The 288,358-nt window shown below is 37.4% G+C and overlaps 3 protein-coding genes and 1 pseudogene across 3 annotated transcripts; 3 read left to right on the forward strand and 1 right to left on the reverse strand.

Moving 5' to 3' along the window:
- Window positions 1-74,194: 74,194 nt before the first annotated feature.
- CYP97B3 (cytochrome P450, family 97, subfamily B, polypeptide 3) lies at window positions 74,195-196,435 on the forward strand. Its single transcript, XM_090010191.1, has 14 exons — window positions 74,195-74,415; window positions 74,623-74,824; window positions 75,870-75,977; window positions 77,627-77,711; window positions 92,853-93,088; window positions 125,018-125,191; window positions 139,283-139,330; window positions 139,451-139,510; window positions 139,640-139,726; window positions 139,886-139,974; window positions 159,011-159,102; window positions 165,092-165,153; window positions 195,746-195,895; window positions 196,004-196,435. The coding sequence occupies exons 1-14, from the start codon at window positions 74,282-74,284 to the stop codon at window positions 196,226-196,228; spliced, it is 1,752 nt and encodes a 583-aa protein (XP_089866317.1). The 5' UTR covers window positions 74,195-74,281; the 3' UTR covers window positions 196,229-196,435.
- A 49,067-nt stretch (window positions 196,436-245,502) lies between these two features.
- LOC149834564 (uncharacterized) lies at window positions 245,503-248,499 on the forward strand. Its single transcript, XM_090011486.1, has 6 exons — window positions 245,503-245,910; window positions 246,697-246,778; window positions 247,482-247,612; window positions 247,714-247,789; window positions 247,897-247,957; window positions 248,191-248,499. The coding sequence occupies exons 1-5, from the start codon at window positions 245,734-245,736 to the stop codon at window positions 247,911-247,913; spliced, it is 483 nt and encodes a 160-aa protein (XP_089867612.1). The 5' UTR covers window positions 245,503-245,733; the 3' UTR covers window positions 247,914-247,957; window positions 248,191-248,499.
- Window positions 248,500-268,988: 20,489 nt separating this feature from the next.
- On the forward strand, window positions 268,989-276,926 carry LOC149834565 (beta-glucosidase 44-like). Its single transcript, XM_090010192.1, has 9 exons — window positions 268,989-269,058; window positions 269,175-269,246; window positions 269,319-269,406; window positions 270,110-270,362; window positions 275,588-275,724; window positions 275,838-276,055; window positions 276,137-276,168; window positions 276,264-276,366; window positions 276,594-276,926. Exons 1-9 carry the CDS (start codon window positions 268,998-269,000, stop codon window positions 276,872-276,874), a joined length of 1,245 nt encoding a protein of 414 aa, XP_089866318.1. The 5' UTR covers window positions 268,989-268,997; the 3' UTR covers window positions 276,875-276,926.
- Window positions 276,927-279,459: 2,533 nt separating this feature from the next.
- On the reverse strand, window positions 279,460-280,832 carry LOC149834566 (anthocyanidin 5,3-O-glucosyltransferase pseudogene; annotated as a pseudogene).
- Between the last annotated feature and the right edge of the window lie 7,526 nt (window positions 280,833-288,358).

Here is a 288,358-nt window from a genome sequence, read left to right on the forward strand (position 1 = left end):
CTAATGCATGATAAATGTTCTCTATTGCTTAATAGTGTTCTGTATTGATCATGCATATATTTTGCATCTTATACATATATTTTTATGCAAGATATATCAAAAAATTATATTAAAAACTCATTCTTATTAGTGTTTTTGAGAAACTGCTTTGAAATTCAAAATAAAGATAAAATTGCATATTTAAATCTTTCCCCACATTTTTCAGTATTTTGATTACTTTAGGACTTTTTAATTCATAGTTTAATTAGTTCAGGAATTGTCAAATGATATCTTAGTTGGTTTAAATGTGTTTTTTTCTGAAAACACATTTTTTTAGAAGTGCTCATTTGAAATTTTTGAAAATTAATTGGAGCTTTTAAGAAAAATCGTGTGTGACCTAATTTTTTTAGTATAAAAACATTTTTTCAACAGAGGGAGGCATTTTTTCCTCTTGAGAAAAATGCAGCTTCTTCTCCCTCCCTCTCTTCTCTTCCTCCTCATCTTCGTTCCCAACTGGTTCTCCCTTTTGCTCTTCCTCTCTCTTCCTCTTGTTCTTCTTGCTTCTAATCTCTTCTAGTACTGGTTCTTCTTGTCCTCATCATCAGAGGCACGTGCAACTCAGAGGAAAGATCATTTCTTCTTCTCAACCCCTCCATCCAAAGTGAATCATGAGGTTTGTTTCTTCTCTCTCGTCTCTTCATAGATTATTATTTAGATTAGCTTTTATTTATCTCGTAGAATACATGCATCATATTTCATTATGACATATAGCATAGGTTAATCTTCATATACTCGTTGCATTTAATTTATATTGCTTGTTTTTATTTATTGTGAAAAGAAAAAGATATATATATATATATATATATATATATATATATATATATATATAATATCTAGCATTGCATATAGCATATATTAGTTTTTGTCGTGTCATTGCATGCAAACTAACATAGATCGTGAGTTGTAGAATAGTTTCTTTTTATGAGTTTCATGATTTTGAGATAGTTTAGGTTCAGATTTAGGTTTAGATCAATTTAGATTAGTTTATTTAATTTGGTATTTATTGAATTAATTAATAAGAGTTCTTTTTAATTAACTAGATTAAGGTTCTTGTTATCTTTTTTATTTTTTAGAATTTTCGGTAGATAGATCTAAAGACCATTTGATTATTTTTCATTAATAGGTAGTTTGTGCATTGATTAAATCACATATTTAAATGTTAGTTAACGTTTTTATTCATTTTAGTTAGTTTTATTCAATTAATAGTTGAATAGATTAATCAGTAAAATAAATAGTTAATTGTTTTAATTTCTTTTATTCAGTCGCATAGATTCATGTATTTTTCTGTTCTTTCTCAGTAGTTAGTTGGTAATATTTAATTCTAAAATTTATTTTTAGTAGCTAGATTAGAATTTAGTTGTTAATTCATTAATTATTGATTTTAAATAGTTTTTACTTCTTGTCAATTTAGACAGTTTTTAATTATATTTCTTATTAGCAATTTTAATTTCACATTTTAATTATTGTTTTCACGTTAATTAGATCGTAATTAATTTAGTTTAATTTCGTCAGATTAATTGACACTAGTTTAGCATAATTAGCTTAGTTCAATTATTTAGCCGATTCCCTTTTCTTTACCAATTGACGGTTTGCTTAATTTAATTAATATTATTTTTTATCGTGTTTTCTATAGATTAAGGTAGATTAAGGCATTAGTTAGTGTAGTTTTAAATGGATTTACGTCACTTAGATTTAGTGCAGATTTTGATGTTTGTTTTGCATAGTTGTTTAAACACATAGTGTCAATTCTTGTTTCTTTTAATTCATTATTAATTAGTTAGTGGTAGATAGCATAGGTTAGTTTTTTATTATTCTTTCATTTCAGATTTGTTAAAGTTAGTTTTATAATCCGTACAGTAGCTTAGTTAGTTTATTAGGTTGTTACTTAGTTATTTTCTTAAATTCTTGAATTAGTAGTTATTCGGTTAGTGTCTTTCTTGTTTTTTTTTAGTTAAGTTAATTCCATTAGTTAGTAGTCACGTTAGTTATATTCTTAATCCTCGAATTCCTTGGTTAGTCGGTTAGAGTGTTTCTTGTTTAGTTAATTAAATTTCTTGAATTAGTTAGTTCGTTAGTTTGACTTCTTGAAAGTGCATTTAGTTAGTCTTTATTTATTTTTTGTTTGTTAGTTAATTAATTAGTTCAATTCTAGCAAATTTGATTAGCTTGTTTTCTTTCTTTCATAGTTAGTTTATTTTAATTCATTTTAAGATTAGTTAGTTTGTTAAGTTATTTGTTACAAGTTGGTTATGGTTTGTTAGATTAGTTTCTTGAGTTTCTTGTTTGAAGTATTAGATTGGTATTGTTTCTTTGCCTTGTTCTGCTCGTTTTATATTTTTGTTTTGTAGGAAAGCAGTTGAACGTGCGATAGGCCCTCAAAAGTACCCCTGAAAAGCCCTTCGAGGTCACTAAATGGTCCCCTCAAAAGGCCCTTCAAGCCCTCAGAGAACCCTCATGAATGTAAGAGATTTAAATAAGAATAAAATATCAGTAGCATTCTGGAGGTTCAAAAGGGAAGCAGTGAAGATCAAAAGAGACTAAAGCCCAAGCAACTGAAGACCCCTACTTCTTTTTCTTTTAGATTAGGTTTATTTAATTCATTAATTTGGGTTTGTAATAAAATCATTTATTATTCTTTGTGATCCCTCTGTAAGAGGGTAACACATTGTAATAGTTAGTTATTTTCATTTATTTTTATTTTAAAGGCAATAAAGTTTGTCATTCTATGGAATACAAAGTTGTTTTCTTATTCTCTGAGTTCGGCCTAGATCTCTCAATAGTGTGAGCCACTTTTTATTATTTGGTGTCTGGTTTTCATAAAACCATTTTTATCAAAAATACTTTTTAAAAATTTATTTCATAAAACTTATACCAAATTTTTGGCGTTGTTGCTGGGCAACAACGATTAAAACAAGTATTCACTTTGTTGCCTCTTGTGTATTCTCATTTTATTTAGGATTATTAGTTTCCTTAATGTTATTTATTTAGGATTGCTAATTTATTTCCCTGCACATTAATTAGAACTGCTAGTTTATTTTTGTAATTAGGATTTATAGAACCACGTTGCTTGTGAGCCCTAAAGACCAGTTTACTTTTCTTGCATGGCACACCTAGTAGGTTACCCTCTTAGTAGGTGACTGTGCATGATTGGTATCATGCACATAGTTTGCTTTATGCAAAATATCTATTTGGGTGCAAGTATGTGGTGTGTGTTACTGTTTCCTAGTTTATTTATCTCTTTTATTTTGCCTGCTTCATGGTTTATGTGGTTGATCACGTGTGCATGCTAGGTTTAGGTAGAACACCTTTCTTTAGGACGATTGCTACATTGGTCTACCCTCAGGTGTATGCAAGGGTGATGCTCGCTTGACCCTGAGCTTGCTGAGCTAGTAGAAGACGCCGAGTCTATCATTAGGAGAGCCCATCGATCCGGCCCCATGACAGAGGATCAACAATTGACTCGTCCCCTTCGGAAGTATTTCATTCTCACTGAATACACTCCCATCTCCTACATCGTTAGACCCACTGTAGGAGCAAACTAGTTTGAGATTAAGGCAAGTATATTATCCAGATGTTACCTTCTTTTTATGGCCTTAGTAACGAGGACTCTTACCGTAATCTCGATAAGTTCTTCGAGATTTGCTCTACGATGCAGATCAACAATCTTGGAGATGATGTGTTGAGGTTGACCTTGTTCTCATTCTCCCTAAAGGACAAAGCTAAACACTGGCAGACACAAAGGATTGGAAATTTTCATCCGAGGATGAGAACTAATAATTGAGATTGAGCTAAAATGAGGATTGAATCCTGATTGTGAGATAAAGTATTGAAATTGTTGTAAATGTTGGGCCATGAACAACCCTGGCTTAAATGTCGACCAGCTGGTTCTCTAAAGGCTGCAGAGAGTGGGTCCCACTGGCAGGAGGAAAGGGTTTATGAGCGAAGGTTGAAAATCTGAAGTGTTTACAGTATGCTACTTAGGCAATCATTCAACATGCTCTCAAATACATATCCATACATACCAAACAAGAATATACATAAATAACAAATTTCACCTGCATATGATCACATGTTTTTACAAAAATACATGTTTCTTTACATAATTCATCTCATGCTAAATATGCGAACATCCATGCAATTATGCATATGCAAGACAACATCAATTTCAGGATTTGCACATGCCTACTATAATGCATATGTAAGTAAACATCATAATCATGCATCAACAATAATTCTTCTAGTCATTTTGGGCAAGCTCGGGGTACAATGCACATACCCACCGAGTCCAAACCATGTTGTCTGCATGCGGGACAACATTAGTAGGTACATGCGTGTGTTCCAATACTCTTGTGCAAACATGCATATCACTCCATTATAGACAAATTGGAATTTAAACATGTTTAGACATGTTATCTTGCATATTTCACGTGTATCAACCTACCCTTTTATCATGTATAAAATTTGTACCATTAAAACATATAATTTTGGCCACGAATATGAGCACTTTAATTATGTAAAGTTGAACATGTCTATAAGCACTGAATATAATAATTTCTGAACCTAATCATGAGCATTTACAGTCATACACGTGTACATGAACATTTGATTTCACAAGCATTCATGAATATGCATGTAAATACAAACATTCATAAATATGCAAGGTCTGGATATATATGATCACACACAACACAAATCAGTCATATATCAATTATGTGATCATATTCCAATTCTGCCCAAAGTGCTCTTTTTTTCTGTGATTTCTTTTTTTTGGAAACAGTCTGGCCAAACTAAGCCCAACTGACCCAGTCAGCTTGGGCTCAAATCCTTCCTAGCCGAACCCAGTCAGTTGGATCAGGTATGGGCCAACTACCCTGTATTTTATAAAAAATTTATTTTTAACACAAAAATTCTTTTTGTGTTTTCTTCCATTTTTTTTGACAGGTTCTCAGCCCCAACCAAATTCAGTCAGTTGGGGCTGAACGAACTCAATTCAGTCTAGTTTAGCCCAGTTCAACCGACTGAGTTAGTTGGAGGCTTAACATTCTATTTTATAAAACTTGTTTTTTTTTGTAACAGGGGCTCAGTCCCAACCGACTTCATCAGCTGGGGCTAGACAGAATTTTGTATAGTCCCCAAACACACAGTCATATATATTTTTTATTTTATATATATACCTATTTTATTTTATTTTATTTATTTATTGTTAAATCAGGGACCCAGTCCCATCCTGAACAGTCGGTTGAGACTGGACAGTTGTCTGTCCCATCCTGGACAACAGTAACATTGGGTCTAAATTTTCTTTTATTTTCTTTAACCAAACATACACATTTTCTTCTCATGTTCAGATTCAAATTTCAAGAGTTGCAAATCCCTTGTTAACCTGTTCGAATCCGTCCACTAGTATAGTGGATAAATCTATCCATAATTGACAAGAGTTCAGATCTGCCCATCCTCCCAATGGCAAGATCTGTCCGCTTATCACATAGGACAGATCGATCCAGATCTGTCCAAAATATCCATATATATATATATATATATATTGTAAAACATGAACACATGCAAAAATAAACACAGGAATCAAAATACACATATTTTAGACATACCTATATCGATTTCCATAGATTAAAAGATGAAAAAATAAAATGAAATTCATGCTTTCCTAAAAAAACATTGCAAGCTTATTTAGGCTCTTTTTCTCATCTGAAACAAGCGAGAACACCCATACCTTGTTTGGAGTTTAAAAAGCTACTGAGAGGATCGATGGATGGTTGGAAATGAAAAAGATTTCCTCTTCTTCCTTCTTCTCCACCTTTTTCTCCTTCGTTTCTCTCTTTTTTCCTCCCTCTTTCTCTTTTTTTCTCTCTCTCTCTCTTATTTTTACTTTTTATAGAGATGATAGGGGTGACCCCCCCCCCTTCTTTTTCAGCCCTTCTAGAGTGGGCTGGGGGTAGGACTTCCCCATTTGGGAGTCCTTCTAACCCACTTTCCAATTTCTTTAAATTTCTTTTTATGTTGACTTTTTCACCTCCTTTCCTAATTTTAGTAGTCTTGCTTATTTCTACTCTACCTTCCTTAAATGAGTAAGGACTCTACTAAGAAGTCCTAATTAATTAACAAATATTGAAATTTGAAATTAATTATAATTTAATAATTATTAATTAATTAATTAATTAATAATAATTAAATATTCAAAAACTTTCAGAGGGTACCCTATCCCTTTGGGAGTCTTTTTAACTTTAAATAACTTTAGTTTAAACCTATATATTAAATTTAAAGTTATGTTTTTGTTGGGTATAGATTTTGAATCTAGATCTGGATCTAAGATCCAAAACCCATTTAAATCCCAAGCTGGATCGATTCATAATTAATATGGGTCCTGAATAGAGTTCAGATCCATATTAATTTGTATCATAAGCATTGGATCCAGTCCGATCCAAATACAGACCCAGCCCGTCGAGGCGGTTCTTTTTTTAAAAAAAATGCGATTTTCGGGCCAACCGTAACCCGAATTTAGAAAATTTAAATATCATTGAAGTCAAAATTTTGTGGCGCATACAATGATATATCATTTGAATTTCACCTTCAAAATTTGCCTGAATTTAACTAGAATTTTTCTTGAATTTAAAGGTTAAAAATAATTTTTTTTCTCACCTTTTCGTTGGCTCATTTAGGCGTTGTCGATGAGACCTGGGCCAAGCCCAGACTCAAAGGATATATGCCTAATATCAAGGTTTCACTGATTTTTTTTTTTATACATAGTCAAATTTTTGAAAATCTCAAATTTGACTAAGTATTAAAATACACGATATTACAATTCACAATAATACGCTCAATGACAAGCATGATAATCTTTTTTTTTTACATAGAAAGGTGGGATTAGGTGGACCCCTACCTGTTTATTGAAAGAAACAGAAATACAACTATACAAAGTTTACATGGGGGGAACCCAGTCTGGGTTCAAATTACACCAGTCTTTATCACTCTATTGTGTCCATTGTTGCGAGATTTTGCACTATATAAAAAATTTTTGACACAAATTTTACAGCACACTTGGGAAATGCTCCAAAGTTCTGAATCAACACTCCAACTTCATTGGCTAAACCCCTTCCTTCTAATAATTTGTTAACAAGGCTCACTTGATCCATATGTGAGCATTCTAATATAATGCTTGACTGAACTCTGGGATGGTGGAAAGAATCTTGATCCATCTCTGAAATCCCCGATCTCTAAGAGGTGCATAGTCAATCACCCATCCTGCTTTTGTGAACCTGTCGTGAGAGTCACACACTGCGTATCCTACCAACCATTTGTATCTATATAGACTATAGATGTGAATTTTAAGCCAATATGGTGGAGGTGGAACCCACTAACCTACTGTACTCCATCTCCACACTGCTGGATGGTTCACTCCTTTACATATCCTCATAACATGCTCCTTAACTGCACCATAGCAGAGTTTCAAAATCTGATGTTCTGTGATGATTCAATTTTAAAAAATAAACTAATTTAGAACACTCCAAAGTTTCCAAATAACTATTTGAAATGCCAGTGTCCATGAATGTCTCATTGTTTTTGGAGTGCTTCTGTAACGATCCTGTTGAGAATTTGTCTCTATCCAAGCTGGATCTTGGTGATCTCTTTCCATATTCGGTTAAGATCTCTATTGATAAGGATCTTCAATGATCTTATCGATATTTTGTAAGGATTGTATTTCCTAACCATCAGGCAATAGATGTGTAGCTTGCCTTTCTTATCTTCCGAGAAAATGTATATAAGGGATACACGATGTATATAGAAAAGTGTGAGAGAATACATATTCAGCCTTTCCTGTGGATGTAGGTCTATATTAGACCGAACCACGTAAATATTGTCTTCATTTTGTGAGTGTGGCATGCATTTTTTATTTCTCTTATGGTATCGGAGCCAGGTTTGAAGATCTACCTACAGAAGAGCTCGGTCTCTATAGAGTTGTGGGTTTCAATGGTAGACATTAGTTTCTCAGTCATCTGACAATGGATCCAATAGCACACAAAAGGTGGTGATTCAAGAACAGGTTAGTCCTAATCTCAAAATCACAAATACTCTTTTGAATGGATTTAATTATTTACCATGGTCCAAAGCTGCTACCTTGTTCCTAAGCAAAAAGATGAAACTAGGCTATGTAAATGGAAGAAAGCCTTAACCAGTATTAAGCGCCCCGACATACGAGGAATGGGAATTTAATAACCATCTAGTAATGTCATGGTTGTTGAATTCTATGGATCCTAAAATCATTGATGGGTTTCTTTTTCTTGACTCGGCTGAAGAAATATGGAACGCGGCAAAGGCTATGTATGGGGGGCAATATAACATAGCCAGAATGTATCAACTGGCCAATGAATTGCATGACATTAAGAAAAATTTTCAAACCCCATTCAGTGAATTTTTCGGAAAGATTAAGGGCATATGACATGAATTGGACTCATACACCATCAATCTCAATAACCCCCTTGATATACAATGGTTGAAAGAGCAAGAGTGAATTTTTCAGTTGTTGGCATGTTTAGGACCCGAGTATGAACACTTGAAGAGTCAAATTCTTATGACTCAGAACTTGCCATCTCTTCATTCAGTCTGCTCCCTAATCATGCGTGAAGAGGCTCGTAGGCGTGTTATGAATCCCAAAACTACTTCTGAAAATAATGGCAATGCCGAAAAAAGTGCTTTTATGAAGAACTTGATTAAAAATGAACAAAGACAACAAGGATATAACTTCAAGGGACAAGGTTGTGGTAGGGTCGCTAAGTACTCACATTGTAAAAAGATGGGACATATTCATGAGAACTGTTGGTTTCTTAATGGTAAACTCGAGCATTTAAGGAATAGAAACAAAGATCGTGAGGACAAAGAACGTGAGGCCTACCATGTATCGTCTGAAGCTAAAAAATCAGGCAACAGTGAACACCCATCTAAATGTTTCAATAGTAAAACCCCTCTCACTATTGAAAGTCTGACACAAGTTCTGTAAAGCCTTGGAAAAAACAACATTGTTGTTGCATTTGTAGTTCCAGAATCATGCTCTGCCAGTGCTCAGTCTGCTCTCACAGGTATGGACTCTAACTCATGTGAATGGATAATTGATTTTGGGGCTTTCGAACACATGACAAATCAAAATATTTTTCGAAAAGAAATTTTGTCAAAAGAAGGCTCCATCACGCTTGTTGATGGATCAAAAACTATAATCAACGATATTGGGAATGTTGAGTTTTTTGGTTTGGTTTCAAGTAAAGTTCTCTATATACCGTCCTTGGCATCAAATCTCATGTCGGTATCACATATTGTAAAAGATTACAACTGCAATGTGGTTTTTTTTCCAACGACATTTTCGAGGATCTCCTGACCGAGAAGATGATTGGTAATGGTCGATGTGTGAACGACCTTTATGTTCTCAATACCAACTTCGTTGCATGCCTGGCTGGACGTGAAAATAATGGAAAACTTCTACACTATAGACTCGATCATCCTTCTGAACGAACCCTGAAGTCTCTCTTTTCTAATGCCGTGTTGGACATCTCATCTTGTGAGGTGTGCCGCTATGCCAAACAAAGTAGGTCTCCATTTCCTTTGAGTAATAGTTTTTCCAATAAGCCCTTTGATTTGATACATTCTGATGTTTGGGGACCAGCCCCAACAATCTCATATGGTGGTTTTAGGTATTATATAACCTTTGTTGATGATTTTTTGAAATGCACTTGGGTTTATTTGATGAAATCCAAAGATGAAGTCTTATCTATTTTCAAAGCATTTTATAAAATGGTGGAAATACAGTTTGAATCGAAAGTAAAAGTGTTACGTACCGATAATGGTACAGAGTATAAAAATCAAGTGTTTGATAAGTTTGAAAAAGATCATGGGATTGACCACCAAACCACGTGTGTTGAAACTCCTCAACAAAATGGGGTAGCAGAGAGAAAAAATTGACACCTTCTTGCGGTCACGTGGGCTTTTATTTTTCAAAACAATGTCCCAAATGAGTTTTGGAATGAAGTCATTTTGACAGCTTGTTATCTGATAAATAAACTGCCAAGTCAAAACCTTCAAGGAAGGTCACCTTTAGAAATTTTAAAAGGAAGGAAAATTGAAATGGAACATCTATGTATCTTTAGGTGTGAAGTGTATGTGTGGATATCTCCTAAACACAGGAACAAGCTGAGTCCCCGAGCAAAAAAATGTGTGTTTCTAGGTTACTCTTCGTCTATAAAGGATATAAATGTTTTGATGTTGAAAATCACAAGATGATTATTTCTAGAGACATGAGATTTAATGAAAAAATCTCGTTTTTTAAAAAGGAGAAAAACAAAAGCAAAAGTTCTCAAAAAGTTTTTGTTATGCCCAGTCTAGGAGATATGGATGATTTTACTTCCTTTACTATGCCATCTCAAAACTCCAATGAAAATGTTCAATCCCAAGATCTTAATGGATCCCAAGATCTTAATGGAAGGTCTGAATATGGTGAGGTTGTTATTCAAAATGTTGAGCAGGATGACATTCAAAATGTTGAGCCGCATCTCAGATGGTCAAATCGGATCTCAAGACCCCCCACACGGTTGAAGGATTTTGTTAACTACTCGGTCAAATACCCAATAGAGAAAAAATTGTCCTACACTCAGCTCCCTACAAACTATGTTGCCTATTTCAATAAAATTTCTACTGGTCATGAACCTACCTCTTTTCAAGAAGCTAGAACTTTAGAGGTTTGGGTAAAAGCAATGAATGAAGAACTCAATGCTTTTCACAAAAACCAAACTTGGGAAATTACTTCACCCTCTCCTAATCAAAAAATTATAGGATGTCATTGGGTCTACAAAATCAAATACAAAAGCGATGGGATGATTGAAAGATACAAAGCTCGTATGGTGGCAAAAGGTTATACCCAAACACAAGGCATAGATTATACTAAGACATTTGCTCCTATAGCTAAAATGAATACTCTAAGAATTCTTATATCTGTTTCATGTAACATGGGATGAAAAATGTTTCAACTTGATGTGAAGAATGCCTTTCTTCAAGGGGAACTTGAAGAGGAAGTCTATCTGCAACTTCCTCCAGAACATCCAAATGAAGAAAAAGGTGACAAAGTTTGCAAGTTAAAAAAGGTCATCTATGGTCTTAAACAGTCACCAAGAGCGGTACTCAAAACTCAATAGTTCTCTGGAACATAGAGGTTTCTTTAGGAGTGTCAATGATAATATGTTGTTTATTAAAAAAGAAAAATCTAACATTATTGTGGTGCTAGTGTATGTTGATGATATTATTGTTACAGGAGATCATCAGGAGGAAATAAACAAAACCAAAGAGTACATTCACAAGGTCTTTGATATCAAAGACCTAAGGGAATTGAAGTACTTTCTTGGAATCAAATGTGCATATTCAAAGAAAGGTTTCTTTCTATCTCAAAGAAAGGTTTCTTTCTATCTCAAAGAAAATGTACTCTTGATATTTTAAAAGAAAGAGGTAAACTTGGAGCCGAAGTTGTCGAGAATCCCTGTGAAATCAGAAGAAGGAAAGATAAGCTCGAGGGGGAGCCTATCAAAGACATCACCAAGTATCAATGTCTAGTTGGGAGACTTATATATCTCACTATTACTTGGCCTGGCATAGCATATGTCATCAATCTTGTCAGTCAGGCCATGCATGCTCCTACTGACAAGGATATGAAAGCAGTTGAAAGAATTTTGAAATATCTTAAAAATTCTCTCGGTCAAGGACTATGGGTGAAAAACAATGGGCACTATAATATAGTGGGGTATTCTAACTGAAGATCTACTATTGGTTTTTGCGTATTCGTTGGAAGAAATATGATTTCATGGAAAAGTAAAAAACAGAATATGGTCTTTAGGTCCAGTGCTGAAGCAGAATACAGAGCCATGGCTTCAACAACAAACAACAACTATGCCTTCATCCCAAAACAATTGGGGTCGGCGATATGAACCAAAAAGAAAATCATTCAGGGTCTTCCACATGAATCCTTCTCCTCCAATCATTTCTATCCAATGCCATGTCCTCGGTGAGGTTCAAAGAATTCATATCCTTTCCTATCATCTCCATCCATGTCTTCCTAGGCCTACCCCGACCTCTTTTAACTAATATATTTTTCCATTTCTCTATCCTTCTAACTGGAGCATCATTAGGCCTTAGCCGAATATGTCCAAACCACCGTAAACGATTCTCTCTCATCTTATTTTCAATGGGTGCAACGCCTACCTTCTTACGTATCTCCTTGTTCTGAATCTTATCTTTTATTGTATTTCCACACATTCATCTCAGCTACACTCATTTTTTGAATATGATGTCTCTTGGCAGCCCAACATTCCATACCATATAGTAAAGCGGGCCTAATATAAACTGTGAAACTGTGAAACTGCTCCGTACTGCTCCGTGAGGCAAACATCTTTGGCCAAATAAGTGAAATTTCATGGACAAAAATGATATTGACAGATTTAAGTTTTTCAGTTGAACTTTCAATTCCTATGTATTATGTTAATCAGACAGCTATTCATATAGCTGCAAACCCAATCTTTCATGAAAGAACGTAACACATCGAAATTGACTGTCATTATGTTCGTGAAAAGGTTTAAAGGAAGGAAATAGAGACCATTCATTGAAAGCTCAAATCAACTGGCTGATGCATTAACCAAAAGCTTGTCGAGAAATCAGTTCTTGGATATTATTCGCAAGTGGGGCTGCCACAACTTCTTCGCCCCACTTGAGGGGGAGTGTTGAGAATTCGTCTCTATCCAAGTTGGGTCTTGGTGATCTCTTTCCATATTCGGTTAAGATCTCTATTGATAAGGATCTTCAACGATCCTATCGATATTGTGAGAGAAAATGTATATAAGGAATACACGGTGTATATAGAAAAGTGTGAAAGAATAAAGATTCAGCCTTTCCATGTAGGTCTACATCAGACAGAACCACGTAAATATTGTCTCCATTTTGTGAGTGGTGTGTGCATTTTTTATTTCTCTTCAGATCCCAACATTGTATAAACTCTGAAACTGCTCCGTGAGGCAAACATCTTTGGCCAAATAAGTTACTCCAGACCCGTTTAGAAATTGAACTTAAAAAAAGATGCTTTGGAGTTTCTTCCTGCATACCGCAGAAAATCTGATATTTGCAAGGGTTGAATCCCAATCTCTGGAGACGGTCTTGACTAAGAAGTCGGCCCTGGACAGCCAAAAACAGGGTGATGGCAGCACGCGGATGGTGGTGCTTACACCAAACAAGACCTGCGTATGAAACCTTAGGAGAGTGGGACCGACATAGCGCCCACGCAGCTTTGGTAGAGAAAAGAGAGGCGTCCCTTAAGGATATTCTGTCATGATCCTTTGCATGACAATCTTATCTGGATGTTTGACTGAGGTGGTATGTTCTTAGTGAAATCTTGTTACAGATTGCTTTGTGTTCATTATGTATTATGTTCAGTGGCTCCTGATAGGCACACTCTGGGGCTTACGTTTTTTACGTAGGGCATCTTTCCAAGCGTGGAGACCGATTGAAACTTGATGAAATGTAGTTCTCAGCTTCCCAACAGGTGCGTTATGTGTGTAGCTAGCATTGAATCAGGACCTTATTTGTTAGTCTTATCTTGGGAGGGCCTTATTTGCTATCAAAATCTTAATCTCAACCTTAGAGATCTGCTTATTGCCAATCATATTCGTAGTAAAGAGGAGAACTGGGTTTGGGTGTGGAGAAGTTGGCTAATGCAGACCTGGAGAACAGTATGGTTGGAAATGAATGGAAGGGTTTTCAGAGAAGACACTTCCAATCTATGTTCTATTCACTCTAAGGTGCAATGGGAACTGCATCAGCGTGCTTGACTTAGATGGCCGAATTATGATCTGTCTTGGATGGGTGTTTCCTGTATTGACCATGTCTAGTTGTGCTATGTACTGTTTCTTTTATTTTTTGAGAGAAAAGCCAAAATTTTATACTCAGAGTTATACTGCTGTTATGCTAAAAATACAGAGCCTATTCAGTGGCCAGAAAACCAACAGAATTCAGGAAAAAACAAAACTACACCAAGTTACAGTGAAACCGAAAATTACAACTGAACTACAGCCATGCACGCTTCACAGAGTTCCATGCAAGTTCTACAATGAATGGCCTGCAAATTCGGGACGACACCGTCAAAAGCAGCTTCGTTTCAGAGCAGCCAGATCTGTTTCCAAGTAACCAACAATCAACGTCTCCATTCATAACCCTTTTCACTGTCATGTCGATGAGATAGCAATAAGTCCCGTGGGCACACACGCTGGTCTGGCAATGCTTTTCCCTAAAAATTGTTGTGTAGTTCCCTAAACCAGCTATAGTTTGCAAACAGGTGCTTCATGCTTTCCATATTCTTTTTGCATATGCTGCACCTACTCGTTAATCTGAACCCCGTTGTTGCAAAAAGCATTCGGTTTTTACATTCCCACGCAATACCAGGAAACCAAACAGAGAGGACCTTGGAGGAATCTCCTTCCAAAGACTCCTCTTTGGTAACCAAATGACTAAGGGTATACCTTGCACCTCATAACCTAACACAATTGAATATATACTGGCCTGGATGGTGAACCATAAATGGAATGGGGGTTCCGGAATTTAGAAGGGGTGGAATGTTGTGGTGAATGAGTTTTGTCAGTTCCCAAGGGTATGTGTTGGTGATGGCAGGCATACCTTATTCTGGCAAGACATGTTGAGGGGTGAACGTTCTCTTCGGGAGGAGTTCCCGCACTTATATCATGTTGCTAGTAGGAAATATTGTAGAGTACATGATGTCTGGATGCCTACCTCGAGTGAATGGGACATTTGAGAAAAAACTCATCTGCTAGAGTATTTAGGCAATGGACCGTCCTCATATCTGATTTGGCTTTTGTTTCCTTAGATGCAAACAAGCTGATGATATTGATTGGACTCTGTCTACCGATGGACAATTTTTTGCAGCTTCACTATACACAGCGTTCTGTAGCCTTTCAGCAATGTGGCTGCCAAAAAACTCACTTTGAGGGGGAGGGTTACCTCTGCGTGGTTCGCTAATGGACATGTTAATTGTACAAGGAAAGCTGAAAATGGAAACCAGGTTTAAACAACTAGGATTTCAATTGGCCAGTCAATGCTCCTATATGTTTTTGCAATGAAAAATCAATTCAACATTCACTTTTGTCAGCTTTATGCTACAACAAACTTGGGGAGATCTGAACATGGCATGAGACATTTTAGGAATCCCTAGACATGTATTGATTGTGAACCACCTCAACTCTAAAGGAAAGAAATAAAAGTTATTGTGGCGTGTTTGGGGTTAACAACATGGAAGTTAAGAAAAGAAAGTCAGAGAACAAATGATAGAGGTTGCGGTGCCTAAGGTAAAAGAAAAGATAGATAAATTGAAAATAAAGGCACAATAAGTACTTGCGCAAATAGTACATTGCCACAAACGTCGATATGAAGCTCGCAATTGATTTCACTGTTAAAATGCTGATCTTGACAAGCAAAAATGCTCTTACGAAGAGTGGCAGGTCTATGTGATTCCATGTGATCACGTGCATTTTGTATGAGGGCAAGCAACCAAAGAATTATTGCGACAAGTTTTTCATAGTTGAATCGTATTGAACTATATATCATACATTTATATTTTTTCCAATGGTGAATAATGTCTCACATATCGCTTCATCGATTATTATTCTTGTTTAGCCACCAAAAGTGGTTCATAAATTAAGGCAACCTAAAGTGAAATAGTGCATTGCCACAAACATCAATCTGAAGCTCGCAATTGATTTCACAGTTAAAATGTTGATCTTGACAAGCAAAAAATGCTCTTGCGAAGAGTGGTAGGTCTATGGGATTCCATGTAAACATGTGATCACATGCATTTTGTATGAGGGCAAGCAACTAAAGAATTATTGCTACAAGTTTTTCATAGTTGAATTGTATTGAACTATATATCATACATTTATATTTTTTCTAATGGTGAATAATGTCTCACATATCGTTTCATCGATTATTATTCTTGTTTATCCACCAAAAGTGGTTCGTAAATTAAGACAACCTAAAGTGAAAAGATGGAGAATATAACACAAGGATGTTGTGCCATACAAGTATAGTGTATATAATGAGGTTAGCCAAAACAAGCGAAAGCACAAATAACATGTTTGTTTACCTATGCTTTGCAAAATGTGTATTTGTTAAGAATTGTTTAATGAATTGCACCTTGGTATTTACTGATTTATTTTTAATGAACTATTCTAATGTCTTATATAATATATTTATTAAGAGTCATTTAAAGAATTGGAATTGTTTTTATATTTATCTATTATTTTTTCATAAACTGCTCAAATGTCTTATTTGTTAAATGGTTAGTTTTTTTACAAGGTGGTTTGGCTTTGATTGTTATACACATTGGAGATCCTACTGTACACAAAATTGAACTTCACAATATTGTAAAACATGAGTAAATGTGAGCTAATTGTTAAAGATTGTATGTAAACCCTACTGAAATTATTTTGTATATGTACTTTAAATATTCGTTCCAGTTTTAATGTTTTGTATATTTTGTGTGTTTATTTTCATGCCATATAAGATATGCAAGTGATCCATTTTAATTTCATTCATTTAAAAAATAAGCATTCTCATACATTGCATTCATTCAAAAATATGTCTTACTTATACATTGCATTCATTCTATTCATTCAAAACTGAGCATGCTCATGCATTGCAGTCATTCTATTCATTAAAAAAATGAATATGCTCATACATTTCATACATTAAAAAATGAAGCTACTCATATATTGTATTCATTTTATTCATTCAAAAAATGAGCATGCTCATACATTGTAGTCATTCCATTTAATAAAATATGAACTGACTCATACATTGCAGTCATTTCATTTACTCAAAAAATAAACTTGATCATACATTACATTCATTAAATTCATTAAAAACTAAATATGCTCATACATGATCATGCATACATATTTGTATTTTATTCATCTTATTTTATGCATGATCCATGTTAAAATCACTTTAAAACCCCATTTTATCATTAGTTTCGAGAAACCGCATTGAAATTGAATTTATCAAAAAATGTATTTTTCAAAGCTTGCCCTATGTTTTTCAATGTTTTATTTAGTTTGAGAATTTTTAATTAATGTTTGAATTAGTTTAGAAAGGTTTAAGTAAAAGTTTTAATTAGTTTAGGAATGTGTGTTTTAGGAAACACGTTTTTCAGAAGACCTTTTTTAGAAATTATTGAAAAACTATAGGACTCTTTTTAAAAAATGTGTTTAACCTAATATTTTAATATAAATAGTTATGTTCAAGGGCTGAAACACGTTTTTTCATATTAGAGTTTATGCCCCCTCCTCTTGCCCTTCACTTCTCTCTCTCCCTTGCTCTCTCTCTCGCTCTTTTGTTGATTTCTCTCTCCTTGTTCTCCCCTTCTTCTTCTTCTCCTTTTTCTTTAAGCTTAGAATCCTTTCGTCATCGGCAACTTCTTCCTCTTCGTCGGGACAGCGTGGATGCAGCTGAATTGACCATCTTCCCTCCTCAACCCTTCTATCGGAAGCGATCCGTGACAGGTCGTTTCTTTCTCCCTCTTTTACACCGTAGATTTAGATTTTACATTGCATAGCATATAGTTTTAGTTGTTCATAGCATTTGCATATTTCATCTAGTTTATTTTATGTTTTTCATCTGAAAAATAAAAAAAAAGAAAAAAATATGTCGATTTGATATTTTAGCCATTTCTTGAATTAAGTATTGAATAATCGTGTTTTGTAGGTAGATCGTTTGTGTTATCATAGGGTTTCATATATATTTTTTTGTGTTTCTTGATTAAGTTCTTGATTAGGTTTAGGTTAGATCGAGTCTAGAATAACTTGTTTCATGTTGGTTTATTTTGATGTTCTTTAGATCAAATAAATAATGTTTTCTTCATTTAGCCGATATATTTTCTTTTATTGCATTATCATTCTTTGTTAGAATAGTTTAGATTAAAGTTAGGCATCTTTTTTATTTATTTTTTATTTTATTTATTTTGTTTTATTTTATTCTAGAAATCTTCAGTTTCATAGATTACATTAGAGATAGTCATTTTGTTTTAACATTATCGTTTTCTTTTTCTTTTGGATTATCGCTTCTACTGTAGCCGATTTTGGCTGTTTGCATCAATCGTATATTTCTGTGTGAATAGTTAGTGACGCCTGTTTTTATTTTTTTGTATGTGCAGCTTCAATTCACATCAATCCTTGGGCTATTAGGTTGATTAATGTAGTGTTGTCAGCAACGTTTTAGTTTTTTTTTAGTCGGTCTTGCATATGGTGTTTGTTAGTTTTTTTGTTTCTTTTTATTAGTCGTTCTTTTTGCCTGTTTGCTTATTGCACGGATTTTGTTTTAAATATTTTTAGTCATTAGAAATACTCAGCAGGTAGGAGGTTTAGTTATTGCAATAGTGCTGATAGCATTAGACGTTACTTGCTTTGGGTATTTATTTTAATAGTTTGTCCAATCATTAGCTGATTCTTGCTTTTTGCTTTAAGTCATTTATTTAGTTCATTAGACAACATAGCTAGGTAATGTATTTTATTGAGTTTCAACAGTTTGTTGGTTCTTTTGTCATTTGTTAGTTCATTTCTTTATTCCATCTTGAAATTAGCATCAGTTTTAATTGAGTTAAATTAGCCGATTTTGATAGTTTCATCCAGCTGATTCTTGTTCCCTTAGTTTATTAATTAGGTAACATTAGTTAAATCTTTATGTTATTGCTCTAGATCTTTGTCAAGTAAGTAAGTTCTTATTTTGAATTACCGTACAACAAGTAGGTCGCAGTTTGTTATTATTTTTTATGTAGTTAGTTTGTCAATTGTTAAGCCTTGAAATTTGGTTAGTCATTCTTTCATAATTCTTGATTAGTTAACTAGGTTGTTTTGCTATTTTGTCATTTAGTGTTAGGTTGTTACATTAGTTTGTTCATAGGTTAGTTATAGTTTTTAGTTTAGTTTAGTCAGTTTAATTTGTGTTTTTGCTGATTTTTTTTTTAGTCATTATTTAATCAATTCTTGTTTAGTTCTATTTGTACTGCTTTGTTTCTTATTTTTTTGTGTTTTGCAGGAAAGCGTTGGGCATACGGTAGAGCCCTTTTTGTGCCCTTAAAGTACCTTCTGAGATCGCCTCAAGCCCTCAGAAGTGCCCTCAGAAAGCCCTTTAGCAAACTATACAAAAGTGTTCAACCTAAGTAACTAAAGGGTACACAGAGAGAAGGATAAAGGGAAGCAAATCAATCAAGAAGGGACAAGAAGACTCGAAGCACTGAAGCCTTTTCTTTTCTTTTTAGATTAGGGTTTTATTTCTGATACTTATTCATTTAATTGGGTCTATAATAAGCCATTTATTTATTTTGTTTAAGCCCTCTGTGTAGGGTCGTACTCTCTTAGTTAGTTATTTATTGAATTAATTCTTTTTATTTTCGCAATAAATAGTAGTTTAGATTGTGTGATTGAATACAAAGTATTTTTCATTCCCTAAGATTGACCCAGACTCCACCACTAGTGCGAGCCAGTTTTTATATTTTTGGTGTTTGGCTTTCACTTGATTTTGAATAAAAATATTGTTTTAAAAAGCATTTTCATAAAACTCACACCAATACATTGCATTCATTTTATTCATTCAAAAAATGAATCTGCTCATATATTGTATTTATTCAAAAAATGAATTTGCTCGTACATTGCATTCATTTAAAAAATAAACTTGCTTATACATTCCATTCATTCTATTGATTAAAAAATGAATATGCGCATACATTTCATTCATTCAAAAAATGAACTTGCTCATGCATTGCATTCATTATATTCATTCAAAAAATGAGCATACTCCTATAATCATTCATTCATTCAAAACTAAATATGCTTATACATTATATTCATTTCATTCGTTCATTCAAAACTAAACTTGCTTATACATTGTATTCATTTCATTCATTAAAAAATAAACCTAATCACATATTGTATTCACTCAAAAAAAGAACATCCTCATACATTACATTTATTTCATTCATTCAAAATTGAGCATGCTCATCCATTTTATTCATTCAAAAAATGAACATGCTTATACAATCATTTACATTTTATTCATTTAAAAAATGAACCTCTTATACAATCATTCATTCATTCAAAACTAAACTAACACATATATTGTATTCATTTTATTTATTCAAAAATTGAATATACTTATACATTACAGTTATTTTATTTATTCAAAAAATGAATCTACTCATACATTACATTCATTTTATTTATTCAAAAAAAAATTGCTCATATATTGCATTCATTTCATTCATTCAAAATCAAACCTGCTCATACATTTCATCCATTCAAAAAATGAACTTGCTCAGACAATCATTCATTCATTCAAAACTGAACATGCTCATACATTGCATTCATTCAATTCATTCAAAAAATGAACCTACTCATATATTGTATTTATTTAATTCATTCAAAATTGAACCTTTTTATACATTTCATTCAATCAAAAAATAAATATGCTCATAAAATCATTCATTTATTTAAAAATGAACTTGTTCATACATTGCATTTATTTCATTCATTCAAAAAATGAACTGCTAATATATTATATTTATTTCATTCATTAAAAAAATGAACATGTTCATACATTGCATTCATTTCTTTCATATAAAAAATGAATTTACACATACAAACATTCATTCATTCATTCAAAACTAAATTTGCTCATATATTGCATTCAGTTTTCCAAGCAACAACATTTTCTCCAGCTTTACAAGCAATTAAGTAAATGTTGTCACTAAATAACATTGATTCTATATCATCGTTGTCTAAAACATGTATACAACTATCTATGTTTAAAAAATAACTATACCAGAGACTCAATAACTCTTTTGTATAATTGATTTTATGAGACATCAAAGCTATAAATTCTCTAAAGCTACTATTTTTTTAATCTAATATAGATCTCCAATTAGTGTGATAGGTATGGTATTGCACTTAACTCTCTAAGAAGCCATCATTAACTGTCGCAAAAAATTAGTCGCAGAAACAAGGCTAAAAAAATTTAGCCATGAAGTAGGAATGATATTGCATAATACAAGATACACAACATATAATTATGTAGACACTCACATACAAATGATTTAATAAAAGAAAAAAATGGAATAGGCTATTGAATATGTGAATATAACTCGATGACCTTACAATTCTTTCACAAAATAACTAACTCATGCCAATGTTTTAAAAAAAAATAACGGATTCAAGTCGTTGTTTTAAAAAATATAATATGTTTAACCATTAAAGATGTGCTTACAAGAAAAACTAACCATCGATGATTTTCTGCTGATGAAGTGCCACTGATGAATCGCCGCTTATGATTTGTCAAAAATAGTGGCCAAAATTTATTAGTTAGGGAAAGCATATTGGGGACCACAAAAAATCCTAGTTAATGCGAAAGTGGCCTTGTGGTGCAACGTTCGATCTTTTATACAATAAAAGTCGCATTTAATGTTCGTAAGAAAGAAATTTGTGTTGTATTCATCTCTAATATTTATGATGTATCATAAAATCCATAAATTTCTCAAGAAATTTGCATATAAAAAGCATATTCATAATGACATGATTTGCAAAGTTAGTACTTAATTTGTGGACTTCTTTTTTTAGTGTGAACTTCATAGAAATTTGCAACATATTATTTGCAAAGATTATGTACTTTTGAAATATTTGTGGATCTTCTTGAGGATCAATTACAAAATTTACATATATAGAACGAATTTTGCACAACTGATTCAACTAACTTTCTGTAACTGAAACTTTTCAAAACTTCAAAAATATTGCATATGAGATTCACAAATTTTTGAAGACTTAAATGCAAACCTCCCCATATTTTTATGAATGTCCCTACTAATATTAAATATCATGCTTCAATATTTAAAATGATGCTTCAATATTTAAAAAGCAACGGTTCGTATTTTAGGGTTTGTTTTCACCTTCAAAAAGTGATGGTAAGCATATCGTTAATGGTTGAAACAACAAGAGAAGAATGTCATGGTTAAGATGGAGAAGATTTTGGAGAAGATAGTAGATGAAGATGATGATGTGATGAATGATGTTAATGGTCTTCAACCAAAAGTGAAGGCCTCGATTGTAGAGAGTGCATAGGAGGATGCTGAGGAGGTGTAAGATGAGTCATTAGTGGAGCAAGTGCATGCTCTGAGTCAGATTGCAGAGGATGTGGTTTCACCTTAATCATTTGCTCGAGAGAAGAGAGGGTCTGCGAATAAAAACAGTAAACTGAGTGGCATTAAGAAGCCAAAGATCAATACCCTTGATGAGCCTTTTCTTATTTCATCAATTAATGACCCTGTGCGACGTAGTCCATCAAACCCAAGTAGGACTCTTTAGATTTCAAGAACCACATCTTTCAATTCCACAAAGAGACCATGCATGAACAAATATGTGCCTCCCAATGGGCATGTACAATATTTCAATTCTTCACCTTTGTAAACGCCAAAACTTGAGCCAGTTGATGATGGTTATCATGAAGTTTGTACTGAAGTTTTCAGTGAAAATGAATGATTGTATGAACAGGTTTATTTTTTAATGAATGGAATGAATAAATGATAGTAAGAAAAAATTCATTTTTGAATGAATGAAATGAAGTTGTATGAACAAGTTATTTTCATGCGGATCTTGCAAGTTTCGAGAGGTTTCAGTTACATGAAGTTCACATATTAGATTGTGTGGACTTCACACTATATATGTGAAGTTTCAACCATAAAGAAAATCACAAATATGGTTATGAGAACTTCGAACTATATATGTTCACTATGCAAAGGTTAAAACAATCCTTTTAAAGTCGAACATTTGTGGTTTTGGACATCACGTGGATTTTAAAAAATGATAAAGTTTTTTGGGAAACATGCCATTTTTTGTCGTACAATACGATCATAAACCTTCATGCTAAATTATGGTGTGAAGTCCAAAGTCTATAGGGGCTTGGATCAGTCTACAATTACTCTTGCAGTGGGCCTATTCAGAGCTGTATGGGTAATCTCCTTTCTTCACATTTTAAGAAACTATAATAAACTAGGAAAATGTTGGCTGCACTTGCAGGTTTCAAACTTAGAAGTGAAAAAGTTCATTTTTTATTTTGTCTTATCATTCTTCTTAGTATCTAACCATCCAAATGTGATCTACATATTTGGGTCAGTAGAAACTGGCCCAAGGATCAGATCATGTTTTTATGACATGGAAGATTGGATTTTCTAAGGATTGAAAAATCAACGACCTACAATGTCAAATTTTTTATCCCTAAAAAAAGTGTATTTTTAAGGATAAAAAAATATAATCAAAGGGTAAATTCTTACTATTTTTTATTATGTTGAACACACTAAACAAAAAAGTGTGTAGTGGTCTGTATAGCATAGTCAACACCTACTAGTCAGACAAATGCCTAGTCCCTGGAGGGTGGAATCAGTTGTCGCTCTTCCATGCATCACTATTCATCCTAAAAGCATCGATCTTGGGGGCAAATTGCTCCCCTTGCTAAGAACGACTAGGAAGCTATCCAACTGAGGAGGGCCCTTGCACACAATAACAGGATGCCATCGTAAAAGCCCCATCTTTCTCATGCTCCCACCATAGTAGATCCTTTCCAACCGAGGGTCGAACCACCTTCAAGTCACTCATTATCATGAGCAATTATTGTTCTGATTCCCTAGTATGACGACGTCTCACATGTAGCTGCCATTGATGCATCATTGCTCAACTATTTTCAATTCTTTCCCCCTGGGCCTTTACATATCGGAAACAGGTCCAGAAACTTTTGTTGTACTTGGGCCTCCTTGAGCCATACACCACTTCGAAAGGAAGTCTTGCTCTCATTTTCATCTCTCACCATAATGCATGCTGGATATAAAGAGCTCATATACCCTCATTAGCCCCTTCCAAAAATTGGATCAGGTCTTTCATCCTGAATTTTCGATCCAATTTCAATGTCAATCCTTCTGCTTGTACTTGGTCTTTCATCTATCAAGGAAACTAGAAGAGACTAACAAGATCTTTTATAATTTTCTTTGAGCAAGAGAGAAACCAAATGGGGAGCTGAACACCCTCTATTTGTGCTCGGTCGATTAAGGTAAACGAGCTACTCATGGCTCATCTCACCAATTAATCCCATTTAACAATCATGAACAAGTATCGTGCCAACTGCACTAAGCTGAGTCATGAGCTGCACAGTTCATTTACCAGTCCTATGTGTAAGGGTGTCAATGGATTGGGGTTGACCCGTATCTGACACGTACCAAACCCTATAGAGTCGGTGTTTGGTGATAAAGGAGTTCAGATTAGAATCCGGGTTGAAATAAAAGAGTCCAGAGCCAGGTATAGTTTGTGAAATTTCATACCAGACCTGAGCCCGACCTGAGTTTTGATTAAGACCCGTAATTATGGTCTGATCCTCATTGGATAAATATCGTTTTACTCGGTATGGTTCGAGTTTGGTTCATGCAATCCATATAGAACCTGGGTATGGTTTCTCTTATGGTCGGTCTAGACCTGGTACCAGTACCTCAAATCAGATCCGGGTTTGATTCTCACCTGGGTCTGAACAAAATCCGACCCATTGACACCCCTACCTATGTGGAATAGGACAGCATCAAAGGTGATTTTGCTATTGAATCCAAGTTGCATATATTTTTGCATTCAAAACTACGTTTGACACCAGTGCAATCCACTCCCATTTCCAAAACTCAGATTTCTAGTCTGATCCTCATTGGATATGGCTAGGTCGACAGCTAGATTGCCCAAGGACACTAGTTCACACTCATGGCTGATTGGCTATGACCAATAGGGCTGGGAGAAAAGATGAACCACTTGTGGCTCAGCTGGTAAAGAGCTTGTTTAAACTCATGAAATAGGTTTGGAGCTGAACACAAAACAGTGACTGTTTGGTTTGGTTTGGCTTGGCTCATATAGGCTCTTAACTAGTGATAAATATATTTTTGCATATATTTTGTGTCAAGAGAGTGTAGATGATTGAAATGTATGGATTGCAAGCAATAAGTTTAAATTTCAAATCTTATTACTCACAGCTTTTCAATGTATTCTCAATGTATTTATTTTATAAATGAATACATTGAAAAACTGCAAGTAAAAAACGTATTTATTTTTATAAACAAGTAAGCCAGTTTGAACTTGACTTGGTAGCTTTAGAGTGTAATTTTTTTTTATTTTCAGTTTTAAAAGATGTATTTTTTTTTGTAAACAAACCAGCTTAAACTCGAGTTGTTCAACTCGGCCTCGCCATGAGCTTGAGCACGCCATAAGAATGAGCTGAGCTTGAACACCCTCAGTTTGGTTCGATCGGCTTGTTTACCAGCCTTAGAGACCACTTCAACCTTATCGAGTGAGTCAAACATGGTTCGGATCTTGGTCTGGAAGTTTGCTGCACAATGAAGCCCATAAACACCTGGCAATTTTTTAAAGCAATTTCTGATTCACCACCGCACACAGTTGTAAAGCACGCGGAGTTCGAAGATCAAAGTCTGGCCGCCTACCCATCTATAAGTTTTATCTTTTTGAAAGGCAAGCTGTGGGTTAGGCAGACCTCCACCAGTTATTATTCAAACGTACCACTGGCGTTTTGAACCTGCAACGTTCCACCACAAGGAGACATGCACTGACAGCTCCTACCAACTACGCAAAGCCACCCCCCCCCCCCCCCCATCTAAAACATGCTAGATGAAAATAAGTGAGGTTTTTTTTTTAATTTAAGATGGATTCTGGAAATAGAGAGAGAGAGAGAGGATCGAAATCCCAGTAGTTGTTGCCCAACCTCAAAGGTCACTTTAGGACATATTTTGACTGTAGTAGATAAGGCAACACTGTAATGTCATATTTCGTCGACCAATCCTTTCCAATAGTTGTTGCCCAACTTCAAAGATCACTTTTATACATATTTTGACTGTATTAGATAAGGCAGCACTATGATGTCATATTTCGTCGACCAATCCTTTTCAATAGTTGTTGCCCAACCTCAAAGATCACTTTTAGACATATTTTGACTGTAGTAGATAAGGCAACACTTATTATAATGAAAAGGTGTTGCTTGGAAGCTTCTTTTAGTTTAGTTGTAGAACTTGGGCAGGCCAACATTCTTCTTTCGAAAAAGCAGATTTGGTGATAACCACAGTTTCTTGTTTGTCCACTCCTTAGTACTCAGTTTTACATATACATCTTGATCAAGTCCTCAGTCTCTTTGCCTATAAATATCTCCTTGAGCAATGTGTGCCAAACATCCATTCACCTCCTTCATAAATTACAGCTTTTCACTTTCTTTCCATTAGCTTTCTTCTTCAAAAGAGCTTCTTGCAACCATGGCTCGCTTCCTTCCTCTCTTTTTTGTCATAGCTGCAGCAGCAGCCCTTGTAGCCACTGCTTATCCTTCTTCGCCGTCCGATTGGGTTCACATCCCAAATGTTGAGAAGGACCAACACGTACAAGACGCGGGTGCATTCGTCGTGAAAAGGTACAATGAACAGAATAATGGCTACCTTATGTTCTTACAAGTGGTGGATGGGAAAGTACTCGATCGCGGAACTGAACACTATACCTACCAATTGATCATCAAGGTTCTTGATCTCTATCAGGTGAAATTCTTCAAGAGCGAAGTCTTGCAAGATCTGTCAGCACCTGGCCAGCCTCCTGTGCTCAACTTTGGCTACTTTGTGCCCCTCTAAGTAGAGACTGGCATTGAAGATCTTAAGTACATACATAAGCGCCCTAAATAAATAGTGCGAGGTGCTAAGTCACAAGTTGAAGTAGTTGAAATGGAACAAGGCATTGTGTTTGTCTGACAAATAAAGAAAATCGATGCACTTGGGTTCTATGTCCTATGAAGGATATGTGATGTTTTCTGGTTGTTATTCCCTGTTATCTGCAATAACTAATACATTTTCTAATTAGATGAGTCTCTGAATTGAGCAAACCTGATAAATTCAACACTTAGCTCAACTTAAGCTAAGCTAATCTCCAACTCTCTCAAACTCGACCAACTTGAACTTCAATACTAATGTTCAAGCTTGGTTAGAACCCAAGCCTACTTCAAGCTGGAAACTTGATCAATCCAGGCTTGGAATCAGCTTGACTTGTAAGCAATATTCCTAACTTATATGTCATCACTTCAAGTGTAAACGTATATTTAATAAGAATACACATCTTAATTGTATCGAATTTCTTATAGTTTCCCTGAACCTGAATATGAAATCCTATTTTGAATCTGCACACATTGGATAGGATTATAACCGGCCAAATGCAAGTCCGACCTGTTTATTTCGACATACATCATACATGTTTGTCATTTCCATACTAGAACAACAAATTTATAATTTGAATTGTGAATGGTTCATATTTGGATCAGAGATCTCATCGAATCCAAAGCCATTTAGATAAATTCGGTTAAGGTAAATGACATCCAATTAGCAATTTTATCTGGAATTGGGTTGGGTTTCAAAAATCGAATATGAATATGAGTGCAAACCAAGCCCGAATCTGATTATATTTAAATATGTATCATATTAGTTATTTTATGGTAATTAGATTCAGATTTGGTCCTACTCTTTGTCAAACCAAGACTGAACCAAACTCCAAATCTGATAAATGGACACTCAATAAACCTTGCATCCAGATCGAATCCTACTGATTTACAGTTGAGGGTATTTTTTATGCAGCACCGCTACTGCGGCTGACAGCCACCCATCTGAACATTTTTCAAGATGGAGACCACTACCATCTCGAAAAATGCCAAGATGGGGTGGCTGGCAGCAGCAGTACTGCATCTGCGTATGATGTAAACACTTCACAGTTATAACATTACTTTGTGAAAGTGTTCACATTATATGCAGCATCGCTACCATGGTGGGCATGATTCATTCATCTTGGCATTTCGAAAAATGTTGAGATGGATGGTCAGTAGACAGCAGTAGTCGCCAAGATGACCTCTTTTGTGAAATGTGATTGTGCCTGATGAGAGAGTTGATTGTAGACGAGATCCTAAAGTGCAGACACATGATGCTGTGCATGGTATGTCAGTCCATCCAACCAATGCATCAGCATAGGGATGACAGTGGACCAGGAGCGGAGGCGGTGGACAAGGTCTCCATCCCCGCTCCGTCTTAAAATTCTGCCCTTCATCCCTGGTTTTGGTTTTAACCTCCATTCCCATTTCATGTCCTCCCTCCCCGGTCCAAACGGGAAAAGCGGGGCGGAAAGGAGCCTCGTTTTTTCCTGTGCCATCCCTAAAAGCATTTTAGTTATTTTACTAACGGGGATTGGGCACTGGGTGATGCAGGGTAGAGAAAAGCGAAGCAGGTTATATGTTCCCCCCCCCCCCCCGAACAGGGCAGTTAGCTACATCTCATGATCGGGGGTCCCAAAGAGCACCACGTATGTAAGCATGTGTGTCTCGTATCCCCATGTTTGTCAGCATTAATTAGCGTTGGAGTTTGATGCAATTGCAAAGACTTAAGTACCCTCTCCTCCATTGGTGCAAAAAATGACGGTTCTTGAAAAGGAGTGGTTGTAAAGACTTAAGTGTCCCGAAGATGATTATTTAAGACCCAGTCTCTGCACTGCAGGATTATCCGAGAAAGAAATCTCTCCTGGAGGAGGCCATGAACATAAACCCTCTTACTCTCTCTCTCTCCCTTCTATTTCTGCTTCTGTGCACATCCATTAGAAGATCATACATTGCTTCATCAAGCACCGACTGACCTGCACATTTACTGTTGTGGAGCCTGATTCAGAGTTTTTACCCTTACAGGAGGAGGGTCTGGGGGCTCCTCTCAGCATGGGTAGCACCATTCAACTTGAAGAGTTGTGGAGTCTGATTTAGAGTTTTTACCCTTACAGAAAGGGGGGTCTGAGAGCTCCTCCCAGTGTGGGTAGCATCATTCAACTTGAAGAGTTATGGAGTTTGATTCAGAGCTTTTACCCTTACAGAAGGGGGGTCTGAGAGCTCCTCCCAGCGTGTTCATGGCCTTTTGCCCTTACAAGAGGGGGGTCTGAGGGCTCATCAACCCTCTCTCGCTCTCTCTCTCTTCTATTTCTACTGTTGTGGACATCCATCAGAAGATCCTACATTGCTCCATCAAGCACCGACTGACCTGCACATTGACTGTTGTGGGTCCTTACTGATGAGCTGCCTCTAAATTTATTCGGCTCTGGGTCCTTACTGCACTTGAAGTTGAGTCGTTGTATTTTTTGTTATTCGGTGGGTGGTGAGGCCCTCCTCTACTCTCTCAAGACTCTTAGCTTGGGCAATCTTTCTTTTGATGATTGTGGTTGTAATGTATCGTTGAAGTTAAAATGGGGAATGAAATGACAATAGAAATCGCTGAAAATTTACATAAATAAACTAGACTCAATATCAAAGACACCACTTTTTACGGATTTGGAATATGACCTCCGGTTAGGGAGATATGACCCTGACAAGTTGGTCGTAATTCGGGTAGCAATTTACAGCGATTTGCTTACTGAATAACACTACAAATCGCTATAGCGATTTGCGGAAGACACTACAAATCGCTATAGCGATTTGCGGAGACTGGGCTCCGTTAGCAAGCGGCATAGGTTTACTACGATTTAATCAGGATGCATATAAGAACGGATACCACTAGGGTTACGCAAGTCAAAGCAACGATTTAATGAATGAAAGTATCAAAGCAAGTGCGGTTTGATGTTTGCTTATGCTGAGCATCGACGTGTCGCTTACCATGCCAATAAAATAAACATGTCGTACATGTGTGTTGACGATAACGCTTGGTGCGTTGCTTTTAATATAATTTACGAAATCGGATATAGTCTGTCTGCAGCAAATATGGTGTTGTATTGATCATACGTACACATGGCTTACGTTTATAGACAACTACTACTAGTTTCATACTAACAAAATTACTGATCATGTTGCATTGTGCGAATTCACTGCGCATTCGGTTGATGTCCTCCAGGAGTGATTGACTAAGTTTTCGCCCAACTTCGTCGGTGGATGTTCGACTGAAATGAATGTGGACATTGCAACGACCGATATTTAAATTACATTATATAGTACACAAAAACAAATCGCAAAAAACGCATGAAAGAGACAGATTTTGCTGAACATGTAGACTATGTGTAGACAATATACTCATGATTTGCCTTTGTTGGTCGTGTAGTTGTCTTCGTCTGCCTCACCGACTACAATTTTCTATGTTCGAGGGCAGATCTTCAGGTTTATGAATGAACCGTCGGTTTGGTTGTTGTTGGTTCACGAAGTAAAAGACAAACACACCTTCCAGTGCTTGTGCGACTATTTATGACCTAAAAGATGTACTGCTCAACCAACATGATCAATGAATATTGTACGACAACTCAAACATTTATGGGTATCCGTTGGAAAATACACATTGAGTAGCCTTTTATTTATAATATATGGATACAACTTTTCACAAGATAACAACAATGATTTCAAAAGGCAAGTGGAGGTGTCGGGAACGCGAAAGATTTGTTGGAGAAGAAGTTGACTGGAGGTGTATGGCGATTTGTGGTTATCGTTGAATAGCGATCTGTGGCATCGCAGCACAGTGATTGACAGTCCTACGCTGCGATGCCACACATCGCAGCACACTTGAACAATACTTCGCATCACGCTAAGATTGACAGTCCAACAATAATCAACAACGTTCTACACTGTGATGCCACATATCGCTATTCAACGATAACCACAAATCGCCATACAGTGATGTCATCATTCGCCTTCCTGCAAAAGCAAAAATCCGCTATATATCGATTTGAACAAATTCAACCACGAACCACAAGTCGTCAATGACAAACAACTATAAACTCTCAAAAAATCCGGCATTGTGGAGATCGGGTCATGCAAAGAGGCATGACAACTAAGTTAATAGCTCACACGAGATTCCTGTGTCCCAAACCTATCTGTCGACTGCATCATAGCCTGTCATGAAAGAGAAAATATTAGACACTGAATTAAGTTTCACAAGAAATGCATACCTCCTCGCAACATCGATTACATACCAAAAGTCTTGTCAAACTGTAGCGATCGTTGCCGAAAATTTGGTCGGGAGGAATGTAGGTTTGAACGTTTGCTGGTACTTCTGCAGGGTATTGCTGCATGATGGACATTACACGAGTTAGCTATTTGACAAGCTTCACGCAATGGGAAGCAATATAATGTTTTACATACCTGTTCATTCGAAGGGCTTTGTTGTTTTTTATTACAGGTTGGTTGTTTCTTAGTCCTTTTCTTGCCAACCAATTCTAGTGCACCCTTTGCCCTCCGACGACTGCGATCAGAGGCAGGTTTTCTAATACAGCGGTTTGAGATACAATGCATATGATGAGTGACTGTAGGATACCTGATGGGGTAGAGGCCCTTCCTAGCATCTGCAAACAAGCGTTCTTGTCAACAGGTCCCAGCGTCTTACAAATATCGATAAGTTTCCAACCTTCGTAATAACAAGATCTACCTGCAATAACCAAACAATGCCTTAATGGCACACAAGACGACATGCCTTCTTCATCGATAGCATGATGAGATGAAAAGCTACTCACGGTGCCTTAATGGCACTGGTTGGAATGTTTGTGAATCATTGCTTTCTTCCATGATGCCTAACGACAGCAGAAATGAAGAGAAGACACTAGAATGTTTTGTAACACAAGGCAGGCACGAGAAGGCGACAGTGTGTTGTACAACAGGATAAAAAACAAGGCGGAAAGCTCGACTGGAGACGAAGGCAAAGTTTGGGTTGATAATGGGAGCAATTGTTACAGCAGATGGCGCAGGCGAACGTCTCCACTTTAAATGGTTAACATCAAACTTTCTGGATGGAGGACTTTTTTGTCCTTTTCCCCACCCGTTGTTTCACAACTTTTGAATGGAGGATATTTTTGTCATTTCCTCGAACCGTCATTTCAGGGCAAGAAAAGCAAGTAAGGGTGATTAAGTCTTTGCAACAGCACCAGAGTCCGATGTAAAGTTATGTCAACATACACGGGAATACGAGCCCCATGTGCATGAATACGTGGCGCTCATTCGATCCCCCAAACACGGACGTGGGATTCAGTGAATCATCGGGGGCGAACATACACAACCCTCTCAGAGAAAAGCGTAAGTTCATCCTCGCCTTGGTTTTGATTTTAACTTCCATCCCGGTTTCATGTTCTCCATCCCCGATCCAAGATCGGAGGCGGGGCGGGACCCGTTTAACCCTCGGTCCACTGCCATCCCTGCATCCGCACGCCTAATCTCCCATTCCAGGTGAGAGTGTGGGCTAATCCTAGCCGTCGATTGGACAACCGGGGAGATGTCAGTATGATGGAATCTGTGTTCGCTGTAGGCCAATGGTAAATTTGGAGAGGGTGGTGTGTGTTCTCCCCCGAAGACGATTGTTAGCTACATCTCGTATTTGGGGGTCCCAATGAGTACCACATATAAGATCTCGTATCCCCGTGTGTGTCAGCATCACTTAGCATCGGAATCTGGTGTGGTTGCAAAGACTTAAGCACCCTTTTTTGCTATGCTCGCCATGAAATGATAGTTCAATAAAATTACAAAAATATCCTCCATTCAAAAGAAGGAAAACAACGGTTCGAGAAAAGGACAAAAAATGTCCTCCATCCAGAAAGTATGATGTTAACTCTTCAAAGTCCAAACGTTCTATTTTCACCCTAAGCAGTAAACTTTTGCGCCAACTGCTGTAACAGGAGCTCCCTTTGACAACACAAACTTTGTCGTTGTCTCAAGTTAAGCTTCCCGCCTTGTTTTTTAGCCTGTTTTACAACACATTGTAGCCTTCTCATCCCTGCCTTGTGTTACAAAATATTTTCGTGTTCGCGATCGACTGGTTCGATCACTGGTAGGGGTCATAGGTGAATTTGCCGGTCATCTCTTTTTACAGTCTTCTCTTCTTTTTCTTTGTTGTAAGGCATTATGGAAGAAAGCAATGACGTACAAACATTCCAACCAGTGCCATTAAGGCGTCATGAGTACCTTTCCATGTCATCATGCTATCGTTGAAGAACGTATGTCATCTTGAGTGCCATTAAAACATTGTTTTGTTGTTGCAGGTGGATCTTTTCCTTTCGATGGTTGGAAACTTATCGATATTTGTAAGACGCTGGGACCTGTTGACAAGAATGCTTGTTTACAAATGTGAGGAAGGGCCTCTACCCCATCTGGTATCCTCCATTCACTCAGTATATGCATTATATCTCAAATCGCGGTTTTAGTAACATATTACCGATTTGTGAGATATTATTTTGTTTTTTAATATCGATTTGTTTGCTATTATGCTGAATTTTCGTATCGATTTGTAATATATTTTGCGATATATTTATCGATTTGTAAGATATTATGTGTTTTGTAGTGTCAATTTGTAAGGTATTATGTTGAATTGTCATATCGATTTGTAATATATTATGCGATATGTATATCGATTTATAAGATATTATGTGTTTTGTAGTATATATTTGTAAGATATTTGTAGAAAGACTTTTAAAACATGTGTGTGCAGAAATATATTTTTACGTGCTTGCAGTGGCAATTTCCGTATTCAAATCGCTGCTCATTTAGCGATTTCTATTAAACTCGCTTCACAGCGTCGTAGATATAATGAAAACGCTATCATTAATACACATGTACGACATGTCATTTCTTTATAAACCGCAGTTGCTTTTATATTGCAATTCATTAAATCGTTTCTTTGACTTGCATAACCTTATCGGTATCTGTTGTTATATGCATCCTAAATAAATCGTAGTAAACATATGTGCTTGCTAACGCAAATTAATATCTTGCATATAAGAGTGGTGAGCTTATCATCTGGTTGTAATGAAGATGATCTATCTCAATCATTTGAAAGATATGGAGAAATGAACATATGTATTAATGACGCACCTGAAGAAGTGAACATGTGCACTAATGATGCACATGATAACAAGGGTGCAGACATTGGATTCACTCTTGACTTGAATGTTCCAGCAGAAGAAATGAAATTCGATAATAAGGTAGACGATCCTGACAGTACACTTGATAAAGGTGCAGGCATTGGGAATATACATGATAGTACACCTGATTTTGTTCCCGTAGAAGGAATACAGTTTAATATTGAGGACGTTGCATATAAATGTTACAATGATTATGCCTTAAAATTTGGCTTCAGTATTAGAAGGTTTTCTTGGTCAAAAAATGCACAGTGTCGTGGTGAGAAAGACATATATTTGTTCTAAGGAAGGTTGAAAGAAATCAATTAAAAATCCAACAAGGAGCATGCCAGAATCAAGATGTGGATGTCCAGTGAGAATGGTGTTAAGAAGACTTCTGAATGGAAAATATGTAGTTCATACTTTAATCAGTGATCATAATCATGATTTATCTGCTTCATTTATGACTCATATGTTAAGGTCACATCATAAAGTAACTATAGTGCATGCTGCAATGACTGAAACAGCTAATAGCGCCGGCATTGCACCAAAGAAGACATACAATTTATTTGCGCACATAGATGGTAGTCGCGAGAATGTGTCATTCACACCTATGGATCTAAGAAACCACTTGAGAAAGAAGAGGACAGATAACATGAAGAATGGAGAAATATGTTCTTTAGTTGATTACTTACAGAACAAATCAAGCATTGACCCTGGTTTCTTTAGTGCAATGCAACTGGATAAAAATGGATATGCTGTGAATATGTTTTGGGCAGATTCAAAGTCAAGACTAGATTATGAATGCTTCAATGATGTGCTTGTTTTTTATACGACTATGAAGATTAATTCTGAACAGTGGCCATTTGCGCAGTTTGTCAGAGTGAACCATCACTCACAGAGTTATATATTAGGCGGTATTTTTTTGTATGACCAGACCAAGGAAAGCTTTGAGTGGTTGTTCAGAGTATTTACATAGGCAATGAATGAGAAGGAACCTGAAGCTGTACTTATTGATGGTGATCATGCAATTGTGGTTGTAGTGTTTCATGTGTAAACAGATGCACATCATCGTCTATGTTTGTGGCATATCTTTCAAAATGCAGCAAAGAACATATTGAAATTCTACTAGAGGGGGGGTGAATAGTGAAATATAATTTTGATCGATAAAATAAAATAATTAAGCAATAAGGCACAACATATAAAACACAGAATTTATACTGGTTCGGTCAGTATCCAGACCTACATCCAGTCCCCAAGCAAACCACTTGAGCTTTCCACTATAACATCCGAGTCACCGGATAAATAGTACAACACCCTCTTCCTCAGAGGTCTTCTTCTCTCAACAGAGAAGGGGCACACCCTCTTCCTCAGAGGTCTTCTTCTCTCAACAGAGAAGGACAACACACTCTTTCACAGAGGTCTTCTTCTCTCAACAGAGAAGGGCAACACCCTCTTTCACAGAGATCTACTTCTTTCAACAAAGAAGGAATACAGTGAATAACAGAGTTACAATACTTCCTATAGAACCTTCAGAATGATATGAATGCACGAATGAAGGATTCTCAGAATGTTCTGTTTGTCACTCAGAGGATACTCTTTGTCAAAGAGCTGGACTTGACTTTTTCTCTTTTCTTTCTTTCCTTTTTATCTTTCTTTTTCAAGGCTCTCTTTTCAAATATCGAATAGAAATTTTTCTCGTTGTAAGCTCACATGTCTATTCTATTCCATTGTTTGAATAGTTTATTTGAGTGTGTTTATATAGCTTTTAAAAAGTAGTCGTTACATTTTGGAATTGTAACTTTTTGAAATGTGAAATGTTATGTCATTTCAAAAATATCTTTTTAGAAAAGTTCGAGAATGCCTTTTTCCATAAAAGTGAAATAGAGGGTACACTAGTCGTTGTAATATTTTAGGTAATACATATTTTATGTAAAAAGTCTATTTCTTACAATAGTACATTGAACGTTGGGTTGTAGTTTTGTCTTTATTCTAATTAATGATTTGAGGTACATTAGTACTTCTTTGCTTTAAATGAGTGTAAGTACTATGAGTGCTTTGAGATATTTATTTATACATAGTCATGTCAAGTGTTTTCTTTATGTTGTGTTTTTCAAAGTCTCCAGAGAGAATGAGGACCAAAAGAAGGTCGACATTCTTTGAGAAGGATATTAACAAGGATTTGTTACAGGAGGTATTTAATGCTTTGTAAAGAGAATGATGACTTCAAGTAAGTCGACATTCTATGGTTATAAAAAAGGTAACTAGAGTCCTTTCAAAAACATATTTTATTTGTTTTTCTTTTGTGTAGTCGATTTATGTTTTTGTCTTCTTCTTATAGAAAACATTCTTTAAAAGAAGGTAACTAAAGTCTTTTCAAAAACATATTATATTTGTTTTTCTTTTGTAGCCGATTTTATGTTTTTGTCTTTTTCCTACATTTCTTTTTCATGTTGTCTTGTATATAGTGTAAGGTACAATTATTACATGACAAAATGTCTTTTTCATAAAAGGTTGTAAGAAGGTACAATTATGACAAAATGTCTTTTTCATAAAAGGTTGTAAGAAGGTACAATTATTAGTTTTCAAAAAGGAGCTTTTTGAAACTATCGTATACTTTTATGATATAGTGTTTATGAATAAGTATGTAATATGCAATATGCAAGTTCCTGAAGGTTCTGTTACATATGACTCTAAAGAAGAAAGAAGTCTTCATCTTGAGGTAGCCGATCTCTTCATTTGAACTTTAGGAATGCATGGCTCATCAAGCTTTTTCTTCAAGGAGTATGATTGCACCATATTTGTACTTGAACAGGAAGTCTCCATCCTTATTGGGTGAGATATCCTTGCATCAAATACTCGTTAGATTCATGGCAAAACATATTCAGTCATAATATAACATTTTTCAAGAGGACATATTATCATATCATATAAAATCAAATGAGACAGTGTATCATATTATGTGACATCAAAACAGAGTTTCTCAACATTCTCCCCCTTTTTGATGATGACAAAATATGCTCCCCCTGTCAAAACGACATTATGCATAGAAATAATAATATGATAAAAAATTTGAAAAATGTTTTAAAGAGAGTATTTCTCCAATAATGAAGACAGGTTTTCTCCTCCTTTGTCATGGACAAAAAGGAAGGGATCAGAGTAAGAGAGTTATTACAGACCAAATATTACAGTCCAAAAGTAATTAAAAGTTATTACAGACTAAAAAATGAGTTTAGCTCGAAGGTGGAGGAGGTGAATGTGTTCGGTCGGCACGATTCCGCTTGCGAGTCTGCTGCAACAGGGCTTGATTACGAAGGATTCGATCCTGAGAGTGCTCGATATCCATCATAGCAGAAAAGTAATTGAAGGAGGATGTTGGATCTGCTTCATCAGAGCCGGGCAAGTGCAGAGACCTTAGATTGAAGGTGGTACCATCGAGGACTTGCGAGGGACGAAGGCTGACTTCGTTGTGAAGTGGTACTTGGAAGTATTTGAGAATGGGAGTTATGAAACACCCAAAAAGAAGAGGCTCGAATTTCTGATAACGAATAAAAAGGTCGAAAAGAATGGATGACCAGTTTATCGGAAGAGAAGAAAAGATTGCGTAGATAAGAAGAGAGATTTTTCGAGGAACTAATCCCTGGCGGGGACGCTTGGGATAGATGTTGTGGAGAAGAATCTGGGCAAGTAGTTGAGCATGAGGTTGGAGATTCCTCATGTGCCATGGAAGTTGGTAGCAGTTGGTGCAGAGAAGTATTTTTGGAAGTACCGATCGGTCGATTGGTACTATGGTGTTAAGGTCGGTACCGGTGGAAGGTAGGTTTAGAATTCTATCTAGGTCGGAAGCATCGAAAATCATCAGCTTTCCTCGAACTTTGCTGGTGATTGTGGTTTGTTCATGATCAGTAGAGAAGTTGGTATAAAACAGTCGGACTAGTTCGGGATAATAGGCAGCTTGGGATGAAGATCCTAGTAGAGGTTTGAGTTCAGGGAGATAGGTGTCTAAGTCAAAGAGCATGAAGTCGTCAAAGTTAACCAATTTACCTTCATGAATGGGGCAAGAGCATAGTAAGTTGTAAGTATGAAATAAGTCTGGATACCTTAGATCTGCTGCTGTAATCATATTGTTGGAGGAGGAAGAGGCCATTGCAAGAGTTTGTAAAAAAAAAAAGGAACTAAGGAGGGCGAGTTTGAAGTGGGTAATAGTGTGTAGGAGAATTGATAGATACGAGTGGAATTGGTATGGTATGAACCAATCCATTAAATAGAAGAATGAAAATAATTTAGATATGTTTTGAATGACATTGAAAGTGAGTGATTTTTAGAATTTAGTCAAATAAGGAAATCCGTGAGAAGTAAGTTAAGAGGCTTGTGAATGACAAATCAAATCAAGTTTGGAGGATAGTGTATTATATTTGAGAAGAAGTCAAAGAGGACATGGTTTTGAATTATTCGTTTATATAAGAAAGAATTATCATGTGAGAGTTTTATCGAATTGTGAGTTTGTGTCATGTATGAAGTGACTTTGATGTGTGATAAAGTCAAAAGAGTGAATTTTTCTATGGTTTTTGAAGATTTTCGAGAGATGAGGTGAAATAATGGCCTAATAAAAACAAATATCCTTTTATAAGATGTTTCTACTTTATGGAGAGTATTCGTGAAGAATGTGTTTGGAATAAGACAAATAGAGATGTGTGAGTGACATAAGATGAAGTTTTTCTTAAGGACAAGTTTTTACTGAATCTTGATTGGAGAGAAAGATATACAATATGAAAAAGGTCATAATTGCTAAAGACGATAATTGATTGTACATAGGCTATGATATAGTAGATGATATAGTAAAAATTTACGTGAAATGTAGCAAATTTTTGATAGGTTTAGAGAAGTATATTGATAGATGGATGGATAAATAATCAATTTTTTTTTTGACCCAAGTTTTAGAGAAGTATATTGATAGGTCAAAGAGATATATCATTTGAATATGAGGAATATACTATTATGTTGAAGATCGGCTAGCCTATCGAGAGAGAGAGGAGTGATGATGATGGAAAGAAGAAGATATTTTGATTAGACATAAAGTTGTTTTGAGAGAAACAAAGAGAGACTCGTGAAGAGAGAGAGAGAGAGAGTGTGATGAAATGATGGCCTACTAAAACAAGAAACAAGTGGGTGTTATTAAAATATAATGCATGGGTTGAAGTGTAGAAGGTTGTTATTCGTATGAGGGGTTTTCATAAGAGGACAAAAGGTGATGAAAGGATGTTATGAGATGAGTGATATGAAAGAGTGTCATAATTACTTATATTTAAAGAAGGTAGTACTCATGGGTATACGTGGAGGAGGATAGGACAAAGTGTGATTATTAATGTGTACTTGAAAGGTGACAAAATGAAAGACATAAAGAATGTGTTGTTTTTCATAGAAGTTTTGGTTTGAGGAACAAGGTTTTGGAGGAATTCGATTGAAGGAGTTCATAGTTTCTTTAGGAAAATAGTAAAGAAGTCAAAGTTATGAATGGAGATTCAAATCGTATGTGTGAGAGAGAGAAAAGTAACTAAAGTAACTATATAGTAAAGAGAAAGTCAAGTTATGAGAAACAATAATTATGAAAGTGATGTAAAAGATGATATGACAAGAGGTAGAATGTACTTTGACATGAAGTTTCAACTTTTAAGGCAATTTGTGATATTCGAGACCCTTAGAAATGATTCTTTTGTAAAAATAAAAAAATGTAAAAGGAAGACACGATTTTTAAAGTTCTTTTATTATCCTTATTAAGATGAATTTAGTAAATATTATGAACTCGAGTGAACTTAACATTTTAGTTTTATATATCATTCAATTTACATATACCTAGCTCTTTTCTTATTCTTATAAAATCTTTATTTTTTAAAGGATTAGTAAAGATGTCTGCTAGTTGTTTATTTGTGGGTATAAATTCTAGTTTAATTATATTGTTTAAGACTTGTTCTCTTAGAAAGTGATGTCTAATTTGAATGTGTTTAGTTCGAGAATGTAAAACAGGATTTTTTGAAAGGTTAATAGCACTTGTATTATCACATAAAATAGTTGTATTTTCGAATTTTAAACCAAAATCTTTCAAAGTTTGTTTCATCCAGATGACTTGTGTACGGGCTAGGCTAGTAGCAATGTATTCGGCTTCAGTAGTTGATAAGGATACACAGTTTTGTTTCTTACTGAACCATGATACTAGTGAGTGCCCTAGCATATGACATGTTCCACTTGTGCTTTTTCTGTCAGATTTACTTCCAGCAAAGTCAGCATCGTTGTATGAGATTAGATCAAATGTAGAGGATTTTGAATAGAATAATCCAAAATCAACTGTCTTTTAAATATCTCATTATTCTTTTTACAGCTTTAAGATGTGATTATTTTGGATTTGACTGAAATCTAGCACACAAGCAAACACTGAACATAATATCTGGACGGCTAGCAGTTAAATAAAGAAGTGATCCTATCATACCTCGGTATACCTTTGTATCAACAGACTTACCATCTTCATCTTTGTCCAAAACAGTAGTAGTGCTCATAGGAGTAGATTTTGAAGCAGTTGAGTTCATGTTGAACCTCTTCAGAAGTTCACGAGCATACTTAGATTGATTGATGAAAACTCCATCCTTGGTTTGCTTGATATGCAGTCCAAGAAAGTAGGTGAGTTCTCCCATCATGCTCATTTCAAATTCTTTCTGCATGGACTTAGAAAAATCTTCACAAAGAGTGCTGTTAGAAGATCCAAAGATGATGTCGTCGACATATATTTGAACAATTAGGGTATGATTATTCACTACTTTAACAAATAATGTAGAATCCGCTTTGCCAACAGAAAAACCAGTTTTTAATAAAAAGGTTTTAAGCCTATCATACCAAGCACGAGGTTCTTGTTTTAAACCATATAAAGCACGTTTGAGTTTAAAAACATGATCTGGGTATTGTTCATTTTCAAATCCTGGAGGTTGTTTTACATAAACTTCTTCATTTATAAAACCATTTAAGAAAGCACTTTTAACATCCATTTGATATAATTTGAAATCCATATAGCTTGCATATGCTAAGAGCATTCTAATAGATTCAAGTCTAGCAACAGGAGCAAATGTTTCATCAAAATCAATACCTTCCTCCTGGTTGTATCCTTGAGCTACTAGTCTGGCCTTGTTTCTTATAACATTACCTGTTTCGTCTAGCTTGTTTCTGAAGATCCATCTTGTCCCAATGATTGGATGATCCTTTGGTCTAGGTACAAGATCCTAAACATCATTTCTTTGGAATTGATTCAGTTCTTCAGTCATGGCTAGCATCCAGAACTCATCAATGATGGTTTCATCAATCTTCTTTGGTTCAAGTTAAGAAATGAATGCCATGTTTGCAATCCGTTCTAGCTCAGCTCTAGTTTGAACCCCCTATGTTAGTTCTCCCAAAATCTGCTTTTGAGTATGATCTTTGATATCGACAAAGGTTCTTTGATGATCATCTTCATTAGACTTAGCTGTGTTATCTAAAAATAAATCTGTACTTTCAACATCATCATCATTAGTTTGTATATGAACAGATTGATCAATAGATTCACAAAAACTAACATGCATAGATTCTTCAATAGTATTATGACTCTTATTGAAAACTCTGTATGCTTTACTATGACTTGAATATCCTAAGAATATGCCTTCAACAGATTTAGCATCAAACTTATCCAGGCTATCTTTTGTGTTTAGGATAAAGCATTTACATCCAAAGACTTTGAAATAGTCTATTCTTGGAGTTCTGTCATAGAATAGTTCATAGGGAGTTTTATTTAATAAGGGTCTAATGAGAACTCTATTTGTTATGTAGCATGCAGTATTAACAGCTTCTGCCCAAAATGATTTAGCAAGATTATTGTGTTGGAGCATAGTCCTGGCAGATTCCTGAAGGGTTCTATTCTTTCTTTCTACTACACCATTTTGCGGTGCAGCTCTAGGAAAGGCAAAGTTATGAGAAATACCATGCAAGTTACAAAAATTTTCAAAAAGTTTATTTTCAAATTCTCCTCCATGGTCACTACGGATTTTAACAATAGAACAGGATTTTTCGTTTTGTAATTTTTTACATAAGATTTCAAATTGACAAAACGTGTCACTTTTGTTTTTCAAAAATATTACCCAAGTAAATCTTGAGTAGTCATCTACAATAACAAAAACGTATTTATTTTGATTATGACTAGCTACTCTAGAAGGACCAAAAAGATCCAGGTGGAGAAGCTCTAAAGGTCTTTTACTTGAAATGATATTTTTTTATTTGAAAGATGATTTTGATAATTTTCCTAATTGACATGCATCACAAAAGTAATCCTTTTTAAAAGAAATTTTGGGTAACCCACGTACTAACTTATTTTTAGCTAATTTAGACATGTATTTAGAATTTACATGACCCATTCTTAAGTGCCATAAATGTTGAGAGTCATTATTAGCTATAAGACAATGTTCTGTGATGTTTTCTAGGTATAGTTCATATATATTATTCTTTCTTATACCTTTTAAGATGATGTTTTCATTGGTGTCTGCTATGAGGCATGCATCATGATTAAAGCTAACATTATAACCTGTGTCACACATTTGACTGATACTTAGTAGGTTATGTTTTAAGCCTTTAACAAGGAGAACGTCTTTGATAAGAGGTTTATCTATGTTACCAATATTTCCAATACCAATTATCAAACCTTTGTTGTTATCTCCAAAGGTGACGGTTCCTCCTTCTTTATGATAAAGAACAGCAAAAAGGTCTGGATGTCCTGTCATGTGCTTTGAACATCCACTATCTAGTATCCATCTGTTCTTCTTCTTTGGAGCCTGCAAAACATTAAGTAAATCTCCTTTTTGGTACCCAATCGGGTCCTTTTTTGTTAGACTTTGGAACCCATATCCATTTGGATTTGGGTTTGTCTATATCTTTAGAGGAGTTAAAAGGATTATCATTATAATACTCCTTATTTGGTTCAGATGAACTTTTCACAAACGTGATCTTTTGATTCATACAAGAAGGCTTTTTGAAATGAGAGTAGCCAATATCATTCTTGTAAAAAGAGACCTTCTGAGAGGATAAGAGTTTATCCAAGTTCTCTTTACCTTTAGTAAACTTGAAAACCGTTTTCATGAGGTTCTCAGTTTTACTTTTTAGCTCTGAAATTTCTACTTGAAGATTTTTAGTTTTGGAGCTAGTAGAAGAAATTTCAGACATAAGCATAAGATTTTCCTTTTTCAACTCAGAATTTTCACTGCTGAGTTTTTCATTCTCTTGGGAAAGCTTTAATTTTTCGGATTTTAAATCTTTATTTTTGAAACTCAATTTTCTAGATTCTTCAAATAGTTCTTGAAAAGCATCTAGAAGTTCTTCAAAGGAAAAATCAGAGATTTCACTTACCGAACTTTCGTTTGCCATGAAGCACATATTTGCAGTTTCGGCTTCATCATCACTTGACTCTTCACTAGTGGATGGTTCTGAATCATCCCATTGAGCATGCAGAGCCTTTTTCTTGAAGAACCTCTTCTTTGGTTCCTCAGTCTTGGAATTTCTTTTGAGAAGGGGACAGTCACGTTTTAAGTGGCCTGGCTTATTACACTGAAAGCACATGGGATCTTCTTTAGGATCTTTTCTTTCCTTGTGCCTGTTTGGAAGCCGGTTCCTTCTCATGAAGCGCTGGAATTTTCTGGTAAGTAGCGCAATTTCTCATTCTTTATCTGAGTCTTCATTCTCAGATAGGGTTGGGAAAGCTAGAGTTTTCTTTACTGGTTGCTCTTCTTCCCTTCTTTCTTTCATGTGGACTTCATAGGCCATAAGATTGCCTATTAAGTCGTCCAAAGTAACCTTAGATAAATCTTGAGCTTCTTCAATAGCAGTAGTCTTTTTCTCCCAATCAGTTGTGAGAGATCTCAAGATTTTCTTCACCTTTTCAGTCTGGGAATATATTACACCCAGAGATTTCAGATCGTTGGTGATGTTGGTGAATCTGGTAAACATCTCTGTGATGGGTTCATCTTTGTTCATTTTGAACAACTCATATTTTCTAACAAGAGATGAAATTTTGGCTTCTTTCACTTTGTTGGTTCCTTCATGAATAACTTCCAAAGAATGTCAAATATCATATGCAGATTCACATATAGATATTCTATTGAATTCGTTTTGATCAATGGCACAATATAAGGCATTCATAGCCTTTGCATTTAGGTTTGCCATTTTCTTTTCTTCATCAGACCATAAGCTATAGTCTGCGGATGGAGATGTGTATGGATGCTCAATAATTTTCCATACAGCAAAATCTATGGATTTGAGAAATATAGCCATTCTGCACTTCCAGTATCCATAGTTGGAGCCATTGAAGAAAGGAGGACGAGATGCGTGTTGACCTTCAATATCACGAGCATAGGAAGTAGATGTCATTTGTTCTGGAAGACCTGTTACGTCGAAACCAGCAAACCTGCTCTGATACCAAATGAAATTCCACTAGAGGGGGGTGAATAGTGAAATATAATTTTGATCGATAAAATAAAATAATTAAGCAATAAGGCACAACACATAAAACACAAAATTTATACTGGTTCGGTCAGTATCCAGACCTACATCCAGTCCCCAAGCAAACCACTTGAGCTTTCCACTATAACATCCGAGTCACCGGATAAATAGTACAACACTGTCTTCCTCAAAGGTCTTCTTTTCTCAACAGAGAAGGGCCACACCCTCTTCCCCAGAGGTCTTCTTCTCTCAACAGAGAAGGACAACACCCTCTTTCACAGAGGTCTTCTTCTCTCAACAGAGAAGGGCAACACCCTCTTTCACAGAGGTCTACTTCTTTCAACAAAGAAGGAATACAGTGAATAACAGAGTTACAATACTTCCTATAGAACCTTCAGAATGATATGAATGCACGAATGAAGGATTCTCAGAATGTTCTGTTTGTCACTCAGAGGATACTCTTTGTCAAAGAGCTGGACTTGACTTTTTCTCTTTTCTTTCTTTCCTTTTTCTCTTTCTTTTTCAAGGCTCTCTTTTCAAATATCGAATAGAAATTTTTCTCGTTGTAAGCTCACACGTCTATTCCATTCCATTGTTTGAATAGTTTATTTGAGTGTGTTTATATAGCTTTTAAAAAGTAGTCGTTACATTTTGGAATTATAACTTTTTGAAATGTGAAATGTTATGTCATTTCAAAATTATCTTTTTAGAGAAGTTCGAGAATGCCTTTTTCCATAAAAGTGAAATAGAGGGTACACTAGTCGTTGTAATATTTTAGGTAATACATATTTTATGTAAAAAGTCTATTTCTTACAATAGTACATTGAACGTTGGGTTGTAGTTTTATCTTTATTCTAATTAATGATTTGAGGTACATTAGTACTTCTTTGCTTTAAATGAGTGTAAGTACTATGAGTGCTTTGAGATATTTATTTGTACATAGTCATGTCAAGTGTTTTCTTTATGTTGTGTTTTTCAAAGTCTCCAGAGAGAATGAGGACCAAAAGAAGGTCAACATTCTTTGAGAAGGATATTAACAAGGATTTGTTACAGGAGGTATTTAATGCTTTGTAAAGAGAATGATGACTTCAAGTAAGTCGACATTCTATGGTTATAAAAAAGGTAACTAGAGTCCTTTCAAAAACATATTTTATTTGTTTTTCTTTTGTGTAGTCGATTTATGTTTTTGTCTTCTTCTTATAGAAAACATTCTTTAAAAGAAGGTAACTAAAGTCTTTTCAAAAACATATTATATTTGTTTTTCTTTTGTAGCCGATTTTATGTTTTTGTCTTTTTCCTACATTTCTTTTTCATGTTGTCTTGTATATAGTGTAAGGTACAATTATTACATGACAAAATGTCTTTTTCATAAAAGGTTGTAAGAAGGTACAATTATGATAAAATGTCTTTTTCATAAAAGGTTGTAAGAAGGTACAATTATTAGTTTTCAAAAATGAGCTTTTTGAAACTATCGTATACTTTTATGATATAGTGTTTATGAATGAGTATGTAATATGCAATATGCAAGTTCCTGAAGGTTCTGTTACATATGACTCTAAAGAAGAAAAAAGTCTTCATCTTGAGGTAGCCGATCTCTTCATTTGAACTTTAGGAATGCATGGCTCATCAAGCTTTTTCTTCAAGGAGTATGATTGCACCATATTTGTACTTGAACAGGAAGTCTCCATCCTTATTGGGTGAGATATCCTTGCATCAAATACTCGTTAGATTCATGGCAAAACATATTCAGTCATAATATAACATTTTTCAAGAGGACATATTATCATATCATATAAAATCAAATGAGACAGTGTATCATATTATGTGACATCAAAACAGAGTTTCTCAACACATATGACACATATTTAATCAGAAGACTGGGTTTGACAAAAAGTTTACAAGGTGTGTACATAAGAGCGTAGACAAGGTCACCTTTATGTCAGATTGGGAGGAAATGATTCAGACATATGACCTTGAAGACTGTTTGTGGTTACAAAATTTATATGCAGAAAAAGAGAAGTGGCATTGGCATATGGAAGACAATATTTTTGTTCTGGTATGATAAGCAAACAAAGAGTTGGATCTATGCATGCCACGCTCGAGAAAACCCTCTATTCATGTTTAACAATATTTCGCTTCATGGAACAATATGAATCATTTGTAGACGGTCTAAGACAAAATGAGCTTGAACAAGATGTGAAATGTTTCAATACACGCCCTGTAACTTTCGATATGAAAATATTGATGTGACCTGCAGGTCTGTATACACTAACAGTATTTGAATGGATTAAGAAAGAGGTTATACATGTCATGAATTGCAACATAGAAGGACTCGTGCAAACTGAGAATATGCACAAATACCTTATTTTATGGGAGGGCGAAGAGCATCAGAAAAGGCAAGAAGCACATGTCACGTACAATGTTGACAACGGAAAAATTGAATGTACGTACAAAATGTATGAATTCAAAGGTATTTTATATCATTGTGCATTAAAGGCACTTAATTAAGAGAAGATACAAAAAATACCTGAGTCATATTTAATGCGAAGATGGAGGAGACAAGCAAAGATTGAACTGCTAGATATGGATAATGTCAGTCAATCTGGTGTTGACGAGATGTGAAACATAGCCTTCTGTTACCAACAACTGTGTAGGTCATTTATGCATGTTGCAGATTTGGCATCGAAAAGTGAAGAAGTCTATGTATGCATGAGAAAAGTGTCAAGAGAGTTACATGAAAACATGCAGTTAATTTCACCATCAGTCTGTTGCAGCTCATGAATATCAGTCCAAGATAATGGGATTGATTAGCGTAGGTAAAAATCATGCTTCCCTTGACACTCCTGAGAAGTTGCGCTAAAGCATAAACATCATCTTCAACAAGTCAGTAGTGAGCGTTGTTGATTATGATGAAAATATTCACCAAGAGAATGGTATCAAAAGAAAACCGGCCTCTTATCGCAGTCGTCGGAGGGCAAAGGGTGTACTATAATTGGTTGGCAAGAAAAGGTCTAAGAAACAACCAACCTCTAATCAAAAGTAACAAAGCTCTTCGCATGAACAGGTATGTAGGACATTATATTGCTTTCCATGTAAATTGCATTACGTGAAGCTTATCAATATCTAACTTGTGTAATTTCTAACATGCAGCAATACCCTACAAATATAATTTCCAACATTGTAACCTTTGATCCTCCTGACCAGATTTCCTGGAATGATAGCTTCAGTTTTAGTAGTCTTTTGGTATGTAATCAATGTTGGGAGAATGTTTGCATTTCTTGTAAAACTTAATACGCTGTCGTATATTTTCTGTTTCATGACAGACTCAGATCAATTCGAAAGCGAGCTATGGAACACAGGAATCGCGTGTGGACTATTTTTAAGTATTACCATCAAGTTTGTTGTCATGCCTCTTTGCATGACCCAATTTCTACATTGTCAGATTTGTTAAGAGTTTAACAAAACAGCAGAGCTCGTTTACTGAGAAATAAGGTACAGTGGGATGCCATTACTACTGAGCTCCTTTACTTGGAGAGGATGTATCCTCAGCTGCTCATAGACATTGTAACCAACTACTAGTGTTTTTTATATAGGAATGTGGTTGTAAATCATATAATTCATATAAATTATGTGGATTTGTAGTTATGAAGTTACGACGATAACGATATGTCTTTGTTTTTATTTCTGAACGAAATCGTTTGTATTCAATAATCTAACTCATTTTTTATCGTTGAAGCAAAACCTGAAATCCTTAAACCATCTTTCTCAATCGCCTGTAAAAGTGATTAGGAAAAATCGATGACATAGACATTGCCTGTAATAGCAAATCGCTACACCATGTAACCTTCATAGGTCATTGTGTAAATCACGATGGTACGTATCGTTCACTTAGACAAAGCTCGTTGTCTAAAAGACAGACGTCATTTTGTAAATCACGATGGTATAACGATTTACGGATTGACATTTATGTCGCTCACAACTGGATGGCAATCGCTTTGTTCATGAGCACAAATCATGGTAAAGGTGCATTGTGATTGCTTGTGCAAATTGATTTCACTATTTATTAATATTTTTGCAAATAATGTTTGTACACTTATATAAAGTTATGTTCAAGAAAACAGCTCATTTTCATTTTACACAATGCAAATCGCTTGAACGATTTTCAATTACGAAGGGCGAACATAACAACGATTTGCTTTTACTATATAACAGTCCAATTTATTGGCATATTTAGTAAAATTGAAATTTTATTTATTTGAACCTAGTGATATTTACATAATTTGTATACATAGTCTACAAGAATTGTTTATACAAAAGTTGGTTGTACAGTCTATAAAATCTACTGGAAGTTGATGCACATCAAATTACTTTTGCGTGGGGGGTCCCGTCGTTCGTTGCCTTTTAGGTATTCTTGCCGGCTGAGTTATTTTCTCTTCTATAATTAGAAACCCGTCAATTTTTCACATAGTTTTGTGCAAAATTCAGGCATATCAACCTGCAAAAAAATGTAATATGGCACCAATATATACATTGAGTCCCCAATAATAGAGGGTAATAAAGAGCATACAATGTCGAAATAAGGTTCTCGACCATTATATATCGCTTCAATATACTTCATTACAAATACGCCACAATCGACGCTATTATTTTTTAAAGAAGCATGGTGTGCAAAGCGAAAGATCCACTCGCTAACGTCGACTCCCAAAATGTCTTTGACAAAATCGACCTATGATTAATGCAGAAGAAAGTAAATTCTTGACCATCGTACATGATATGATACCCTTATAGATGAAATCTTACGAAATGTGAAATGTCACGCTGTAAACCATCATGTAAGTCCAACGAATTGTAACACCATAATTGTTTTTCATATAAATCCATCACGTATAAGACCCAATCTTTTTCAGATTGTCAGAGTGTAGGAATCAATATCTGCAAATCGATCGTACAAATGGTGTTAGGACTATTATGTTGTAACCCTGCACAAGTGGTTTGTTCACTTACTTTTTCACTTGACCAAAAGTCTCTGCAATGATCATCGTTAACCCAATATGGTAGTCCATCTTGAAATCCAATGGAGTATGGCATTCGACATACGATACTTTGTTGACCGAAATAGTGATAATAGCAATGTTAAAACATGAAGCAACAAGAGTAAACCAAAAACCAAAATAAACATAAAAGAGAACCGATATACCATGAAATAAGGGCTGACAATGCTTCTAGTTTTGCTTGTTGCATTGCTTTTAATATACTTGACGAAATCGGATATAGTTTGTTTGCAACAAATATGAACTTGTTAACGTACACACATATGGCATACATAAATAGATAACTGATAGTGGTTTCATACGAACAAAATTACTGATAGTGTTCCCTTCTGCGAATTCATCTTGCAGCCGATTGATGTTGTCTTGGAATGATTTGTTGAGTTTTCTCCCAACTTTTTTGGTGGATGTTCCACTAACATTAGCAGAATATTCAATAAACGATAATGAAATTTCATTATATAGTACACAACACAAATCACATAAACGACATAAAAGTGACGAATTATGAAGAAAATGGACACGACGTTTAGACAATATACGCCTGAATTGTCATCGTTGGTCGTGTAGTTGTCATTGTTTCCTTCATCGATATTGATACCCCATTCGCGATGAAGCTGGTTATATATTCGATTCACGAACATGATGTTTATAAAGGAACTGTTGGTTTGTTTGTTCCTCGTTCACAAAACAGAGGATAATCACACCATCCAGTACTTGTGCGATGTGTCATTCATATATCAAGGAAACATCATTTCACGGACCGCTAGTATTCAAACAAATAACGCCATTTACCATAAACGGGAGCCAAAAAATTACATTGCACAGTAATGAAGTTAAAAAATGTCATTTGATCTTCCTTATACAAAACTAATCAAAGCGATAGGACGAATCAGTCAAATCATGATAGCAAGTCTCGTTTGGATTTTCATCATCTTTTGTGTCTTTTATATGTGATTGTGTAAATCGCAATAGGAAAATCATTAACTAGATAAAGCTCGTCAACATAAATCGCGATCAGACAAATCATAGCAGCGAAATCAATTTGCAACTATGATTTAATCTGGCATGAAATTATAAATTGTGATAGGCTATATAGTTCACATAGACAAAGATCGTGACCCTAAACCCTAAATTCAATTTTCTCCACCAAAAATCTTGACCTAGAGATATTTATATAATTTGTATATATAGTCTTATAAATTTTTTATATATAATTGTGTTGTAGAGTACACAAAATCTATTAGAAGTCGATATTGATACCACAATTGTGATGAAGTTGGTTATATGTTTGATTCACGAACACGTCGTTTATGAACGAATCATTGGTTGGTTGGTTCCTTGTTCACGTAGCAAAGCGAACCCACACCATCTAGAACTTGTGTGACGTGTCATTCATATATAAAGGAAACGTTGTTTCACTGATTGTTAGTTTTCAAAAAATAATGTCAGTTTTCAAAAAGCGTGAGCCAATAAATTGTATTCCGCATTAATTAAATTAAAAAATATCATTTCATCTACCTTTTACAAAACTAATCAATACGATAGGACGTAGCAGTCAAATCATGAAAGCACATCTCATTTGGATTTGACATTATAACTCTTTTTAGTCTTTTTTATATCATTATGTAAATCGTGATAGGAAAATCCTTAACTTGGACAAAGCTCGTCAAAACAAATTACGATAGGACAAATCGTTGCAGCGATATCGATTTGCAACTGTGAGAGGATATATCCTTCACATAGACAAAACCAATCACCCTAAACACTAAACCCCAATACCTAAACGCAAAACCTAAAACACAAAGCTCGTCAAATCGCGATGTTATGTATCGCTATCGTTCGCAAAGACAACGATTGATATATCATTGTCGTGGTCGCTTCTTAAAACCTAAAACCCTATACCCTAAACAGTAAACATTGAACCCTAATCCTAAACCCTAATCCCAAAAGCCTAGACACTAAACCCTACACCCTAAACCCTACTATCTAAACCCTAAACACTGAACCCTACTACCGAAACCATAAATACATACTATCTAAACCCTAAACCCAAAACCCTAAATCATAAACCATACTACATATACCCTAAACCATAAACCCTACTACCCAACCCCAAAACCATAAACCATAAACCATAAACCCTATTACCTAAACCCTAAACACTAAACCCTAAACCCTGCTACCTAAACTCTAGATCCAAAACATAAACCCTACTATCCAAACTCTAATTCCTAAAACCTAAACACTAAACCCAAAACCCTAAATCCTAAATCATAATCCTTAACCCTACCTAAACCCAAAACCATAAACCATAAACCCTATTACATAAACCCTATTACATAAACCCTAAACACTAAACCCTAAACCCAAAATCCTAAATCCTAAACCATAAACCTTAACCCTACTACCTAAACCCAAAACCATAAACCCTATTACCTAAACACTAAACCCTAAACCCTTCTACCTAAACCCTAGACCCAAAACATAAACCCTACTATTCAAACCCTAATTCCTAAAACCTAAACACTAAACCCAAAACCCTAAACCCTAAACCGCTTATGAAAGTTTTTGCATGAGTACACATCTCTTATTGCTTATAGGATTTTCATTTACTAAGGGTGAACATTACCAGCCTTTGTTGACCACATACATCGCAAATCAATTTTGCGATTTTCATTCCCGGAGTGTGAGAAATACAATGATTTCTGAACAACAAACATCTCTTATCGCTGTGGACTATTTTCATTTATGAAGGGTGAACATTACACGCATTTGTTGACCGCATACATTGCAAATCTATTTTGCAATTTTCATTCACGAAGGGTGAGCATTACAACAATTTCTGAACAACACACATCATTTATCGCTTATAGGATTTTCTTTTACGCCAGGTGAACATTACAAGCCTTTGTTGACCGCATACATCGCAAATCTATTTTGCGATTTTTATTCACGAAGGGTGAGCATTACAACGTATTCTGAACATCAAACAACTCTTATCGCTTATAGTATTTTCATTTACGAAGGGCGAACATTACATGCAATTGTTGACTGCATACATCGTAAATCTATTTTGCGGTTTTCATTCACGGAGGGTGAGCATTACAACAATTTCTGAACAACACACATCTCCTATCACTTATAACTATTTTTATTTATGAAGGGCGAACATTACACGCCTTTGTTTATAGCATACATCACAAATCTATTTTTTGATTTTCATTCACGGAGGGTGAGCATTATAATGATTTATGAACATCACACATCTCTTATCGCTTATAGGATTTTTATTTACGATGGGCGAACATTACAAGCATTTTTTCACCGCACACATCGCTAATCCATTTTGCAATTTTAATTTATGTAGGGTAAGCATTACGACAATTTACAAGCGTGTTTAGTAAAATTGAAATTTTATTTCAACCAAGAGAGATTTATATAATTTGTATACAGTCTTACAAAATTTGCATACAAAATTTGGTATACACAATCTACAACACATGTTAGAAATCTATGTACATCATATTAATCCTGGGGGGATCGCGTCGTTTGTTTCCTTATAAGTACTCTTGTTGGTTGATTATTTTTCTCTTTCACATTTAGAAACTCAGTCAAATTTTGGCATAGTTTAGTGCGGAATCTCGGTATATCATTCTGCAACAAAAATATAATATGAAACTAATATATAAATTGAGTCCCCAATAACACAGGACAAAAACAGCATACAACATCAAAACCAGATTCTCGTCCATTATATATTGCTTCAATATACTTAATCACAAATATGTCACAATCGACCCCATTACTTTGTAAAAGAACATGATCAGCATAGAGCAAGATCCACTCGCCAATGTCGACACCCAAAACGTCTTTTAGGAATCCCGTCTGTGGTTAATGCAGAATATAGTAAAATTTGTGCCACCGTAAAAGATACGATACACCTATGGATAAAAACTTACCAAATGCATAGCATCACGTTGTACACCAGTGTGAAAGTCCAATGAGTTGTAGCACCATAGTTGTTTTTCCCATAAATCCGTCATGTATAAAACCCAATGCTCAGCAATTTGCCAGAGTGTAGCAATCAATATCTGCGAATGGATACAATATATTAGAAATCGATAGACAAATCATGTTAGGAATGTTAGGCCTAAACCTTGGACAAGAGGTTTGTTCACTTACCTTTTCACTTGTCCAAAAGTCTCGCAGTGATCATCGTTACCCCAACATGGTAGTACATCTTGAAATCCAATGGTGTATGGCTTTCGGTGGACGGAAGCCTATTGAACTAAAGAGTGATAATAGTAAGGTTAAACTATGAAGCAACATGAGTAAATCATAAAAGAAAATAAACCAATAAGAGTACAGATATACCATGAAATAAGGGGTGATGATGCGTCTAGTATTGCTCGTTGCATTGCTTTGAATATAATTGACGAAATCAGATATAGTCTGTTTGTAACAAATATAAACTTGTTAACATACATACACATGGAATATATAAATATATAACTGATAGTGGTTTTATACGTACAAAATTATTGATAGTGTTTCCTTCTGTAAATTCATCTTGCATCTGATTGATGTTCTCTTAAAGCTCTTTATAGCGTTGTCGCTCACCTTTTTTTATGGATGTCACATTGACACGAGCATAATATTCAGTATTCGACATTAAAATTGCTTTCTACAGTACACAACACAAATCGAATATATGTCATAAAAGAGATAAATGTTGTCGAAACTAGTCACGAGGTTTAGAAAATATACGCCTGAATCACCATCGATGGTCGTGTAGCTGTGGTCATCTCCTTCGTTGCCATCGCTGGTCATCTAGCTGTCATCGCCTTCTTCGGTGCCATCACTAGACATATAGTTGTTGTCATCTACTACGTCGATATTGATACCCCCATTGCGACAAAGCAGGTTATATGTTTGTTTTACGGATACGTTATTCTAAAGGAAAGTTAATGGACAGCCTGTCGAACTTGTTCGACGTGTCATTTATATATAAAGGAAACATCGTTTCACCTACTGGCCATTTTCAAAAACTGCATGCAAATTAATTGCATTGCGTTTTAATTAAATAAAAAAAATATTGTTTCAACTGCCTATTATAAAACTAATCAATGTGATATGACATATCAGTCTAAACATCTTGTCAATTGGTTTATTGTTTTCTTTTTCGTCATTTATGAATCAGTTATTGTGTAAATCACGATAGGATATATCGTTCACATTGAAAAAGCTCATAACAACAAATTATAATTGGACAAATATTGTTAAATTTTGAAAATTAAAGTATTGTGGTTGTAAGTCGGTTTGTATATATTAAGTAACCTATATTTGTATTTATTAAGTTACCTAGATTTGTAGTCTGAACAATGTCTTGATTTGTGTGATGGGTTTAGGTGGGGGAGTGACCCGACTCTACCCATTGTCCAGGTCTAAATCCCTAATCTATTTAACTTCTCTTCCTATTCCTTTTCTGCGACAGAACAACTTCTTCTTCTTCTTTCTCTTACGACTTTGTCTTCTTCTTCTTTTCCTTCTTCTTCTTCCTTGTATTTTTCTTTCTTCTTTGTTCTTATGTGTTCCTTCTACCTTTGCTTGATGGATGGTGTTTGATGTTGATTCCGTAGTTGTTTCATGGTGTGCTGAAAGATCTGTATAATCTTTGATGATGATTATAGTGGTTATCTTTTGTGGATACATCGATATATTCATGACACATACAACTTTGGCATATTTGTCATGAAGTATATCGAAGCTTAGGCAATATATAACAACCATAATCATCCTCAATCTTTGCTACCATACCAAAACAAGCACAAATATTATGCATGATAGACAGGTGGGTGTTGATGACCATCTATTTGATCTATTCCTACTATCGGACTCTCAATCGTTCGCAAACCATACTTTTTAGTTGAAAACATATTTGCCTAATCTTCGATATACTTCATGACAAATATGTTAGCCGTGCAGGCTGCATCTTCTCTGCCTATTGGGATCCATACCTTTATCTGCTGCCAATATTCATCGTGAAAAAAAAAAACTTGCAAACAAATAAGGAGCTTCATTGGTAGATAGATTTGCCTTCAATCGTTCCCAATGACTAGCGAAGGCTGCTGAATAAACTGAAAGTGCTGATGATGTTGATGATGCCTATTTCGAAGCACATCACTATTTGGATGTGGGTTGATGATGATGATGATATCTATTTTCTTCGATGATGATTATGGTAATATATTGTATCTAAGTCAAACCATTGGTCATGATGTATTGTAACTAAATACTCATGTAAATGAATGTCGTAATATATCGTTCAAATCATTTATAATAACGATTTGTACTAAGGAATACAAAATCCTTCAACGATCATGAGTTGTGAATGCAAACGATTAAAATGATTTACAGTACTGAAAGTTAAATGCTAAAGTCATAACGATATGTACTAAGGAATACAAAATCTGGTAAAGATCATTACTTAAGAATGAAAAAAACGATTACAACGACTTACACTAAAGAAACTTAAATGCTAATGCGATAATGACTTATACTAAGGAATATAAATTCCTGCAACGATCATTATTTATGAATGCAAACGATTACAACGATTTACAATACTTAAAGTTAAATGCTTAAGGCATAACAATATACACTAAAGAATACAAAATCCTGCAAATATCATTACTTAAGAATGCAAATGATTACTACGATTTAAAGTACTTTAAGTTAAATGCGTAAGCGATAACAATTTGTACTAAGGAATACAAAATTCTACAACAATCATTACTTAGGAATGAAAACGATTACAACGATTTACAGTACTGAAAGATAAATGCTAAAGCGATAATAAATTATGATGGAACGTATCATTCCCTAGGACAAAGTTCATGAAGGAAAATCGCAATAGGATATTCATATAAGCTGTACAGATCGTGATAGAACACCTTCTATGAAAAATAAATCATGATCACTTATATAAAACTGATTGCAATGAAATCGTGATCTCTTATAAAAAACAAATGCAATCACGCCGAACATTACAACGATTTGTTCAGCAAAACATGTGTGTTACAAGTATTCAAAAAACAATCATTCCCTAGGACAAAGTTCATGAAGGAAAATCGCAATAGGATATTCATATAAGCTGTACAGATCGTGATAGAACACCTTCTATGAAAAATAAATCATGATCACTTATATAAAACTGATTGCAATGAAATCGTGATCTCTTATAAAAAACAAATGCAATCACGCCGAACATTACAACGATTTGTTCAGCAAAACATGTGTGTTACAAGTATTCAAAAAACAACTAAAGAATTAAAGAATGTCACGTTACAAAAAATCATTATAGAATTACAACAAATAATTATCAGGATAAAAAAAATCGCTATCATTTATTCAGTGGCACTTGACGACTCATATGGACTATGACATACAAATCGTCTCTTTCTTTTTCTTGGTGGACTATCTATCCTCAGTGGCCTCTTGGTTCCCTCGATCTTATTATAAACACTGGTCATCATCTCTACCAGTGACTGCATTTGTCTCCCCAAATTGCTCACCTCCTTCCGTAAGTCCTTATTATCCCTCTCCAACATCGTGAACCTTGCGTCAGAGACAACGTTCTCTTTTGTAAGCTATGTTTGCTCCTCATCGTGTACTGTTACTGAGGGAATCATTGTTGTAGTCAGAGGGAGACAATGGACGGGTTTTAGATGCTGAGATGCGACATGATGGGGGACAGGAGGGCGGCATGAGTTCCCAATATCCTCAATCTCCAGATTTTGTCGCGTGGGTTCCCAATATTTTTGGAAATAGAAGGGATCATATTGTCATTCTTTATAATCATACGCTATGGCACGAGCACCTTCTATGTTCCAGCTATCCAATTATTCTCTGTAGTGTTCCTGCCAATTCATGTTTTTGGCCCCACCACTATTCATCTTCTTTCTTACTTCCACAGGCTTCCTTGGGATAGACTATCCCAAGCCAGATTGTAAGAGAACTCGATTACCATGCCGCAACTCGGCTTCATAATTGCTAAACAGCCAAATATCACGGTTAGATAGTCTCACACCCTTGACAACAAGCTCTTGGTCCTCGTCCTCTCCATCTCCATACGGTCTCCACACAACCTATACATTGAAGATTATGGTTTGGGTATAGACAATTATTCATGCTAATGAATGCTAAATATTAAAAAAAATAATAATAATGAGTGCTAAATATATTACAACAACTGCTACTAAGAATGCAAATGATTATTATGATTTACAGTACTTAAAGATAAATGCTAAAGCGATAACGATTTGTACTAACAAAGACAAAATCCTGCAGCGATGATTACTTAAGAATGCTAAACACTTCAACAATTTATACTACTGAATGATAAATGTTGAACCAATTGTAAACGATTTTAGATCATTTACCTCATTTAGTTGCAGCCCATCTAAAATAAACTTACCATTATCCTCCTTGACATTTATTTTAGCCCACCGACAGATCTTTAAAAAACCACAAAGCGCAGGGCCACACTGAGGAAGCAACGTGACAATATGCTCTCATGCCCAGACCTACAAAAATAATATATTAGTAACACTACAACCTTCAATGAGCTTAATCTACAAGTACTAAATATGTAATAAACAAATACCTGAACAAATGGCCAAAACCCACTAACGATTTTCGTACCCTTACTCGCACAGTAAAGTTGATTGTACAAGTGTGCGAGCATAGCACCCCATGCATAGTTGTCGACTTGGTCTAAGTCTTTCAGGTACTGCAGCTACAAGTAACTTATTCTCGAACCAGAACAATAAAAAAATAAAGTAAGACCAAAACCATAAAGAAGGAAGCCGCACAACTCTTGGTCAGCTCTTTCAGATACACATATAACAGACTGACCTTCCCATTTATTACGAAAAGAAGAAACTTTCATCGATGTGAAATTGCTTCCACCATAAATACATTGACTTTAGTCATCCATCGACATTCCTAGAAGGTCCGTTCATTTTTCCCTTGCATTATAGTTTGAATCTCATAATAGGATAACATTGTCATGGCACTTGAGGCCAGTAATCTGCGTCACATCTTCTAGGGTCATGTTGATCTCAAATGAATCAAACTGGAATATGTTTGTCTGATGATTCCACTTATTTAGCTGGTGGGTCATGGTATTCCAGCACGTTTCAAAATAATGTTGGTCTAGAAGGCCACCGAAGTGCATATTTTGTAATTGATTCTTCTGATATGCACTCAGTTGATCATACAACGACAGAACTACAGGCCACTGACACCGCCCTCTGAGCTTTTCACCTGATGCTCTACTTCTCTTTTGACCTCCCTATAACACAAAATAGCATATTATTTATATCAATTGTAAATTAGTCTCATTTGTACTTATACACCTAGCTATAGACAGTAATCGCTATAAATAATAATCGTTACACACACACTATCACAGTAATTGTTATACATAGTAATTGATATCACAGTAATCGTTATACATAGTAATCAATATCACAGTAATCGTTATACAAGGTAATACCTATCACAGTAATCGCTATACATTAATCGTTATCACAAAATCGTTATATATAATAATCGCTAACATAGTAAATCGTGACATATAGGATCGATTTACGTACCTTGGTCGCACTTTTCTCCTCTTCAACCCCTCCCTCCAACCTCTGCCTTTCTTGTTGTTCCGCCGCCTCCCGCTGCTTTTCTATTACTACCGTCCTTCGCTCCATCGCCTTCGTCCTCTGCTTTTTAATTTTTTCCTTCCTTTTTCTTTCCTTCTCTTTCTCCTGCTTTTTCCTTTCCCTTTCCTTCTCCTCCTCCTCATACTTCTTTTTTTCTCTTTCCTTTCTTTTTCCTTCTCTTCCTCATCCTCCTTCTCCTTCCTTTGTCTTTTCTTCTCTTCCTCGTCCTCCTTCTCCGTCCTTTGCCTTTCATTCTCTTCCGCATCCTGATGCTTCTTCCTTTGCCTTTCCAATTCCATCTTCATCATTTGCCCTTCCTTCTCTTCCTCCTCCTTCTTCAATTGTCTTTTCCTCTCTTCTCCTCCTCTTTACTCTTTTTTTGCCTTTCCCTCTGCTCCGCCTCCTTCATTTGCCTTATCCTCTTTCGTTGTGCTAAATACTCCTGGATCATCTTTTGTCTCTCCTTCTCTTCCTCCTCCTTAATCTTCAATTGCCTTTCCCGCTTCTCCTTCTCCTTCTCCTTATTCTTTTTTTGCTTTCCCTCTCCTCCTCCTCCATCATTTGCCTTTTCTTCCTTTGTTTTTCATTCTCCTCCTTCTTCCTTTGCCTTTCCCTCTCCTCCACCTTCTTCATTTTCCTTTGCTTTTCATTCTCCTCCTTCTTCCTTTGCTTTTCCTTCTCTTCATCATCCTTCTTCTTTATCTTTAGTTCTTCCCCATTCTTCTTTTGATCTTCAGCCTCAATATTTGATGGATAATCCTCCGCATAATACAATTCTAACGCTTTGTCTCTGTTTTTATCATTCTCAATCTTCATTATATTTTGGTACCTTTCATAACGCTCATATAAATAGAACTGGCAGATAACTTCTCCAATATTCATCCCACAGAACGAAGGGTTATTTCTTGTCTAACGAGCTATAGATATTGTTAACCTGCATAACATATGAATTTAACCAAATCATTATACGTTACAATTGCCTCCTCAAGTAAATAATAATACAAATTATCCCATTCGTTAAACGATCACCAACATTACAAATCGTCGCAATATTTGGCTTCATAAGTAAACATCATTGTAAGATTTAGCAAACTTAAGTACAAATCGAGGTAACTTCATAAATACACATCGCTATTGCTTTAAATATATAAATCATTGTGGATTCAAACTTACAAATCGTTGTATAAATCACAACCTTCATAATTTCATATCGTTGAAATGTTTGGCCGTCGTAAGAACCAATCGTGCTAACAGTTTTTCGATGCCCACAAGGTGGATAGGTACAAATCGATTTTTTCGTATGATAATAGGTGTTATTTAGCATGAAAACCGCCACCCAGTTGTAAGATTTAGCATTCAGATTTACAAATCGATTCATTTGCATAATGAAACCTTACACAAAACTCACTGAAACGATAGGAATTTTGGCAATTCGACAGTCGAGGAGAAACACTCAGAAGGTAGATGCAGGCGATGGTGGCAACGACGCTTCCACTACGCAGAAGACGACAAAGGACGTTTTGGAGGTAGCAGAAGAAGGAAAAAGATTTTGGTAATCCGACAGTGGAGGAGAAATACCCAAAAGGCAGACGCATCCGATGGTGGCTGGTGTGAGTTTTATGAAAATGCTTTTTTTAAAATAATATTTTTAATCAAAATCAAGTGAAAGCCAGACACCAAAATTATAAAAACCGGCTCGCACGAGTGGTGGAGTCCAGGTCGATCTCAGAGAACGGGAGATACTTGTACTCAAACAAACAACTAAACCATTCTTTATTACCCAAACAAAAAGTTCAAAGAAAATTAAACTACTAAGCTATTACAATGAATGAATACCCTACGCAGAGGGCATAAAAAGACTTTATTACAAACCCAGAATTAAATTCTTAAATTCTAAAATAAAAATAAAATAAAATAAAAATAAAAAAATGTCTTTTATGCTCGTGCTTCGTTCGTGTGTTGGACACGTGCAAAAGAATATTGCTAGCTTGCTCCCGCTCCACGCCTTCCTGCACAAATCAAAAGAACACGAGCAACACAAGATACCAATAAAGACTACACTACGCAGAATATGCTAATTAATGCTAAAAACAATAAAAGACCATATGGAAAAAAAATCTAAATGACAATAACTATGTAAACTTGACGACAATTTACTAGTTAATTCTAAGACTAAACATAATATCGAAAACTAACTAACAACATGTTCTTAACGAAGTATAACTAACTACTAAGTAGCTAAGTATTATAATTACAATGCAATTACCCAATGCTCATCATTTCAAATCCACTAAATAAATCTAGTTTCAAAACAACTAATCAAAATTCAAACCGGATTAGGCCTTCTCACTATCTTTTGTTGTAAAAAGCTCTATGGCACTAACAGGACTATTCACACACTATATAGCATTTATATGCCAATCTTACTCTTGCTTACACAACACTTCCACTTGCAACAGTAACTTTCAAAAAAAAAATTTTATTGTTTCCAACATCTGGCACTAACAGGACTTCCGGCGGAACAAGGGGTTCCAGCAACAACTCTTCACAATAGATCCGATGGGAGTCTTATGTTAACTCAGCAGCAAGGATTAAATTTCAAGTGAATCAGTGTTGAATTCATGGTGGTGATGCTGAAGCAGATCAGATGTTGTTGACGGTTGGGTGTGATGGAAACAAATTGGCACAAGAATGTAAAGTATGTGGAAATGAATGCTAGATGAAAATGCCACTACCGACGAAATGATCTGTGGAAAAGAGATCAGCAACAGAGATGCTGAATTAGATCTGGATTCATACACGCACGATCTTTCAATTCGGTAGCTCCTGATCAACCAGATTTGAGATCTGATGAATCCAGAAGTGCCGGCTCTCTCAGCAAAACCACACAGATACCATAGTCAGACTCTGATTAGATGTTGTAACCAACGAATGCAATGTATTCACGATTAGCGAATGATCGGATTCTGATTGAAAAAAAAACATAGGAAAAAGAAAACTACAACTAAACTATTGATCAAAACAGGAGATTGTGCTGAAATAAAAGCAAAAAAAAAATTTGAATGACAACACAAAAGAATAATGCAGAGAGGGAAGAAACAGGAAGTGCGTTGAATGAGAAACAAAAAAAAACACAGAAAATCAAATCAACGAACAAAACAAACAAACAGAAAATCAATAGAATGCAAAACAGAAAATTTACGATGAATTACACAGAAACTTTAATCAACAATTGAAAAACACAAAAAAAAACTAGAGATGAACAAGACGGACAACAGGAATGAAACAGAGACAGAAATCAATATCCGATAAACAAGTTTTTATTTTTTATTTTTTATTTTTCAGCAAACAAAATATGTTAATGTAATATGCTAACAGAAATATGAATGATTGAAAGAAGGACGGAGGAGAGGTAGAGTAGAAGAAGGGGAAGAACCAGATTACGCTGAGAAGAAAAAGATTGAGAAGAAGAAGCGATAGAGAACTGCTTACCATAGGGATGGGTTGAGAGAAGAGGTGGCCTCCCTTTTACGCCGTCGTCGGATAAACATCCTCACCCTGGAGAAAAGAAAAGAGAAGGTGAAGAAGAGGGGAAGAAGAGAAGGAAGAAGGGAATAAAGAGTGCAAAGAGGCGTCAGCTGCCAAGGGAAAAGACGCTGAGATTTTCTTTTCGTAGGTTTTTAAAAGCACAAACCGGTTCGAACCGGTTTGTTATTTTTTTTTTTTAAATTACAAAAACTGTTTTAATGAAATTTTTTTTGCTAAAAAACTCAAAACTAAACTAAACTACTCTAATCTAATTCTACTTATTATTATTATTATTATTTTATTTTATTTTTAATGAAAACTAAAACTAAAACTACTATGTTAATATCAAACATTAAAATATACACTAAATTGCAAAATAAAGCTAATTTTCAATCATTTTCTATTTTTAATTCATTTTAGCTCATTCACTCAAAACGAGTATAAATTTGGGTTTTTAAAACATTTTCTCATGAAATCATGCATATTTTAATATGAAATAAAACCTAATTATATGCATGATCAAATATCCCCATGCTTATGTTTTGCTAGTCCTCGAGCAAACTAGAAAAATGCAATAAATCAATCTATCAACTAACTCACTTTCGTAGGAATCACGGTTGCATTTAGCACATGCAACAAGCCCTTTCAACCCCTGGGTTACCCCAGTGGACGAGTAAGGTCTCGTGAGGGTTTGCAGTGATGCTACCCACAAACATCTCTGTCATGTATGCATAAAAATTTAAAAACACAAAGCATTAGGCAGTTAAGGAGTTTGTTTTCACAAATATTCCATGCCATTGCATCATCAAAACATGATTAGAGTCTTCTACTTGCCACCACAGAATAAAATATTTTCTTTCACTTTTCTAAATAGTATAATCATTTATGTTTCATCCTCAGAAATTCAAATACATACATATTATTATTTACTTATCCTCGCTCATATGTATTCTGCACAGGTTTTATCAATATTTGCTTCTAAGCAATGAACTTTTCTCTTTTACGCTCTTTTCTTTTTCTTGATTTTCAATTTTCCACATTTTTCAAAAAAAAAAAATCTGAGCACTATACCCAATTTCCAGTTTTCGTGAGCCGTGTAACGAGCTTTGGGTCAGTGACTTCCAGGCCAGACGACCTTAGGGCACCAGATACAAAGTATCCCTCAGACTTAATTGCTCGAGTCACTAGACCTTCAATTTTCTATAGTTTACGTATAGTCTACTTCTCTGTCATGTGCAATGTCAATATCTATTAGGCTCTCTATAAAGTCCATGTAACGGGCTTTCAGGCCGATGACTCCCAAACCAGATGGATTTAGGGTACCAGGTGTAAACACCCCTCAGGCTCTACTTGCTCGAACAAAATAGGCCACAGATATCAACGTAGACCAAGAATTGACTTCCTTCGTTATCCTTTTCAACATGGACTCAAACACTTCAACTTGTGTCTAGGCCCAGCTACTAGGGAGTATGAAGAGGTCAAAGAACTAAACGTATGCTCTTTTTCACTTTTTGAGCTCTTTTGCAATGTTGTTCATTTGCTTAGTTTTCAAAAATAAAACTGTGCTTATTCATACTTGTGATTCAAAATAAACTCTAACATGCATCCATAATCATTTCTTTGAAATTCTCATAAATAACCATGGTTTTCTAGATTCGTGTTAGAAAAAGTTTTTCGTGGGGCTTAAAAAATCTTTAAAAATGTTAGATGTTGCAAAGCTGTCATATAAGTTCAAACTCGTTCCCTAAAAGCCTAATTTTTATGAGTTGACATAAAAATGCAAGTACAAAGACATGAAAAAAAATTGGTGTGCAAACTACACCCTCCCCCACGCTTGAATGACACCGTCCTCAGTGGCACTCCCCCATGCTTGCATGAAACTAAGGGAATGCATATGAAAACAAAAAAATATGAGAGAAAAAGGAGTAGAAGTCACCTGATCCACACTGTGAAACCTTACCTGATACGACATGGGAATGGCTCTTCATAGGTTCCACCTGTCTCACAGTTACAACTCATAGAGATATGCAAAAGAACGCAATGCATACATGATCTAGGCTTGACGCTCATGAAGAAAAACTACCTAAAAACAAAAAATATTAAAGCTACTAATGGTACATCAAAAATAAGGGTTGCCTCCCATAAAGCGCTAAGTTTTACGTCCTCAGCCAGACGGATCCCTGGAAAAACCTTCATCGTCCATGAGATCAATGAACATGAAGTCTCGCTCAATCAAGCTCAATGAAGAAAAGAGTGTCATCTGTGACACTACGCATTGTGTTTCCGCCCACTCGACCCCTAAAAGTAATATCATGACTCTCACTACAGGAAGAACAAAGGTTAGTCTCCTCTAGGAGACTACTCTCAAAAGGAGAATCTAGGACCGATCGACTATCGATATATGCAACCTTAAACAAGTGGTGGTCATGATCCTTCTTGACTAGGTCAAGCATCTTTTCCATCTGCACCTCTTGCTTGCTAAAAGCAATCGGCGGTCTGACTGCCTGGGAGACTGGGGCTTGGTGAATATATGATGATTGTAGAAGTTGTGGGCCTTGCCCCTTCTCCTGAGGCCTAATGGAGGAGATCAACTCATCAGTGAGTATGACATTGGGTTCATGAATCGATTCCTGAATAGGGTGACACGCCTTCCCATTCCTAAGGGATGTAACCGATTTAACCTGCGCAGGATGTGAATCTGCGGGGTGCAAGTCAAATGGCATAGGATCCATTCCCTTTGGGTTAACAACAGACTGACTAGATAGGGCCCCTTCTCTTTGCCTACTGAAGGCTTGAGCCAACTGTCCCATTTGAGTCTCTAGCTTGGCTATTGACTATGTGTGGGAACAAAGAGTGGCCTTAATATTAGAAAAGGCCTCTAACATCTTCTCCTGAAATGATATGCGCGATGTGGGCTCCTTAGGAGAATGCAGACTATACTGGGTGTGAACCTGTGAATTTATAGGACACGAGTAACTTTGTGAAAAGTTACTTAGTCTATGCTGTGTCTGGGAGGGCTGATGTGGTGGTTTTGCCATCGTGGATTATATGAGGGTACAAATGAATCAGGCTCGAGCCCAGCGAAACCTAGGGCAACATTCACCTGTTCCTGAATGAATTCAGGATATAGCGACGCTGTCGGACAATCAAAAACATAGTGTGCAGGGCTAGCACCAAGCTCGCACACTTTTCCTACTGGACTTCTCGAAGAATTTGCTAGGAATTGATCTAATTTCCTAGTCAATAGGTCGACCTTGGTTTGCAAATCTCGCTTGGACCCTACTTCATAAATCCCAACTTTCCTAGGACCACTAGGTACAGATGTGGTTCTATCGACCCGTAAAGACAGGGCATGATGCATCATGTTCTCACTCAAGGTCTCAAATAAAGACCAAGCCTCGTCCTCACTCTTGAGCATAAAAGTGCTCCCACACGACGAATCAACCATTTGACGGTTCTTCTCAGTAAGACCGTCATAGAAATATTGTACCAATTGCCAGCGAGACATCTGGTGGTGGGGACACTTGCGAAGAAGATCATTCATCCTCTCCCAAGTTTCGTGAAATTGTTCTCCCTCAATCTGTGAAAAACTGGTGATGGCTTTGCGAAACTGATTTGTCTTACCAATTGGGAAGTACTTTTTAAGAAATTTGTGTTGCATTCCTTCCCAAGTGGTAATCTTAACCGTCTCAAGAGCCTTTAGCCAATGCTTGGCTTTATCTTTGAGGGAGAACGGAAACAACGTTAACCTTAACGCATCATCTCCAAAGTTATTGATTCACACAATCGAGCAAATCTCGAGGAATTCATCGAGATGATGGTAGGGGTCTTCGTTGCTAAGGCCATAAAATGAAGGTAGCATTTGGATAACGCTGGCCTTAATCTCAAAATGGCTTGCTCCTATATTAGGTCTCGTGATGCAGGAGGCAGGAGTATACGTATTTGGCATGAAGTACTCCCTCAAAGGACGGATCAAATGATGATCGTCAGCCATTGCATACACCTTAGAGTAGACCGGTGTAGCACACGTCCTAACTTGAGGTTTTCTACCTAACTAACGCGCTAGCGGCCAAACCACGCAAACCACAAAGCAAGTAAACAAAAAAAAAACTGAACAAACACCACGCAGTTGCACACAACAGGGATTATGCAAAGAAAATAAAATCTGTGTATGGTACCAATCGTACACAGTCACCTCTAAGGGGACCCTAGTGGGTGGGTTGTGCAGAAAAGTAAACTTGTCTCTATGGTATGCACATACGTGGTTCTAAAACCTAAATGCAAAACAAACACTAGGCAATAAAGTGAATACTCATATTTCGCCATTCCCCGGCAACAGCGCCAAAATTTGGTGTGAGTTTTATGAAAATGTTTTTTTTTAAATAATATTTTTAATCAAAATCAAGTGAAAGTCAGACACCAAAATTATAAAAATCGGCTCGCACGAGTGGTGGAGTCCGGGTCGATCTCAGGGAACGGGAGATACTTGTACTCAAACAAACAACTAAACTATTCTTTATTACCCAAACAAAAAGTTTAAAGAAAATTGAACTACTTAGCTATTACAATGAATGAATACCCTACGCAGAGGGCGTAAAAAGACTTTATTACATACCCAGAATTAAATTCTTAAATTCTAAAATAAAAAAAAATAAAAAAAATAAAAAAATGTCTTCTGTGCTTGTGCTTCGTATCGTGTGTTGGACACGTGCAAAAGAATATTGCTAGCTTGCTCCTGCTCCACGCCTTCCTTTACAAATCAAAAGAACACGAGCAGCACAAGATACCAATAAAGACTACACTACGCAGAATATGCTAATTAATGCTAAAAACAATAAAAGACCATATGGAAAAAAAATCTAAATGACAATAACTATGTAAACTTGACGACAATTTACTAGTTAATTCTAAGACTAAACATAATATTGAAAACTAACTAACAACATGTTCTTAACGAAGTATAACTAACTACTAAGTAGCTAAGTATTATAATTACAATGCAATTACCCAATGCTCATCATTTCAAATCCACTAAGTAAATCTAGTTTCAAAACAACTAATCAAAATTCAAACCGGATTAGGCCTTCTCACTATCTCTTGTTGTAAAAAGCTCTATGGCACTAACAGGACTATTCACACACTATATAGCATTTATATGCCAATCTTACTCTTGCTTACACAACACTTCCACTTGCAACAGTAACTTTCAAAAAAAAAAAATATTGTATCCAACATCTGGCACTAACAGGACTTCCAGCGGAACAAGGGGTTCCAGCAACAACTCTTCACAATAGACCCGGTGGGAGTCTTATGTTAACTCAGCAGCAAGGATTAAATTTCAAGTGAATCAGTGTTGAAATCACGGTGGTGATGCTGAAGCAGATCAGATGTTGTTGACGGTTGGGTGTGATGGAAACAAATTGGCACAAGAATGTAAAGTATGTGGAAATGAATGCTAGATGAAAATGCCACTACCGATGAAATGATCCGTGGAAAAGAGATCAGCAACAGAGTTGTTGAATTAGATCTGGATTCATACACACACGATCTTTCAATTTGGTAGCTCTTGATCACCCAGATTTGAGATCTGATGAATCCAGAAGTGTCGGCTCTCTCAGCAAAACCACACAGATACCATAGTCAGACTCTGATTAGATGTTGTAACCAACGAATGCAATGTATTCACAATCAGCGAATGATCGGATTCTGATTGGGGAAAAAAAACATAGGAAAAAGAAAACTACAACTAAACTATTAATCAAAACAGGAGATCGTGCTGAAATAAAAGCAAAAAAAAAATTGAATGACAACACAAAATAATAATGCAGAGAGGGAAGAAATAGGAAGTGCGCTGAATAAGAAACAAAAAAAAAACACAGAATATCAAATCAACGAACAAAACAAACAAACAGAAAATCAATAGAATGCAAAACAGAAAATTTACGATGAATTACACAGAAACTTTAATAAACAATTGAAAAACACAAAAAAAAAACTAGAGATGAACAAGACGGACAACAGGAATGAAACAGAGACAGAAATCAATATCCGATAAACAAGTTTTTATTTTTTATTTTTCAGCAAACAAAATATGCTAATCTAATATGCTAACAGAAATATGAACGATTGAAAGAAGGACGGAGGAGAGGTAGAGTAGAAGAAGGGGAAGAACCAGATTACGCTGAGAAGAAAAAGATTGAGAAGAAGAAGAGATAGAGAAATGCTTACCATAGGGATGGGTTGAGAGAAGAGGTGGCCTCCCTTTTACGCCGCCGCCGGATGAACATCCTCACCCTGGAGAAAAGAAAAGAGAAGGTGAAGAAGAGGGGAAGAAGAGAAGGAAGAAGGGAATGAAGAGTGCAAAGAGGCGTCGGCTGCCAAGGGAAAAGACGCTGAGATTTTCTTTTCGTAGGTTTTTAAAAGCACAAACCGGTTCGAACCGGTTTGTTATTTTTTTTTCAAAAATTACAAAAACTGTTTTAATGAAATTTTTATTTGCTAAAAAACTCAAAACTAAACTAAACTACTCTAATCTAATTCTACTTTTATTATTATTTTATTTTATTTTTGATGAAAACTAAAACTAAAACTACTATGTTAATATCAAACATTAAAATATACACTAAATTGCAAAATAAAGCTAATTTTCAAGCATTTTCTATTTTTAATTCATTTTAGCTCATTCACTCAAAACCAGCATAAAATTGGGTTTTTAAAACATTTTCTCATGAAATCATGCATATTTTAATATGAAATAAAACCTAATTATATGCATGATCAGTGGCAACGATGCTGTCAATGCGCAAACGACAACAAAAGATGCTCTCGCGACAGCAGAAGAAAGCAAAGGATGCTTCGACGGCAGCAGACGACGACAAACGGTGCTCCAATAGACTTTGCTGGTTAGGGCGAAAATAGAATGTTTGGATTTTTTAAATCCTTAAGATCAACCATTTTGTGCTTTTCTTGAATAGTCGTTTCACTTTTCTAGATAGAGGACAGTTTTGTTCTTTCTCGAATCGGCGTTTCACTTTTTGTAAACACCCCCAAATTTTTTAAAAATTTATAAAAAATTCCTTTTTGCTCCTAGCCCACATTTTCTGAGTAAATTGAGTCATTTTCAAATCTAAATTCGAGTTATTTCTCAGATTCACTGGAATCCAAATCTATTCCCTGTAACTGGCTCAATTTTGGATCTGGATCCAGTATCAAAATTCAAATCTGAGCCTCATTATCTAATTTTCAAATCGAAATTATAAAAATAACAAAATAATTTTTGAATGGCTCAGGCAGTCCATCAGGTATCCGTTTGGATCCACTGCCCTGTATTTTTCAATTCGAGGTTCAAAACTCGAATATTGGCTAAAAACTCAAATCCAAACCCGTTTTCTGAAGAAATTTTCAAAGAATAACCCCAAATTTTCAAAAAACCCTTCTTTTGTAAATATTTTTAAAATTTTGCAAAAATAGTTTAAAATCCTTTATTTTCCATAATTTTAGAGTTTTATGCCAAAAACACAAAAAAAATATAGAAAATATAAAGAAAAGAACAAAAAAAGAAAAATGAAAAAAAGAAAATATAAAAAAATGGTTTAAAACCCACTTTTTAAAAGCATTTTTTTAGTTGAAACCACCATTTAAAAAAACTTCTTTTTCAAAAACCCCCTTTTATTTTCCTTAAAAGAAGAAAGATCGGATTTGAAAAAGGGCCTAACGGCCATTTCTTATAAAACCGACCCTCAGGGGGGTCGATTCTTCATTTATCTTCACCCTTTTCCCTCACTTTTCATCCAGAGATCGCATTTCCTCTCTCCACCATGTTCTTATTCTTCACTTTCCTATTTCCACTGGCTCTCCTCAAGTAACAGAGAGAGATCATTCAATTGCAGATGTGAAAGACCTGGAAGTGTTGGCTTTTTGACAAGGGGCGTTGCCTTGTTTTCAATATGGATAATGCTCACTCTCCCACATTCACAACCAAACACCAACTCCACCAAACATGTTGTCCCATGCCAATTTTGATACTCAACATAATGTGTCCAACTCCATTCCATCTCCAGAGGTGGACAATGTTGTGCTGGAAACAACACCTGCTCCGATCGTGGAACCTATTGAACCTGTGAAGCAAACCTATGCTTCCATTCTCCGGGTTGCAAAAGGCCTCTTAGCTACAACTCCTCAGGCTTCTCTAAACCAGAGCACTTCAGTAAATACATAATGGTAGAATGCTATACAACATGTGCCTTACTCATCAAATCAATCATATACTGTAGTGTCAGTGATACCAAATAAGTTTGTCCCTGAAGTAACTGAAAAAATTGTTGTAGCAGAAGAAGAAGATAGTTCTCATATGATGGCTGGAGACACTAGTGAATCGAAATTTGCCTACTAATGTATTAGCTTCAGAAATTGAGACGAAGTTTAAGGCATTTGGTAAAATCAAGCCAAAGGGTGCTGTTGTCAGAAGTCAGAAGGATATTGGTATACGTTATGCCTTTGTTGAATTTGAAGATACATCATCTATTAAGAATGCAATCAAGGCATCCCTAGGGCAGATTGGTGAAAGGCAAGTGCACATTGAGGAGCGGAGACAAAATAGCAGTTCATCTCGCAGAACAAATACATTCACTTGCTTTTACAATATAGTCCACATAGCCTTCACATCCATCCACTTTCCCATACTTTCAGTTTTGTTTCCAGCCCATTTCATAATCCATGGCCCATCATTTGCTATACTACCTCCATCTACCACTCCATTGCAACACATATTCTCTCACTAACTCAAGGCCTTGCACATATATCTCAACATTTATTTCCTGATATCCTACATATTTTTCATACACATTTGGATATAGGCCTTCTTACATATCTGATTGGATTTTCAAGGGACATCCTTCATTTTCTCATATATGTTCTATGTTTTTCTTTATACTAACCTTGTTTTGCAGGAAACACATGAACAATGTTATTTTCTTTCTTAGCTTAGAAGTTGTAATTTCAATTTCAATCTCAGAATTGTAATAGCTAGATTATAATGAGAATTTTACTTTTCCTGTATTAGAATAAAATATATGAGCATGCATTTTTCACAATGACTTGTTTCATACCATTCTTCTCTTTTATTTCAAAAATTCATGAATGGGAACATGAATGACACATGCACCATTCTAATAAAAAGTGATTAAATCCTAAGTAGACGATTTGCATTTATGGTCATAGTAAAAATGCGAACAATACTTAGGGTTTTCATCTTTTATGGAATAACATCGGATCCAAACTGGGTCTCTTTTCAAAAATCATCATATTTTTTTAAATATTTTCTTCCTTTATCAGAGTTTAACATGAAATTAACTCAAAATATATATCAATGGACATAGTCAGGATATATTGAGAGTTAATTTCATTTTAAACTCTATAAAGGCACCAAAATGTATTTTATTCTTCATTTGAATTTAAATATAGATTATCTTATAACACATTTTATGACCATAGTCAGAACTATATTATATTTTCGATCTTATTTCATGTCACTTAAAGAATGAAATATGCTTTTCAATATCCAAATTTCAAAATTCTTTAATTCATTCATCATTTAGGCAAGAATTACATCATATTTTCTAAATTATTTCCAATTTTCTTCAAAATCCAAGTACTTTTGAGATAATCCTTCAAATATCTTCTTCATTTCTCAAATTAATCTTCAAATTCTTATTCAAATTCATCCTTCTATTATCAATTCTATCTTATTTCAAAATTTAAAACTTCAATTTCAAAGTCCAATTCAAACTTTGACATTTCAAATTCATTCAAAGATTCAAAAGTCCAATTTCAAAATCAATTCAAATCGAATTTCAAAGTTTAAATTTAAATTTAAAGTTCATCTCCTGATCAAGTTTTCTATTCTTCACCTCAAATTCTCAAAATATCCAAGTTCTTTCTGAAATCTTTTGAATTTCTAATCTTCAAATCACTTTGAAATTAAGGATCGAAATTCTAAAGATTAGTGCTAAATCCAAATCCATCTTCAAGTTCCATCTGGATTTCTTGAATCTAATTCCAAATTCTATCTGAATTTTCAAAATCCAGATCTATCTTCAAATCTCATCTGAATTTTCATGGTTCAAATCCATCTTGAGATGTCATCAAGATTTCTCAATATCCAGATCCATCTTCTAATTCCATATTAGATTCCAGATTTCAAAAACCAAATCCATATTGGATTCCAGATTTCAAAACTAATTCAAGGTTGAATTTCAGATTTTTTGAATCCAATTCCATTTTCATAAATTGATTTGTAATTCCTAACTCAATTCCATTTTCAAATTTCATCTGGATATCAAGATTCCTGTTTTAATTCCTATTTTCAAAACCATTTTTTAAATCTATTTCCTAAGTCTAAATTCAACTTCCAAATTCAATTTCTGTTTTAGGTCCTAAATTCAAAACTCAAGATCAAAGATCCCTTTTCAAAATCGACTTTTGAGAATCAAAATTCAAAGTTCATTTTGACATTGAAGTTTCATTTTTACTTCAAATTCTATCTCAGTTCCAATTCTCCTTTTGTCTTCCTTTTTTCAATTCAAAGATCTAATTTTCAAATCTCTGATTATTCCAAGACTTAGAACCTCAAGTCTCTTCTTCTAGATTTATTTCAAGTTCTAAGTTAGAGTCAAAATCATACTTTTTTAAACCATTTTTAACCTTTTGAATCATTTCTCCAAGTATCTTCAAATTTATTTCAAAAATCACTTGGATAAATCCAAAGGTCTTAAAATTATTCTTCTTAAAAATATACATCTTTGCATTTGTATGGCACAAACATGATTTTTTTGCATTTTTAGACTTAAAATAAATTTTTAGACATTATTTAGGCAAAACAAAAGGCATAAGTTTGATCTTTGGTTTGATTATCCTTGGTAAAGACGTCAGGAACGGTCGAACCTCGTACTGATGAGCGAATTCCGTCTTTTCATTTTTTCACAATTTTTTTTCAAAAATGAAAGCGAGAGTAATTTTAAAATACTTTTAAAATTAAGGTCAAGTGAGACCTTTGCGAAAAAGTTTCTTTCTCTTTTTTCTTTTCTTTTCTCGCTTCTTTTCTATCTTTTATTCTTCTTAAAAAAAAAAATAGAAGCTAGAAAAAAAAAAAAAAAAGATAAAAAAGATTTTTTTTTTCAATGCGAAAGACATTTTTGTTCGTTCCAAAACGATAATGACGGTAAAAGGTATTTAAGTCTTTATAACTACGACGCGATCTGGTTGATGGGAGAACATATAACCTGCTTCGGTAAAATTTGAGCAACCAATGGTATTTCTCACTTGATATGAAAGCCGACCGTCTCTGCTTATCCCGCTATTTCCCAAATTTGGCCGGTCACTCTTATCCTCTCTCTCTCTCTCTCTCTTTTGCTTGAGAGCTTCCAACACGATGGCTGGAGCTGCCATGTTATCATGTCCCGCCGTCTCCGGCGGCAACCTGCTGAGGAAACCAAACACTTCACGCTTCCCTCCGCTTCCCCTTCCTCCCTCCTCCAAGTCCCCACTCACACAATTCATCATCAAGTAATCTCTCTCTCTCTCTCTCTGCCTCTGTTGTATGTGGAGTTTTGTCATCTAATGCTTCTCCAGAATTGCTCAAAAATGTTATAAGGGTTCCCAAGAATTGGGTCTGACATTACTCTGGATTGCTGTATCTATGAAAGAGGGAAAAGGAAACGAAAGGAACAGCTCCTCAAGCTGACTATGGTTGCTTTTTATACCTCTTTGTAGGTCCTCGCAGTCTACTACTAAGGATAGGGAGAAGGAGAAGGAGAAGAAGAAGAAGAATATGAACCTGTTTGACAACGCCAGCAACTTGCTCACCAATTTGCTGAGCGGCGGCAGCATTGGGACGATGCCTGTTGCTGAAGGCGCCGTCTCCGACCTCTTTGGCCGCCCCTTCTTCTTCGCCTTGTATGATTGGTTTCTAGAGGTGCGCCACTCGATTCTCTCCGACGTTTTCCCGAGTTCTCTGCTTCTGTAAGGTGATTATCGGTGTTGATTATGTGTGTTTTGAGGCAGACGTAGTTACTAATCTAGGGACCGTGCTAATGCAAATGAATTTGCTTCAATCTTGTTGATGTTTGGCGTAGTTTAGATGAGTGAGATCGTCTGTTCTTGAACGTGCTCTCTTCGTTCCAATGGAAAGCTTGGTTTTTGTACTGTCTATGGCGTAATTAGGGCATCAGTGAAACTATTCTATTTTAGGGTGCGCAGAAATATCTTTCAGATTCGGCGACATGTTTAGAAGATAATGAAATAATCAGAAATCTTTTGATCAAAGGGAATTACTTGTCAGGAGAAATTTGTTGCTCTTGTCCAAGTTGGATCCTTGTTTCATAAGATCAAGTTCATTGATTCCAGCAATCATTCAGGAGAAGGGGATAACATTTTGTTCCCATGGAGTTGACGTTTGGGTTACTATAGACTGCGGATTCGTGGATCAGACTGGTGAAGTCAGTGACAACTGTTTCAGCAGTAAGTTGTGTACTTACAAAAGAAAAGGAATGGTTGTATGTAAATTGATGTACTGGCATGGTGCTTATTGAATTGTAACGGGAAACTTGTCTACCGTTATATTAGAAATAAAAATCATCTGATGCTGAAATGCAACAAGAGATCTTGCATTTAAATGAGCTAATGAGGCTGAGAAAATGGTTTTAAGGATGTTGGTCATTGATGGTTGATTCTTTTAATATATTTGAAATCTTTGATAATAGCACTGCCTTAAGCTGAACAATCAAAATCTTTTATTGATTGTTGATATGAACTAACCTGTTCAGTTTTTGAAGCTGAAAAAGCATTTCTGGTGCTCAGAACTTTTAAGCATTAGCTGCCACAGTTTGTTCCAGTGGCTGGTTTATTTGTTCAGTGTTTATTTATCTGTTGATCTATATCGATATATTCCTGATCTGAGTTTCACATAATTATTTGATTATTGACTTAGTGGCACTGATATTGTTATTTTATATTGTCAGCATGGTTCAGTGTACAAAATTGCTTTTGGACCCAAATCCTTTGTTGTTGTCTCAGATCCCATTGTTGCAAGGCATATTCTTAAAGAAAATGCATTTTCTTATGACAAGGTATGGATTGTTATGCAGATATAAGCTTTATGTAAACAATTTTTGATAGTTGGAAATTTTTATAGGTCTATGTGATGTGATTAATTCTTTCTGTGTAGCTGATAGTTTATCTTTTGTGTTCATGTTTTGTGCATTGTAGGATAAATTTTTTTACTTGTCAACTATAATAACGTTACAAAAGAAAACATTATGACATGATGGGAGATACATTGGCTATGATTATGGAGGCTATTTGTCAAGACTCTTAAAGAATATCAATTGTCACGTACTAATTTTATGTGCAAACTGTCACCAACATCTTCCAACGTGGAAGGGAACTGGATGCTATATTGAGGATTTTGATTGCTATGGCTGGATCAACACCTTCCGGAAACATCAAAACAAAGTTCTAGCATTATGGTATATCTAGATGGGTTTCTTAGTAGGATGAGGTACTTTTCTCATAGCTAAGTGGGTTGGTTAGAACTTTATCTTCCACATTTACTTTCTCAGGGCCTTTGCTTGTTAGACTGACTCATGTGTCAATAAGTTTTCTTATGTACATGATTAATCAATCAGAATTCCTTGTGAAAAATACTTTTTAATTTTGCTAGCTGCAAACTAATTCCATTCAATATCTTAGCTAGTTAATACTTAGGCTTGGGCTGACTTGGGATTATTACTTAAAACACTAATAAGTTTTAAGTTCTTAACCCGGGTTGCAAATGGGTCAGATATGGTTGGACCTATGTAAATCTGAGCCTGTATCGTATTAACACACATGTATACTGGGTTGGGATCCATATTCGACTTGGTTTGGCAGTTAAAAACCCATATTCATCCATATTTCTAAGATGCAAAACCAAACCTGGTTCCAGCCCAGATCCAGGAGACCTGATATCATTTTGGAATGCATATTTCAAACCCATATTAGGCCCAGATCAGAAAGGCCTGGTACCATTTGGTTGGGTATGATCAAAACAGGTCAGATGAAATGATTTGGATCGAATCTGGACGGAGTGCAAGACCTCACTGCAGATGACAGCAAAGCTACATAATTCATAATGAGCATTCTCATCCCTTCCTTATATGGTGGAGAAAATGCCATCAGATGCTTGCAAAGATCGATATGCGATTATATTCCCATTTGAAATTATGCATAGAATACTCTCTCTCTCTCTCTCTCACACACACACACACATTAATAGTGACCTAATTAAAGGCATGCCCCTTGGTTTTATAACCATTATCCTCTATGATTGACAAAACTGGTTAACATATCAAAGTTAACAGTTTTTCTTTATTACAGTTACAAATAGAATACAACTGAATAAAAAAAGAAGCCTTGTAAGACATAGTAGAGCATGTGGGATCAAAGTCTGATGGTTTTAACAGGTCACATGTTCAACTAAAAATGTCCCCAATAGTGATGCTAAAAATTGGTGACTGCTGCTTGATTGATGTGCCATCTACAATAAATATCTTCCTTCCTGTAACTATTTACATCTTAAAAGAAGCTGATTGCTGAAAATTTTCTAGCAGATAACAATAAATGGTTTTATGCAGCTTAACTAGCTGCATACTGTTTAAGAATCGAGAACCAATTCCAGTCTTTACTGTTTAGGTGTTCGTATATTGACAGGCTTCTTTCTAATCAGAAATTTATTTAGGGAGTTCTTGCTGATATCCTGGAACCAATAATGGGCAAGGGGCTAATTCCCGCAGATCTTGAAACTTGGAGAAAAAGAAGGAAAGGTTAGCCTAATTGTGCACCTTTCCAATTATTATTGTCTCGGCTGTAGGCTTGACGAAACATTTTCATTGCAATATTTGCTCTCATTATTGTTGTAGCATGTTATTTACCTTATTATTTGCATTTAATTACTTGATACAAGTATATTATATTGTTTATGTATTGTAAAACTTAATGGTTATTTTGTATAATTATCAACATTATATCTCTTTCTATTTCTGGATTTTTATTAATATCCAGTGGATTACTTTCCATGTAAGGCTTATTGAAGACTTATGGTCAACCCTTAACTTATTGGATTAGTATCTAATTTTTAATGATCTTGTGGTATAGTTGGTTATCATGTCAATCTCACTAAATATTGAACTTTTATTTTATTAAAAGGTTACAAGAGCTTTATGTTACAATTGGCATGAAAAGAAGCATCAATCTAGTAATAAGTTATTTCTTGTTGACAGTATGTACCGTGTGATCACTATGATTTGTTTCCATGTTTTATGTGAGTGTTAATCATCTTATTGTTGCATTATATGTATCTAGGCTAACAGAGGTCGTGAATGTCACTGTAAAAGATGTATTGTGCATTGTGTCTTAAAGTCTAAAGCAATCACAAACTGTTCATTATCCCTGCAGATGATTTCACACAATTCACAATAGAAAGGCTTTGCTATGTTAAGATCAACCTATGTCACATGGGTACGGGTGCAGGGGTGCGCCAGGGGCAAAATTGTAATATATATATATATATATATATATATATATATATATATATATATATATATATAAGGGGGGTCCGGGGGTTCCCTCCGGCGTGGGTCCAGCTGCGCGGTCAGCGGGCGAGGGTCCAGGCAGATTCATCATAAGAAAAACCATACTCAAACTCGATAAAAACTACATGAACCAGACTCAGGACATACCGGATAAACTACTATTTTTTATCATATTTACATTGAGAAATTGCGAGTCTTAATCGAAACACAGGTCGGGTTTGGGTCTGACATAAAATTTCACAAACTATACTGGGATTAATCGAATCTTCGGGTCTGAACCCGAATCTTAATCAGGTCTTCTTATTTATCACCATACCTGACCTTATAAGGCTTGGTACGGGTCGGGTCCGGGTAAACCCGACCCGTTGATACCCCTAATCTTGACACTCAAAAGCTTCAAACAGTGTGCACAATAAATGAATAAGATACGAAAGCTAAATCGACAACTTCGTCTTTTAATAATTCAACCCTCGGCACACTTCAAACAGTGTGCACAATAAATGAAACAGTAGACGCCTCTCTCTCTCTCTGCCCATTTCGTCTGTGCGTTCAGAAGAAAAATCAGGTTAACAGTAGATGCCTCTCTCTCTCTCTGCCCATTTTGTCTGTGCGTTCAGAAGAAAAATCAAGTTAACAGAGGGAGCAGATGTTAAATGGAGGCTCCTCAAAGCCATCATGAGCAACAACAGCACCCGCAATGGAAATCCCACATCGAAGAAGACCAGAGCTTTCTGCCCTCTGCAAAAGCCCCTCGACTCGCATCGCCACGAGATCCGGTTAGCCTCTCTGCAGGTATTTCTTCTTCCCTTCTACCTACCTAACAATAACCAAGAAGGATAAGAAACACATCACTCGTTGGTCCAGAACTTTTCTTCATCCTTTTTGTGTTTTTGTTCCGGATTTTTTTTTTTTTTTAAAACCCCAAAAAAATGAACCAAAATGACCCTGGGTGCGGTCAACGCACCCAGGGTCTGGTTGACCGCACTCGCAGCTGCGTCGAGTCGCGTCGACGCGGGTGCGGCACCCTGCTAGCCAAATCCTTGTGACATAGAGATCAACCTATATTTTTGCAACTGCTTAAAAGAGGAGTACAGCATATTTAAAAGGAATACTATTCATAGGTCATAGATCTATTCGGAGAATAACATTATACCATAAAATAGTTTCAAAACCTGAACATTGCAAAATCAATTATAATTTCAAAATTGGCTATGATTTAGCTGGCTATATTTGAAGGAAATTAATTACTCATATTTTTTCAGCAGGAAAACTTCAAGGTGATTTTTATTTTAATTGTCATAGAAATGTCATCACAATACCATAATCATGGTATTTAAATGTTCATTTAGAGTAGCAAGCTGAATGTCAGTTGTTATGCATCTGTCTATACTGAAAGCAAGTTCTCAACTTTTTCAGCAGGGAAAAAAGGTGCAAATTAATAATAGATTACATCTTTTCTCACTTGGAGCTATTATTGCTGCTCTATAGTCCCTACAATTAGTCCAGAAGTTATGGTAGCGGATAAGTAATTTTGTCAAACATGCTTCCAGTTCTCTGTAATAGAACACAATAGCATACTTGTAAAGTATTCAATGGATCCTGGGTATTTCTGGAATTCACTTAGAAATGTATATAATGAAGATCGGCTATGAAGAAGATTGCTGGCTGTTCTTAGACCCAATTGTGATTGCCCCTATTCTTCTTCTTTTCCCTTCTTCTGCATGTCTTTCATAGTTTTCATGCAATATTTCATGGTATGGAGCACTACCCTCCTTTTGAGGACCATAATCCATCCAAGACTAAGGGTGTAAACAAGCCAGGCTGAATTGATTGTGAAGTTGTTCAGCCTTGGTTTGCTGAGTAATATCGAGTTCAAGCTAGAGCTTGAGCTTGCTTCCAACCAGCCTAGCCTACCAACCATGGGTTTGGTTTCATTCTGATCATGAATTATGAGCTTTATATTGAGTTCAAGCTTATTCCCTTGATTGTCATTGTTGTCCTTGATCTTAATGGAGTTAAATGATAACGGTGCCAGGAATGAATCAATGTAAAAATCATTCTAAAAGAAGCAAGCCAAAGCAAAAGTTGATGGAGGTTTTTAGACGAGTCTGTCCAAAGAGGAAGGTTTTATAAAGGAGAAATATGAGGTTGGAGGAAGGTGAGGAGGTCTAGTATGAAAGTTAAGAGAAGAAAGAAGAGGAAGTTAAAAAAATAAAAAATTTATATAACTTCAAAAAATATTTTAAAGCTAAAAAATAAAGGTTATATAGATGTGTGGTGTATATATATATAGGGTTAATCTTGTAACGCCCCGAAATCTTAACCCAAATTTTTGAGGAAATAAATTTTTTTTAATACAGCGGAAACTAGTCATACCATAGGGTTAAACATTCCAGAACATTACAGGTGGAGCAAGACAAAAACTTTCTTTTCATTTCAATATCAACGAAAATTAAGATCAGAGTTTCTCACACTATCCCTGAAACAGTAAATCCAAAATCCCGATCGAAGCCTCCCGCAGTCGCTCCTAACTCCAACTCTTCACCTGAAAATTTATAGGAATTAGACTACAACTGTCTAAGTAGGAATTACTGTAATTCTTCTTCCAGGTATATCATGTGTCAAGTATGTGACATATGTGCCAAATATGAATTTCAACTCATACAAGAATAAGTAAAGAACTACGCTACAACAATCAACAATTTATCAGAAGCAATCTGGCAAGTATCATCAATAGCAATAATTTAAATATCCTATAACCACAGATACAAATTAATACCATGATTCAGAGGAATGCAAGTACGACAATTACATAATTCGGGTAAGCATTCTTACAACATGGTGCATCCATTATGCCAAAAAGAACATAAATCAATACCATGAATTATAATTCAAGTAGAACAAACATTTAACATGCACTAGAAATTTAACATCATGCATCCACCAACCAGATACCGAATCACCTTCGGAACATTAGACCTCCACATCTAATGTCGGGGACACAAGGGACACCCCACACCCACAAGTGCCACTTCCTTAGTACCATAAACAACAGCTGTGTTAAATACACCACTCCAGGGTAAAGTGGCAGACTCTTCCTAAAACCGTGGCCAGGAGAAAGAACCTCAATATCGGGTTCAAGGGACCAAATTTCAGCACACGGAGTTTTTGTATCCTCACAGTCTCCCCAAGACCGGATCTCTAAGATTCCCATACTCCAGATGAGACAACCCAAAACGTACATTATACTGTTCTTATTCATTATATTTTTATTAAAGTCAATTCTTTAAGTTTGCAACACCATATGCAAAAGTAAAATGAAAACCCGCATCCTCTCTTGCGGGAACCCTTACGGGACTCCAGCCCGTATAAACAACTAGAACAGTGTAGTAATGTGCCAAACCATCTTATGTGGTTTAAGTGATGCAGTTAAAAACATATATGAAAGGAAACCAAACCCACGACTCTCCAAGCCGATGTTGATTCATTTAGACCATCGATGCATCGTATGCAAAAAGCATAACAATATGCAATGTATGCAATGAGATCAACATGCTTTCAAATGCACATCCATTCAAACCAATTTAATAATGTGCATGTGTTCACCATCCATGTGCAAGTGCTTTCATGTAATCACTTAACACACATGCATTCGTCCACAATTCATAAGTACATGACAACATTTATGCATGATTGTACATGCTAAACACACATCGATTTCATGTATGCACATGCGCTTGAAACCAATCCATAAATGCACGATAAATAAACATGTCCTATAAATGTAGGCACATGAAACTTTTCATTGATAACATGTGTTAACATCCACACACATGAACATAACCCGGATCTAGAAATTGAGTTTTCAGGGTTGCACACATTCATATCATGTATGCACTTCCCAAAACAAACTTTGCAAAAACATGATAACAGACATGCATTCATATCCAACATGCTAAAATCAAACTAAAACATGAGAAAAACTCCATTCATGAGATTAAGTCCACCGTTCTTATGTCACACAAAAGTTTACATCCATGGTTTTCCTTAAACATATGCCCCCTTGTGCAACTGCAATATGTCCCAACATTTCATATTGGTACATATTCACAAAATACCCATGTAGTTAACATTGCCTTTGAATATCGATCACGCAAAACGTGTTAATCATAGGCAAGTAAGAATCTGGAATCTACAACGGGCAACACACAATGCAAATGATATATGCATATTTTTTTTTTCCTAAAGAAACTTGTACCCAAGTTAACAGTCCCAAGAATCTGTATCAGTTAATCAACTCATATTGCCCATTGGGAAAGATGTCCCAACCCGTGTTGTAGCAACTATATATATATATATATATATATATATATATATATCCAATCGTGTGTGTGTTGGGTTGTTGTCAGAACCCTTAACAAACTTCCTATGACACAACAACTTATCTCAATCGTAACACAACAGCTAGAGTAGGCATGATACAAGTGAAAAACATAACTCATTTAATACCAATGACTGCATGATCCAACCTTATACTCAAACATCAAACAAAAAGGAAAGGAAACCAGAATCATGTCATTTAACAAGAGCATACTGTTAAAATGTACTTTATATATATATAATATATACATATGTATATATATATATATATATATATATATTACATCAATACCCGATAGGGGTATTTTTGTAATTTCACATAGTTGTTTTAGAAAACAACTATTTTCGAGTTTTGTTAAAATGTAATTTTCTTTTTTATTTTTTATATTTCTTTTTTGTATTTTTTAAGGACCAAAAGGGGCTCCAACCATAGAGTCGTTGGAGCCCCCAACGGTCACAAATGTGACCGTTGGGGGCTCCCAACGACTCCATGCCTCCTTTTGGGCTCTCCTTTTGAGGCCTTTGGCCTTCCTTTCTCTCCTCTCCCTCTTGTATAAATAGGGGTGAACCCCTTGTATATTTTTTCATTCTTGAGAGCTCTCTCTCTTTTCAATAAGAGGCTTTTTATATTGTTGCCTTCTTAAAGGCTTGTGCTTGTATTGTCCCTTAGTGGACTTGTGATATTGTCTCTTTTATTCATTGTTGTAAGTGCTTATAAGCACTCTTTATATTTCCACAATATCTCATTACATGGTATCAGAGCCACTCGATTCTTAAAGGAAAGGTGTGGTTCGTGTATTTCATATTTTGTGGATCTCTTCTCACTTCTTGGAAACATCATGGAGGCAAAGATTGACCTATCCTTCAAGCTCAATGGAAAGAATTACATGATGTGGGCATCGACAATGAAAAATAATCTCAAAGGAAAGAAACTTTGGGGTTTTGTCATGGGTACCGTTCCGGAACCTAAGCTTATGCTCACGAAGAACGAAGGAGGTCAAGAAAAGGCTCTTGAAGGAGATGCTCGCCTCAAGGCCATTGAAAATCATAAAAAAGAAGTGGAAGATTAGGAAAGCAATCACGCGAAAATCCTTGCGTGGTTTATGAACAATGTTGAGCTTAAGGTATGTGCTAATATAGCTAAATTTCGTAGAGCCAATGAGGCTTGGTCCTTTATGAAGGGTATGTATACCCAAAAGGATCTTGCAAGAGCATATTTCTTGCAAGAAAAGATTAGAATCACCAAACAAGGTGATTCTAGCATTCAAGACTATTATAGTGCCCTAAACCCACTATGGGATGAATTGACTCTTTTAGAGCCAAAATGGGTTTCTATGGAAGATATTGATTTAAGACAAAAACAAATGGAACAAGAACGATTGTTTCAATTTCTTTTTGGGCTACGTCCCGAATTTGAGCAAGTGAGATCCTCACTTCTCCATAGATCTATTTTTCCTCCTATTGAGGATGCTATTGCCGAAATCACTTAAGAGGAGACAAGGCTTGACATGAGTAAATATGTTGATGAAGTACTTGACGTAGGGGAAACTGCAGTTAAAGAGGGAAAACTGCAGTCGTTAATGTTGCTGCACACGTTACCAGAAATAAGAAAAAAACTGCATCAAAACAGTTTGCAAAAGTTACCAGAAATCAGAAAAAAAAAATTGTATCAAAACAGTTTGCAGAAGTGCAGAAGTTACCGTGAAGAATTGAAGGAGGAATGGGCGAGGAAATGTATCAAAACAGTTCCTTCAGAAGTTACCAGGACTCGCTGAACAGCTGACTGGTAGGGTTCCGCAACCGAGCTTTGATACCATATGAGATTCTCTGTGGGCTCAGCCTTCACTGCAAGAACTAAGAAAAGAGAGAGAGAGAAGAGGGAGATTCACAATGGCTGGGGGCGACGCACATTAACCCAACCTCCCAGCCCTAAACATTATAAATAGGGAAAAATACAAATGTTGGAAAAATTACAGACATGCCATTAATGAAATGGCATTGAGCATGTGTTAAAAGATAAAACATAACGTGCGTATGGATCTGGATCCAGATCCATACGCATACCATATTTTAACAATTATATGTAGACAAAGAGATGTATGTTCACACCTTCGTGTGTGTGTGCTTAGCCCATTGTTGGCATTGAGATTATACTCTTGATCTAGTAGCTGATACACTTGTTTTTAATGTCATTATATGTAGATAAGAGATGTTAATTCACACATTCGTGTATGATTTTTTAGCCCATTCTTGGCTTTGTACTCTTGTTCTAGTTGCTGATACACTTGATTTTGAGTGTCACTGTACGTAGACAAGAGATATTTATTCACACTTTTGTGTGTGATTTTTTAGCCCATTGTTGGTTCTGTGCTCTTGTTCTAGTCACTGATACACTCGTTTCAAGTGTCATTATATGTACACAAGAGGTGTTTTTACACACCTTTGTGTGTGTCTTTGGCCCTTTAGTGACATGTTATTCTCTTGGTCTAGTCGCTGATACACTTAATATTTGAGGTTTGGAGGAATAGGAGGTGATTGCTTGTGATTGTTAAACCGATGCTCTAATTTACTCATTCAAATGTTTGAGAATTTTTAATCTATTCAAAATTGTCTAACTCATCTTCTCTCCTAAGAGAGATGATTGATTGAAATAATTTCATGCATCTTGCATTGCATTATTAAAGTTTGCAAAATATCACTTCTTGATATTTGTGAGAATGAAATTTATCGCAAATTAGTGTTGATTTGCAAATATCATTTTATAAGATTTTAAAAATCTATTTGAAATTTCTAAACTTTTACTGCTTATTTCAATGAAAGATGTTTATAAATAAAACCTTTTCGCATACTCATATTATGAGTCTTCTTGTGTACCTCCTTAAGGTTTTTGTGAGTATGTTCCTTAAATAAATACTTGAGTATTGTTATAACTAAAGGTACTTGATTTTTAGATTAGATTCATGCTTGTTAGATGCATTTTATAGTTATCTTTTTCATGTATGCTTTAATTGCATGATGCATATATGTGTTTACATAATTGTATGCATAAAGTTTATTAGATCTTTCTAAATCTTTTGTGATGTTTACTCTCTTTCAATAAAGAATTTCTTTATATGCATATGTGCATGTTTTCTCCTTTCTGAGCAATTTCTTATGCCTTTGTGCACATATCTTTCTTTAAGGATATAGTGAGTTTATCAAGTTGTCTTTGAGCTTGATCCTCTTAACGATATTTTCTCATGATGCTTGATTGAAATGCGTAGAATATTTTTTATGCCTTATTGTTTTATCTCTTTTGATGAATCATATGTTCTTTAATAATCAAATTTTTTCTTTATCAATGTTATGGTTTCTTGAAAAATGAGTTGATATATCTTGTTTGAAATATTCTATTTTTGTTTTTAAAATTATATTAGACAAAGATATTTTTTCTTGTATACTTGGAGCTCTAAGGTTTGTTCTCTTAAAGAAATGAATATAGTCAATGAAGGTGCTTGAGGATGATCACCATTAAAGACAGTTGAAGGCTAACATTTGCAAAATTCACTGATATGCTATAGAGATGGCGATTTTCATTGAAGATTCTTGAAGACTTGGAATCCTTATTGTATTTTCAAACTTTCCGTCCTTCTCACGTAAAGTTTGAGGGGGTGTGTTAAAAATATATATGTATATATATTTCTCTATTTACTCCAAAATACCCGACATGGGTATTTTGGTCTTTTCATATATTGTAAAAGTTGTTTCTATTAAAACAACCTTTTTTGTTTTTTCTTTTTCTTTTTTTCTTTTTGTTTTTTTATTTTGTTCATAAAGGAGACCTTGGGGGCCCCACTATTGGAGTCATTGGGGTCCCCAACGTCTCCATATTTGGGAGCCCCAAGGCCTCCCTCTCTCCTTTTTGTTGTATATATATAGGGGGTGTTCCCCCTTCTATTCGTAATCTTTCCTCTCATTCTTTGTAGAGTGTTTTACACTCTTTTAATAAAATTATTTCTTTTGTCTTTTGGCATTACCCTTTTGTGGGTTTATGTAATTGCACTTTATGGGCTTGTGAGTTTCTCTTAGTGGGTTTGTGTATTTGCACTTTATATGCATGTGATTTCGTGTCTTTTATTGGATCTTAAGTGTTATCACTTGCTATTTGTATTTTCGTCTCTCTCTCTCTCTATATATATATATATTTTAACACTCTCCTTCAAACTTACGGGACAATAACCGAAAGTTTGCTAAGGAGAAAATTAAAATGAGAAGCAGGAAAATTTTTTGTGAAGAAATCTGCCAACTGGTACTCTGATGTGACATACGACAATGCAATAGTTTCTCTCAGATATTTATCACGTACATAATGATAATTCATCTTGATATGTTTAGTTTTCTAATGGAAGGTATGGTTGCTTGCGATGTAAATTGCACTCTTGTTGTTGGAACACATCTTTGAAGGAGTTGAAATGATTATTCCCATGTCACTGAAAAGACTTCGAAGCCACACAAGCTCATTGGTTGTAGTAACCATTGCACAATATTGAGCTTCAATTGAGGATAGTGATACTTTATGCTGCTTCTTGCATCTCTATGAGATCATAGGGTCACTTAAAAATACACAAAAACTGGTAGTTAAGACTCTATCATTGGGATTTTTACCCCAAACAACATCAATATAGACATGTAAATCAAATGAAGAAGATAATGATAGAAACCCCCCTTGGTTATAATATTCTTGATATATCTGATAATTCTCAAGACAACACTCATGTGCACAGTGGTAGGAGCATACTAAAACTGGCTGATAGAGTGAAGTGCATGAGCTATGTCTGGCGGGTGCACAGTGGTAGGAGCATGCTAAAACTGGCTGACAGAGTGAACTGCATGAGCTATGTCTGGCCGAGTGATGGATAAGTATATGAGTTACCTAACAAGTTGGCGGTAAGGAGTATGATCTTCAAGTAGAGTCCCATCTTCCAGCCTCAATTTAGCATTAATTACTTTTGGGGTTTCTATCTTATTATCATCTGAAATACCAGACTTTGTACAAATATCTGCAACAAGTTTCATTTGATAAATGATGTACTTTCTGGGAGAGTACGTAACTTCAATACTTAAGAAATATCTTAAGAAACCTAAATCAGACATATCAAAGTTTTCTTTTAAAATATTTTTAATATCACTGGGTCCTTGTTTGTCACTTCCTATGATAATCATATCATCTACGTAAAACAGAAGAATAACAACCATAGAACCTGTAATTTTAACAAAAAGAACAGTGTCAGTATAATATGAATGAAAAACCAGATGAGTCATAACATTACTAAATTATCATGCCAAGCTTATGAAGCTTGTTTTAGACCATATAAACCTTTTTTAAGTTTAAAGATTTTACCTTTTTTAATACAAAACCCCGACGGAGGATCCATGTAAACCTCTTCATTTAATTTAGCATTTAGAACCGCGTTTTTCACATCTAGTTGGTAGATAGGTCATTTTTTAATAGATGCACCGGCTATGAGGGTCCTAATAGTAGTCATTCTAGCTATCGGGGCGAAAGTTTCTTCATAATCAATACCATATTTTTGAGAGTACCCTTTGGCTACTAACCTAACTTTCTATCGTTCTATAGACCCATCATTCTTGGTTTTAACCTTAAAAACTCATCTATATCCTATAGATTTCTTTCCTGTGGGTGATGAAGTTATTTATCATGTTTTAGTTTTTTCAAGAGCTTTAAGTTCTATATTCATAGCTTCAACACATTGAGGAAGATTTTTGGCTTCATTATAATGTGATGGTCATGATAGGAATGTAATGTTATTAGACATGACATATATTTTGGTGTTAATGTCATAAGAGACAAACTTATTTGGTGGGTTGGAGATGCAATTGGATCTCCTAAGTGTGGTTTCTTCTAACAATGAATTTCGAGAATATTTTTTTAAAGCATTTAAAGGATTCCTTTTGTTCACTCCGAGTATAAATTTGCATATGTTCATGAACAATATCATTATTTATAGGTGATTCTTCATGCACATTATCATCACAATTTTCATTGATATTCAATGGATCATCCCGTATGTCATCCAAGGAATCATCATAAGAATTTAACTCTTCTTGTGGCAAGAGATCAAATAAAAAGGTATAATCGACTTCATTGTTTTCCTTGGTCTTCTCAAAACCATTTTTATTTTCCAAAAAGGTTACATCTTTAGATACATATAATTTATTACTTTTAGGATCAAAACATCTATATCCTTTTTTGTTCTCTCCGTAATCCATGAATATACATTCAATGGCTTTTGGAGACAATTTATCTCTTTTATGGAAAAACATAAAACACTTACAACCAAAGATCCACAACCGTTTGATGTCAAGTGTTCTTTCAAATAATTTTTCATAAGATGTGTTTTGCAAGGATGATGAGACCATTCTATTTATCAAATAAGTTGATGTTAGAGCGACTTCGGCCCAAAAACTTTTTGGAATGTCTTTAGAAATAAGTAGTTTCTTAGTAATTTTTAAAATATGTCTATGTTTTCTTTCGGCTAATCTATTTTGTTGGGGAGTTCTAGGATATGATTTTTGGTGACAAATTCCGTTTAGTTCTAAATAATTTTGAAATTCATTTGATAAGTATTCACCACTCGAATCAGATCTAGGAATAAAGATGTTGCTTTGAAATTGTTTTTTGACAATCATATGAAATTTTTTAAAGAATGAGAAAACATCGGATTTGAAATTAAGAAAGTATATCTATACATATCTAGTGAAATCATCAATAAAGGTAATATAATATGAATATTCTCCTTTTGATATGATAGGAGAAAGTCCCCAAACATCCGAATGCACTAATTCAAAAGGTCTCTTAGAGACAAGGGTTCTATTCGGAAAGAGAGTGGATTTTATCTTTGCAAAGATACAATCTTTGTAAACTAAATTTTTTTCATTGTAAAATTTTTCCCCAGAGGGAAGAATCTTTGAGAAGCTTGGGTGTTTAAGTCGTTTATGCCAAATTTCAATATCTTTATCTTGGACATAATTACAAAAAGAGTTGAGAGTAAGGTTTGGATAGTTCATGAAGTAGAGATCTCCCTTCCTATGACTTTGCTCAATTTGCTTTTCGGACCGAAAATCCTGCACGAAGCAACCCTTAGATGAGAAAGAGATTCCATATCCATGATAAAAAATTTGTGAAACGGAAATAAGATTTAAACTTAGTTGAGGAACAACTACTTTTGGTATACAAAAATTTTTAGAGGAATTTAAAATTCCAACACTTTTAATTTGCAAAGATGTTCCATCGGCAATTGAAACATAAAAAGTTTTTGAATTAGTGCATAAGTCAGATAAACCATTTTCATGAGGTGCCATATAAAAGGAGGCCCCAGAATCAAGGATCCAAGAAGACATCTGGAGGAGAAGATGAGGCTATTGCGGCACCCGATGACGATGGAGATTTGAATAACATTTGAAGTGCCTCTGATAATTGAGCAAGAGGAAAAAAACCTTTTTCTTTAATTAGTTCTTCCTTCCTCGGTGTGGTTTCTTCAATTGGAGCTACTTTGTTCTTAGGAGTTTCATATAACTTAGGACAATTAGTTTGTATATGACTCGGTTCATAGCAGTGATAACAAGTAGCCTTCTTGTAGCCTCCATTATAGCTATTTTGTCTCCCAAAGTGTGGAAGTTTGTAGGTTTTTACATGATTGTCAGGCTTGGACACGACTAACACTTCATCTCCTCCTTTTATTATGCCAAGACGAGTCTCCTCTTGGCATATTTCGGCAACAACATCTTCTAAAGGAAGAAGCTTAGATTTATGAAGGAGAGAAGATTTAAGTTCATATTCGAGCCTAAGCCCATGTAAAAATTGGAAAAATGCGCTTTTTTCATTTGCTCTATTCTTAATTCAATATCTTTACTAGCAACCCACTTGGGTTCAAGAAGAGATAGTTCATCCTATAAGAGACTAAGAGTGCTAAAGTAATCACGGACACTCATTTCCCCTTGCTTGATGATACATATTTTTTTTTTGAGAAAGAATTATCTTTCAAGATCTTTTTGTATATACATGTCTTTCATGAAAAACCATGCCTCGTTTGCCTTGCAAAATTTAGCTATGTTGAGACATATTTTGAGTTCAACATTGTTCATAAACCATGCGAGGATTTTGGCATGTTTACTTTCCCAATCTTCTATCTTGGATTGATGGTCCTTAATAACTTTTATGCGATCATTTTTTTTATAGAGCTTTTTCTTGACCTCCTTCTATCTTGGTGAGTTTGAGTTGAGGTTCCGAAATAGAGCCCATCACATATCCCCAAAGCTTCTTACCTTTGAGGTTATTTTTCATGATAGATGCTTACATAATGTAATTGATATCATTCAACTTGAATAAAAGATCAATCTTTTGCTCATTCTCCATCGTGGCTTAGAGAAGAGAAAGAGGAAGAGTACAAAAGAGCTCCTCCACTTAAATTGCGACAAGAACATTGATCCCCGAATCGCGATCTTTCAATGATCACCTTTCAAGAGACTAAGAGCACAACCTTACTCTGATACCATGTAATAAGTACGCGGAATTACAAGGCTAAGATGCAAAAGCATCAAACAAGTCCAATAGTGGACAATTACAAAGGCACAATAAGCACAAAAGTGCATAAGCAAGAAGTCCATGATTGGACACTACAAAAAGCCTCAAAAGGGCAATACCAATAAAGAATAAAAATATTATTGAAGGAGGCTTGGAATACAATGAGAGAACTAAGGAGAACACCCCCTATTTATATACAACAAAGGAGAGAGGAGAGGCCATTGGGAGCTCCCCTCATAGAGTCGTTGGGGAGCTCCCATTGGTCATATTTATGACCGTTGGGGCCCCAATGACTATGAGTTGGGCCCCAAATGGCATTCAAAAAAGAAAAATACATTTAAAAAAAATACAAAAACAAAACTAAAAAATATAGTTGTTTCTAAAAAACAACTATAAGTACATGTGAAAAGATGAAAATGCCCCTATCCGGCAAACTAACACAAAATAGATTTTATATATATATATATATATATATATATATATATATTAACATAGATTTGGTGAACATGGCCTGCTCCTATGAGTTTCACCTAGGGGGTTCTGAACTCATGAGTAAGATATTTTTCCTCATGCATATACATGTGTGTGCATGTCTGTGGGTGTGTGTACTTGGCTCATTGTGCTTGGTTTGATTTTCTTTTCAAACTTAAATATTGTTGGCTTAACAAATTGAGCTTGGAAAAGTTTTAACTTTTAAACAAGTCAAATTCAAGTCTAGCTAGAGTAGCTTGATTTGATAATCACTTCTATGCAAGAGGCTGAAATCCATTCTTCCTTCCTTCTGTCTCGTGTTTTTTCCTAAAAACAAAGAGATTAAGGAACAAATTTGTTCCACCAGTTCTCATGGTATGTACTCTCTCTCTCTCTCAAAGGGTAGGACATACAAAAAATGTCTTCCAATTATTAATAGAAGTTCAATAAAATCAGAAACATTTCATAAGAAATAAAAATTTAATAGCACCAGTCGTCGGATATGTGACTCATTAGGCTTACTGCTGAATAATCTCTGAGTTACTCGGGTATCCTTATCTTACCATGATATTTGTTAAATTGCTTGCCTCTCTGTATATGCGGGTATGTGTATGTCCTCTAAAGCATGAGGTTATCATTTTGTTCACTGAAAGTTGTTGGATCCTTGAAAGAAGCCACCACAGCAGGGAATCCTCTGTTTTCTTTAAAGATGGTCATTGAAGCATATGATATAGAGATTTGAAGGAATCCGTTGCATCTAATGAGTATCAGTAACTTGTTGACTTATATTTCCATCCTTCAATTTTTAACTTGCATGCTAGAGGAACTTCTGTGCAGTGCATATATTATTCTTTAAATCTGTTACATTTAAATTTTCCCTTCAAGATATTTTTAAAATATAGCATTCATTTATGAAATTTGTCTTATCTGAATTGTAGCTATCTCCCCTGGTTTCCATGCTATGTTCTTGGAGTCTATGGTCAAGGTTTTCAGAGAGTGCTCTGAACGTTCCATAGCGAAACTTGAGAAGTTATTCCAGAGCGAGACTATGGTTGAACAATCAATTGAAGTTGATATTGAAGCTGAGTTTTCAAGCCTTGCACTTGATATAATTGGGCTTGGAATATTTAACTATGACTTTGGATCTGTCACAATAGAATCACCAGTGATCAAGGTCAGGTGTGGATTAAAATACTTCAATGCTTGTATACTTGTTTCTCTTGTCTTCCAGTTGAAATAGTCCAGTGCTAAAGTCAATGAACTATAACTACATTTGACGCTTTTTCTGTGATAGAACTAATACTTGTCAAACCACAATTTTTGTAGGTCATTTAAAAGCATGCATAGTTTCTAGAATACAAAAACATGCTAGTAAGTAGTATGGAGAATTGTGTGCTGTACCTTTCATCTGCATAGGCAAAATAGTGAGTATTTCTGTCCTTTTTATCAAGCATGACAGTGTTAGTCATGGACCATAGATTAACAAAATTGTTCATCTGAAAGTCCTTACTGGTCATAAAGGGAAGATGGATGAGGATTGCCTCGTCCCAATCCTCGATCCCTTATTGGGCTGAATGTAATCACCCCTCCATCAAGTTGAGATATGTAGAGGGCTTGATGAACAAGGTTCAGTACAGTGAAGCAGGTATGCATGTTAGACAATGAAGGATACTGCACCTACTGCACAGCACTATTGATGAAAAACAAATGTGTCCACTGTCACTAACCAGTGGGAAATGCGAGAAATATTACAAATGTTGAATTACAAGAGCAATAGAACAATTACAAACTTTGAGTCCACAAGGGGACAAATAAATTCTTCTTTGCTGATGAATTACTGAGATCAAACCTTGCTTTGTGATCTAACTGTTAAATTATGTAATTAATCATGTAATGTAATGTAATATATATATATATATATATATATATATATATATATATATATATATATATAAGGTAATACATGTACATATATTAATATATATGTACATGTATTTACCTATTATATATATAAAATATATATTTCTATTTGTTTAGCCGTAGGGGTAGTTTAGTCTTTTCCACTGTTTTACGCACATTCACTTTTATGAATGTGATTGTAAATTAATTTTATTTTTTTCATTCTTTTTTATTTTTTTATTTCTTTTCTTTTAAGTACCAAAAGGTACCTTGGGGGCCCCACTCAAATAGACGTTGGGCCCCTCCAACGTCTATGAGTGGAGCCCCTCCAAGGCCCCTTTTGGTTGTTATAAATAGGGGCTCTCCCCTTTGTATTTTCTCATGGCTTTGAGTCAAAGCCCAAGTGCTCAATAAAGTGATTCCAATATTTTTATGCCTTTGTGCATTTATGAGTTTTTGTGAGTTGTGCTTTTGTGCACAAGTGTTCTAAAGTGTTCTTATTGTGCATATGTGCCGGGTTTATTATCAAGAATATTAAGGTCTTGATCTTAGTATCTTGTTTGGAGATACTTTTACATGGTATCAAAGCCTCATTGAAGAAGGAGGATCGTGCATTTTTTCACTTGTGAAGTGCCTCGAAAAACATGCCTTCAAGTTATTGAAGTTTTGAAGTGAATCATCTTCTTCGGACAATATTTTAGAAGCATCTTTTATCAAGAAAGATTTGAAAATCATTTGAGGTACGCGTTATTTTCTATCCTCTTCCCTCTCTAATGGGTGAAAAAGACTTCCACTTCTCCCTTGGTTTTAAACTTAGTGGTTCGAACTACCATGTTTGGGCCGGCAATATGGAAGCCCATATCAAAGGGAAAGGTTTTTGGGGGTACGTTCAAGGTTCAATATCGGAACCCGAACCCAAACTTACAATCATAGAAAAAGGGGATACTAAGATTCTTGAAGGTGAAGATAGACAAAAGGCCCTAGAAGATTATTCCAAAAGGCATGATGAGTGGGAGATGGAGAACTTCAAAATCTTGTCTTGAATGTTTTCATCCGTAGAAACCAAGATCAACGCCAACATCATTAAGTTTAAAAAGGCCTCTGAAGCTTGGTTGTACCTTGAAAAAATATATACTTCAAGGGACTTATCTCACAAATATTACCTCCAAAAGAAGGCTTTGACCCTTCAATAAAATGATTTGTCTATTCGGGAATATTTTGCCAAATTATCATCTATTTGGGACGAGCTTGCTATGCTCGAACCAAAATGGAGCGGAGACGCACTCGAGTTAAGACACAAACAACTAGAGGAAGATCGATTCTTCAATTTTCTAAATGGTCTTAGACCCGAATTTGAGCAAATTCGGTCCTCTCTTCTATTCGCTTCACACCCCCTCTATTGAAGATGTTATCACTAAGCTAAGTGGTGAGGAAACCCGTATGGGGATTAGTAAAAATAATCCTAGCATCCTTGCTATACTTTCTCAAAATGATTATGAAGCGGTTAATGCTGTGTCAAGACCCGAGAATAATACGAAGGCCTATGTTATCGTCGCGAAATTTTCCCGTCTTCCTTCCTTGCGGAAGAGAGAGGGAAATGGTTTCGCGATTCAAACTTGACAGGATTTTGGAAAATGGTTTTGAAATACTCGCCTCCGTTTTGAAAATTGCGGGAAAATCCATGGGATGGGGGCTCGACCTGTCGGTACGAGGTTCGACCGTTCCTGCCGCCTTTAACAAGGGTAATCGAACCAAGGACCAAAACTATGCTTGACTTAGCTAAATCATCGAAGTTATGTTCTATCCTAAATGCACAGAGAATTCATGCATGTGCTATGAGATTTGATAAAATATAAGTTGGAAAACTATGATGTATGCTTAGAAAATATTTGGAGTTTGAAAAGCATTTCTCAGGAAAAGATGGAAATCAATCTCTCAGGAAAACTCAGACGAAGAAGGTTTGAAAATCTCGGGAAAGTTTGTAAAGAGTTGGAAAATCTTGAAGAAGTGATAATCTCGAGAAAATTTTGAGAAAGCTTATAAAGACTTGGAAAATCATGAGGAAATAAGAATCTCAGAGAAACTGTAAGAATTCTTGAGAAAATATGAACATTTAAAAAAAAAGGAAGTACTTGTTGAGAAAATGCAGACTTTGAGAATTTTCTTAAGAAAAGGATAGGAAATTTATAGGAAAAATTCATTGGAGAAGGAAATTCAAAACTTAGGAAATTGAAATCCTGAGAATCTGGTTTTTTGAAATATCTGAAAATCAACTTTGATTCTTGAGAAAGATGAGAAATTCCTTTTGAAAAGAATCTTAAGAAAATAACATTTCCCAGGAAAATCATAGGAAAACTTTGATTTGGAAAATCCAACTCCGAATATCATCATAGTTTCTTGAGAAAATCGATTCCATGAAGTGAAAATCTTTTGAGAAAATCATGAGAAAACAAATGATGCAGATGATGTGAATGAATGAATGCACTTTTGAAAAGATTTCTGAAAAATATGTTGGAAAAATGTGGATTAAGCCAAAGTAAATCCTTCACATATTCTGACTGTGGCCATGAATATGTTCAGAACTTATTTGAGTTAATTCACAATATTTTGAAAACATTGGAAATATGAGGTGCATTTTTAAGATAGCCTAAGAGTGTAGGCTCAGTGTGACTGGTAGAAAGATGATGGATCTGGGTCTCGTCCATATTCCGACTATGGCCGTAAATATGGACTCCACCGAGTTCATCAACTCTCTAAGAGTTGGCGCACGTGCCATTCGTGTTCATCCAAGGTGAATTTTGAAAATTGAGATATATGCATCATAGAATCAGGATATTACTGAAATCAAACTATATAAGATGCGGCCTAATCTAACCAGTAAAAGTAAATCTTATTCCAAGGTTTACATTGGATTGTTACATTGCATAACATAAAGTAAAAGAAAATTGAAATGGAGCCAAGGAATCAACATCTTCTAGATTTTCCTGCAAAATGAGAGTTAGTACAAGATAACCAAGGAAATGAACCTATATATATAATATATGCAACGAAGAGACACATACATATATCAAAATGCTAAAATAGGTGCTAAATGTCATGTAACAATGGAGGTGTAACTATATGAGAAAATATATGGATGTTCATACATGGAAATAAGAGTGCACGAAGAGATATATATAAGTATATATATATGTATATATATATATACGTATATGTATAGGTATATATACATAGATATACATATATATATATATATAGATATATATACATAGATATACATATATATATATATATAGATATATATACATATAATGAAAAAAAAATACATATTAATAGAAATTCCATATAATGGGTAAAATCAGAAAATACAGGTATATACAGTTTCTGTAGGGGATTTCACAAAGCCGTAATTATCAAATTATAGCATATTTCTCAATGAAACTAGGTATGGAGCTTCCCTATATATCAGTGACAAAACATAGAAAAGATGGCATAGGGATCATGAACGGATATTAAAATATCCATCCATGAACGTGGCCAAATATCAAAACTGGGTACCTGCAGCAGAAAATGAGAAGGATATGAATACAAAAGTGATCCTGTGAATGATGGCTGTGAAGGGTGATAGGTGGAGGATGGTCCAACTGAAAATGGGTCTCCATAAAGTGTTTTGATGTGGTTAGCAATATAGGAGCTTCCTATATTGCTAACCATACGTGCAACTGAAAACCCCGGCATACACGTATATTGCTATAAAAGAAATAACTGGATCTTCCCTCTATATCATGTTTACTAACCACAACAATTGCAAATGGGTGTGATGACTGGGAGTTAGCGTGAGAAGGTAAATATGACGGGTGCTGGGGAAGAAGTTTGGTGTGATGGAAATGGAGCCAATGACGCATGCCAAGAAAATCTGCTATAGACATTTAAATGACTATTGGACATCACTCAAATGTGCAGCTATCCAATATTTATTTCCTGCAAAACTAATTGCTGGGTTTGCTGAAAATGATGAAATTGAGAAAGCTGTGGATGTTTACCTTGACTTGCGGAGGCGCGGTATTGCTCCTAATGAATTTACCTTTTCTAGCTAGCTAAAAACTTATGCTAGCCAAGCTGCACTTTGAACAGGGAAAACAACTTCATGCCCAAGTGATCAAGGCACAGCTTGGAGCTGACCCATTTGTTTCCTCAATCCTTCTTGACATGTATGGAAAATCTGGGCTTCATGCTTCATTTCTGCAAGTGTTTGATGAGATCCAGGATCCAACAGACGTTGCATATAATGCAATCATAAGAGTGCTTGCACAGCATGGTTATGGCAAGGAGGCTATAGAACAGTTTGATAAACTGGTCTTGAGAGGAATGGGACCTAATGAGATTACTCTTATAAATCTGCTCACTGCAAACAACCTACTTTTTTGCTTTTTTATTTTTATTTTTTATATTACCACCACGAGGGTGGTTATGAAAACAGATTCGGGCTGGTAATTCCAACTTGACATTATTCTTTATCAAACCAACAAAAAGAAAATGAGCTGTATGTATACACAGAATGACATAGGCTATAAAGCCTTCAACATAAAAAAAAAAGAATGTGGAAATCTGTAAAACACTAAGACATGATGGAAAGGAAACATGCAGAGGGTAAATTTTGACAGAGGAGCTGGGATGCATTAGACAGAGCATCCTACTGTAGATGCCAAACAAGAGATTATAGAAATCTCTTGTGGAAAACAACCCACCGTTAGCCCATTGTAGCCCATTGTAGAAATGTAAAGTAATGGCAATTAGATGAGTGCAAAACAAGAGACAAAGCAGTCCATTGTAGAGATGCAAAACAATGGCAATTATATAAATGAAAAAGAAGAGACACAGCAGCCCATTGTAGAAATGCAAAACAATGGAAATTATATAAATAACCCACCGTTGGCCGATTGTTAGGGGGTATCCCTTTCAATGCTGGATCGAGATGTTTACTCCAGCTAACAAACTGCAAATAAGATTTTGAGTAGATCCCTGCACCGCGTGACTTGCTGCTGGGCTGAGTGATTGTCTTCTGCTGTAGACCTGAAAAAAAGAGCAGCCTCCTGCTGGACCTCTGCTGGCTGGGCTGAAGGAAAAATGGCAGCTGGTTCTCCTGCGGATGATGAGTTGAAGCTGGTAGGAGGCAGCCGTTGTCTGAAGGCAATATGAAGGAGTCGATGGTGGCTGAACTCCTGTATCCGGCGATCAAGGGGCAGCAACCTGCTGAGATGCTCTGCGGCTGGGCTGAGTGAATGGAGAGCAGCTGGGTTCTTTTGTTGATGGTCTAAAGAAGGAGACGTCAGCTGGCTGGAGGTGGAAGACCTCTTTTGAACCAGCGAATATCCTGCGGCTGCTAGAAAGAAATCAAAATTCGATTCTTTTGCTGCTGGGCTGGAGTGAATGGAGAGCAGTGGTGGCTCTCCTGGGGCTGGGCTGGAGTGGATGAAGGATCGGGTGCTGGTGGTGGCCTATGTCACATGGGTGCGGGTGCGACACGGGTGCGGCACAATTTTAAAATTTTTGGACACGGGGACTCGGCAAAAAAAAAAAAAAAAAAAATATATATATATATATATATAAAATTTTATTTTATTTTTAAAATGCCACCGGTGTCTGTGCATAGTCACAGACTGTGACTGTGCACAGTCACAACACTGTGCACAGTCACAGACTGTGCACTGTGCACACTGCAAAGACTGTGCACTTTGCAGTCACAGACTGTGCACTGTGCACAGTCTGTGACTGTGCACACTGCAAAGACTGCACAGTCACAGTGCCTTTTTTTATATATATTTTTTTAAATAAAAAATATAAAAAAATAGTTTTTTAGGGACATTTTTGGACTCGGTCAAAGTTGACCGAGTCCAAAATGTGGACGGACTCGGCCTGGACTCGTTGACCGAGTCCGACTCGGCGTTGACCGAGTCCGGGCCGAGTCCGAAGCCGCACCCGAGTCCGCACCCGTGTCGGGGCGTGTCGACTCGGGTGCGGCACCTCCTTAGCCGAGTTCGTGTGACATAGGTGGTGGCAGACCCTGCAAAACCGAAAAACCTCTATTCAATTGGCTCCTTCCCCCTTTTCAATCGACTCCCCCTCTTCCTTCAATTGGCTAGCCCCCCTTTTTCCTCTTCAAAACTCCCCTCTTTAAAGCTTTTGAAAACTGTTAAAAAAAAAAAAAAGAAAACGCAGCCCTCCCCACATTCATGAGGTTCCGTTTCCTCATTTGAATTTTTTTTTGAAATGGCTGTTTCAAGAAAGGCGTCCCTTTTGATTTTCAAAATTTTGGTTTTATTTCCCTAAGTTTTAGGCAAAATTAGATTTGTTTCTTTAGGGAAATTCGGCTGTGCCATTTAAGGGTGCCTCCTTAATTTTTTTTTTATTAAAACAAATAAATAAAAAGGAAATAAATGAGAGGCTTTTATGGAAATGCCACCTCAATCCACTTTTAAAATCCTTTTGAAAATAAAGCTTTATTTTGTTTTTTGTAAAATCTTGTATTTTCAAATGGGGTGCCACATGTGTGTGGGCCCACTAACTAAAAAAATAAAAAAATAAATAAGAAATGAAAAAGACAATTTTGCAAATTGGTATGAACTCCAGGTGGGTCCCGCTTGAGAATAAACAACTTACCTGAGAGTCTGAGTATGATGCTAGTTCAAAGGTGGGTCCTACTCCATTTATTTGAAAATACGAGATAAAACATGATTTATTTTCAAGAATTTGGAAAAATTGGGTTTTCAGGGCAAAAATATGGATAAATGTAAAAACAAAATTTATAAAGAAATTTAAAATCTTTTGCAAAAAGTTTTGAGATAAAATCTTTAAAATCAATATCCAAACATCCAGATTGTTTTCTTGAGAAAATTTTTGTAATTCAAAGTCTTGGGGGTAAAATGAGAAAGATTGGCAATTTTGAAATCCCAGGGTTTAAAAATCAATTTGAAAAAGTTTGAAAATCAAATCTGGATGGACAATTTTGAAAATCAGGAGTTCTGGATCTCAAAATGACATGCTGTGCAGTGAAATGATGCAATGCTATGCAAAGACATATTCTATGAAATATCACTCTAAGCTCGGACTTGAAAATTCTAGCTTTTTGTCAAGAAAAGGATTTTGAAGATTTGCAATTTGAAGATGTCTCTGAACCTAAATATGAAAATTTTGAGGCTCAAGAATGAAATTTTGGACTTTCTGCAAGGTTTAATCTCAGAAAATGATCATTTTGCCCTTCATTGCTTCCGGAGAACTGAAATGTGCCAATTGAGAGCGATGTCAAGAAGATGAGTGAAAATTTGGGGTGTTTACAGATGCCCCTCTTTGCTACTAAGCCGTCTTATGGCCGAGCTTAGTGGCAAAGAAAACACACCAAATTTGGGCTATCTAAAATGCCCCAGTTAGAAGTATCTGACTGGGTATGAAGAAATTAGCCTGAGGAATATGGTAGATATGAAATGGAGAAATGAAGAGTAAAGACTCACTCTGTGAGAGTGAAATTCAGGTTTATGCCCTTGACCTGGATGGGACAGGAAATGCTCCGTATGGAACGAAGCTCAGGTTTTAACCCTTGACCTGATTGGGCGAGAAAATGGAATACCTACTTGAATGAGGCTCAGGTTTGTACCCTTATCCTGATTGGGCGGAAAATGAAATATTTAGAAGGTGAATAAGACAACTTTTCTTGAAGATGAACGAGGCGATGGAAATGGAATTGTAAGAGGCAATTTTGAAAATGATCAAGACGATCTGGTGAATTTTTCATCATTGTGAAATATGAATAAGGTAAGGAGTAAGACTACTCTTTCGACGACGCGAAAGATGGATATGGCAATCTTTTGACGAGAATAAGGTAACTCTTTCGGCAACGCGAAAGACAAACAAGGCAAACTCTTTCAGAGAAGAGTAAGGCAACTCTTTTGACAACACAAAAGATGAATAAGGCAATTTTTCCAACGAAGAATAAGGCAACTCTTTCAGCAATGCGAAAGATGAACGCTGGCGATCCAAAGGAACAAGGCGATTCTTTCGATAACGCGAAAGATGACAAAAGGCGATCCAAAGGAACAAGGTGATTCTTTCGATAACGCGAAAGATGACAAAAGGCGATCCAAAGGAACAATGTGATTCTTTCGACAACGCGAAAGATGACAAAAGGCAATCCAAAGGAGAAAGGCGATTCTTTCGACAACGCGAAATATGACAAAGGCAATCCAAAGGAACAAGGTGATTCTTTCGACAACGCGAAAGATGACAAAAGGCAATCCAAAGGAGAAAGGCGATTCTTTCGACAACGCGAAAGATGACAAAGGCGATCCAAAGGAACAAGGCGATTCTTTCGACAACGCAAAAGATGATAAAGGCAATCCAAAGGAATAAGGCAATTTTTTCGACAACGCGAAAGATGATAAAGGTAATCCAAAGGAATAAGGCGAGTCTTTCGACAACGCGAAAGATGACAAAAGGCAATCCAAAGGAACAAGGCGATTCTTTCGACAATGCGAAAGATGATAAAGGTAATTCAAAGGAGTAAGGCGATTCTTTCGACAACGCGAAAGATGACAAAGGCGACTTAAAGGAACAAAGCGATTCTTTCGACAATGCGAAAGATGACAAAAGGCAATCCAAAGGAACAAGGCGATTCTTTCGACAATGCGAAAGATGACAAAAGACAATCCTTTCGGAGAGAAGGCTAATCTTTCAACAACGTGAAAGATGATAAAGGTTATCCTTTCGGAGATAAGGCTAATCTTTCAACAATGTGAAAGACGACAAAGGAAACTCTCTCGAAGGGGTCAAGATGCATCAATATGGACATTAAGCTCTCACTTAACATCAGGATAGCTAGACAATATTGTCAAAAATGTTGAAAATTTTGTTGATTCAAAGTAATTGAAAATGATGCTCATTGTTGTGAAAATATTCCTTCTTTTCTACCTGAAGTATTACCTCCAAACATGATTGACTTCTTAGAATCAAGATTTGGAATCCAAATTGCTTGCGATTGACCTTCTTCAAAGAAGTTATCAATTTTCTCGATATGAGCAGAAAAGAGAATTTAGTATTGTGAAAGTGATTGATGAAAGAATATTGATAATAGAATTTCACAAATTTACAGAAGATTCTTGATAAATGGGGCAGTCTGATATCCTGTGAGCTTCTCTCATGATAATCTTTCTGCACTCTTTTGGCTCTCTTGGATTTTTGCTACATTCTCCTTCATTTTGGAGATGTTCTGACTTTTTTTCTCTTTCTTTTTCCTCTCTTGCTCTCTTTTGGGAAAGGTACGTCACAAACTCCTTCAACTTGGAGATGCTTCGATCCTTCTTTGACGATATTGGCTCATGGGTTAGAGATCTTTGGATGATAGCTGAAATTAAATATCTTTTAGGGATTGTCGGGAGGTTCATCGCATCTGCCTTCATCTCGACAGTGCTTTGGATTTTCCCTGGAAGGATCCGTCACAAACTCCGTCATCTTGGAGATGTTTCAAATCTTCTTTGGCCCCGGGGTCTACTCGCTTAATTCGCCTTCATCTTGACGACAAGTGAGAGATCCCTTTTGCGGATATTTAATTGCAGCTTAAGGTGATTTTGAGGAGACAGGGCTTGGATGAATTCTCTCTTTTTCTAGTGCTCAGGATATTTTCACTGCCTCATTTTCACAAGAATGGTCTTTAAAAATGTGCCATTGACTGCGATCAATATCAATCATCTTTGGATTTGCAAAACATTGAATCTTCTTTTCTGGCCATATCGAGGATTTATCCTTCATCCTTTTGGTTGGCCAATAGAAAGAATTTGGATTTTGAATTCTTCTTCACAAAAGCTTTGCCTTTTTGGAAGTGATACTGAAGGTAAACTGAGGTAAAATTTTGTGCAATAAAATTCTGAAATCAACAAGTAATTGATTGACAAATTGACAAAGTGTTTTTGAAATCCTTAGTAAAAGAGATCGCTTGACATCCGAGTTGACACATCCATGACGATGATACTCAATTTCAAAGGTAAATCCAATACGAAGTTGGAATTTTGAAGGTAAGTCCTGTCATAATGCTGGATTTTGAAGGTAAGCCTAACTCAAAAGCTGGTTTTGAAATACCATCCGAATCAGGGCTCAGGTTTTACAAGGAAAGCTGGGAGATTCGAGTCGAAACTCGAGCCTTCGAAGGAAAGCTAGGAAGTTTGGTTTCTAAGAAGATAAAGTTTGGGTCGAAACCCAAATCTTAAAAGGAAAAATTAGGCCAATTCAAATTTTTGAGTTGAAACTCAAATATTCAAAGGAAAGTTGGAAAGTTCGAGTCGGGGCTCGAATCTCAAAGAAAAACTGGGAAGTTCAGATTTTGAAGGAAAGAAAACTTGAGTTAAAACTCAAATCTTCGAAGGAAAGCATGAAAGTTCGAGTCAAGGCTCGAATCTCAAAGGAAAATCTTTAATCAGAAGATTGAATTTTTGAAAATCGATAGTGCGAGGGCTGTGATTGAAAGTTTTGAGAATGGCCAGCTCGAGGACTGGATTACTTGACTTGCAATGAAAAAGACCATCATATTTAGATGTATGTGGTCTGATTTTCAGGATTAAACCCCTTATCCTGAACGGGGATATGAATAAAATTGGAAAATCATGGAAAATGATTCAGGTTTATCCCTTAACCTGAAGGGGAAGAAAATGGATACAGAATTAATGCAAAATGAAATGCAAAATGCACATGAAATGTAAATGAATGCAAAACTAATGCAAGTGGGTGCATATACATGCAAAATGAGAGATTGGTTTATCCTGCCTGCATACAGGATGTTTTGAGGTAAAGATAGATTTTTCAAAAAAAATGCCCCAGTGTAACTAGGGAGGAAGATTTTGAATACAAAGAAGGATAATCGAGGAATAAGGTGACATGCTTCTTGATTGAGAGACGTCCTCAAGATCGTTCCTTACAAGAGACATATTTGTGAAAAGGAAAGAGACGAAAATAAAATGATGCCAAATTATTGACGAATTTTATTGATGCTTAAAAATCGAGGAAAGGAAACAAAATTATATTATCCCTTTGACATGAAGAAAGTGCTTGCACATGAGATCTTTAAAGTAAAAGGAAAATGTTATTTTGAAAGTGAGAAATCATTTTGGGAAAAAAAAAATCAACTGCAAGGTTGATTTTGAAGAATGATCAGCGTGAGAGCTGATATTTGAAAGGGGAATCAACACGAGGGTTGATTTTGAAGAGAGATCATCATGAGGGTCGATTTTGAAAACGAATTGGTTTAACAATCATTTTGGAAAAGAAAATCAATACAAGGTTTGATTGTAAAAGATAATGGTTCGAAACCAATTTAAGAAAAGAAGATCACCGCGATAGTTGAAAAAGGTTGGACGGAAATATTAAACTTTTGGGTGATCATAACGAAGATGTTTGTAGAAAATTTTCAAAATTTTCACGATTTTTGAAAAACCCTCATAGGTAATTTCATTTCTCTCATGAACGATGTTGGGATTGCCCCTCATCTTGAAAAGAATAGGCAAAGGAGATTCTTTTAAAATGAAAACAGGTGCCCTAATGGGGCAAAAGAAAGAAGTATTGGATGAAGAAAATTGACATTTTATTGATAAGCAGAACTGATAACAAAAGACTGCATATTTATAAGCATTCGACAAAAAGGTTGCAAAAACTGGACGGACTTGCCCCTACGAGGTGACTGGCAAAACGAAAGGAAGAAAGCAGGAAACTTTAGCATCGTCAATTTTCTGAATGATCTGGGAAAGGCTTGGTCAAGATGGCCAGTTCGTCTTCTTCTTCTTCTTCAACAAGGAGGCTCTTGTCAATGCAATCCTGAACAATATTTTTGAAGACAAAACAATGATCAATGTCACGCCCCACTGCCCGATGGAACTCGCAAAACTGATTCTTGAACCTTCCCATGATGGTGGGAGGAGTTGTGGCCTTTGGGAGCTTCACTAATCCCTTAGTCAGCATGAATTCAAGGGCTTCTTCGAGTGTTTGTTTGAGAGGAGTGAACACACGATCATTACTCCAATCTTCACACTTTATCTTTTCCTTTTGTGGAAAGTTGGGCTGAGATAGCTTGCTATTTTGTCTTTCCTCTCGATCCGCATGGTTGCCTTTACTACTTTTGTTATCATTGCGGCTGATGTTGGCGGAGGAGGTGAAATTTCCCTTTTTCTTTGGATCTAGATTGTTCTTGACGAGGGTGATACCATCGTAGACACCGTTCTCCAACCCCATCTCGAGCCACTCAGCTCGTTCGGTAAGCTCTATGAAAGACTTGGAAGGCGAGGTGGAGATAAGACTTCTCAAAGGTTGTGAGAAGTTGTTTAGGATCAGCGATAAGGCATGCCTCTCTGATATAGGATCCCTCATTTTGTTGCAGGTCTCTCTCCATCTGCGAATGAAGTCCCGTGCCTTTTCATTTTCATTCTGCCTTAGATTGCAGAGATGGCTCAATGTTGGGAGCGCTTCAGTATTGAACAGAAATCGCTCAATGAATAGGTTGACCACCTTATCGAATTCTCGCAGCTCGATTGGATTGATATGCTCGGAGTACCACTTGACGGCAGTGCCTTCTAAGCTACGAGGAAAACAGAGAAATAGGGCCATATTGTCTCTCTTGAATTTGGAGCATTCGGCGAAGAACATTGCGAGATGGGCTTCGGGATCACCAGAACCATCGAACTTGATGAACTTGCGGGGCAGATTCTCCAGATATTCGTCTCCTTCTAAGCCATCATAAAAGTCCTCGCTAGTGAAGACTTTCTTGCCCTTGTCGCGAGCTTGCAAGTCTTTAACAACTTTGGCCATTTCTTTGAACTGTGACTGCAGGGGTTCTTCTGCAACTTGATTCTTTGATTTGCGACTCCTCCTTTGTTCTCGGCCCTGTTTCTGAAATACCGGAGGCACCTCATATTCTTCATCGGTGTCTTCCTCTGATTTTGATTCATCTGAAATTTCCTCCGGCTGAACTTGCTTCTTGGAAGTCTTCTTATCCTTGTACCCATGGAACTTCTCTCTGAATGGGTTCTTCTCTGCACTGGTCCCAGCCTGTTCACTCATCATTTTGGTCATCATTTTCTGGAACATGGCATACATCTGTGGGTCTATGCCATCCTCCCCTTGCTGCTGCTCTTGACTCCTCTCTGATCGCGGGGAGCCCATCTCTTCTTCTGAGGCCGATGAGTACTGAGATGCCGTTGTTCTTTTTCCTGATCTTGTTCGAACCATCAAATGTTGTGGATGCTCTCTGCAGGATTAAGTCTTGATTAGACTCTGAGGAAATTTTGGATTAGGAAAAAAAAAACGATTATTGACGATATGGTAGACAATTGGAAGAATATCCCATTACTAGGGATGGAGTTGCCGCTGAAATCACGACAATTGTGTTGTCATTCTTTGTAAGAGAAATAACAAGGGAAAATGTGCCTTGTTACCTAGGCGAGGTCGTCAACCACGAGGAAAAACACCATTTTGAAGGAAAGAGACATCTCTTGGAAAAACAATCCGCAAACGAATTTAGAATAAGGAGAAGGCAAGTGGGTAACAATTTCCATCGCAATAGTCAAGGTATGCACGAGGAAAATAAGGTGAAAGAATTTTACAAATAGATAAAAGAATTGAAAATCCAATGAGAGAAAACATATGATTTTGAAAAATTGCAGGCAGGATAAAAATGCAGCTGAAAATTCGAGATCCAGTAGAACGGAAGAGTGAAAAATCACCTGGAGTTTGGATAGAAATGGATATTTGGGGAAATCATCCAGGGTTTGAGAAAATAAAGGGAAAAGATAAGAAATATGGGTATTTGAAAATATTTTTGGGAAAATGTAAGGAAATAGAGGTAACATACAAACAATCACATCCTGCACAAACATTCATGCACATACAACACTCCCTAAAAGGCTGACTCTAAATGCATCATTTTGAAAATAGCTGTAGGACCTTAATCCTAACTCTAGGTTCAGATCATCTTTGTCCAATCCAGTTACGCCGATATACCTGAATCGTATATGTATAGGTATATATACATAGATATACATATATATATATAGATATATATACATAGATATACATATATATATATATATATATAGATATATATACATATAATGAAAAAAAAATACATATTAATGGAAATTCCATATAATGGGTAAAATCAGAAAATACAGGTATATACAGTTTCTGTAGGGGATTTCACAAAGCCGTAATTATCAAATTATAGCATATTTCTCAATGAAACTAGGTATGGAGCTTTCCTATATATCAGTGACAAAACATAGAAAAGATGGCATAGAGATCATGAACGGATATTAAAATATCCATCCATGAACGTGGCCAAATATCAAAACTGGGTACCTGCAGCAGAAAATGAGAAGGATATGAATACAAAAGTGATCCTGTGAATGATGGCTGTGAAGGGTGATAGGTGGAGGATGGTCCAACTGAAAATGGGTCTCCATAAAGTGTTTTGATGTGGTTAGCAATATAGGAGCTTCCTATATTGCTAACCATACGTGCAACTGAAAACCCCGGCATACACGTATATTGCTATAAAAGAAATAACTGGATCTTCCCTCTATATCATGTTTACTAACCACAACAATTGCAAATGGGTGTGATGACTGGGAGTTAGCGTGAGAAGGTAAATATGACGGGTGCTGGGGAAGAAGTTTGGTGTGATGGAAATGGAGCCAATGACGCATGCCAAGAAAATCTGCTATAGACATTTAAATGACTATTGGACATCACTCAAATGTGCAGCTATCCAATATTTATTTCCTGCAAAACTAATTGCTGGGTTTGCTGAAAATGATGAAATTGAGAAAGCTGTGGATGTTTACCTTGACTTGCGGAGGCGCGGTATTGCTCCTAATGAATTTACCTTTTCTAGCTAGCTAAAAACTTATGCTAGCCAAGCTGCACTTTGAACAGGGAAAACAACTTCATGCCCAAGTGATCAAGGCACAGCTTGGAGCTGACCCATTTGTTTCCTCAATCCTTCTTGACATGTATGGAAAATCTGGGCTTCATGCTTCATTTCTGCAAGTGTTTGATGAGATCCAGGATCCAACAGACGTTGCATATAATGCAATCATAAGAGTGCTTGCACAGCATGGTTATGGCAAGGAGGCTATAGAACAGTTTGATAAACTGGTCTTGAGAGGAATGAGACCTAATGAGATTACTCTTATAAATCTGCTCACTGCAAACAACCTACTTTTTTGCTTTTTTATTTTTATTTTTTATATTACCACCACGAGGGTGGTTATGAAAACAGATTCGGGCTGGTAATTCCAACTTGACATTATTCTTTATCAAACCAACAAAAAGAAAATGAGCTGTATGTATACAGAATGACATAGGCTATAAAGCCTTCAACATAAAAAAAAAAGAATGTGGAAATCTGTAAAACACTAAGACATGATGGAAAGGAAACATGCAGAGGGTAAATTTTGACAGAGGAGCTGGGATGCATTAGACAGAGCATCCTACTGTAGATGCCAAACAAGAGATTATAGAAATCTCTTGTGGAAAACAACCCACCGTTAGCCCATTGTAGCCCATTGTAGAAATGTAAAGTAATGGCAATTAGATGAGTGCAAAACAAGAGACAAAGCAGTCCATTGTAGAGATGCAAAACAATGGCAATTATATAAATGAAAAAGAAGAGACACAACAGCCCATTGTAGAAATGCAAAACAATGGAAATTATATAAATAACCCACCGTTGGCCGATTGTTAGGGGGTATCCCTTTCAATGCTGGATCGAGATGTTTACTCCAGCTAACAAACTGCAAATAAGATTTTGAGTAGATCCCTGCACCGCGTGACTTGCTGCTGGGCTGAGTGATTGTCTTCTGCTGTAGACCTGAAAAAAAGAGCAGCCTCCTGCTGGACCTCTGCTGGCTGGGCTGAAGGAAAAATGGCAGCTGGTTCTCCTGCGGATGATGAGTTGAAGCTGGTAGGAGGCAGCCGTTGTCTGAAGGCAATATGAAGGAGTCGATGGTGGCTGAACTCCTGTATCCAGCGATCAAGGGGCAGCAACCTGCTGAGATGCTCTGCGGCTGGGCTGAGTGAATGGAGAGCAGCTGGGTTCTTTTGTTGATGGTCTGAAGAAGGAGACGTCAGCTGGCTGGAGGTGGAAGATCTCTTTTGAACCAACGAATATCCTGCGGCTGCTAGAAAGAAATCAAAATTCGATTCTTTTGCTGCTGGGCTGGAGTGAATGGAGAGCAGTGGTGGCTCTCCTGCGGCTGGGCTGGAGTGGATGAAGGATCGGGTGCTGGTGGTGGCAGACCCTGCAAAACCGAAAAACCTCTATTCAATTGGCTCCTTCCCCCTTTTCAATCGACTCCCCCTCTTCCTTCAATCGGCTAGCCCCCCTTTTTCCTCTTCAAAACTCCCCTCTTTAAAGCTTTTGAAAACTGTTTCAAAAAAAAAAAGAAAACGCAGCCCTCCCCACATTCATGAGGTTCCGTTTCCTCATTTGAATTTTTTTTTGAAATGGCTGTTTCAAGAAAGGCGTCCCTTATGATTTTCAAAATTTTGGTTTTATTTCCCTAAGTTTTAGGCAAAATTAGATTTGTTTCTTTAGGGAAATTCGGCTGTGCCATTTAAGGGTGCCTCCTTAATTTTTTTTTTATTAAAACAAATAAATAAAAAGGAAATAAATGAGAGGCTTTTATGGAAATGCCACCTCAATCCACTTTTAAAATCCTTTTGAAAATAAAGCTTTATTTTGTTTTTTGTAAAATCTTGTATTTTCAAATGGGGTGCCACATGTGTGTGGGCCCACTAACTAAAAAAATAAAAAAATAAATAAGAAATGAAAAAGACAATTTTGCAAATTGGTATGAACTCCAGGTGGGTCCCGCTTGAGAATAAACAACTTACCTGAGAGTCTGAGTATGATGCTAGTTCAAAGGTGGGTCCTACTCCATTTATTTGAAAATACGAGATAAAACATGATTTATTTTCAAGAATTTGGAAAAATTGGGTTTTCAGGGCAAAAATATGGATAAATGTAAAAACAAAATTTATAAAGAAATTTAAAATCTTTTGCAAAAAGTTTTGAGATAAAATCTTTAAAATCAATATCCAAACATCCAGATTGTTTTCTTGAGAAAATTTTTGTAATTCAAAGTCTTGGGGGTAAAATGAGAAAGATTGGCAATTTTGAAATCCCAGGGTTTAAAAATCAATTTGAAAAAGTTTGAAAATCAAATCTGGATGGACAATTTTGAAAATCAGGAGTTCTGGATCTCAAAATGACATGCTGTGCAGTGAAATGATGCAATGCTATGCAAAGACATATTCTATGAAATATCACTCTAAGCTCGGACTTGAAAATTCTAGCTTTTTGTCAAGAAAAGGATTTTGAAGATTTGCAATTTGAAGATGTCTCTGAACCTAAATATGAAAATTTTGAGGCTCAAGAATGAAATTTTGGACTTTCTGCAAGGTTTAATCTCAGAAAATGACCATTTTGCCCTTCATTGCTTTCGGAGAACTGAAATGTGCCAATTGAGGGCGATGTCAAGAAGATGAGTGAAAATTTGGGGTGTTTACAGCTTACAAACCTCCTCATTTCAAAAATCAAGGGTAAGGAGGAAATGATCGATATGGCAAAAGAGATTATAGCAAATTAACTTGTCATTTTTGTAAAGAACCTGGGCATATCAAACCCATTTGCCCCAAATGGAAGAAAATTCTTACCGCGGCTATGGCATCCCAACCAGAGGAACGACCTTCTTCATCAAATGAGCCTCTTTCCCTTCAACAAATTGTGGATGCTCTTCAACCTCTTCTTAAAGGAGGCATTTCTGGAGCCGCTATGTCATCCTCCTTTTCTCTCGGTAAGACATCTTGGCTCCTAGATTCCGGTGCTTCATTTCACATGACTCCAAGTTCTTGTTTTCTTTCTGATTTTTCTAAAATTTCTCTTCCATCTTTTGTCTCAACGGCGGATGGAACACCTCTTGAAATTAAAGGAATGGGCAATTTTGAAAAACAAGACTTCTTTATTCCAAAAATTCATCTTATACCAAAACTAAACTTAAATTTACTCTTCGTTTCTCAACTCTCGGACTATGGTTGCGATATAAAATTCTCTTCTGATAAATGTTGGATACAGGATCGCCAGCCTAGGAAGTTGATTGGGGAAGGCTCTAGGAGATGAGACCTTTACTATGTTGATTTTCTCAAAATTCCCAAGAATCAATTTTGTAATGTTGCTCAAAACAAAGATATTCATGTATGGCATAAGAGATTGGGTCATCCCAACATTGTTAAAATCTCTTATTTGCCTTTTATTAAGTATCTTTGTAATGAAAATTTTGTATGTAATGAATGTATTCTTGGGAAAATAAAAAACCTTCCTTTTTCTCAAAGATCCATGTTTTCAACAAAATCTTTTGAAATTGTTCACTCCGATGTATGGGGTCCGGCTCCGGTGATATCTAAAGGAGGTTTCTCATACTATGTTATCTTTGTGGACGATTACACTAGATTTAGTTGGATATATTTTCTTAAACATAAACATGAAGTTTTCTCGATTTTTAAAACATTTCATATGATGATTTTAAATCAATTCAATGGAAGTTTAAAAATTCTTAGAACCGATTCGGGTGACGAATATCTTTCTAATGAATTCAAAAGTTATCTTGAAAATCATGGTATTTTCCATCAAAAGTCTTGTCCTAAAACCCCACAACAAAATGGGTTGGCTGAACGAAAACATAGGCATATTATTGAAACAACACGAACTTTGCTCATTTCACAAAATATTCCAAAAAGACTCTGGGCTGAGGCAACCCTTACATCAGTCTATCTCATAAATAGACTCCCATCAAAAAACTTGAACAAGGTTTCCCCATTTGAAAAATTATACGAAAAAGAACTTGATTATAGCAGGTTAAGGTTTTTTGGTTGTAAATGTTTTGTCCTTACTGATAAAAATGACACTCTCCCCCAAGACCATTCCTTGTGCCTTTCTTGGTTATTCCGAAACTCAAAAAAGGTTTTCGTTGTTATGATATTAAAAATGATAAACTATATGTTTCCAGAAATGTAAGCTTCTTGGAAAATATCAGTGGTTTCAAAAAATTTGAATCTAATGACGAGAATATAGACTATTTTTTTCTGTTTGATCTGTTGACTGAAGATGATGATACTAGTGATGATGAGTCAAATCAAAATGACTCAAGTAATAATGAAACCAATTCTGTGCCCCCAACGCCTCATCAACATGTCAATGAAGAACCGCATAGAGATCCCATAACCTACACTCATAGAGATAGAAATACTTTCAGAAGTGCCCTCGAAAGATATGATGATGCTAGTGGGACTACTCCTCAAAGTGAAAAAAACCTCCGTAGGACCGAAAGACAGAGAAAACCCCTCTCTAGGTTCATCTCATATGAGTCTTTTTCACCTAAATATAGAGCATGTCTAAGCGCCATTCACTCTTACATAGAACCTCGAAACTTCGAGGAAGCACGAAAATGTCCGGAATGGATAATCGCCATGGATAATGAACTTGAAGCTCCAAGGAGAGCAAAGACATGGGAATTTCAAGACCTCCTTAAAGATAAGAAAGCAATAGGGTGTAGATGGGTGTTTAAGGTTAAGACTAAGAGTGATGGGTCCCTCGAGAGATACAAGACCCGTTTAGTTGCAAAAGGATATAGTCAAGAATATGAGATTGATTATGAAGAGACCTTTGCTCCGGTAGCTCGAATAGTCACCGTCCGATGTCTTATAACATTGCCTCAATCAACAAATGGAACATTTATCAAATGGATGTTAAGAATGTCTTTTTAAACGAAGATCTAAACCAAGAAGTGTATATGGATGCTCCTCCTAGAATGGAGTCTCCTAAAGGAAATGCTTTGCCTTCGGAAGACACTTTATGGTTTGAAACAAGCTCCCAAGGTTTGGTATGATAGGTTTAACTATGTAATGTTAGAAAATGGTTTTTTATCCTGTTTTACTGATACTGCTTTGTTTGTTAGAAAATCTAATGCAAGGATTGTTATTCTACTTCTATATGTGGATGACATGCTTATAACCGGAAGCGATTCTAAAGGGATTAAAAGCATAAAATCGATTTTAAAGGATAAGTTTGAAATGTCTGACTTGAGTTTTTTTAAGTTATTTCTTGGGTATTGAGGTAGCATACTCTCATAGAGGGTATTTTTTGTCTCAAACTAAGCTTGCATCTGAGATTATTGACATGTCAAGTATTTCAGATGATAAAGTTTGTGAAACTCCTGCTATAGTAGGAGCTAAAATGAAGATTGATGATGGTGTTCTTCTCTCCGATCCTACTCCCTACAGATAACTTGTAGGATCAGTGATGTACCTGAGTATTACCAGACCAGATATCTCACATGCAGTGCATACGGCAAGTCAGTTTCAGCATGCACCAACTTCTACTCACATGAGTGCCGTCTTACGTGTCGTAAGATACCTAAAGCGTACTCTTAATAAGGGAGTTTTTATGTCTTCTTCTTCTGAGTTAAAATTAATTGCTTATACTGACTATGATTGGGGATGTGACCCAAATAACCGTCACTCTTTCACTGATTTTTGTGTATTTTTAGGAGACTCATTAATCTCATGGAGATGCAAGAAGTAACAAAAAGTGTCCCTATCATCAACTGAAGCCGAATATCGTGCCATGACAACTAATACCATGGAAATTGTATGGATTCATTAGTTGCTGGAAGACATGGTGATCACAATTGAAGGGCCTACCAAACTATGCTGTGACAACAAAAGTGCGATTTATATTGCTAAGAATCACACTTTTCATGAGCGGACCAAACACATAGAGATGGATTGTCACTATGTTCGGGAGGCGTACATCAAAGGAGTCATTGACCTTCCATATGTCACGTCAGAATATCAGTTGGCGGATTTCTTCACTAAAGCCTTGTGTGATCCGCGATTCAACTTCTTTCTTAGCAAACTCTCGGTCATTCTGCCCTGAGTTTGAGGGGGGTGTTAAATTATGTAATTAATCATGTAATGTAATATATATATTTTATATATATAAGGTAATACATATACATATATTAATACATATGTATATGTATCTACCTATTATATATATAAAATATATATTTCTATTTGTTTAGCTGTAAGGGTAGTTTAGTCTTTTCCACTATTTTACGCACATTCACTTTTATGAATGTGATTGTAAATTAATTTTATTTTTTTATTTCTTTTCTTTTAAGTACCAAAAGGTACCTTGGGGGCCCCACTCAAATAGACGTTTGAGCCCCTCCAACGGTCACAGGTCACATTTGTGACCGTTGGAGGGGCTCCAACGTCTATGAGTGGAGCCCCTCCAAGGCCCCTTTTGGTTGTTATAAATAAGGGCTCTCCCCTTTGTATTTTCTCATGACTTTGAGTCAAAACCCGAGTGCTCAATAAAGTGATTCCAATATTTTTATGCCTTTGTGCATTTGTGAGTTTTTGTGAGTTGTGCTTTTGTGCACAAGTGTTCTAAAGTGTTCTTATTATGCATATGTGCCGGGTTTATTATCAAGAATATTAAGGTCTTGATCTTAGTATCTTGTTTGGAGATACTTTTACACTAACAACATATAACGTAGCCCATCAAAAGGTGGCTGAGGATCTCTTCCTGTGTTCATGGTGACAAACATGTACTCGGGTCCTAAGCCTCACAATGTATGCATGCAAATTTTCCTATCTTCCATGGGGGCACCAATGACAGCTAGCTGATCAGTGATGGATTTAATCCTGTAGAGTCTCTTCTAGCGAGCTTTCCAAATTCTCCTTTCAAGTGATAAATCTTAGGCGTGGAGATTTGCTTAAACCAGCAACGAAGAGTTTGCCAAAGATCACGAGTCCGCACACCAGTAGGAATGTGTAGGAGAACTTCGCGGGAAGAGTAGCCATATTGTAAGCTATGGCTTGATCGTTCTTGGACCATGTTCCATACTCAGGATTAGGGACCATGGTATCCTGAGTTTGCTGTCCATCCTTATTTTCAAATCGCAACAGGAACTTGATGTAGTGAACAGGAGGGTCTCTCCCGAGCTCCGCAGGATTCAATACCGAACTAAGCTAATCAACTATGAAAATAATTGAATAACTAGGAAAATGCAAGGAAAGTAACTGAAAAATAATAAAATAACTGAATTTCATTTTTCAACTTAACTTTTGACCGTTTATCTACAAAGGTTTCCTTATCTATAAATAGATGAGATTTTCCTTAATTTTAATCCAAATAAACTTCTTAATCTGATAACCCTCTAAAAGATAAAACCTATCATAATCTAATAAAATATGGATATTGGATCTAATACATAATCCGATATCTATTACAAACGAACCAAATACTTAAATGATCTAAATACAAAAGATCCAAATGATAAAAAATCCAAAATATAAATTGCATCCAAATTGATCCTTATGAACCCGGGTCTTCTGCTCCACTCTTGCATCATAACTCCACAGGCATATGTAGAGATCCGTCGAGATGCCCCATCAAACCATAATTGCTAATAAATGGGATGATCTGTTTCTTCTACGTAATAAAATTAGTGGAATCTAACTTGTCGATGATGTTACAAAATGGTGCGGATTCCAATGCACTCCATGAACTCCAAAACTCAAAATATTATACATTTGAATACAAACTTAATAACTAAAAGATACACATGAAGATGGAAATAAATAATTTTATTCATAATGAACATAAAAAATACAAAAGAAAATTACATGTAAGCCTCACTATAATACACTCAAAGAAAAACAATATACAACCATAATACTATCCATCACTCTCTCAACCTTTACACATACACACATCTTTTTTTACAGAGAAGGAGAGGACAAAGTAAAGGAAGAGAGGGAAGAAGCCCTCTCAAATAACTTAAGGGAGAGACCTCCCAACGGTTAGAATTCTAGCAGTTGGGACTGCCAACTTGTTTGACTTGGTCCCCTATATATATTTATAATAAATATATATAATATGTTAATGTATATATAATATATTTAAATATATACATATTATATATATATATATATATATATATAAAGATATATACATAAACATGTATATGTACAAATAACAATATATCTATATCTATACACACACACAAAATGATACATTAATCTTAACACCCCCCTCAAACTTACAGTGACTAAGTTTGTAAATACAAACAAATAACCCTTTACATAAAATATCATTATTTGTCTTCATCAAGATCTTTCATTCGTTGCTTTCTTAAGGAGTGCTCTTGATCTTTAAACATGTGCTCTAAAATGGTCTTTAGGATTTTCAATATCATCAAAGCTTGAGAAGCTGTAAATAAGCTCACAAAATATCCGAACTATACACACACACACATATATATATCATAAGATTTTAAAAAGATTATTAATTATGTATTATGGAGCGAGGATAGTCAAACTATTTTATTAAGTCAATTTAACATAATTTAACGTGAACAAATCATGCGATAAACTTTTATCACTTTAATCATTCATGAACACATGCATTATTTAAAGTAAGTACACATATATTTATCACAAAGACATGATCATTAAAGAGATATCTCACAAAAGAGTTTGAATCACAAAACATTTTTACACAGGGGACGATAAGAAATAATTTCAATCATTCAACAAAGATTTAAAAAAAACCAAATACATAATTCAATTTCATTTTAGAAGTAATATAACTAAAAAGGATCACTTAAGGACCACACAAATAATTTGTAAGGTAAAATAATATGCCCTTCAAATGCTTAAAAAACAATATAAGCAGAAACAAATAGCAAATCCACAAAGGGATTACAACAAATAAAAGAGATTACACAAGCAATAGTCCACTATGGGACAATACAACATTCAAACGAGAACAATCACCAAGGCACACTATGCGCATACAAAAGCCACAAAGGGCACACACCAATACATAAAAATATAGATCTTCTATTATGAAAATGCTTAGAAAAGCATTAGTCAAAGAAAAACAAGAACATGAAGAGGAACAAGAAAGTGTCTATTACGTGCTTACAAGAATAAAAGCACAAAGTCCACTTATGAATTGTTCACATACACTCAAGCATATAAGATTTTTTTTTGTATAGAAGACGCTTGAGAAATAAAAAAAAAACTTATGCAGAATATGCAAGACAAAATAAATTATGCAATTAAAGCATGTATACTGCAAAATGCATGAAAATGTTTTAAATAACCATCATGGAATAAAGCATGCAACTAAAGCATATATAATGCAAATTTCGTGAAAATATATTTAATAATCATTTCTCATGCAATAGCACATGAGTTTAGAAAAATACGAAGAGATTTAAAAAAAATCTCATATATCAAAATGAATGAATTTTGCAAATCAAAACACTAGTTTGACCATCACAAGCAATCACCTCACTAGACCTCCAATTCTAAAAGGTCAAGTGTATCAGCGACTAAAACAAGAGCATATACATAATGTTACTAAAGGGCCAAGGACACTCACGAAGGTGTGTATAAATATCTCGTGTCTATATATAATGATACCCAAAACAAATGTATCAACGATGAAACACCTTTTGCAAATGAGGTACAAAAATTGAGGTGGAAGCACTTCAAGATCTACGGTCTCTACGGCTTTGATACCATGTAATGAAATGGTGCTCTTCCACAAATGCACAAACAACTCTCAAACATGTGTCTATTGGAGACACTACAAGCATGACCCTTGAAAGGGTATAAATGGACGAACACTTGAGTATAAATAATATTTTATTCATACACTAAAATGCTTAAGAAGCATTGCTTTACAAAGAGGGGTTCAACCCTATATATACAAAATGTAGAGTGAGGAGAGGAAGAGCTCTTCCTAAGAGTCGTTGGACCTAGTCCAACAGCTCTATTTGTAGCCGCTGGACTAGGTCCAACGGCTATAGGCATGGTCAAGATCTAACGAGATCTTGACCATCTAGTTTAAAATGAACTAGAAAAAATAAAAAGAAAGAAAATAAAAAAGGAAGAATAAAAAATAAATAAAAAATATAAATATATAATATATATATATCTATTATATATATGTATTTACATGTTATATTTTAACACATAAAATTCTATGATAGACAATCCAAATGCCATAAAAAAAGGCAATACATATTCACATAATTCAATTTCTATATAGGTGAGTTCATATCAAATATCCGATTTGAAAAAAAAAGTTTCAAATCAAATCCAATAAAGTTAGGTAAAAACCTTAGCATAAAAATTAGTGCAATCATATGCACAACAATATGTCAATTGATGCAATTATATTCTATACATGATGTATTATGACAATTTTCATAAACTTGAATAACCAAATAACGAGTCATGCCCAATATAAGCAATCTGCATAGAGGAGATAAAATTATGAGGTTTGAGAATCCTTTAAAAGATCATAAATCCACCAATCAAGAAACAAATACACTAAGCACATACAAATGATCTTACTAAAGGGAGAAGAGCACATATGATTAGAAGTTAAATCATAAGTCTACTATGAGGCAATTGAAGACAATCATATGGAGATTCCCAAAGATCTCTCTCTCTCTCTCTATATATATATATATATATATATATCAAACTTAAGTGTACTAGTGCACAACTACACAAATAAAGGGCTATGTACAATCCTCACAAAGATGAACAAGAGTCATAAAAACAATATAGATGTTTTTGATAAAATACTCTCAAAGAGCCATAAAGATCCACATGTATATAATTACATCAAACAAGAGATTTTTCTTATAACGCAACACTCTTCAATAAACATGATGTAGAATATCAATACGCAAGAGAGAAATCGCAAAAGCTAAACACATTTATTGTACGATAACAAGTCATGCTTATGCCATTCAATAAAGATTTCTTAAGGCATATACCAAAAAGAAAACCTTAATCCAATATGTGCCATTTGAAAATAATCTTACTTAATAGAGTAATGTTGCTCAAATATATATGAAATAATATATTCAAAAGGCCTCATTAGAAATAGATCACGATAAAAGTTCATGTTTGATCATATCATAATATTAAAAATTTCAAAGATAGTCCATACATATGTTAAGAAACATTCAAACATGAATTTTAGTATTTTGCAAAACATATAATATTTTAAGAAGCCACATATTCAACTTTGAGTGAATAACTACGAAGTTGTTCTCTAAGCAACATACTTGCAATACCCATAAAGGAAAAAAAAGGTGTTCTAAAAGAATACAATCACAAATCCCACAAAGGGAATGCATAATAAGGCACAATATAAAATTATATTTTTATTCAAATGAAATGAGTGTGCAAAAGCACATATATATCTTTGCAAATTATAGCTTTTCACTACACATCCATAATCTAAGACAAAACACACCATTCTTCAAAAATTATTTATTTTAAACATAACTCTTTTTAAAAACTTACCATATATATGAAAATCGAGAAGCCAAAGATACATACCGTAATGCGAAATCCTTAAATCCATTTCATTCATTAATACAAATCATTTCCAAGACCTCGACGCCTTGCTCTGATACCATGTCACAAAATAGTGCGGATTCCAATGCATTCCATAACAAACTCTAAGACTCAAAATATTATACATTTGAACACAAACTTAAGAATTAAAAGATACACATGAAGATGTAAATAAATTTTTTTATTCATAATCAACATAAAAAATACAAAATAAAATTGCATGTAAGCCTCACTACAATACACTAAAAAAAAACAATATACAACCCTAATACTGCCCATCACTCTCTCAACCTTACACATACACGCACATTCCTTTTTATAGCGGAGAAGGAGAGGAAGAAGTAAAGGAAGAGAAAGAAGAAACCCTCTCAAATAATCCAAGGGAGAAGCCGTTGGGACTAAGTCAACTTATTTATAATAAATATATATAATATATATAACTGTATATGTTGGGCTGCCAAGAGACATCATATTCAAAAAATGAGTGTAGCTGAGATGCGGATGCTTAGATGGATGTGTGGAAATACAATAAAAGATAAGATTCGGAACGAAGAGATACGTAAGAAGGTAGGTGTTGCACCCATTGAAAATAAGATGCGAGAGAATCGTTTACGGTGGTTTGGACATATTCGGCGAAGGCCTAATGATGCTCCAGTTAGAAGGTTGGAGAAATGGGAAAATATATTAGTTAAAAGAGGTCGGGGTAGGCCTAGGAAGACTTGGATGGAGATGATAGGAAAGGATATGAATGCTTTGAACCTCACCGAGGACATGGCGTTGGATAGAAATGATTGGAGGAAAAGGATTCATGTGGAAGACCCAAAATGAATTTCTTTTTTGGTTCATATCGCTGACCCCAATTGTTTTGGGATGAAGGCGTAGTTGTTGTTGTTGTTGTATATAACTGTATATATATATAATATAAATATAATTATAAATAAATAATATATATATACAAAAGGATACATTAATCTTATCTGATGACAAATTGACTTAGAAAAGAAGAGTTGATAGGGGTATTGGACACCAAAGAATCCCTGAGAAAGGGAGTAAATAACGTAGACAAGAATTCAAGGCAAAGGAGGTAAGTATGACTAGGTAACCTTTTTCTTCTTTTCTTTCGGTTACCGTACTTTTTTTTGGGGTCATATTCAAAAAGCACTATAGAGACATATGTGAAAGTATTTTCAACATGATACTATGATCAAGACCTTAATATTCTTGATGATAAAACATGTGCATTCATGCACAATAAGAACTCTTAGAACACTTGTGCACAAAAGCACAACCCAACAAATCTCACAAATGCTCAAAAGCATAAAAGAATAGGAAAACTTTATTAATCACTTGGGCTTTGACTCAAAGCCATAACAAATTACAAGGGGAGAACCCCTATTTATAAAATCTTAGAAGGAGCCTTGGAGGGGCTCTACTCATAGACGTTGGAGCCGCTCCAACGGTCACAAATGTGACCGTTGGAGGGGCTCAACATCTATTTGAGTGCTCCCCAAGGTATCTTTTGGGAAAAGACAAAAAATAAAAAATAAAAAATAAAAAATAAAAAATAAAAAATAAAAAATAAAAAATAAAAAATAAAATGGAAATTACAATCACATTCACGAAAATGAATGTGCGTAAAAAATAAGAAAATGACTAAACTACCCCTATGACTAAAATAAGCAAAAATATATGTTTTATATATATATATATATATATATATATATATATATATATATAAGTGGATAGATACATATACATATATATCATATATGTATATGTATCATCCTTTATATATATATATATAAAATATATAAGATTACAAGATTTGATTACATAATTTAACAACATCAACCTCATAACAAGTCTGCTGCAGCAGACTAGAATATCGTCAACCCTGATTTTTTTTAACTATAACTAGGGTTGACACGATATACCAAGCGCCCCTTTTTTTTTTGAATATGGGCTGGCACAATATATCAGCAGGCAAGATATAACAGATCTGGTTGCTGTTATATATATATTTTTTGAATTTGGACTGGACAAATCAGGTTGCTGCATATATATATATATATATATATATATATATATATATATATATATATATATATATATATATATATATATATATATACTTTAAGGACGGAGATAGGAAAGAAGGCAAATAACAAAGGAATCCAATAAGAAAAGATGATTAAAGGACAGCAATAAGTTCACCCAATAATCTAATGGAAACACAAGAAATAATCAGAGAAAAGCGATCTTGAAGGGATGATTAAGAAGATTAATGAAGAAGATAGATAAGAAAGACGAGATGCAAAGAAGAATCAAAGAGGAAAGAAACATGGAAGAAAATAAAAGGAACTTATCATCTGTTGGATTTGATGAGGAGCTTACTCTCGCCCCGCTCTGATACCATGTGAAATTTGAGAGAGTTGCTGTAAAGGAGAACGTGTAATAAAATACAAAAAGAACAATAGGATGCCTCTTATGGGCTTTACAAACACACTAAAGTGTGCATAAACAATGCCCACTTATGGGTCAAATACAAGAACGTACACACAAGGCCACTAATGGGCAAGAGGTAAAAAATATAAATCCTTATTAGAGTAATTGCTTAAGACAAACATTCATTGAGAGGAGGGGGAGATCCCCTTTATATACAATGAGGCTCATTAGAGCTGTTGGGATGCTCCCAACGGCTAGAAATGGAGCTGTTGGGAGCTCCCAACAGCTCTATTTGGTCATTTACCAAATAGCCCCTATGAAAAGGGAAAAAGAAAAAGAATATAAAAAAAGAAAAGACAAATGCACCCCCTAATGGACAGTCTATTTCAGTTGACTGAAATGATGAAAATACCCCCAATGGGTATTACCCAGAGTTATCGGAAGCACCTAAGCAAAAGGGGAAGCGCGAAACGCCGCGCTTTCGAAGCGTCCTCCTTTTATGGGAAGCGCGTTTCCCTTTTATGGGAAACGCGCTTCCCCCTCGCTTCCCCATTTTTTCCATTTTTTTTTCGCTTCCCCCTCGCTTCCGGTTCGCTTCCTAGGTCGCTTCCGAGACGGTTCAAAATTTTCTTCTAAGTGGTCCCCCGCTTCCCCGCTTCCTAAATTTTTGAAAGTGCCTCACTTCCCGCTCCCGCTTCCCGTATCGCTTCCCGCTCCCGCTTCCTCGACTGGTAACTCTGGTATTACCTATTACACATTTGTAAATATATATATAAATAAATAAATAAATATATATATATATATATATATATATATCCAATAAGAAAGGTTTCAATTTATTCAAATGAACGATTTGAACACCTATTGATTCTAACAACTGATTGCAGAGTTGATCATTCAGACCTTTCAATTCATAGATGTGGATCTCGGACCTATGAATGGGGATATTCCCGATACTCGCAAAGAAAAAAGTGACTTAGACAAAAAGAGAAGTGACTTGGAAAAAAAGAAATGAAGTGACTTAGACAAATCTTGTTTGTCGATAACCTTGGACCAATCAATCGAATGTTGATTAATACGTAATCGATCGAACACTACTTGAAAACGGTTCTTCTGGTTAGAAACGAAATGCTCTTGAAAATTCTTGCTCCCATTGGACCATTTGTATATATATATATATTTACAAATGTGTAATAGGTAATACTCATTGGGGGTATTTTCATCATTTCAGTCAAATGAAATAGATTGTGTCCATTAGGGGCGCATTTGTCTTTTCTTTGTTTTTTTATATTCTTTTTCTTTTTCCCTTTTCATAGGGGGTATTTGGTAAATGACCAAATAGATCTGTTGGGAGCTCCCAACAGCTCCATTTCTAGCCGTTGGGAGCATCCCAACAGCTCTATTGAGCCTGTATGTATGTATGTATGTATGTATGTATGTATGTATGTATGTACTTTAACAAAACAGAGAAGGATATGGCAGCAACAATAAGCCGTTCCTCTATGCTTGAATGAGGAGACACCCTAGGTATCCTTTTATTAATATTCTTTGTGTGTATAGAAATACCCTTACAATACATAACAATGTTAATAATATCCCACATGTGACAATGGACTAAAATGGCCCTGATAATATAAACATAATACAAACATAATATAAACACGAGACTCTGGGCCTATCCTTAACAATGGCTTGTTTCCTGATGTATAACTAACAGCATAACCTACTTAATTATCTTCTGATGTTTCATCCTGAACATCAGGAAGTTGGTCCATGTACTTAATCTTTAGATGTAGAAGTGTATTCTTTTGACTTGTCATGGGGTAAAGCTCCAACTATGTGTAAGTGAGAGAAAAAGTGTGCTCACTGGAGTTTTTGTACTTGTAGGTTTTTTATTTTATTGATAATATGTTTTCTTGGACTTCAGTAAATCTTAATCAATGAATGCTTCTTGTGAAACTTATTTAGTTGTGGGCTTAACATCTCGCATATGGGGAGTATATGTGTTGTTATGGAACTTGGGGATAGCAATCCTATGGTACTAATTGGTGAATTTTCTTTTTACTTTTCTCACACTGTCAAGTTTCATATTTTCTGTGCTCCTGGATGAACTGTGAAGTTGACAATTGTGATGCCTGCTTCTTTCTCTTTTACTTGAGAGACTGCTTTTCTTATGCTGCTAACGTAAGTGTCTTGCTTAATTGTACTTCAGGCTGTGTATGGTACACTCTTTGAAGCTGAACATAGATCTACTTTTTACATTCCTTACTGGAAGTTTCCCCTTGCAAGATGGATTGTTCCTCGTCAAAGGAAGTTTCAGAAAGACCTCAAGATGATCAATGATTGCCTTGATGCACTAATTTCAAATGCAAAGAACACTAGAGAGGTCAGTGGCATGGATTCTACTACTACTACTACTACTATACTATTGCTACTATACTACTGCTACTGCTACTGCTACTGCTACTCCTACTGCTACTGCTACTACTTGGTAGACACCTGCCAAGCTTGTGCCAAAATGATGTACATGAAGTATGACATTATAGGACAGTAGAGGGGATGGAAAGAATGGGGAAGAGTGGGGGAGCGAGGATGACCAAGTTGGATCTCCACCTACAAGTCATGAGCCTTATCCTTAAACTTGCAAATATGTAATACTAATATAACATGCACCATTCCTTATTCATAGTAGGCAGAGATGCTGGTTGGCTCCTGTCTTGTTGCAACCAAGGTCAAGGAAAATGACAAACCAAGCAACTTCAATGAGAATCTCCTTGGTGAAGCTGTCATATGAGAGGTCCAAGAAATACGTTGCTCAAACATGCTTGCTGATCATTATCTCTTATGTTTATCCTTCAAATTGACATTCAACATGTTGACTTCATGTCATTGTGGTTTCCTCTTCACTAATGCTCTTGGAAGCTTTCCATATAGGTAGCATGTTGTTTATCACAATGATTTCCACAGACACTGGAAAAACTTTCTTATTGGCCTTAACCATTTCTGCTAGCTACCGTGTTAACTTAGCATCAATGAATTCCAATCCTAACTCAAAACTCAAAACCAAAACTTGCATATATCAATTCTTAGCCTCTCTAAAGGGGATATGCTCATGTGTCTATGAGAAGATGAAGTAATTATGAAGAGAGAGGGGAGGGCTGGCCTTGGATTCTCCTATGGTACAGAAAGGGAGTTCAATATTGCAGCTTGTAGACACCCAAAGTTCAATTGAAGTTTTAGAAATTGGATCATTAGATCTCTTTTCTCAAGCATGGCCTTTTGGGTTTCAATTAAGACAAATCCTAGTTTAGTTGTACATTTTTTCCTCCAAAGAGATGCTTTCATAGTTTTTATCTGAAAAATGAATAAACTTGAGAATGCCAATTTTCAAACAAAAAAATCATTTGAATTAAGGTTAGAAGTTATAACTGAAACAAAATAACTTGTCTAATGACAAAGTTGTATTTCGTGTAGGTCCACTTTAAGTGTGATATTGATGATTAAACTTATGTTTTCAGGTTTTGAATCTAAAAGAAGAATTAAAGTACAAGGTTTTAGCTTTCTTATGCAACAAAAATGACCTCAATCTGACATCAAGATCAAAGGTTATTCTCAAAACAAGTTAGTCTGTCTAACGATACGCTAACTTGTTGTTAGACCAAAATAGACTTTGTTGACCATGGTGAACTTGTTAAACTGCATTTTGTCGTCAAATTAAGCTAACTTGTCAGTAGACCAAAAAATACCTTGTTGTGCTCTGCCTTTTGCAAGGAGGTTATCAGCCCACCAGCTTGCCAAAAATCCTGCATTACACGGTTATGGCCTTCCAAAACGTCGAAATTATCTCAAAGTTCATTTCCAGACTGCTCTTTTTGTACAAAACTAGCCAATTAGAGCTTGCCACTCAGAATTTCAGCCAATCAAGTGAGACCTCCTACGTGATGAATAGTTATGAATCTTTTGGATTTAAAATGTCATCCAATAAGCTATAAAAAGTGATCAGCACTTTAGTTCAGGTTTCTTGACTGAGAATAAGTGCTAACTGTCATGAAATGGTAAGGATTCCAATGCACTCCATGATGATCTCTAAGACTCAAAACATTATACATTTAAACAACAAACTTAAGAATTAAAAGACTCATATCAAAATGTAAATAAATAATTTTATTCATAATAGACATTAAAAGAAATACAAAATAAAATTACATTCAAGTCTCACTACAATGCACTCAAAGAAAAATAATACACAACCCTAATACTACCCATCATTCTCTCATCTTACAAAGGCACACACCTTCTCATATTTATAGAGAAAGGTAGAGAAGAGAAGGAGAGAAGAAGTGATAAAAAGGGAAAGACCACATGTGGGAGAGAGCTCCCAACAAATAGAATTCTAGCCGTTGGGAGTTAGTCAAGCTAGTTTCACTTGACTCCTATATATATATATTATATATATATATTATTATAATATATATATATATATATACACACACACACATATACATATACATATATATATATATATATATATATATACTTATATTACATTAATCTTAACACCCCCCTCAAACTTACGGTGACTCATTGTAAGTTTGAAATTACAAAATAAGAAACCCATTACAGAAGATGTCTTCATAGACTTCATCAAGTTTTTCCATTTGGCGTCTCCTCAAGGGGTGCTTAATCATATGCTCTATTACATAAAGGATCTTCAATATCATCAATCCTTGATACTCTCGAAATGTCTTTAGAATCATTCATCCCGCCAATATTTGAAGAACCTTAAAGAAAGCAAAAACAAGAGCAATTTAACAAGAAATAACTATATATATATATATATATATATATATATATATATATATATATATATATATATATATATATATATATATATATAGAGAGAGAGAGAGAGAGAGAGAGAGAGAGAGAGAGAGAGAGAGAGAGAGAGAGAGAGAGAGTGGCCAAGCACACAAACATAAGATACGTACAAAATAAGTCAATTTTAACATTTTTCAAAATCATTTAATGTAAGAATTTTGAATAGTCATTAACTACAAACATGATAGTCTTTGACAAACTCGACCATAAGAGAATAATACTAAGGGAGATGAAAACAATGAAAATCATGCACATATATATTTATCCCAAAAGACATTAATATATAACAATCATAAATTTTCATCATTATTAATACTATGAATGAATAACTCAATAAGAAACCATCTTTACACAACAGAAGATATAAATAAGCATGGATCTATTAGAAGCAATATTTAAACTAACAACTAATGCATATATGAATGAACCATGCACTAATTTAGAACCAATAAAGAATCGCAATGAGAATTAGATAAAAAAATCTTTCAAGAACACATACTTGAAAATAAGCAAAAATAAATGAATCACAATGAGAATTCACACAAATACAATAGAAGTACCTAAGCACTCATGAGCAATCAAATGCACACAATAGCCACTATGGGCATACACATACGAGATTTTACTAATGAGATGCTTAGAAAAACATGTGATAAAATATGCGAAATTTATAAAAAACACAGTGCAAAAGCACATACAAGTCCAAACATTGACAACATAAAGATACAGAGGCACAATACAAGCACAAATGTAATATCGCGTATTTTAACACTTAGTTAAATTTGAGAATTTCGAAAATTTGGCTAAGTATAGAAGAAAAAATTGGTAGATTCTCGATTTTAGGCTGATGCTTTAGAGTTTGGTCTTGGCCCAGGTCTCATTGTCAAGGCCTAAACGAGCCACTCAAAATGTGAGAAAAAGTTTTATTTTCGACCTTTAAATTAAAGCAAATTTTGGGTTATTTTCGGGTGAATTTCGAAAGAAAAATTCGATTTATATATCGTTGGATGCATCTCGAAATTCTGAGTATAACGATATTTTATTTTCCTTGATTCGGGCTACGGTTGGCCCGAAAATCGCATTTTTTAAAAAAAGGAGCAGTTTGTCAGTTCATATCCGGATTTAGATTAGACTGAATCTGATAGATTGGATCCAAATTAATATGGATTTGGACTCTATCCAAGACCCATATTAATCTGGATTTGATCCAGCCCAAGACCTATTTGGATTTTTGGAGATGGATTTGGATATTGGATTTGGATCAAAATCCAAATTCATGCCCAATGATTTTTTCAACTTTAAATTCAGTAAAAACCTTTAAATTGGAGTTAATTAATGTTAAAAAGCCTCTCAAGTTAATTTGGCAATTTTTGGAAGCTTCTAAAAATTTATTTATTATTTAATATTAATTAATTAATTTAATATTAATTAATTAATTTAATATTAATTAATTAATTTAATATTAATTAATTAATTTAATATTAATTAATTAATTTAATTTCAAAATTTTAATTTTGATATTTGTTTAGGACTCGGAGTAGAGCCTTTAAACACACCTAGAAGAATCTAAGATGGTTTTAAAAAGCCTATTAAAATAAAACTTTGAAAAGTCAACTTGGACAATTTTAAAATTTTCAAAACTCGTAATAGAGAAGAGAGTTCCAGGTGGGGCTGCACCCTCTTCTCCAGTCCATCTAGAAGGGGGGGGGGCGTCACCCCTAGAGATCTATAAATAGATAAAAAAAGGAAGAGAGAGAGAGAGAGAGAGAGAGAGAGAGAGAGAGAGAGAGAGAGAGAGAGAGAGAGAGAGAGAGAGATTCTTCGATCATCCGTCGTTTCCACCATTATGTCTTTGTTTCTTTTTGATCTACGGTTAAGGTACGAGTCTTTTTCTTGTTTCGGATGATAAAAAGAGTATGAATTTGTGTTCCATGCAATATTTTAGTGAAACCCATGGAAAATAGTAAATCTGAAAATTTACTCTAAGATTCATGGTGGAAATCAATGCATTTCCTTCTTTTCAAAATTTATTTTGGAACAATATATATATATATATATATATATATATATATATATATATTGTAATACCCACGATTTTTATCAGATAAATAAATTTAGATTTTTAAGTCATTAAGGTGATACACAAATATTTTATTGTTTTAATTATTTATTCGTAATTGGATCTTGGATGACCTATTTGGATCTTCATTGTTGGATCCCAAATATCCTGTTTAGAACTCCGATATTCCATTCAGATCTTAGATATCGGACCACGAACCTTAAATTGAATATTTAATGATAGATTTTGGTCAAATGGATTGGATCCTCGAAGTTTAAATCAAAATTTTAATGGTAAAATTTCTATATTGGGTCTACAACACTTTAGTGGGATTAGTATAGCCTAGGCGATGTTCGGATCCTTAACATTTCATTTGGATCTTCGTCGGAACTTCAATATTAATCTGGATCCTTGTATGGAAACCGTAAGGATCGATGTATATCCATAATAATTCATTTGGATCCATAGTTCCAAATCATATAATTAAAACTTCAGATTTCTGGACCCAAATTTATTAAAAAGATTTACGAAGCACAATGGATCTTGGATCCATATTAAGTTATGTCAATTTTTGATTAACGTAAACGGATCCATAAAGGGTCCATATTTATGTATAATATCATAAAAATAGAATAAGATAATAATAAACATAACTTATATATATACCCAAGTTAATAAATGGATCCACAGTTGGATCCATCTGGATCCAACATGCGGATCCATATTTCGGGCAAGTTGCAGATCCGCACCATAGGTAAGTCGCAGATCCAACTCTTGGTTGGAACTCGGGTCTTGGACCCGGACCCAAGCCCTGCCCCGCATACGTAAAAAAAAAATTGTTACATAAGGCAACCCGATACGGGTTGCCTGATAAAACAAAGCTGGTTAGGGTTCAGAGTGAACCCTAACCCTCGTAAGGGGAAATCACAAGGGGCAACAAAGGGGAGATGCGCAGCCGCCACCGGTGAGGGTAACGGCCCTCCCTTTTCGGGCAACCTTCTACATAGGCCCTCCCGTTTCTCTATTCCTCCCACGCTCTCTCTTCCTCACACTCTCCTCTCTCTTGTCCGCACGGCTTAAGGAAGAACGCCCGACGACAGGGGAGCTCGACAGTGGAGCATTCGATAGTGGCCGACCCTCTTATCGCGACAGCAGTCTCCGATCGTTGGAAAAGCGTCGGAAGAGGTAGGAAATTTCTGTGTTCTCCATGTTGGGTACGTCATGGGTTGAGACTATGGTGTGGGTTGTCCGAAAAACCCCAAATTCTAGATTTGGGGATTTCGGCTGTTGTGAAGAGAACCTCAAATCCAGTTCATCTCTTGTCCTTAGATTTCTTTTAAAACTAAATCTCATTGAAAACCCCAAATCACCGATTTGGGGGTTCCGGTTTTCTATGTTGGAAAGGCGACGTTGGATTTGCTGTGTATCCCAAATCAAAAATCTGGGATTTAGGTTTGCCGAAAATCCCAAATTCTCGATTTGGGGATTTCGAATTTTCGATAGTAGATTTTCCTATGGTTGCTGCTGATGGGTTACATCAAGCATGCTCAGCCCATTTGGGTGGGTTTAACCGATACAAGGGCAGAATCTGGGTTCTGCAGGCATGCTTAGCATATTTTGTCTTTAAGAAAATCGGTATTGGATCTTCAAATCTTGTCTAAATCGGGGTTTGTAGGGGTTACTATGTTTAGTAGAATGTTAAGTGCAAGCATGAAATAAAAGTCTTGCACAATCTCTGTATTTGATGAACCACGAACTGCCTGTTTGCCTTTATACACCTGTATGCTACGAAGGATGTCTGCACAATCTTTATATAAGACGAATTATGGAATAGGTTGTTATGCTATGTATTCGTATGCAATCTCACCTACTGTATGCTTGCGCAACATCTGCATTTGATGAATCACAAAATAGGTTCGAAAAAGAAAAGAAGAAGTTGAGTTTAGCTCGCTAAATGGCGATACAGATTCCTTTATAAGTAAACCTGCTATTCTATAAGATGGCCTCCTAACATTGTTTTCTTCCTCATTCAATTAAGTAGAGGTTACCGGTTCTCATAGATCTTTTGAATCTCTGGGGTTGTATTCCTCAGTTATGAGTAGGTCGTCTGTTTATAGCCTCATATGAGAATAGCAGTAACTTCTGACCCTTGAAGACAACCCAATATAAATTACACTGACATATACATATAGAGTCAGGTCACCTGTAATTGGTTGAACTACTTTCCAAAACCTTACAACAAAAATTAGGGATTTCAGTTAATCATAAGACAGCTTATGGGAATACCTTACCCTTTTTCTGTAATTGTTTTATTAGGAAGTCTTCTGTATCCTAATGGTAAGGATGAGTTGGAAATCACGGAAAAACCCTCTAATAAGCTAACCATTTCTAGTGAGACATTTCACAGGAACACAAATTAATAACAATGATGCACTCTCCAACACTGCAGATTTTGAGGATGAATTAATGACTATAACACTGCGGAAAATTGTAACTGAAGTGACCATTTCTTTCCCTTAAGCCGTAAGCTGCTTTGTATTCACATATCTATGCGGATTTGGTATTCTGGTTGTTATTGATTCAATTAAAGCATTAGCTGCTGCCCAAAAGCAATCTTATTAAACCCAGCAGGAAACCAATACTTCAATTATTTCCCTGTTAACTACCTAACATAGATACATTTATGTTTTTATTTTGCAGGCTATCAATAATGTTAAATGTATTGAATATGAATTTGGTGGTTGTCGGTTTTTATAATATGAAAGTCTGGATTTTAATTTAGCTTCCATGTCAGAACCGATATAAGCTATTTGCTCATTAGTTGTCGACTTTTTCCATGTGGTGATTTGTGAATTCCAGTTCCAGATATTATGCTGCATGTAAAGTTGTTCGACTGAAGATTTAGTGGAAGATTAAAAATGCATTTTCAAATTGCATATGAAGTTGATGCTCAAAATGACTATTAAGCTGCATATTCAGTGGAGATGTAGTTGCTTATTTAGCTGCATAAATCATGATGTTCAATTTCATATTTCTTAAAATGTTCCAATGCCCCTTTAAGTGTATATTATCTAGAAGGTTCAAATGGCCATTAAGATGCTTATTCTCCAATGTTCTTATGCATGATAAGCTGTATATATTTTTCTGAAGTACTATTGCCTAACACTACATATTTGCTGAAAGTATCAAATGCCAACTAAGCTGTATATCTTGTGGAATGTTCAAATGAGAATGTGTTTGGAGAAATGTATATAGTTGTATTTCCAAATCTCTAAAGATTACACTGCATGCTCAATAAAGGACACCAACAGTGTCTTTGCTTGTTTTGCGAATCTTTTAATAAATGCCACCCTGTGTTGGGATGTCACAAGTCAAAACCTAATGGTACGTTGTGGCAATTTGCTATTGAAGAATAAATAAATAATAAAAATGATGATGAATGATGATCTGGTAACCGAACCTATGGGTCGGTTGGTTGTGGACATATGAATGTCAAGCTAGTGTGTTGAGGGACATGCATAGACCATCGAAGTTATGATGTGAATCCATATGAAAATGAAAATATAGTATTCGTGCTCGACTGGTTTAAAGGCACCGAAGCACTTTGGGTAATAACCATAACATTGATGAGAAACTTAAATTTAATTTCTATGGCCTGACTGGTTTAAAGGTACCGAGGCTTGTGTGCTTGACTGGTTTAAAGGCACCGGAGCACTTTGAATGGGTTTAAGCAAGCTATATGTAAAAAGGATTTGGATGGTTTATGCACCTTGGTAAAATGACTAAGGTTAGGATCTACTGCTAAGGTAGTAGAAGGAAGTTGGGGAATGCCCTGTACTTCGGGAAAATAATTAAATGAAAAGATTAACCCACTCAGATTCGGGCTTACCTTGGAGAGGGTAAGTGGTACAAAACTCCGGGGACATGTGTTTTACTGTTTCGAGCTAAAGTGACTCGATGGTCCCCAGTCCTCGGAGTTGGGGGGGGGACCCGGACTACCAATATGTCCTAGGTGGTAGATCTTTGTTCTTCTGCAGAAGTTAGGGATGCATCCTGTTTTGGTTTTGGCCTTTGGGGGATTCTCTCGGTCACTGGCCGCTCCCTTAGGATTTTCAGTCTCAGTTAGAATGTTCGGGTTAACAAAATACCCTTGAATAATATATCCCCGAACGTTCTCTTCTGTGATGGTTGCCTTGGCCCGTGTGTACCCGCGGGATAAGATAATACAAACACTATTTAGAACAGTTAGGTATCACAGTGAGTGGATTTATAAAAGGGACATTTGCATATTCTTTCAGCATGCTCTATATTTTGAATTTGAAATGAACTGAAATCCTGAAATGGGTAAATATGAGATGATTGAACTATTACATAAAAGGTATGTATGTTATTGTTATTGCTGTTGCATACTTACCTCACTTGCTTATTAATGTTGCATACCATGTTCTACCTACTCATGTGAATGACTGTTGATTACTGTTGTTGGTTTACGTGCTATTGTATATACTAAACATTTACACTTGACACCCACATCACATACTAGACTCATGATGTACCTGCATTAAGAGTTACAGTTTTTCTACTTAGACGTGGTAGTCTAATTCCAATCAATTTACTATTTTCAGGTAAAGAATAGGGTTTATGAGCGGTTGCGGGATGAGGCATCAGATCGAGATTTTTGGATTTATTGTTCCAGGGATCGCTTGGGTTTCCTTTTATGATTTTAACTCTGATGATTTTCATTGATATTGAAATGAAATAAATGTGTTGGGTTTTCTCTCCGCCGTAATGTCTCGAAATGCTTAGCCCTATTTTTACTTCTTGTTTACGCTGTTATATATATATAAAAAAAAATCTTCAAATTTTGGGTTAAAAATTTCGGGGCGTTACAAATGGTATCAGAGCTTTGGGAACAATAGATCAAATATCACGGTCGTGCCACACCCTGCAATCGCTCTGTGAGTATAATTTATTTTGTTTTGTTATTGGTTATATTACTTGTTCTTTTATGGTGATTCTCATATTAGCCTATAGGTGAATTCACGCCTATAATTGATTGATTTTAACTTATTAACGAATGATACTTCACGCCTACAAATGATTTGCTTTTAGGTTGTTTACTTATCACGCCTACATAGTTTCTCGGTAGATGACCGTATTATGATTGTTTGAATGTATCTCTCATACTTGTATAGCATGATTGATGTGTGTATTATGGATATTTAACTAAATTTCTTAGTAGATATGTGTGTGTGCTTCATGTCAAAATAATCGAATGTGATATAATGTAAGAATTATCAATGCACATAAAATGAGTAAATGATCTGAATGTCTCATATATATATATATATATATATATATATATATATATATATATATAATGTGACGCAGATCTAGGGTTGTGATGTTTTGAAAAGCAAAGGGTATTGTGATTTGCATGTAGATGTATTCTTTTTATGCATATTTGCTGTTTATGATTGTTTTTATATTAAAACAGAATTTTTACCATAATAGGCTGGTAGTTTAATGGCATATTTCATGATAAAGGGATTATGTCATGGGGTTTTGTAGAAGTGGATTTTAAAATCAATATGCACTTGCATATTTGTAAGTTTACTTGTTCATACGTGCTTGCCAAAATGAAAGGCTATATATGTAGGACTGTGAATGGTTATTCATAAGTTCATATGAACATAAAAATCTGATTTACATGAATATTGGCCATATGAATGTATTATGCATGCATGATTGTCATTATGTTCGTGAGGTGTATCTCAAAGGAGTCATGGACCTTTCATATGTCACATTAGAATATCAGTTGGCGGATTTCTTCACTAAAGCTTTGTGTACTCTGCGCTTCAACTTCCTTAGCAAACTTTCGGTCATCCTGCCCTAAGTTTGAGGGGGGGTGTTAAATTATGTAATCAAATCATGTAATGTTATATATATATTTTATATATATAAGGTAATACATATACATATATTAATATATATAAATATGTATCTACTTATTATATATATAAAATATATATTTCTATTATTTAGCCGTAGGGGTAGTTTAGTCTTTTCCTCATTTTTGCGCATATTCATTTCTTGAATATGTATTATATTTTTTCCCTTTTTATTTTTCTCTTTTTTCTTTTTTTATACACTTTGTACTTTGTACCTTGGGGGGCCACTACTAGTCGTTGGGCCCCTCCAACGGTCACATTTGTGACCATTGGAGGGGCTCCAACGACTGTGTGGGAGCCCCTATATAAAGGGCTCTCCTCCATTGTATTTTTGAAGGCTTTGGGATTATAGCCCAAGCTTGTGTTAGTGAAACTTATGACTTTTGGGTTCGTATTTGTGCATTTGTGAGTTTGTGTTGTGCATTGTGTGCATAAGTCTTTCAAGTGTTCTTGTTGGGCGTTTGTATACGCATTTATTTCCAAGAATATTGTAATATTGTTCGTAGTATCTTGTTGGAGATACTTTCACAATCCGAAGCTGAACATGACTGTTTTTCTGTACATTGGAAGCTTTATATTCTTATGCCATTACTAGGCTGACTGGCAGACCTGCACAGGTTCAGCTTGTGCAGGGTATTGGCAGGGTTTCGAAAAAAAAAACCCAGCCGACTACCGGTTGGCTGGGTACTTGTTCACTACCTTGGGGCCGGCTGGCAGCCCAGCCGAACTGAGTTCGGTTAGCTTGTCAGGCCTTGAACACTTGTGTTAGCCCAGCCATGTGTTGGCTGGGCATGAGAAAAAAAGAAAAGAAAACAGGAAACAAAAAAAAAATGTTTTTTTTTTGTTTGGGCTAGCTGGCACTCAGCTGGCTGCCAGGCCTTGGCAGGTGGTGCACATGCCCAGCTTGGGCTGTGTGGTACCCCTGCCAGGCCCATCCAAGCCAGTCGGCTGGGCTGCAACCGAGCCCAGTCGGCAGGGTGCTGATGGTTTAAAAAAAAAAGTTCAAGCAGTCTTGGCATGAATAATTCCATAATTTTTCTCTATTTGAGTTAGACTTGGTTATGCATGCACATAAGTAATAGTTTGCACATGTTTAAGATTCGTTATGTTATGCTTAATCAAAGTATTATTGCATAGTTGTCTCATGTACATGTATACATTTGAAATGATATGTTTTTGCATGTAATAAATGCATGAATGTTCACATGTTTGATTCATGAATGAGAGCATGTATTTAACATGAATATGTGCATTGAATGAAAGCATGCATTTAATGTGAGTGTGTGAACTGATGCACATGCATATGAATATTATTGTTTCATGCACATCCTTAAATTGATATAAATGAATGTGCATTGAGAAGCATTCAAAAGTAATGCATAATAACATGATATTTATGATTTTTGCATATAAATGCATCGATGATCAAAATAGATCATCATGGGCTGTGTGAGCCTTGAGTATGTGTTGCTCTTTGATTTACTTATTCTATACATTGCAAAAATCAAATATAATATTATTGTTCTTATTGCACTGTTCTATGTTGCCACGGGCTGTGGTCCCGTGAAGAGTTTCACATGTTGATTTTCGAGCTTGTGTTATTAATTCTGCATGTTAAATTACAAATTAAAAGAGATGAATTAATAACAGGATAAAAGAAATTAAAATAACAATGTAATCTATGTTTCTTTGATGTCCCTTCTATAGTATAAGAATCTTGGACATTGCGGTTTTGGGGAACCGTGATGATACTAAAACTCTGTGTGCGTTGTTGTTGCTCCTGAACCTGATATTAAGATTCTTTTCCTGACTACGAATTTAGGAAGAATTAATCACTTTGCCTGGGGGTGGTGTGTAGACACAACTGTTGTTTTGGTATACCAAGAAAGTGACAATTGTGGATTTGGATGTCCCTGGTGTCCCGACATTAGATTTAGATGTTTAATGTTCCGAAGGTTGTTTCGGTCGAGGGCTAAGTTTGGAACTCAATAATAAAATACAACTTGTGTGCTAAGTTACCCTGAGAACCCTACTTGACCTTGGGAATTCTTACCCGTTTGGAATATATACGGGCAACAATAATTAAAAAGAGAAACTTAAATTGTGTGCATTTAATAGAGACATGTATATGCAAAGAAACTCGTGATAAAAAACAATAATTTATTCATGCATTGTACTGAAATTATGCATATTCTTGCGATGCATTAGATCATGCATAATTATTTATTCCCTTAATTGTGATGTATTGGTGAATGAATGATGTTTTTTCCCTAATGCATGTCAAATGTCTTTATTGCTTAAATTATTGTCCCTCATGCTTAATAATTGTGCCCTATTGCATAAATAGTTAATTGAGTTATGAATTTGTTATAATTGCATCCCTCTAAAATATTGTATTTTAATAAATAAAGTTTGTGTTTTGTGTGAATGATGGGTAGAAGATCTCTTGTGGTGGTGGTTGTGTCTAACTTTAAGGGACCTGGGTTTATGAGAATGTTTCCACACTTATTTAAAAAAAAAATTGCCACTTTTTTTCATAGGTACGAGTTAGGGTCATTACAACAAAAGTGCACAAGTACAAGTCCACTATGTGACAATACAAAGAGCCAACAAAGGGCAACATAAGCAAAAAAAAAGATTTATCTATTGAATATATGCTTGAAAAAAACATAACCTTATGCAAATTATGGAAGACAATTAATCATGTGATAATTCATGCAATTAAAGCATATAAAATGCAAAATGCATGAAAATATTTAAACAACCATTTCTTATAAAAGAAAAAATGAGTTTAGACAAATTACAAATAGATTTTAAAAAATCTCATACATCATAATGAATGAATTTTGCAAATTAAAAACATTGATTTAATCACTACAAGCAATCACCTTCTAAGCCTCAAATATCAAGTTTATCAGTGACTAGAACAAGAGCATAATCATCATGCTACTAAAGGGCCAAAGACACACACGAAGGTGTGTATAAACATCTCTTATCTACATATAACAGCACTAAAAAACAAGTGTATAAGTGACTAGAACAAGAACATAATGCCAACGAAGGGCTAAAATCACACACGAAGGTGTGAATAAACATCTCTTATCTACATATAATGACACTAAAAAAAATAAGTATATCAGTGACTAAATCAAGAGTATAGTGCCAACAATGGGTTAAAATCACACATGAAACTATGAATAAACATCTCGTGTCTACATCTAATGCCACTAAAAAAACAAGTGTATCAACGACTAGATCAAGAGTATAATGCCAACATTGGGCTAAAATTACACACGAAAATGTGAATAAACATCTCTTGTCTACATATAATGACACTAAAAAATCAAGTGTATCAACGACTAAATAAAGAGTATAGTCTCAATGCCAACAAAGGGCTAAAAATACGCACAAGGGTGTGAACAAACTTCTATTGTCTATATATAACATTGAAACTTGTTCAGTTGTTTCTTTGTATTTTTCAGTTTATTAAGTAATGATTAAAGGTAGTTTGCATGTTACTACATGCTAATTGTACAAGTTCACATGTTTGTTTTGTTTTGCTCTTTTTTTTTTGGACCTTTTGCGATAGGAAGCGGATGTTGAAAAGTTGCAACAGAGAGATTACCAAAACATTAAGGTATGATGACATTCTCACATATAGAAGACATCTATCACTTTTTCAATTACTTCATGAAACTTCAAACATTGAGGCCTCTACTTGTAATGATTCTTTATATTTTTTGAACCCTATTTCTAGGATGCAAGTTTGTTGAGATTCCTTGTTGACATGAAGGGGGAAGATGTTGATGATGTTCAGGTGAAAAGCTTATTCATTATAGTCATATTTAATCATTTTAGTCAGCATAAAAAGATAGAATTTCTGTATTTTTCTGTTTAATTGTTTTTTTCTTGATCAGAGTATTTCTATATCCGTTTGTATTTTCAGCTTAGAGATGATCTGATGACGATGCTTATTGCTGGGCATGAAACAACAGCTGCTGTTCTCACATGGGCTATATTTCTTCTTGCTCAAGTATGTATCTCTAAATAAGTTCCAAGAATAAGTTAAGTAAACCTTGAATCATTTGAAGTTTCAATTATCCATAGCATATACCATATCTGTTAGTAGTCATCTCTTTATATGTTAATTCAAGTGGTATCTTCAATTTGTTGTACGCCTTTCCTGTTGCAGAATCCCCCCAAAATGGAGAAGGCTCAAGCAGAGATTGATGCTGTACTTGGTCAGGGGCAAATAACTTTCGAATGCATAAAAAATTTGGAGTATGTACCAAAATTTTTCATGATTTTAGCCACCATAACTTCAGCACTAAACTAGATTACAGGCAATCTTTGCCTCATTCTGCCAATTATGCTGTACAACCTTGAGAACATAGAAACATTACAAAGTTCTACAGTTTGATCATAAGAATGTTACCTTTGTTGGAGTTTTTAGCAGCCACTGCATCTCAAATCTTTTGGAATTTCTTTTCACTCCTATGAAAGATGATTTTTATAGGTCTTAATTGCTAATGGTAGTAGAGGTAAATAATGGAATATTTTTTGAATCATGGAGATTATAAGAATGTTTTGTGTTATTTTGGCATGAAAGACAAGCACTTTAGGCCTTTTACAAATTAGGAAGCCAGAACAAGGTTGGCTGGGACATTTGGGAATTTAAGTCATCTGTCCATGTCATAAAAGCAAAAAGAAACCATGAAAAAAATCTGTACATGTGCATGTTTTTTATGTTGTAAGAAACACAAATTGTCATGAAATGACATGAAACCCGGGGCACAATAAGCACTAAACATCTCTGGCTCCACAACAACAAGGTGCACACAACTCACCTCAAAAGGCGAAAGGAAAGAGACGGTGCATCAAAGAAAATACTGTGATGGACTAAACCAAAGCCAAAAAAAGGCAACAAGAAAACCTTAGAAATCACTTTCCAAAAAGCGGCTATAAACAAGAGCCAATTTGAAACACAAGATTTCATATCAAGTCCAATAAAAGGAGTTTAAAAACTCCAGTAAATAAAGGTGCAATCATATGCAAAACAAGATGACAAAATACACATCATGAGAGGCCATATATAAGACATCCATAAATCACACAATAATACACATCAAAAATTCAAAAGACATAAAGCCTTAAAAGGAATGTAATTAGAAGGCAATTCAAGAGGAAAATAGCCAATAGTGAAATAATCACAATGCTGCTAGGGCAAAAACACACAAGGGAAATGGAAGCACTCAAGTCGCGAACATAAGCATAAGAGCACACAAAAGAGCCACCAAGGGCACAAAGAGAAGCCTATACTATAAGTCAAGGAAACACAAGTCACTAAGAGCACTAACCACTAAGGGTGAGAGAGCACTCTTAAAAAATATTATTTTATTAAGCTCACAATAATGCAAAAAGAATGCATAAAGAAAGACATTATCATATCCAAAAAACACGCATCACAATACAATCCTATAGATCTAATGCATGTTACAATACAAGCAAAAGTGCTTAATACCCAATGCAAGAGCATGTATTACAAATCTAACCAAGGTAAGAATATGAACATGTTATGTATAAAGAAAACATATCAAAATCTAATGCATGTTAAGAGCACTCTTTAAAAATATTATTTCATTAAGCTCACTATAATGCACAAAGAATGCATAAAGAAAGACATTATAATATCCAAAAAAGCCATGCATCACAATACAATCCTATATATCTAATGCATGTTAAGATACAAGCAAAAGTGCTTAATACTCAATATAAGAGCATGTATTACAAATCTAACCAAGGTAATAATATGAATACATTATGTATGAAGAAAACATATCAAAATCTTATAAAGTGCTCATGCCTCATGCATATATAAACTAAAGATTCCATACAAAAGATAATTTAAGAGTATGCAATGTGCATCTATACAAATTCTGCAAGTTTCTAAGTCATGCTCACAAGGATTAGCCTCAACAAAAGATCACAACCCTAAAAAAAAACATGAATATGAAGTCATACACCAAGACATTCTTTGACATTTATAACTACGAGGTACTTAAATAAAGCATCTAAGTGCCATAAAAGCAATAAGAAAACACATGCTCAAGAATACTAGATTACACACGTAGACATTAAATAGAGTTCAAAAACCTAAGATTCAAACTAGATCTCATAAGCACACACATGTATAAGGTATCATTTCACAAAATCAAATAAATATTATAAACCTCGTGAAAATATTTAATAAAATTTTTAATTGGCACAAATGAATGCAATTATCCAACAATACTTAAATAAGTTTGAAAAACATTTAAAGGTTTTAAAAATAACCCCATATACCAAAGAGAGTTCAAAGAGCTTAATCATTTGCTAATTAATAAGCATAAAACAAGAAAATTTCAACAAAAGAACTTTAAAAGTAACAAATAATTTTTGAAAGATGGGAAAAATGAGTGTTCTCATACATAATGCATGAGATAGACAACTCAAGCAAAACAGAAAAACCATATATATAAAGATTTAAGGTACGTACTGGATCAAGATCTCCCTTGAATCCAAGTCATATATCGATCACCATGCCTTCACGAAGCATGGACTTGAACCAAAGAATCCCAAGACCCAAAGAGGCAACATACCAAGAAAAATTTTCTTGGCTTTGATACCATGTCATAAAGTGTCATGGAACCCAAGACACAATAAGCACTAAAAATGACAGCATAAATAAGGTTAAAATGCATTTGACAAGATACAATAAAACCACGCATAGCCATGAAGAAAAACAACTCATAAAAAATTAAATATTTTATTAATGAAAAGTGTACAAAAAATATACAAGAACACCTCACTACAACACTCATGCACTCACACTCTACATACATTCATCCTCTCTCCAAAACACACAATGAGGCATATGCCTCGTATAAATAACTTACCAAAAGACTGGCTGTTAGACTATCCTAACGGCTAGAAGATCCCAACATCTGGTCCAATGGCTAGTTGGACTAGCTACCAATAATGCAAAAAACAAGAATAAAAAATAAAATCAAAGAAAATCCTAAAAACTAACCTTAAGTATACATGAGTATACTTATCATAAAAACCATAAGAAAAGGAATACCTAAAGTATACCTAGCATATAATAAAATTAAAAATATACAAGAATACACCAAAAAAAGAGGTACACTTTGTAATGCCCCAAATTTTAAACTTGCTAACCTTTTCAGAAAAACAAGCAAGACACTAGATATATCTCTTTCCTTCAGAGTTTGTTTATGAAATCAGTGGAAGATTTTTCTTTGATAAATCATAAGGCAAGCTGACAACTTTGGGCACGTTAGCTAAAAGAACCAAAACTCACAAGATTCAGATATCCAAAGGAAAATCCAATACAAACCCAAGCATCCAGGACGCGAGCTAAGAGCAGGAAGAAGAAGTCTTGAAGCCATCTTGCAATCACGCCATCGCCCGTAGAGTACCTAAACATCACCTGTACCCATAGAATGGTTAGTTTCGCGAAAAACTAGTAGGTGCACAAGAGAGACTACAATGAACTGAATTAAGTACATTTAATTCAGTAGGTTACGCAGTTTAAAGCAGATATGCAGTTAAACAGGTAAGCAAAGCAAGCAGGTAAATAGTGCAAACACGTAAGTAGTACAAGCGAATAAGTAGTGCGAATGCGTAAGTAGTTCAAAGCAAGTAAGCAGTTCAAAGCAAGTAAAAAGTGCAACTGACAAACGCATCATACGATTCAATTGATCGTAGGCTGTGAACCACCACGCAACTAGCTTATTCTCGTTCCTAGAACGAGATCACAACATCTAATCACCATCAGGACATCGTTTGTCGCTCACTACATCTAATAAACGCGTTGTCCTGAATAACCTTAATCTATTCTCATCTCTCAAAACCTTACGCGGCCAACTGCCACCTGTTATGACTCACTAAGGCATCATACTTTCTCAGAAAAGCTCACCCTTCCGTAGGAGGTCCAAAACATAAACACTAAGTCAAATCGCTAACGATCTGATTCTCACATCTGAGTCCTGCATGTAATCATGCTAAAACAGAAAGTTGAAACTATGAATTCATAGTTGGCTATCACAAACAATCTCAGAAGATCATCACAGCTCACCATAACTTTTTATGGTAAGCAAAAACACAAGATTCACATCGGATCGCTCGGTCCGGAAGATATACGACTTGACAAGGAATTACCGCCCTAGAGGGTATACTTGGTCTTGGACCATACACTTCCTCACAGGAATTCACTGTCTTTGCGGCTACCCGTTCGTGGACAGTGTACATCCTCACAATGAATCTACCACTCTAGCCGGGTACCTGATCTTGATCATACACGCCCCCGCAGATAATCCTTTGGAGATCAGGTGCTCGACAGACACCCCTACTCAGTGATACATGCATCATTAATCGACTGATCTGAACCATTGACCGCCTCGGGGTCGGTAGCCACAATATGGGCACAAGCTTGCATATTAGCAATATGCATCATATCACTTCACATAGAAGCATATAATCCTACGCATCGTGTTATTGCCACAAGGAATATTGCAATCCTCAAATAGGACCTCAAAGCATGCGTAAACGACACATGAGAACACGCAGATATGGCAATCGAGTTGATTCTATGGGCGAAGAGTAACTAACTTTACCCGTCAGCCAAACAAAACAACTGAATAAGACGAGCACTCATAACAATGCTCCTAAAACATACAATTACCATCAAATAACTCAGTCCATCAACAAGTAATTAAATTAATCGTAAGGCATAAACCATTGCATCACAAGCCATTTATAAGCATTCATACGGCAACAGTTATATCACAATATGTAAGCAACTTATAGGACAAGCGGCCACATCAATCCTAGTTGCCACCAGTTCGTAGATTACGAGCTGTATGCAATCACATCAATCACAAGAGATACAAGCCAACAAGTGCTACGCTACAATAAGCACCAAACAGTTCGACCAAGGGATAAAGCAAGTCACATGCTAATATGTAGCAACTGGCATAATGCTATTATTATAAGCATTTAACTAGCATGAGAAGCTCCTTATTACTCCGCAAAGAACTGCGTAAGCAGTTTAACCAACTAGAGTAACGCCTTGACAGACGTGCACAGCTCAACGAGTAGCATACTGAACTATCGAGCAAGCAAGCGAATTAGTAGTGCAAGCAAATCTCACGACCCAACGACCAGTGTGAACATACCTTATGTTTCGATAATTACGAACCTGCGGGTACGCGCAGGCAAAATGTAGAACCAACTGAGACTAGTTCGGGCGTCTGTTATTCTATGTATTTTCAATAACCAGAATAGCTAGTTGAGTTCGCTCCAAAGGGACGACTTTAGCCGAGAGAGGATTCCCCAAAGGAGGCTGTGCCACGGATGCATCCAACTTCTGCAGAAGTGTTGAGCTAACTAATGTAGCCCCTTTCCCCTAACTCCAATGACTGGGGAGGCCGGATCGTTGGCCGTAGGGTGGTTGTTAACTGTTAATTTTACCTATAAACAGACGTGTTCTGTTGCACGCACGAGAAAGGATAAAGGGAAGGAGGGAGCTTTCAGAAATCGGCAGCCACAATTAACTTGTTTGCTGCAGTAATACTTCATTAGGCTTAATAGGGTTACAATCATTTTACAATGACAAAGGTGCCCTTCATTAGTTGCACATGTTACATTAAAATACAAAACAAAACTCGTGAATGGATATGGATCCTTTATCGGATCCATATCCAATCCATATTCTAATACCCTCCCTCAAGTTATGCATGGGAGTGAACCATGCACAACTTGTTCTTCAGATTCCAGAAACAGTGTCTTGTAAGACCTTTTGTAAACATATCGACAACTTGGTCTTTTGAAGGCACATAAACTGGTTCAATCTCTTTGTTTGCTATCTTTTGTCTGATGAAATGTTGATCAATCTCAATATGCTTAGTCTGACTGTGATGAATAGGGTTGAATGCAATTTGTATAGTACTTCTATTATCACACATAAGTGTCGAATTTGAGATATTCTCTCCCATCTCTGCAAGTAGATGCCTAATCCAGGTCACTTCTGCTATGGCAGCTGCCATAGATCTATACTCTGCCTCTGTGCTAGATCTTGCCACAGCCTTCTGTTTTCTGCTACTCCATGAGACAAGATTTCTCCCAATGAAAACACAGTATCCTGAAACAAACCTCCTCTCATCTGGATCCCCTGCCCAATCTGCATCCGTATAGGCCAGTATGCCATGTTTTGGTGTCTTCCATGAAGATTGAATATATATGAGTCCATCACCCACCGTTCCTTTTAGATAGCGAAGGATGCGTTTGACAGCATCCATGTGACCAGTCTTTGGTTCATGCATGAATTGAGATACTTGATTAACAAAATATACAATGTCTGGTCGAGTAAAAGTAAAGTATTGCAACATACCCACTAAACTGCGATATTTGACTGCATCAGGATATAACTCACCATCACAAATACTGAGCTTTTGGTTGACAACACTGGGTGTGAGTAGAGGTTTACAATCTGTCATTCCTGCTTTAGCCAGAAGATCAAGAGTGTATTTGTGTTGAGTTAATGACATTTTTTCATCTTGTTTGTCCACCTCTACACCAAGAAAATATCTTAGTTCCCCAAGGTCTTTCATTTTGAACCGCATACTCAATAAAGCTTTAATTCGTTGAATGTGGTCTGGAACATTACCAGTGATCACAATATCATCAACATATATGAGTAAGAAAACCACAGTGGTACTATTCTTATATATAAACAGAGAATGGTCAAGTTGGGAACGGAAGAAACCATGTTTCTGAATTTCTAAGGAAAAGCTTTCAAACCATGACCTAGAAGCTTGCTTCAAACCATACAAAGCTCTGGTTAATTTGCAAACATATTCTTTTGTGTCTCCCTCTGCATAACCTTGAGGTTGCTCCATGTAAACCTCTTCCTTTAAGTTCCCATGAAGGAATGCATTCTTAACATCAAGCTTACTAAGGGTCCAACCATGTTCATTTGCCAAACCTAGAATAATGCGAATAGTTCCCATTTTCAATACTGGGCTGAATGTCTCATCATAATCCTGACCATATTATTGAGTGAATGTAACGACCCCAACTCCTACCTTTGAAAAATGCGGAATATTTTTTTTTCTAAGAGTCGCGAAAAACTTCCCAGAGACCTGGGGTCTCTACAGTTCCAATTTCAGTTGGATAACCACACATCACAAAGCAACTTACATTTATCAAACATAACCAATCCACTGAACTCTTTATTAATGAATCAATAAGAGTAATATTTTCAATGTCAAAAGTGAAATATCAAATTGCAGGAAATCAGAAGAACTAAAAGAAAAATAACAGTAGAGCCACTCTGTCTGTAAGTGAAGCCGTCTGAAACAAATGTGACCCTCGTATCCCTCAGAAGCGAGTCGACTTCACTGCTCACTTGTACCTGGGAAAAACCAATAAAATAAGAGGGTCAGAAATCCGAAGAATTCTGCAGGTTTCCCTAATGAATCAAATAAGAAAAAGAGCATAAATAAGATCCATGTAATATTTTGAGGAATACGATTATAATCAATTCCTAAGTCAATTAACCATTCATGCATAATTAAACATTTAACAGGAGGGAACACGAAATATGTAACATTGATCACAACTTAATCAATAAGGCAATTAAATGCAAAAGAGCTCAACATCATACAATGATCAATATAAACAACCAAGTGAACAGGTAAACATGCATGAACTAATGCATAGCAAGAATATGCATGATTTATGTGCAATGCATAAACCATTTATTATCTTCCATTTAAGTTTTTCTCTTTCCATATGCATGTCCTATTAAATGCACACAATCCTTAAGTTCCTCTTTTTAATTTATCATTGCCCGCGGATACACCAAACGGGTACAGTCCCCGAGGTCAAGTAGGGTTCCCGGGGTAGCTTCACACACAATTTGTATTTTATTACCGGGTTCCAAACTTAGCCCTCGACCGATATCAGGAAACAGCACCATCCATCGGAACCTTGGAAACCAGCATCCAAAGTCGGGGACACCAGGGAAAACAGCATCCACTGGCGCCACTTTCTTGGTATACTAAAACAAACTCACAGCTGTGACTAACACACCACTCCCGGGTAAAGTGGCGGATTCTCCCTAAAACCGTGGCCAGGAGAAGAACCTCAATATCGGGTTCAGGGGCAACAAAACGCACACGGAGTTTTTGTATCCTCACGGTTTCCCCTAAACCGAATATCCAAGATTCCCACGCTAAAGCAGGGACATCAAGGAGAAAGTGAATTACACTATTCTTTACTTTATTTTATCTGGTTATTAATTCATTTCTTTTACACTTGCAAATTTACATGCGAAATTAATAACATAAGCTTGCACATCAGCATGCTAAACTTTTCACGGGACCACCGCCCATGACAACATAGAACAGTGCGGTAAAACATTAATATCACCTTTGATTTGTTGTAATGCATCAAAATAACTAAATCAGAGAACAACTGGTTCTCGAGGCTCACCCAGCCCCTGATGATCCAATTGACCATCAATGCATTTATAAGCAAAAATCATCAATCGCATGCCTCCACGCATTATTTTTCACATGCTTTTCAGTGCTCATTCGTGTATACAAATTTTTGGTGCATAAAACAATAAATTTATAAACATATGCATGAGTTCGCACATGTACAAGTTAAAGATGCATGCTTCCATTAAATGCTTTCATTCCATACACATGCTCATATCCCATGTATGATTTTATTTAGACTATGCATTCATGTCAATGCATGCTTTAACATACATGTTCATGTCACATACACACTTTGATGGAATTACACATCTTAATCAGCATGTGAACCTTCAAGTGGTGGTGCACGTGTCAATACATCAAGTTAGTGTGCGATATGCATAAGATGTAGCTTTGCAGCAAATACTTTGATTTTAGCTTAATGTGTGAGATGCAGGGAAACAAAACATGTCATGCTCTTACACACATAGGTCTGAATATCAGGTAAGCATAAATATGAAAATTTCAAGAACTGAACCTTACACAAGCTAATCTAACTCAGCCTAAAATATTTTAGTTTAAGCCTTGGCAAACAGCCTGTATGATAACAACCGAAAACATTTACATGTTTAGCTAAATTATGATAACACCCCTAACGTTTGTGTCATACAGATTACATGGGTGTATTCCTAACAATCTTTGCACGTCCATATGCCTCTCAATCACCTTGTAAATAGGTATGACAGGATGCATGATATAAATCCATTATGCTACTAAGAAATTTAACAATTATGAAGCAAATGACCACTTACACATGAATATATATAAAAAGAACAATATAACCATGCAAAGCTGGACTAACGCAGGTATAATGTAGTCTTATTTGAGAAGCAATGACCCAGCCAACCCGATCAGCTGGGTTTGGCACACAAACAACCCCACCCAGCCAACCCGGTAGGCTGGACCTGCTGATGCACACTGCTCAGCACACACCCATTTTTTTTTGAACTAACATAACTTTTCTTTTTTTTTTTGTTTCAGGTGGAATCTGCCAGCACTTGGCAGGTGCAGCGAGACCCACAAAGAAAAAAAACAGGGTATTGCTCAGCCAAGCCCAACTCGACTGGGCTGCCAGTGGGCTCGGCCTGTCAGGCCTGCACCAAGTCTGCCAACGGGCTGGCCCGATAGCTACCCCAACCAAGCCCAGCTTGGGTGGATCGATCCTGCATACATTGCAGGTCGATTCCACCATCTTGCTCTATAATAAAAGGAGGGAAATGATGGGGAACGAAAAATCAAAACAGATGGATGTTGAAAACGAAGGTAAAGAAATGCTTACAGGAGAAAAAAAAGGAAGAATAGAGGAAAGAGATCACTTACCTGTAGATCTGCTGCCGGGATGATCGGTTTCCTGGGGAGGTGAAGACGAATGATGCATGCAGAAGCAGAAAGGAAAGGGTGAAGGTAGATCCGAGAAGAAGGAAGAAGGTGGGGGGGGGTGAAGAAGCGGTCAGAGAGGGGAAAGAGGGATGATGCGGTGGTAGGGCGAAAACGGGTGAAAACAAGAGGAAGAAGAAGAAACAAAGGGGTGCGGTGGTGAAACGCGGGTGCCTAGGGTTTTCTTCTTTGCTGATTCTTAAAGAAGAGGAGGAAAAATCCAGAACGGTGCTTCCGTTCCGGATGGATGGAGGAGGGTGGGTTTGTTAACGATGTACGGGAGATGGAGGTTGAGAAGTGGTTGGAGGCACATGGGTGCCGGCGATGGAGGGGGCGATCGGCTGAGGGTTTTGGTGAGAGAGAGGGGAGAAGCCGTAACCCCATCCGATTTTTGTTTTTTACAAAGAATGAAACCCTAAAAAAAAGTTTTAAGAGGGGTCCTTCAAATTTATAAATTTTCAAGAGGAAGGCTCGTTTACCAGGTTTTTTTTTCTAAAAAGAGTTTTTTCTTAAAGAAAGATATTTTTAGAAAGAGGTTTTCAAAAACCGAATTTTGTTTAGACATATTTTTTTCTTTTCCTTTGCATTTTCCATTTTTTTTTGGTATTTTTGGAATAAAATCCTAAAATTTACAGAAAAACAAGGATTTAAACTAATTTTTTGTATTTTTGAGAAATATTTACAAAAGAAGGTTTTCAAGACTATTTTGGGAAAATTTCTTCAGAAAATGGGTTTGGACCCAAGTTTTGAGAAAATATTCGAGTTTTAAACCTCGAATCGAGGAATATAACACGATGGGTCCAAGCGGATACCAGACGAAGTGTCTGAGCCTTTCAAAAGTTATTTTGGAAATTTCGAGAATTTGATTTTATACATTGGACAACGAAGCTCGGATTTGGATCTTTTATCTGGATCCGGATCCGAAATTGAGTCAGATATACAAAATGAATTTAATTTCAGAAAACTTGAGAAATAAAATGGGATTTATATTTAAAAGTGACTCAATTACCCGAAAATGAAGATAAAGGGCAAAAAGGGAATATTTCCAAACTTTTGAAAAATTTGGGGTGTTCACATTAACCCTTTGGTAAATAGATCTGCAACTTGTCTCTCAGTATTGACGAACTCAGGTTCAATCTCTTTTTCTTCAACCTTCTGTCTCACAAAGTGTTGGTCGATCTCAATGTGCTTGGCACGACTATGATGTATTGGATTGAATGACATGTTGATAGCACTTTGGTTGTCACATAGCAAAGTCGTATGGGAAATCTTTTCTCCTACTTCGGTTAGTAGGTGCCTGATCCATGTGACTTCGGCAATAGCAGCAGCCATAGATATATACTCAGCCTCAGTGCTTGATCTAGCGATGGTCTTTTGTTTTCTACTGCTCCAAGAGACTAAATTTTTTCCGATGAAGACGCAATATCCTGATGTAGATCTTCGTTCATCAGGATCTCCTGCCCAGTCTGCATCACAATATACAGTGAGTCTGCGCTCATCTTTGCCATATGACTGTGGTGAATATATCAATCAATCTCCAATAGTCCCTTTCAGATATCTAAGGATCCTCTTGACCGCTTCCATATGTCCAGTACGTGGCGCATGCATAAATTGAGACACTTGATTGACTGAATAAACAATATCAGGTCTGGTGAATGTGAGGTACTGTAACATTCCTATTATGCTTCGATACCTGGTGGGGTCATCACACAGATCTCCATCTTGAGAGCTAAGTTTTTGATGAAGCACACTCAGAGTTCCCAGAGGTTTGCAGTCTTGCATGCCTGCCTTGCTGAGAACGTCTACGATGTATTTGTGCTGAGTGAGTGTCAAGCCATGAGCCTGGTTATCAACTTCTACGCCAAGAAAGTAACGTAGAACTCCAAGATCCTTCATTTTGAACCTCTGACCTAGTAAATCTTTTACTTCTTGGATGTGGGTCGCAGAGTTTCCTGTGATGACAATATCATCGACATAAATTAATAACAGAGTGCTCACAGTCTGACTTCTAAAGATAAATAATGAGTGGTCCAGCATGGAACGTGAAAATCCATGTTTCTGAATCTTTAGCGAGAAGCTATCAAACCATGAGCGAGATGCTTGCTTCATACCATAGATAGCTCTTTTTAACCTGCACACATGAGTTTTACAATTTTGTTCTTGATACCCAGGGGGTTGCTCCATGTATACTTCCTCCTTTAAGTCCCCATGTAAGAAAGCATTTTTTACATCCAGCTGACTCAACTTCCATCCATGTTCAACAGCTAGGGAAATAATAATTCGGATTGTTCCCATTCTTACAACTGGACTAAAAGTCTCATCATAGTCTTGTCCTGCTTCTTGAGTGAATCCTTTTGCTACAAGCCTTGCCTTGTACCGTTCAATAGTTCCATCTGGCTTGTGCTTTATTTTGTAGACCCATTTACATCCAACAACATTTTTGTCAGGTGGTCTGGGAACAACTTCCCAGGTTCCACATTCATGCAAGGCTTGCATTTCATCATTCATGGCCTCTACCCACTTAGTAGAAGTGGCTGCCTGGTAGTACATAGTGGGTTCTTCTTCCTTATTGAGAGCAGTTAAGAAAAGTTGAAAATCCAATGAGAAGTTGTTATAGCTGACGCACCTGTCAATGGGATGTCGTATGCGGTTTGATTTTCTGACTTCAAGAGTACGAGAATGATTCAGATTGCCGTCTGAGACATTATCTGAATGACTTGATGCTGTCGGTCTGTCTAGAATAGACAATGCCTTTGTATCTGCCTGGTACTTCTTCTGTATTCTGTGATCCCGACGTCCCAGTGTCTTCAAAAATCTCTTCTTCTTGCTGTACACAATCTGAGGAGCATGCTTCGTTGGAGTAAAAAAAAGTTCTGAACTCAACCACGGATAGTAAACTTCAGTTTGCATATTCGTTGCATCAGCTCCGTCATCAAAATTTTGTTCATCAAAGACAACATTTCTTGAGATTCTAATACATTTGTTGATGGGATCATAACACCTATATCCTTTGTAGTCATCTGCATATCCCACAAACCTACATTTCTGGGCTTTGTCATGAAACTTGTTTCTTAGGGACTAATCAATATGCACATAGCAAACACAACCAAAGACACGCAAATCATGATAACTAGGATGAGCTCCAAAAAGACAGTGATAAGGGGACTTATTTTCCAGAACAACCATGGGCAGCCTATTTATCACATGCACGGCAGAATGAAAGGCTTCTGTCCATAGGTTGATAGGGAGATGACTGTCATGAAGCATACTCATGGCACTTTCAACAATATGTCTATGTTTTCGTTCAGCAATCCCATTTTGTTGAGGGGTGTGGGGGCAAAACACCCTTCTTCCTATTCCATTATTTCGAAGAAAAGAAACAAAATCACGGGATGAAAATTCCCCACTTCCATCACATTGGAAAAATTGAATGGACTCAGAAAATTGATTTTTGACCAAGGAAAGAAAATTTTGAAACAAAGAGAAGACTTCCGACTTATTCTTTATGAAATATATCCAAGTGTATCGAGAATAACTATCAACAAAGATTAGATAGTATCTGCTCCCAGATCCAGAGACAATTGGGGCGGGTCCCCATACATCAGAACAAATAATCTCAAAAGGTTTTGAAGCTCTCTTATTAATGGAATGGAAAGGCAATACTTGACTCTTACATGAAAGACAACTGGAACACTTATGACTGCTCTCATTCCCATTAAGACTTTCTTTTGGAATGAGATTATTAGAAACAAGTTTCTTAATGAAATGACTCCCACAATGTCTTAACTGACTATGCCATAAGAACGGCTTATTACATTCAGAAATACTAAAAACACTGGCAGAAGAAGATGAACACAATTCTAACGAAGGCTTTGAATTCAGATGAGCAGGGCAGACAACATGACATGGAGCTTCTTCAAAGACATACATATTGCCTCGTCTTTTTCCTTCAGCGAATGTTTCCCTCGTGCGTAGGTCCTTGACCTGCACAGAGAAGGGAGTAAATTCAACTGAAGCATTATTATCATCAATAAGCTTGGAGACAGAGACGCTGTTTTTCTTAATGTCAGGAGCATGAAGAACATCAGAAAGAGTAAGAGTGGAATGTGACATGGGAATGACAGTTTTTCCATAATGAGTAACAGGATGGTGGGATCCATCTCCAGTAACAATCTTGCTTTTTCCAAAATAAGGAATACGATTAGAAATCTTACCTGCATCACCTGTCACATGAGTCGCTGCTCCTGAGTCAACAAACCAAGTGCCTTCATCACTCTGTTTCAATTTCAACTCTGACAAGGCAGATGTTAGTAGATCTTTGATGTCTCCACTATCTCTGGTATTTGTGAACTTTCTTTTCATTTCTGTCTATGGGCCTTTTCCTTTATTCTCTGGATTGTGCCAACAATTCGCCTTGATATGCCCCTTTTTGTTACAAAAGAAGCAAGTGGGGACAGATCTTGATCCCTGTGCATGAGCAGACATATTTGGAGTGGGAAGCAAACCACGCCCTCCGTATCCATTTCGCCCTTGTCTTCCTCGTCCTCATCCTCTTCCATAAGTCACTCCTGTGGCAAAAACTTCTTGAGAATTTGTGTGGATGTGAGTTTCTTCAGAGAATCCCTTCAGAGTCATTTCATACTGAATCAATTTCGCCCGTAACGCATCGAAGGAAGGAAGAACAGGAAGGCACAATAGTGAAGTGACTATCATATTGTAGTCAGATCCCAATCCACTCAGAGTTTGCTGCACCATGTCGTTGTCGCTTACGGCACATCCTATAACTGCAAGCTGATCTGTGATGGTCTTTATCTTGTTCAAATATTCCATGATGGTCATGGATTCTTTTCTTAACAACTGAAATTCCCTTTTAAGGAAAACCATCCTTGAGAAACCTGCGAATACGTCTGAACCAGTCGCTCCCAGAGTTGTAGCTCTGTACAATTGTCGGGAATGACAGCTAAAACTTCTTGAGACAGGGTTGAGGTGATGTATGCAACAACTGATTGATCTTTCCTTTCCCAATTGAGAAATTCTACATTTTTGACGTACACGATTGAACTCACCCCTTGATCATCTTTCTCTTCTCTCGGGACAAATTCTGGTGGAACAAGAGTGGTTCCGTCCAGGTGACTTAAGAGACCTTGACTCCTTATAAAAGGAATAATTTGTCTCTTCCAAATCAAGAAATTAGAGGTATTCAACTTTTCAGAGACGAGTTGGTTGAGGAAGCTTGAAGAAAGATTTGATTGAGAGTGATAAGGGTCCATTTGAAAAGAAACAACGAGAATGTCAACTAGAGTGTTCACAAAAAGTTCAGCCTTTTTTTTTTTTTGGAATCGCAGGCTGTCGGATGCAGGGAACTCGGTTTCTGAACCTTTTCTGTGCAGTCCAGAAACTGAGATTGATGAGATGAAGGATGCCTTCACACGTTAAAGGAACTCCTTTTTTTTTTTGATAAGAATAGAAATCGATAATCAAAGGATAAGTTTCACAGTATAGCAGTAAAGAATAAAAAAAACCGAATGTGCAAAGACAGACTTAGAGGGGATTAGGTAGGGCTGATCAAGAAAAGAAATTAAGGAGATACTGTGGGTGTCTGTGTTCACGTAAACGTGAATCACAGATTCACAAAAAAATGAAACCCACGTGAATAGAGGTCACGTGGATCACGGTTTCACCAAGGGAAGAAACCCACGTGAGGTGTGGGTACACAGTAAATTTCAGAAAGAGGGGAGAAAATGGGGAAGAACACAAGAAAAAAACCCACGTGAGGTGTGGGTACACAATAGATTTCAGAAAGAGGGGAGGAAATGGGGAAGAACAAAAGAGAAAAGAAAGGGAAAAGGGGGAACAAAAAAAGAAGAAGAGGGGAAAAGAAGAACCTCGATTTTCCGAACTCGCTCTTGTCGGAATCCTTCTCAGCCTCAGTCGGATCTATGCTCTGATACCATGAAAGTTTTTCACCTGTAGAGAAAAGAGAGAGAGGAAGAGAGAGGGAGACGGAGAAGAAACACAAGTTTTCTTTCAGCTGCTACGCTTTCTGTTTTTCTCATTACTTAAAATCGTGACCTAAAGGATGTTTTATAATGTTACAACACAATGATGTGGATCCGGGTCTGGTGTATCCAGACCCGATAGTTTAAGTGGGTTATAATACATGACTATGGAGATCGGGTCCACCTTTTTCAGGGGGCTCGACCCCTCCCTGACCAAAAGAGGCAGCAGGGAGGGCTCGACCCTCCCCTGTCGTCAAAGGTAGCAGGGAGGGTTCGACCCTCCCCTGCCGTAGTGAGACGCAGGGAGCAGGGAGGGGAACTCGACCCCCTCCTCCGTAACAACACATAGGGAGGGGCTCGACCCCTCCCCTGCTAACAGAGGCATCGGGAGGGGACTGGGCCCCTCCCTTGCAAAACCCATCGCAGGGAGGGGGCTCTGCCCCGCCCCTGGGGTTTTAAGGCAGCAAGGAGGGGGCTTTGCCCCTCCCTTGCGATTGAGGGAGGCAGGGAGGCGGCTCAGCCCCTCCCTGCGTAACAGAGAAGTGAAGGAGAAAGAGATAGGAGAAATAGGGGGAAAGAGGGGCGTACCTGGTGGTCGCCGACGGCAGCAACATTGGCGTCGGAGGGAGGTCGCAGGTGGCGGCGGGTCGGCAACGCAGAGGAGCGAGAGAGACCGAGAGGCTGTGAGGGAGAGAGACAGCGAGGGGGGGAGGGGGTTTCGTATTTGAAACCCCCTGCCTTGTTTTCTAAAGAAGGCTCGAGGGAGGCGGTGCCTCAATTGGGTCCGGGTCAGGTCCGGATCCGGATCCGGATCCGACCCGAATCCAAGCCTAATTTTTTTTTTGAGTTCTTACACACTTAGGTGTACTTTGGTATACGCAAGACAAGTAACATAGAGGAATGTTACGTAAATGTTACATATATCGTAACACAAATAACATCATGACAAGCACGGTTTTGGCCTTTTCCTTCTGAATATCTTTTAGGCCACGAGTGAATTGGATATTAGGGTCCAAAAATGGCAAATTGGTTAACATGCACCCTGTTCACATGGGACTAGGTGGCTAGGAAATCTAGTAACCATGGAGTAGACTAGAAACATTGAAAATTTCTCTAAGGTTTTCTGTAAACAATCACTATTTTTTGGGTGTCTCCCATCAGTTGTAGTGCTTCCATTATCTCCTTATCTAAGTATAGGAGCTTTATATGTATAGGATTTGAATTTTGCTATTCTTAGCATTGTTACCCTAGCATAATGGCATTTGGATCGAAGTTGGGACAAGGATTGACAACAAAAAAGATGATGATGAATAGTTTTGGATCAAAATTTGGACATCTAAATCCTAATTTCTATTTTATATACCTAAGAATCTTTTTATATTTTCCATGTGATTCCTGGTCGATATTTTTGCATCAATTGAGAATGTCTACCGAATTTCACCCAATGAATATCTAATTTCAACAAACCAAAACATCTTTTTTGGTTGCAAGTGGTAGACTATAAAGATTATTTACATCACATATATTGGCATTTAGTTCAATATGAGAGTGGATGAGAGTGCTGTGTTATAGGAAGAAACTGTTGCCTATATGAAGCAACATAATAAAAAATTCTGGCACGGTAATTTTGGAATCCAAGTGTTTTATGAAAAAGTTGAAATTCAAATCATGAATGGATCTTTTTTTAACTTATCTCTTTATTATACCACATTTTTCATGTGGGTCTCTTTTTGTAAAATCAAGCAATCAAATTGAAGGTTTCACTTTCACCATCGTCTAATTGATGTTCTTGTATGTATACCAGTAGATGAGATATCCTCTGTACTCCTGCTTGTCTTATGTTTGAGCTTATAAACCTACTTACTTTCTGTTGTATTTTTACCAAGGGAGCTCTAACAACTCTTTGCCACATTGATATAATGCATCACTGTCTTCATTCCTTAATTCTTTCACTTATGACCACACTAACTTGATTAGCTTGTTTTGGCTCATAATCTCCATAGCACAATGATGATTCCCTTGAATTCCATTGAGAAAGCATCATACTAGATTGTTCGGTCAGGCAGATGACTCATATTTACTGATCATTAAGTTCACTTCACTCTTCCAATGTTTTCTTGCTGTCTTGGTTGATTTATTTCTTTTTTTTTGTATTTTTTATGCTCAATTCTCGGGTCAACATCAACATCTATTCTGCTTCTCTAAGTGATTGACTTGCTTCTATTTTCTTAAACTTATTAAAGCACACTTTTAAATTGGACTTGATCCTTTGGACTTCATTGCTTATGATAATTATAAGGGAAATTTTGAAAGAATTTATGTCAATGGTGTCGATCAATGATGGAATCCTCAACTATGCAAACTTTGACTTGAGTGTTTCGTGGACTCCTTGTTGCTTCATATTTTTCGCATTCTTAGGAAAACAAAAAAAATTGTGGATGGTGTTTACTAATGTTGAAATCCTCAACTCTGCAAACTTTTGCCTAAATGTTTGGTGGACCAGTTGTCACTTCATGTTTTTCAGAAAACAAAAAATGGAAACATCAACTCACTCATTTTCATCTAATGGGAGAAAGATGCCTTGAAAATCTTAGTTTCATGACTATGACAGCTATCATCCTTGTCTGCATCCATATTCAGGGTACTCATTCTTTTAAAAAAATTTATTTTGCTCACAATTTAGATTAAGTATACTGGTTTGACTAAAATCAGAAACCAAAAGAAGAAAAGGGTAGTTCTGCAAACCAGAAAGGGGTAGTCCTGTATGAACTAAATGTTCCCTGATATCTGGAATCTACTAAAAAAATCAATCTAATAACAAGAATAAATCACCCTGCGTTTTGTATTCTTTTTTATTATGTACACATAAAAAAATAAAATCTGTAATGAAATTATTTTAATTGGAAATGATGCAATTTGAATGCGAAGAAACCCACTAAATGTTGTCTTCTTTTTGACGAGCTGCATGTAGAAAACTGCAAGTTTCCCATTTCAATAGTAGTAAGCTCTCTTTCATATGTTTTATTTGCAAAAGCTAAAATTTTCTTATGCTGAAAGGTTTTATGAAATCTTTTTATAATGTTAGTTGGACAGTTATTTGGCAAGAGTTATTTTTGGAATTTATATTATGAAATATGTATCCAATGTTTGCAAGATTCTGAGTTTCATGATTTTGATTTAAATGCATATTACGGATATGGTTTACATTTAAATAATTTTTGTATTTCTCATGTTCCAGATATTCTTATTTATTTGGCCCATCTATCATGTAATGGCATGTGAAACAGACATCATTTTCTGGATGTGAAGTCATGACTGCTGAATCGCTGATATATGCAGGTATATTCGGCTTATTATTGTAGAAACACTTCGTCTGTTTCCTCAACCACCATTGCTTATCAGACGTGCACTTCAGCCAGACTTATTACCCGGTATGGCTACCATTGTTAGTACGCTTTTTACATTGTTGTTTGAAGAAAGGAGTTAATACATCTGAGAATGCTTTTTTTGAAAGGTTTCATGCTTACACAAATAAAGGATCAATTATGGAAGTCTCTCTCTCTCTCTCTCCATGTGTTTGTGTATATGTCGATATGTATATGTGTATCTATATATAGATGTATGTGTGTGTATATGAATGTTTTCAACCATATCTCTATAATAGTGAAACATAATGTGTTCAAAATTTTATTTGAAAGTTAAACATATTGAAGAGATTAGAGATAACAATAGAGGGCAAGAGCTTCATTAGGGTTAACAAAAGGAGTTCAACGTTCATTGTGGAGGTCAACCACTCTATATACATACAAAGCTCTCTTATTATCAAAATGCAAAATAGATTAGATTATTTGCTGAGAAGTGATAAGATGTCTCAACTAGGAAATTTCATGGTTGCAGTACCCATAGTCCTGCACTCTGCTTTTGTGCTAGATCTTGCCATTGCTCTTTATTTCTGGCTACTCCATGAGACTAGGGGTGTCAACGGGCCTGGTTTACCCGGACCCGATCCGAACCAAACCCTATAGGGTTTGGGTAGGGTGATAAATAAGAAGACCCGGGTCCGGACCCGAAGGTCCGATTAATACATGGACCCGAGTATAGTTTGTGAAATTTTATACCAGACTCGGACCCCACCCGAGTTCCGAATAAGATCCACAAATTTTCAATGTAAAAATGATAAGAAATATGGTTTTACCGGGTACGGTTCATGTAGTTCTTATCGGGTCCGGGGTATGGTTTTTTTATAGTGGACTCAATTAGACTAGGATTTGGACCCGATACCATACCCAAAAATCTAGTCCAAGTATGGTTCTACCAGGCTCCAAACCAAACCTGACCCATTGACACCCCTACATGAGACTAGATGTTGACCAGGAGACACAATGTAACGGAAAAAAAATTGTTTTGGTTCGGGCCGGATCCGAACCCGACCCAGACCACCGACTCTCGCTGTCTTTTAAGACAGCGAGGCAAGCGGGAGGAGGGTTATGAAACCCCCTCACCGCCTCTCGCCCTCTCATCTCTTCCCGACTCTCTCTCTCGCTCATCCACCGCCACCGACGCCGGCAACTCTCGACAGCCCGCCGCCACCGACATCGGCGACCCCTCCTTTCTTTCTGGCGAGCTCCTTTTCGGCGAGCTTCCTCCGAAAACCCCCTGGTACGTCACCGCTTCCCCTTTTCCCCTCTCAGTTTCTTCTCTCTCTCTCTCTCTCTCCCTAACTTCTCTGTGTGGCCACGGGAGGGGTCAAACCCCCTCCCTGTGCCCCCTTTTAGCAGGGGAGGAGCACGACACCCCCCTCCTTGCTTCTGTTACGGCAGGGGAGGGACCGAGCTCCTCCTCTCTGCCCCCTTTTTGATGTGCCAGCAGGGGCCGATGGCCCCTACCTTTTTGATATGCCAGTAGGGGCCGATGGCCCCTGCCTTTTTGTTGTGCCAGCAGGGCCTGCCTTTTTGTCTGCCAGCAGGGGTCGATGGCTTCTGCCTTTTTGTTGTGCTAGCAGGGGCCATCGGCCCCTGCCTTTTTGTCTGCTAGCAGGGGCCGATGGCCCCTGCCTTTTTGTTGTGCCAGCAGGGGCCATCGACCCTTGCCTTTTTGTCTGCCAGCAGGGGCCGATGGCCCCTGCCTTTTTGTTTGCCAGTAGGGGCCATCGGCCCCTGCCTTTTTGTTTGCCAGCAGGGGCCAATGGCCCCGTGCCCTTTTGCGCGCGGGCCTATACCCTTGGCCTACAGGTCTGGGAAATCTTTGGAAGCTACATCGTGATGGGGACAGATCATTACAATTGTTGGTCTCCAACGAGGAATTCTTAGTAAACGTGAGTCATCTGCTCGCATTGACTACATCCCTCTTTAGGCGACAAGGCTCATTTGGCCCTGCCCTATCCTTTTTTCGAGTCATTTGGGACGGTTGGCCTCAACCCTATGTATCGGACAAGTCGAGTCTTTGCCTTGCTTTTGCTTTTGTCTGGGTTTGCATGTTAATATCGCATATTTGCAGCTACGACGGATCCCACTCGCGCTCCGCGACCCGAGCCGTCAATCGTGTATGTCCGCAGACGTCAGCAAGCTCGTAACCCTCCAAGGTAGGGGAAAATTACATAGAAGACTTGGATAATTGAATTAAGTTCAATTAAACTAAAAATGACCATTAAATGAATATATATATACAAATATATATATTTATACGAGTATGTACTTCACTCAAGGATGCGGTTTTTCACCATCCTTGCTCTTACCTTCTATCAGTTTTTACTTGCCGTCACGGATCGCGTCGAAATTTAGCGTTGCACTTCTGCTTACTGCCTTTACCTTGCCGTCGCGCTCTGCGCCTAGGCTCTGGTTTTTTGCATATATGTTGGTATTGCCTTGCTATTGCAGATGACGTGCAAGTTCTTGCTCTTTGCGTATGCCTTAAAGGCATCCTCGTGGAGGATGCAAGGGGCATTTACCACTCTCCCTCTTGCGATAAGAGTTTAGTCGGGAGCGAGCGAACTTCTTAGCGGGTGTTCTGTTGAGAAACCCGTATCTCGTCTATCGAGGTCGGTATCGAGTCGTGCAAGACATGTAGATACCCCGATAGCGGACGTGATTCGAGAAAATCACATGTATAATGTTGGCACAAGGTACTACTGTTTCAAAGGATAAAGTAAAGTAGATAAACTTTACATCTTTGTGAAACACTCCTGTTGAAGCTTCTATTGAGGAGCTATACCCCCCTTCATCCTAGAGTACTTGTAGTCGTGCATGACACGTCTAGTACTGCGATGATCGGATGAGACGATCGTGCGACCTCGAACAGTGCTAAATGCATAATGCTGTAATCACATAAATGGCCTCACATTCGCCTTCACAGGCAAGATGCTCGAGTGGTTTAAAGACCACAACATAGAATGGGTCGTTAGTTAAGCAACCCCTAACGTACCTATTCGCTTCTATGTGTCTGTCAAGGGAGAGGACAGAGCGGTAGAAACTCCAATGGACAGGTTGTTAACAACCACCCTACGGGCAACGATCCGGCCTCCCCAGTCATTGGAGTTAGGGGAAAGGGGCTACAATAGTTAGCTAAACACTTCTGCAGAAGTTGGATGCATCCGTGGCACTGCCTCCTTTGGGGAATCCTCTCTCGGCTAAAGCCGTCCCTTTGGAGCGGACTCAACTAGCTATTCGGGTTATTGAAAATACATAGAATAACAGAAGCCCGAACTAGTTTCAGTTGTTTCTATATTTTGCCTGCGCGTACCCGCAGGTTAGTAATTATCGAAACATAAGGTCTGTTCACACTGGTCGTAGGGTCGTCTGATTCGCTTGCACTACTGATTCGCTTGCACTACTGACTCGCTTGCACTACCTATGCGTTTGCACTAGTTATCTGCGTGCATTGCTTACCTGTTTAACTGCATATCTGCTTTAAACTGTGTAACCTACTGAATTAAATCTACATAATTCAGTTCCTTGTAGTCTCTCTTGTGTACCTACTAGTTTTTCGCGAAACTAACCCATTCTATTGGGTACAGGTGATGATTAGGTACACCACATGCGATGGCGCGATGGCAAGATGGCTTCAAGACGCTCTTCTTCCTACTCTTAGCTCGCGTCCTGTTGTTTGGGGTTTTGTAACGGATTTTCCTTGGGATATCCAAATTTTGTACTATTTGGAGAACTTCTTAAATGAAAGTGGCTTTTCCAAGTGTTTGCAAGTAGCATGGGTTGTGCGTTTTGGTTCTTTTAGCTAACGCGCCCAAAGTTGTCAGCTTGCCTTTCTGAAATTAACAAAAGTATAGTCTTTCGCTGATTTCGTAAACCATCTCTGAGATGAAGAGATTCCTTTTTAGTCTCTTGTCTGTTTTTCTGAAAGGTTTGCAAGTTTGAAATTTTGGGGTGTTACAATATCCTGAAAAATAATTTGGGTATATTATTTGATATTCTACGTTGTAGGCTATGTCACATGGGTGCGGGTGCGGGGATGCGGCACTTTCAAAAAACCTGGGTGCGGGGGTGCAACAAAAATATAAAAAATTATATATATATATATATATATATATATATATATATATAAGTCCAAAAGTTGGACATAAATGACCCTGGGTGCGTTGACTGCACCCAGGGTCAGGTTGACCGCATCAGGTGCGGGTGTGACACGGGTGCGGCCAGAGTTACTGGAAGCGCCTAGGGTAATGGGAAAGCACGAAACGTCGCGCTTCCGAAACGCGTGGGGAAGCGTGTCCCTTTTTTGAGAAGCGCGTTTCCCTTTTATGGGAAACACACTTCCCATTTATGGGAAGTACGCTTCCCCCACGCTTCTCCCACTCTTCTCCCTCTCTTCCAGTTCGCTTCCTAGGTCACTTCCGAGACAGTTCATAATTTTCTTCTAAGTGGTCCCATGCTTCCTCGCTTCCTACATTTTTTAAAGTGCCTCGCTTCCCGCTCCTGCTTCCCGCTCTCGCTTCCTCAACTGGAAACTCTGGGTGCGACACCTAGTTGGAGAATCCCTTTGACATATAGGGCAAAAAAAAATTTTCTTGGCAAATTTTTTTTAAGTCCAAGAATTGGACCAAAATGACCCTGGGTGCGTTGACCGCACCCATGGTTGGGTTGATCGCACCCATGGTTGGTTTGACCGCACCCGGTGCCGCACCTGCGTAGAGTCGTGTCGACGCGGGTGCGGCACCTTGCTAGCCGAATCCCTCTGACATAGGTTGTAGGTAAATACTGAAAGATGCATCCATCTTTTGATGCAAGGGAACATTTTGCCATATAACCCATAAATCAAATATTGCCATGCATTGTTGTAGATTTTTACAACATCAGATCTTGTAGACCATGATGCTTCATATCATAGCCTATTGGGAGCCCCCACATATTGTTACTTGACCATATGCATGATAGTCTCCCCATGTTCGTCAGTTTCAAGGTTCATAGTGTTAATTTGTATGCATATGATTGGATACAAATTCATGAGGGGTTGCCTATTGCCATGTTATCTCATGTTCTCTAGACATATCAGTACATTACTAGGACAGAGACTTGGTTAATTTCTGCCATGCATTTACTTTTTGTACTTTCAGAAAGTGCCCCTATTTAATGTAGGTGTGAAAATCAGTGCAAGGTTTATGAAATCGCCACTAACATTCTCCAATTATGGGTTGTCCATGTTGATAATGATCTATCTCAGTCATCTCCTTTTGTAGCTGTTCGCAATAACAAGCACCTTGCATATTGCTAACAGCCATAGTTTTTTGCGATAACTCCAAGGATGTTAAATGGATTATCATTGTTTGCATGATTACTTTCAGGATTAGGCCCTTGTTTAGCATGTGTTATAATTTAGAATTTCACCTGGAACTTCTTTTCAAAGTCTCTTCCTTCTGTTAGCACTTTTGCTCAACTATGTTAGATTGGTGTCCTCCAACCTTTGTTACATGGATATGGCTGAAGATACGGGGGATACAGCCATTTTTATGAAGTTTTCAATGTAATTAATATACAAGGAGATACAGAACGGGAGTCAAAATGGAGTATCCGTGTGACATAGCCTCCAACTTCTAATGGTTCCCAAGTAGTTTCTTCTTTGTACTGTTTGCTCCTTTTTTCAGTACTCTTTGTGAGATTGCTTTTACAGCTATTGGTAGTTTGGTTCTCGTCTCTGCCCTGCAAATTTTGTTTATATTGATATTTTTATCTTTTTCTTCGGTTTGTGCTTATGTGTATCTATCATCTGATTTTTAATGTTATCTCTTTAATATCATTAGACAGAACCTAGTTTTTTGGTTATCATTTCCTTTCATTGCTGGATGCCTCAAGGCTTCACATCTAACTCTGCATAGCTTTAAGTTCACTTTGAAACAATATTCTGCTTAATTTTTGTTTATGACAGCCCTAGATTATTGAAGATGGGCTTATAGTGCTGCAAAATAACTTGCAGGGGGATACACAGGTGATGTGGATGGCTATAAGATTCCTGCTGGGACTGATATTTTCATTTCTGTGAGGATGACACTGTTTAGTTTGCTTTTCTCTAAAATCCTTATTTCTAAGTATTTGCAATTCTGGCTGTACTTTTCTCTCTTAAATGATCAAATTATAAAGCTGAGAAAATGTTGTCTTATTTATGTCAGAACTATGGTCAACTTTCTAGCTGTTATTTGAATGCAGCTGTTCACTTGGTAGTAATGTAATCTATATGGTTATATTATGTTTATGCATAAGGGAAAACCTGTATACCAAGTTATATGAGGGTACAACTGTAGTTGAAGTTGTATTCAAAGCTTCTTCGGAGAGGACTAATGTGTTTGAGGTCCTTAATAGTTTGGAGGAGCACTCGGAGGAGGCTCTTGATAACCAGATGGCTGAAGGTGAGCTACACCCTTCAGTCTCGGGTGGTGGCATCCAACAGGTAGTAGCGGTAGATGGTCTACTGGTTTCTTGTATTGAGGTGGTTCAGGGAGTTGCTATTCCATCAGATCAGGAGCTGTGTCAAGCTGAACTTTTAAGCAGCCCTACGGGTGTAGTTGACATTCACGGAGGGGTTGGCCACAGCCATGCTGGTCCTCCTAAGGTGGTTGGGGCTCCTTCTGCCTCGGGAGAGGCAGTACCGAGGGACCCCTCAATTTTGGATGGGTTCATTTTCAGATTAGCAAGGGTGTTCGGCCTGAAGTTCAGTACAAGGCAGTGCCGAGGGACCCCCCAATTTCAGATGGGGCTCGTATTCAGATCAACAAGGGTGTTCAACCTGAAGTTTAGCATAATGTTGATCAGAGATTGAGTGATTCGGGTCCCCTAAGTCTGCTGATCAGTCCACTCTAAGGGCTGAATCGGCTGGTAAAGTTTTGGAATCAAAAGGGAAAAAGAAACTGGGGCACCCTAAGAAACCTATGCAGCTTGGTGGTGGTGGTGGAGGAACGATGAATCTTCATTTAAGGGGGCTAAGGAAGCCAATGGAAAATTATCTTTAGGTAATATTAAAATGAAGGTATTTAGCTGGAATATTAGTCTTTGCTAGAAATTTAGCTCATATTGAGTTGCATAATGCTATTAGATCATATAGGCCAGATATTATGTTCATTTTGGAGCTTATGATCTCTCCCAAGAGATTTGAAGCTTTTCCGTTACAATTATAAAGATTTTTGTTTTATGGATGATGGGTGGGGCTTAGAGGAGCGCATGTATGTTATGTGTTTCTAGAATCCGGACAGTGCTTCTTGTTCGAATATTCATGTTAATGACAAATATATTTGGCTGTTTGTGCATGATTTGGTTAAGAATTTTTTTTTTTATAGTGGCTGGAGTTTATCTTACTAATTATTACGGTTTCCGTATTTATCAGTTTAGCTCCCTCTTATCTGTTTTGGACACTTTTAAAGAGCCGTGGATGATTATTGGTGATTTTAATTTCATTTTTAACGCCACTGAGAAAATAGGGCTACCGCCTCTCTCCCAATCATGTAGCCATTTTAAGGATTTTATCTCTGCTGGGAGCCTGTTTGAAATTTATGATCTGAATCATAAGTTTACATGGGCTAATAATCAGAAAGGTGAGGGAGTAAAATTGACAGATGTTTTGTTAATTATCAATGGTTTGATGATATTGGCATGGGGAGCTCCCTTAAAATTCTTCCCAGAACTGTTGCTGATCATAGTCTTCTCATTTTTTATGTGGATTGTATTGTTTAGCATAAGAGATCTTCTCCTTTAAAATTTTATGCTATGTGGCTCTTGGATGAAGGTTGTCATAGGATTGTTGCTCAGTGTTGGAATTCATTTCAGGCTGGTTGTCCCATGATTCGTTTGTTAAATAAGCTTGATGATGTGAGGATGAAATTGGTTCAGTGGAACAAGTCTTTTTTTGGCAAGGTATGGGTGAAAAAGTAGATGTATTAGAAATTGACTTCAGGCTTTTCAAGCAGCCTTGGATTAATCTAATCCCAAGTCAAATGATTTTGAGGAAGAACTTGAGCTCAAACATCTTGAAAGATCTCTTATATGCAGGAGATGTATTGGAAGCAAAAATCCAGAGTTCAGTGGCTTAAGGCGATCAAAATATGAGATTTTTTATGGCTTCGGTAAATGGGAGGTGGCAGCGGAACACTATTCATTCTCTTTTGGTAAATGGTGACTACATAGAGTCAGGACTTGTTATTTGAAGACCAAGATAGGCAAGATGTTATGCCCATGCTGCCTGGCTTGTGTGTCTCGAGTGAGGAAAATAACCAGTTTCTAGCTGCAATCTCAAATAAATAGATCAAAGTTGTCTTCAAGGTGAATGGTAATAAGGCTCTCGACCCTGATGGCTTTCCAGGTATTTTTTCTAGGTGTTTTGACATTGTGGGTCATGATGTTTCTTTGGTTGTTAGATTTTTTTTTGTCAAAGGGAAGATTGTGAAGAGTGTTAAAATACTATGCATGTTCTTATCCCTAAGACTAGTGGTGCTCAATCCCTTTTCGAGTTTAGACCTATTTCTCTATGTAATTTTGTTTACAAGATTATTACAAAAATCATGGTGAATAGGATGAGGGGTATTTTGACGAGAATTATATCCTACAATCAAGGTGCTTTCTTGAAAGGTAAAGATATTCGAGATAGCATACTGCTTGTTCATGAAGTTGTTGATTCCATTATGAAGCAACATATCCCGACTCTATGTATTAAGTTGGATCTCTCCAAGGCCTACGATAGGGTTAATAGAGATTTTCGTAGAGTTCTCTTATTCAGCTTGGGTTCAGCGGATTATGGTATATGTCTCTACCCCTTTTTTTCATGTGGTAGTTAATGGTATTCCAGGAGATCACTAGAGGGATAAGGTAGGGGAATTTGATTTCCCCTTATTTATTTTTGGTAGTCATGGAGTGCCTTTCCAGGTGGTTGGCCTTGGGTGCCTCGAAGAATAAAGATCGGAGCCTTATACTTGTTATGATAAAATTATATCCCATTTATTCTTTGTTAAAATTTGCAAAGCCTAATTTCAAGTACCTTTCCCATCTCAAGAAGATTTTCCCCTGAGAATAATGGTATTTCATAGTGTAACCAGAAGATATGACAATATTCCTTGCATACCCACCCATCCAATTTTCGCTAAGTTTTGTGGTATTTTTGAGGATTTTATCCTTTTGCCAAAATGTGAACTAGTGAAACTCAAAAGTTTCAGCAAAACTTGATTTTTGCAAGTGAAGCATTTGCCTATACATTGAAATAGCAAAACTCAATTTTTGAGACCTACTTTTATTTTTTATTATTCTTTCACTCCCCGTCACCATCGCCACTTCACCATCACCACTACCGTCATCACTACCAGCACTTCTCCACCATACCACCACTACCACTATCATTGTCATTATCTTCATCACCATTACCACTGCCACCATCACCACTACCATCCTCACCATTGCCATCATCTCCATCCACCGTCACTATTACCACCACCACCAATCATTGCCACCATCACCATCACCATTACCACAACTATCAACATCACCACCGCCACTAGGTTTCGCTAGTCATATAGTAAATAGGTTTCACAACCGAGTTTCGTTGTTCTTTCGGAATTGAGTTTCACTATTCTATTGCACTGGTGATGGTGGTAATTGTGGTGATGACAATGGTGATAGATGGTGGTGGTGATAATGGTGATGGTAGTCATGGTCATGGTGGTGGTGATAATAGTGAAGAAGTAATGGTAGTGATGGTGGTGGTGGTGGCAATGGTGTTGGTGGAGAAGTGGTGGTGGTGATGTGGAGTGGAAGAAAAGTAGTTGTAAAAAACAAAAGTAGGCCTCATAAATTGAGTTTCGCTATGTTCATCAAAATAGCAAAACTCAGAATTGCCAGTGAAATTGAGATTCGTTTATACATCAAAATAGCTAAACTGGGGTACTTTCATTTTTAATTCGCTATTTTGATGTAGGTCTCATAAATTGAGTTTCGCTATTTTTTTGTGCAGACGGATCTCAGTTTTAGCGAAACTCAAAAGTTTTTGCGAAACTCGACTTTTGAGATTTGCCTATACATCAAAATAGCGAAACTCAAAATTGCCAGTGAAACTGAGATTCACCTATGTATCGAAATAGCAAAAATAAGGCATTTTCACTTTTAATTTGCTATTTTGATGTAGGTCTCATAAATTGAGTTTTGTTGAAAGACACACCCAACCCTAGGTAGAGAGAGAGAGAGATAGAGGGAAAGATAGAAGAGAGAGAGAGTGTGAGGGAGAGACGGCTACACAGAGAAAACACTTCCTCCATTATTAGGGCTTCTCTCTATGTTAAATAGAGAGAGGCTAAAAAGAATAATTACATCTTAGCCCATTATGAAAACATAATTTCAAATAGCCTCTAATATAAAAAGACTTAACTTAAAACCACCTATTCTCAACAATATCAAATAAACTTAAAACTTAAAACCTCTTAATCTCAACACTCCCCCTCAAGCTGGAGCATAGATATCAATCATGCTCAACTTGTCACAACATTTTGAGAAATTTGGTCTCGCCAGGGCTTTGGTAAAAACATCCGCTACTTGATCTTCGGAAGATACATGATCGGTGCAGATAAATCGAGCTTGAACCAGGTCACGAATATAGTGTCAGTCAACTTCAATATGTTTAGTCCTTTCATGAAACACTGGGTTGTTGGCAATATATGTAGCAACCCTATTGTCACACATCATCAACATAGGCAGGGGTACTTTCTCCTGAAGCTCGGTCAAGACTGATTTTACCCACATAATCTCAGCTGCAGTCTGGGCCATTGCTCGATATTCTGATTCAGCACTCGACCTGGCTACAACGGTTTGTTTCTTACTCCTCCAGGTAACAAGATTTCCTCCCACAAACACACAAAATCCAGATGTTGACTTCCTATCTTCGACAGATCCTGCGTAATCTGCGTCAGTGTAAGCAACCACATCCAAAGATGGATTTCGTTTAAACAACAGACCTTTACCAGGAGATGACTTTAAATACCGAAGAACCATCATAGCTGCATCCCAGTGAACTTTTGTAGGTTTGTCCATGAACTGACTGATTTTACTCACGGCTAATGAAATGTCAGGTCTAGTAACAGTCACATATAACAACTTACCCACCAAGGATCTAAAGCTGACACTATCCACATAGTCAGACTTCTCATCGAACATGTGAGTTTTGGGATCCATTGGAATATTAGCTAGCTTAGCTCCTAGCATTCCAGTTTCTTTTAATAAGTCCAACACATACTTTCTTTGAGACAACACTAAGCCCTCTCTGTTTCTTGCAACCTCGATACCCAGAAAATATCGAAGGTGACCAAGATCTTTAGTAACAAAGTGCTTCTGAAGATGATTTTTTGTTGCAGAAATATCTTGGGCACTGCTCCCTGTTAATATGATGTCATCGACATATACCACCATAACAACAATTCCAGTATTGGTTTTCTTGATAAACAAGGAATGATCTGAAGCTGACCTGACAAATCCAAAGCTCGACATTACCTCAAATAATTTGTGAAACCATGCCCGCGGACTCTGCTTCAGGCCATAAATAGCCTTCTTCAACTTACACACCTTCTGACACTCCCCCTGAACCTCGAAGCCTAGGGATTGTTGCATGTAGACAGTTTCATGCAAATCCCCATACAAAAAGGCATTCTTGACATCCAACTGAAATAAGGGCCATCCATGGTGCACAACAACAGAAAGAATGAGACAAATAGTGCCAAGACGAGCAACTGGGGAGAAAGTTTCAAAAAAGTCAACCCCGTAAGTCTGAGTGTAGCCTTTTGCAACCAACCGGGCTTTGTACCGTTCAATCGACCCATCTGAGTTATATTTAATGCTATATACCCATTTGCAGCCTACAATATCTGCATCTGCGGGAGGATCAACCAAGTCCCAGGTGCCTCGAGACCATAGGGCATCCATCTCATCACGCATAGCCTGCATCCAGTTGGAGTCGACTAGAGCTTGACTGTGATGAAGCGGAACAGACGAGGCAGACAGAGCAAAAATAAAATTCTTCATAGATGCCCCAAGATTAGCTTCTGATACAAATTGCGTGATGGGGTAAAGAGTGCACTGTCTCTTTCCCTTGCGCAGAGCAATGGGAAGATCAGCATCAGATATTTCTGTAATAAATTAACATGCTGCTTTCACAACACACACTTTCCAGCCAAACAGATCACGACACAGCAGGGAATCACAGCTGCTAATATTCATCTTCTGAACTCGAACAACAAAATAGAATCTGAGACAAACTTAGCACTCAGATTCACAACCAACTATAGTATGAGCACGCAGAAACATAGAACTTCAAAGCACAGGGCAACAATACAGTGCAGGAACCACAATACTCTCAGCCATATAATCACAGAAACCACGACAATAAAGAACTCGACAACAATACAGTGCAGGAAATCACGGCATCACGACAGAGATAAACTCAGCAAGAATCACGGCAGGGAATCACAACAGGGTTTACGTGGCGCTGATCAGATCTGTTTTAAGAAAAGGGCTGCGACACACAGCTTGATACCCACAATCGTAACAGGAAGTTTATAAGCACCCAAAATTGAACACAGACTTACCAAATCGACTCCAAGCAACGACTGCAATCTTGGTTAAGTCACAGCTTCAGATCACTGGTTCACGAGCAGCAGCCTCAGCACAATATAGTCACGGTCACAAACAGATCACGATACACCGGCTGCAGGCTGATCACGATCCAGCGCCACCACTACTGCTTCACACTTCACTACCAACATCATCCTTGAGCAACCTCAGCAGCAGCGTCATCCCAGAAGGGAGACCCGCTCTGATACCATGTTGAAAGACGCACCCCACCCTAGGTAGAGAGTGAGAGTGAGAGTGAGAGTGAGAGGGAGAGACGGCTGCACAGAGAAAACACTTCCTCCATTATTAGGGCTTCTCTCTATGTTAAATAGAGAGAGGCTAAAAAGAATAATTACATCTTAGCCCATTATGAAAACATAATTTCAAATAACCTCTAATATAAAAAGACTTAACTTAAAACCACCTATTCTCAACAATATCAAATAAACTTAAAACTTAAAACCTCTTAATCTCAACAAGTTTCACTATTTTGATGTATAGGCGAATCTCATTTCAATGAAACTCAAAAGTTTTAGCAAAAATTGACTTTTGTAAAACTGAAATTTTCCCATACATCAAAATAGCAAAACTCAAAATTGCCAGCAAAACAGAGATTCACCTACTTCTATTCTTCCACTCCCATCATCGCCACCACTTTTCTACCATCACCATCATGACCACCATCATTACTACCACCGCACCCATTGTCACCACCACCATTACTACCACCACTATCTATCACCATTGCCATCGCCCCAATTACCACCATCACCATTGCAATAGAATAATGAAACTCAGTTGCTAAAGAACATCGAAGCTCGGTTGTGAAACCTAGTTGCTATAGAACTAGCAAACCCTAGTGGTTGTGGTGATGATGATAGTGGTGGTAATGGTGATGGTGGCAATGACGATGATGGTGATGGAGGTGGTGGCAATGTTGAGAATGGTAGTGGTGATGGTGGTAGTGGTAATGGTGATGATGGTAATGGCAATGGTAGTTGTGGTGATGACAACAATGATATAGTGGAGTGGTAGTGGTAATGGTGAAGTGTTGGTAGTGATGATGGTGGTGGTGGTGGTGATGGGAAGTGAAATAAAAGATGTAGTAAACAAAAAGTAGGTCTCATAAATTGAGTTTCGCTATTTCGATGCATAGGCAAATCTCAATTTTGTCGACAAAAATCAAGTTTCGCCATATCACGTTTTAGTAAAAGGGTAAAATCATAAAAAATACCGCCAAATTCAGCGAAAATCAGATGAGTGGATATGCGAGGAATATTGTGATATCTTCTGGCTTCACCCTGAAATTTTCAGGGGTAGTATGGTCATTTTCTGTAAAAAGAATTGTCCCTAGAGTGCATACGAGCTTGCCATCTGGCAAAGGGATCTGTCAGTCTCTTGTAATATTTTTTGTGCTTTGTCAATGAGAGGGTGTTCTTTGGATTCTCATTTATAAGATTTTGTTGGTTATTTAACTAGTATGTTGCTATACGTAAGAGCGTGCAATTATATGTTGGCAGTGGGCAGGTACTTGCACAACTCCATGAAAATGGAAGCCAAACCTACCTGTGCAACTATGATTAGCTCACTTGCAAGGTGCAGGTAATTCCATGACTTGCCAGTGGCTTCATATATGCAAGTTTGTTTTCTTATAACTTAAGGCTTGCAATATGCAAGTGACTTTGAACTTGCATGTGTAAGTGTTTTAGAGCTTACATATGAACTTCAACACTTGCGCATACTTGCATGATCACGTGACTTTTGGACTTACACATGCATATCTGAAAGTAACATTTTAAACTCGTCTTTTACTATTATTTCTTTGACGGTCTTGGATTTGCACTTATGCAAGTAATTTCAAACTTTCATGTACGATTTTGGTAGTTATGTTATGTTTTATGATTTCTTTTATTATTTTGACAAGTTTGGACTTGCATTCCCAATTGTGTGCATGGAGTGCAAGTGATTTGGTTGACTTGCTCACAGAGACATGCAAGTCTTTAGATTTTATAAAAACTTTTTTAGTTGTTTTTTTGCACCAAATGTGCAAATTTTTATTTTTGATTAATAGGATTATGGTCAGTTGGATCTGTAGTTTCCTATGTCACATAGGTGCGGGTGCGGCGATGTGGCACTTTAAAAAAGCTTGGGTGCGGGTATATATATATATCAAGTTTCGCCATATCACGTTTTAGTAAAAGGGTAAAATCATAAAAAATACCGCCAAATTCAGCGAAAATCGGATGAGTGGATATGCGAGGAATATTGTGATATCTTCTGGCTTCACTGTGAAATTTTCAGGGTAGTATGGTCATTTTCTGTAAAAAGAATTGTCCCTAGAGTAGGGATGGCATTGGACCGGGGGAAAGCGGGGCCCCGCCTCACCCTGTTTGGACCGGGGATGAAGGGTATGAAACGGGGATGGAGGCGGGGACGAAGGTTAAAATCCATCCCCATTCGGGGGTGGAGGCGGGGATGGACGTGCACTTTTCCCCGCCCCGTCCCCGCCACGATCCCCGCCTCATCCCCGCCCCGACCACTTTTCTCCGCAATATCCCCGCCCCGCCCCACCTCATCCCCGTTTGAACCGGGGATGGAGGACATGAAACGGGGATGAAGGCGGGGGTGGAGGATAAAATCTTGAGGCGGGGCGGGGGTGGAGACCTTGTCCCCCGCCCCGCCCCGCCCCACTGCCATCCCTACCCTAAAGTGCATACAAGCTTGCCATCTGGCAAAGGGATCTGTATTTTTTGTGCTTTGTCAATGAGAGGGTGTCCTTTGGATTCTCATTTATAAGATTTTGTTGGTTATTTAACTAATATGTTGCTATACGTAAGAGCGTGCAATTATATGTTGGCAGTGGGCAGGTACTTGCACAACTCCATGAAAATGGAAGCCAAACCTACCTGTGCAACTATGATTAGCTCACTTGCAAGGTGCAGGTAATTCCATGACTTGCCAGTGGCTTCATATATGCAAGTTTGTTTTCTTATAACTTAAGGCTTGCAATATGCAAGTGACTTTGAACTTGCATGTGTAAGTGTTTTAGAGCTTACATATGAACTTAAACACTTTGCGCATACTTGCATGATCAAGTGACTTTTGGACTTACTGTAATAACACGAAAAAAAAATGTTTGGATCCGGGCCGGATCCGAACCCGGGTAAATAAGTCGGCTGCGTGCTTTTAAAAGCACGCAGCGACGAAGGGGGGGGGGTCTCGAAACCTCCTTCCCCCTCTCGTCTCTCAGTCTCTGCAGTTTTCCCACCCGACCGCCTCTCTACCTCGGGTTTTCGATAGACAGCGAGGCAGGGGGTTTCAAACACGAAACCCCCCTCACCGTCTCTCTCCCGACGCCCATCTCTCTTCCCTTCTTCCTCTCGACTCGTCTCTGCACTCTCTCTCTCGCTGGAGACCCCGGTAACCTGCTGCCATCTGCGACCTCCTTTCGACGCCGCCGCTGGTGCCGTCGATGACTTCCAGGTACGCCCCTTCTCTCTCTTTCTCCTGCTTTCTCTCCTCTCCCCCTTTTCTTCTCCTTTTCAGTCGGCAGGCCGGCAAGGGGCGACACCCCCTACCGCCTGTGTCCGACTGGTTGGCAGGGGCTTTTGCCCCTGCCTCTCGCCATTCGGAGAGCCGGCAGGCCGCCTGTTTTTGCTTGGTCAGCAGGGGTTCCCAACCCCTGCCCCTCTCTCCCTCGTTCTCTGCGTTCGCTGGAAGGCCGACAGGAGGCCAGTGGCCCCTGTCGTGCCTTCCCCTATCTCTCTCTTGCTCTGGGTCTACCAGGAGGGCGGTGCCGAGCACCCCTTCTGGTCTATCTCCTCTTCGGAGGGACGACAGGGGCGAGACCCTGTCGTCAGCCTGCTTCAGCAGGCCGGCAGGAATCAAGCCCCTGCCGACCCGCTCTCTTTTTCGGCTGGCAGCAGGGCTGCCGCCTGCGTTGCTTCCTCTCAGGCAGAGGGCTCCCGAGGGAGGGCTCTCGGGTGGCCCTTGTGCTATGGTTGGCAGGGTGGCAGGCCCCCCTGCCTGCCTCTTGTTCAGACAGGTCGGCAGGGGCTGAACGCCTGCCACCTCCTTTCTTCGGGTTCTCTGTAGGTTGGCTAGGGTCGAGCCCTACCACCTCCCTGAGTTCGGGAACGATGGCAGGGGCTGAGCCCTCTCGTCGTCTCCCTCTCTTTTTCTTGATTAGGTGGGCAGGGGTCGAGCCCCTGCCACCTCCCTATGTTTGGATAGGTCGGTAGGGGCCATCCCCTATCTTTTCCCTGCGTTTTGGTAGGCGGAGAGTGGTCGAGCCCCCTCCTTGCTCCCTCTTCCCTGGCATCAGGCAGGGGCTTCGCCTCTGCTTGTTTGCGTGTTTGTCAAGCAGGGACCAAGCCCTTGTCAGAAATATAAACCTACAAGAGATAAAAGTGAGGTAAAGAGAGAAGAGAGAGAAGAGAGGAGTCGGCGGCAATAGGGTTTTCCCTTTTCACTTATTATTTATAGGTGTTGTACAGGGTATAACATTACACAAGTAATAAAAATAAATTACAAACATGCCACCGCCCACGCATCCCAAGATGGATCGTTGGAATGTGGTGCGGGTCGGATCCATGATCCAAAACTAACAGCCTCCCTCAAGTTGAGTATGGTCTTTGATCATGCTCAACTTGTCTTTGAGTGCCCAAAACTGATGAGTGGATAATCCCTTGGTAAAGATGTCTGCAACTTGCATATCTGACCGAACATATGCAGGTTTAATTTCTTTTTCTTCCACCTTTTGTCTAACAAAGTGTTGATCGATCTCGATATGCTTCGTGCGACAATGAAGTATGGGATTGAAGGCAATATTAATAGCACTCTGATTATCGCAAAGAAGCATAGAGGACGAGATCAGTTCTTGTAATTCTTGCAGTAGATGTCTCACCCATGTAACATCGGTTGTTCCTGCTGCCATTGCACGATACTCTGCTTCAGTACTAGATCGCGCCACTGCCTTTTGCTTCTTGCTACTCCATGTTACAATATTATTGCCGATAAGAATGCAATACTCCGAAACTGATCTGCGCTCGTCAAGATCACCAGCCCAGTCCGCGTCTGTGTAGGTGAATAGTCGATGCCCTGACGTATAAGCTGTGTCCTTGGTATACATCAAGCCATCTCCAATCGTACCCTTTAAATACCGAAGGATCCTTTTTACTCCTTCCATATGTACATCTGTAGGAGCATGCATAAACTGTGAAGCCTGATTGACAGAGTATGCTATGTCAGGCCTAGTGAATGTTAAGTATTGTAACATCCTTACAACTCGACGATACAAAGTAGGATCATGATAAGTAGTGCCTTCTTTAGCACTTAGGTTATGATTTAGAAGGCAAGGTGTGCTAATAGGTTTACAATTCTCCATCCCTGTAGCAAGTAAAATATCAATAGTGTACTTATGTTGGCTTAATGTAATAGTCTCATGTCTACTATCAACTTCTACACCCAAAAAATATCGCAAGGGACCCAAGTCTTTCATCTTGAATTTAGCCATCAGCATAGACTTAACCCAAGATATGTGAACCTCATCACTCTCGGTAATAATGATGTCATCAACATATATAAGCACCCAAACAATAGCTGAATCACTTTTGAATATGAACAATGAATGATCGAGAACACTTTTTGTGAACCCATGATGCTGGATCTCCGTGGAAAAACTTTCAAACCAAGATCGAGAAGCTTGTTTCAAGCCATAAAGAGAGCGTCGAAGTTTACATATCCAATTGGATGAATCATGCATGCTATAACCAGGTGGCTGCTCCATGTAAACTTCTTCCTTTAGTTCACCATGCAGAAAAACATTTTTAACATCAAGTTGACTGAGTGACCATCCATGTTGTAATGCCAATGCAATGATAATCCTGACGGTGCCCAATTTTACTACTGGGCTGAACGTTTCATCGTAGTCCTGCCCATACTGCTGTGTAAAGCCTCGTGCAACCAGACGAGCCTTATAGCGCTCAACACCGCCATCCGGTTTGTGCTTGATCTTGTACACCCATTTGGATCCTACAACATTCTTGTTATCTGGCCTTGGTACAATTTCCCATGTATTGCATTCATGCAATGCTTCCATTTCCTCATTCATCGCCTCTACCCAGGCACGAGAATGTACAACCTCATGAAAAGAGGAAGGTTCTGTTTCTTTGGACACTCTAGTTAGAAATGTTTGAAAATCCAAAGAAAAATTGTTATAACTTACCCAGCGATCTATAGGATGTCTAATCCGAGTGAAACGTCGTAGAGGAGTCTTATCATTGACTGGATGAGCTCTACGAGAATAAACAAGACCAGAAAAACATGAGGATGTTGTTGTAGGAGGAATGTCTTCCATATGCGGTTCCACATCGAAAGTATAAGGTTCATTGTCTGTCAATAAAGATGAATCCTCATAAGGCAACGAGTCATATAAAAGTGAGTCACTGAGCCAAGGATCATAACTGTCTTGTGTATCTGTGGAAGATGAACCCAGAGTGTGAAAATTTTCATCATAAAAAACATTTCTAGATACCCAAATTTTGCCTGTCTGAGGATCATAACACCTGTATCCCTGATAGTCATCTGCATACCCAAGAAACTTGCACTGTACAGCTCTGTCTTGAAACTTATTTCTCAATGAATGATCAATATGAACATAACATACACAACCAAAAGGATGTAGTTCTTCATATGATGGATGACAATTATAAAGAACAAAATACGGAGAATTATCTTCAAGGATGGTCATGGGCAACCTGTTGATAACATAAACAGCTGTATGGAAAGCCTCTCTCCAAAGAGAGAAAGGAATACCCACAGTATGCATCATGCTCAAGGCTGTCTCAACAATATGCCTGTGTTTTCTCTCAGCTACTCCATTTTGTTGAGGGGTATGAGGGCAAGAAATGTTACGTGTAATGCCATGCTCCTTCAAATATTCACTAAAATCATGGGATATGTATTCTCCCCCCATCACACTGGAAATATACAACATTGGTATTGAATTGGTTTTGAACTAGTGCATGAAACTGTTTGAACAACTTGAAAACTTCATGTTTGTTTTTCATGAAGTAAATCCAACTAAAACGAGTGTAAGAGTCAAGAAAGAGTACATAGTATTGAGATCCAGAAAGAGAGGCAGTGGGCGCAGGACCCCAAACATCTGAGCATATAATCTCAAAAGGCTTTATTGCTCTTTTATTGATACTATGAAAAGGAAGTACATGACTTTTGCATAAATGACAACTTGGACATTTTGACTCTAAACTGACTGCGGGTATCAAACCTTTAGCAGACAACTTGTCAAGAAAAACTTGACTACAATGACCCAAACGAAGATGCCATAAGTCTGGCTTATTAAGATTCAAGACTCTAGATGAAGAACTATGATCTGTAGATCGACTCAAAAATGTTGGAAAGGAAGAAGCTGAGGAAGCCACGGCTACGGAAGACGACGTCTTCAAAGGCACATGAGATTCTTCAAAGACGTACATGTTCCCGCGCCGTTCACCTTTAGCGAGCGTCTTCTTGGTGTGAAGATCCTTAAGATAAATAGGAGTAAATTCAACGGAAGAATTTGTTTCATCAACTAATTTTGACACATATAGAATATTCTTTTGAATAGCAGGTGTGAGTAAGACATTTGACAAGGGTAATTAAGATTCAGGCAAAGAAAGGGAGACATTTCCAGTGTGAGAGATGGGGTGGTGAGATCCATCTCCTATGACTATAGTGCCATTTCCAGTGTAAGGAGTCAAGTGAGAAAATTTACCTGCATCAGAAGTAACATGTGTTGCTGCCCCTGAATCAATATACCATATACCTTCATCATTTTGGCGCAAGTTCATCTGATTGAAAGTAGTCATAAGGATATTTTGTACGTCCTGTGGAAGAACCTGTCCCTGAGGAGTGCGTGCAAACGTCTGAGTTGCCTTCTGCCCTGGCCTACTATCTGGCCTCCCTGTTTTGTTCCGGTTCTGAGGATTGTACCAGCAATTTGCTTTAACATGTCCCCGCTTATTGCATAGAAAACAAGTAGGAACACGTCCCCCTCGTGGTACACTGCCTGAGCCAATGCCCCCTCCACCTGGTGTAGGTAGTAATCCTCCTTTGTTCATAGGTGTTCCATTGGGACGAGGAGTAAATAAGACTCCTGTTTGAATAGGTGTATGTGCCATCATCACAGGATGAGCATCATCTGACGCGTGTTCCTGATTTAAATTGACCTCATATTGCAAAAGCTTAGATTGAAGATCATCAAAACATGGAAGAACTGAGACAACCTGGAGTGTCGTGCAAAACATGTGATATTCAGGTCCAAGGCTACCTAATACTTGTTGTACCATATCCTTATCTGATACAGGGCTTCCAATGGCAGCTAACTGATCTGTAATCACCCTGACATCCCCCATGAACTCTGTAATAGATTTGTTTCCTTTTCGCATGGATTGGAATTGCCACTTGAGTTGCAAAGCCCGAGATTCGGAAACCTGAGAAAAAGAATGAGCTAGTCCATTCCACAACTCGGCAACAGATTGATCATCAGAAATAGTTTGTAAAACACGATCAGAAAGTGTGGAAGTTATGTAAGCAACTAATGTCTGATCCCGTTGTACCCATATGTCATAAGCAGGATTGGTGGTTCGAAGTTGACTCACCTTCCCATCTTCACCTGTTATTTCTTGCATGATATGTGTAGGTGGGGCGGGTGATCGCCCATCTAGATGCCCATAAAGACCATGATTGCGAATAAAGGGCACAATCTGACGCTTCCAAAGTAAGTAGTTATCATGGGATAACTTGTGGGTCATGAGGTGAGTAAGAAAACTAGGGTTCAACTTGGAGTCCATGGATTATATGAAGAATGAGATGCAATAACAGATAGGAAATAGGAATGGGATGATATCAAAATAGAATGTTGACTGTTCTGACAGTGTATTGAAGGAAAAACAACAATGCTGTGTGCTGAAAATAATCTTAGTACCTTCGTCACACAGGGAAGTAGTGACGTGTGAACCAGAAGAATATTGAACAAAAAATATATTGAGAGAAAAAAAAACAGCAATGCTGAAAAAGAAACAACAATGCTGTGTGCTGAAAATGATATCAATGCCTTCGTCACACAGAAGAATAGTGACGTGCGAACCAGAAAAATATTTGACAGAAATATTTTTTGGGGAGAAAAACAAAGATTTGGCAGACTGAAATGTAATATTAGAACATGTGACAGAAAAAAAATATTGAAGATGAAAAGAACCAAAAGAGAAAGTAGAATGACGTGAAGGAGGATTAAGAAGAGAAAAAAATAAATCTGATTAAGGAAAAGAGAGAAAATAAATCCTACGTCCTTTAGAAGCACGTGCTGGTCCTTATAGGTCTTCTAGATGATTGATTTCCGCGCCTGTGCTCTGATACCATGTCAGAAATATCAACCTGCAAGAGATAAAAGTGAGGTAAAGAGAGAAGAGAGAGAAGAGAGGAGTCGGCGGCAATAGGGTTTTCCCTTTTCACTTATTATTTATAAGTGTTGTATAGGGTATAACATTACACAAGTAATAAAAATAAATTACAAACATGCCACCGCCCACGCATCCCAAGATGGATCCTTGGAATGTGGTGCGGGTCGGATCCATGATCCAAAACTAACAACCCTTGCCTCTTTGCTCTTTCGGCGGGCAGGGCGAAGCCTCCCTCGTTGTCTTTTTCGAGCAAGGGTGCGACCCCCTGCCTCCTCGTAGTCCGCTGGCAGCCGGTCAGCAGAGGCTCGCAGCCCCTGCCCCTGCTTCTTGCGCTTATTCTGGTGTGCAAGAGCACGATGCCCCTGCCTCTGCTTCCTTCATGTCAGGACAACGACGATAATGCCCCTGACTTTCTTTTTTGGTATTAGCTTGCTAAGATCGTTATTTTTGCAGCTCGTACGACGGATCTCGCTCGCGCTCGCGCTCCGCGACCCGAGCCGCCAATCGCGTACATCCGCGGACGATAGCAAGCTTGCAACTCTCAAAGGTAGGGGATGATTTCACAGAAGACTTGGACAACTGAATTGAGTTCAATTAACTAAAAAGGACAATTAAATAAATATATATGCATATATATATATATCATATATATTTATACGAGTATACATTTAACTCAAGGACGTGGTTTCGCGATCCTTGTCCTTTACTTTGTCATTGTGCATCGCACAAAGGTTCTGCGTTGCACTCTTGCTTACGGTCTTTACTTTGCCGTTGCGCATCGCGCAAAGGTTCTGCGTTGCACTCCTGCTTACGGTCTTTACTTTGCCGTTGCGTATCGCGCAAAGGTTTGACGTTGCACTCCTATTTACAATCTTTACTTGCTGTTGCGCGTTGTGCCGAGGGTTTGCGTTACACTTCTGCTTACCGCATTTACTTTGCCGTCGCGCTTTGCGCCTAGGCTCTTGCTTTTGCATATGTGTTGGTATTGCCTTGCTATTGGAGATGACGTGCAGGTTTTTGCTCTTTGCGTATGCCTTAAAGGCATCCTCGTGGAGGATGCAAGGGGCATTTACCACTCTCCCTCTTGCGACAAGAGTTCAGTCGGGAGCGAGCGACACATCCTCGTCTAAGGAGAGGGATACCTCGCAAGGATCCTGACTCTTCGTGTGCGCAGTCCTGCAGAGTCGACTTGAGATTTTAGGGAGCTGTGCAAAAGCATCAAAGACTGTTTCAAATCGAAGCATTTTGAAGGATGTGACTAACTGGTTCTGCTCGCCTTTTTGGCTTATCTCGGGTGATCTCGAATTAGGGGTTCGAGTGAACTTCTTAGCGGGTGTTATGTTGAGAAACCCGTATCCCGTCTATCGAGGCCGGTATCGTATCATGCGAGACATGTAGATACCCCGATAGCGGATGTGATTCTAGATAATCACATGCATAATGTTGGCACAAGGTACTGTTGTTTAAAAAGATAAAGTAAAGTTGATAAACTTTACATCTTTGTGAAACACTCATGTTGAGGCTTCTATTGAGGAACTATACCCCCTTCAACCTAGAGTACTTATAGTCGTGCACGACACGTCTAGTACTGCGATGATCGGATGAGACGGTCGTGCGACCTCGAACAACGCTAAATGCAAAATGTTGTAATCAAATAAATGGCCTCACATTCGCCTTCACAGGCAGGATTCTCGAGTGGTTTAAAGACCACAACATTGGATGGGTCGTTAGTTAAGCAACCCCTAACGCACCCATTCGCTTCTGGTTGTTCTGTCAAGGGAGAGGACAGAGCGGTATAAAACTCCAATATACAGGTTGTTAACAACCACCCCACGGGTAATGATCCGGCCTCCCCAGTCATTGGAGTTAAGGGGAAAGGGGCTACATTAGTTAGCTCAACACTTCTGCAGAGGTTGGATGCATCCGTGGCACAACCCCCTTTGGGGAATCCTCTGTCGGCTAAAGCCGACCCTTTTGGAGCGGAACCAACTAGTTATTCGTGTTATTGAAAATACATAAAATAACAGACGCCCGCACTAGTCTCAGTTGTTTCTACGTTTTGCCTGCGCGTACCCGCAGACCAGTAATTATCGAAACATAAAGTCTGTTCACACTGGTCGATCACTTGCTTGCTCGGTAGTTTAGTATGCTACTCGTTGAGCTGTGCACGCCTGTCAAGGCGTTACTCTAGTTGGTTAAACTGCTTACGCAGTTCTTTGCGGAGTAATAATGAGCCTCTCATACTAGTTAAATGCTTATAATAATAACATTATACCAGTTGCTACATATTAGCATGTGACTTGCTTTATCCTTTGGTCGAACTATTTGGTGCTTATTGTAGCGTAGCACTTGTTGGCTTGCATCTCTTATGATTGATGTGATTGCATACAGCTCGTAATCTACGAACTGGTGGCAACTAGGATTGATGTGGCCGCTTGTCTTATAAGTTGCTTACATATTGTGATATAACTGTTGCCGTATGAATACTTATGAATGACTTGTGATGCAATGGTTTATGCCTTACGATTAATTTAATTACTTGTTGATGGACTGAGTCATTTGATGGTAATTGTATGTTTTACGAGCATTGTTATGAGTGCTCGTCTTATTCAGTTGTTTTGTTTGGCTGACGGGTAAAGTTAGTTACTCTTCACCCATAGAATCAACTGAATTGTCATATCTGCGTGTTCTCATGTGTCGTTTACGCATGCTTTGAGGTCCTATTTGAGGATTACAATATTCCTTGTGGCAATAATACAATGCGTAGGATTATATGCTTCTGCGTGGAGTGATACGATGCATATTGCTGATATATATGCTTGTGCCATATTGTGGCTACTAACCCCAAGGCGGTCAATGGTTCAGAGCAGTCAATTATTGATGCATGTATCACTGAGTGGGCTGTCTGTCGAGCACCTGATATCCAAAGGATTATCTGCGAGGGTATGTATGATCCAGATCAGGTACCCGACTAGAGTGGTAGATTCTTTGTGAGGATGTACACTGTCTACGAACGGGTAGCCGCAAAGGCGGTGAACTCCTGCGAGGAAGTGTGTGGTCCAAGACCAGGTATACCATTTAGGGCAGAATTCCTTGTGAGGTTATACATTTCCCAGACCAGGTGATCCGGCGTTGATCTTGTTGTTTGTATTAGTGGCTATCGACCCTGAGAACGGTCATTTGTGTTGATGCGTGTATCGCAATGATTTTCATTGGATATGGCATTTATTGGGGACCGACTTCCCAAATGTTTCGCTGTGAGGTTATACATTTCCCAGATCAGGTGACCCGGCTAGAGTGTGAGATCTCTGTGAGGAAGTGTAGGGTCCAAGATCAGGTATACCCTCTAGGGCGGTAATTCCTTGTCCGGTCGTATATCTCTCGGACCGAACGATCCGACGTGGATCTTGTGTTTTTGCTTACCATAAAAAGTTATGGTGAGCTGTGACGATCTTTTGAGATTGTTTGTGATAACCAACTATGAATTCATAGTTTCGACTTTCTGTTTTAGCATGATTACATGCATGACTCAGGTGTGAGAATCAGTTCGTTAGCGATTTTAGTGATCATGTTTTGGATCTTCTACCGAAGGGTGGGCTTTTCTGAGAAAGTATGACGCCTTAGTGAGTCGTAACCTGTGACTGTTAGCCACGTAAGACTTTGAAAGATGAGAATAGATTAAGGTTGTTCAGGACAAAGCGTTTGTTAGTAGTGTGCGACAAACAATGTCCTGATGGTGATTAGATGCAGAGACCTCGTTCTAGGAACGAGAACAAGCTAGTTGCGTGGTGGATTACAGCCTACAATCAATTGAATCGTATGCTGCGTTTGTCAGTTGCATTGCTTACTTGCTTTGAACTGCTTACTGTTTGCACTACTTACGCATTTGCACTGCTTACGGGCTTGCACTACTGACTCGCTTGCACTACTTACTCGCTTGTACTACTTACTCGCTCGCACTACTTATTCGCTTGTACTACTTACGCGTTTGCACTATTCACCTGCTTGCATTGCTTACCTGTTTAACTACATATCTGCTTTAAACTGCATAACCTACTGAATTAAATGTACTTAATTCAGTTTCTTGTAGTCTCTCTTGTGCACCTACTAGTTTTTTCGCGAAACTAACCCATTCTATGTGTACAAGTGATGATTAGGTACTCTACGGGCGATGACGCGGTTGCAAGATGACTTCAAGACTTCTTCTTCCTGCTCTTAGCTCGCGTCCTGGACGCTATGGGTTTGTATCGGATTTTCTTTGGGATATCCGAATCTTGTGAGTTTTTGGTTCTTTTAGCTAACGTGCCCAAAGTTGTCAGCTTGCCTTCTGATTTATCAAAGAAAAATCTTCCGTTGATTTCATAAACAAACTCTGAAGGAAAGAAATATTTCTAGTCTCTTGCCTGTTTTTCTGAAAAGGTTCGCAAGTTTTAAATTTGGGGCGTTGCAGCTTGGTATCAGAGCTAAGGGAAGTAAGGATTCTTGACCATTGAGCATCCGCATCGCGTTGTGAGTATACAATTTTTTTCTTGCTTTATGGATGTTTTTAGCGTTGTTAAGCTAAATGGCTTGACATGTTATGCTTATGTACTAGCATTGCTGGGTTTTTTGTAAACTACTTATGTTATGCATGAATAGTACAGATGTTTTTTGCTTTTTTCGAGCTTCCTGAGATTTTGATCTTAGGTATTCCTTGTTTACTCCAAGGATGATAAAGAACTCGAACAAAGATTCGGCTTACGAATGGTCAAATATTAGGAGAAAATGCCCTGACTTGTATTTTGACCAATGAATGCAATAGAAATTTCGCGGACGAAATTATTTTTAAGGAGTGTAGGATGTAATAACCCGAAAAAAAAAAATGTTTGGATCCGGACCCGGATCCGACCCGAGTAAATAAGTCGGCTGCGTGCTTTTAAAAGCATGCAACGACGAGGGGGGGGGGGTGTTCTCGAAACCTCCTTCCCCCTCTTGTCTCTCAGTCTCTACGGTTTTCCCTCCCGACCGCCTCTCTACCTTGGGTCTTTGATAGACAACGAGGCAGGGGGGTTTCAAACACGAAACCCCCCTCACCGTCTCTCTCCTGACGCCCATCTCTCTTCCCTTCTTCCTCCCGACTCGTCTCTGCACTCTCTCTCTCGCTGGAGACCCCAGTAACCTGCCGCCACCTGCGACCTCCTTCCGCCGCCGCCGCCGCCGCCGCCGCTGCCGCCGTCGATGACTTCCAGGTACGCCCCTTCTCTCTCTTTCTCCTGCTTTCTCTCCTCTCCCCCTTTTCTTCTCCTTTTCAGTCGGCAGGCCGACAAGGGGCGACACACCCTACCGCCTGTGTCCGACTGGTTGCCCCTGCATCTCGCCTTTCGGAGAGCCGGCAGGCCGCCTGTTTTTGCTCGGTCAGCAGGGGTTCCCAACCCCTGCCCCTCTCTCCCTCGTTCTCTGCGTTCGCTGGAAGGCCGACAGGAGGCCAGTGGCCCCTGCCGTGCCTTCCCCTACCTCTCTCTCACTCTGGGTCTACCAGGAGGGCGGTGCCCAGCACCCCTCCTGGTCTATCTCCTCTTCGGAGGGACGACAGGGGCGAGACCCTGTCGTCAGCCTGCTCTAGCAGGCTGGCAGGAATCCAGCCCCTGCCGACCCTGCTCTCTTTTTCGGCAGGCGGCATGGCTGCCGCCTGCGTTGCTTCCTCTCAGGAAGAGGGATCTCGAGGGAGGGCTCTCGGGTGGCCCTTGTGCTATGGTTGGCAGGGTGGCAGGGCCCCCTGCCTGCCTCTTATTTAGGCAGGTCGGCAGGGGCTGAACCCCTGCCACCTCCTTTCTTTGGGTTCTCGGTAGGTTGGCAAGGGTCGAGCCCTGCCACCTCCCTGAGTTCGGGAACGATGGCAGGGGCTGAGCCCTCTCGTCGTCTCCCTTTCTTTTTCTTGATTAGGTGGGCAGGGGTCGAGCCCCTGCCACCTCCCTATGTCTGGATAGGTCGGTAGGGGCCATCCCCTATCTTTTCCCTGCGTTTTGGTAGGCGGAGAGTGGTCGAGCCCCCTCCTTGCTCCCTCTTCCCTGGCATCAGGCAGGGGCTTCGCCCCTGCTTATTTGTGTGTTTGTCAAGCAGGGACCAAGCCCTTGCCTCTTTGCTCTTTCGACGGGCAGGGCGAAGCCTCCCTCGTTGTCTTCTTCGGGCAAGGGTGCGACCCCCTGCCTCCTCGTACTCCGCTGGCAGCCGGTCAGCAGGGGCTCGCCGTCCCTGCCCCTGCTTCTTGCGCTTATGCAGGTGTGTAAGGGCATGGTGCCCCTGCCTCTGCTTCCTTCACGTCCGGACGACGGCGATAATGCCCCTGATTTTCTATTTTGGTATTAGCTTGCTAAGATCGTTACTTTTGCAGCTCGTACGACGGATCTCGCTCGCGCTCCGCGACCTGAGCCGCCAATCGCGTACATCCGCGGACGACAACAAGCTTGCAACTCTCAAAGGTAGGGGAAGATTTCACAGAAGACTTGGACAATTGAATTGAGTTCAATTAACTAAAAAGGACAATTAAATAAATATATATGCATATATATATATATATCATATATATTTATACGAGTATACATTTAACTCAAGGACATGGTTTCGCGATCCTTGTCCTTTACTTTATCGTTGTGCATCACACAAAGGTTCTGCGTTGCACTCTTGCTTACGGTCTTTACTTTGCCGTTGCGCATCGCGCAAAGGTTCTGCGTTGTACTTCTGCTTACGGTCTTTACTTTGCCGTTGCGCATCGCGCAAAGGTTTGGCGTTGCACTCCTGTTTACAGTCTTTACTTGCCGTTGCGCGTTGTGCCGAGGGTTTGCATTGCACTTCTGCTTACCGCCTTTACTTTGCCGTCACACTTTGCGCCTAGGCTCTTGCTTTTGCATATGTGTTGGTATTGCCTTGCTATTGCAGATGACGTGCAGGTTCTTGCTCTTTGCGTATGCCTTAAAGGCATCCTCGTGGAGGATGCAAGGGACATTTACCACTCTCCCTCTTGCGACAAGAGTTCAGTCGGGAGCGAGCGACACATCCTCGTCTAAGGAGAGGGATACCTCGCAAGGATCCTGGCTCTTTGTGTGCGCAGTCCTGCAGAGTCGACTTGAGATTTTAGGGAGCTGCGCAAAAACATCAAAGACTGCTTCAAATCGAAGCATTTGGAAGGTTGTGACTGGCTGGTTCTGCTCCCCTTTTTGTCTTATCTCGGGTGATTCCGAATTGGGGGTTCGAGCGAACTTCTTAGTGGGTGTTCTGTTGAGAAACCCGTATCCCGTCTATCGAGTCCGGATCGTGTCATGCGAGACATGTAGATACCCTGATAGCTGATGTGATTCGAGTTAATCACATGCATAATGTTGGCACAAGGTACTGCTGTTTAAAAAGATAAAGAAAAGTTGATAAACTTTACATCTTTGTGAAACACTCATGTTGAGGCTTCTATTGAGGAACTATACCCCCTTCAACCTAGAGTACTTATAGTCGTGCACGACACGTCTAGTACTGCGATGATCGGATGAGACGGTCGTGCGACCTCGAACAACGCTAAATGCAAAATGTTGTAATCAAATAAATGGCCTCACATTCGCCTTCACAGGCAGGATTCTCGAGTGGTTTAAAGACCACAACATTGGATGGGTCGTTAGTTAAGCAACCCCTAACGCACCCATTCGCTTCTGGTTGTTCTGTCAAGGGAGAGGACAGAGCGGTATAAAACTCCAATATACAGGTTGTTAACAACCACCCCACGGGTAATGATCCGGCCTCCCCAGTCATTGGAGTTAAGGGGAAAGGGGCTACATTAGTTAGCTTAACACTTCTGCAGAGGTTGGATGCATCCGTGGCACAACCCCCTTTGGGGAATCCTCTGTCGGCTAAAGCCGACCCTTTTGGAGCGGAACCAACTAGTTATTCGTGTTATTGAAAATACATAAAATAACAGACGCCCGCACTAGTCTCAGTTGTTTCTACGTTTTGCCTGCGCGTACCCGCAGACCAGTAATTATCGAAACATAAAGTCTGTTCACACTGGTCGATCACTTGCTTGCTCGGTAGTTTAGTATGCTACTCGTTGAGCTGTGCACGCCTGTCAAGGCGTTACTCTAGTTGGTTAAACTGCTTACGCAGTTCTTTGCGGAGTAATAATGAGCTTCTCATACTAGTTAAATGCTTATAATAATAACATTATACCAGTTGCTACATATTAGCATGTGACTTGCTTTATCCTTTGGTCGAACTGTTTGGTGCTTATTGTAGCGTAGCACTTGTTGGCTTGCATCTCTTATGATTGATGTGATTGCATACAGCTCGTAATCTACGAACTGGTGGCAACTAGGATTGATGTGGCCGCTTGTCTTATACGCTGCTTACATATTGTGATATAACTGTTGTCGTATGAATGCTTATGAATGACTTGTGATGCAATGATTTATGCCTTACGATTAATTTAATTACTTGTTGATGGACTGAGTCATTTGATGGTAATTGTATGTTTTACGAGCATTGTTATGAGTGCTCGTCTTATTCAGTTGTTTTGTTTGGCTGACGGGTAAAGTTAGTTACTCTTCACCCATAGAATCAACTGAATTGTCATATCTGCGTGTTCTCATGTGTCGTTTACGCATGCTTTGAGGTCCTATTTGAGGATTACAATATTCCTTATGGCAATAATACAATGCGTAGGATTATATGCTTCTGCGTGGAGTGATACGATGCATATTGCTGATATATATGCTTGTGCCCATATTGTGGCTACTGAGCCCGAAGCGGTCAATGGTTCAGAGGAGTCAATTATTGATGCATGTATCACTGAGTGGTGTGTCTGTTGAGCACCTAATCTCCAAAGGATTATCTGCGAGGGTTTGTATGATCCAGATCAGGTACCCGACTAGAGTGGTAGATTCTTTGTGAGGATGTACACTGTCTACGAACGGGTAGCCGCAAAGGCGGTGAACTCCTGCGAGGAAGTGTGTGGTCCAAGACCAGGTATACCATCTAGGGCAAAATTCCTTGTGAGGTTATACATTTCCCAGACCAGGTGTTCCGGCGTTGATCTTGTTGTTTGTATTAGTGGCTATCGACCCTAAGAACGGTCATTTGTGTTGATGCGTGTATCACAATGATTTTCATTGGATATGGCATTTATTGGGGACCGACTTCCCAAAGGTTTCGCTGTGAGGTTATACATTTCCCAGATCAGGTGACCCGGCTAGAGTGTGAGATCTCTGTGAGGAAGTGTAGGGTCCAAGATCAGGTATACCCTCTAGGGCGGTAATTCCTTGTCCGGTCGTATATCTCTCGGACCGAACGATCCGACGCGGATCTTGTATTTTTGCTTACCATAAAAAGTTATGGTGAGCTATGACGATCTTCTGAGATTGTTTGTGATAGCCAACTATGAATTCATAGTTTCGGCTTTCTGTTTTAGCATGATTACATGCATGACTCAGGTGTGAGAATCAGATCGTTAGCGATTTGAGTTAGTGATCATGTTTTGGACCTTCTACGGAAGTGTGAGCTTTTCTGAGAAAGTATGACGCCTTAGTGAGTCGTAACCAGTGACCGTTAGCTGCGTAAGACTTTGAGAGATGAGAATAGATTAAGGTTGTTCAGGACAAAGCGTTTGTTAGAAGTAGTGAGCGACAAACGATGTCCTGATGGTGATTAGATGCAGAGACCTCGTTCTAGGAACGAGAACAAGCTAGTTGCGTGGTGGATTACAGCTTACGATCAATTGAATCGTATGCTGCGTTTGTCAGTTGCACTGCTTACTTGCTTTGAACTGCTTACTGTTTGCACTGCTTATGCGCTTGCACTGCTGACTCGCTTGCACTACTTACTCGCTTGCACTACTTACTCGCTTGCACTACTTACTCGCTCGCACTACTTATTCGCTTGTACTACTTACGCGTTTGCACTATTCACCTGCTTACATTGCTTACCTGTTTAACTGCATATCTGCTTTAAACTGCGTAACCTACTGAATTAAATGTACTTATTCAGTTTCTTGTAGTCTCTCTTGTGCACCTACTAGTTTTTCGCGAAACTAACCCATTCTATGGGTACAGGTGATGATTAGGTACTCTATGGGCGATGACGCGATTGCAAGATGGCTCCAAGACTTCTTCCTGCTCTTAGCTCGCGTCCTGGACGCTATGGGTTTGTATCAGATTTTCCTTGGGATATCCCAATCTTGTGAGTTTTTGGTTCTTTTAGCTAACGTGCCCAAAGTTGTCAGCTTGCCTTCTGATTTATCAAGGAAAAATCTTCCGCTGATTTCATAAACAAACTCTGATGGAAAGAGATATTTCTAGTCTCTTGCCTGTTTTTCTGAAAAGGTTCACAAGTTTGAAATTTGGGGCGTTGCACTTACACATGCATATCTGAAAGTAACATTTTAAACTCGTCTTTTACTATTATTTCTTTGACGGTCTTGAATTTGCACTTATGCAAGTAATTTCAAACTTTCATGTACGATTTTGGTAGTTATGTTATGTTTTATGATTTCTTTTATTATTTTGACAAGTTTGGACTTGTATTCCCAATTGTGTGCATGGAGTGCAAGTGATTTGGTTGACTTGCTCACAGTGACATGCAAGTCTTTAGATTTTATATAAACTTTTTTAGTTGTTTTTTTGTACCAAATGTGCAAATTTTTATTTTTGATTAATAGGATTATGGTCAGTTGGATCTGTAGTTTCCTATGTCACATAGGTGTGGGTGCGGCGATGTGGCACTTTAAAAAAACTTGGGTGCGGGGAGGGTATATATATATATATATATATATATATATATATATATATATATATATATATATATATATATATACAACAACAACAACTACGCCTTCATCCCAAAACAATTGGGGTCGGCGATATGAACCAACAAAGAAAATCATTATGGGTCTTCCACATGAATCCTTCTCCTCCAATCATTTCTATCCAATGCCATGTCCTCGGTGAGGTTCAAAGCATTCATATCCTTTCCTATCATCTCCATCCAAGTCTTCCTAGGCCTACCCCCGACCTCTTTTAACTAATATATTTTCCCATTTCTCCATCCTTCTAACTGGAGCATCATTAGGCCTTCGCCGAATATGTCCAAACCACCGTAAACGATTCTCTCTCATCTTATTTTCAATGGGTGCAACACCTATCTTCTTACGTATCTCCTCATTCTGAATCTTATCTTTTATTGTATTTCCACACATCCATCTAAGCATACGCATCTCAGCTACACTCATTTTTTGAATATGATGTATCTTGTCAGCCCAACATTCCGTACCATATAGCAAAGCGGGCCTAATAGTCGTCCTATAAAACTTTTCCTTCAACCGCAATGGCATTCTACGATTGCACAATACTCCAGTTGCACTTTTCCATTTCATCCACCCAACCTTTATCCTATGATTTACATCTCCATTCAATTTCTCCATACTTTTGAATGATAGATCTCAAATATTTGAAACAATAATCCCATATATTCTGTCTTACTCTTACTCAACTTAAAACCTTTTGCTTGCAATGTCTGTCTCCATAATTCTAACTTAGCATTAACCCCAACTCTAGACTCATCAATCAAAACAATATCATCAGCAAACAACATACACCACGACACATTTTCTTGAATTGATCTCGTAAGCTCATCCATCATTATAGCAAATAGGAAATGGCTTAAAGCAGATCCTTGATGTAACCCAACCGTTATAGGAAAATTGGTTGTCACCCCTCCATAAGTGCGGACATTGGTTACTACTCCTTCATACATATCCTTAATTATACTAATGTACTTGAGAGAAACACCTTTCTTCATCATTGTCCACCAGAGAACGTCCTTAGGTACTCTATCGTATGCCTTCTTCAAATCAATAAAAACCATATGCAAATCTTTGTTCCTCTCTCTATTTCTCTCAATAAGTTGTCTAAGAAGATGTATAGCTTCCATAGTTGATCTTCCAAGCATAAAACCAAATTGATTCTCCGATATCATGACAACCTTCCTCAACCTAGACTCAATCACCCTCTCCCAAAGTTTCATAGTATGACTCATGAGTTTTATACCACGATAGTTTGTGCAATTATGTATATCACCCTTATTCTTATATAGAGACATCAAAGTACTCTTCCTCCACTCATTAGGCATCTTATTTGTCTGCCAAATCTTGTTAAAAAGATTTGTCAACCATTCTAAACCTTTCTCTCCCAAGCATTTCCAAGCCTCGATAGGTATACCATCTGGGCCAACTGCCATTCTTGATTTCATTTTCTTCAAAGCCTCTGCAATTTCTTTCTTTTGAATCTTGCGCATGAAGTCACGATTCATCTCATGAAAAGGAATGGACAAGTCTCCAAGATCCTGAGCATGACTTCCATTAAATAGCTTATCAAAATAATCTTTCCATCTCTCCTTAATCTCCTCATCTTTGACTAAAACCCTTTGTGTTTCATCTTTGATACATCTAACCATACCCAAATTCCTCGATTTCCTATCTCTCATCTTTGCAAGCCTATAAATATCCTTCTCGTCCTCTTTGGTATCCAACTTGTCATAAACCTCCTTATATACCTTATCCTTCGCGTTTCGAACTACTTTTTTAGCTTCCTTCTTTGCTATCATATACTTCTCCAAATTCTCATTATCATGACTCGCACTTAGATTTCTATAACGCTCTCTTTTAACCTTAATAGCTAATTTGACATCCTCGTTCCACCATGATGTATCCTTACCTAACGGTGCACCGCCTTTAGACTCACCCAATACCTCTTTAGCCACTTTTCTCATGCCACCTGCTATCTTATTCCACATTTATTCTGAATCCTCTTCGAGACACCAATCAACTTCCTAAACTACCTGCTTTACAAACATTCTTTGTTTAGCTTCTTTCAGTGCCCACCACTTAATTCTAGGATCTATCCTATGTCTATCCATTTTGCTGCATTGTCTAATTCTAAGATCTAAAATTAAGACTCTATGTTGTGTAGCTATACTTTCTCCCGGTATAACCTTACAATCGATGCAACAACCCCTATCTCTCTTTCTAAGTAGAAAAAAATCTATCTAACTCGTATTAACCCCACTTTTAAATGTTACTGGGTGAGATTCCCTCTTCCTAAACCAAGTGTTTGCTAAGATCATATCATAGGACAAACCAAAATCTAAAATCCGTTCTCCACTTTCGTTTCTTTCTCCTATACCATAGCCTCCATGGATACTCTCAAATCCATCCCTACTAATGCCTACATGTCCATTAAGGTCACCGCCGATGAAAAGTTTTTCTCCATAAGATATCCCTTGTACTACTCTATCTAAATCTTTCCCAAATTGATGCTTAATGAAATCATTTAAACCTACTTGAGGTGCATAAACACTAATAATATTAATAATATCTGTACCTAATACTAATTTAATAAGTAAAATCCTATCACCCTTCCTACGGACCTCAACTACATTATTTATAAACTCACGACTCATAACAATCCCTACTCCATTCGTATTTCTATTTATTCTTGTATACCAAATCTTATATCCCCAAGGTTCTATCACTTTTGTCTTCTCACCTACCCATTTGGTCTCTTGTAGACATAAAATATCAATCTTTCTCCTACACATAACATCTACTAACTCTACCAACTTACCAGTTAAAGACCCTATGTTTCTTTACCCCCACCCGTCCAACAAAGTGAGGAAACCCTTGCCGATTTGACACCACACCTGGGCGCCGGTGTGACGCGTCGCTTCCGGGCGACGACCTAGCAACCCTTGCCCATTTATCACTGCCTCCGGGCCTATAGAGTACAATGCGTCGCTCAGTAGAGAACGCCCCAACGAAATTCTCATATTGGTTCATATTCATAGGGTATGACTAAGTTTTTATGCTGGCTGTCACTGGCCTACTGCAACCCTCCTCCTTTATCCGGGCTTGGGACCGACAGTGTATAACTAAACAGTTATACACAGGCGGAATTTTATATATATATATATATATAAAGTTTTTAACAGTTTTAAGTTAACACTCTGCATTTATGTATTTATATATATATAATATAGATAAAAATGAACTTGATTAGGGTTAACTGAATCTACTTTGGATAGAAATGGACCTCAATGTGGTTGACTTCACTTAACACAAAGGAAGCTGTGTCCAAGTGTCGCACTCGCCTGGGTGCGACGCGGGTGCGGTGCCCTGTTAGAAGAGTCCGTGTGACATCGGTAGTTTCTAATCCAGGTAGAAGGGGCTCCCTCTGGCATCTTGTATTGCTGTGGGGTGCAGTTTCTGTTCTTCTAGTACCTTTTCATTGGGAGACTTAGTTGGATCCTTCAGGGTGGTTGAATTTGATAGAGCACTGCCATCCGTAACGCTTAATTTAATCAATTGATTTGTAGGTTAGCCCGCAAGATCCCCCAGCTTGTCTGGTGGGAGCAAAAAGCTGATTCCTATGTAAATCACCGTCATTCTTGTTGGCTTTGTTATAAACTAAAACATTTTGTTTCAGTTTTTTCCATTTCTTCTCTCATAGATTCATTCTTGAAGCTTTCACCAACAGGTATACAACCTTCATCGTTCCCCATTCTTCTGGGATCACCCTACTGAATTTTCTCCAGAGAGATTCTTAGTACCTAAGGACAACCAAGGAATCAAAGGATGGGCTGGTTTTGATCCGAAGAGAAGTCCTGGAGCATTGTATCCCAATGAGGTTGTTTCCCTATAAAATTGTTACTTTTTAGGACATTGTAATGTAAATTGAAATGTACCAGATGGCACTTTCTATTGCATTTCTGACATTTCTGAAGTTCTTGTGCAGGTTATTTCAGATTTTGCTTTCCTTCCATTTGGCGGAGGCCCTAGGAAGTGCCTAGGTGACCAATTTGCCCTCATGGAGTCAACTGTGGCACTGACCATGCTGTTGCAGAAGTTTGATGTGGAGCTTAGAGGATCTCCAGAATCAGTAGAACTTGTCACAGGTGCTACAATGCATACAAAAAATGGTCTCTGGTGCAAATTAAAGAGAAGATCTTTATCAAAATGATAATCTAAATCCGCTTTCTAAGATTGTCCATCTGTTTGCTACTAGAATATCCATTCTTGTGCATGTCAAATTTCATTTAGAAAAATGTATATGTACATATTTTAGCCGCGCCCCCCATACGCTGATTTTGAAAATGAACCTCCTGTGTTGATTCCTGGAATTTGTAACTGAACTTTATGACAGTCGGGGATATCATTTTTCTCAAAATCATTGCTGAATAACCATTGCCCAAATGGGTTGCTTCCGCACAAGGTTGGAAGTGCCCCTCTTCCAACCATCCTGTTGCCAGATACTGTGGCTTTGGCTGTAGTTTGAGAACACTTCTCCAGATTTATGGATATGATGCAGGTAACCCAACCTAGATAATTTGGCATGTTCCCTGTGTTTATTGCTTTCATGTTTCCTTTTGCTCCTTCCAAAGATCAGATTGTTAACGTGAATCTCCGACTCCTTTAGCGGTTGGGCACTGCTGGACCCTAGAGAATTTTTACCTTTGTTGCTACTGCATTCATGACTCTTTCTTTGCAAAACTATCATTTTTTAAATGCCCTGTTGTTATTACTTGGTTGATCTATCATGATTCCATGGGAGTATATGCTTGGTAAGGCTGGTAATAATTCGGAGCTGTTTATGAGTTGGGACTTTTGGCTGATTTTGCAGCTTGCTAGCATCATAGAAACAGGTTGCCTAGCCGCTCTTTTCATTCTCATGCTGGGCAAGCAAATGAATCAAGTATGAGCAATTCTAACCTCACCATTTTACTATTTGCTAATGGTTTGCAAATATACGTAATTTACCTTTTCTTTTTTATGATGGGCAAACTGGGTTTGTAAAATCCCTATTGCTACAAAGATGTTAGCATACTCTTACATATCATTAAGGCTTGGAAACCACTCAAGTTGTTTATTCTTCCAGATTTTTCCCAATCTTGCTGCTTCTAGACTTGATAGATTCCTGGCATTATAGTTACGCTTCTTAGGGGTCCGCATAGAAGTTGGAGATTTTTTGTGTTAAGGTGTTCTTGGATCTTGCATTCAACCCTTTTTTGAAACCCTATTTCACAGCCTTAAGATATGTCAAGTCTCCAAGCTTGATTTGCAGAAAATGGGACAAATATATTGGTTTTCAAGTGAAATATACAATTGAGTTGGGTAGGATCAGAGTTACCAGAAACTTCATAGATAGGTGGGAAGCGCCCTTCTCAGAAACTCACTGCAGAAGTGAAATTCTTGCTTTTCAAACTTGTTAGGAATCTCGATTCTCTCAGGCTTCTCACATACTTTTCACATGTTTCTTCCCTGCTTTCCTACGTGATTCTTTTAAGCTTTCTACTTTGTCTCATGTGCTTCCTTTCACGGTTCCTGCTTACTTCTCATATAATTTTTTCTTTAAATTGGCAATTATCATTTTTATATTTTGAGAAAAATTTAATTCTTACACTAAGAAATCACAAAATTTAAGAATAATCTGTTTTATTTTATTTTGAAAGGCAAGCTGGGGCTAGGCAGACCCCTACCAGTTATACAACAATATACCATTGGGATTTGAACTTGCAACGTCCCAACACAAGGTGACGTGCACTAGCTGCTCCTACCTGACAAGCGGTGCCCCTGATGGCTTCTTGCTTTTGCTTCTCATTTCGTTATCCGCTTCTAGTCTGTTGACCTTGGGTAGGACCCAGTTTCAAACCTAATCTTTTTGTGATTCCGACCTAGGTATGACAAGAGCAGACATTATTTGCTCTAAATGCTATTTGGATTCAGATATGAATTTGATAGTATGAGCCAGATCCAGTTCAGAATTACCAGGTCGTAGCTCCAACTCATTTGCTACCCTAATCCAAGGATGTTCTTTTTTAATGGCGTTTGATTGTGCAGATAGGACTGTGTAGAACAGTCCTATCTGGATACTCTTGGCTGTGTTTCGAGAAAGTCAAGTTTTTGTTTGTGTTTTTCTTTTTTTATTGTTTTTGTTTTGTCCCAAGTGTCTCAGATACCATTGTTTCAGGAGGGGTGAATCACCGCCGTTGGATGCATGTGATGTGTTACAGGCATCCGTGCGTTTGGCGTTTGCAATCAAAGCCCAACAAAGTTGGCCATCACACATAGCTTCATATTGCATCACGTCTCTCCATTTATTCTCTTAAATTTCTCATAAGACAAGCATGAGTGGTGATATGGTGAGGTGGGATAGAACCCAAAAGGACACAGTTCCATCATGCCACTATGACATTTACACTTGGGCCATCATGTCCCATGACATTTTTTCTTGGGTAGTATATTTAGATTTAATCCGAGATGCTAAAACTAGATGATTGTGGGCATAAAAAAAAATTTACAACCTTAATGCCTCGGTATCTTATTTGTCAAGTTCACTGTCAGGTCGAAGAACCATTTTCCTTAAAACATATTAGCTAATTACTGTTATTGTCGCTGATGTAATATTATGAGTAGAAAATATGAAAAGGCGAAAGCGTATACAGTAAAATCACCAGTTAATATAGAAACCATTTCATCCTCCAATCTCACTTCATAGTTTTCAAGCTAAATGAAATAAGGGGACGTTTGAATACTTCGCTTGGCGTGGGGCCCATGCTGATGTCGATCTCTCCAAAGGTGTCAATGGGTTTGGTTTGACCCGGACCAAACCCTATAGGGTCAAGGTTTGGTGATAAATAAGAAGGTCCGATTAGAATTCGAGTAGACCTGAAGGGTCTGATTAATATATGGATCTGGGTATGGTTTGTGAAATTTCATACCAGACCCGGGCCCTCTCCTCTATCCAAGTTCTAATTAAAATCTGCAATTTCTCAATGTAAAAATGATAAAAAATTATTATTTTACCTAGTATGGTCCTGGTCTGGTTCATGTAATCCTTATAGGATCCGAGTATGCTTTCTCTTATAGTGGGTCCGATTAGATTCAGGTCCGGACCTGATACTAATATCTCAAATCAGATTTTGGTCTGGTTCTACTGGGTCTTAACCAAACCTGACCCGTTGACACCCATAGTTCTCTGTCCTCAGGGGAGAAGTAGGATCAAAGATACGTTTGTATCTCTGATCCGCAGATCTTAAATTGTGAACCAAAATGTCCCCCAAAAGAATGAAAAGGCCCATGGAACATGATATGTTGGTCCCCAATCATCTATAACCCTCCAAATGCCTGTTCCCCTAACTTTGCCTTGTACACAGCGACCCACTTTCTCTTACACAGCATCTGCCACTCCATGTGTGACTTTTGCCTAACCCAGCTTTCTCTGTCAAAAAAAAATGGAGGTTGGTTTGGCTGATTGACACTAAAAAATTGTTGTCCTATGAGGTATGAACAGATAATGCACGGTAGCATATAGCAATCCTAGCAAATATATATATATATATATATATATATATATATAGAGTTAATTAGATGCGTCTAATTAGACAGCTAGGATTGCTATATGTTGCTGTGCTGTTCATATATATGTATATATAGAATATGAGAACTAATGTATGAACCATCATTTTCATAGTTTTTTTGTTCTTTTCTCTTGAATCTAACCGTACAGATGTGATCTGCATGCTTGGTTTTATAAGAACCCGCTCTTGAATCGTCTAATTTTGATGCTTAAAATATATGTTTTTATGGCTTTAAAATCAATGGCTCATAATCTTAATAAATATTCAAGCAATCAAAAATCACATTTTTTCATAAAAAATACGCGATCCAATGTTTGATTCCTAGCAAATTCACCATGCATCTACGGGAGTCTAGCAAGTTGGGTGGTAGGCAACTACCACTCACTATATATATATATATATATATATATATATATATATATATATATATATATATATATATATATATATATATATACGAATGGACCATGCCTAATACATCTCCAAGGTCATATCTTCCTAGTTCACGGTCGTGGCTCAAGTACTTTTCACTGTAGGCCTATTTATCGACAGTTTATTCAGTAGAAAACATTACATTTGATAAGTTTTCATTCTCATGTGTTATATAGAAAGAAAGTTCACCAACTCATTGTATTAAAGTTCGCATCTACTGTAGCCCTGTTTTGTGTTTGCAGCATAAAGCTTTATTAGTATTCTCTCTCCCCGTAGGGAATAGCTGCCTGTGGGATTAAACCTTGTAGCAAGGGATGCACAACCCGGGTATCACACTCAGTATCTTTTAACTTGAATGCCTTAAGCTAACCCACCTAGCCTGGTGTTTTAAACCCTTCTGAAGGGCATCATATAGCATTAATTCCTTTTTAATAGAATATTCAAGTTTTTTTTAGTAAAATCAAGTTGTTATATATCATGTATTTTGATGAATGGACATGTCAAATACACACAAATTCAGATCAGATTAAAAACACCTAAATTCTTACAAAATTTCAGCAAGAGTATAATGAAAGTTCCTAATAATGAATGCATTAGTCTAGCATTAATTAATTAATCATAGTGAATGGCTAGGCCATTTAACACTCGCAGATCCCGCATTATGACAAAGGCATCTTAATTCATATGAAACTAAATCTCCACTATTTTTTTTGGCTAGGCCATGGGAAAGTCTTCCTGTCACCAACTATATTGGCAGGCCACTGGTTGGTAAAGCTCTTGAGGTCTCTCCTGCCCATCAGGGAGTATACTGACCCTCGGCCTTCAGGTAAGGGATGCCCGTGTGTTTGGAACTTGTGGTATCCTGTCAACTTACACTGACGTTCACAAATCACCCCTACCAGATGAGCAGAGCCCCTTGTGGGCCAAATTTCCACAATTACTGTCAAGAAAATTCAGATATCATATGATCATGCCAAAGAAACAAAAACAATAAATTACACCATTAGCTTACCAAGTATTACCAGCGTCCAAAAGAAACATATATGCCCCTCAACCAACAAGAATCCCCTTTGATATATATATATATATTAGTCATTGTATTGCTAGCTACCACTCATGGCTTTCCCATTTTCCAATTCACAGTATGACGCTTACCATGGTAAGAACTTGGTCCTACAAGGGGGTTTGGGTTTGCATGTTTGAATAAATACCATCAAAAAAGAAATCCACCAGTGGTAGGTCTTGTGCTGGTGAACTGCTGAAGAAAAGCTTGGTTGTTGGCCCTGTTGCCACCGTCACTTGACAACACCAACAACTCTTCTTGCTGTTGCTGATGGTGGTGCATGAGTGATGCAGCCAAAGGATTGATTTGATGGTGGTGAAGACTATTATACCCAAAACTGAGATTGGACCCTCCCTGAAAGCCAGGGAAGAATGGTGCAGAAGGTCCCCCAGTGAATTGCTGGACCATGGCTTTGAAATTGCGTGCATCTGTACTAAAAAGGGTGGTCGGTGCTCGCCTGGACACCGTCTTCCTCTTCCTTGAAGCCTTTTCTACACGCCCTTCAGCACCAATACGGGAATTGGTGTTGCTAGAGAGGATGGATGATCTGGTGCTGCCTTGTGGGGATGCATGGCCTGATATTCTAGTGGTGACTACTGTAGAATCTGCCGTAGAAACATGACCAGTAGTTAGTGTTGATGAGTGCAGTGGTAGTGGTGCTTGTCCAAGCCCAAAGGTTCGGTAGTAGAAGTCTGGCCACTCACTCTTGCCCCCCATGGTCGTGATTTTCTTTGGTGGTGCTGCTTAAAGGAAGGAGGGAAGGGAATTACTCTGTTTTTCCCTCTGCCTCCCTTCTTTTGTGGTGATGGCTCTGTGATCATTGCTAACGTCTGTACATATGATATCAACAAAAGCTGAAAGAAAAGTAGTGTGTGGAAGCCTCGACTCTCTCTTTTTTTTTTTAAAGGCAAGCTGGGGTTAGGCGGACCCCCTACCTGAACAACAGCCGCCCCATGTGGCAGAGGGATTCGATCCTGGGCCTTCAGCTTGGCACAGGGCCCCCGCTTACCACATCGGTGGTTGACTGTCTGTCTCTTTACTCTTTTAGGTATGTGAGAGTAGGTGGGAAGAACGAATGGTATCCCCATTTATCTTCCATACCGTCCCAGACCTATTTAGAAGACATACCTTGTGTTTTTTTGTTTAATCTAAACTGGTAGATGTGATCTCTACGATTTATTTAGTAGAAAACATGCAATAGTTTAAGCATATTTTATGTTTTGATGTGTTTTTAAATTGCACAAAAAACTTAATTAACTAAAAATTAAGAATTCTTGTTAAATTGATTTGATCCAAAGCGTGATTTTTAGTAAATAAGCAAATACTTCTAAAGGTTTCGATTAAGCAAAAAAAAAAAAAAAAACTTAAACAGATATGTTTTTCAAAGAGGATAAATGGTCTAAAAGCTACACATTAGTCACGAGTTGTATACATCATTTTTTAGTAATTTTGAATGTGAACCATGCACGTTTCTGCTTTTGCAATATCCACATGGTGAACAACAAAAATGCGTCATGCAGCGGCGAAGAAGAGTGCGACTCAGTTCAATATCACCAAATTGTTGTGATATTTATATAACTGGATTGTCTGCAAGTGCGACTTAGTTCAATATCACCAATTGTTGTGATATTTATATGACTGGATTGTCTGCAAGTTTGAACAGTCTGAGCCAGCTTCCAAAGAACTACCTCTTGGTTACAAGGGTGTAGGTGTAGGTGAACCAACTGGAAGCTTTCTGGTTGCACATGATAGAGAGGGTTAGAGGTAGTCAGGCGAGTAGGTGGGCGACCCCTGCCTGTTCGATTGGCCTTGTCGATATTCCTTCGGGCATGTTCGGATGCATCCTCTACAATCACTTTCTCACAGATATGACTGATTCTAACTTTTAAGGAGCAACCGAACATGAGATCTCAAATCACATGGGCCTACCTGCTGGACACCCCTGTGATTTGAGATCACAGGATTTGAAATGATTCTTATTTCAAATCCTTTCTGAAAGGAGCTGCCAAACATGCCCTTCATGCCTATTTGCTATGTTCTACAATAATATCTATGCTTGCTTTTATTGCATTGGCACAATTCGCTTTGGGCTAACATACACATTGGAGTGGCACCATAGAAATGGTTCTAGCCTTTATGGGCGCAAGTAGATCAGATACGTGCTAAATCATGATTGATCTAAATCAAAATCCAATTCATAAAAGATAGGTCTGAATCCTAGACCAGATTACAATAAGATCTAACAAAGTAGACTTGAATAATATGGATTTCATATGATAATACTGAATCCGAGCTTATTTCTAACTAGATAGTATGGTACAATAAACAATAACACATATATATAAAGACAAATGTAACGTCAAAAACTTAAGTTGTCTGATGCTAAATCGGATGCATGTGTACCACTGATCGCGTGCGGGACCAGCTTTGATGCGTTCCCGTTTCGCGGCTAGGCTTAGCTTAGGTATTTTGGGCAGCGGGTAGTCTTGGTTAGGTCTAGGACTAGGTCAAAGTCAAAATTGGGTAACAGGGTTCGAGCTGACTGACAAACTTTGGTAGAAAAATTGATGGAAGAAAAATCCGAATTTTAAAGAGATTATTTGAGACACATTAGTGAAGATACGAGCTAAGTTTCAGAGTCAGGTGACACTGAGATTGGCCTGTACGAATTTAGGAACAAGATGGACATGCGAGACAGGGCAAGGACGGGTTCAGTCTTGTTTTGAAAGAGTTTGGGAGAAAATTTGTTTCTCTCAAACTATTACATAGAAAATTACCAAACTTTGGGGAAAAACTCTATACACATGGAAGAAAGTCTTGTTAAAATCTCAAGACCTGACTCCGCTGGGTTCGTGAGATACGAGCTCAAAAATATGCTACAAAGATTAGGGTTTTGGATTGGGTCAGGGTTGTATTTTGACTCAAACAGGTTCGGGTGTAAAATCTTGATCTCACAACTGAGTTGGGGTCAAATATTGATTTTTAAAGGATAGTCTGAGAACACGTAGGAGAATCTAGGGTTAAAATCTCAGCCCTAGATCAACTCTGGTTTGAGAGACATGATTGGATGAATTTTACAGTTAACAAGATAATTCTTGCCAAGCTTGGAAGCTACTTGGGACGAGTGGGTTCCAACATGGGTTTGATTAGGTTCAGTCATTGGGATTGACTTACCAAGCTTGGGCTAGGTCAATCTACCTTAGCTACAAGGTCTTGGTTAGTTGGGGAAGGTTTGGGCTCCACAAAATGGACTAAGAATACATGAGTTGCCATCGGGTTGAATCGAATGTAGGTAGACCTTGGCTGCGGCCTTGGTCCACGTAGCGAGCTTGACAACTAGGGTCTAGCCACTGAGTTGAGTAAGAGACAAACCCTAAAGAGAGAGGAAGACGAGTCACGGGTAGGGACTCACAAGGGAAGGAGAGAGAGAATAGGTCACACCTAATAGAGAGAGAAGAGACACCCAAGAGGAGGCGTGAGCAAGAGAGAGCAAATGAGAGAGGGATGCAATCACATTTTTTTATTGATTTTTTTATGCTCAAAAGAGGATTTTACGAGTCTTTATATAGTCATAAGGAAGGCTATTAAGACTTCTTTACAAGTTACAAGATTCACATAAATAAAAAGCTAAAATGAAATAAACCTAGGTGACTCCTTGGATTCTCCGTTATATTAAGAGTTAATACCTACTTGAGCCTAGATACCACCTAAGCACCCTCATAAACACCCCTACATGTCCATTTAGGCATTCAAGAGTGTGAGTCGACCTCCCTCGATGGCCCCACAACGGTCAGTTGGTATTTGGTAGATCCGAGTTTGAATTTGTCTACGTCATTGGATCTGAGTCCAAATTTGTCCTTTCAATGTTGCAACGAGGTGACACCCTTAGAGTGGCTCCCACTAGTCCAACTGGGTGCCTAAGATGATTTGGTATAGGGTCTCACAACTTGATGGTGCTTGGAGCTTGTAGCTTGGATCTGGGGCAACACCAAATGGATTCATTTTAGGTAATTGATGCAATGGACTTGGATTTGCTCTAGCAATACATTGATCAATTTTGAGATCTTGGGACAACATATGAAGATCGAGTTCCTCTATAATTGGGTCTGCACAGTGCACATTTTTTAATGTTTTTGGGCATTTAGCTGTTGCTGAATGTCAAAAAATGCAATAGGATGTGTTGTGCGAGTTCAACTCTCTCTCTCTCTCTCTCTCTCTCTCTCTCTCTCTCTATATATATATATATATATATATATATATATATATATATATATATATATATATATATATATATATATATATATATATATATATATATATATATATATATGAATGAGGGGATGGTCCTATCCCTTTTTTGTTAGGCCGTAAGGACTCTCAAAGAAAGGTTGTTTCTTATTAAATAAACAATGATAAACGTATCTAATGTTTCAGACTGTACAAAATATTCTAATGGCACGAAATGAAGCATAGGACCATCCTCCATATATATATATATATATATATATAGAGAGAGAGAGAGAGAGAGAGAGAGAGAGGGGTATTTGCATGGACCAATAGCTTAACAAATCTTTTTTCCTAATTTCTATTTTTTGGTAAAATCAGATATGATTTACAAGGTTTGTTTTGTGGGCATTGACATTTGGATCATTGGATTCTGATGTGTGAGCAAGTTATTTCTGCGATCCAAAAATCTACAGCAGTTCATATTTAATTTTTTTTCAATTTAAAAGAACATATTTGTTTATCCAAAAAACACAAGTCAAATGTTGATTCCTAATAACTAACATTGTAACAAATTGGATGATGAGATCCCAAGTCATTTGTATATATATACAAACGGTTGCAGCAGATATATTCACATACGTACATATAGAGATTCACTAGAATATGAGAACTAGAAATATATGAGCATTTTCAATACCTTTTTGCAAATCCAACCATATGGATGTGCTTGGCATGGTGAATTTGCTAGGAATCAACCATTGGATCGTGTATTTTTTATGAAAAAAGTAATTTTTTAATGCTTGAATATTTATAAAAATTATGAGCCAATGATTTTAAATCCTAAAAAAATCTTGTTTATGCATCAAAATAGGACGATTCAAGAGTGGGTTCTTATAAAACCAAGCATGTAGATCACATATGTATGGTTAGATTAAAGAGAAAAGAACAAAAAAATCATAAAATCGTGGTTCACGCATTATAGTTCTCATATTTCCAGTTCTTATATTCTAGTGATTATATATATATAGGAAAATGCAAATCTACAAAATGAACATAGTGCTAAATGAAACATGCTATTAGATTTCAGGTGTTTTTTTGAAATTCTAATAGTATAGATATGATCTATATGCTTATTTTTTATAAGAATACTTCTTGGAGCATTTGATTCTAATTCAAGGATAGGTTTCTATAAGGTTTAAAAAACCAATGGCCTATCATTTTTATAAATTTTTGAGACTCCAAATATCATTTTTTTTCATCCAAAATGCATGACCCAGTCAATCACGCTGAACACATCTATGGTGTCAGAATTATGAAAAAATACTGAAAATCTATTTGCATGTTTCATTTAGTATTGTGCCCATTTTGTAGGATTCCATTTCCCCGATAGTTTTTTAATGGCTTAAAAAATCAATGGCGCATAGTATACTAAAATTTCATGACTTAAAAAATTATATTTTTACATTGATGAAGTATTATTCAAACATATCATGTTGAAGACATCTATGAAGTCAAATTGAGTGGATACAGCATGCACCTACAATTCTTCAACTAGAGTATACATATACAGTAGATGGTAGCATATATATATATATATATATATATATATATATATATATATATATATATATATATATATATATATATATATATATATATAGAGAGAGAGAGAGAGAGAGAGAGAGAGAGAGAGAGAGAGAGAGTCGTTGGTTCTTCCTAGAGCGTGTTGACAGTATTAATTTTACATTTTTTCAATACTTCTATGGATACGTGGTTTGTTTAGTAGAAATTAATAGGCTTTTGAAACATGCAATTATGACATATGAGACATATGAGCATGTTTTATAAGGTTTCCAAATTCAACTGAGTAAATTTTTATAAATTTTAAAGCTCATGATATAATAATTTTATTGACAAAGCATTATCCAACCACGGTTTTCTAGCAAATGAATCATGCTGGACACATCTGTGCAATTTTAATTTATGCCTGTTTGGGTGCCAGAGATGAGAGTGGAGATGGTATTTAATGACCTACTCCCACAGGTGTTTGGGAATCCAAGATGAGGCTGGTCTTGAGAGCGGAGATGGACCATTTTCAACCCCCATACATACGTTGTTGACAACTGCAGCCTCATCTTTCACTTTGAGGCCTTTTTTGGAAACTAGTTGGTGGGATAGGAAGTGCCATTCGAAGAAGTGAGAACTACCAAATCCGGAATGATTCCATTCTTTAGTGTAAATACAAAGGTGAGAGGACCTCACTTCCCATCCCAAATGCATAAGCACCCACCTCAGCTACCAGTTTCCAAACGACCACCACAAGGTAGTTTGACCAAGTTTTTGCCAAATGCATCAACTCCTATCCCAGCTTCTAGTTTCCAAACAGGACTCCGTTCCCATCGATCGCTCCTCTCATCTCCTGTCCAACACCAGCTCCCCAACTAAGGGAGGATTCAGGGGCGACGAGGGGCCCAAGCCCCTCATAAATTTTTAACTTTTTTTATTATTTTATTATAAAATTTTGTTGCCCCCCCCCACCCCACCCCCCGCCACTGTCCCCAACACAGACTAATATCAACTAAGAACTTTCTATAGAGGGTATGTATATGCCTTTACCCAAAATTCCAGCAATAAGTCAATATAACCAACCCAACAGAGTGTGTTAATCTATGTTTAAAAGTTGTGAATGTTATGAGTTCGATTCCTCCTGGGATAGAAATCACAACAGGTATGGAGCAGCATTGCAGGGTCGGTCAGTCCACTCTCTCGAAGTTTACCACTACACCACAGGGCCAATTAGGTCTTCTTGGTCCTAGTGAATTCCTCGTTGTCAAAAGAGTCATTAACCAAATAAAAAAAAAGTTACAACTAAAATTTTTAAAAAAATCAACAAATGTGCTCTACTTTCATCACAGAAACTATTATGTAATTTACAAACTGTTTTAACTTTAGCTTATTTTTATTTAAAAATGAATCACTTTTTGGGAAATTAATTTTTCTAGCAAATGGAGCTTTCAGTTTAATATGTTCAAGAAGCTTAACTTGGTAGCTAGTTTATTTTTGACAATTTTGGCAAAAAACTTGGCTAGGAAAACATCTTTTCTTAAAAAGGTTAGTTGTTTTTTTTCCTTTTCAGATTTAGCATGTAGAAACCACAACCATAATTTGGATATCCCATTATGATCTGATAGGTGTCATCACGTTGACGGTGGACTTGAGTCCCATGTCTACAATGTAAAACTCTACCAGTACTCCCCCCCGCCCACCGGAGATCGTTTCCCATTTGGCTTAGGACCTGTGTCAAAATACACACACCCCGGGTATCGAACCCTTGACCTCGTTCAACTTTGAAGCCTTTAGTCAACTCACCTGACCAAGCGTGTGGAGCCCTTTAGCTTAGAAAAGGTTAGTTGCTTTTATTTATTTCCTCAAAGGCACCTAAATGAAAACTAAATCCTTATTTTAATATGTCAATAGCGTTTGCTTAATGTGTTCATATTATGTAATGATAAGAGAAAGGCCTAATTGATGCAAAATCTATTTGAAAAGGCAGAACAGCAAATAATAGGAACCCTTGGATGCTTCAACTCCTGCATCATGTACAAGAAGTCCTCATTTCCATGATACACTAGTGTTTTTTTGCACTATATATCTCACATTTACTGAACTGATTCCATCACCCCGTGAGCTTTAAGCCAACATAACATAAAATTATAATATTTTTAATGAATGGGTGATGTTTTGGTTGGTCAAACTTGTCTAATATTCATCTATTCATCAATATATACCAAGGGTGTCCATGTAAAAGAGTATATTAAGGCTAGATAAGATAGGGAAAGTAATGGTTTCCAAGATTGTAGCAAACCTATTGAATTTGTGCATAGCCATTACCTGAAAACGAAAGAACCATAACAAAATAAAGTGATTACATTTAAATTAAAAGTTTATTATTTAATCTAGTGGTAGATTAAGTCTAACTATCAAAGTTAATTCTTTTGGTTTACTCCAAATAAATTTTAAAAAAATATAGTGCGACAAAGTAATTTCTGTAGCTTTTCTTTACACATTAGAGAAGCAAAAAAAAAAAAAAAACTATTCCCTAAAACAGGACAAAAGTAGGTACGGTTTCTTGCCTTGTATCCAGTGTGTGTTACTCTATTGAAAAGGAGCTAGATACTCCACATTTAGGGTACGTTCGGCTCCTCAACTTCAAATCTTTTCTCAGGGAAACCGTGATTTCGAATCAGAATGATTAGAAAATCATGGCTGCCTCAGGCTTCTTTTAGAATGACTCTCTCAGGGAGAGTGATTATAAAAGATGCAACCGAACATGCTCTTAAGGAAATTACTTATCAAATTATAACATAAAGAGTTTCTTTTATTATGTTTTCTTGTAGATCAAACGAATTTTTGCACGGCTGGTAAACCAGCTAGCCAAACAAACTGAACAAAGTGTTCAAACTCGGGTTGCTCTTGTGGCGAGCTGAGCTGAGCTGAGCTGAGCTCAAGTTCATGCTAAGCACGAGTTATGTGAGACATGTTGGACTTTTGGTGTGGGTCCAACCAGAGGTGACCCAGTTTGACACAAGACGCACCAAAAGACAAAGGAGAGTTGGGAGAGCTGTTACGTGAATACGAAGAGTAACCCCCCATTAATTCTCCTCCCACTATATATATAGAGAGACATGGTTGGTTGATGAGTGCAACCAAGGTGTTCTCTCTCACACATTGGGTTTAAGGGTCATGCTCACCTTTCCACCTGATGCCTTGAGCTCATCGAGAGTATCGGCTGATGAGAACGCCGACCACCCACGTCTTCACGAGTTTTGACCAGACCGACGATGGCTACTTCCAGTAAGTAATGTTCTATTTTGGTTTTACGTCAACAATGGGTTATGAGCCAACTTCTACACCGTCGTTGCGCATGTGACGTCCATGTGACGTTTGCCAAAAAATAATAGTCCATGTTCTTTTTCCTTCGCTGGGTTCCCGTTTGGTTTTAAAAATTTCAGCGACAAGGGAGGAGGCACCGAACAATGACCCACTGCCTACGGATCGGGCAACAGTAGTTGCTTCCCTCCGCGAAGGTTGACAGTTAGCGAGCAAGGGCGTAGGATCTTGGTTTCTGTCGAGATTCATGAACCCCCTCCCCCACTTCTCCTACCACCCTAGTCGGGTGCAAGGTCACCAGACGACTGTTTGGGCCCTGTATCCATCGGTATTGGCCGGGTGCCGGAATCAACCATGGCCGACGACAGTCATGGTCGGCTGCTGAAGATTGTGGCTGCTGAAAATTTTTTTTTTTGAGATAAAATAAAAATGGCTACAATTATTAATAAAAATCTATTTCATATGGACAAATCAAACTATTTGCTGCAGTCAGGGCTGGGCTAAAAAATGGATAAAAATCTATTTCATATGGAATCAGGGCAGGGCTAGGACTGGGCTTTTAAAAAAAAAAAAAATTTTAACTGTTTGGGGAGGCAGGACTGGGCTACAGCCCAGTCCTGCCCCCCCCCTAGCTACGCCCCTGGGGCCCTGTATCCATCGGTATTGGCCGGGTGCCGGAATCAACCATGGCCGACGACAGTCGTGGTCGGCTGCTGAAGATTGTGGTTGTAAAAAGCGACAATCGACTTAAGTCGACCCTCTGATATTTGGCTGTTGTCGATAGCAGAATGCCCCGGACACATGCAGACGACTGCTAGATGGTCGGCGGTCGGATGTGGCCATTGGTGGCAGAGGTGGTTCAGCCCCCACCCCCCTCACCGTTTTGTGTTTTTGCTGCCATAGTCGCTAGCCAGCAACTGGGAATGACAACATCTAGCCGTCGGAGGTGGGGCAGGGGAGAATCCCTAAAAAAAAAAACTTTTACATTACTGGGTGGGTTGTCAGGTGTCTATTGTAGCTACAGTGGAACCCAACTCGGGTGGCACCCGAACCAGAACCCCAAACCAATTAAAATGGTTCCAGGTAGATCGGGTCTGCTCCCAATCCGGAGGGACCCAGTCCAAGATTGTTCGAGTCCTAGATCAGGTCTACACCCGATCTGGTTTGATATTCGAACATGAGATCCAGTCATACCAGATCTGGATCCGGATCCAGATCAAGTTTGGATCATTAGATCCAACCCAAGATCTAGTTAAACAAGGTTTGGATCCAGTATGATTGAGTCTAGATCATTGGATCTGACCCAAGATTCGATCAGGCCAGGTTTGGATCCAGATCGAGTATGGATCCTTAGATCCGACCTGAGATCTTGTGAGATCGGGTCTGGATCTGGATCGGATCTCGATCATTGGATCCAACTTGGGATTCAGTTGACCGGGTCTGGATCCAAACCAACACTGAGCCCAACCCGTTGCGACCTGGTCTAGGACCCACTACTGTTTCAGGGTGGAGCAGATCTTCACTTTCATATCGAATAAGGTCTAAATCTGAGTCCATGCAGTATTTAAACCCTTTAAGGTGCAAAATCAGTTCGATGATGGATTCAAAGTGTTCTAGGACGGTTTGAAGTTAGAGACCTATTTTCATGAATTAGAGAAAGAACATGGGTTTTCTTATTTAGTTTTAGAGGTTTAGACACTTTTGTGCATATTTTGAACCGGTTTGGCTATTTCGGGACTAGTTTAGGGTTTTGGTTGATTGGTTCGAGGCTGTTTTAGACTAGTTCAAGGTATTTTATGACTGAGTATTACCTGCATGCCTTTGTCATTTTCTTATACTTTATGTGTATTTATTATCATAGATGCATGACTTTTGCATGCATTTTATATTGTTTTTAGTTATTCATGATATTTAAGCATGAATTATGACTAAATTTATGACATATGTGATGTGTTTCATCAAAGTTTTATTTATACATATGAGATAAATCGTGAATTTTTGTTTTTGATGTTATTATTCATAGTTTGTCATCAATATACATGCATTATCATGAGTGCATGGGCTTGCTCTATAATATGAATATATTTACGGTAAAAAATCTTGATTACTGACTCATGCAATCACCAAAGTGATCTGAGTGGTTTTGATTAAGGATTGTGATTATGTGTGATCGACTTTATGAAACAATGATTCTACTTAAAGGAAGGTCATTGTGTTTCAAATTCACATAGGATGTAATAGTAGTTGTGTATATCAGCCCATAAAGCATGTTCATACCCAAAGGTACAATACTGAATTGCCTCTGGTTACAAAATCTGTTAGTTTCACCAATTAAAGTCAATTTCTTATAAATTAAGGAGTCAAAACAGCTTTGAGTATTATCATTTCTACTAAAGTAGAACGGTAATGACCCTATTATGCTTGTCTCAGAAAATGTGAATAATAAAGGGTCTCAATTTTACCTTTTTAACATGAGTCTCATTTCAGCATTTATATAGTTTTTTTCTTTCATTTTTACAGTATCGGGTTCATTGATCATTGACAGTTATAATAATATCTTCATCTTACTTGGATCCAATTTTTTGGACTGAAAAAATAGTATTATTCACTTTGGGTTATATGGACCTAGATTTGGCTCTTAAAACTGGCGAACCTTTCACTCTTATAAAATAGAGTACAGTCGATCAGAAGGTTACATCTGAGAAGTGAGGGCACTCAAATAGACTTAGAATGTTGCTTTTGCAATCAAAAGTTGCTAAGAACATTCAAGGCATCATTCCTCACTACAAAATAGTAAGAAAATTCCTTAGAGCCATTGAGGCTCAGTTTGTTAGTTCTAATAAGGCTATGACCAGTACTGTGATGTCCAAGTTGGTGTCTATGAAATATTTTGATGATAATCACATTCGATCGCACATCTTGAAAATGAGAAACATTGCATCTCAATTGAATGACATAAAGTCCGTCATTTCATACTATTTTCTAGTCTATTTGATTTTGACCTCGTTGTCTACTAATTACAAACCCTTCAAAATCTCTTACAATACACATAATGATAAATGGTCCTTCACTGACCTCTTGACCAAGTGTGTTGAAGAGTAAGAAATATTGAAGGATGAGAAAGTGTCGAGTGCACATATGACTTCTTATTAGGAAAAATATAGGCAAGGAGCTAGCAAAGAATAATTTCTTTAAAAAGAAAAAGAAGAAAACCTCTAGGGAGAGCTCTCACTCTTAGGAAAAAGTCAAATCCTAGACAGAAGGTTCTTCTATAAAATGTTTTTTTTATAAAAAAATAAGAAGGTAGTCTGTTTGAAGTATAAGAAATGACTCAAGAATAGAGGTAACGAGTGATTCACTTCTTATAAGTGCAATTTAATTGATATTCCATTGCATAGTTGGTAGATTGATTTTGGTGTCATGATGCACATTGCCAATTCTTTGCAGGCATTTCTGAATAAAAGGGAATCAACAGAACATGAAAGAAACATCTTCTTAGAAAACAAGATGCATTTGCATATCAAGAATGTTGGGACCTATAGAGTTGTGTTGGAGCCTTGATTTATTTTGGATTTAGTTGATACTTTTTATGTTTCATCCTATAGTTGAAATCTCATTTTATTTCAAAACTTAATAAGTTTGATTTTGCATTTAAGTTTGAAAACTCCAAGCTTATTATTTTTAAAAATTATATTCATGTTGGTTCTGGATATGTGTGTAATGGTTTGTATCATTTGAAAACCAAATTTCAAATTAAAAAATCTTACTCTGTTGATAATACAATGATTGACAATAAATGCGGTCTAAAGGATGATCAATCATATTTGCTTTGGCATCGTAGATTAGGACACATCTCGAAAAAGAGAGTCTAAGGACTTGTGAAAGAAAGAATTCTTGAATTCCTTAATTTCACGAATACAGAACCATGTGTTGATTGTATAAAGGCTAAACAATCCAACATATATAAGAAAGATGTCACATGCAATAATAAAAAATTAGACATTATGCATGTGGATGTTTGTAGGTCAATTTTTTCATGTTACACGGGTGAAAAATATTTTGTCACCTTTATAGACGTTTACTTACGGTATATGTATCTCTACTTATTATTTGAAAAATCTAAAGTTTTTCGAGTTTTCAAGAACTTGAAGAAAGAAGTAGATAAATAAACCAGTGAAGTTATTAAAGTGGTTAGGTCTGATAGAGGTAGTGAATATTATGATCATTTTACTGAGATGCGTTAAAAAGAAGGGTCATTAGTGTGGCTTCTAAAAAAGGAAAATATTATACCTCAATACGCCATGCCTGATAGTGCTTACTAGAATGATGTAGCTGAAAGAAAAAAATTGTATGCTTAAGAAAATAGTCCAGGAGATGTTAAATCACTTAAAACTTCTCTTGATTTTGTTGGGTGAAGCTCTTATGACAACAATGCACATATTGGACAAGGTTCCTACGAAGGTTGTCCAAAAGACTCCTTATAAACTATAAACCGGTAGGAAACCCTCATTGTCATATATTTATACACATGGATGTCTAACTGAGCTAAATTGTATAACCCACATATAAAAGTCTTTGATTCTAGGATGACTAGTGAATTTTTTATTAGTTATCTAGAAAGATCAAATGGCTTTAGGTTTTTTTGTTTATCTTATTCACAAGGACTAAAAAATTTGCTATTTATCCAGACTATGTGATTTATTTATAAGAGCTCAATAATTTTATGAACATTGATAATAATCCCTTAACCTTTGCAAAAGCCATTGAAAGTGGAAGATCGACACATTTGATCAATGTCATAAAATAAGAGTTTGACTCTATAGCAAAGAACTAAGTGTGAGATCTTATACTTTGACCTGATGGAGTATAATTTGTTGGTTGTAAGTGGGTTTCTAAGACCAAAACAGACTCTAAAGAGAGAGTAAAAAGATACAAGGCTAGGCTCATTGCAAAGAGATTCACATAGATGAAGGACATTGATTATAATAAGACTTTTTCTCCTGTCTCAACTAAGGAGTCATTGAAAATAATCATGGGCCTCGTAACTCATTTTAATTTAGAGCTACATCAAAGGGATGTGAAAACTTTTTTCCTGAATGGGGATCTAAAAGATGAGGTATATATACAACAACCTCCTAGTTTCAGTGTAGATGACTCAAATAATTTAGTCTGCAAATTGAATAAATCAATTTATGGACTTAAACAAGCCTCCTTTTAGTGACATAAAAAAGTTCAATCAGGTGATTTTGAACTTTAAACTCACTAAAAATATTATTGATCAGTGCATATACCTTAAGGTTAGCAGGAGTAAGTTCATAATTTTGGTTTTATATGTTGATGATATTCCTTTTGCAACTATTGATTTGAGTATGTTACATAAGGCAAAAGATTTTATTTCTTTCCTCTCATTTTGTCATAAAGGACGTGGGTGAGGGTGTATATGTCCTTAAAATTGAGATTCGTCATGATAAAATTAAGGGTATCATTGGCCTCTCTCAGACATCATATATCCTTAAGGTTCTTAAAAGATATGGGATGAAGAATTACTCTCTTGGATCAACATCCATAGTAAAAAGAGATAAATTGAGTCTAAAAGATTGTCCTCAGGATGATAATGAAAAGGCTAAGATGACAACTATCATGTATGCTTCGGTGGTTGAGAGTTTGCAATATGCACAGACCTACACATGACCAAATATCACATTTGTTGTAGGGATGCTTGGTAGATATCAGTCTAATCTAGACATTGGGTACTCAAAGGCAGCGGAGAAGGTCATGCGCTATTTACAAGAAACAAAAAAATATATGTTAACCTACAGAAAGGTTGATCATCTAGAGGTTATTGGATACTCTGATGCAGACTTAGGAGGATGTCTTGATAGTAAAAAGTTTACTACTGTATATGTCCTCCTACTGGCAAGTGGTGTCGTCTCATGGAGAAGAAAAAAATAATCTACAACTACAACTCATACCATGGAGGCAAAATTTATTGCTCTATATGAGACTTCATCTCAGGCCATTTGGATGAGAAATTTCATTAAGACTTTATTGAGAGGCCACTAAAGATCTTTTGTGATAATAAAGTTGTCGTCTCTTTCTCGAATAACAACAAAAGCTCTACCTCGTATCGATACATGAAATCAAAATACTTTATTCTTAAAGAAAGGACTGAGAATCATTTAATGTGTATTGATACAATCAGTACAGAAGAAATGACTATAGATCCCCTTACTAAAGGGATAGCACCAGGATTATATTCTCAACATATAATGGGGATGCGTCTATTTGATTCCTTTTGATGTATGATAATACACTATGGTTATATGTGATCACATTTATGAAACTAAATTGATTTTCATTGATTTGTGCATTGTTGATTCTGTGTAAAGTATATCACATTTAGTTAAAGAGAATAAGAGAATAACAATGTTAAAAAAGACCAATAGAATGGGTTAGAGATCAATCCATTCATAAAGGTAATCTTAACATGCTAAAACACTGAAAATGAATAATATTGTAATGCATGAAAATATGACATCTTGTATAGAGGTGTTTAATCCCTATGACTCATATGATTCATTCTTGTGATACAGGATAGCATGTGAATCCACATAAAAATTAAATCGAGATAACAGTAAAGAACCTTGATTATGTATTTTTTCGTGTCAATGGGTCAATTGGAAGAATGTTGAACTTTTGAAGTGAGTCCAATTGGAGGTGACCCAGTTTGATACAGGGCATACTAGAAGACAAAAAAGAATGGGGAGGGTTGTTACGTGAATGTAAAGAGCTCACATTCATTACGAGAATGTGAGCGATTAACATGCATGTAAACCCCACTCTCTTCCCACTATATAAAGAGCGGTATGATTGCTTGATGAGTGCAACTAAGGTGCTCTTTCTCACATTGGGTTCAAGAGTTTCACTTATTTTTGACCTGACGACTTGGGATCATCAAGGGCGTCGATGGGCTTAGGAGAACGTTGACCACCCACTTCTTTGCGAGTTTTGATTGGATCGACGATGACGGATTTTGATAAGTAGCATTCTCTTTTAGTTTTACGCTAACACGATAAGCTTGAGCTAGCTCGTTTATAAAAAAGTGCATCTTTTAAATTTGTAATCCTTATAATTTAGCCTTTAAATCAATTAGCTGAAATTGGCTTGTCAACAAAAAAAATTACATTGTTTCAAAGCTGCAAACAATAAGATTTCAACTCTAAACATGTTGCTTACAAGCCCAAAACTTAAACTATATATATATATATATATATATATATAAGTCGAGGAGGGCCAAGCAACCATCATTAATGTTGGACCTTCTGAGCCTATTTCATAACTAATTTGAACAAGTTCATTACGATTGGAATACAAGCCAAGTCATGAACTGCTCGTCTCATTTTTCAGGCCTATGTCTATGACGACACATGCATGCTCACATTCACACACGTGAGAAAGAGTGTGTATTAGATCAGAGCGAGCTCTGATATCGTTCATCCATGCGGCATCCCATATACCATGGATGAACTATGTATCACACATTTTTTTTTCAAAACCATTGATTCCCAAGATGAACAACATCTAAGGTTTTGAAAAATGGACGGCTGAAAAAATAGTTCCATACTGTAACACGACTGTGATAGGCCCCAGAAGTTGCTGTCACCCTGTGGTTTCAGCAAATCCACATCGGTTTTCCTCCTTTCAAACCAATGATTTTTCTGGTCAAAGCAGCCATAAAAATATAAAATAGAGTCGTGTGTCATCACGAAAGGTATCTTATTGAATGACCACACTATCATCAGTTTCCAGTCAAAGCAACATCACATGTTGGTAGCAGAAATGAAAATGAAGAAAGGTTTCGAGCGTAACGAAGGTAAGGAACTAATGAGTGAAATCACTATTTTCTTAAAAAAAAATCATTTTTTTTTGTAGATCATGACTTAATGATGTGATCTATATGGTTTGTTTAGTAGAAAACTTGTTTGGAATCATGTGATTATTTCAAAAATCAACAACCACACAATGTGCCAAAATTTCATAAATCAAAATATCACATTTTTACACCAGAAAAGCACCATCCAAGACTTGATCTTTAAGAAACCAACCATGATGGAACACATTCATGTGGTTAGATTGAGTCAATACAACTTGCACCTATGATTTCTAGATTATTAGTTCATTATCTTTATTAGTAGCAAATATTTTCTTATATAAATATATATGGATTAATATTTGATGCTATTGAAGACAAAATCATATGAAATTATTGAACTGAAAATCATAGGTTTTATATTTCTTTTGTAGATAAAATTATGTGCATGTGATCTACAAGTTTAGTTTTGTTTAGTGGGAATGAGATTTCAATTATATGATTGCAACACATAAGCAGGTTTTTTAAGGGCTTCAAAAATTAATGATCCACAATGCACCAAAATTTCATGAATGAAAAAATTGTATTTTTAGATCGAAATAACACTATCCAAGATTTGATCCTTAGCAAAGAAACTATCATGGACATATGCGATCAAATTGAGTTGATAATGCTTGAACCTATGATTTTTAGCTCAATAGTTTCATATAATTTTGTGCCTTCAATAAAACTAAATATTAACCCTTTATATATAGATAGATAAAAAGTAATGTTTGCTATACTGTAGGTGTTAAATTTCTTAATAAAGAACTATAGATTTTTTTATTTGTCAAATGTTTTTTGCATATCTAACCATCCAGATGTGATCTACATGTTTGGGTTAGTAGAAATCAGTGTTTAATTAGATTATGTTATTCCAACTTGTATGTAAGATTTTGCAAGGGTTAAAAAGTCAATGGCTTACAACATATCAAATATTAAATCCTCACAAAATCATATTTTTACGTCAAAAAAATACAATATTTCAAGAATTGATTCTTACTATTTTGATCTTGTTGAACGCATTCATAAAGTTAGATTTGGTCAAAACAACCACCCACTATAAGTTTGAATTTGGGGTTCTTAACCCATGAGGGTACTAAATGCTTTCACATTAGAACATGAGAACCGAAAATATGAGAACTACAATGTGAACCAAGATTTTCATATTTTTTTAATTCTTTTTACTTAATTCTAACGGTACGGATGTGATATGCATATTTGGTTGTATTAGAACCAGCACTTGAATCATCAGTTTGTATACATAAGATGGATTTTTTAAGGCCTAATTGTAATTTTCATTGAAAATATATTATCTAATAGTTGATTCCTAGCAAATTCACTATGCTGATGATATTTGTATGGTTGTATTTGCAAAAGTGTTAGAAATGCCTAGTTCACATGATAGTTCTCATATTGTAGTTGCCCATACATATAAGAGAGAAAGAGGTGAGATTATCCTGCCTTCTTTTTCCTTAGGTAAGATCCTCTAAAATTCATAGTTTTAGATGTTGTATGTCCTATCTGAACCATTACATGTGTTTATCATTTTTTACTCAATGAAGAACATGTATTAGTCAAGTATCTCTATGCATGCTTAGATGTGTATTTAAAGAGAAAAAATAAAGAGAACCAATTGACATTATACTAAAATTTCATGATAAAATATTTGTATTTTTACATCAAATCAATTTGAAACAAAGCTTGATTCTTAATAAATAAGTAATACTAAATACATCTAATGGTTTAGATCAAGCATAAAATGCCCACTCTTATATATATATATATATATATATATATATATATATATATATATAGAGAGAGAGAGAGAGAGAGAGAGAGAGAGAGAGAGAGAGAGAAATTGGTAGCTGCAAAATGCTTAGGTACTAAATCGGTGGTCATCATGCACGTTGATGGATGGTCACACACAACAATAAAATAGTATCAAAATGTTGAGTTTTTTCGCCAAAGGGGAATTATCAATGACAAAATTGGCTCTGCTAATGCTCAAACGAGCATTAGTGGAGACAAAATCATCATTAAAGGTTATTAGCGGCAATTTTTTGTCGCTGCTCATTTTTTCGTCCAGAGCATTAGCGGAAAAAAAATTGTCACCGCTAATGCCCCTTTGGCAAAAAAACTCATCAAAAATGTTATTTTTTGTTTTGTTTTGCTCTGGCCATCCATCGACGGACGCGATAGATGGTCAGCATGTTTGACCAGGAATTTAGTACCTATAGACTTAGCAGCTCTCTCTCTCTCTATGTGTGTGTGTGTGTGTATGCTACAATTATTTGTTTGTGCAAACAACTTAGCATGCTTTATCTTTTTTTTTTGTCGAAATGTCCTCATGGATGATCTACATGCTTTTTTCGTGGGAACCGACTTTTGAATCACTGAAATCTGACTTATGTACAGGTTCTTCAATGATGCAAAAATGGATAGTTTTAAATAATGCACTGATTTTATCCAACTTAAAAAGCATGTTTTTTCATGGAAAAATACGACCCGAGAGTTGTTTTCCACTAGATCGAGCATGCTGAATATATCTACAAGGTTAGAATGATTCAAAACAACTTACATTGTAAAATTCTAAGTAGATTGTACTTGCAATCGATTGTATTAAATATAAACCCTATATATACATACGTTTGTGGTTTTTCCTTTTTTTGGGGTGTGTGTGTGTGTGGGGGGGGGGAGGGGAGCAGGGACGGGAGATATGCACATGTTTTCCATTAAAATGTGTATGGATTCATAAAACAATCATCTAGATAAACATCTAGCTAGTTTGGGCATCATTAGTGCAGATAGAATCCGAAAAAATAACCTCCTGAATGGTTTTAATTCCTTGAAATATGCAACAATGCAACTGAACTCTTGGACCAGTCGGGGTCTGCCTAAGCCCGTCAAAAAAGGTTATTTATTTATTAACTTTTCCTACAAGAAGATAAACTTGTCCTTCAAAAAGGAGAGGGTGGTGTATGTTCTCCCCCGATGATTCACTGGATCCCACGTCTCTGTTCGGGGGTTTGAATAAGCACCACGTATACAAGCACATGAGGCTCGTATTCTCGTGTATGTTGACATCACTTAGCATTGGAGTCTGGTGTGGTTGCAAAGACTTAAGTACCCTTTTTTGCTATTCTTCTCATAAAACGATGGTTTGGAAAAATGATAAAAATGCCCTTCATTCAAAAAAGAAAAAACAGACGGTTCAAAAAAAGGACAAACATGTCCTCCATCCAGAAAGTCGAGGATGATGTTGACTCTTCAAAGTCTACACAATGAAACGAACCTTAATCGTTTCACCGATGGTGATCCGGCAAAACGATGGTGAGCCGGCGATCCGATGGTCATCCGGCGAAACAAACCTGAGTCATCAAAAATGTCTGTTTGAACTTTTCATCGTCATCTTCCTTCTCCGTAAAACACTGTAAAACCCTCTCTCTCTCTAGAGAATAAATCAAGGGAGGCAAAGAGTTCCCCCTGGAGGAGGCCATGAACATCAACCCTCTCACTCTCTCTCTCCCTTTTCTTTCTACTTTTGTGCACATCCAGCAGAAGATCCTACATTTCTCCATCAAACATCGACTGACCTGCACACTGACTGTAGCATTGTTCAACTTGAAGAGCTGTGGAGCCTGATTCAGAGTTTTTACCCTTACAGAAGAGGGGTCTAAGGGCTCTGCTCAACGTGGGTAGCATTAATCAACTTGATTTATTGTGGAGCCTGATTTAGAGTTTTTGCCCTTACAAGAGGGGGGTCCGGGGGCTCTCCCCTGGTGCAGGTCCTGCTGTGTGGTCAGCGGGTGAGGGTCCAGGGGGGGGGGGGGCTCGGGGGGCAGCGCCCCCCGGACCAAATTTTTTTGGAGCCTTGTATAATTTTTTTTATTTTCTTTCCCTTTTTTAACTATCGAAAAAGAACAATAAAGCGTTTTGTTTAATCGTGGGACTCATGTTTCCTTCGGTTGTTTCTTGCTCGAGGTTTTCGTAACACCCCTTCCCACGATTTTTCTATTTTTCTTTTTCTGTTTCTTTCTCCTTATTTTTTTCAATGACTCTCCTACAACAATTTTTAGTGTTGTTCGGTCTTCCAACGACGATTTATAGTATTGTTGAGCCTTCCTACAATGATTTGTAGTGCTTTCGGGTCTCCAACGAGCCCCATAATGATTTATAGTGTTATCCAGCCTTCCAACAACGATTTGTAGTATTGTCGGGCCTTTCTACAATGATTTATTGGGTTGCACAACATACAATAATAGAGGTCTGGTTTTTAGTTAAAATGGGGAATGAAATGACTATATAAATCGCTGAAAATTTACAAGAATAAACTAGACTCAATAAACGAAGACACCATTTTTTACAGATTTGGAATATGACCTTCGGTTAAGGAGATATGACCCTAACAAGTTAGTCCTAAATCGGGTAGCGATTTACAGCGATTTGCTTACTGAATAACACTACAAATTGCTATAGTGATTTGCGGAAGACACTATAAATTTCTATTGGAAGACGGGACCCGCGCCGGGGGGGAGCTCCTGGACCCCCCTCCTGTAAGGGCAAAAACTCTAAATCAGGCTCCACAACTCATCAAGTTGAATGATGCTACCCACACTGGGAGGAGCCCTCAAACCCCTCTTCTGTAAGGGTAAAAACTCTAAATCAGACTCCACAACTCTTCAAGTTGAACAATGCTACCCACGTTGAGAGGAGCCCCTAAACCCCCCTCCTGTAAGGGCAAAAACTCTGAATCAGGCTCCATAACTCATCAAGTTGAATGATGTTATCCACGCTGGGAGGAGCCCCCAAACCCTCCTCTTGTAAGGGCAAAAACTCTGAATCAAGCTCCACAACTCATCAAGTTGAATGATGCTACCCACGCTCGGAGGAGCTCTCAGACCCCTCTTCTGTAAGGGTAAAAACTCTGAATCAGGCTCCACAACTCTTCAAGTTGAATGATGCTACCCATGCTGGGAGGAGCCCCCAGACCCCTCTTCTATAAGGGTAAAAACTCTTAATCAGGATCCACAACTCATTTAGTTGAATGATGCTACCCACACTGGGAGGAGCCCCCAAACTCTCCTCTTGTAAGGGTAAAAACTCTGAATCAGGCTCCACTACAATCAATGTGCAGGTCAGTCGGTGCTTGATGGAGCAATGTAGGATCTTCTGCTGGATGTGCACAGAAGCAGAAAGAAAAGGGAGAGAGTGAGTGAGAGGGTTGATGTTCATGGCCTCCACCAGGGGAGATTTCTTTCTCGGATAATCCTGCAGTGCAGAGACTGGGTCTTAAATAATCATCTTCAGGGCACTTAAGTCTTTATAACCACTCCTTTTCTAGAATCATCATTTTTTTTGGCACCAATGGAGGAGAGGGTACTTAAGTCTTTGCAATCGCATCAAACTCCAATGCTAATTAATGCTGACAAATATGGGGATACGAGACACACATGCTTAAATATGTGGTGCTCATTGGGACCCCCCGAACACAAGATGTAGCTAACTTCCCTCTTCGGGGGGAGAACATATAACCTACTCTCTTAAAAAAGGAATGCATTACTGTGTGAGAGGCTCCAGTTCAGTGACGTCTCTACATTACAGGTCAACTTTATACGTTCCCATTATTTTATCCTTTGCACCAACAACACATCTAACGACGTTGAATTCTTAGAAAAAAATGACTTTTTTGTGTGTGTGTTGAAGATTGGCTATTTACGATTCTATTGGTTCAGGTGCATATCATCAAAAACCAACGTGAGGACAATGGAATGTTTCTGATGCTGCTTTGAGGCTATAGACCACGTGGACTTGTACAAGGGCATTTTATTATTAAAAAAAGATACTGATGGGATCTGACCACATGTTATTCTCCTATTCCTCACATAATAAACCCTAAATCTCTTTAAGAATATGTATTCGTCGTGATACATTTGGATCATGTTTTTTTGGACAAAGAAACATTTGTATGAGTAAAAAAACTTGAGACATTCATAACTGTTGGTTTTTGGATTGCCAGAAAAACAAAAACATGTATATAGGTCAGATTTTTGCGATAAAAAAGCTAGTTTCCACCAATAAAAACATGATCACTTATATAAAAAAATTGTTTGTTAAGTCAACTGTAAATACAATCGCTTATAGACATGAATATAGATATAAATATACATATGAGTAGGGAGTAGTTGCTTACTCCATTCTATGCCTACCTCCAACATACAATACTTTTGAAGGGTTTTTTTTTTCATGTTTTTCTCAAATCTAACCATTCATATGTGTTTTATATGTTTGATTTTATAGGAATGAATTATTGGATTGGGCAATTTTAACACGTAGTTAGGTTTTAATTTTTATAAATATTTAAGCTTAAAAACCCATATTTTTCATCTAAAAACATGATCCAAATGTCGTTTTCTAGCAAAAAAACCATTCCTTTCACATATATAGGGTTAAATTTGTGGAAAACACCCTAAAACCATCATTATCTCATGATTGATTTTTGAATCCCTTAAAAACATGCTTACATGTCATAATCACATGATTTAAAACTCATTTTATGCTAAACAAACCTTGTAGATCACATTCATAATGTCTTTTCATGTTTTTCTTGAATATAATCATACATACGTGTTTTACGTGATTGATTTTATATGAATCAACTCTTGCATTATCTAATTCAGACGCATGGGTAGGTTTTTATAAGGTCGAAAGTCAATATTATAAATTTTTATAAATATGATAAATATCACAAGCTTAAAAAAACATGTTTTTATATAAACGAGGAATGAAACAAGGATCGAGGTTAAAATCAAAACCCGTGCGGGGATGGAGGTGGGGATGGACTTACTCTTGCCCCTGCTCCACCCTAGCACGCCCCGTCCCCAATCCCCATTAAGGAAATTATTATACTCTTATACATATTATAAAATTATATATATATATATATATATATATATATATATATATATATATATATATATATATATATATATATATATATATATTCCTAACCTTAACATAAAACCCTTTCTCGAATCTCTCGTATCTCCTTTTTCTCCTTCATCTAACGAGCCGCACGAGCTCCCATTTCTCTCATCTCTTTCCTCTAACGGCAGAAGGTGACATCAGCAGAAAAATTGGAAAAATGGGGTCCCGCCTTGCCCCATTTGAACTGGGGATGGAGGGCATGAAACGAGGAATGAACTGGAGATAGAGGTTTAAATCAAAACCTGCCTCGGCCCACTTCCATCCCCAGGCTTGTACAAGGGCTTTTTACTATAAAAAAAATACTGATGTAGGGATTGACCACATGACATTCTCTTAGAGGCGAAATGAGAATCAACACCATATGTCCGAGGTGTCCGCCCCTTTAAGAATATATGCCAGATGGACAGCGCATGCAGAAAGGATATAGGCACGCACTATCTATGTGTGATTTTTTCTTAAATATAATAAATGAGGTGGACAGACACGACACGAATGATGTGGTTAAGACCGACTCTATTATAGCAGGAGTTTTTTAATTTACGCACATACAAGTCTATAGTTTTAAATTTTTATGTTAAAATATAGAAAACAACAATTTTGCAATGCGCATTCAAATATTAACCCTTTTGGTATTTACTTTAATTTAAATCTGTTATGATGTGCTAGCTAACAAGTGGAAGAATCTTAAAACAATGATTATTTTTTATTTTTGTTTTTTTCAAAATAAATTAAAATGGTCTTTGACACACATTTAACAAAGCCCAAGTGCTGTCGAACGCATTTCACCACATCAAACACGATCAAACGCTTCCATGTGTCACACACGCGTACATCGAACTTGGTGTCACAGGGAGACACGACCAAAACTCGGGGAAGCAGATCAGGTCATGCTGAAAATGAGCGTTTTTGCTCATGCGGACATCGTGGCCGTCTGTTTGTATTTTGGATGAATGCCACGTGGTTTTGTTGACTTTTGAGCTTTTTAAAATGCAAATCGGATGGCCACGATGTCATCATGAGCAAAAACGCTCATTTTCAGCATGACCTGATCTGCTTCCAAAATTCGGTGTCCATGTCACACTGGTGAAATATATCCAGTTGACATATACTTGAGAATATAAGACTGTTGGATTGTGAGGAGTACATGAGCACTTCGACCGCTTGCCACACATTTGTGTAGTCTAGATCTTGGAATCTTGGGCCAATAATGAAGATTTATTAAGATCAAAGGTTGCCACCTTGGATTCGAATTTGAGAGAGAGAGAGAGAGGACACCGTAGCCAATAATGAAGATATATTAAGATAAGAGGTTGCCAGCTTGGATTCGAATTTGAGCGAGAGAGAGAGAGCAGACACCTTAGCCAATAATGAAGATATATTAAGATCAAAGGTTGCCACCTTGAATTGAATTTGAGAGAGAAAGAGAGAGAGAGGGCACCTTAGCCAATAATGAAGATATACTAAGATCAAAGGTGGGCACCTTGGATAGAATTTGAGAGAGAGAGGACACCGTATAGCCAATAATGAAGATATATTAAGATCAAAGGTTGCCACATTGGATTCGAATTTGAGAGAGAGAGGACACCTTAGCCAATAATGAAGATATATTAAGATCAAAGGTTGCCACCTTGGATCGAATTTGAGAGAGAGAGAGAGGAGAGAGAGAGAGAGAGAGAGAGAGAGAGAGAGAGAGAGAGAGAGAGAGAGAGAGAGAGGACACCTTAGCCAATAATGAAGATATATTAAGATCAAAGGTTGCCACCTTGAATCGAATTTGAGAGAGAGAGAGATTTGGTGGGTGGGGCACATGAGATATGCATGCATATATCCAAGAGGAGGGGAGAGGCCATGTGGGTTTATCCAAAGTGGGGAGAATGCAGACCATGAGAAATGATTCTCTCTCCAATTGTGGTCAATTATGAAATAGGAGATAACCCCAAAAGTTTAGCAACCCCTTTGTGGCGATGTGCAGCCGAGCATATCCCCGTTTTCCCAACTTTTGACTCCACTTTTCATGAGATATTCTACAACTATCTGGTGCAACTTTGGAGGCTCTGAAACCAAACCACAAAGTCGGAAACAACTCAATAAGTAAACACTGTGGGGGCCCCTTTGACACATGTGGTTGGCCGGGTTGGACCCCACCAACCACTTTCAAGTTTGGAATCTTCATACCGTGATATTGAAAGTGCTGAGAGGAATTCGCTAGAACCCTCACATATTGAAACGTAAGCATGCATGCATGCAGCTTTGGTAAAAGTTTGGATGCCTTTTTACAAGAACATGATTTTACAACTTGCACATTATGCAGTTAGTATCAAACAGAGAGTATAGATGCAGCACAGGAGCTCCACCAAAACTTTAACCTGTCCCCTTGATCGCTTTGTTCGAAAAAAATGGGAAATTTCTATTATCACAGTCCCACTTCTGCCTGCTATTCCAAAAAGAGCCTCATGCTTTCCAAAATGACATTCCAAGACTCTAACTTTTCACTGAACTGTCAAACAGAGACTCAGTGGGTGCAACTCAGGTTACCCGTTTACAATGAATGATAAAATTACTAAACTGCCTCTGTTGCATAGTAAAATTTTCACATAATAATAATAATAATAATAATAATAATAATAATATATATTTTATATGGGATTTGACCTTTGGAATCCATTTCAGGCCTCTATTTGATAGGTTTAGCGACAAGTTGGGCCCTAAAGTGTCTTTCTATAAAACATGGGACTTGTTTTGAAATACCATGCAAAAGATGAGTCCCTGAATGAAAATTTTGGCCATCATAATTTACCATGTTCAACTTTATTTTCAACCATCTTAATTTTACCCTAAAAACAGCCTCTAATTACTATTCCCAGTGAATTCGAGCTCTGGAGTAATCTGATCATGCATCCCACGATCCATATTGCCATGTGGATCTGGAATAGAATCCGCTTTACCTTTGAGGCAGCTAAACTGATTCTTGTACTTGCACCACCTGGCGGTTCATTCATATCTTCATATACTTAGAGCTACTTTAAATTTTGCAGTATTATTTTATCAATAGCTCATGATTATTTTATTTTTTATGTAAAGATCATTTTTAACATTTGTGAAAAGGAGCGTTTTCCCCTTTGTTATACGTTAGGAGCAATTTAGTAATTTTATTATGCACAACTTACGGTTAGCCTTGGTTACTCCAACTGAGGTCTCAAATTGGCATTTTCAGTGAAAAGGGGGTCCTGAAATGTCTTTTGAAAAAATAAAGGACCCTTTTGAAATATGAGGCAAAAGATGGATCTCTAAATAGAATTTTTTCCTGGAAAAAATGCCTACGCTGCTTTAGAAAGGTGGGAGAAATCACAAATCTCACCCTCACAAAGTCATGAAAATATAACTATATAAACTTTTAATATAAAAATTAAAAAACTTACTTTCATTGAATTAATATCACTTTGTAATATGCTATCTAAATTAGGTGTTTTTTTTTAAATATATGGCATTTTTTTAGTACCATTTCATGATAAAACCGTTATATTTTCAAAGTATCAGAGATGTTTGTAACATGGTAGGAATATCCCTCTGGGTAACTTGGTTTTTTCAGGCACTAACTGTTACTGCATTTAATTGATAAGAACATATGATACAAATATCTTAGCCAAATTAAAAGGTCTCCCACCATTCATTTTAAGGGGTTAATTATTCATTTAACTATAAGGATAAAATCATTGCGTCATGGTTGCCTGTATGAGATAGCTCCTACATGTAAAGATCACTACTTCGTAGTACTTGCAACTTTTGACGAGGAAGGCAATAATAATAAAGCAGTGACTAGGCTAGGATTTTCATTAAAGATAATAGTGTTTTACTAGTATATTGTTTGTTTATGTGGAATGACAAGCACAATTAATTGTGTTCTAATCAAAATTTCTTTTTTTTTTAAGTAATGAAAAAATTATATTTGTGCATGTTTCTGTGATCAATCTCATCAACTCCTCCATTTTCAAGTAGATTGGCCCGTTACCAACGTTGTGTTACAAGTTAGAATCCCAATGGTATGGTTGTATAACTGGTAGGGGTCTGCCTAACCCTAGCTTTCTCTGTCAAAAAAAGATAAAAAAACATAGTTCATTAATCTTGCAATTTAAATGTAATTTTTTTTTTAGCTAGGCCAAGAGAAGACCCCTCATCACCAAATGCACATTGGTTGGCTTCCAGATGGTAAAACCCTTGAGGTCCTCATGTCCATCAGGGAGTACACCCAACTTTGACCTTGCGGCAAATAACACCCCTATGGGTTTCAAACTCATGACGTCCCGTCAACTTGGTCATGTTCACAAGTCACCGTTACCAGATTTGAGAAACCCTTGTGGGCAAAAAAAATATTAGTCTGTTGTAACATTTTGGCACAATCTGAATATATAATTCATTTTTATTTGATTCAGATGTGCCCCACAAATGTAGCACCAACAAGTAATTAATCTCATTGTTCTTTGCATTGCCAAGTAAGTTGGTCAACAAGGGTTTCAGTCATCTAGTAGGAAAAACTTGTGGGCGTACGCCACCAAGTTGATGAGAGGTCACAAGTTCAAAACCCACTGGTCGTGTCCCTTGTTGCAAGGTCAAAGTTGGGTGTACTTTCCTGTACGCAGGGAGGACCTCAAGGGTTTTACCAACCGAAGGCCAGGCAACGTGCAGTTAGTGATGGGGGAGGTTCCCTTGGATTATCGCCCCCCCCCCCCCCCGCCAAAAAAAAAACCCAGCCCTACAATTTGATTTACATAGGTCTTTTACTTTAAAACATACCTTGAACCAACCAATTTAAATATTAAAATATAATTTAAATAAGAACAAATATGAATGATAATTATACCAAAATACAAGGAGTAACCAGAACAGGGACTGTTAAGTATGACAGGCAGAGCCAGCGCGGCTAGATCTCTGATCTTGGGGGTGGTTTCTCCGTATAAATATGAAAAAAATACACCAAAATATAAGCAACAAAGGAAACATTTTTGCATTTAGATTGAAAAATGAGCAATGAGATTTGTACTCAATGAACTATGCTAAACCCATCCATACAAACCGATCTACTTGAAAACACGTGCAGGTTGTATATATATAAAAAAAAAAGACAAAATGTGTGTGAGGGAAAAGATATCATATGCTAAGGACCCTACAATAGTTGTTTCTTGGCCAAGAGAGACCGTGGATTGTCACCTGGCATGGGATGATCATGGTTTGAGCATCTTTTGTCATAAGGTCAAAGCTGATATACTATTCGATGAGCAGGGAGACTTCAAGGGTTTTACGGACCGGCTGTTAATGTGCAGGTTGGTGCTTGGGACCAGTGTTGTGAGAGGCATACCCCTCAGTACTTGAAGTGTATGCCTCACAGGCGAGGCTCACGCTCAAGGTACTGAGGCACACACTCAATACCTGAAGCGTCGGTGCCTCCTCCGATCTGTGGCTAAAACCGAAAACAATTACACAATGAGCAGAGGAGGATATTCCGGCGAGATTTATGGTGGAATTTCTTCTCTTCGTGGCCTGAAATTGGATTTACTCGCCGGGAAAAAAGCAAAAGCTTCCAGAAAGTTTAACGGACTGAGTTCTTTCGACCGTTGTTGTAACCTGCACAGAGTCACAGACCCGTCGGGAAGCAGAGCTGATAGCCTCTGACGAGGTTTCCGGCGAGGGGCGGGGGGACTTCTTCTCTCCGCGACCGGAATTGAGACCTACTCTCTTGATCATGAAGCTTACACTTCAACGCCTCGAGCCTTACGCCTCGCTTCATAACATGTTCAACGCCTCGCTTCGCCTCATCGCATTTAACAACCTTGCTTGGGACACTGTTTTTCTTTGGTCTAGCCCAAAAGGATTTGTGCTAGCTAGGGACATGGTGGGTTTGCGCCAAGAGGTAACACGTGTCACTTCTACTATTGACAAAAACATACTTTTTTTTTTTTTGATAGGCAAGCTAGGGTAAGGCAGACTCCTACCAGTTATACAACTATACCATTGGATTTTGAACCTGCAAGGTCCCAACACAAGGTGACGTGCACTAGCCGCTCCTACCAGACAAAATAGCCTTTCCTTTTTATTTGATTTAATTAAGTTGTTGGAAAATGAAAATATGGATCACCAAAAAAGAAAAGATTGCATAAAGTTGGTAATCTTTGGAGCCATGTTTCATGCCTATCCAACTGATGATAAGGTGATAAGAAAGCTTACTTTTGGTTTTGATACGGATACGCATCTTCAACAGTTGACTCACCAACTTGCCCACGTTTTTTATGTAAGTCCATATCTAATGGTATCTATCTCTGATCCTTAATGTATCATGCATGAGAACACTAATTTTACTTATTGATAAAAAAAAATGTGTGATATATATTTCACATCCACCACCCACAAGCCTTAGATTTATAGTTTTAAGTTGACGTGGAAAGATGACTTAGAATAGTGTGAACCTAACAAATATTTGTGAAGCAATAAGTTGGTGGGACATGCCAAAACAGCCTTGACAAACTTTTTAATGCTCATTTGGGGGTCATACCGAGTCTATTGAGGTAAATATATATATATATATATATATATATATATATATATATATATATATATATATATATATATAGAGAGAGAGAGAGAGAGAGAGAGAGAGAGACCGCCCCAGGATCAGATACCTAGCCGTACTTACTATCACTGTCCTGAAAGCGTAAAACTCCATGGACTTACCCTTGCCCTCAAGAATATATTGAAGTATCCAATAACATTATCACCAATGTTACCGATGCCATCAATCCATGTGTTGCATTGCATATGACCTGAAACACAATATGAGAATAGCATTCCAATGCATCTCATATAGGTATCACATAGCATAATCTGACCATGGGCCCACCGTAGGCAATGTGTGGTGGCACAAGCATTGTTGTGGGGGCATAGCAGCCCACTGGGCATCCTGTACATACAAGTTTCTATATATTCACTGAACAGTAAGGCCCGGACAAACCCCAACCTTTTTAGCTAGTTGATGGCTACATGATATAGTGAAGGCTGCCAACCGAAGCCTTTGTAGACGCTAAGCATCCCCTTGCCTAACCCTGTTCACAAATTGCACGGTTGGAACTGCATGATTAATGTACCCCCATGTCAGCAGTCAAGTCGTCCATTTACTTTTGGGATATTTGACAGATTTTTTTTGTAAAAGTTTAGCTGAGGGTTTCGCAGACCCCTACCAGTTATACAACAATACCATTGGGATTCAAACTTGCAACGTCCCATGCATTAGTTGCTTCTACCAGATCAGCATAGCCCCGTTAGTGGATTTGACAGATATTGGTGCACATTGGACACGTTTGGAAGCAAGAAAAATGTAGGAAAAGTGATGCAAAATGAAAAAATCTGAATTTTCACATTCTAAGAACATTCTTCCATCTTAACCCTTCCAAATGAGATTTTTTTGTTAAGAGAATTTTTTTTAAAATTATATTTTTTTGATAAAAAACATTCTTCCATCTTAAGAATATTTTCTACCAAGAGAAAATTTATTTTTACACTCTCCAACACTCATTTCACCAGCACCATCCATCTCACCACCACCCTCCTCTCTCTCATTTTTTCACATTTCTCACTTTGTTTTTCTCATGCTACACAAACAAGTGAAAAGCTTTCTTTTGAAAAACTTCTTATATAAAAAACTCTCATAGGCAAAACTTTTTTTCCTTATGAGAGTTTTTCTATCTTACAAACTTGCCCTACAGAGCTAAGAGACGAAGATAGTCCAAGTGCCCATCCCAAGGCCTAGTGCACAAGCAAGTGAAAGTGAGAATCAACTTTGTAGGGGTGTCAATGGGTCGGGTTTGACCCATATCAAACCCTATAGGGTCAGGGTTTGGTGATAAATAAGAAGGTTCAAATAGAATCCAGATCAAACCCGAAAGATCCAATTAATATATGGACTCAGGTATAGTTTATGAAATTTCATACCAGATTTAGGTTTGAGCTGAGATTCGACTAAGGTCCATAAATTTTCAATGTAAAAAAAGATAAAAAATATAAATTTATCAGGTATATATGGCTCTGGTCTAGTTCATTAATCTTTATAGGTTCAAGGTATGTTTTCTCTTATGATGAGTCTGATTGAACCCAAATCCGCACTAAGTACCTTCATCTCAAATCAGGTTTGGGAATTGTTCCACCTGAATCCAAACCCAACCCAACCGTTGACACCCCTACTTAGGTGCAAACCCCTCCATGCATGATAGGAGAAACCTAAAAAAATTTGACACACCATTAATTTTTTGTGCATGCATGGCACCACATGCTCTCCACACATTCTTGTATCATGCAATGCCATTTTGTGCCAAATTTTATTTGTCACTGATCAAAAGTGGCACACGTGTGTGTGCGGTAGGACCTATGGTGACACATGCGTGGCTAAGTGGAAAGTTCATGCCTTGGCTATGACTTGCAGCAGCAATATGAGGCAATGCAACATCGCTCGTAAGCAGCTCAACAAGCAAGCTTTAGTGTACATCACTTCTCAAGTACATCTACTCAGCTCCATGCTCCATGCCACGAGTGTCTCTTTGGCCACTCGCAGCCATGTGCCATGCTTTGGGGGTGCTATGCCACCCGTGACCCATCTCAACTTCGTGTCCATAAATGAAAGCCTTCCATGCAAAATTTATATGCCACGATCGAGTATTCTTTAACACAATCATATTTGGAGAACGTGTCCATGAAGTCAGAACACTGAAAGAAGCTACTTCATCCAGAGGTGTCATGCCGGTGCCCACGCAGGTCCACCTGAACTTTGTTGTTGCTCATCTCCATGCATGTTGAGAATCTTCGATCCAAGATTGAAATCTCGCCGACACATTCATATGTGAGGATGACCTCAATGTGGCCATTTTGATGAAATACAAAGTCTACATTCAAAAACTCCATTCAAAACAAAAGCGGTGTGTTTCTAAGGAATATTAGAATTCCTTCTATTGGCGGGGGTCAGTGCCCATAACACCTATATAGGAGACCTTCCTCTTGACTTACATTGGTGCATCACCATGTGGTCTAGAGTAGGTAACCCCTATATCTCACAAGTAGTACATCGGAGTGTATGAGGGTATTTACGAGTATGTAAATTCTTCATAGGCATCTCAAACATGCATGGGGCCTGCTCTTTGATGCACGCCTTGCTGCCCAACCTTGCACTCTTGCGAGGAGCTTGAGGAGTGTATGTCGAGTGACGATGATTTCTCTTGGCTAAGGAGCTTCACTATGTCATGGTAGAAACTGGCTTAGACTAGGGGCCAAAATGTCTTCTTCATCACAGCGAGAGGTTACCCGTGAGGTGCGTGTTGCGCTCCACGAAGCCCGTAGGTGCCGAAATACAATATGTCCCTTGTTTGGTGTGTCTCAAAAACTTGATGCTCACTCAAATGTTCATGATACTTATTCAGATGTGTAGCTAAATTTATTGACCCTCGATTGCTCGTGCGCTCATTATAGGAAGTTGGCACACTTGTCCCTCGTTAGCTTGAACGTTCGTATGCCAAAGACTTTGGCATCTCCCTGCTTTTTTGACCCATTCAACTATGTTGCTTCAGATATTTCATTGTACTAAGCATGCATGAGATATACACCGCCTCGAATCTGCTTCCGCCAAGCTTACGTAGCTCTTTGCCTAAAGCAAGCTACATGTTGCTGAAAAAGGTCGTGACAATATGCACCTTGCTGCATGTTGATGCACATTGTTGCACCCAATGGGCCCGTCATTGTGTGCCCAATGCGTCCAACACTTATTTGTGGTTACAGACCGCTTGTAGATGTGTCATAACACCTGCCATCGTATGGAATGAACTGTGTGGTGTGTGTGTTGACACTTATGCAAAGACACTTAGGAAGAGTCATTACACTACAAAAAAATAGTTGATTAGCGACGGAATTTAGCGACGGAGTTATATCGTCGCTACTTAGCGACAGATTAACGAGAGAAATGAATCCATCGCTATATTTGTAGAATTTTACGAAACTAGCGACAGAAAACATTCCCTCGCAAAATCCGTCGCTAAGTAGCGACGGATTTTGCGAGAGAATGTTTTGTCGCAATAAATACGACAGTTAGCGACGGAATTGCGACGGCTAAGATTCCGTCGCAACATAGCGACGGCCTAGGCGACGAAATATTTTCTGTCGCCTTTTTTGTTTTTTGAATTACGATGGCTTAGCGACGGAATTAATCCGTCGCTAAGCCGTCGCTATATGTCGCATTACCCCTAATCCCAGCCCTCTTTTTCCTTTCTCCTTTCGCTGCTCCCGCCCGCCGCCCTCTCCCTCCTGCCGCCCTCTTCCTTCCGTCAACCTTCCGCTGCCGCCGTCGCTGCCCGGAGCAACCGCAGGTACGTAAATGGATTGGAGGTCGACCCCCTGCTTTTTCCGGCAGGGGGTCGACTCTGCCAGGCGGTCGACCCCCTGCGTTTTCCGGCAGGGGGTCGACTCTGCCAGGCGGTCGACCCCGGTAGGTGGTCGACCCTCTGCCGTGTCCGGCCGGGGGTCAACCCTGGTAGGGGGTCGACCCCCTGCCGTGTCCGGCCGGGGGGGGGGGGGGGTCGACCCCCCGCCATGTCCGGCCGGGGGTCGACCCCCCGCCGTGTCCGGCAGGGGGTCAACCCCGGCAGGGGGTCAACCCCTTTTGATGTCCGGCAGGGGGTCAACCCCCTGCCTTGTCCGGCCGGGGTCGACCCCCTTGCCGTCTCCGGCCAGGGGTCAACCCCCTGCCTTGTCCGGCAGGGGGTCAACCCCCTGCCTTGTCCGGCAGGGGGTCAACCCCTTTTGATGTCCGGCCGGGGGTCGACCCCCTGGTTTCTTGCTCTTTTTTTTCTTTTTTCAGAAATTAGGGTTTTTATTTTATTTTTATTGTTTAGTTTTCTTTGATTTTCATTGATTAGGATTTTTTATTTTGATTTTCATTTATTAAGCAATTGAATCAAATTTCTTAAATTAAGGCTATTTGTAGTTAATTTAATTAGGGTTTTTTATTTGATTTTGTTTTATTAGGGCTTTGAATCAAAATTTAAAAATTAGGGCATTTTATAGTTAATTTGATTAGGGTTTTCTTGGATTTGATTAGAGCTTTTATTTTTATTTTCTATGATTAGGGATTTGAATCATAATTTTTTTAATTAAGGATTTTTAGTTAATTTGGTTAGGACTTTAAATCAAAATTTTTTAATTAAGGCTTTTATAGTTAATTTGATTAGGTTTTTTTTATTTATTTAGAGTTTTTATTTTTATTTTCTATAATTAGGGATTTAAATCACATTTTTTTAATTAATACTTTTTAGTTAATTTGATGAAGGATTTTTTTGTATTTGATTTTGGCAGGTTTTTTCCTTGTTTGATTAAGGTTTAAATTGTGGCTTTTTTATTTAATTTTATGGTTTATTTTTCTTATAGTTTATGATGTTTTGGTTTATTTATAATTTATTTTCTTGTATTTTAAGGTTTTATGATTTAATATGGTCGAATAATTTCATGGTGACTTCATTTTAAAACATCATTTTTTTTTGCAGATTTCTCAACAGAACTTGCTTGTGCCCCGCCACCCGTGGTAAGTAAGTGACAAAAACAATGCAAATCGGGTAAATACCCGTGGTGAGTAAGTGATGCAAGCGCATCACATGTTATTTAATTTATTGAATATAACACTTTATTGTTCACACACTCACTTAGTTGTTGATATCTATGACTACTTTGTTGGAGTTCGGAGATCATGCTGAGCATGATTTTAATGTATGAATATGGAAGTGTTCTTATTTTTGGAGTACGGAGTCCATGCTATGCATGGTAGTAGTTAGTGGGATATTGAAGTGTGTTTGCTGCAGGTACATGTTTGATATTTGTTTGATATGAATTATTTCGATGTATTGCAATGTTTGATGTGATTGTATCCATGCTTACATGTAGTTACTTTCAATTTGATTATGTCTTCCATGTGAAATTGTATACTGAAAGCATGCTTCAAATGAATGTATCGTGTCATGAATAGTTTGCACATGAAAATATTTAAAATTTGAAATGTATATTCTTGTCAGATGCATGTTCGACCTAAAAAAAAAGGTTCGTAATAAAGCAAGAGTAGAAGTACAAAAAGAACGTGAAACTAAGTTTGTGGAGTGGTTGAAACAGTTGGTAAAGAAGCTAACATAAATTTTGTACTTATAAACAACACTAAGTTACTTAATTGATCGTGATCACAATAATTGTTTATGTCTGTGCGTAGGTTCGCCATGGTGATGTTAAAGATCAAGGAATATGTGATTTAGAAAATGGTCCGACCAAAGTTGTGCAATGCTACAACGGGTATATCGTAAATGGTTATCGATTCCATACAAAAGACTACGGTATAAACAAATCAACGATAAATAGTGGCGTGTGTGTCAAGGGTAGCAGCTACGGTGAAAATGAACATGATTACTACGGTGTTATAGAGAAAATAATGGAGTTGACTTACTTAGGCATGAATAACAGGGTTACGGTATTCAAGTGTCATTGGTTTGATCCAACTGCAACAAGACTCGACAAAGCTTCAGGCATTGTGGAGGTGAATCATAAATCCAGGTTTGGAACATATGAACCATTCATATTAGCCTCGCAAGCTCAACAAGTTTATTATACTTCATATCCGAGTATAAAAAAGTCAGATAGAAATGAATGGTGGGCAGTTTGCAAGGTGAAATCCAAACTATACCCCGAGTATGATCAGTTACAAGAAGATGAGTTAGCTGAAGACAGTGATTACTATCAATCGGATGATGTCTGTGACTTCGCTTATGGTCACGATGTTGCGCATGATATGCATGTCATATCTCCATTGGCTGATGAAACATTCATAGAGGAATGTGATCCAAATGATGTACCAAGTGGATGGGCAAATAATGAAGAAGAAGAAGAAGAAGAAGAAGAAGAAGAAGAAGAAGAAGAAGAAGAAGAAGAAGAAGAAGAAGAAGAAGAAGAAAGTCAAACTAGTGACGAGGAAGAATTCTCAAGCTAGTGAAAAAAATCTTATACTACAAACCTCTATTTAAATGCATTGTAATACTTGATGTGAGTTGTATTGCAATACTTGGTGTGAATGATTAAAAATTTTATTTCAATGTATTGTAATACTTGATACGAATGATTCGAATGCATTGTAATTTATCTGAATGTATTATAATTTATGCAATTAACGAATGATTTGAATTAGTGCAATACTTGATGTCAATGATTTGAATTATTTGAATGCATTGCAATGCTTGATGTGAATGACTTGAATGCATTGTAATACTTGATGTGAATTATTTGAATGTATTGTATGACATATGTTATTTGTTAGAATATGGTTCGTGGAGGTTATAGTGGTCGCTCATCCAGTAGTAGCCAGGCTCAACCTTCATCTTCACGGGCTCCTGTGATAGGTATATCATATAACTAATTAGATGCTTGATTAGTTCAAATGCACATTCTGAGAACTTGGTGTGTATTTTTTTACAGATGATGTTGCGCCTGTATACGACCCACCTACACCAGTTGATCGCACAAGTCAACAGCCAACACAGGAAACAGGGTCTTCACAGGCTGGCACAAGAAGACTCATTCGAATAGTGTATATCGATAATCGACCGTAAGTATTTTGTTTTCAATTATTGCATATCTTTTAAATATTTTATATTGATATTTACTGTGTAACAATTCATGTGCAGCACGAGGTTTGAGCCACAAGAAGTAGTACGGGAGATTAGGAATTCACTTCTTCAACATCTACCAGGACCAGTTGCTCAATGGAAAGAGTACCCAAAGGAGGTATTAGACAGATTGTGGTCCTCATTCATGGTATACAGTTGTTCCTCATAGTTAATGTGTTTCATATTTAATTTATTTAAGCAATGTCTACTAACTTTCTGAAAATATTTGTAGGCTTCGAATCGCTTTGCAACTACGGTGGAAGAAAATGATGCAAGGAAGGTGTGGCAGAAGGTGGCTGCCAATCGATTTGCAGACATGCTGCACACTATGAAGACTGCAGCAAAAAAAGCATCTGGCGTAGTAGATGATCCATTACTGTGGAAGGGCCATGGTCCTATTACTATCAGGAGAGATTACTGGGATGAAATGTGCGATATGTGGGCGGGAGATGCATTTAAAAATCGCTCTGCGAAGGCTTCACAAAATCGATCGAAGATGCCCGAAGCCCATCTACACACAGGTGGATCTAAGACATTTGGGAGCCACCTAAAGAAAATGGTAACTCATCAATATATAATATTAATTTTATAAGTATAGTTGCAAATTTGTGTACTAAATCTTTTGTCATTTAACTTCGCAGGAAGCAGAAAAAGGAGGCAGTGTACCATATAAGGATGTGTTTGTAGAAACACATAAACGGAAGACCACGGGAGTCTTCGTATCAAAGAAGGCGAGAACGACAACGGTATGTATTAATTCTATTAATAATCATTGCAATATATATGCAAGTCATCATAATGTTATCATTAATTATTAATGAATACTTTAAACATTATTTTGTAGGAGGCATATGAGCAACAAATGGTAGAGCGATATGGTGAAGACTCTACTCAGCATCCATCATTTGATCCTACAGCATGGGTGACTGCAGCAGGTGAACCCAAAAAAGGTCGCGTGTTCGGGTTTGGGAGTAATATGAACACTTCACCAGTTATTGGTTCTTCCAGTTACGGCTCACCAACTTCTTGCGCCGACATAAGCTCCAAGCAGCCGACTATTCTTTCCGGTGATGATGTACGCGAGATCATTAATGAATCACTGAATAACTACTTCCAATACACCGTCGCCCCCTTTCTCCGAAATGAGATCAAGGCCGCTGTTCAGGATAGAGGATCTTCGATTCCAGGTCCCTCTCAGGTATAATCACATATATAGTTTTTTTGACTATCTTAAAGCACATCTGAGCATGGTAGAATCACATATAGAGTTTTTCTAGATGCCTTAGAACACATATGAACATGCTATAATCACATATTCAATTTTTTTACTGCCTTAGCACACATATGAGCATGATAGAATCACATATATATATATATTTAACTTTTTGTCTGTCTTAGAGCACATATGAGCATGATAGAATCACATATAAAGTTTTTTTGATTGCATTAGAACACATAAGCATGCTATAATCACATATTCAGTTTTTTTACTGCCTAAGAACACATATGAGCATATTATAATCACATATTCTGTTTTTTGACTGCCTTAGCACACATATGAACATGCTATAATAACATATAGAGTTTTTTAACTGCCTTAGAACACATATGAACATGTTATATATCATTTATGATAGAATCACATATAAAATTTTTGGCTTTGCCTGCCTTAGAGCACATATGAGCATGCTATATTCACATATTCAATTTTTTTACTGCCTTAGCACACATACGAGCATGATCGAATCACATATATAGTTTTTTGCTTGCCTTAAAGCACATCTGAGCATGGTAGAATCACATATAGAGTTTTTTTATATGCCTTAGAACACATATGAACATGCTATAATCACATATTCAATTTTTTGACTGCCTTAGCACACATATGAGCATGATAGAATCACATATAGAGTTTTTTTATTGCCTTAGATCACACATGAGCACATGATAGAATCACATATAGTGTGTAATTTATTTCATTATATTTTGTTTATCAATACTGACTGTTCTTTTCTTGTGTAGGCTGCTAGCGATAATCAGGGTAGTGGAGCTGAAGGGACAGATAAAGACAATGAACAAGAAGACGCACAAAATCTTGGCGATGATTAGAGGACTGTGTTGAAGAAGTTCTATTTTTTTTATTTTTCCTAATTGTAATTGTTGAATTGTAAATAATTAAACTTTTTAGTTTTAAGGTGGAACGATTAATTATTATAGATACTTGTTATATGAATTTTTTTGTGTGGTTTGTTTTTTATTTACAGGAAATATAAATTGTACAGGAAATATAAATTGTACAGTTCTCCGTAATTAATTTTTAAATAAATTTTTTTTGATTTTTTTTCGTTTTTGCGACGGATTAGCGACGGATGATTCCGTCGCTATTCATATTAATCTAGCGACGGCTTAGCGACGGAATTAAATCCGTCGCCACGCCGTGGTCGCCGTTTAGTACCGGCGGATTGGCGACGGAATATAGCGCTCGTTATTCCGTCGCAATTAGCGACGGACTTGGCGACGGAATAATTCCGTCGCCAGTTAGCGTCGAAATATTCGCGACGTAAGCATACTGTCGCCGCGTTGTCGCTAATCCGTCGCTAACATGGTTAGCGACGGATTAGCGACGAAAGGTGGTCGTCGCTAATCTACTGCTCTGTTGTAGTGTTAGTAAAAAGCATCATTCTTGGGGCAAGGGGTAATAAGTTCATGAGTTTTATGCTTTCAGTGCAGTGATAAGTACAACCAGCACTATTAGGTCTCTGATCTTGTGTGCGATTTCTCTATGCAAAAAGAAACATTATTAATGGGCGTGGCATGAATTACCTGACGCGCTAATACAGTGTTATCGTTATAGAGCTGGAAAAGCCCATGTCATTGGTTATAACATGTGGTGGCAACATGAAAGCGTACTTTAACTCGGTAGCATGCAACAAAAATTAACTTTGGTGGAAGTGTGCTTGGTAACAACTACCATGCCTACAACAGTAGTTATGGTTTGTATTGATTAGAATATATGGTGCCCTTCGTTGATTCTCCCTTTCTATTTTATCCTGGCAGTAAGTTTACATGGTGTAAAGGAAAATTTGGATGGCCAATGAGCAATTTCAACTGCAAATAGGCCATTTTCAACAAACCAGGCCAACAACAAACATTCTCATTTAGAAATTACTTGGAGAACACAACACATTTGGAGCAAGAACAAAGGTTGTGCATCATAGCGGGTGACATGTAAATGTCATGTGACAAATATCACGAGATTTATAAAAATCTCACAAAAATATCACAAGAAATTACCTAAAAGTTAAAACCAGCAATTTCATGCAGTGTTTTTGCCAGAAACATAAATATTACATTTTAAACATGAAAAATGTGTTTTCTAAAATTTAACTATTTTTGAGATTAAGTTAAATGTTTGTTATGATGTGTTGTGTGTTGTTATTGAATACATGTTTATATATGCTTAGTAGTGTGTATGCATACAACATTAATGTGTATCCTATTGAGACCCAGTTGAAAGTCTGACACCATACTTTTAAAATTTTTAGATAATGAATGAGTTGAGGAGCACTTGAGGGATGCCGTGGGGGCACCATGTGAATCATTCATTTATTTTATTTAGATCCCACAAACTATATTTTTACTCTGATAATTGTTTATTTAAATTGAACCATTGATATGAACTATTTAATAATGGAATGAATGATTTATATTAGTTCATGGTTTGTTAACGCTATTTTAAATACCTGTAACTCGCCCAAAATGTTTAATCATTTACAAATTATTATTTTTGCTATGAATTTTAAATTATATGTGATTTTAAAATAAAAGATTTCATCACTTGGATGTCTTTTCTCGGATTCAGTTCTATAGAGCTATTAAACGTTGGTGTTTGCACAGGTTGACTCCTTAGAGCTCAATTCAGTTAAAGTAATATCATAAATGAGACCTTGTACTTAAAAAAAATTACGTATTTTTTAGTTAAAATTTTGAGGCGTTATAAATTGTTTTGTCCACGATCAAAGCAGAGTATGTGGCAACTTCAGAAGCAACAAAAAAAAGGCATATGGCTTAAGGGTGAATTCAACATTAAGCAAATGTGCAGTTGTATTTTGATAGCTAAAGTGTGATTCACTTAGCAGAGAATCTGGTAAGTCATTCCAAGTCGAAGCATATTGATGTGCAATATCATAAGATTTGAAATATGATAGAAAATGAAGAGTTAGATATAAAGGTTCACATGAAGGATAATGCAACTAATATGATGACTAAGCCACTTATAAGTGATAAGTTTAAGTATTGCGTAAACTTGATTAATGTTTTAGGTTAGAAGCACAGGCTTTAGGAAGAGGGGGAATTGAAGGTGAGAGAGTTTTTTGACATAGGTGATGGCAAGCCAAACTCAAGGTGGAGATTATTGGGCATATAACTTTGACTTATCACATGAAACTCATTTGGAGTCATTTTCCTTTGGCTCAAAGGAAACCCCACCTTACTCTGGGGGGGGGGGGTGTTATCTCTTTGTTTCGGAAACTACCCATGTGAGGATAATTTGGAAACCTACTTTAGTCTATGCTCATGGGAACCCCATATAAGGGAGGTGGTTTCAATGTGAGATCTCTTATTGGAGAGGAAAACCAAAAAACAATAAAGGTTAAATAAGGAAGAAATAGAGAGAGAGAGAGAGGCTTACGGTTCTTGTGTGTAAAAAGACAACTTGTTGGGAGTAGTTACAATAAAGGAGAAGAAAGAAAGATGATGCATTCATGTCTATTACTCCAATTTTTTAGGTTTGCTGGGTTGCTAACTTGTCAAATCGAGGTAATCGATGTTGGGACTTTCACTTAAGGACAAGAAAGGAGGATGTAGTCATGTCTATTATCGAAATTTTTCAGTTTACTAGGTTGCCGACTTGTCGAGTTTACTAGGTTGTCAACTTGTTGAATCGAGGTAATCAATATTGACTGCATATTAGTGTATTTCTTCTTGTTTTCAAGTGCCCTGTAATATCTTATACTTGCCAACATAATAATTATTTCATTCTCTTTCTATGGATGTAAGTGGCTTTGTCAAACCACATAAATTGATGTCTTTGATTGTTTTCTTATCTTTCATTGCATTGTGTGTTTGCACCATTTTGATCTTCGGCAAAAGAATGATTCAAGATTTTATACGAAGGACCCGATTATTGAGTCCTATGCCATCACCTAGATTATGAATAACTTCAACCAATCATTGAAGGGGCTCTTGGACACCCAAAAATATGATACGTTTGTAGAGATCATTGATGCTGCTAGTTGGATGAAATTAAACCATAAGGGAGGATGTACGATAGATTGGTTGTCAAAACCGAGAATAACAAAAAACGTTGAGACTAAGAAGTCAGAAACCAAAAAATCATGCTAGCATTTTGAATCCTGATAAAAACAAAGGGCAGCCTGGATCATCTGAAGGTCAGAACCAATAAAAACCCCAAAGACAATACAGAAGAAGCAGGAGATCCTCAGCTTGAATTGGAGCAAGGACCGCAAGTTTACCCATTTCTATCAATCCCTTATGGAGGTCATGAAATCATTATTGAAATCATAGATTATCAAATAATCAGAGGTTCCTAGCCCTGCACAGGTGATAGAGAAGGGCCCTACCAAATTCTATAAGTTTTATAGGACCATGAGATATGACACTGAATCCTGAGGCACATTATCTAAGATCTATTAGATAAGGGATCTCAAACTCACTAGAAATCTACCACATAGTCTTAAACACTTTATGACGCTGAAAATATCATGCCACTACTACTATAATGCATGTTCACACTGCATCAGATACCATAATGCTGCATTAGCTTGTTGACAAGCGTTCCGCTACAACAAGGTTGAAGCTGGGTGTATGCATTTATTGGCAAGGAGGTTTGAAGTTTTTACGCAAACGAACTCAGTAGTGGTAAGCGGGGTCCTGTGTCAAGTTGATAGCCGCCCAGGATCAAATCCCTCTGCCACATGGGCGGCTGTTGTTCTGGTAGGGTCCGACTAACCCAAGCTTGCCTTTAAATAAAAAACGGAAGTGTTTTTTTTTTTTTTTCATTATCAAGAAAAGTTAAATCATGATTTATTCAGCATTCTAATTAATGAATTGTGATTAATGGGTAAGTGAAAGTTTCTCATATTAAACTCTTATTATATGTCTATGTAGTAAGGCATGACTTTTGAAACTTATTTTTCACCCTCTCTAAGTAAATCATGTCTTGTGTCTCATGAAGGTCAGGCGGCCAATTGGGAACTATAATTTGGCCATCTGGTAGCTAACTACACATGAGCAATGTAGGGTGAAATTTATTGCCCTGTATAAGATTCTTATTATAGAGTGGTGTAGCTAGACATGGTATTCTTCGAAGTTTTATTCACACACACTCGCCACTCTTTGTTTTAAAGACGGACTACGTGTCTATTCAACGGAAGGATAGACGGGTGCACATATAATACATGAGAGAGAAATTGCAAATGGGGCGGCATGGGAGAACCCAAATTGTATAAAAAAAGAGATAAAAAAAGGTAACTGTCATCACATGGGCAAAAGCTGGATAGGATTTCGAACCTCATCCGTTATAAATTGTGGAGTTTCCCATGCAATCTTCCCATGGGAGAAGAGTTTTAGGCAAGAGTTAGTTTACATTGTTGAGAGAGAGGGAGACTAGTCAAGTGTAGTGTGGCCGTTAGGGCTTGGGAGGATTTAGCAGATAGAGACGGTGAGAAAGAGCAAAACACAGAGAAAAAAGGTAACAAAGAGGGAGTTGGGGTTTGTGGTGGCCCTCTTTTTCGTCTCTGGTTGGTTTGGGCAGTTGGGGTTTATCCAATTTGTGTGGTTGGGCTTTTCGATTGTCGAAAAATGGAGAGGAGCGGCCATCACAACGTTGGGCAGGGAAAGGGCCAGGGGCAGAGCAGGAGCACCAGTTCCATCTCTGACCTCTTTGGTGACAGGGATTCCGCTGCTGCCGCTAGGAATGGCGTCTTCCACTCTGTTTTTAACACTCCCTCATCGTCATCGCAGTGGTCCTCTGCCAAGGTGGGAGGACGCCTCTCTCTCTCTCTCTCTCTCTCAAAATATTACCATCATGTTCATTGCAGTGGTCCTCTGCCAAGGTGGACTGAGGCCCACCTCTCTCTCTCAATACCACCATTATCCTTATCGCAGTGGTCCTCTGCCAAGGTGGACGGAGGGGCCCCCTCCTCTCTCTCTCTCTCTCATGTATGGCGGCTCCTTTTTGTCTAGGCAGAAAAGGAAAGTGGGTTTACGCCACCTCTTTTGTGGAAATTTGTTAAGAGTTCATCGTCCAGTTCATGGGATTTGATGCTAGCAATTGTTTCCGTGAACGTGTTTATTTGTTTTCATTTTCTTTTCCTTTTCTATGGCTTCTCTAATTTTTGTGGATTTTTTTCGTTTAATAGATGGGGCGAATTGCAATGCTCTTAATTGACTCCGGTTAAACTGCCTTTTTTTTGTGGCAATTTTATTTCAGCTGTGTTTCTTCTGAATCTTCAGATCAATTTGAGTATATTTGATTGTTTTAGGAGACAAACATGGGATTATTTTTCTGAAGGATTGTATCAGTAGCCAATAATCCAATCTTCTTTTTCTTTTTCTTTTTCTTTTTTGAAGTTATGAATTTTCAGTCTACTGTCTCTGTTTTATAAAGTTTCTTATTCATTTTTTTTTTATTACTTAGGTCCATATTTGAGTGGCATTCTGTTTCCTCTTTAATAGAAAATAGTGCTTCTGCCATATCTTTACTTACCTGCTTATCTCATATGTGAGAGTTTGATTCTTATTTTGGTGATCTTCTTTTGATAGGGGACTCGAAGCTCTCATTATGAAGCATCATGGAGAAAGCATAACGATCAGTCAGTGGAGAAGACCAAATATACTTCTGCTGGTGCATGAACGACCCTGTTTTGTACTTTTTCCTGTTGAATTGTTGATTTTCATCACAGGATGTGCTTATACTTCTCTGCATCGTGATTTATTGGCTGATTTTTTGATGTACACATGGTTGTTAAAATGTTCATTTTATAGATTTGGCTGATTCTCCATGGGTGTCTTCCTGTTGGTCTAGCTATAGCAAGCCTATGTTGCTGTGGCATGAGCATGACGTGCATGTATTATAAGTTCTTCTGTCCATGAACTTGATGTGTACATCCAAGTAGTTAAGACCATGTCTGAAGTTTCTGAAAGGAGGGTCTTTGAAAACAAAATTCTTTCTTACATGGCATTGGTTAATGTAAAAGAATTCCTCTGCATTTGTAGTAGGGTGTGAATGCACTTATGTATACTTTACTACAGGCATGGAGGCACCCATTTTTTTTTGTCTTTTTTTCTTGTTCCCTGCAAGGCACCACTTATTTGTTGGAGGTAAATGATTAGAAAATATCCATCTTTCCACGTGGGCTGTAGCTCTTCTTTCAGCTATGCTACTAAATTCTCAATCTGGTTTCAAAGGGACACTATCTGTTTGTTATACTTCTAATAGTTTAACCTTTTCAAGGATTGTATTTGAATGACTGTATATTCAGTTATAATATGTATTCTATGTTTGTTCATTATTGTTTTTTTGATTTTCTTTTTCTTTTTGTTCTCAGAAATGAAGAACCAAAATTCAGAGCACTTGGAGGCAGTAGAGCCCTTCTTTCTTAGCTCATCTTTGTACTATGGTGGTCAGGACATTTGTGTTTGTTCACCGACTTCACAATCCTCGGGGACCTCAAACATTGTGAGTCCTGTACAAAATTCTATCAACATAAATTAAATAATGATTGGTTCTAATGTTTAATCATCTTAAACTGATCATTTGTTGTCATGATCAATTCCCAGTTCCCAAAAGGCAGTAGTGAAGACGACCCTAATTCTAATAGCTCAAACAGTGCTTCGAGAGGAAATTGGTGGCAAGGTATGATTGAAAATAGATGTGGAAAAGGCCATTTGTTATGATTATGTAATTTCCATGGTCGGTCATGGCTTTCTAATGGCTTTCCCAAATATCCTTTCTACTTCCAGGTTCCCTGTATTATTGAACCATATGCCTGCCAAAGTTCTGGGCGATGCATGCTCTACCATGGTAATCCTTCTGTACCAAGCTAACATTTTTCTTTCCATTGCTTATTATCTCATAAAGAGATGTATTTGCATACATACTTTTTTAAATCTCCTTCCTTGTTTCTTTCAAGATTTAATCAAGTAATACAAAAATGTACAGAATAATGCAATTTGCACACTTTCATGATATGTATCTACAGTGTCATTTCTCCTTGTTGAAAGCTTGTGATTTACAGTTATCATGCTAATTTTCAGGGGCATGTAACTGCTTGGTTGGAGAAGATACATAAAGTATGTGAAGCTAAAGACCTTTTAGGCTACATACAAACTCTGCTGTTTGGTTTTGGGATATGTTAAAGCTCTGTCTTGCAGTTTGCGACGAGTAGTGTGAAACACAAAAGCTACTAAATATGAGAAATGCATAAAGCGTTGGCTCTAGGCTTAACTTCTGCTTATAGGCTTTTATGCAACTATAGGTTGTACATTTTGCTTTTTCGTGTGTATATTTCTTTCTTATGTTGCAAGCATAGGAAAATATATGAATCAAGTTCTTAGTTGGCAATACCTCCTTTTAATTGTACATACTTTTCCTTTCCCTTTTTATGGCGAATACCTCAAATACAGAGGATGTCCTCACTATGTTTTCTCTTTGAATAATCCAAGTGCACATTGGCTGGCCTTAGGTTGGTAAAACCCTTGAGGTTCTCCCTGCCCACCAAGAAGTATACCCTTAAGAACCACCCCTTCCTTTCCAATTCTCAATGAACACCACTATCTTGGCTCATATCTGGCTTTTTTTTTTTTTTTTGATAATCCAAGGAAAAGAAGCCCCCATGACCGACGACCACAAATTGGCTGGCCTCCGGTTGGTAAAACCCTCAAGGTCCTACCAAGGATTACACCCAGCTTCGACACCTTACGATAAAGGATGCTACCTGTGGGTTTTGAACTTGTGACATCCCGTCAACTTGGTGGCATTCACAAGTCGCCTCTATCAGATGAGCGGAGGCCTTGCCGGCTGAAGAAGCCGCGAAAGATGATTGAGCTTGAAAGACTTGGAAAGAAAATACCACTTACAAGGTCCTCACCATGAACACCTCTACAATCCATGTTACCAACCCTAGGTTTTCACAGGGATCCCACCGTTCTCCATGTCACTTTCATTATTGGCATCATGAATATTCAACACATTTGAGCGTATTATTTTATTAATCAAAATAATTTTGTTAAAAAAGAGGTTTGGCAGGGGAGGTGTTGGCCATATTTTTTCTGTCATAAGTAGTCTTCAACTTGCCCTTGTTTAGTTTTATAAAATCACACAACAATAATGTGCTATGTATTGTTTCGCCCAAGGTTTAGAAACTGGTCGAGTCAACTCAGTGACTCGGTTGAACTAGATTACTTACCAAGTCGATCAAGTGAATGACTCAAAAATAAATAAAACCCCGACAAGTCAGTCGAGTTTCTCTATTGAACTAGATCACTTATCAAGTCAAACAAGTGAATGACCCAAAAATGAATAAAACCCGGCCGAGTCAGTCGAGTTCTAGCATGACTCGACTAAGTGAGCTTATGACTCAACCCAGTCAGTCGAGTTCTAGCATGACTCAACTAAGTGAGCTCATGACTCGACCGAGTCATAAATATACACAGTATATAATTCTATATATTATATAAAATATAATATAAATATTATGCATATTATACATATATTAATAAAAGTTTATATTAATATATTATAAAAACATTATATAATAATATATTATAAAATACACATAATATTTATATATAATATAAAATACAAAGTTAACATGTCCCTGGGGCTTATGCTGGGTGTTGGCTTATGCAAGAGGGTGATGCCCATAGGATTCGAACCTTGACCATCCGGCCGTATGATAGCCCAGGCCCAACCTCACTCCCCCAACCGCCTTTGGGGCAAACTTGAGAGTCCTTGTTCTCATATTTTATGATTGGATAGAACCTTGTTAGGGTGTTAGTGGGACACGCTATTCTGACCATGTGTCCTTGGTGATATCATACATACAAGACAAGTAAATATACTATTTTGGTATTAACAGTTTTTTATATATTAAAATACTATGAAAATAGCATTTGATTGATTAAACCATTAAAAGATTCCAAAGGACATGGTCTATTCTTTAAAAGAATTTTTGAACTTTGATGCATGAGGGAAGCTTGGTGAACCGGGTCTAGTAGGGTTTATTTGGATCCATTTTAGATTTGGATTTTTTATTATTCATTTGGATATTGGATCATTGTACCTGATCCATATCTTTAAGATAATTTTCAGCTTTTTAAAAAGATATCAAACTAGGTAGTTTGGTTGATTTAAAATTAGACAAATTTCATCTATTTAATTAACACCATTACCACGAATAACACGTCATTCAATAATTCATGTCCATTCTAGTTACAGAGGGAGTTTCCTTTCATTTGAAAGGTTATAGGTTCAGTTGGCGATTCCATGGCCATCACATATGAATGATTCGACTATGGCCTTCTGACCAAACAAACACTGCCTGGCGTGTCTAGGGTTTGACCAGTGAATCAGATGGGCTAAACCTTCAGGATCAATTTTGTTCTTTCATTCTAAGAAGTGTCAACTAATAAAGTTAGGGATGGCAGTGGATTGGGAGGAAGCGGGGATCCTTATGAACCCTCCCCATTTGGGGCGGGGATGGAAGACATGATACGGGGAGTGGATCCGGGATAGAGGTGAAAATAAAAACCCGTGTGGTTATGGAGACGGGGATTGACTTACGCTTTCCCCCATCCCGCTCCGTTCGCAATTCTTGTTAGTAAAATGACTAAAATACCTTTAGTTATTTAATAAAATTAAATATAACTCCTACATATATATCACTAATATTAATCAGGGACAAGAATGAGAATGAAAATGGGAACGGGAACGGGGACAGGGGCCGTGGTGGGGATGAAGACAGGGACAGTAAATTTGAGATAGAGTGGGGGTGGAGGTCTAAAGTCCCCCCGTCATGGGGATGGATCGGAGATGGAAACCTTGTCTCCCGCATATGCCCGGTCTACTGCCATCCCTAAATGAAGGAGGAGTGTTCTTAAACAACCTGCCTTTACTTTCTTTTTCAAGTCTTTTTTTCATAAATAGAAAGTTACCTATCAAATTCATATACCAAATGGATCACCTCGCCTTCAGTCTTATAATATTTACAAAATATGCAAACACCTACATACATTGCATGTGTGACCACATACATGAGCTAAATCATATCAAGTGACACTTCCAAGGTCCTAGATTTATGTAACAAAAGTAAAGGAAGAAAAAAAGGCAGTGGCTTATACGCATCTCCTAACATGGTTTCATTAGCTGAGATGAACCAGATCAACCCTGCTGGCATCGTGTCTCCCCACTATAGAACCTGTGTCACCCACACAAAACGGATAATGATAAGCTACAACATCATCAAACTACAATAGGGTCTATTCAGTAGGGAACCAAAAACAAAAACAAAAACAAATCAAAGTAAATCAAAAGTTAATTAATTATGAGGTTTCATAGGTTTTTTTTATATTTTCTTAAATCTGATAATACAGTCTACATGCTTAGTTTTAAAGAGACCGAATTTTGAATCATCCGTAATGCATAACAAGGATTTTTTAATGCTTGAAATCAATGTTTTAGAGTATTTATAAATATCCATGATGTAAGTTGTTTTGACTCAATCTAACCTGGTGTATGTGTTCAGCATGGTCGACTTATAGTGGGGACCCATGGATCATGTTTTTTTAATGAAAATATGTTTGTTTTTTGACTTGGAGAAAATCAATGTGTTCATAACCATCATTTTTTTACTTTAAACCCCCTCCCCCTATATATATATATATATATATATATATCAATGGCTGCAAGCTAGAGTATCATACTCTCTTGCTAAAACTCCTAGAAGCAAGTTTTATTTTATTAATTTGACCTAATAGGTGTTAAACATGGCCCACTTAACAAGGAACACACTTTTGATCAAGCAATTTTAAAACAAAAACATAATTTTCTCAATTGTGAAGTTTTTGCATAGTGTGGACCATTGAATTTTAGAGCCTTTAAAAGAAATACCTATACAATTAGGCGAGATGATCTAATACATGTTTTTGACCAAACAAATCATATAGAACATATTATTTTTTTTTTTGAAAGGCAAGCTTGAGTTAGTCAGACCCCACCAGATACTATTCAATGTACCATTGGGTTTTGAACCTGTAACGCCCCATCACAAGGAGACATGCACTAATAGATTTTGATCGATTTTATCGGTTCTAGCCTTGCGGAGAGCAGATGCAAGCTCGAAAAGGAACATGGCCTAGAGGGTGCAGGGATCGAGGCAAGAGCGAGGGCACAAATGAAAAGGAGAAATAAGCTTTTGACTGACCAATAATGAACAAGGATGGATGGATGAACATATAATGAGTCTTTCTCTCAATGAGCACTTACACACAAGAAAAAGAATGAAATTTAGAGAAACACTCAATAAATCTCATTGAAAATAATGGAGAATGTATATCCCTATTTATAAAATAAAAAATAAGATTAAGATAAACTATTCATCTACAATCTCTCCTTGGTTGGGATTCCAAGGGGGTGTCGCACTCTCTTAGAGAGTCCTAAGGTAAGTGAGACTCATGAAGGAAGTAGGATTCTTCAAGGGCATCCCACTTTAGAAGAGTTCTAGGGGAAGTGGGATTCCAGGAGGGGGTGTTCCACTCTTGGAGAGTCATAGAAGACTCTCTCACTCTCTTTTCTGCGCAATCCCTAACTAGGCAGAACTCTAGCTGGGCAAGGTCAGATCGTGGATGGGGCAGAAAAATGATTTGTAACAATCCACCCCTCTCAAACACACATCGTCCTCAAGGTAGAAACTCGGGTTAACATCTTTCTAATCAACCTCTCCTCTTGGATCAAATACTTGGGTAGGATATTCTTCTTTCACTATAAGCTATTCATCTAAGTGATAGCTCAGATGGTGCCAAAATAATTTGCTTTCAACTGTACCAAATGTCACCTTGAACATATAATGAGCATCATATTATTGTAACCTTATCAGTGACTTATCATAGTAATGACCCACAACTATGGTAGGGGTAACAATCGACAAGTATCAACACTCATTTTGCATATAACTGAATCTGGTTCTTACTGTGCTTCAGTGTACCCATAGCAGGCATTGGGGCATTGTGCTTAAGACATGCCTTCTTCTTTCCCTTTATGAGAATCTTCATTGAACGTAAGTGTCCTCATAATGATTGATGCATAGTTACTCTCAATAACTATGAGAACTGAAGTGTTCAGTTTTTTAGTATTTTGTATTTTGCACACAATTTAGACCAAATTTAAGGTTGCGGATCGCGTGGTTAATTAGTTAGAAAATTTAATTTTGAATCAAACACAACAAACTATGCTATAAAATTTTACACAGATTGACAAAAATCATGATTCTATTGTGCTAGGGTAGGTACCTCGCTATAGCATTGTGAGTGGGCTGATTGCAAGACACATCGTCCCACATCATGAGTGAGGGAACTCATGATTGTAATTGGTTATCCCTTTTTGTCCAAAAGAGGGAGTGAGGCTACTCCTAAGCCAACATCATTAGGGAGTTTATGCATTAATTCCTTGTTAGAGGCTTGCAAATTGGAGAAGAAGGTAGCTAGATCTGCCTTATCCAAAATATGGTTGACTGCCTCTTACGGTTGGTCAAAGAAAGTTTCCAAATCAGCATCTAACAACACAAGATTCATGGCCTCACATGTGTTACAAAAGAATAAAGCAAGGTTCACATCATGAAGAACTGGATCCATTTTATGACATTCTTCACACGGTCCCGAGAAGAACAATGGAAGATCCATAAAATAAATGTTTCAGTCTAGATTCATTCTTGAATTTTGCTTGGCGGATTCATGCAACCACTTCTTTATATCTCACATGATATTGTCTATCATAGGATAGAGGTCAATTCGTAGCTCCTCTATGAGTTCTCGGGCATCACGAGTCACCATGACTCTAGGTCTGGAGCTACCTGCCTGCATGACAGGATGTTGTTGGTCGAAGTTTAGGTGGTGCAAAGGGGTAGGCTAAGTTTTACGATAGACTCTTGGTTTGGTCATTTGGTTAGTGGCCTGAGTTATACAAAATAAAAACATTTCTTAACTTTTTAGGGTTTTTAAATGGTTAGAAATAATTTATTTTTGGGATGGGATTGGGTGTTACATGTTCAGTTTGGTTTTCTGGTTTCAGACATGGTTCAAAGATTGGGCTAGATCTCAGCGACCTGAACAAATTTTTGATATCTGTAAAACGGGTTTGAAAGCTAACTCTTGTATGCTCAAAGGGTAAAAATTTCATGATTTTATAGTTGAGGATCAATCTTAGAGATTTTTTTGAAGTTTAAAAAATGTTAGGTAGCCAAGATCCAATGATAGATCTGACCTGTTAATTGAGTTTGATTAAGGACAAGTATAGCTAACTACAATGATTTTTTTGTGATTTTTAAGTATGTCATACTGCATGGATGAATTTTTAAAAAAAAATTAGCCTCGTGACTACAAAGTCGTTGAGACTATCTTTCAGCTCCAGCAGACAAAAAAAATATCTTGGGGAACATGAATCAAACTGAATCCTTCAGATTCAGTGTAGATCAGTATTGGGTCTGATCTAACTTCACTCACGATAAAAATCCATCTCAACTGAATAAAAAAATGACTTTGAAATTAAATCTGAGTGTCGAATCGAACCTGATCGAAAATAGTGAAGGATATAGGCCCTTGCTACGTCGATCGATAAAAGTGTTGGATGGCATGTTGTGTGATCATGCATACATTTTACATGTTTATTCATCTTATTCTATGTATGATCCAGTGCAAAATCGTATTAAAACTCTGTCGTTATTGTTGTTTTCGAGAAATTACTTCGAAACCCAATTTTTGAGAAAAAATGCATTTTTCAATTTGTCTCTGTGCTTTTTAATATTTGTATTAGTTTTAGAATTTTCTTAATTATAATTTAGTTAGAGTAAGACTTAATTATTTTGAATCAGTTTTAGAAAAATATCCCTTTGAAAAACACGTTTCAAGAAGAGATCTTTTTGGAAATTATTGAAAATTAGCAGACTCTTTTTGAAAATTTAGATTTTAACCCAATTAGGAATTATAAATAGGATTAAGAGGGTTGGAGAAGATGTTTTTTCCAGCAGTCCTCTTGCCTCCCTTACCTCTTGCCTCCATCTTCTCTTCTCCCTTCTTCTTCTTCTTCATTCTTGGTTGATTTCTTTTCTCCTTCTTCTTCCTCTTCTTATTCTTTATTTCATCGATCCACTAAACCCCGTCTTCATCGGATTTTCTTACCTTCTTCATCAAAAAGGCACGTATGCAGCTGGGATCAACCACTTTCTCCTCTCAACCAGCCTATCAGAAGTGGATTGTCAGGTTTGCTTCTTTCTTCCCCGTTCTCCGTAGTTTAGGATCATAGCATCGTTTCATCGTAGTTTTAGATTTTCAAATTATAAATCATATCATCATCATCATCTGCATATTTAGATTAGGTTAGTTCGTATCTTGCATCTGAAAAAATATATAAATAAATATATATATATATATATATATATATATATATATATATATATATATATATATATATATATATATTGCTTAGTTTAGTTTTAGCCGATTTTATTAATTTTCGTGCTTAATAGTTTTTTTTTCGAGTTAGTGCATGTAGTTAGAGTCTCTTCCTTAAGCGTGTTAACTTCAGTACTATATTAGTTGATTTAAGGTTTACTTAGTATTCTTGAGGTTTGTAGTTATTTTAAAATTAGTTTCATTCACGTAGGGTAAAATAGAATCATCGGTGGAATCAAGAGTAGTAACTTGAATGTTTTTCTTTTCAGCCGAGTAGAGTAGTTAATTTTTTTATTGTCAGTTGTCAATGTCAAGTTCGTTAGGTAGCATAGATGAAAGGAAACCAACTTAGTTTAGTCCAGATTTAATTCCTAGTTCAATGTTAGCCTAAATAGGGTTAGTTTTGATAAATATTAGCCGAACTAACTGCTTTAGCCCATGTCATTTTTCTTGTTTTTAAAGAGTACATATCCCCGTCATTTGTACAACATTAATATTTGACTCAGCCCATTTAACTTAGTTAATGATTATTTCAAACTTGGTAGATTCATTAGTTTAAGAAAAATAAGTAGTAATAGCCTGTTTTGTTCGTTCTATTCATTTAATACATCTCTGATAGCTAGTGAGTTTTTTTTTATTAATCAATTTTGAAAATCCGTACAACATGTCTCATTTGGAGTCATTTGGCTGGGTGTTAGTTTTCCTCTTGCATTTAGTATAATAACTAGTTTTTAATTGATTTTGGTTGACCGATTAACATAGTTTCTTGTTAGCCGAATTTTTGTTAGTTCTTGTTAATTATTTTTTAATAACTTGTTGATATTAGAGCAAGTTAATTAACTAGACAGCCATGTTCAGTTGATTGTGTTTTTGATCTTTTGAGTTAGTTAATTAATCCTGTGATTTCTTGAATTAGTTAGTTTGTTAGAAAGTTAGTTCTTGAGTTGTTAGTTAGGCAGTTTTGTTATTTTGTCTTTTAGTGTTAGGTTGTTATTAGTTTGTTCATAGCTTAGTTCAAGTTTAGTTTAGTTTAGTCAATTCATATCTTGTTTTTGCTGAATATTTTTTATCGTTAGTTAGTAAGTTCTTGTTAGTTTTCTCTCGTACTGCTTTATTTTGTGTTTTTGTGTTTTGTAGGTAAGCGTTAGACGTGCGGTAAAGCCCTTTTCGAGCCCTCGAAGTACCTTTTGAGGTCCCTTTAAGGCCTCAGAAGGGCCCTCTGGAATAAGGATCAGTAAAGGAGAAGTATAAAGATTATAACCATTCAAAGAGAAAAACACAAATCAATCAAAAAGGGGACACGAAGACCTCGAAGCACTGAAGATATTTTTTTTTCCTTTTAGATTAGGGTTTTATTTTTAATATTTATTCATTTAATTGAGTCTATAATAAGCCATTTATTTATTTTGTTTATGCCCTCTGCTTAGGGCCATACTCCTTTATCTAGTTAATTATTGAATTAATTCTTTTTATTTGGGCAATAAATAGTAGTTTAGCTTGTGTATTTGAATACAAGTATTTCTCGTTCTCTGAGTTTGACCCAGACTCCACCACTCGAGCGAGCAGGTTTTTATATCTTTGGCGTTTGGCTTTCACATTGTTTTTACATAAAATATTGTTTTAAAAATCATTTTTCAAAACTCACACCAAATTTTGGTGTCGTTGTCGGGGAACAACGATTAATACGAGTATTCACTTTATTGCTAGTATTTCTTCACGTTTTGTTAGGGTGTTAGTTTACTCTATGTTCATTACTTAGGACTGTTTAGTTTCTTTTCTGCATTTAGGTTTAGAACCACGTTGCTTGCAAACCCTAGATACCAGCATACCTTTCTTGCATGACCCACCTATTAAAATACCTTTAGAGGTGACTGCGCACGATTGATACCGTGTCCATAGTTTAAATTTTTGTAAAATATTTGTTGGGTGCAAGTGTGTGGTGCTTGTTTATTTACTGTTTTCTAGTCTTATTTTATTTTTCTTTTACCTGCTTTGTGGTTTATTGTGGTTTGGCCGCTTTGCACGTTAGGTAGGTAGAAATCAGTGTCTTAGGATGGTTTTTGCACCGGTCTACCCTGAGGTGCACGCAAGGGCGACACTCGCTTGACCCCGAGCTTATTGAGTTAGTTGAGGACCCCGAGTCCCTTATTAGAAGAGCCAGTTGATCCGGCTCTATGGCCCAAGATCAGTCGTTGACCCATCTTCTTAGGAAGTACTTCACTTCTAATGCTTACACTTCGACCTCCTGTATCGCGAGACCCGCTGTAGGAGCGACGCATTTTGATATTAAGGCCAGCATAATCCAGATGCTTCCATCTTTCTATGGCCTGAACAATGAAGACCCCTACCATCATCTCGACGAATTCCTTGAGATCTGCTCTATAATGCAAATCAATAATTTTGGGGATGACACGTTGATGTTGACATTATTTCCGTTCTTCTTCAAGGACAATGCCAAGCACTGACTAAATACCTTCGATACTGTTCAAATTACCACTTGAGAACACATGCAACATGAGTTCCTCAAGAAGTATTTCCCGATTGGTAAGACAAACTAGTTTCGTAAAGTCATTACCAGTTTTTCTCAGGTTGAGGAAGAACAGTTTTATGAGGCCTAAGAGATTATGAAAGATCTTCTTTGGAAGTGCCCCCACCACCAGGTGCCCCGTTGGCAACTGGTGTAATACTTTTACGATGACCTGACCAAGAAGAATAGGCAAATAGTTGATTCTTCGTGTGGAGGCACGTTCATGCTCGAAAGCGAGGACGAGACATGGGCCCTATTCGAAACATTGAGCAAAAATGCTATGCACCATGCCATGTCCTCGTGGCTTGATAGGACCACACTTGTTCCTAGTGGTCCTAAGAAGGGAGGGATTTATGAAGCTGGGTTCGGACATGATTTGCAAATCAAAGTGAACCAGTTGACAAGAAAAGTAAATCAATTACTGTCCAACCCAACTTCGATAAATCAAGTAAGAAAAGTTTGTGAGCTATGTGTTAGCCTTGCACACTTTGTTTCTGAGTGTTCAACAACACTACTCTACCCTGAATTCGTTCAAGAGCAAGTGAATGTTGCCTAAAGTTTCACTAGACCAGTGCACGATTCTTATGCACCCACCTATAACCCGGGATGGCAAAATCATCCCAACTTTGTGTGGAGAGATCCACACGATCCACCCCATCTGCCTTCCCAAACATAGTATAGACAGGGTAACCTTCCACAAGGTTACTCGCATCCCACATTGCCATCAGCCCACCCTGCGCTTAGTTTGCCTTCCCCTCGGGAGCCCACATTGAGCTCATCTTTTCAGGAGAAGTTGTTAGAGGTCTTTTTTAACATTAAGGTCACCCTCTATTCTCACACGCAGTCAATAGCGAAGCTAGAGATGCAGATGAGGCAGTTGACTGAGACCTTGAGCATGCGAAGCGAGGGAAGCCTCCTGAGTCAGTCTATCGTCAACTCGAAGGGTAAGGAACCCATGTATCATGGCCTTCACCCCATAGAGTCTCATCATAAGCAGGTCAACTCTGTTATATCCCTTCGGAGTGGGAAGGCATTCCACCCTACTCATGAATCGACTAACGAAGCCCACTCTTATACCCACTGACCAGTTGATCTCCTCCATCAAGCCAAAGGAGAACCAGCAGGGCCCACAACCTGTGCCTTCTTTGTATATTTCTCGAGCCCCTGTTTCGCAGGCCTTAGAAAAATTGAGTGATTTAAGCAAGCAAAGCGCATACATGCACGAAATGCCTGACATAGTCAAGCAGGTTCACAACAACCCTCCCTTGCTTGATGCTGCCTATATTGATGGTAGATCAGTTCTTGTATCTTTATCATGTGAGAATAGTCTCCACAAGGAGACTAAACTCCATCCTTCCAGTTTAGAGAGTCATTGTAGGGTGCATAGGGGTAGAGTTGGAGGAAACATAGTGCACAGTGTCACGAATGACACCATTTTTCTCAGAACCCCTGATTGAGCATGACTTCATATCCATTGATCTCATGGACGATAAAGAAAAAACTAGAGATCCGTCTGGCTGAGGACGTAAAACTTAGCGCTTTATAGGAGGCAACCCATATTTGTGATGTACCATTAGTAGCTTTAGTAGTTTTTCTATTTTTAGGTAGTTTTTCTTCATGAGCATCAAGCCTAGATCATGTATGCATTGCATTCTTTTACATATTTCTATGAGTTGTGAATTGTGAGACAGGTAGAACCTATGCAGACCCATTCACATGTCGTATCAGGTAAGGTTTCACAGTATAGATCAGGTGACTTCTACTTCTTTCCTCTCATTTCTTTTATTCTCATATGCATTCACTCAATTTCATTCAAGCATGGTGGAGTGCCACTGAGGACAGTGTCATTCAAGCATGTGGGAGGGTGTAGTTTACACACCCAAACTTTTTCTGTCTTTGTACTTGAACTTTTGATGATAACTCATAAAAATTGGGCTTTTAAGGAATAAGTTTGAACTTATGTGTCTGCTTTACATATTCTAATATTTTTAAAGAATTTTTAAGCCCCCCACAAAAAAAATTGACACGGATCTAAAAAACCATGGTTATTTATGTGGATTTCAAAGAAATGATTATAAATGCATATTAGAGTTTATTTTGAATCACAAGTATGAATATGCACAATTTTACTTTTAAAAAACTAAGCAAATGAATAGTATTGCATTTATGAGCTCAAAAAGTGAAAAAGAGCATACGTTTAGTTGTTTGATATCTTGATACTCCCTAGTAGCTAGTCTCAGACACAAGTTGAAGTGTTTGAGTTACATGTGGAAAAGGATAACGAAGAAAGTCACTTCTTTGTCTAAGTTAATATCTATGGCCTATTTCGTTCGAGCAAGTAGAACTTGAGGGATGTTTACACCTGGTACCCTAAAGACATCTGGTTTGGGAGCCACCGGCCCAAAAGCTTGTTACATGAACTTTATAGAGAGCCTAATAGATGTTGGCATTGCACATGATAAAGAAGCAGACTATACGTAAACTATAAAAATTGAAGGTCTAGTAACTTGAGTAATTAAGTTCGAGGGATACTTTGTATCTGGTGCCCTAAGGTCGTCTGGCCTAGGAGTCACTGACCCAAAGCTCGTTACACGGGTCATAAAACTGAAAATTTGAAATAGTGCTCAACAAAAGAAAGAAAAGAAAAAGTGCGAAGAATTGAAAATCAAGAAAAAAAAATGCATAAAAGAAAAAGTTCACTTCTTAGAAGGAAAATATTGAGAAAACTTGTGCAGAAAACATATGAGTGAGGATTAGTAAATAATAACATGTATATATTTGATTTTTTAAAAAATAAATATAAATGATTATGCTATTTAAAAAAGTGAAAAAAAAAATTGTTCGGTGGTGGTAGATAAAAGACTCTAATCATGTTTTGATAATGTAATGACACGAAATATTTGTGAAAACAAACTTCTTAACTACCTAATGCTTTGTGTTTTGAATTTTTTATGCATACATGACAGAGATGTTTGTGGGTAACATCATTGCAGACCCTCATGAGACCTTACTCGTCCACTGGGGCAACCCAGGGGTTGAAAGAGCTTGTTGCATATGCTAAATGCAACCATGATTCCTACGAAAGTGAGTTAAGTTTTTACTTTGATTAGTTAGCTTAATATTTTTGTATTTGCTTCAATTTGCTCGAGGACTAGCAAACAATAATCATGGGGGTATTTGATCATGCATACATTTTACATGTTTATTCATCTTATTTTATGCATGATCCAGTATAAAATCATATTAAAAACTCATCTTTATTGTTGTTTTCGAGAAATTGCTTTGAAACCCATTTTTCGAGAAAATCGCATTTTTCAATTCGTCCCTGCGCTTTTTAGTATTTTTATTAGTTTAAAATTTTCTTAATTATAATTTAGTTAGGGTAAGACTTACTTAATTATTTTGAATCAGTTTTACAAAAATATCCCTTTGAAAAACACGTTTCAAGAAGTGACCTTTTTGGAAATTATTGAAAATTAGCGAACACTTTTTGAAAAATCAGATTTTAACCTAATTAGGGATTATAAATAGGACTAAGAGGGCTGAAGAAGATGTTTTTTCCAGCATCCTTCTTGCCTCCCTTGCCTCTTGCCTCCATCTTCCCTTCTCCCTTATTTTTCTTCATTCTTGGCCGATTTCTTTTCTCCTTCTATTTCTCCTTCCTCTTCTTATTCTTTATTTCGTCGATCCTCTAAACTTTATCTTCATCGACTAGTCTTACCTTCTTCATCGGGGAGGCATGTATGCAACTGGGATCAACCACTTTCTCCTCTCAACCAGTCCATCGGAAGTGGATTGTCAGGTTTGCTTTTTTCTTCCCTGTTCTCCGTAGTTTAGGATCATAGCATCGTTTCATCGTAGTTTTAGATTTTCATATTATAAACCATATTATCACCATCATCATCATCTGCATATTTAGATTAGGTTAGTTTGTATCTTGCATCTGAAAAAAAAATATAAATAAAGAAATATATATATATTGCTTAGTTTAGTTTTAGCCGATTTGATTCATTTTCGTGCTTAATAGTTTTTTTTTTATTCAGTGCATGTAGTTAGAGTCTCTTCCTTAAGCATGTTAACTTCAATACTATATTAGTTGATTTAAGGTTTACTTAGTATTCTTGAGGTTTATAGTTATTTGAAAATTAGTTTCATTCACGTAGGGTAAAAAAGAATCATCGGTGGAATCAAGAGTAGTAACTTGAATGTTTTTCTTTTCAGCCGAGTAGAGTAGTTAATTTTTTTATTGACAGTTGTCAATGTCAAGTTCGTTAGGTAGCATAGATGAAAGGAAACCAACTTAGTTTAGTCCAAATTTAATTCCTAGTTCAATGTTAGCCTAAATAGGGTTAGTTTTGATAAATATTAGCTGAACTAACTGCTTTAGCCCATGTCGTTTTTCTTGTTTTTAAAGAGTACGTATCCCCATCATTTGTACAACTTTAATATTTGACGCAGCCCATTTAACTTAGTTAATGATTATTTTAAACTTGGTAGATTCATTAGTTTAAGAAAAATAAGTAGTAATAGCCTGTTTTGTTCGTTCTATTCATTTAATACATCTCTGATAGCTAGTGAGTATTTTTTTTATTAATCAATTTTGAAAATCCGTACAACATGTCTCATTTGGAGTCATTTGGCTGGGTGTTAGTTTTCCTCTTGCATTTAGTATAATAACTAGTTTTTAATTGATTTTGGTTGACCGATTAACATAGTTTCTTGTTAGCCGAATTTTTGTTAGTTCTTGTTAATTATTTTTTATTAACTTGCTGATATTAGAGTAAGTTAATTAACTAGACATCCATGTTCAGCTGATTGTGTTTTTGATGTTTTGAGTTAGTTAATTAATCTTGTGATTTCTTGAATTAGTTAGTTTGTTAGAAAGTTAGTTCTTGAGTTGTTAGTTAGGCAGTTTTGTTATTTTGTCTTTTAGTGTTAGGTTGTTATTAGTTTGTTCATAGCTTAGTTCAAGTTTAGTTTAGTTTAGTCAATTCATATCCTGTTTTTGCTGAATATTTTTTATCGTTAGTTAGTAAGTTCTTGTTAGTTTTCGCTCGTACTGCTTTATTTTGTGTTTTTGTGTTTTGTAGGGAAGTGTTGGACGTGCGGTATAGCCCTTTTTGTGCCCTCGAGGTACCTTCTAAGGTCCCTTTAAAGCCTCAGAAGTGCCCTCAGGGAGCCCTCTGGAATAAGGATCAGTAAAAGAGAAGTATAAAGATTATAACCATTCAAAGAGGGAAGCGTAAATTTATCAAAAGGGGACACGAAGACCTCGAAGCACTGAAGACCTTTTCTTTTCTTTTTAATTTTGGGTTTTATTTTTTTTATTTATTCATTTAATTGGGTCTATAATAAGTTATTTATTTATTTTGTTTAAGCCCTCTGTGTAGGGTCGTACTCCTTAATTAGTTAATTATTGAATTAATTCTTTTTATTTTGACAATAAAGAGTAGTTTAACTTGTGTGTTTGAATACATGTATTTCTCGTTCCCTAAGTTCAACCCGGACTCCACCACTCGTGCAAGCCAATTTTTATATTTTTGGTGTCTGGCTTTCACATTGTTTTTACATAAAACATTGTCTTAAAAATCAATTTTCAAAACTCACACCAATGCGCTAGACAAACTGCTCTAATACCAATTAATAGAACTGATTCTCAGATGATCAATTTTATCAGTTTTGGCATGGCGGAGCACAAATCCAAGCTCGAAAAAAAATAGAGCCTAGAGAGCATGAGAATCGAGGCAAGAGCATGGGCATGGTTGAAAGGGCGAAACACATTCCCAATAGGCTGATGATGAGTGGCGATGGATGTACGAGTGAGAGAGCAGAGTCTTTCCCTTAATGAGAACTCAGACAAAAGAACATGAATAAAATTTAAATAAACACTTAATAAATCTCATTTAATCAATTAAATCAGCCAATTGCAATGAATTTTTACATGTTGCACACATAAATGACAAACTAATCAATTGCATTATGTATAATAGCAATATATATCTTAATTTAATTAATAAAATTAATCAATTATAATGAATTTTTATATATTTCATATACACATGACAAACTCTGATCAATTGCATTCATGTATAGTAGCAATATATATATATATAATGAAATAAGTCAATTGCAATAAATTTTTATATTAAAAAATTATAAGATTTTTAGAGAATCAAGTCAAATTACCAGTATAGTATGGTTATTTTTTGTAATTAAAGAGCATGTCATAATGCAAGTGTTTAAGTGTGAGTAACTAACAAGCAAACTAGCAACTAACTAACAAAATAAGTGAATTTAGGGTTATTTGAAACCACATTGCAACAAAGATTAAGCTTTCGAAACAAGTTCACAAAATTTTTATTAGGATGAATCATTCCAAAACCTTTGGCCATTCTCCCAATCTTGATACAAGCCCCTCCAATCTTTTGGAACAAAAAAATAATTCAACAAAACAAATTTCGTAAGCCACAAAATGCAAAACAAAAAAAGAATGACTCTTGTTCCTTAATTTCAATTGCTAATATATAAATAAGCTAAAATAATTTTATGCAACAGAGTCAATAATCAATATCCACAACTATGTTTCCATAGCCACACTCTTGGTCACAAGGTCAGTTGTTGTAATGGCCATAATAGCAAAATCTCCACTGAATGGATAATCAAGATTTTAGCCGTGTATATTTAGAAAACATAGAATGTTAACATGAATCATCAATACTCGGGTGTAGGTAGATTAGCATATTTCAAAACATCAATTGTATTTGGGCAAATCAAGCTGCTATGTTTAGTTGAATTTGATGCACAATGGTCAGTGGCATCTTGACCAAGGGATCTTGGGTTAGAATGCCACTATTGTGATCTCCTCCTATTTCCACACCTTAGGAGAAGAAAAAAAAAAAGAAAAGTAGACACTACAAATGTATATTTCTTAATTTTCATATAATTCCAAGACTTGAAGAAAGAATGAAAATAAAGCAAAATCGAAACTAAATTATGTTATGTAGTTGTGCCATTGTACAGCATAATCTCTTGGCAACCAAAGAATGTTTTTTAAGGAAGAAATAGCAACATATTTTTTCTTTTTTCCCCAACCTACTTTTCTTTCGACAAATATTTTCGTCAACTATTTCTAGCAACTATTCATCGAAGGCATTTCATTGTTGTTGAACCATCGACGACGTATTTTTCTGGTAAGCACAGTGTGCCCTTTTGTTTAACGGTTGAATCAATATTTTATTTAATGGTTGAATCAAACACAGTTCTATTTTGTTTAACGGATAAATGAAAGTGTTCACTTCTATTTTTTTTTTTAAATGCAAATATGTTGTTTGTTTTTAGCAATGTTGTATAATATTCCTTATATTGTTATTGTAAAAAAAATTAAATATGTTTATTAATACAATATGGCCAATAAGAAAAAGGAGACCACACCCACATTATCTAAAATTTCTCAAGCACAACAACAAAAGTCAATGAAAAACTATGAACTCAGTCATTCTGATAATTTAGAAACATGGATTAGTGTGCGTAAGTGGGTAGAGTGGAAGCCACGTCTATTGCCAAAAAATGTGGGTGTCTTACATTTTTCACAAAGAATGCACCATCAATAATCACATACAGCTGCGTTCAAACTGTGAGTTGAATGCATGACATGAATTGTCATACAGTGAATAAGTACAAGTTTCAAAGCATCCCGTATCTAAGGCAGAATGTGCAAAAAAAATTAAGCAGTTTCTAGGCATAATCTATTTCTCATATCGGAAGCATGTAAGGAGGGGGAGGGTGACCCATTGGCTGGCTATGAAGTTGTTGCTAGCCTCAATGCCCCGATAAATGAAGTTGGAGATGCAGCCACCTATAGTGGCAGTGGTGAGAGGGCAGCAAAAGTAATTGATCAAAGGGCTAAGGTTAATATGGACCCTCCTCAGAAAGTAGATGTAAGCGAGGGTCATGTGGTTGTGTCGGATGCGAACAACGCTCAGGAGTTCAATACTCTCCATGCACAGGAGAAAGTGCATGCTCTGACGAAAAGGTCACAGCGGAGAAGAAGGTCCGATGCTCATTGATAGGTAAAAATTCATTGCAATTGATTGATTTTATTTATTAAATTGATATATATATATAGTGTCACACTTTGGATGGACAGCGTCTCAGGCTGTAAAATGAGTTTTCATGCAATAGTGTTTTTGGGAGAATATCTATGTACCGTATGTACATCTTTGATGATGAATGGTATCCCATTTGAATCCAATTTTTGTGTGAAATCATGGGCTTTTATGGTGAAAAGTGCACATCTACAATGAAGAGTAATCAACGGCTGCAATTCAATATTACCAACTTGTGGTAATATTAAATGAAGGAATTCTCTTTGCAAGTATATATTACCAACAAGCTAGAGTCGATCCACTCTAAGGAACTAGAGAGTCCAAGAGAGAATTTATCATAAACAAGTAAGATGATGCACAAACCGATTACAAGTGGCTTATTTATAGACTCCTATAGGCTTGCCCCTAACTAAACTCCCTAATCCTCATGCACCCTCCATGGGTCGTAGACCCAACTAACATAATGTGCGAGGTTCAAAAAAAAAAACTCACCCCAAATACAGTTAAGGTCTAATTAATACCCCTTCATATAGGTGGTGGATCCAATACAAGACATGAGGACCCCAAGTACAATTTACTGCTGATTCCGGTTCTTGAAGTTTTCCATTTAGATTCACTGTTGAGTGTCACGTATATTCGAGATTTTAAAAAAAAAATATGTTGCTATATATATATATATATATATATATATATATATATATATATATATATATATATATATATATATATATATATATATATATATATATTAATGTTCCTTGAAGATCACTAGAATTCAAAATATCAATCTGCTGGTGATAAGGCATCAGCACCGTCCATCACAACCCGTCTTACCAATCTGTAGGTCAGAGATGATGACGTCACCCATTTACAGAGCGCCCCGGCAACTGACAGTAGTAATGGACGGTGGTAATGATGCCTTGTTACCAGTGGATGGTGATATGAATTATCCGCTAAAATCTCTCTCTCTCTCTCAGACACAAACAATATCTTGAGATCTTAACGCACGGTCATGAACATTTTTTATGATTTTATTTTGAGTTTTTAATGTTTTTTATACGGATGTAAATGGATTGGATATGGTCGGATATCCGATCCTATTCCAAGATATTTTTTCGGATATGGATCTTTTAAGTAAAATCTGATTTCGGATCTATTGAATCGGATTGTTCAGATTCGAGTCAGATTCGGATCAGCATTTTAATTTGGATTTGGAGTTGATTCAAATCAAAATCCAACCCAAATGCATTTTGTTTTTACATGTAAATAGCGTGCTTTGTTTTATTTTTCTCAGGATCCAGTATTATCACATAAAAAATATGTATCTTCGAGATTAAATCCTTGGATCTGATTCGGATCCGAATCCGGAGCTCGATCTACTCTTTGCATTTCAGATTTGGATTCAGAGTTGTCAGGATCCAGCCCGAATCCAACCCGTTTGCACCCTTAGTTTTTTATGGTTTGTCAAGGAAAATTTCAAAACCGCACCTAAAGTTTTATCCATATCCAAAAGTTTTTGATGTTTTGACATGCTGAGCCCCCCGTTGGTTTCCTTTGTATATTTTTGTTGGTTATAAATGTGCCCAGATTTTCTCTTTGTCAAGATGGACACCACGAGTTATGCTTTGAATGAGCCCGGAGCTGTTACTAGGCCTAGTCAAGTCTCGGTCCACTGGATCACCTAGTGTGCCCCTGTCAATTACCTAAGGTGTCTTTGGGCCGGCGTCGCTGTCGGTGGCTTGACTCGTCTATAAATGCTCAAGTAGCAAGGCAACTCCCTGGGGCCAAGGGGTGTGCCCACAGAGGTATGTGCTGCCGGGATGGCGATGTATGGCAGGCTAAGTCCAGCACGACTAGGCCTCTGTCAGGGGGGTGATTTCTTCGGGTTATGAATCAAAAGGAAGAATACTTGTAAATCAACTTGAACGGTAACTAGGCTCCAGATAGCCTTGTTGACTCGTGTCAAGCTTGGGACACTCGACCACATACGTCTGCTGAGTCCAGATTCGATCTGTCAACCATTCCAAAAATTGATCTGTCTGCGTCTTTGTAAACTCATACTTGAGTACCACCAAGGTGGTATCCCATGTAGGAAGTGGGGTCCTGTACCAAGCTGAAGGCCCAGGTTCGAAACCCTCTGCCACATGGGGCTTAAGAGATATCTGGTAGGGTCTGCCTAACCCTAGCTTGTCTTTCAAAAAAAAGAAGTCGTATTTGAGTCATTCTAGACTGGGTTGACCAGCCCAAAGCTTTACTCGAGTCTTAGTGTTCACCTATGTTACATAGGTGCAGGTGTGGATACAGTAATGTGGCACTTTAATAAAACTTGGGTGCTGGAGTGCGGGGAGGGTATATATATATATATATATATATATATATATATAAACTGGATTTGGTTAGGGTTAACCGAATCTATTTTTAAATAAAAATAGACCTCAATGTAGTTGACTTCACCTGATACAAAGGAAGTTGTGTTCAAGTGTTGTACCTGCATGGGTGTGAGTGCGATGCCGGTGCGGTGTCCTGTTAGAAGAGTCCGTGTTACATAGGTGCTCACATGAGCTCGAGAGGAGAGAGTTTATAGGTTTTGAATATCGTGAAGGCATTGAGTTGAAAACTAAGTGTTAACTTACCGATTTCATAGATTTCAGTGGTAGGCCTGTAAGGAAGGGTGGTCGTGATGCAACGGTTCCTCGTCATTAAAAAAAAAAATTACCGATTTCCGTGACCATGATTTTTTTTTTTGTACACAGGAGGACGTGAACATCATGGCCAACCTGAACATGGACGCTTACAGATTCTTTATTTCTTGGTCGAGGATTTTTCCAGGCAATTATCAGATGACACTTTAACCTCTTTCACCAGCTTGTCTATTCTTTCTAGTGCTTTCTCCTGCAGCCATTCAACACTGAATTGATGCGTGTGACTGTTTTTTCATAACGTAGAGGGAGTCGGAAGAGTGAACCAAAAGGGTGTTGATTACTATAACAGGTTGATCAATTACTTACTGCTGAAAGGTAAGGAACGAACTTCCTTCTTCTGATGCTATCACTACCTGGAACTGTGATGATGACAAGATTTGTTTCCAGGTATTACACCATATGCAAATCTCTACCACTATGATCTTCCGCAGGCGCTCGAGGAAAAATACAATGGATTGTTAAGCCACAGAGTTGTGTAAGTTTCTGTTCATAACTTATGTTTTTTTCCTTGATACATTCAATTAGGGTTTCTATGAACCGGGGCATCCTAATTCTTGCACTTACTTTTAGTACTCACACTTTGGATCTATGTCACATGTATTGTGTTCCCTTAGATACCAGTCATATCAAAAGCTTTATGAAAATGTCTGTATCACTCTATCTGCAGCCGTGTCCATGTGACATTGCTTTGGATGTATTTTTCTGGTGAAAAACCATGATTTTTCAACTTGTGAAACTTTGGTACATTGGAAGTCATTGATTTCTGCATAGATATCACAATTTCGTGACCCAAAACCACTTTTTACTAAAGAAACCATTTAGACCATATATATCTACAGGCCCAGATCCACAAAAAACCCAAAAATATGAAAAATAGTATTTTTTACTAGATAGTATGGTATAGTCAACTGTATAAGATATGGTGGGCTTTACATTTGTTTTATATCATGAACATGTGAATTAAAATGGCTCAATGGGAATGGTATTTATGGCAGTTATTCAGCCAACTTGAAATGCAATCCATCTACTCTGATATTAGATGAAGGCTAGGCCCTTCTTTTTTCCTTTTTTTTTTAATTTTCTGGTGCAAGTCATCAATGTAAGAGTCTATTCTAGTGGTCCTATATTGTTTGCGAGTGTGTTGTGCTTACACATTGCTGGTTTATTCTTCATTTCAGGAAGGACTTTGCAGATTATGCAGATTTTTGCTTCAAGACATTTGGAGACAGAGTGAAGAACTGGATGACTTTCAATGAGCCCAGGGTTGTGGCTGCTCTTGGTTATGATAATGGCTTCTTTGCACCAGGAAGGTGTTCCAAGCCTTTTGGCAACTGCACAGCTGGAAACTCAGCAACTGAGCCTTACATTGCCGCTCATAATTTGATCCTCTCTCATGCTGCTGCAGTTGAAAGATATCGGACTAAATATCAGGTTTGCATCTTTTCAAGCAGACATTGTGAAACAAATGCTTTTATGCATCTTCAATCTAATGTAGTATAATTGTGTTTCCAGCCAACTCAAAAAGGCAGGATTGGTATTCTTCTTGTAAAATAAAAGAACACAGCAAAGAAGCAAAGGAGAAGACTTTACGTGGTTCAGCCAGTATGGCTTACATCCACGGTACAACCAGAGAGTAATCCTTAATCCTTTTTCATATGAAGAACAACAAATACAAAGGGCTTAATATAGCCCAGCCATAAGAGGCGATAAGCATAAGGAAAAGGAAAGCTAATCTTTCCAAAAAGGAGAAAAGAAAAGCAGCTCAGGTTGCACAAGGAAAGACAAACTTAACACTCCCCCTCAAGTGGGGAATGTATATCAAAACAACCCCACTTGTTCAAAATGATTTTAAATTGAGCACAACTTAATCCCTTAGTGAGAGCATCGGCAAGCTGATCTTGACTCTTGGTAAACGGAGTACATATTTCTCCTTTTTGAATTTTTTCTCTAATATAGTGGCAGTCAATCTCGATGTGCTTCGTTTTTTCATGAAAAATTGGATTGGCAGCAATATGAATAGCAGACTTGTTATCACAATACATATTTATTGGCAATTCAATGCTAACTCCTAATTCAGTGAGAAGAGACTTGGTCCATATCAATTCACAAGTAGTAGAGGCCATTGCACGATATTCGGACTCAGCGCTGGATCTTGAAATCGTGTTTTGTTTTTTGCTTTTCCAACAAGTAATATTTCCTCCAACAAAAATACAATATCCTGTGGTAGACTTTCTGTCTGAAGACCCTGCCCAGTCGGCGTCAGAGTAGCCTTCAATTTTATGATGGTTATTTTTGATATAGAGAATACCTTGCCCAGGACTACTTTTGATGTATCTGAGAATACGATCAATAGCGTTGACATGGCATGGCTTTGGATCATGCATGTATTGGCTAATAACGCTGACAGCATAAGCAAGATCAGGTCTTGTCATAGTAAGATATATAAGCTTTCCTACTAGCCTCTGAAATTGTTCAACATCTCTTTTTGAAAGACTTTATTCATCAGTATCGAACCTGACATTAGTCTCAATAGGAGTATCGGCAGACTTAGATCCAGTTTTACCTGTTTCTTTGAGAAGATCCAAGGCATATTTTCTTTGAGATAGAAAGATTCCCCTTTTTGAGTAGGCAACTTCTATTCCAAGAAAGTACCTCAATTTTCCTAAGTCTTTAATATCAAAGGCTTCATGAAGGTACCTCTTGGTATTGAGAATTTCATCCTCATCATTTCCTGTTATTAATATAATATCATCAACATATACCAATACAACAGTGAGATTGTGACGATTTTTAAGAACAAAGAGAGAATTATCAGAAATACACCTTTTGAAACCTTTTTTCTCAAGAGCAAGACTGAGTTTAAGATACCAAGCTCGTGGAGATTGTTTTAACCCATAGATAGCCTTTTTTAATTTGCAAGCAAGTTCTGGATTTCCTTCTTGGGGGTGTCCAGGAGGTAACTGCATATAAACTTCTTCTTCTAGATCTCCTTGAAGAAAAGCATTTTCAACATCAAGCTGAAATATTTTCCAATTATAATTGCAAGCCACAGACAAAAGAACCCGAAGACTATTCATTTTGGCCACTAGGGCAAACGTTTCTTCATAATCAACACCATAAGTTTGAGTAAATCCCTTAGCTACTAGGCGAGCCTTAAAGCGCTCTATAGTACCATCACTCTTATATTTTGTTTTATAGACCTATCGACATCCTACAGCCTTTTTATCTTTGGGTAGCTTGCAGATTTCCCAAGTTTCATTTTTATTTAAGGCATATAATTCTTCCATCATAACTTTAATCCAAACATCTTGACTTTTTGCCTCATTAAAAGTGCCAAGTTCTTGCACAATAGAACTAAGAAAAGCAACATACCTTTTTGAGAGATTGTTGTAGCCAATGCATTTTTCAATAGGATGCTCAGTTGTCATGTAAGTGACAAAATCTCTAAGATAGCTTGGTGGCCTAATAGTCCTCTCAGATCTTCTTATAGATTGCTCCTCCGACTGATTTAATGAGTCACTTGGCTGGGTGGCTTGGATATCACTTGGCTGAGTATGAGTTATAGCTTCAGTGTTGCTAGCTTCAACAGGTATCACATCATCAAAAGGGCTTGGCTGAGTATGAGTTATAGCTTCAGTGTTGCTATCTTCAACAGGTATCACATCATCAAAAGAGCTAACATTAGGAAGGACAATAGAATCAAATATATTTTTCTCCCCCTGATGAAGATTTTTGGTTTCATCAAAGTTTTCTGAAAAATAGGGAGCAACTTCATCAAAACTAACATCTCTAGAGATATATAAACGACTATGAGTAACATCATAGCATTTATATCCTTTCTTGGATGAAGAATATCCTAAAAACAGGCACTTAATAGCACGAGGAGTCAATTTGTCCTTTTCATATGGGCTGGTGGATACAAACACAGAACAACCAAAAGTCTTAAGATGACTAAGACTCAATTTCCTTCCTTTGAGAATTTCCATCGGAGATTTTCCATTAAGACGTTTACTAGGGAGTCTGTTGATTAGATAACATGCAGTAAGAACAGCATCACTCCAGAAGTATTTAGGAACATTCATTTGAAAAAGTAAGGCTCGAGTTTTTTCCAACAAATGCCTATTTTTCCGTTCGACGACTCCATTTTGTTGAGGTGTCCCAACACAAGAAAATTGATGGTCAATACCATTTTCTTTTGCAAAAAACTCAAAGAACTGATTTTTAAATTCAGTTCCATTATCAGACCGAATAGCTTTAATTTTGGCTCCATATTGAGTCTCAACAAACCTGTAAAACTCTCTGAATTTAGAAAGCACTTCATTTTTGGTTTTCAACAAGAAAATCCAAGTAAGTTTGGAGAAATCATCTATAAAAGTGACGTAGTATCGAAAACCAGAATATGAATCAATAGGGGCTGGTCCCCACACATCAGAATGAATCAATTCAAACATGCAAGAAGAAACAGTCTCTGAAGTAGAAAAAGGACGACGTGATAATTTTGCAAGTCTACAAATATCACAATTATTGCAATCAAACTTATGACCAAAAAATAAGCTTTCAAGAGCATAATTGGATGGATGTCCAAGACGAAGATGCCATAATTTACTCTCTTCTCCCCTTGACATGAACGCTCTACAGTTTTGCTCAAGAATATAAAGCCCATGAACTTTTTTTCCTTCACCAATCGTCCTCCTCGTCTTGCGGTCCTGAAATAATACATTAGTTGAAGAAAAGGTGACAGTACAATCGAAGTCTTTAACTATTCTGGCAACAGACAACAAGTTTGATGTAAACTGAGGAATGTAAAGAACTTTGGAAATAGTCTGATTGTTAAAGAAGTGGATTTTTCCAATCCCTTCCACTTGAACGACTTTTCCATTGGCAACAGTAACAAGTCTCTTTCCATGATCATAACTGAAATCTTCAAGAAGAGAAACATTTTTTGCAATATGTTCTGAAGCTCCACTATCAATTATCCAGGTGTCATAAGAGTTAGAAGGCATACCTTTATTTGTAGAGCTTATGGCAGAATGGGAGAAAGTAGTTCCGGTCTGACCATCTTTTAGAGATTGGAGAATATCAAAGATCTTGTCTAAAGACCGAGTGTTATCAGATCTTTGTTCTATAGCAGCATGCACCAGTTTTTGCTTTTCAGTGCCAGGTCGACCATGTAGAACCCAACATCTTTCACGAGAGTGTCCCTCTTTTTTGCAATGAGTGCAGAACCATTTCTTGTTTTTAGCCTTTCCACGATCATCAAGAGTTTTCAAGGCTTCTGTTTTAACACTGAAGGCAGTTTTATCAGGAGTTTCAATCCTGCTGACATGGTTCATAACCTTCCTTCTTGATTCTTCTCTCATAAGAGTAGCAAAGACAGAGTTTAATGAAGGAAACTCAGAATTCATAAGGATCTAGCTTCTCATTTTTTCAAAATCAGATCCAAGGCCAGCGAGTAATTGAAAAATGCGTTTTTGCTCTTTGGCTTTATGGAGAAGCCTAAGATCAGTGATAGTGGGAGAATAGGAGTCCAATTCATCCCACATCATACGCATTTTACTAAAGTACTCACTAAGAGGAAGATCACCCTTTTTTAAATCATGTATGTCTTGAGATAATTGATATATTCGGGCAATATTATATTGTTCTCCATACAATTCACTAGCTGACCGCCAAACATCTTCAGCAGTATTAAGAAACAAAAAACCTTCAACAATTTTTGGTTCCATAGAGTTAAGTAACCATGACATAACTAAGTCATTATTGGATTTCCAATCATCATATTTTGAATCTAAAGTACCGAGATTAGTGATTTTCCCGTTTATAAAGCCAAGTTTAGATTTGCCACTCAAATAGAGTGAAACGGCTTTAGACCAAGCAATGTAGTTTGTCCCATTTAATAATATAGAAGTGATTTTGGAGCTAGGGTTGACCTGTTCATGCACAAAAACAGTTGTGCTGGATGAAGACTGACTAGGATTTTCATAATGTCGATCCGCCATGATAAAAAGAATGACAACCCCTCTAACTAATCTGACAAGCTTCAGCCCTTCTAACCGATCTGATAAATTTCAGCAATATTAACCCACTATTCGGACAATACTGGTAGCAACAAAAAAACACAGACGACTATTCTTGGATATGCAGCAGCGAACTCTGAAGAGGCAAACACAAACAGGGAATGCAGCAGCAACTCTGGCTGGAAGCATCAATCAGAAATCTGCAGAGGTCTTTTGAAACACAAAAGAAGCGTGACTGCCTTCTCTCATTCAACAACCTGTTATCAGATCCGGGTGCTGGAAGGCATCAACAATCAACAAAAAAATCCGCAGAAGTGTCTGCTATCAGATCCGGATGCTGGAAGGTGTCGGCTATCAGATCCGAACACTGAAAGTCTCCACAATGATGATCTGGAATAGCAGCAGATCACCCAAACGTGCAGGAATCCTGAGAGCTTTGATACCATGTAAAATAAAAGAACACAGCAAAGAAGCAAAGGAGAAGACTTTACGTGGTTCAGCCAGTATGGCTTACATCCACGGTACAACAAGAGAGTAATCCTTTTTCATATGAAGAACAACAAATACAAAGGGCTTAATATAGCCCAGCCATAAGAGGCGATAAGCATAAGGAAAAGGAAAGCTAATCTTTCCAAAAAGGAGAAAAGGAAAGCAGCTCAGGTTGCACAAGGAAAGACAAACTTAACACTTCTGGATTTTGTTTGGTATGAACCTCTCACAAGATCAAAGGCTGACATGCTAGCAGCCCAACGAGCAAGGGATTTTCATTTTGGTTGGTGAGCACCATTACTAAATTAAGCTTGGAAACTGAGAGTTATGGCCCGAGTTTGTGATTTCTCACTTTCATTATATCATTGGTTAACCAGATGGGGTTCTAATCCTTGCATAGGTTTCTTCATCCCATTGTATACGGTGAATATCCAAAGACGATGCAAAACATCGTCGAAAATAGGCTGCCAAAGTTCAGCAGTGAGGAAGTTAAGATGGTGAAAGGGTCCATTGATTTCCTTGGTGTTAACCAGTATACTACTTACTACATGTTTGATCAGCATGTTAGCAACCAGAATGCGACTGGTTATCAGAATGATTGGCATGACGGATTCGCATGTAAGTGTTTGTTTTACAAAATCTCCTTCAGTAAACATTTTTATATACTAATGATTATTGACAAGATGAAATTACATGTAAATGCTCGTCACGGGGTGCCGATAGGGTCAAGGGTAAGTTATCAATTCTGCAATATGCATTAGCAGTAGATAGCTGTATGAGTTTTCAAAGATCACCTATGTCTAACTGGATCAATACTGGATGGCAGGCAAACTCATACTGGCTGTACATTGTACCATGGGGTATCAACAAGGTTGTTACATACATTAAAGAACGCTACGGAAATCCAACCATGATCCTTTCTGAAAATGGTGGGGAATTACTTTAGTTTACTGTTATTAGCACTAAGGAATATGATTATATCATATGTAGATATTTCATCATCGGTTCTTTCTTCTTTTTGGTTGATATCAGATTTAATGAACCACCAAATTAATGATCCACCAAATATTCTAGCTGTAAACAACTTGATAGTTATCTATTCTTTCTTCTTTTTGGTAATGATTTGTTGATGGTTAAAGAAAAATTTGTTGTGCAGGAATGGATGACCCTGGGAATGTTACACTTCCTGCTGGGTTACATGACACCACAAGAATAAATTTTTACAGGAGCTACCTTACTGAGCTGAAGAAAGCAATTGACAATGGAGCTAATGTGGTTAGCTACTTTGCATGGTCTCTGGTTGACAATTTTGAATGGAGATTGGGCTACACCGCAAGGTTTGGCATTGTCTATGTGGATTATTCAAACCTCAAGAGGTACCCAAAAATGTCGGCATACTGGTTCCGGGAATTACTTCCTCGCGATCAGAAGAACTAAATGATTGGCATGATTGGAAGAACTGAGAAATTATGTTCCCAAGTAGTAGTAGCATTAGTAGTACTAGTACCACTAATATAGTGTGGTGTTATGGTAGTAGCGGCTGGACTGCAATGCCAGCAATCTTTTGTTCCTTCCTTTTTTTTATCCCTTAAGCTAAAGAAACAAAGTTTATGAAATCACGTCTTTTCATTAGGTTTGCTAAGATCTCCACGTTATTTGTGCCTTACATATTGTGCCTGACTATCTAGAGTAATTTCACTTGGGGCCCGTTTGTGTGCAGCAAAAAGCAGCGCGAAAACGCACATCCGTCGATGCGTTTCTGCGGGGCCAACAGCACGCAAACATCGGTTCCCTGGAACCTGAAATCAACGCAGTGGAATAAAGTGTCGTGGAACCCTCTTTCTTTCTGGGCATGCACATAAACCAATTCATCAAAGAATTTCACTATAAATCGTTGTTGAAAAGCCGGATAACACTATAAATCGTTGTGGGGCTCGTTGGAGACCCGAAAATACTACAAATCGTTGTAGGAAAGCCCGATAACACTACAAATCGTTGTTGGAAGGCCCAAAAAAAAATTGGTCCGGAGGGCGCTGCCCCTCGAGCCCCCACCAGGGGCGGCTCCTCTGGACCCCCGCTCGCTGACCGCGCAGCAGGATCCGCGCCGGGGGGAGCCCCCGGACCCCCCTGTTGTAAGGGCAAAAACACTAAATCAGGCTCCACAACGAATCAAGTTGAATGATGCTACCCATGCTGAGAGGAGCCCTCAGACCCCCCCCCCCCTTCTGTAAGGGTAAAAACTCTGAATCAGACTCCACAACTCTTCAAGTTGAACGATGCTACAGTCAGTGTCCAGGTCAGTTGGTGTTTGATGGAGCAATGTAGGATCGTCTGTTGGATGTGCACAGAAATAGAGAAAGAAGGGAGAGAGAGTGAGAGGGTTGATGTTCATGGCCTTCTCCAGAGAGAAATCTTTGCCTCCCTTGATTTCTTCTCTACAGAGAGAGAGAGAGAGAGGGTTTTACAGTATTTTACGGAGAAAGAAGAAGAAGACTTTAAATGAGTCAACATCATCCTCGACTTTCTGGATGGAGGACATGTTTGTCCTTTTTTTGAACGGAGAAATAAGAAGAAGACTTTGAAGAGTCAACATCATCCTCGACTTTCTGGATGGAGGACATGTTTGTCCTTGTTTTGAATGGAGAAAGAAGAAGAAACTTTGAAGAGTCAATATCATCCTCGACTTTCTGGATGGAGGACATGTTTGTCCTTTTTTTGAACGGAGAAAGAAGAAGAAGACTTTGAAGAGTCAATATCATCCTCGACTTTCTGGATAGAGGACATGTTTGTCCTTTTTTTGAACTGTTTGTTTTTTCTTTTTTGAATAAAGAGCATTTTTGTCATTTTCTTAAACCATCACTTTATGAGAAGAATAGCAAGAAAGGGTACTTAAGTCTTTGCAACAACACCAGAGTCCGATGCAAAGTTATGTCAACATACACGGGAATAAGAGTCCCATGTGCTTGTATACGTGGTGCTCATTCAAAGCCCCGAACACAGACGTGGGATTCAGTGAATCATCGGGGGGGGGGGACATACACCACCCTCTCCAATAAATCTATAGAGACTTTAAATCATTTCATTTATTTTCTACAATAATTACAAATACCCTGGAATAAGGGATGTGCTTTCTACCCGTCTGCGTATGCACCACATAAAATCCTTTTCTATGCACTAGCCATAATCCAATACTTTAACATGCTAATGTCAGGTTCGAACCTTGAAATAAGATCTAAATATGCATTAAGATCATATTTCAGATTTGCTAAGTATGTCAGGGAATGAATAAAACCCTAACACATCAAAGAAGAAAAAACCACAAAACTCATTTTTGATAGAGGTAAAATCCCACATCATACAACACCAAAAAACAGAAAAATCAAAGATGAAACAAAGTTAAACTCTAACAAGCCACCTCTCCAATCACCCAAAAAAATCACAGAATAAATTACACGATGCCCTGCTCAGCATAAGCCTTTTGTGTGAATTCATTTTCCGATGGGGATGGTTGGAAAAGAGTCTGTGCAAAATAATATCTCTTTCATAGTTTGTGTTATTGCAAATAAATTGCACGCCTTTTTATGATTTTGCACCGAAAACAGGTGTTGTGACATAAAAACAGGCCCCACTGCGGCAAACGCAGACAAGAGTTTCCCTTTTCCCGTGGAAACTGGAAAGGGTACCACCCTTGTTTTCACCTCTTACATAGTTATGAGGTTTCTGAGATGAAGGCACCAGATCAAACCCTGCCGGTGGCTTTTAAAGGTGGGCCGAGTTTCTCCACGTAAAAAAAGGCACTCAAATGCTAGGAATAGTGAATACATAAGAAAATTCTATCAAAAATTGAAATAAATACCCACACCAAGCTAAGAAGAAAACCTTAAGGGTGTGTTTGTCATGCGCGGCAAACTATAGGGGACCTCTCAAGGCCTGACGAACGTCCTCTTTGGGACACTATGTCCATCCTTCAAATTTATTTATTTTTTTTTACGACGAAGGAAAACCCTCAACCGAGAACCGGATCACTTAATGGTCCATTTTTCAATTAACAAAGCCAGATTTGTGTGTGAGGAACCACCTCCTCCTTCCATTGCCTTCCTTGCCAGCTCTTTCATTTCCTTCATCTTCTCCCTCACCTTCTTACCTTCCTCACCGTCCATCAAACTCCTCACTGCCCTCTCCAACTCCTCGCCTTTCACTAGTGCCTCCTCACTGCCCCGACCCTCCCTTTTCAAACCCAAACCGAGTCCCAAATCATTCACCAGCTCGACCGCGTTCATCGCCTGCTCCGCGTACAGAGGCCAAGCGATCATGGGCACGCCGAACCACACGCTCTCGAGAGTAGAGTTCCACCCGCAATGCGACACGAACCCACCGACCGCCGGGTGCGACAGGATTGCGATCTGTGGAGCCCACCTCGGCCAAACCAACCCGCGGTCTATGGTCCGGTCCAAGAACCCGGCCGGCAACACCTGGTCCAGGTCCGCGTCTCTTGGCTTGGAGAACCATGGAGCCCCGGTCTCCCGGACCCGGACCGACCACAAGAACCGGTGACCGCTCCGCTCGAGCCCGCACGCAATCTCCCTGATCTGGTCCGTGGAGAACGCGCCCATGCTGCCGAAGCATATGAAGACCACGGACGAATCGGGCTGTCCGTCAAGCAACTTGACGCACTCGTGGCTGGATGATTCGGGTCCGGATCCGAGACCGAGCAAGGGTCCGACGGGGTACACGGCGGGGTGCGGAAACCTGGCAGGCAGAGCCCGTCGGTCAAGGCCTTCATAGGTCGTGGCTGCAACTCGTGGAAGGTGTTGACCAGCACTCCGTCTAGTCGAGAGTAGAACCCAGCGGTGCTCACGAACCATTGATAGATCGGCTCCTTCTTATCTTTGACCGAAAGCGGTACAGCAGAAGCCGGAAACGGAACCCAACCCGGAATCTCGATCTCCTCATCCCTCATGTCCTTAAAATCCGACTGGTACTTCTGGTCGAGCGTCGGCATGTGGAGGACGAAGGCGAGCACGGCTGCGCTGGAGGTATAGAGGGTGTAGGTAGGGATGCCGAGATCGACGGAGATGCCGGTGACGGAGACGCAGAACATGTCGACGACGAAGGCGGCGATGGTGGTGGTGGTTGACAGAGTGGCGAGGATCTCTGAAAGAAGGGGCTTGTGTGCTTCTATGAAGCGGAGGTTCTGTACGAGGCCCTCTCCTTCCGGGGCGTCGAGTTGTGGGAGGTCGATGAATTCGATTGCGAGGCCGGAGGCGGAGACGGCCTCGACGTGGGAGGAGGTGGCGGAGGAGGATAGAGCCGCAGTGAAGGGAGGGCGGATGAGGAGGATGGTGACGGAGAGGTTGGGGGTGTGGTGGAGAATCCTCTTGGCGAGCTCAACCATGGCAACGAGGTGGCCCGCTCCGGGCATCGGAAAGATAACCACCTTACTTGCCTTCATATCTCTCTCTCTCTCTCTCTCTCTCTCTCTGGGGTTGATGGTTCCCTTCGAGAGCCTGAAAGGAAAGTACTCTCCTTTTATGGTTGAGTTGGGCAAATTTGTATCAACTTTTTTTATAGTTCACTTAGTCAGGTTGATGGTTCTCTTTAAATTTTTTGCTTTTGTTTTTATAGTATCAATTAGTCATTTTTATCCGAAAATGACTTTAGGTAAAGGAACTAGGGAATTCGAATCCAAGACCAGTATGGTCTGAACTCATGGTTAAAACAACTATTACGAGTAAAAGGATGGCTTCTATTGTAGTGTCATGGGTGTCGTAGTCACTCGCCCGCTGTCTCAAAACAATCGTAAGCCTATTACTTAATACGTTTGTCCTCCTTATTGGGGAGGGTGGTGTATGTTCTCCCCCGATGATTCAATGAATCACACGGCTGTGTTTGGGGGTTTGAATGAGCACAACGTATACAAGCACATGGGGCTCTTATTCCCGTGTATGTTGACATCACTTAGCATTAGAGTCCGGTGTGGTTGCAAAGACTTAAATACCCTTTCTTGTTATTCTTTTCATAAAATGACAGTTTTAGAAAATAACAAAAATGCCTTTCATTCAAAAAAGAAAAAAAATAATTCAAAAAAAGGACAAACATGTCATCCATCCAGAAAGTCGAGTATGATGTTGACTCTTCAAAGTCTACACATCGAAACGAACCTTAATCGTTTCGCCGATGGTGATCCGGCGAAACAATGGTGAGCCAATGATCCGATGGTGAGCCGACGATCCGATGGTCATCCGACGAAACAAACCTGAGCCATTAAAAATGTCTGTTTGAACTTTTCATCGTCATCTTCTCCTTCCTTCTCCGTAAAACACTGTAAAACCCTCTCTCTCTCTCTCTCTCTCTCTCTCTCTCTCTCTCTAGAGAAGAAATCAAGGGAGGCAAAGAGTTCCCCCTGGAGAAGGCCATGAACATCAACTCTCTCGCTCTCTCTCCTTTCTCTTTCTACTTCTGTGCACATCCAGCAGACGATCCTACATTGCTCCATCAAACACCGACTGACCTGCACACTGACTGTAGCATCGTTCAACTTGATGAGTTGTGGAGCCTGATTCATAGTTTTTGCCCTTACAGGAGGGGGTTTGGGGGCTCCTCCCAGCGTGGGTAGCATCATTCAACTTGATGAGTTGTGAAGCCTGATTTAGAGTTTTTGCCATTACAGAAGGGGGTTTGGGTATAGCGCCCCCTGGACCAAATTTTTTTGGAGCCTTGTATAATTTTTTTATTTTCTTTTCCTCTTTTAACTATCTAAAAAGAACAATAAAGCGTTTTGTTTAATCGTGGGGCTCATGTTTCCTTTGGTTGTTTCTTGCTCGATGTTTTTGTAACACCCTTTTCCACGATTTTTCTATTTTTTTTTCTGTTTCTTTCCCACGATTTTTTCAATGACTCCCCTACAATGATTTTTAGTGTTGTCAGGTCTCCAACGAGCCTCACAATAATTTATAGTGTTGTCTAGTCTTCCAACAACGATTTGTAGTATTGTCGGGCCTTCATACAACGATTTATAGTGCTTTCGGGTCTCCAACGAGCTCCACAACATTTTATAGTGTTATCCGGCCTTCCAACAACGATTTATAGTATTGTCGGGTCTTTCTACAATGATTTGTAGTGTTTTTGGGTCTCCAACAAGCCCCATAGTGATTTATAGTGTTATCAGATCCTCCAACAGCGATTTATAGTATTTACGGGCCTTCCTACAGCGATTTGTAGTGTTTTCGGATCTCCAACGAGCCCCAAGGTGATTTATAGTGTTATTCGGCCTTCCAACAACGATTTGTAGTATCTTCCGCAAATCACTATAGTGATTTGTAGTGTTTTTGGGTTGCACAATACATAATAATAGGAGTCTGGTTTTTAGTTAAAATGAGGAATGAAATGACCATAGAAATCGCTGAAAATTTACAGGAATAAACTAGACTCAATAATAAAGACACCACTTTTTACGGATTTGGAATACGCTGGAAGGAGCCCCCAAACCCCTCTCATGTAAGGGAAAAACTCTGAATTAGGCTCCACAACTCACCAAGTAGAATGATGTTATCTACGCTGGGAGGAGCCCCCAAACCCTTCTCCTGTAAAGGCAAAAACTCTGAATCAAGTTCCACAATTTATCAAGTTGAATGATGCTATCCATGTTGGGAGGAGCCCTCAAACCCTTCTTCTATAAGGGTAAAAACTCTGAATCAGGCTCCACAACTCATCAAGTTGAACGATGCTACCCACACTGGGAGGAGCCCCCAAACCCCCCCTCCTGTAAGGGCAAAAACTCTAAATTAGGCTCCACAACTCATCAAGTTGAATGATGCTATCCACGCTGGGAGGAGCCCCTAAACCCTTCTCTTGTAAGGGCAAAAACTCTGAATCAAGTTCCACAACTCATCAAGTTGAATGATGCTACCCACGCTGGGAGGAGCCCTTAGCCCCCTCTTCTGTAAGGGTAAAAACTCTGAATCAGGCTCCACAACTCTTTAAGTTGAATGATGCTACCCACGGTGGGAGGAGCCCCCAGACCCCTCTCCTGTAAGGGTAAAAACTCTGAATCAGGATCAACAACTCATTTAGTTGAATGATGCTACCCACGCTGGGAGGAGCCCCCAAACCCTCCTCCTGTAAGGGTAAAAACTCTGAATCAGGCTCCATAATAGTCAATGTGCAGGTCAGTCGGTGCTTGATGGAGCAATGTAGGATCTTTTGCTGGATGTGCACAGAAGCAGAAAGAGAAGGGAGAGAGAGAGTGAGAGGGTTGATGTTCATGGCCTCCTCTAGGGGAGATTTCTTTCTCAGATAATCCTGCAGTGCAGAGACTGGGTCTTAAATAATCATCTTCGTGGCACTTAAGTCTTTACAACCACTCCTTTTCTAGAATCGTCATTTTTTTTTACACCAATTGAGGAGAGGGTACTTAAGTCTTTGCAATCGCATCAAACTCCAACGCTAATTAATGTTGACAAACATGGGGATACGAGATGCACATGCTTAAATACGTGGTGCTTTTTGGGACCCCCGAGCATGAGATGCCCTGTTCGAGGGGGTAACATATAACCTGCTCCGGTCTTATTGAGGTTCACGTGAGCTGTGGGCTTTCTCAATAAAATCACACATCTGTCTGCCACCCTGTTAATTAAGTTTTCCTTTTGATTCGATTTTAAAGAAAATAAATAAATTGGGAGCTTATCAGCTGAGCCTTTGATGTCGTTGATCCACCATATGAACGACAACTCAAATACCATCATTATTTGCTTGTTTTTTCAGCCATTCACTTCTTGTGCTTTAGATGCCGTTCATTTTACCATGAATACTCTGATAATTTTTGTGGGATCCATCTGTGAAATAAGGTATCCAAAGATGATGATTTGGTTGTCGTCCATCGCATGAACGATCCTATCTCAAATAAATTATGGGCAAGTTAGAAAGGCTTCAATGTTTCTGTTGCCACCTGAACCTCAGTATAATGTTTTCCCAAATTTCTTTCCCTTCGGTTTATTACTTCTCCTTTTAAGGGGTCGGCGCCAACTTTGCGTAAGAGAAACTCTATTTTCATTTGTGAGAAGCACGCTTTCTATATTATATAATATGAGCTTCTTACTCTTTTTTTAAATTTGCTTCTTCTTCGCTTTCTATTTCATTTTTATCATTTTTTACTTCTTTTTATATTATTATTTGTTTTTTTATTTCACTAGGTTCTCTCTCGCTTTCCTCTTGTTTCCCATTGTTTCATACATGTTTTCTTTTTCGCTTCACAAGTGCTTCGACAATTACTTTTAAAAAGAAGCTCACACTGTTGAACCATAAATTCATTAAAAACTAAAACAGGATCGATAACATGCTCTTGCTAAACTGTTGAAATCGAAAACAAAAATCAAACCAAAAGTGAAAGCTTTACCTGAATTCATAATGCTCTGGTTGATCATTGACGGGTATGATCTTCCAGAACTTGTATATTAGTCATTTTTCTTTTCTCTAGATCTAATGAGAGAGACCGGATCTCTTCTAATAATGAAGAGTCTGAAAAGGGAGGGCCTTAATATAAGGTTTGGGGACCACAGCCTAATGTATTTATGACTCTGTCTCAACTCAAGCCATTATAGAGTTTTAGACAGGGCAGATCTCTTCACATAGTGTTCCATACCATTTGAGATACCACAGGGCCCATCTGGATTAGACCACATGAACCGAGCCTTAACCTAAGGCAAACTTACGATGTGTGGCTCAGCGTATGTAGGCCCACACGATTTTCTAACAATTTCCCATTAGGCCACATACGTAACCTTATAATCACACATTGTAACCTTATAAGCTCAAAGATACAGTCTTATCAATTGATATCTCTACTAATCCGGTTCATTAAACATGTCAACATAAAACCAAAGCGGTCTTAATTATAAATAACATAATTGAACCCATCAATGATCACGTATATTGACATAACCAAATGACATACATCAAGTATGGATGTGAAGCATAGAAATTACATGCAATGTGTGTTGAGAAACTCTATTTTGATGTCACATAATATGATACAGTGTCTTATTTGATTTCATATGATATGATAATATGTCTTCTTGAAAAATGTTATATTATGACTGGATATGTTTTGCCATATATCTAACAAGTATTTGATGCAAGGATATCTCACTTAAAAAGGATGGAGACCTCATGTTCAAGTACAACTATGGTGCAATCATACTGCTTGAAGAAAAAGCTTGATAAGCCATGCATTCCTAAAGACCATCTAAAGAGATCGGCTACCTCAAGTTGAAGATTTTTTCTTCTTTAAGGTCATATGTAACAGAACCTTCAGAAGCATGCATATTGCATATTACATACTCATTCATAAAAGCTATTTCATAAAAGTATACGATAGTTTCAAAAAGCTCCTTTTTTTAAAACCAATGATTGTACCTTCTTACAAACCTTTATGGAAAAGGTATTTTGACATGATATAATTCATGATTTCAAAAAGCAATAATTGTACCTTCTATCATATACAAGACAACTTGAAAAGTAATGATTTTAAATGTAGGAAAAAGACAAAACATGAAAATCGGCTACACAAAGAAAAACAAATATAATACTTGTTGAAAAGACTCTAGTTACCTTTTTACAAACCCATAGAATGTCGACTTACTTGAAGACATCATTCTCTTTGTATAACATTAAATACCTCCTGTAAGAAATCCTTGTTAATATCCTTCTCAAGAATGTCGACTTGTTTAAAGTCTTTATTCTCTCAGTAGACATTGAAAAACACATCATAAAGAAAACTCTTGATATGACTATGTACAAATAAATATCTCAAAGCATTTATTGTACTTACACTCATTTAAAGTAAAGAAGTACTTATATACCACAAATCATTAATTAGGATAAAGACAAAACTACATGACAGCCTACAATCCAACGTTCAATGTACTATTGTAAGAAATAGACTTTTTACATAAAATATATATTACCTAAAATATTACAACGACTATTGTACCCTATATTTTACTTTTATGGAAATAAGACTTTCTCGAATTTCTCTAAAGATGTTTTTTGAAATGACATAACATTTCACATCTCAAAAAGACTACGATTTCAAAAAGTAACGACTACTTTTTTAAAGCTATATAAACACACTCAAATAAACTATTCAAACAAGGAATGGATATGTGGGCTTACAACGAGAAAAATTCCTATTCGATATTTGAAAGAGAGCCTAGAAAAAGAAAGAGAAAAGAAAGAGAAAAAGTCAAGAATAGCTCTTTGACAAAGAGTATCTTCTGAGTGAAAAGAACAGAACATTCTGAGAATCCTTCATTCGTGCATTCATATCATTCTGAAGGTTCTATAGGAAGTATTGTAACTTTCTGTTATTCACTGTATTCCTTCTTTGTTGAAAGAAGTAGACCTCTGAGAAAGAGGGTGTTGCCCTTCTCTGTTGAGAGAAGAAGACCTCTGTGAAAGAGGGTGTTGTCCTTCTCTGTTGAGAGAAGAAGACCTCTGTGAAAGAGGGTGTGCCCCTTCTCTGTTGAGAGAAGAAGACCTCTGAGGAAAAGGGTGTTGTACTATTTATCCGGTGACTCAGATGTTATAGTGGAAAGCTCAAGTGGTTTGCTTGGGGACTGGATGTAGGTCAGGGTTTTGACCGAACCAGTATAAATTCTCTGTTTATGTGTTGTGCCTTTATTGCATTATATTTTTAATTCATCGATCTATATACTATTTCACTATTCACCCCCCTCTAGTGGATTTTCATTTGGTATCAGAGCAGGTTTGCTGGTTTCGACATAACAAGTCTTCCAGCACAAATGGCATCTACCTCTTATGCTCGTGATATTGAAGGTCAACACGCATTTCGTCCTCCTTTCTTCAACGGCTCCAACTATAGATACTGGAAGTGCAGAATGGCTATATTTCTCAAATCTATAGATTTTGCTGTATGGAAAATTGTTGAGCATCCATACACATCTCCATCCACAGACTATAGCTTATGGTCTGATGAAGAAAAGAAAATGGCAAATCTAAATGCAAAGGCTATGAATGCCTTTTATTGTGCCATTGATCATAATGAATTCAATAAAATATCTATATGTGAATCTGCATATGATATTTGGCATTCTTTGGAGGTTATTCATGAAGGAACCAACAAAGTGAAAAAAGCCAAAATCTCATCTCTTGTCAGAAAATATGAGTTGTTCAAAATGAACAAAGATGAACCCATCACAGAGATGTTCACCAGATTCACCAACATCACCAACATCACCAACGATCTGAAATCTCTGGGTGTAACCCACTCTCAGACAGAAAAGGTGAAGAAAATCTTGAGATCTCTCACAACTGATTAGGAGAAAAAGACTACTGTTATTGAAGAAGCTCAAGATTTGTCTAAACTTACCCTGGACAATTTAATAGGCAATCTTATGGCCTATGAAGTCCACATGAAGAAAAGAAGGGAAGAGGAACAACCTTTAAAGAAAACTCTAGCCATCCCAGCCCTTTCTGAGGATGAGGACTCAGAAAAAGAAACTGAGATTGCGCTACTCACCAGAAAATTCCAGCGCTTTATGAGAAAGAACCGGCTTCCAAATAAGCACAAAAAAAAAAAGACCCAAAAGAAGATTCTATGTGCTACCAGTGTAATAGGCCAGGTCACTTGAGACGTGACTGTCCTCTTCTCAAAAGAAAATCCAAGACTGAAGAACCAAAGAAAAGGTTCTTCAAGAAAAAGACTTTGCATGCTCAATGGCATGATTCAGAACCATCCACCAGTGAAGAGTCAAATGATGATGAAGCAGAAACCGCCAACATGTACTTCAAAATGCCTTTCAGGAACTTTTTGAAGAATCAAGGAAAAAGATTCTCAAAAATAGACATTTGAAATCTGAGAATCTAGAGCTCATTCTGAAAAATGAAAAACTCAGTATTGAA

Source organism: Nuphar pumila, chromosome 6 (genome assembly GCF_984573655.1).
Source record: "Nuphar pumila chromosome 6, dmNupPumi1.hap1.1, whole genome shotgun sequence".
NCBI lineage: Eukaryota > Viridiplantae > Streptophyta > Magnoliopsida > Nymphaeales > Nymphaeaceae > Nuphar > Nuphar pumila.

Bases quoted from the DNA above. Each gene is read 5' to 3' on its own strand.
- CYP97B3 (XM_090010191.1), top strand. From the start codon at position 74,282: ATGGCTGGAGCTGCCATGTTATCATGTCCCGCCGTCTCCGGCGGCAAC. The intron at 139,331-139,450 runs GTATGATGACAT...CCCTATTTCTAG, and splicing joins GAGATTACCAAAACATTAAG to GATGCAAGTTTGTTGAGATT. The intron at 165,154-195,745 runs GTGAGGATGACA...TTTCACCAACAG, and splicing joins GGACTGATATTTTCATTTCT to GTATACAACCTTCATCGTTC.
- LOC149834564 (XM_090011486.1), top strand. From the start codon at position 245,734: ATGGAGAGGAGCGGCCATCACAACGTTGGGCAGGGAAAGGGCCAGGGG. The intron at 245,911-246,696 runs GTGGGAGGACGC...TTCTTTTGATAG, and splicing joins CGCAGTGGTCCTCTGCCAAG to GGGACTCGAAGCTCTCATTA. The intron at 247,613-247,713 runs GTGAGTCCTGTA...ATCAATTCCCAG, and splicing joins CCTCGGGGACCTCAAACATT to TTCCCAAAAGGCAGTAGTGA.
- LOC149834565 (XM_090010192.1), top strand. From the start codon at position 268,998: ATGGCCAACCTGAACATGGACGCTTACAGATTCTTTATTTCTTGGTCG. The intron at 269,407-270,109 runs GTAAGTTTCTGT...TCTTCATTTCAG, and splicing joins TTGTTAAGCCACAGAGTTGT to GAAGGACTTTGCAGATTATG. The intron at 276,169-276,263 runs GTAAGTTATCAA...ACTGGATGGCAG, and splicing joins GGGTGCCGATAGGGTCAAGG to GCAAACTCATACTGGCTGTA.